This window comes from Siniperca chuatsi, linkage group LG5 (genome assembly GCF_020085105.1).
Source record: "Siniperca chuatsi isolate FFG_IHB_CAS linkage group LG5, ASM2008510v1, whole genome shotgun sequence".
In the NCBI taxonomy this organism is placed as follows: Eukaryota; Metazoa; Chordata; class Actinopteri; order Centrarchiformes; family Sinipercidae; genus Siniperca; species Siniperca chuatsi.
This window is the reverse complement of record NC_058046.1, coordinates 6,243,315-6,484,142: the sequence shown is the minus strand read 5'-3', so window position 1 is coordinate 6,484,142 and position 240,828 is coordinate 6,243,315. Positions and strand designations below refer to the sequence as shown.

General features: G+C 39.8%; 5 protein-coding genes and 2 long non-coding RNA genes across 14 annotated transcripts; 3 read left to right on the top strand and 4 right to left on the bottom strand.

The window, feature by feature from the left end:
• Positions 1-25,528: 25,528 nt before the first annotated feature.
• On the bottom strand, positions 25,529-49,230 carry olfml2a (olfactomedin-like 2A). The gene is made up of 8 exons (XM_044197080.1): positions 48,915-49,230; positions 37,784-38,047; positions 36,409-36,516; positions 36,074-36,250; positions 34,076-34,322; positions 31,642-31,923; positions 31,252-31,437; positions 25,529-28,527 (listed from the first exon to the last, which is right to left on the bottom strand). The coding sequence occupies exons 1-8, from the start codon at positions 48,981-48,983 to the stop codon at positions 27,923-27,925; spliced, it is 1,938 nt and encodes a 645-aa protein (XP_044053015.1). The 5' UTR covers positions 48,984-49,230; the 3' UTR covers positions 25,529-27,922.
• Positions 49,231-52,485: 3,255 nt separating this feature from the next.
• On the top strand, positions 52,486-146,053 carry nr6a1a (nuclear receptor subfamily 6, group A, member 1a). 4 transcript variants are annotated; one of them, XM_044196264.1, is made up of 11 exons: positions 52,486-52,769; positions 73,009-73,056; positions 100,898-100,921; positions 131,656-131,886; positions 133,389-133,444; positions 134,369-134,529; positions 135,373-135,603; positions 136,708-136,962; positions 139,120-139,241; positions 139,335-139,487; positions 140,265-146,053. In XM_044196264.1, exons 1-11 carry the CDS (start codon positions 52,703-52,705, stop codon positions 140,393-140,395), a joined length of 1,479 nt encoding a protein of 492 aa, XP_044052199.1. In that variant the 5' UTR covers positions 52,486-52,702; the 3' UTR covers positions 140,396-146,053. The 4 variants fall into 4 exon arrangements, with proteins under 4 accessions (XP_044052199.1, XP_044052200.1, XP_044052201.1 ...); XM_044196265.1 differs by lacking the exon at positions 100,898-100,921 and having other exon boundaries at positions 52,487-52,769; XM_044196266.1 differs by lacking the exons at positions 52,486-52,769; positions 73,009-73,056; positions 100,898-100,921 and adding an exon at positions 116,024-116,222.
• On the bottom strand, positions 77,121-90,377 carry LOC122876225. Its single transcript, XR_006378038.1, has 2 exons — positions 89,816-90,377; positions 77,121-79,427 (listed from the first exon to the last, which is right to left on the bottom strand). It is a non-coding gene; the product is annotated as an uncharacterized LOC122876225 (long non-coding RNA).
• A 16,567-nt stretch (positions 146,054-162,620) lies between the features above and the next one.
• On the bottom strand, positions 162,621-163,726 carry LOC122876187 (serine/threonine-protein kinase pim-1-like). The gene is made up of 2 exons (XM_044196204.1): positions 163,643-163,726; positions 162,621-163,530 (listed from the first exon to the last, which is right to left on the bottom strand). Exons 1-2 carry the CDS (start codon positions 163,724-163,726, stop codon positions 162,970-162,972), a joined length of 645 nt encoding a protein of 214 aa, XP_044052139.1. The 3' UTR covers positions 162,621-162,969.
• Positions 163,727-170,478: 6,752 nt separating this feature from the next.
• On the top strand, positions 170,479-193,366 carry nr5a1a (nuclear receptor subfamily 5, group A, member 1a). Of its 4 annotated transcripts, XM_044196435.1 has the most exons (8): positions 170,479-170,760; positions 173,153-173,271; positions 173,784-173,925; positions 174,710-175,365; positions 185,249-185,368; positions 187,016-187,163; positions 189,695-189,992; positions 190,312-193,366. In XM_044196435.1, the coding sequence occupies exons 1-7, from the start codon at positions 170,739-170,741 to the stop codon at positions 189,946-189,948; spliced, it is 1,461 nt and encodes a 486-aa protein (XP_044052370.1). In that variant the 5' UTR covers positions 170,479-170,738; the 3' UTR covers positions 189,949-189,992; positions 190,312-193,366. The 4 variants fall into 4 exon arrangements, with proteins under 4 accessions (XP_044052370.1, XP_044052369.1, XP_044052372.1 ...); XM_044196434.1 differs by having other exon boundaries at positions 170,488-170,760; positions 189,695-193,366; XM_044196436.1 differs by lacking the exon at positions 170,479-170,760 and adding an exon at positions 171,337-171,866 and having other exon boundaries at positions 189,695-193,366.
• A 1,675-nt stretch (positions 193,367-195,041) lies between these two features.
• adgrd2 (adhesion G protein-coupled receptor D2) lies at positions 195,042-226,706 on the bottom strand. 2 transcript variants are annotated; one of them, XM_044196432.1, is made up of 25 exons: positions 225,965-226,703; positions 225,621-225,678; positions 225,209-225,445; positions 224,477-225,106; positions 222,159-222,281; positions 220,702-220,796; positions 219,762-220,052; positions 217,464-217,575; positions 216,043-216,177; positions 215,564-215,672; positions 214,259-214,364; positions 214,109-214,164; positions 213,785-213,911; positions 213,547-213,650; positions 213,180-213,282; positions 211,554-211,707; positions 209,002-209,135; positions 208,055-208,170; positions 205,080-205,200; positions 201,413-201,454; positions 201,222-201,275; positions 199,879-200,026; positions 198,537-198,595; positions 198,407-198,437; positions 195,042-195,440 (listed from the first exon to the last, which is right to left on the bottom strand). In XM_044196432.1, the coding sequence occupies exons 1-25, from the start codon at positions 226,007-226,009 to the stop codon at positions 195,433-195,435; spliced, it is 3,198 nt and encodes a 1,065-aa protein (XP_044052367.1). In that variant the 5' UTR covers positions 226,010-226,703; the 3' UTR covers positions 195,042-195,432. The 2 variants fall into 2 exon arrangements, with proteins under 2 accessions (XP_044052367.1, XP_044052368.1); XM_044196433.1 differs by lacking the exons at positions 201,222-201,275; positions 201,413-201,454 and having other exon boundaries at positions 225,965-226,706.
• Positions 222,682-225,315, top strand: LOC122876301. Its single transcript, XR_006378051.1, has 3 exons — positions 222,682-222,786; positions 223,913-223,963; positions 225,183-225,315. It is a non-coding gene; the product is annotated as an uncharacterized LOC122876301 (long non-coding RNA).
• Positions 226,707-240,828: the final 14,122 nt, after the last annotated feature.

Sequence of the window (240,828 nt, the reverse complement as noted above, 5' to 3'; positions counted from 1 at the left end):
CCACAGTCCCAAAAACCATGAGTGTTAGGTGAATTGGAAATTCTCTAGGTCTGAATGTTAGTATGTGTCTCTATGTGTCCTGTCCAGGTCAGTGATGGAACGTAACTATCATAAGTACATTTACTCAAGTACTTTACTTAAGTACTGTAATTTACTTGAGTATTTCCATTTTATGCAACTTTATACTTCTTTTCCACTACATCTCAGAGGCAAATATTGAACTTTTTACTCCACTACATTTGTCTGACAGCTTTAGTTACTAGTTACTTTTCAGATAATTTTTCATACCATTCCTGTCCAGTGAAAACCACGCATCTCCAAATTTGGTGATTTAGAATTAAACTTTTTCAACTAAACTGAAGGTTAAGTGTTCCTTTATGGGTTGAGACAATTCTCATACTTACTAAACTGAATAAACTATTTAAACGCCCCCTGGATTAGCTGGAAAATGAGCTCATGAAAAGTTGACTTTTTAGAGATATGTGGTTCTCACAGGACAGCGACACTACAAACATATGATGATCTTGTAGAATATGATGCATTGCTGTAGATTATACCCAACCGTATATAAAGTAGTTAACATTACAACCCTAAACAACTACAGCAGTACCAACGCACCAGTGATATTAATATAGTAAAACAGTAAAACACTGAGAGAGACCATTTTACTGCATAAAGAGTAGTTTTACTTTTGAAATTTTTAAGCAAATTTTGCTGATAATACTTGCATACTTTTACATAAGTAAGGATTTGAATGCAGGACTTTTACTTGTAGTGGAGTATTTTCACAGTGTGGTACTGCTACTTAAGTAAAGGATCCGAATAGTTCGTCTACCACTGGTCCTGCCTTTTACTAAATGTGAGATGAGATAGGCTCCAACCCCCCAGCGATCCTGCACAGAATAAGCAGGTATAGAAAGTGAATTAACGGATAGATAGTCCGCAGCTCAATTGATACTCGTGTGCATAAGCTTGCCTTAGCTTGCGTCATGTACTTCAGTATCTCCATGTGCTGCTTACATTCAGTGATTCACCATGAGGTACAGGGAGCTGCGTGATAAGCAGTGGTTCATTTTCTCAAGTACTGTACTTAGAATTTTAAAGTACTTGTACTTTACTTGAGTAGTTCTATTTAATGCTACTTTATAATTCTACTTTATACTACATTTCAGAGGAAAATACTGTGCTGTTTACTTCACTACATTAATTTGATAGGTATGGTTAGTAGTTACTTTGCGGATAGAGTTTTTACATTCAAAATCAGCTTATAACTTTTGATGCATTTTTATCAATTACACTACCCAACAGTATGTAAATTAGTTAATGCTCCAACTTGATCGGCTTCAACATTAAAATTCTGTTAATGCATCATAACAATAATCCAATTATAGTGGTAATTCTACATACTAAATACTTTTACAACTTTATTTACAAAAAGTCCTGTTACTTGTAACAAGGTGTTTTTTACATATTGGAATTAGTACTTCTAGTGCCACATTACTTTTGTAGCTCCATGACTGGTAAGGCTCAAAGAACAGTAAAATGATCAGTGTGTCCACTTTTGTGTAGTGGGGTGTAATAAGCATTGCAGCCTGATGGTGGTGTTAGCATGTCTTTAGACTTCAATCTAAATTTGCAAAAAAAAACAAAAAAAAAACAGGGCATGCAGCTTTGGAACTGATTCAATAAGGATGTTTATGTTTAGCACATTAGAAAATAAGTCTCATCTACAACATTATAATAGAAAGCATGTGTGCATGCTTTCCACAGGGCTTTGGGGACAATGTTTCACATGACCTTTCACCACTGCTGCCACAAGCATAAAGCTCTGCGGTGTTTCTTACCTGCTAGTAACTAGTTCAGGCAGTTGGATGTTGAGCAGCTCCACTGGCGCAACAGCTGAGATAATTGCTCTGAATAAGATGACTCAACAACAGTTATTGAGGGATGATATGGCATCACAAACTGGTTTTCAATCTTCTGCTTATTTTTGTAACCACAATTTGATCTATTGCTGTAAGAGGAAACTTGTGGGAAAATTGGGTTGCTGCAGTAATAAACAAATTGTTTTTCCTAATTCCTTTCTCCCTCCCTCTCTCACCCCACCAGCCTCCCTAAACCACTCAGTCCCCCACATCCACACTTCTTGTTATTCACTTATTAAATTTCCCCATCTAAAAATACCCCTTTCTTTCTATATTATCCCTGCTGAAGCTCCTCTCGTCCACTCAGTCTGTTTGGTACCAAGTCTTTGGAAACCCCTTCTCATCCACAACCTCTCTCCCTACTCAAATGCCATTAGTATAACTACAATTTATTACTTTCACAACTACAGTTTTCACATTCATTGAAGCAGTAAGTTAATGGCCAGATACAATGGCAAGGAATGTGGAGGTTTCATCTCAAAGTAAGCAGTTTTTAGCCAGAAGCTGTCTCTGAGTCATCAGAATCACCATTTTATATCCAGAATATAAAATTATATTATAATATAATATAATATAATATAATATAATATAATAATATAATATATTCATATATAATAAATATGAATTTTGAGGGGACATCATATCAAATTAGCAATGGATTTGTTTACCCACTCCTTCAAATTATTTAAAGATGGTCATTGCCACATCACTTAAAAATACATAATTATATTTATTAATTAAAAATAAATCTTGAGGTAAGATCATGGATGTGTTAAGAGAATTGGATACTGTGTATCCAAGAGGGTGCCCCATTCATTTCAAAGTTTTTCCACAGGCTACCGTGTTTTGTGGCTCATAGAGCATGAGCATTAGAGTCCTTCTCTTGCTGTTTACTGATACAGCTCTTTGAGACTTCCTAATTTTCATTGGGCCTAATGACTCAATGGCTGAACTATTCCTGTCTGCCCAGTTGTCTGCTTTTGGGTCCTTTCCCTAATTGCCTAGCACTCATCAGCTTGACAGATGTAGTGCTTATAAGGTATTATTAACATACTGCAAGCATGTGAGCGCAATTATATTTAGAGCATATTATTGCACATGTACAAATAGAAGGAATTCACAGGTTAAATAATTTATGCCGGACCTGTACTATAAGAGAATGCAATTGAGCCTTCAGAACAAGTGTCCTTTTTTACGCTCTACCTCCCTACTGTCCTAGTGAACTAATGTGGCGTGTAAAAGGATAAGCTAGTTAAATAGGACAATAATACATCAACAAGACTATGAGTCTACAGCCATGGTAGTGGCTCTGTGATGCTCTATTTAGGCACAGTGGTGTTTTGAGCTAAGTACTAACATCAGCATGCTAAAATGCTCACAGTGACAATGCTAACATGCTGATTTTTAGCAGGTATAATGTTTACCACGTTCATACTGCTAACATGCATGCTCACTTGGACATAGAGACATTTTGACCTGGTCATGCTGCTAGATGAAAAGTAAGGGAATCACCAAAGTTATTACAATTCAGTCTGATGGGTACATTAATGTCTGTATAAAATTTCATGGCAATCCATCCAGTAGTTGTCAAGATTTTTCAGTCTGGAAGAAAGTGATTGACTGACTAACTGACAATGCAGTCCATAGAGCCACACAGCTAGTGTGGCTGAAAACATCAGATGACAAGGTAGTTACATCACCAAGCTGACAACTCAAATATAATAGTCAAACTAAACCTAGAATACAATATATTTAGATTTCTGGGTTGAGAATACAGCTGCATAAAAAGGCTAGCTGAAAATACCAGTAGTTTTGGCGAGTGTGGCTGTCCTGAAAATAAAATCAGGTAATGGCAGAAGGCGATCCACAGTGCAACTCTGGCTTTACTGGATTCCCAAACAAATAGCTTTGTACCTTAGTGTATATGATTTATTGGTGGACAGTCAGAGGTCATCAGTAGAAGATCATAAACATCGCCTCTCCCCCAGTATTTGTCTAGACTTTGGAAATGTCACCAAACTTCCCACTGACACAAAGATGCTTGGCAACAAGATTTTCCCCAAAACAGATCTGTGATGCAATGTCCTCTCAAAACTCCATGTCAGCTGCAATGCTGGAGACATTTACAGTGAGGCAACTTTGACCTGTTTTTCAGCTATTTGATTTTGAGTTCTATTGGACTGGACACATTTTGAAACCGTCATCTTTTCTAGCACTTTGTATGATCAGGGTTCTTGCATAACTGCTGCATTTGGTGCACCAATGATCCATTGGCAACCACTGGAACAGATTAGGTCACTAAAATCCAAGTGAATCCTCAATTATCTAATTTTTGACCAATTTCTCCCCAACTTCCCCTCTTCCTGAGGATTCCCCTCTGTGAAAAGAGTCCCAGTGTGAGCTGGCGAGTGTGAATGTGGAAATGTTTCACCACACTGCTGCCCTTGTTTAGGGGATCTTCCTGCTATGTCCCTCCCAACATAATTTGGGGGTTTTCCTGGTCTGAACCATGATATCATTGTGGTTTTCTCAGACTCAGCATGTTGGATGCGTTGTTCTCTGTGGGTGGGGGGTAATGAAGCTTCACTGGGTCAAGACTCCCACCCATCCCTCTTGGATCTCCACAATGCTGATGAGGTGGTATGCCTATTACACCTCTTGTGAGCTTGTGTGACCTCAGCTGGGAGAAGCTTTTCATTGTTACACCCTTTCAGCTGCTACAGGTTTGGGGTAATGAAGCAGCAGCATCGCAACACTGTGAAATCTGCTGTTAGCCTGAAGCGGTATTTGTGATGAGAGAGTGTTTAAACATGTTGCAAACTGAAAGCAGTACATGGCAAATGAAGAGAGTAGCATATCATAAACACATTATGAGTGGCTGACAATCAGAGCATGTTGTGACTAACACACTGGGGGAAAAGAAAAGCTCTGGGAATTGAGTGCTTTCCAACTATTTAGAATACCATAACTGTCACAAAAGAGTTATTACTGTGTACAAATTTCTTTGAAAGTCGACTCTTGCAAGTTACCAGTTACTTATGCTGGCGTCGGTTACTGCACCTGCATTGGACATCCTCTTCTAAAGGATGTCCTTCAAAATAGCGCAAAAATTGCCTCAATAGCCCTCATTTTTAAGGTTTGAAATATCCAAACTGTAAAATGCTATGCCTAGCCATGGAATAAAGAAACATTTGCCAGACATTAGATCGCTTTTGCTGCTAAGTTAAGGCTTTAGAACATACCACATCACTAAAACTGCTCTTACTAAAATAATCAGTGACCTCAGACTAAATTCTGATGAAAATAAGGTCTCAGTTCTTGTCCTCTTAGACCTAAGCGCAGCGTCTGACACGACTGTCCATGATATCTTAATCAATCATCTTGAAAAGTTGGTTGGACTTGTGACTGTGTGTTCAACTGGTTCAAAACATCAAAGGGAGGAAGTTTTATGTCAGTCTTGGAGATCATGTGGCTGAGACATCTGCTTTGGGGTTGCCTTGGCCCATTACTAGTCTCACTACACATGCTGCCACTTGGTGACATCATTAGAGATCACAATGTATGTTTCCATAGTCATGCAGATGACATGCAACTGTACATCTCTGCTGAACCAAATTATGCTGGAGCTATAAACTCCATTAATACCTGTCTTTTAGCAATAAATAAATGGATGAGCAATAATTTAAAGTTAAACAAAGACAAAACTGAAATCCTACAAATTGAAAAAATGCTGTTTAATAATCCGGGTAAATTAACTCCCTGGATTAAATCTTACAAGGTTACAAATTTTGGTGTTGTCTTAGATTCAGATCTAAGATTCAAGTCCCACATTAACAAGGCGATGAAAACATAATTCTTCCACCTTAGAAACATAGTTAAAATACAACCATTTGTAAATCAAGAGATGCTGAAAAACTGATTAATGCTGTTATTTCAAGCCGACTTGATTACTGTAGTGCGCTTTTACTGGCCTCCCGAAAAAAACACTGAGAGACTTCAGCTCATTCAAAACTCTGCAGCTCGGCTATTAACCAGAACCAAGAGGAGAGAGCACATTAGTCCAGGTTTTGCTGCTCTGCACTGGCTTCCTGGAACATTTAGAATTGATTTTAAGGTCCTCCTCCTTATACAAAGCCCTTAATGAGCTAGGACCAAGCTACATTGCTAACTACCTTGTTAACTATTTGCCTTCAAGAACACTGCGATCATCTGCTGCTTGTTTATTGGAAGTTCCCAGCAACAGCTGAAAGAAAATCTGGGATGCAACCTTTGTCATTTACGCACCAAAACTGTAGAACATACTACCTATAGATATCAGGGAAGCCAGCTCACAAAATATTTTTAAAAGAAAGCTAAACACCTATCTCTTCACTTTAGCCATTAATGAGCTATGACTTTCCTGATACAGGCTGGAAAGTCCTTTTGCACTTTGCTTTGCACTTATGCACTGCTGCACTTGCACAATGCTGTATTTTACTTGATTTTAAACATTCTATTTTTTAACTTTATTTTATTATTATTCAGTGGGTTTCTATTTTCATCTTTACTTTTATCTTATTTTTTAAAATCTTATTATTATCAAGTGGGTTTTATTTTCCATCTTATTTTCCATTAATCATGGCATTCTATCCCTGTTTTTATGTTCATTCTGTCTATTTTCATGTGAAGCACTCAGTGCATGTAATTTCTTTATTGTCAAGCACTTTGAGCTGCATTTCAAATTTCATTTCATTTCATTCATTAACAAAAATTATGTGTAAAACAAGTCTAAACTTTGTGTAGCAGAAATACGTTTTTTCTATTTTCCTATTCTGTTAATCTTCTCATGACCGCTTAGATTTATTCTGAAATCCCCCTCAACTGATATAGTTGAACACCAAACAACTACAAACTAGGTAAACTACATTAATTACATTTAGTAATAATGCTCCTCAACACTTCTCATTACACATTATGTGTATGTTACGTTTGGTAAGATGTAAGTCTTGTGAAAGTTTTATGAGCATAAATCCTCAAGTTAGACTTAAAGTGAATGTTTGATTTCATAATCAGTATCTTACATGAAAGTTAGAGTGAGCTTTGGCTTTGTTGCTTGGCCAGAGAGCTCTAAGCACTTGGGAGGAGGCATGTTGATGGAAGTTGTGGGAATGTGAGCTTGTTCAGGCCTCTTGGTGTTACCTGCATGCACTGGGCACAGATTGAAGTTTTTATCAGTGGAGAAAGACATTTCTCCCAGGAGGAGCATAGCAGGCAGGGATTTCCACACATTCTTGTCAGTGTGAACAGCATATCATGAGTTTTTAAAACCCCTGATGTGCTCTGACCCCAGATGATAAAAAAACGGGTTTTCATATGGTGCTTTTCAAAGAGGAGGCAACGTTTTGCTCTGAGAAAATAACCTTTTGCATAGTGCAGTCCTATTTTCCAAATCCTTGATTTATTTCTCATTGTGAGGTCAGTTCTGCTGGGAGAGTAGGGGTCGTGATTTCTGACAATGAGCCAAGTGAGAGCTATGATCACCACAGCAGAGGAATGGAATCCAAAAAAAACTACTCATGTCCCACTGAACCATTGCTGTGGTCTTCAAACACACACACACACACACACACACACACACACACACACACACATGCTTCTTTCGATTCACTTTAAAGGTGCTATAATCAATATTTTTATATTAAGAATGGATCAAATGACTAGGTGTAATTTGGAAGGTATTACTTGTAGTGACAAACCTACAGAGAATCATCACCTGTGCGGTCCCTCTCAGCTCTACAGAGAGTTTCAGGAGTCTTTCAACTCCCTACTCTCATCAGAAGCAGCAGGAGGCAGCAGTTTTCAGCCGTAAAACTCAGATAAACACACTGTGCACAACCTACAACCTAGCACCAAATGGCAGGTAGACAAAGTTAGCAACTAGCTGGTGAAAATAGTGGAACATTTATCAGCTAAAAAGATTTTCTCAGAATTTGGTGAAGACCAGACCAGAGTATTGGACTTAAAGGTCCAGTGTGTAACATTTAGGAGGAGCTATTGGCAGAAATGGAATATCATATTTATAAGTATGTTTTCATTAGTGTATAATCACCTGAAAATAAGAATCGTTGTGTTTTCATTACCTTAGAATAAGCCGTTTTTATCTACATAAGGAGCGGGTCTCCTTCCATGGAGGTCGCCATGTTGCACTGCCATGTTTCTACAGTAGCACAGAATGGACAAACCAAACACTGGCTCTAGATAGACCCAGTGACTAACACAGCTGACCCAACCAGTTAAACATGAAGGAATTGGTTATAAATTTGAATGACATGTTAATGTATTACGCAGGTTGTGGACTAGAGTTATCTAAGCTGCATTGACCATTTCCCGTGAAACAGGCCTCTTGGCTGAGATCATCTGGCCTGTTCCCATCTAATTGCTGAGTCATGTGCTGGGTTATTTACACCGCAATTAGAGTTATCACATAAGGAAAGTTAAACCACTCCAGAACACTCTGAACATGTCCTCAGCGGACATTAGACTCTCATTAATGTAAACCAATCCAGTCTGAAGTTCTCTGGGAAAAGCACAGTGTATGTGTGTGTTGTGACTCTTGAAGCACAAGGTAGAGCAATCAAGCATGGTTTTCAACACCATGTGAAGAAAAGGTTCCACAGAACATTGCAATACAAATAAATACAGCCTTTTTCCCTCATTTTCTCTTTACTGTGCAGTATTGAACCTGCAGAAAGAAATAACTCAGAAACCCAGTAGAAAAGCATGCTCACCTGCAACCCTGCTGTAGTGTTTAGCCCCAGTGCAAATATATAAGCCATTTTTAGATCTCGTCATAATTATGATGTGGTGGTGTATATTGGTGTCCGTAGCAAAAAGAGCAGCAAGGCGTCTGGGTCCTCATTAAAACCATCTTAACAAGGCATACTATTCCTGAGATTCCAGATGTCCTTTGTTTGAAAAAAAAAAAACCCTTAACAATTCATTTTTGCAGTACAGGCTATGTGACATTCCCATGAAATATCCCTGTTGGCGTATCCATAATATAAAGAGACAGAGACATCTTTGTTGCACATGTCCATATTTTGGCTCTGATCCCTCAGAGCAGACACTTAGCCTGAGTTGGGCTTCTGTTGTCATGTAAAAACCCTGTACCTCAAGTTATTCTTATGATTTTGCCTCCTTAAAGGGTTTCGTACTTCTTGTGGTTGAATCCAGCATCAGCTGATTTAGAAAATCCCTTTGAAACCCCTTTGGATGCATTGTATTGCACTAAGGCTGTTGTTCTGTGCTCCCTACCAGCTGCCATTTTAGAGACACAAAGTTTTACCCAACAGCCATGTTAAGTCAAGTCAAGTAAATATATATAGAGCTCAAAATCAAAAGTTTGTCTCATAGGGCCTTATACAACCTCTCTATCCCTAGAGCCTTGATTTGATAAGGACAAAATTCACCAAAGTAACTCTTTAACAGGAACACAAATGGAAGAAATCTCAGGAAGAGCAGCAGAGGAGGGATCCCTCTTCCAGGACGGACAGACATACAAAAGGTATGTACAGAGTAAAAAGAAGTATCATTAGTAAAGTTACACTATGGAGAAACATTACTAAGTGAATTAAAGTCAAATTTAAATCATGTAAAGTATAATACTGAGTAAATGTATGGCTGGGTGTTTTTATCATTTAATGTTTAATCTTGGTGTGTTCTGTAAAAACTAAATTATCTTCAAAAACTTTCCTGAATTAAGTGATGGTATCCTGATGCTAATGCATTCTGATGATGCGCAAAATAGCAGCAATACAACTGGTACGGGAAGAAAAATAATGAAAAGATCAATATATACCCATATGTGAAAAGCATAGTTTGAAATGTGTGAGTAATGATAAAAGTGAATGAGTATTTACTTTGAATTTATAGCACATACAGTATACTGTAAGTAATGTATAGTAGTATTACTGGTTGCATCATAGATCTGGCATCCACGCTGATCAGTGCTCAGCATCTGGTTTCATGTGCTGGTTGTGCTGCAGGTTCTCATCCATCCTGCAGACATTCTGCTCAGTTTAAACTGAGCCACATACACTGCTGTCCAAATCAGTACACACACAGAGTCGTTCATCTGAGATACTATACTGGTCTCCCAAATATCCACACAATCATCGCCAGAACACCCATGATAGTACTTTACATTACTATATTATTTCACTGACTCTTTTTCATAGAAATGTCCACTTTGCATCTCTCTGTTGCAGACTGATATCTTACAGCAATGACTGAATCTATCACCACTTCATGAAAGCTTTTTCTTTTAATCAGTTTTCTCCACTGCACAGGAAGTGATACATTTTACGTCTATTCAAACATTATGTGACAACTTAGCACAATTGCAACACTCTGGAAAGAAGGTCAGAATTAGTGCTGCCTGGTATGTGCAGATACTGGTGCATCGAGACACATATACAGAATGGTAACAACATTGTGTTTATAATTTCTGTTTATTATAAACAAAAAGGGTCAAGGGTCCTAAAGGTAAAAGAAATATAAGAAGCTTCAGTCTGCTGAATGTCCTAGTCTTAGCTTACTAACCCAAACCCCAAAGCAAGAACCATTTCATCTTTTCTGTATAACAATGGCCTGACAGTAGTGCTAGAGGGGTCATCATAATTTTCTCCTCTGGGGACCATGAATAATCATAAATTTCATAGAAATCTAGACACTGGTTTTTGACATACATTGTCATCGTTACCACACTTTGGCAGTGGACGAAGAAGTAGTCAGATCTTTTACTAAAGTAAAAGTAGCAATACCACAATGTAGAAATACTCTGTTACAAGGAAACGTCCTGCATTCTAAAAGTTAAAGTATATATATTATATTACTGGATTATAATAATTGTTGCATTAATGTGTACATCACTTCAATGTTGCAGCTGGTATAGGTGGGCCGAATTTTAATTTCTTTATAAACTGTTGGGTATCTTGTGAATTTCCCTCCTGGATCAATAAAGTCTTATCTTAACCCATAATAATACATCATCATTTAATTATTGATTGTATTTTGTATTAATAATCTGAATCTTCAAAGTAACTAATAATGAAAGTTATCAAATAAATGAAGTGGAGTAAAAAGTACAATATTCACAAGTCACAGATTATTCCTTTAATTGAGTATCTGTGCACTCAACAAACAGTACTTTTTGGTATTTTGAATTCTGTCCTTTGCAGACACTTCGGTATCTACGACTGCTGCCATTTCCACCATAAGACAACTCAGACGTTTCCCCTGAAAGAATGTCCTGGAATTATTCATGCTTTCATGCTCACTCTGCTTTCCTCTCTGTTTTACAAGTGAAATGAAGCATGCTCTGCCAACATCTGGCAGTAAATCTACTTTCATATTTGACTCTTTATCATTCAGCGCGCTGGGATCCACCACATGATCCATGTCTCTGAGGAGGGCTAGAGAAACTGGATTCCTTTCATTGATGCGCTTGGCATGGCCAACCTAATGGGTGAAATCACTGCCACATCGGAAGTCTGGGAGTCTCTGTTCCCATCCCTAGTCTCTAGCAGAAGAATTACTGCTCACTTTTATCTAAAGAACTGGAGCTCTGCATATGAGCTGACAGTGGAAATATTTGCTGTGGTGTGTAAACCCTGAGGATGCTTTAAGGCCTCTACTTGAAGATGACCACAGACTGCTTTCTTTTGTACTAAATGCTTGTTCTCTTAGGTCAGTGCACAAGGCCACCTGTAACAAGGCAGGGGTCTAATTCCCTTTTGTTTTTCATAACGCTCCATATGTATTTGCAGGGTGTCGAATACATTCCCTACTAATTAGATTAACCACATATTGAGCACAGATGATGACATATATAAACAGTGTTTCATTTTGGAACATGATGCAAGAGCGACTGTGAGATACATCAGCCTACATTATCTATTAAACGAAGCATGAGTCATTATAAGGCTGTAATGCACATCACCTCATGTTTCACAACATGTTCAATTTCCTGAGCTGTCTTTTGTCAGCTCCACAGTTTGAGCGCTGGTAATTTGACATCTGTGAGAGGCAGCATTAGGTGTTGAATATTTGACACATCCCTATGGATCTGGAGGCATTTAGTGCATTAAAATTGCCAAACCTCAGCACATCCAGTGGTGAAACTGATCTGCACCGCTGCATGGGTGTCAGTGTGAACCAGCCAGAGGGGATTACACAGGGTTTTCCCCTTCTGACACCAGGGTGAGATTGATTTAAGCAGCAGTTGGCCTCAATGCGTCACATTTGCTGTCAAGAGTGTGACCAAGCACTTATAGCTTCTCATGGGTCATTTTCAACAGGGTGACTAGGTGATTAGCATTAGCTGTCTGGAAAGCTTTGCATGTTTTCCCCATTTCTCCAAGAGTTCCCTATCATAGTGCAAAGACAGGCAAGGTTAGGTTTATTGAAAACTCTAAAAACTGCCCGTAGTTTTGAATGTGCTTGGTTGTCTACGTGTGTTAGCTCTGTAATGGACTGACAATCTCTCAATCTGTGCAAAGACTGGCTCCAGCAACCCTGAACAAGCCTGTTAGCGAATGGATTTTCAACACTTTAATGTGAATGTTCTTTTGAGAGTTCAAATCCACCCAGAGATGCACTGAAACCTTCTTTCAAGAGCATGACATGTATCACTTTATAAAGAAATACATTTATAGGAGAGGACAGCAACAGTTCAGTTTTTCCACAATAATTCAGGGCTGAAGATAGGATAAAATTCTGATAATCCACCTGGATGAAATAGGCTCCATAATGGTAATGTGAGATAGAGCTTTAAATCATGCATAAAAATACAGTATAATTAGAGCAAGTGGGGACTATTCAATAAACTGCATACCGTATCTCAATTGAAGATAAAGAGATTCACCAATCAATATGCAAAATCTAAATCCAGTGCAGTCAATGACCTGCCTTCCACATGCAATTTAAAGTAATATTTATAGATTAGATTTTTTGGGCCACATAGCAGAGTAAGCTTTAAATAAGTAAGCTGGGCAGGTAGTGTACAGTGGATTTAGCAGAACTTTTTTTTACTTGAAACAGCTGCCTCTGCTGCTGGAAATGAGGTTGATGGGAGCGAATGAGACTGAACCAAAACAGTAAAGTTGTGAGCTGTAAAACCAAAACAATGAGCTAATGACGGTAAAACACTCCACAGAGCTGAGGGCAACTGCAGTGGTAATTCTCTGTGGGTTTGTCACTACGTGCGACCCTTTTCACATGACATGTTGTCGTTTGAGCTATTATAATATAAAAATATTGATTAGTGCAGCTTTAAGTTGTACAAAAATGCAAAAAGTAAAACAATCTTCCAACCAAACTGCAAAAAAAAAACAACCATCAGCAGGAGCATCGGCTGGTCTGTGAACACTTCTTCACACATGGCAGGGACTAAATGAAAAGGATACAAGTTCTTGAATACATCATTTTGGCTATTCTGTAAAACAACAAGAAGGAAATTGAGGATGATTATAAGTTTCAATTAATGTACTGCACTGTATTGTATAATGATTTATTGGTTGGTTAAATCATGGCAAGCATTGATTTTATAAGGAATTTTGTTTGTTGAATGTTTTGTTTCTGCTGGGATTGACTCAGAGGAGAAGCAGACACATGACTCTTGTCATGCTGGTCCTGCTCTGATGGTAGACATGATAATAGCTTCCTTCTCCTCTTAAAATGTGGAAGCGTAGAACTGGATCACCAGTCCAGACTCATCCTAGAACACAGCAGGGAGAGGTCAAAGGACACATTGAAAGGACACTTGGCTTGTCCAAGTAAGGCCATGGGTGTAGACAGAACACCCTCTAAGCACTAAACACTTTGAGGGAAGATTCTTTTATTTTCCAAGATTTCTCGTTATCTCTATTAAGGATTCAAATGCTGCCGAGATCACTTCCAGAAGCCCCCTCTAGTATTGTCCGATGAATAAAGGCTGTGTGTGAATGCAGGAGAAATATGTCATAGCCTCCAGACAACAGCTGTCTGTGGTGTATGCAGTGGTGGCACTGGACAGAAAAGAAAGATCAGACCGTCACTACAATGGTCACATTCTTTATTAGCCTAGCTGTCACCCAGCCAGCATTCCTCAAGGCCAGGGGAGAAACTGGCTTTGTGCTGAATGTCAAGTATGTCTGGGATTGCATGGAACCATCAACAAAAGCCTTGATCAAAGCCTTTGCAGAATGACATTCACTTTCTGTACAGTTACATATAAATGCACAGTTTCCCTAAAGTGGTGCTGAATAGTCAGGGCTGGTACTCTGGATTTCTACAGAATCCAGAAAGAAGAGGTTAAGGGAAAGTCTAAGGTATTATAAGACATTATAACCATAATATGAAGCAAATGGTATAATCAGGCATCAAAGCATGTTGTATAACAGCATGCAGCATTAGAAAGCTTTATGCATTAAAACCATCACAACCATTAAGTCATATAGTACCATAGTAGTAACAGTGGTAGTGGCAGTAGTACCAGTAGTAGTAGTAGCGGTTGGTTTAGAAATAGTATGTAGTAACTGCAGTAGTAGCAGTAATAGTATCAGTAGTAACAGTAATTGTAGCAGTACTTGCAGTAGTAGTAGCAGCAGCAGCAGTAGCAGCTAAATCCTTCATCACAGTGATAGTAGTAGCAGTAGTACAGTAATAATGGTAGCTGTAGTGCAAACAGCTGTAGCCTACAAGGCTGCTTCTGAAACTTTCTTACTGTTGTTGCTCCTGTCAGGTACTATGCTACAGCAGCTGCCACTACCTTTACTGTTAATTCAGTTCAATTCAATTCAATAGGCTTTACTGGCATGACATTTCACATGTGTTGCCAAAGCATAATTACGATTAAGATAGACAATGAATGAAAGGATTGAAATTAACAAAAATAATGTGATTAACAATATTAGTTAATTTAATTAAATAGACAATGAAATAGATACATGAAATAATTATATAACTGCTAATACTATAGTTACTGCTAACTCTCACTACGTCAAGCAGCAGCAACTAATGGCAACTTAGGCTGTTAGAAGTGGAGTAAATACAGTGACAGCTGTGGTAGCAGTAGTAGAAGAATCACAGCAGCATTACAAACAGTAGCATTTGTAGCAGTGTTAGTATTACTTGTATTGTTGCTTTAGTGCTCTGCAGCGGTTGTAAACTTACAACAACATAACCTCCTTTAATGCTACTCCAAATCCACATCTTTGAAGGGAAAATTTACTCAAATCACAAAAACAACATATTACTCATGGTATAGCTGCACAGATTTAATTTTTATGCACCCAGGTTTTGGTATACAGGGACAAACAAGGCTTGCTGTATATTTTACTATAGCAACTGATGTGCGCTTGCTCAAAAAGTTGTCCAAAAGGAGGTGACTGTTATTAGGCCTACTTCACACGTCTAACATTAATTTTATGCCTGTAAGAGAATTTCTGTTATTGTGATCTGTCTTCTGATTAGAGGTGTTCAGTACATACACGACCAAATCTTTATGAACGAATCTTCAAAGTGAACTTACTATACTGAATTACCACTGTCACTGACTGATTCAGTAGCTTTTAGCTCGGTTTTAGAGCCCAACCGATATGGGGTAGGGCAAACATTCACAGATTACTGATATGGCGGCTGATATATTAAAGTTTTGAGCTGGAATGAAAAGACCTTTTCTATGTGGACTGTGCACCAATTTTGGACCGATATGCCTATGCAAAGGTACTCAGAAGGCTGCTTTCTTAAACAAATAACTTTATTAAAGACTATTTAAGTTAAATATTCTTTAACATGTTAAATAATGTAACACATACATTGTCAATTCTAGAAATGAACACTGAGAAAATAAAGAATAAATAAAAATAAAATAAACAGCTAAATAAACATCAGTACATCAGTTCAGTATCAGTCAATTGCTGACCATATAAAATACCGCCAGGTTGCGGTGACAGATGGGTTGAAGTTGTATGTCGTGTGTGGATTGTGTGTGTAGATTGTGTTTCATTGATGATCTGGAAACTTCGGTGACGTCAGACAAACATCCAAAACTTGGATCCGTGTATTCATGATAAAGTTTGAGGGTCATGCACATTATGGGAGCTTCCTGGGAGAAACAACAAAACGGGAGGGCACTGGGAGATGGCACTGAAATACGGGAAGGAACCCGGGAAAACGAGAGTGTTCGCAGGCATGTATCGGATTACATGTACGCCGGTACCAATATATCTGTGATAGGCCAGTATCGGCCAATAATATCAGCTCACCGATAAATTGGTCGGGCTCTGGTTAAAAGCATATTAAAAGGCTGCGAAAGTCCTCATAATAGTAATAAAAGTAATCATAGTCTGATAACTCAGTGGTAAATAATAGGCTGCTGAGCTATTAACCTTGTATACAGTGCTTCTATAGGATAGTTTTGTACTGAACTAAACTTGACAGCTTGGACTAGCTACAGACTAAACATACTACTGAACTGAAGACAGTCAGAATCAGTGCTGAACGTCTGGCCGTATGAACGGTGATGCGTTCACTTACTGTTGTATGTACTGAAGTTCCTTTGAATGCGTTCACTTACTGACGTACGCACTGAAGTGCATTTGAACGGTGATGTGACCGCTTAGCTTAGGAAAAAAGTGAACCAACGTCATAGCCAGTGACTACGAATCTTTGAACTGAACTGAACGAAGTGATTCACGATTCACTATTTCTGATACTTCTACATAATACAAAATAAAACATTCCCTCTAGTTTTGTTTGTGATGGTGGTTTTTGCTTAAATCTTTACAATATTTTCATTCGTCACAGTGTATGAGCTGTAGCTGTGAACATGACAGCTGACTCTTGAAATCTCCCCCTCTGTGAATTACTGTGATCTGTGTTTACCCTCTTAGTTTGGGGTTTGAAGTTGTGCAGTCTCGATTCTTTAAAACAGGCCTGCATTAAGCTGATTGTGTTAGCTCTGTGTTGTTTTTGTGGAATGGCTTGAACCTGAATCAACTGTTAATGTTAACTGTAACTAATGTTACTAAAGTCAGGCTTTCCACAATAAACCCAATGTTAATTGTTGTGCCTTGTTTCTGGGATACTCACTGTTCACCAGAGTCAGTTCTTTGACAGCTGTGACATTTAGAACAAATCAATCCTTTTTCCGATGAGGTCCTCAACACCCAGTCCCCCCTCCCCCACCAACAGCTGCAAAGTGGTGTTGATATTTGGCTTCATTGGAGCTGGTGTCTGGTTTTGGGTGGGGCAGTGTGACGGATGGCAGGGCTGACTGAGGCTGAAGTCTCTCTGGTGCTGTAGTTCCATAAGTGCCAGCCAAGGACAGCTTTTGGGATGGACTGTGTGGCTGTGTGGATTGCATTAGGCCTTCTGGTGGGTGGTGAACCCTGCAGTACATTGTTGTTGGACTAAAAGCAAGACCAGGACGCCCCTGCCCCCTCCCCAACACCCACCATTAGGTTTCTCATCCCGACACATTCCGGCTCTCTCTCCCCTCTCATGCTGAACCCAGAAAAAAATATGCAGATAGTTTTCTATATATTTGTTCTTTTCTTTCTCAAAAATAAGAATAGAAGGTCTTGCCAGTATAAATGTGGTCTGGAAGTAATTTGTAATTTTTTTTCAAGGTGATTTCTCTCTGGCGAACTCCATGTTTCTATCTCTCTCTGGGCCTGGCTTGTAAAAGAGTCATCACTGTTACTTCCGTTCTTATGAAGTCCTGCAAGAGTCAGATGACGTGATTACTATACACTAATGAAGACCGATTTATTCACTCTGAACACTCTCGCGTGTGTTTAGGACAGTAACTGAGATACCGATACTGAAAACATTTAATCTGCTAAGGCCTTGTAGTGACCTGGACTTGAAGATGGAATATGTACAATGAAACTTGAATCCTTGCTCTGGGGAAGATGGGTCATTGCTGGGGCAGAACAAAAACTAAACAGGAATAACAGATCAGATGGTGGGATATTAAATGTAACACAACCCACAATTCAAACATATACAGAAACACGTGTATAACCTACTCATATGTATAGAAAAACATGTTAAGTAGAAATACATGAAATAGAAATCAGGGAAAAACAAAAAAAAAATGAAATGCATGTAAAGTAAACAAAATATACGGTATATATATATATATGGATGTAGTGTAAAATAAACCCTCTTAAACATTTTTATCATAATAAGGAAAGATATGTATCTGTATGATATGACATTTCTATATAAATACAGCTTATAAACATCACTAAATATAATCTAATCCAGTTCTGTTTTACTAGCTTTTTCTGGGACTTTTAAATCACATCTCATGATATTCATCAGTGGGTGGCAACTGAGCAAACTCCTTTAGCGGATGAGCACTGTTAAAGTGATGGCTTTTGTCATTCAGACATAGGTGACTTTTTTCATTAATGTTCCTTACAGATTTATTTAGACATGACAGGACATTTATTGTAAAAGCTGTGTAACCCAGCTGGATAAAACAGGTTAAAACAGAAATGAATAAAGTTATGAACAATTGAATTATTGGCTTGTTGAAGACAAGCAGCTATCAGATGACAGTGAAATGGTTTCCCTGCAGAAGCCATGAGGCTGCCAGAAGTGTCAGTTTCATCTTATTAGTTGCACTTCAAATGCCTTGGTCAGGTCTTTTATTGAGTGAGAAGATCCAGTGAAGAAGATCCAATGATTCCACTAGATTGCAAGCCTCCCAACTTGATTTTCAGGAACCCGGATATACTTTGCCACTGAAACTGCCGGATGAACACTCTGCATTATGGTAGGATCGTTCCAGTCACCTTAGATTGGTACCAGCTCGAACACACATAATACTTAAAGAGTGCACTCTGACAGATCAGACCTCCATTTGATCTGAACTCAAATGAAGTTGACTTTGACCAATTTTTCTCTATGGTCATCAGACACGAACTTGGATGTTACTTGAAACTGTGAAGAAATCCCATTGCAGGACATTTTTTTGGTTTAAAGGGCCCAGAGTTTCATATCCATGCAAATGTGATGCCAATTGCATTGTCTTGCTATTCATAGGTAAACTAATGTTGTAGTTAACTGAATTTGCTTGTGTTATGTCTATGGTTATTGCACTCCAATCTTAGCTCCTTCTGAACCTAGAGCGAGGTGTGCTCACCCAGCAGTGGTGGGTTACATATGCACGATATTTGGAACCTGGTGGATGAGAAGATGCGGTATAAATGATGATTTCATGGCCTGATCTGACATAGGCGAACAGGACGTGGATTTCATTTCATTTCATGTACCTTGTGCTGCTGCAGTCTTTACGTTAATCAGATGGCATAATTCAGACTTGTGTCGTGTTACAAGTGTTCCAGAAATTATACTTGGTCCGACCTACAGTAGTAGGATTGCCATCATGACTTGCATATCTGAAAGGGGTGTAAAGAAAGACTGATGAAGAGCAAAGCATACAAAGAGAAGAATTACGTGGAAAACAACAAAACAAGAGCCAGAATGTTGATAGTTCCAGTAAAGGTCTGCTTGGGAAAATCTGGAGGACACATGCCCTCACCTTCTATCAGCAGCAGTGTGAGCCAGGCTCTGCCAGTGCACTGACTGCAGTTAACACTGTGAAGCAGCCTGGTTTGAATGGTTCGCACTGCATGAATGTAAAGCAAGGCATAGCTTCATGCTCAGTTTGCCTTCCCATTTATGTATCTATTATTTTCATCTTCATGAGATAAAGCACTATAGAGTATTCATCCAGATGCAGCAGCTCTATTGTTCCTCTTTGTTGACAGATTTATTTTCCTGTCACCATAGTGAACAGATGGGACTCCCTTCTATGCCAAAACATTAAAACACTTTTTGTATCTATTTTGGAAAGACGTATTAGATTCCATTTGGTGTTTTATTTAATGCTCTATATATTTGCCAGACTACCTGTTATCTCATCATCTCATGTGAAAGACTCTATTATATTCAGATTAAATGAAGCAGGGGCAAGAGTCCAACACCTCACCAAGATGACTTATGTATGTATTTGGAAGAATATTTCACCTTCATAAATAATCTATGTTGAGATTTGTTGCCCTGCAGTGTTTTGCTTCAATGACATGCCAATATCTGTGGGTGTTTTGGGGCATCTTTGTCTGCGCCTCTGCTACAAAATGTTGATGTGAGGTCCTGACACAACCACTCCTCCTCCATAATTTCCAAAGGCCTCCATTGTATCTTGTACAATGGCCTTCTTTGGTGTGCTCCTCGGTCGCTGGCCTAAACCTCAGGAAAGCCCCCACTGCAAAGAACATGAGACATTATTGAGTGTGTGCCAGCTCCCATAGACAAGCTCAGAGAAAAGCACTTCATAATTAGATTGTTATTGAGTATTAGACCCTTGGGTTTTATTTTACACATGAGATTTCATAAAGCTTAGGGGATTGACAGAAGGTTGACCAAGCATAAGTTTCCATGCAGCTTTGAAAAGGATGGCTCTGCATGTTCGCTGTCCTTGCTCTGCTCTTACATCTTGCTCAGCCAACCTTCTCTCTTAAGTGACAGGAAATAACCCTAAGGGTCTTAATTAAAGTCACGTTGAAGTTCATTCTGTTCAGCACAACACTCGAGCTGTCACGAGCCCTATTTCCGTTTACACATACTTCAATGTGAGCACTAATGTGTTTGCAATATGTTACTGGGGAGAGCTCAAAATTTAAACCTTATAGCATCTCCATAAGATCCATGTGAAAAACTTATCACACTGCAGTGCTTAACACTTTTTTGAAAGCTTGTGATTTTTCATTAACCTGAGTAAAAGCATATGTAACACAGAGAGCTGCAGTATGATTGGCAGCAAATCAGAAATCCATGCCATGTCAATCATCATGTCATTTATTGTCTTGTGTTTCAACTGTCAGGATGATTCTGGCAGAGGTGGGACAAAGTCAATGTTTTGCAAGTCACAAGTCGGGGCTAGGAAGTCCCTAGTCAGGACGCCAGTCAGGACCAAGACGTGCCAAATCAAGTCCTAAACAAGTCATTATGCGCCCCTCGCCAAATTTAATGCAATTTTAAATTCTACAGAGTAAGAATTTGTAAATGTACAGAAATAATTAATGCTTTTTAATTTTGTTATTTCTTACTTTAAAATAAATTTAAGGACAATTCAAAGCGAAATGATCAGGTGTACTTTGGTATGTTAATAGCATTTTATCAAATCTGAATTTAGTTTTGGATCCCTCACTGAATCCACAAAAGTAAAAACAAAAATACAAAGTTAGAGTGATGCTTCTTTTTCCTCACAAATCATCTTCATCTTCAGCGAATATCTCCTCATGGTCCACTAGCTGTCCGTTCGGTGTGCGCTTAACACAAGATTAGTGCTATTCTTGATGACAAAACTTCACACAGGTAATTCCTGTATAGAACGTTGCCCAACTAGGTTTTGACAATTTTCAAGTCAGTAGAAGACATGTGTGCTAACCATTAAGCCACAATGCCAACTGACTAGTGGCATGGTGGCTGTGGCTGTGGCTCTAGCCATGGTAATGTCAATCAGTGGGTCCACCATTTTAGTCCAGACTGAAATATCTCATCAACTATTGGATTGCCTTGAAATTTTGTACAGACATTTATGTTCCCTAGATGATATCTTCGAATGATTTTGGTGATCCCCTGACTTTTCCCCCAGCGCCACCAGCTGACCAGTGTTTTCACTTACTTTCACCAGGAGGCAGAGTTGCAGTCCTACATGCTTCTCTGCGCTTCCAGAGCAGTTACCCACCCAAAACTCCTTAGTGACTGTGTCTGCCCCCTGACCACTTAAATTAATAAAATCAAAAGTTAACAGAAGAGGAGTTATACATAAAAATCTAAACAAAATTTCCACTGCTGAAATAGCACAACAAAATAAGAGAATTAAATGTAGACTCTTAAACATCATCTAAAGCTGTACTAGTGAACGATCAAATATCAGATTATCATATTGACTTACTTTGTCTTACTGAAACCTGGCTGGATCATGAAGAATATGTTAGCCTAAATGAATCCACTCTGCCCAGTCATATTAATACTCACATTCCTTGAGGCACCGGCCGAGGAGGTGGAGTTGCAGCCATCTTTTACTAAAGCCTATTAATCAACCCTAAACCTAAACTAATTACAACTCATTTGAAAGCCTTGTTTTTAGTCTTTCACACCCAACCTGCAAAACATGACAGCCAATTCTATTTGTTATAGTATACAGTTACTGGTCCTTATTCAAGTTTTATCAAGTTTATTCCTTAAAACAGCTAAAGTAATTATTGTAGGTCGTAGAAAAGGTTTCAGTCGTAGTCATCTGGACACTGTTTTCAGAATCAAGACGTTTCGGCTCCCATCTGGAAGTCATTCTCAATTGTGAAAATGGTCTGAGAACTCAGAAATTAATTATTGTAGGTGATTTCAATATTCATGTGGATGTTGAAAATGATTAGTACTGTTTGTTATTTAATTATTAGATTTGATTGTCTTCTGTCAGAGTGTACATAAACCCACTCACTGTTTTAACCACACCCTCGACCTTGTTCTGGTATATGGCATGGAAATTGAACATTTAATAGTCTTTCCACAGAATCCTTTTTTATCAGACCATTATTTAATAACTTCTATTACTGGACTACATACCATTAGGCAAAAACTCCTACGCTGGATGTCTATCTGATAGTGCTGTAGCTAAATTTAAGGAAAGGATTCCATCTTCATTTAATTCAGTGCCATGTCTCAATATAACAGAGGACTCCTATGCTAATTTCAGTCCCTCCAAAATCGATCATCTTGTTGATAGTGGTGCAGGCTTACTGCAAACGACACTCCATTCTATTGCCCCTCTAAAAAAGAAGATAATAAAACAAAGATATAGTTACTTACTTACTTACTTATAGTTATAGTTTCACTTCCCATGATGCACCTCTCTGCTCTCTCCTCCTCTCCCTCTCTAAATGTGTGCATTCTTATCCTATTAATGCATGTTACTAACTCTACATCTTCTCTCTCAAGTAGTTTTGTCACTTTCAGCAGGTATTTCTGCCTCCGGAGCTGTAGTGTCTGGATCTATGATTGCGGGCCTCCTACTGCTCCCATGTTCCTGCTCAACAACTGCTACTACAATTACTATTATTAGTCTTATTAATCATTCTTCTTATTATTATTGTTTTATTAATATTTATATTACCACTACCACTACATTATTATTATTTTAAAATCCTATATGGAATTTGCATTGTGCTAATTTGCATTAGACAACAAACTGGACTGGACCAAGAACACTCAGGCTGTTTACAGGAAGGGCCAGAGCCGCCTCTATTTTCTGAGGAGGCTGAGGTCCTTCAACATCTGCCGGACGATGCTGAAGATGTTCTATGAGTCTGTGGTGGCCAGTGCTATCCTGTATGCTGTTGCATGCTGGGGCAGCAGGCTAAAGGTAGCGGACACCAACAGACTCAATAAACTGATCCGTAAGGCCAGTGACATTGTGGGGGTGGAGCTGGACTCTCTGGCAGTGGTGTCAGAGAGGAGGATGCTGGCCAAACTACATGCCATCTTGGACAGTGCCTCCCACCCTCTCCACGACGTGCTGGTCAAGCAAAGGAGCACCTTCAGCGGAAGACTCATCCCACCAAAAAGCACCACAGAGCGCCACAGGAAGTCATTCCTGCCTGTGGCCATCAAACTATTTAACTCCTCCCTCTAAGGGTTAGTCTGTATGACCCTAGGTCACTAAACTGGACATTGAGCATTACATCTCCGCCATAATTAATAATAATTGTGCAATATTCTGTGTTCTACTTACGTGCAATATTAGTTTTCCCTTGTTAGTTTTTCTTATTTATTGCTACTGATACTATATACCTCAATTACTCTTCGACAGTACATGCACCCCCGCTTATTAATATTATTTATTACAAGGATAAGGAGTTACATTGTATTAGACTGTACTTTCATCATCAACCAGTAAACCCACTTGATACTTGACACTTACACTTATACCGACATGATACTTAATTTATTTCTGACCTGTTTTATAGTGTTTATAGTGTATCATATCGTTTTCTAATACTTTCTCCTGTGTGCACTGACGTAAAGACGAGCTACTGTAACAAAGAGTTTCCCTACGGGGATCAATAAAGTATTTCTGATTCTGATTCTGATTCTACTGTATGCTCTCTTTCTCTCTCCAGACCTGCTCTATAGGAAAAGTGCAATGAGATAACTTCTGTTATGAATTGGCGCTATATAAATAAAATTTTATTGAATTGAATTGAATCTAGTGAAATATCTCGACACCTACTGGAAGCATTAGGACATTTATGATCTCCAGAGGATGATCACCTGATTTTTCATCTAGCACCATCCTCAGGTCAAAATTTGTCCAAAACTTTGATTTCTGACCAAATGCCGGCTGAAATAATGAAATTCCCATCAGTGTTCATTGTACTTTGTGTTTACTACTAATTAACAAATGTCAGCATGTTATGTATGTTAACATGCTGACATCGGCATTTAGCTCAAAGCACCGCTGTTCACAACCTCATAGGTCCGATAGCATGCTGTAGACTCTTTGTCTTATTTATTAACAATGGACATTGTGGACCTTTTTCATGATGTGTCTACATCATTTTTGCAGTGTGGAGGAGAGCCTACATTTACCCAATTTCTTCTTGAACATGAACCATATGGCTCAGTAGTGCTGTTTATGGCTTCACAGTGGCATGTAATATAGGGACAAAGGCTTTACATTCCAGGCACTGTGAGGACATGATGGTACATGAAGAGTATGTGATGGTGATGAACAAGACACCCTGCTGATGTGAAGTTGAGTCCTGATTTAGCAACAGGAGAACCTTTGTTTCGCCATAAGGCGCGCGGACTAAAGCAGCATAGGTCATGTGAATTGTCAGTGTTCATCATCACGGCTAGCGTGGACATCATTGTTCCATTACAGCAACATGTCAACATTTCGTGACTGAGTTCATGATTGGACACACCATTAGTGCTGCGTTCGTCAAACTTACGGCCCTGCCTTGCACTCATTAATGAACTTCATTATCTGGAAACACAGTGCACTGAGGTCTTCTTTAAATAGAATTAGGGAGTTGATTTTCTTAAATGAGGACTGCATGTGTGGACCTACCACACCCACCATTCAGCTCTTTCAATGTCTCCCTCAAGAGTTACATGACTTGGAGCTGAAGTTCAAGATTTTCAAATCCCAGCCAAGAAAAAATCAGGCAGCTATCCCGTTATTACCATGACCCAAGGCTGCTCCTTTTAGTGTATTTTGGGATTGAGATCAAGCAGAGCATGACGACCTTTACCCCAGAACTAAACACAGCTCATGAGAGCTTTTTTATCCAGAAATCAGAAGATCTGAGTCATTGGTCATCACCTCTCACGAGGTGGGCAAAGCAAGTCTTGCTTGGCATTTACTGAATTATAAGGCTCACAACAGACTTTTAAAATGCAAATTTTCTTTCATAGCACAGACACATGCACAGCTGGTTTTACGTGTTGTGTTTATACGTGTTGTATATTTTATGACATTATTCTTTATATATAAAGACTTTACAATTGAACAAATTACTTTATTGCAATCAGCATGCCTTTTATGAATCGACGTAACAAAACACTCCTGATAATTCAAGAACAGGCAAAACAATGTGGTTGTGAATCATGAATGGTGTACAAGACCAAAGCAACACTATAAAGTGCTGTAAGAGTTACCTCATGTGTCTTAAAGCTTACCATTCCCATTACGTGCCTTACACAGTACTGTCACTGTCATTGTCAAAAATAAAAACATTTGTGGTTTATGGTACAACTTATGGCACAGTGAACCTTTTGTATTAGCATGACTGATCAGGGTTGTTAATATCCATTGAGGTGAAAATGTTCAAATACTCAATAATTACAACAAATGTAGTGGTTACGCAAATGTTATTAACAGTACAAACGCTGCATACCTTTATACAACAACATAGAAATTTAACAAGATGCATGGAAATTAGAAAGAAAGTTGATATTGTCAAATTAATTAATGTAAATCTAAAAAATCTTGAAACTTTTGTACATTGTTTTGTTTTTGGAATTATATTCAACATATCCCTCAAAACAAGATCAGTGGTAAAGAGACAGGAAGCATCATGAGGCCGGAATAATAATCAAAGCAGATACGTGATCAAAGTGCTTGGTGATAGGATGGAGTAGATGGGCAAATGAAACAATAGCTGATAGTTTACTTTTACAAACATCTTTCAGAAGGAGAACTACTCTGGATGCAGAAATAATCTCATTAGTTGAGTTAAATGTTTGGTGGCAGAGCCAAATAACACTGTAAAAATATTTGAAGCCCACTTAAAGGGACAGTTCACCCCAAAATCAATAATACATATTTTTCCTCTTACCTGTAGTGCGATTTATCCATCTAGATTGTTTTGGTGTGAGCTGCAGAGTTTTGGAGATATCGGCCGTGCATTTTTTGAATATAATGGGACTATATGGCACTCGGTTTGTGGTGCCAAAAAATTATTTTGAAAAACTCAACAGCAATGTCTCTTTCCAGAAATCATGACCCGGTTACTCAAGATAATCCACAAACCTTGTTGTGAGCAGTTTCATGTTTCACTATCGGTAGAAAGGAAATAGTTCCTACATGAAACTGCTCACCAAGTCTGTGGATTATCCTGAGTAATTTTTGTGTCAAGGTTTCGTATCATTGATTTAACTAAGATTTAATATTCATATATGTGTGTATTTCGGGGGGGATTAGTCCTTGTTGCTGCTTGGATTCTTTAAGAGCTCCCTCAAAGAGCACAGCCCTCTGCCGAATCTAACCCATTTGCCGCATATGGTCAATTTCTTGACATACTGTAAGTGTCTCTGACTGAACTCTCTTCTTTTCTCTTTCCACAGGTCGATATAGTTTCAATGACTCTTGGTTATTTCACTTCCATTTCAATTCTTTAATATATGTCTTGTTAGCAATTTTAAAAATCTTGTTTTATTAGCGAATAGGTTCTGAAATTTTCAATGTCTGTTTTAATACAATACTCACATGCCCAAATGTACATTTAAAGAGTTATTGGTGGCTGTAATCATACCTCCTGTCTATAGTGGTTGTGAAGTGACTCCATTGTAAGAAATTGGATACAAAATCCACAGTCTTTGGTCTTTGTAAAAATGCATTCTAAAGTTCAGTTTTTTTTATTAGTATGAATTCTTCTGGCATCTTTTACAGTGTAGTTGCATTAGGAGGGGATCACTTCACGTCAATATGGACAGGAGGAATGATTACAGTAACCAAGACCTCTTTTAACTTAAATGTACCCGTATATGTATTATAATAAGATAGACTTATCTGAAGCAACCCTTTAAAGAGATATTAAGGCTTAGGTTTGGGAAAAAATCTACTTGATTGACATGAGCCCATCTCAATTAGCCACTGCCCATGCTTCTGCCCAAATTTTGTTTTTCTGGCCTCAGAAACTACCAAAAGGACATTTAGTGATAAATCCAAAAAGTCTCCCCATAAACCAGTAGGTGATGTTACAAATGTCTATTTTAAGCTAACCATTAATAGCTATCTATGTGTCTGCTAGTTAGCCAGCCTGCTGACATTTCATAAATGAACATCTAAAGAAATCTCTATGCTTTCCTAAACTCTGCCCGATGAGCTCTAACTCAACCTGTGAGATTATTTCCACTCTTTGCTGTCCAATCTATTGACATATTGTACAGTCACATCCCACACATTTGAGGCGTGTATGTTTGGTGAACTGCGAGGTCAGGTGTTTGAATAGCATGCATTGGTACTGGAAGGCTGGTGTAGGTTAATCCTTTGTCCTGTTGAGTCCAATATGGCTGCTTCTAGCCTGTCAAATACTGAGTATCTTCTTTCTATTTAGGTGCCATACTGGCAGGCCTACTGTGATCTTATCTGTAGCACAAACTAGCTGTGCTCACTGGTCGACAAAGTTTACCCGATATGTGAGCTGATGGCCATTGTCCCAGGCATACAAAACCTTTTCCTTGGGGTTGTAGTCAATCTGGGTGGTGAAGGAGTATTCGTTGGTGAAGGGCAGGCGTGGAATGGCTTCAGTGTTGGTGTGGGTGTCATAAGCATAGTTCACCTCACCTTCCTTTTGGTTGTACACATTGACGGCGTACAAGACACCACAGATGATGAAGCAGTTTCCGTAGGAGTTCCGCTTGAGACCTGTCCTCCAGGTTGTTTCCTTTTTCAACGACAGGTCTCCAGGATCCAGTTTACTGATGACGATCACCTCTTGCTGGTTGTAGTCATAGTCCATGGAAGGGTAAATAACCCACAGGCCGCTTTCGTCCACTGCAAAGTCAATGTCCGAGTGGCCCCTCCATTTCCAGGGGGTGGTGTCCTCGTAAACCACATCATGCAGAAGTGTCCAGGCCGCCACATATCGCATCCTCAGATCATACTTGATGATGTTCTTGGTGAAGGCTCTGTTGTAGTAGAAGGCTCCATTATAAAGCACATGGCCTGTGCCTATCCAGTTGTAAGGCAGTTTGAAAAGGTTGCTCCATCGGCCTACGATAAACAAGAATATTAAGTTAGCTTTACCTATTTATTATAAAACATGGGTGAATACTCAAATCTCATTTGCCAATGAACACATTCTGTTGCACAAAACAGACCGCGGTTTCACCTCTGATGCAACTGCCTCTATCAAGGCCCATAACTGCCCATGAGTGTCTATTATCACCAGTGGCTGCTTCATTGTGGCTCCAAGAAAAGCCAGACTATATTCAGGTCTATTAAAAAATCCTTCTCATCACACCTCAGCTACAGGCAGGCTCCCTCCTTATGGATTTTCAGGCTCCAGTAATTGCTGATAACATCCATTAACATAAAATATTAAGTAAAAAACCCACAGGTAAGCCTTGCATAGCTAGACATAATGTTTGAATATTCAATTATCAGGCCCATGCATTGAAAGAGTTTGGTCAACTATGCAAACAACACCATTCATGCAATTTGCTTTTGATTCCTTAAGACTTGACTTGGACTTGCCCCAAAAAACAGTTTGGCTAGACAGTCCTGAGGAGCCAATTTGTGTTAAATTTAGCTTGTAATAAAATTATTTAAAAACATTTAAAACGATTAATGTGTTTGGTCAACAGCCAGTCATTCAATAAGCAGGATAATATATAGCAAGCTGGTCATTACTGCAAAATAAGTAAACTCGGGTGTTCAGGATGTTCAAGACCCCTCTGCTGTGCTGTTGTGCTTATTTATACATTATCCTTTAATTATTATGAGTTGGATACATTCAGCAGTGTGTGTGCTAAGCTGATATTATGCCCTTCATAGAGCCAATAACAATGTTTTTACAATGCCAGACTGTGTACACACTGGCTTCATGTGACAGTGACCCAGTTTGTCTAGTAGTTCACTCCTGAACAAACACGTTGTGTACTGTAGGTGTCATTTTCTAATCACATCCTATCTGCTATCCTAACCTTCCAACCTCAGGAAGTCTGATTTAGATAATGATAATAAATGGAAAGCCCAGTGAAGGACAAAAACAACGTGCAGTAGAACAGCCCCCCCCCCATCCCTAGGGCCAGCCCACACTCTTAATCCCTCTCTGCTGTGCCCAGTTCAAAGGAAAGGCCAGAGCACATGTCAGGGAACAGCAGGCATCACCGCCACTCCAAATACCTAGTCATCCGCACACAGCTGTGAGCTCACCGCACTGCAGGACGCCTCACATGTAAGTGCATTTAGAAAGCCCATTGTCCAAACACATCTAGATCAACAAGCCAAGTCCTATGAGGGGAGATCATCTTAACTCTCTTAGAGAGTGTAATCCAATTCCTCAGTTGATTTGGATGTAGAAGGAGTTGATTTTCCCACCCACTGGAGCCATGAAACAACCAAGCCCTGCATTCCACAGATCTCATCAGTCTCACAGAGCTCATTGGACAATCAACATGAATCAATGTCAACATGTTAGAGAAAACACAGCTATACATTAAAACAGGGTGATACTAGAGTTAGTTAGTTACTGTTCATGCTATATGTATGTATCTTATTCATATCTACCCTTCACTGTTATATATTACCTCTATACATATGTACATTACGCTGCACTGTGTTTTGCACTTCTGGTTAGATGTTGAACTGCATTTCATTGTCTCAGTACTTGTACTCTGTGCAATGACAATAAAGTTGAATCTAATCTAAATCTAAATCTAATCTAATGTGTCACTCTGTAAACACTGAAATTATCACATTTAAATGTTCAAAATGTTGGATATTAGTAGTTTCAATCCAAAAATATTGGAATTTGTGTCCGAAAACTGAATACTCTTCAATCTATCATTAAGGCTTTTCAAACTAATTTCTTAGCCCTAAATCTTGGGCTAGCTAAACCAGAGCTAGCTTAATGTCATGTCACTTTATCTTTATTAACCCAGGCTTACAGTAGGCCTCAGGTTAACGACAGACTTGGTTATGTTTGATTGAACAGCAAATGTTCCATTGCTTAGTCGTGGCCTAAGGGTGTTTTTATAAGTTACATGGTGGTTTGCACGCTTTGTTAATGTACTCAAGTGTTTGTACACTATTATGAGTACGACTGACTGATTTATGGTTGTGCGTTGAGGGGTTGCGGCGTAGCTATGTGCAAAGGCTTCGGAGCTATGGTGTAGGCCAGGGGTTTTCAAAGTCTGACACTGGGGAACCCACCTCGAACTAAATCAAGACCCTCCCCTCCCCTGCTCCTGTAGTTTCAGGCAGCAATGCTCTTGGTAGCAAAAATCGCTTAATTTCGCAAGTACTGTACTTGTCTCCATGAGCTGTGTGTCACAGCCACTGCCATTGCTGCAACTGCTGACCTCACACAGTGTCTTTGCCTCACGTCCTGCTCACCACAATCAGAGCTCTCTATCACAGTGAATGAATGACACTGCGATTGTACTGGAGTATTCAGTAATGAGACCAGGCAAAACAGAGGTTACCAGGATGTAACCAGTTTTCTAAGTACCCTCCGTTACATAAAGTGAAGTCAAACAATTACTGTGGGGAATATAATTAAAGCAGGACACAGCCTGATTATGTACAATACATGCGTCCAGTGTTTCGTGGGTGCCATTAACAGGTGGAATCCGACACTGAACTAAGAATCAAAACTAAGGTATCTATGGTGGGAGTCCTGCTTACCCCCTTGTATCAAACATAAATACGGCTTAACTCTAAGACTAATGGTGGGCAATTAGGGAATTGTAAAAAGACCCAATTGAAGCACACCTTGCTTGAAGTTGTCCAGGTTGCGGAACTCCACTAAGTTGTTGCCGTAGTAATAGTTAGTGACATAAATCTTGGAGTCTTTAGCCAGGGGATCCTTCATCCAGGCTCCCTCGTTGCGCCCATAACTGTGCTGCTTCTCTGGCTGCTCAATGGATGCTAGAGTCCCTTCACAGTTGAGGATTTTCCCTGGAAGAAACAAGTATAACATTAAACATGTATGCCTGGGGGAGAAAGACTTGAATTAACATGGGCTTAAATCGATTTCACACTTCACATTTCGTGGCAAAGTGGAGCTACACGCTTTTCTGCTGCTAAATTGGCTTCTGTCACTGCAATCACAGCCTGCAACAGAATACTGAGTTTATTTACATAGGGGTATTTAGCACGTACCTGCTCTGTGGAGAGTGGGCCGACTGTTGTTGTTGGAGTTGTCCAGGACCAGCATGATAGTCGGAGCTGGTCTTTCAGATGCTGGTGTACTTTGTGTGGTGATAGTAGTGGGTGTAGTAGTGGTGGTAGTTGTGGTGCTAGTAGTTGTGGTGGTGGGAACTGCAGTAGTGGCAGTGGGTTCAGCCACGGTGGCCACCATGGTTTCCAGGACCATTTCGGCTCCTCCGTCCTCTGACTGGTTTTCCGTGATGTGATGGACTGTGTACGTTTTGGCAGAATGGTCTGGGAGGGAGGGGAAGAAGTGCAGAGTCAGGCCGGGATGTAGAGAAGAAATCTAAGATTCTACAAGCTAGTTTTCATCGAAAATACAGCAGATGCTCAAACAAGGTCAGACAGTCCTGAGGCTGAGTGGTGATAGAAGAAAGTAATACTGAACAAGCGGCTTCTTGTTCTTGTTAGTGATAGTTACATTAGGGTAGTATGATCCAGTAGTGTGTAGGGACATTGTCTGTAAGTTGTCTTTTAAAAAGGTGTTTTAAACCTTTCATTCACTGTAGAGTACATACAGTATACGGCATCTTGACAGTGGGAGACACATTATAGTGTGCTGTGTACCAGAAGTTCACATCAAAGAAGGCACATTAGCAATGCAGCACACAAAGTACACCAACTTCCTCCCTCTTCTCTGAACTTCTTTTTCCTCTTTCCTTCCTAACCCAGCCTCTTCTTCTCTCTATTAGCCTAAACTGGTTTCTTAAAAGAGTATACTGAGGAAGATTTTGCTTTTAACAAAATTGGGAACAAGATGCTATTACAACTGCAACCTAAAATTATTACATTATCTATAATGTATAATATAATATATGGGATAAAATTCAGTAAAACCCTGAATCCTATCATCTTTTGGAAAATCTGTAGTATTTTAATCCTATAAAGCCATATTGTCAGACTCTTGCTTCTTGTTTTCTAGTGTTTCAGGCTTCTATAGTCACTTGTGGTCTGTTGTATAAAAGACACCAAGCTGATTCAAATACAATCTTAGAAGAGGGAAAGTCTGCTCTCCTTCTGGTCCTCATACTCTGATGTCCAGTGCTGCCAGACAGATGTGAGGAGATTACAGCAGTGCTACATAAGCAGTGCATCTTTTAAGTGCAAATGTTAAATCAATTTGCACTTATTGCTGTATTATCATGCAACTTTTTCAGACTGTAAGGACCTCTGTAAGATCCGCATTGGCTACAGATGCCTTAATCTCAATATAACAGTTCCTGCTGTAACAGTCAGTTGTCTAGATGCATTGTAGGTTGTTGCAGCCACATGGTTACTAAATCAATATTGCAGGCTGGTAAAATGAGTGTAGGTAGGTAGAGCGAGTGTATAACATTTTCCTCTCTTTCTACAACCTCTACTCAGGTGCCACTGAGCAAGTCCCTGAACTCCAACTCAGCTGTTCAGTAGAGAACTGTGGTTACACTGGCGAGCTTCCAGTAAAATGTGTGTCACTGTAACTAAATTTGAAGAGAGGCATTTCAGGAAAAAGCATGAAGGTGTATCAACCTTCCCTGGATGAATAAAGGTTCTTGCATCCTGCTCTTTGACCGAGAATATGGAAATGCAGCCGACTGGTTTCAGTGATTTGACAAGGTTTCCTGGGCTCGCTGAGGTTCACATACATGGCAGAACACATGGTTTGACAGTGTTATGTGCGTGTGCCCTGTGCAAATGCAGCATACCTATTCACTCAACTAGACTTAAAGAGGATTGGAAGGAGTGAGGAAATGTTTTCTCTGCATTGGTGAGGGTCCCCACACATTGTTGTAAGGAGTAAAGCTGAGGCATGTCATGGACATGGCAGCGCTCCATTGAGACAGCATTCCATCAGCTCCATGTATTTAGTCAATAAACGATTTGGATTTCCTGCTCGCTGAATGCGCACCAGCAATCCAATCCTGCACTGAGTAGACCAGCTTCGCTAAAAACAACACTGGTATAAATCTTGTATTGAGGGGATCTTGTGTCCACACAGTGATGGATTCCCACTTTTATTGCCTTGCGCTGAAGTGTAAAGTTTGCAACACAATTACAGCCTTATCTCACACTTGTATAAAACAACATTCTCAAGGAAAACTTGTCCTCAAACTAAATCCAGCTAATAAAGATCTTGACTCTGGCTCTATGACTCTCTGTCTGCTGTCTGATCCAGATCCAGCAAAGTGTCATGTGGGGTCAGATTAGATTGCTGAAGAAACTAATTTGGATCATTTTCAACACCCACAGTGGATCACGCACAGATGATCGCACACAGATGGGAGTGCAAACTCAGCTAAAGTGCCAGCACAATGTTTGGTTTAGCTCAGAGAGGATGGCTTTCTATGAACACACCACTATGCTGGGAGAGAATACAGAGTGTCCCGACCAAGCTGAAAACCCTCACCTCCTCGGTGCTCATCCTCGTCGGTCTTGGCAGCCTTATAGTATGTGATGCCCCTCACCACGCCAGGCTGGTGGCCAACCACCTTGGCTTTGGCCGTAGGGTCAGGCTTGACCGGCTTCCCAGGTTTAATGACCTCTTTCTTGGGCTTTACGACCTTTTCTTTGGGTGGTTTGGGTGGGGGTTTGGCTGCAGGGGTCTTTTTGTTGGGTATTTTTACAGCCTCCTTGGTTTTCTCACCATTAGTGTCCTGTAAACATGGACATTCAGGTTATGTCAAGACACTTGGTGATATTGGCTTGTGGATGTTATATATTGATTATGCTTATGAAAGAGTGTGTTTAGAAATTTAAAATTTTAAAAAGTGACATGTGTTACCCTAATGTCTCACAGTGTGTTAACAGAAAACATACATTATCATACAAATGATGCATAGGCTTATACTACTACTACTAAGGGCTGTAGTCAAGACCACTTAAGGGGACTCAGAGACAGGACCAAATCCGAACAGTTTTGAGACTGAGTAAAGACAGAGTCCAAAAAACAAAAGAGTTCTGATTCAATATTCTTCACACTTTTGTCTTATTGATCATTGTGATCAGCTGCAACAGAACTTTGATCACTCAGTTCTGTCCTTTGTATTTAAAAAAGTTTGAAATGTGATTGGAACAGGTTAGGAAACTTAAATGCCTAAATGTTCCATTATTTGCAAAAGTCGTGGTTACAACTTTAAAAAAAAAGATATTGTAGGCAAAATATTCTTGCATGATGCTACAAACTACAGTAACGCTTGATGGGGGCAGCAGAAACAAGCTTTTAACGCAACATTGACATTATTGCCATTCAAGTTGATATGGGGAGTGTGTTAGCAGTCGCCTATTTACACATCTAGCAGACACACAGCAACATTAGCTTCATTAGCATCATTTGGAGCTGTGTGTCCAATATTCACTCTCCTTTTTAGCTCTGTTTTGGTCTCCACCAACTCCTGAGAGATATATCTGGCTCTTTAGTGGTTAAGTGCTACACTATATTCACTAGCTAGCCGCTAACTTTGTCTGCCGTTTGGTGCTGAGCAGGTAGTGTACTGTGGGCTTTTAGAGCCTTTTCTCTGCAAACAGAGGCCTGCTGCTGCAAACGATGCTGATGAGAGTGATGAGACTGAACCAAACAGTAAGGTTGTGGGCCTTAAAGCCAAAACGATGAGCTAATGCTATGCTCCATAGAGCTCAGGGAAACTGCAGAGTCGGAAGATATTTCAAGTTTTTTGGGAAGTTTACCATAGCTTGCGACCCCTTTCACAAACATGTGGTCATCTGATCCATTGTAAATATAAAAATTGTTATATCAAATTTAAAGGAATAAATTGGCATTTTGGGAAATACATTTATTTTCTTTCTTGCTGAGAGTTAGATGAGAAGCTCAATACCACTCTCCTATCTGTACAGTAAGCAGCAACAAGCAGCCGGTTAGCTTAGCTTAGCATAAAGACAGGAAACAGGGGGAAACAGTTTGTCTGGCTCTTTTTAATGGTAACAAAATCTGCCTATCAGCACCTCTAAAGCTCCCTTAATAACACAATATGTCTCGTTTGTTTAATTTGTACAAAAACCGAAGTGTAACTATGACAATTGGCTGCTTTATGGGGTTTATGTGCCGGACCCTTTCTTGGGTGAGGTGCTGGTAGGCGGATTTTGACCAAAGACCAACGTCTGTAATAGGTGACGTTACAGACGTCTCACTTGTCTCGCTGAGAGCGAGTGAGTCAAAACACTCACTATACTGAGACAAGTCTGAGATAACAGAAAAAATGTCTGGAGACTGAGACTTGAGGCTGAGATTGGATGGACTTGAGTATTACAGCCCTGACTAACAGCTGACTAAGAGCACTGTTTGTAATGTACTGCTAATCTTACAACTACTATCACTACTGGTACAACTACTAGTAGTACTACTACTAGAAGTACTACAGTACTACTAATCACTAGGTGTTTATCTAACCTGTGCTTTGCTCTCAGAGGAGTCTTTCTGTAGCAACTGCAGGCTGAGGCTGGAGATCTCCTTCTTGATGCTCATCATAATGTTGGAGTAGTTCTCATATCTCTTGAACTGGTTGGTGAGACTCATCATGCTGTCCCGAACAAATTCATTCTCTCGCGTAAGGTTTGTCTTGATTGTCTGCAAGATAACATCATCATTATCACAGTTATCACTATCCATTAAATGACATAAGCTGGTATGCAAAGTCACATAAACCACCTTTCAATAATGTGTCTCCTACCAACCCTTTGCTTATAATGATATGAGGAAGAACATGAGTTTGACTGTTTGCCTACCTCTTCCAGGGTGTTCATCTGAGACACCACCTTGTTGATGTAGGAGTGGACTTTCATTAGATCCATGCTGTAAAGTGTTCCCTCAAGGAGGTCCACCATAGATTGGAGCTGGTCATTTGTGCCATAAAAGGAGAAGAACTATTGTTATTCACCATCTCCTGAACACAAATCTGACAGCTTTATGAGCCTCTGTTCAACTGGAGTAATAGCTTAAGTGCCCTCCCAAAACATTTGCTCTGATTACCACTATTGACATCCACACTCTGCTCAATAGGCAGCCAAGTGCTCTCAGTCTGGCGCTCATTCAGGGTCCATCTTAATTATTATAGACCTTTCCTTTTCAATGTGATCATTTCCTTCAGAGATTTATTGGGTTAATCTATAGTTTAAAGTGGAGTCAGATCAAACATCTGGAACTGCCTTTTGTTTCATATGGTACATAGCGTGCTTCTCCTGCCTGTGAAAAATGAAAGTGTGCTTTAGGCATGTGCGGAGGTGTGCTGATGTGTTCACAAAAGATGTTAGATGACATACAGCCACAATTGCTTTTCTTTTAGCTCTATTTTACAAGCACTCCAAGTGAAACAAGTACTTAGGCTGCTGGTCTTGTTATTTTTACTATTTTAAAGCTTATTTTATTATTCTATGTTTGCTTACATTCTATTTGTCTTTATCCCTTCTAAGCCTTATTTCATTTCCTGCTCTAACAACCCATTTCAATTTCCATATGTGGATTATGGATTATTAAACTGAGTTCATCTTACTGCTATTTTTGTCCTTTGTGGCTGGTTCTAAGGACTGCAATATTGTCGGGCAGTCAGTTATTTTTAGAATTGATTAATTTGCTGATTATTGTTTCAATTAATCATTTTGTCAAATTGCTTGTTCTGTCTGACCAACAGTCCAAAACCCAAGATATTTAGTTTACTGTCATATAAGACAAAGAAAAGCAGCAAATCATTGTTGTTCTATTCTGTAAACATTGCCACTAGTGGGGTTTCTGAGTTTTTTTCTTGATAAAAACTATATCATGTCTGATGTTCCAGAAAAATGTTCAAAGGAAAGGTATTGATGAATTAGCAGAAAGGCTTTAAGGCTTATGTTTTTAAGTGATAGTGCTGAATATACTTTCAAATATTTATTTGGAAGAATTATAATGATTAGTACTTTAAAGCTCCTATTTGTATGATTTGAACATTTCTGACTTTGGTGACTCCTAGTGGTCAAATGCGCTAACAAATACAGACTATGTACATATACGTAAGCTGGAATAGTCTAATTTTTCAACAAACTGACGCCATCAGAATCATTTTAAAGATGGTATGATCACATACATATTCTACATATAGTGGCTTTAAGTTTCATCGTTCCTCACCTTTAGTAACTCAGGGGCCTGTTTCTTCAGCTTCTCCAGCTTCCATTCATTCTCACAAGGGTTGAGGGAGGACGGCGGGGCCGTACACGAACACTTACAGTCGGATCCAGAGCTGACCGTCTCCACCGTGTAGAAATCCTCCACACGTACACTGCCACTCCGCAGCCGCAGGCAGGCGTCCTTGCTTAGAGGGCGCATGATGCACTTACAGCGGCAGTCTGAGCCCTCTGACGTCATCCGAACAGGCTCAGTCTCCCCAAAGATCTGGAAGACAGAATGTGAATTTTCCCATTTTCAAATCCAAAGTGGAAATGTCTCTTTATTGTGGTATTATTCTAAACAAGCAGCTTCAGGGCTGAGAAAGAATTTAACACATCAGACTTGGATATCAATGACCTGGATTGTACTGTATATTTATCCAGCCATAAAATGTGCCAGTTTTTTTAAGATATATGCTGACCTGTGCTGTTCCTTCTTCCACCAGTGAATCCTGAATTCTTCTAGTCATCTATTCCATTAGTCTAACCCCTGCTGGACTTCCACGAATAATAAATATTTTTTTATTGTAGGGAAAGAAAAACAAGGGAAGGAAAGTGGTCCTGAAAATTAACCACATGCTTCCCCTCTTTTGAATGTTAGAAGTGTGACTCAGAGGAAAGCCTCAGAGACAAACATAACTCATAAGACTTCTGCATCACCAGCTGGTCTTTGGCTACCATGTACGATGACAGAGCTTTGGCAGGCCATGGTCATGGCTTACTTAATAAACAGGAAGCAATGCACGGCAGCCTGAGCATTGGACACTCTTCATATGTGAGACAAGTGCAAGCTGGCACACAGTGAAGTTCGCTTTCACACAAGAACTACAAAGATTTACTGCATATTTGATGAAATGTTCAAGGGGTGATGATGAGTTGGAATTTCTCCACTTTGTCTATTTAAATCCACCTTCTCTTACTTCACAGTGAAGAGTGGGCTAGTTCAAGAGAGTTCAAGGTTCAAACCTTGGAGGTTAGATTTGTAAATTGTAATAGCTGATCTGAACAAAGGTGAAAGCAAAGCAAATTTTAGATTGCATACAAAGTCAATGCAAAGACACAATGGGACACACATTTGTACTGGGTGGTGCACATGGAGGAGATGTAGATGGAGGTGAAGAAGTAAAAATTTTGAGAAAAAAATTAGGCTTTATGACTCCAGTTCATAAACTTAAAGAGGCAAGAGAAAACAGGAGAGAAACATTAGCACATATAGCAGATAGTTTTAAGTTTTGTCTGCTGAGTTATGAGATCAGTCAGAGTCTGAGTTGTTACACAGACACAGCACAGGCCCACTTTTTTGCAAACACACATGGCCTAGCTGTAGCTTGCAATGTTGATAGCTAGCTATTTGGGGTGAATAAACATGGACTACAAAAACACTTGAGTGGTCAAATTTGTACAAATAACACAAGGTTAAAATTTGCTTCATGCTCAGTCTGAACACACTTTAAGAGTTCTGGTTCCTATCCATCTTGATTTTAAATAGCCACTGATAAAAAGGCCTGCACCAATGAGCTGAGACAATATCAGTTGTTACCCATAGTGCAGCTTGCATAATGTTTTGTCCCACTGGCAGCAAGACATAACAGATGGCCAAGAAGGTCAGTCAATCATTTGGTCTGTTGGTTGATCTGTCCTCTCAAACACTTCGGCCCATGACAAGGTATCTCAAAATATAATACAGTGGCTAGATTTCCATGAAGTTTCCTGTGGATATTCATTGACTTTGCACATGATGTCTCATAAACCAAAGGGCAGATTACCATAAAACTTGGGTTACCACATTAAAAGAATCCTCCACCGATTTAGCATTGCACTCCTATAACATTGTCGGACTCTCGATGGACAGTTTTAAGAAAAGGATCAAAATCAATGCAGCAGAACCAGATATATCGCCCTTTTTATTCCATTTATTCTTCTTACATTTTTGTGTGTTATGCTAGTAGTGGCCTTGAGTCGCTAGCCTCAAGCAGAGATGAGGAGTGGGCAACAGTGGTCTGGTAAGCTTACTTCTTTCTAACTCCACACCCTAGATTTTGTTCATCTTCAAACTTGTAGTCTGCAGTCCCAACCAGATGCTGCCTCTTGTGACACCACTTGAGGACATTTATCAGACACAGTAGTACTCCCCATCACCTGCAGGGTTGGAAGTAACAAATTACATTTACTCTTGTTACTGTAATAAAGTCATTTATGTACTTGTACGTTTTTGAGTATTTTTAAAAATAGGTAATTTTGCTTTTATTTGTTGTACTTGCACTACATTTCAAGTCGCATCAGTTACAGAGTAAAAATGAAAGTCACATGAAAATTCATGATAAACCCTGTGAGAATGGAACAGAAGAAAGGAGCCAAATCAGCAGCTGCAGCAGAGACAAGGCTGCTGGTGTGTCTGCGATCGCAGGAGGGCAGAGCTCCAGAGAGGTGACACTCTGTCTGCACTCAGCTGACACATGTGTGCGTTCACTGGCTGAGTGTTAGGGGTATGGGGGGTGATCGCACCTGGGCTTGGGCTAGCAGTTAATGAACAGTACAAAAATGCAATAAAATTAAGCATGACGTCATTACGGGTTATGATTATGGTTAACATTATTGTACCTCGGCATAGTTAAAAAAGGTGTCATTAAGGTTTCTACCTTAATCCCTGATTTAATGCCTGAGGAACACACAGTGACCCAAATAAAACACTCAGAATGATGTTCAGGTGAGTAGAACAACAAAATGATAATTGTAACTCACTTTCCAGATGAGAGTGTCAGCAACCACTTTGTTGCCTAGCATTATAGCACTGCGTATGTGCCGTAGGCTGTGTGTAAAAACTGCAGTTTCTCCTTACTACTGTATGTGTGATTGTGGGCTGCAGTCGCTGTGAAGTTTATATTGTTTATACAGCTCTGCGTTGTCTGCCTTGGTGGTGTTTTATTCTACTGCTGATTCAATAAGAGTATCAAGCTATTTCATTTATGTGGCCTAATAATGCTTGTTGCACCCTCTGTGGTGTCCATAGACTTTTTATTTATTGTCGGTCATGTTCGTTTTACTGTCTGAGTTTTGTCCTCTTTTCTTGTTAATTCTAGTGAGGCTACACTGATGAAGGCGGTTGTATATTTATAATTGATAATGAGTTGTATTAACAGGCTGCAAAGTGCCATCTAGAAATGCCGTCTAGAAATGAAATTTATTGTTGGTTTGGACATCAGGGCTCGTGACGTTATGTTGTTTCACTAGTGAGTATGTTGACATTTAATGCAATTTGTACTGTAGCCTGAAGGTGTTCTTTAAAGCTAAGGCAGGTGACGTTGGAGAAACTACCAAGAGAAAGCTAGATTCTGAAAGTATCCAACCAAATAAATCCATGCCACCCCCCACCTTTTAAAAATGTAATGCAGTAATGTTTAGCATACATTTTAACTGATCTACTTTTTACTTTTTCTAAGTACATTTTTACACAAGTACTTTTACTTGAGTAAAATGTTTTTAAAGTAACAGTACTTTTGCTTGAGTATAATATCCCAGTACCCTTTCCATCCCTGAACACCTTTAAACAGACTCTGATGTGTAACATCGGTGGAGTTCCCCTTTGAAGTCTGACCTTTTAGCCCCCACCATGGAGATACCATATTTTTAAGGTTTCACTTGTATCCTCTGTTGTGAATTGTTTATACCACAGGAAATTCTTTTGGAAAACGATCACAATGACTGACAAAACAAGACTTAGATGTATCAATACATACCGTATATTAAATGTTCATATCATGCAATGTACTATTAATAGTACTAGTTTGGTCTGTCACTGGCTATCACTCGTGTTCAGTTCATGGGATGCACCTTACTTATGGCAAGCTTCGTTCCATCATTTGGAGTAATGACTGTTGGATCATGTGTTGGAGGAGGTTTGGACTGTCATCTCTCCCTGGTGAGATTTAGGGACCTCTATAAACTGCAGGATGGACGCACATGTGGTATCACTTTTATCAGGAAGAGAGTTCAGTAACACAGAGATTCTTCATTAATGAGCTGTGGTCCTGTTCTCATGTGACTGAAGGTAGGAGGCAGTATTCTCAGAATTTGAAGAATACATTTGTAGAAACCCAGGTCAAAGATTTACTGAGGCAGAAGATAGGATGGATACATTCCCCCTATGTACCAATCTCTTTGCAATTTAGTCTCTCCAAAATGGTGACCATTCCCTCTTTGTTTTCCAAGAGATGGAAAAGAGGTTTAAAGTAAACTTAAATAGAAAGTCGTCCTGGTTGTGTCAGAACAGCGTATGCCATATAAACAAAGCCAAATAATCCCTAGTGTCTCAATTCTGAATATTTGCTGCTTTTCTCTGACATTTGAATATGTCACCTTGGATTCTGGGAAAATGGGATAGACATTTGTCACTATCTTCTGACATTTTACAGACTTAATGATTAATCAAGACAATAATCAACAGATAAATCAATAATGAAAAGAATAGTTAGTTGCAGCCCTACATTGGATTACTGTATTATTAATGGAGAAAGTCCATTCACAAAGTCTTTACAAGTCTTTTTCAAATCTGTCTCCAAATGTGTAGAAGTGCAATATTAAATTCCTGAAGCATCCCTTTAAATATGATGAGCAAAATAATAATAGATGATACAGGATAGGGAATATTATTTACATATACAACAATTTACAGTGCATGACCATGACAGAAACAAAGAGTGAAGTAGGTAGTTAGAATTATGGCTTTGTGATTTGGCCATGTTGGTGTTATATTAATTAACTGCTTTCCATAGTTACAATTTTAACAATTTAGGAAGTATTTTAGCAAGACAGCAGTAGGCTGAAGGTAAGGGACGAGTGGTGGAGGTGGTGGGGGCTCATTAGTGAAGGAATGCAGGCTGAATGATGGGGAAGATGTGGAGGGGGGTATGCTTTCCCCTCCATTACTGGGAGGGGTTCCTGATATGGGGCAGGACTCCTGTGTGCAGAGCCGGCCCAGTCCTGACCCATGTCAAGCGAAAAGGCAACAGGTTGACAAATCCTACAGCCACATGAAAACAGAGTGGATTAGCAGATTAAACTTCTTTAGCAGAGGCTATGTCTACGGCCCTGCTGAGATGCATTGTTCAACCCCAGCCAAACACTGACTGCTGCATGCCAACATAAGTTGCTTTAAGTTGGAGAAGTCAGAGAAATTCCAGCCAGATTTCTTTGGTGCTTCATGATTTGTCTAGTCAAGAAGGACTAAACCCTTTCCTCTGAGGCTTTATTGCAGTAAAAAGATTTGGCAGCAGCTTATCATGAAAAATCGGAATCATTCTGCCAATCAGAGCAGCCGCCTCCTCCTCCTGTCAAATCATATGTGCTGGTATGCCTAACTGACCGTCCAGCATCTCATGCCAAGCTGACCTACCAGCATGAGAACAGGCAACACAATTAAGAGTGCTAATAATTAAAAGTACGGAGTATTTAACGCATGCTTTGAGCTTTGAGTCTTTGGCTTTGACCTCTCAAGTGCAGTCAAGTTTCAGGTCAAAAAGAACAGGGCTCAAACATGAACTCATGTCTGCACAATAGGAGGAAAAGAACCTGCACGCCGCAGAGAGCTCTATTAGATCAACCGCTGCAGCCTTTAACAGCTAACACACCCTGACAGTGATGAAGTGAAACCCCACTTGTGCTCAGGATTGCTAAAAACACAAGATGTGTTACACAATGGGTGCTGCATTCATTAGCCTCAGAGTTAAAGTCAGTGTTTCAGTAGCACTGGCCTGTTGTATCTGCAGCCTTGTTCATATCAAAGGATCTCCTCTCCTTTTAGTGCTTGGCCAGCTGGTAATCACTGGGACAACTGTGTGGTGAAAAAGGCAGGCAGTGGAGGTATCCTGTGGCAAGGCTTAAATGTTCCAACCTTTAAACACAAACATTAGTGCTGTGGTTCCTGTTATGACCTGCAGCTAATTCAACCCCCCACTCTTTTCTTTTTGAACTATTTTTCTACAAATGCACAAAAAAGGCACCATGAATACCAGTCCTAATCAGTCTTAAGCCCACCAAGCTTGTGATTTTAAAGGATAGACTATCCCTTTAAAATCCACATCATCTCTTGTCAAGGGTACTCAAGACCAAAACCAGGGTCCACATTCCAGTCCAAAGAGACCACCTCATTTTTAACCTAATTAGCGGTGCTTATGATAAACAGTACTGTGCCACTGTAAAGATTAACTTGGTACAAAGGGGGAATTCTATTAAAGCCTTCAGTCTGAAGATGAACCATGGGGTCTGAGGCTCAAACTATAAACCAAAACACTGGCATTTGCACTGGGTTGTTAATTAGCCGAACACAAAGTGTTTCAAGCACTCGCTGCTTTTGGGGGTACACATCTACATTCCTGCTGGGTCTGTTTATGTGTCCCGACACTCTGAACTTTTCAGTCATCACAGCACATCATAACACAAAAATGAGAAAAAGACTAATACATATTGTCCTTTATGAAATTACTGTTATACTAAAAGACTTAATGAATTATTTACGTGAAGGTTCCCCTCTTACCACATTAAAGAACTCTGGAAAACCTTTAAACTGGGTTTTTCCACATTGCCACATTTGATTTAGTTTCCCAACAATCAAATCATCCGTCTGTTTTGAGGGTGAAAATCCTCTGAAAACACACAGATACATATCAAGCTATCACTATGGCTCCCTAATAAAATCCGCATACTATAATAATCCATTCACAAGCATAAAGAGACACTTCCCTAATTACTAGTGTGTGTCTGGTGACCTCAGCTATGAGTAGAATGCTAGATGTGCCAATGCCTTTTCCCCAGATGATTTGTTACAGCAGATGTTTATGGGAGACGTTAAAAAGCTGCAGAGGTTATCAGAGTGGTCAGTGAAAGATACTGTACTCCATTTATTGAGCAAACAAAAAAAGTTGACCTTCTGGTGGGTAGTGTTGTCAGAAAGATCAATCCACAATAAAGCTGACAATTAATTAATATAATAGTGCAGATGCTAATAGCCATGAATCTAAGCTAATATGGGAACGTTAATTGCGTATGGTTTAGGTGCAACTACGGTATGGTTTAGGTTAGGGTCGTGACAAATAAACTATGGTTAAAGTATGGCAACTCAAACACTTAGTTAAAGGAATACTTCGACATTTTGGGAAATTTGCTTTTTTGGAGAGAGTTAGATAGGAAGTTCGACATCACTCTCATATGTGGCTGTTAAATATAAAGTTACCAATAGTAGCTGGTTAGCTTAGCCATTGTTGCTGGGTGATAAGACTACAAAGTCTCCATAATAGAGCTCATCAACACCATAGCATGCAATGCAAGGCCTGATAAAAAAGACTTGGTGATATCAGAAAAATACAATATGGCTGTGTTGTGTTTTTGTCATCTCATCCTTGACAGAAATATGTCACACAAATAGAGCTGCAAGTCTCTTATACTGCTACTGGGGATTGAACAGAACATTTTTTTGCACGAGTTTATAATTGTTCACTGTATGTGCACAAGGATATTTGAGGATTTTAAGTTGATTTACTCGTCCATATTTGTAAGCAGAATACAGCAGGAAACAAGGGCCCAGGTTATGGTTCACAGGGAGATGGTGCCTGAGAGAGATTTCATTAAACTTTACATAGACCATACAAGAATTAGGACATATACTGCGGACTGAGACAAGCTAAATTTGAAATGTATCTGTGATCATAAATCTTGCTCTCAAGGATTATAGGATCTGCATAGAGGGAGAAAAGGGCCCGAACTATGTTAAGACATATAAGTCTGAGAAAAAGAAAGGCCAACGATGCTTTCAAATGCAGAGTTTGGGAACATGGAGTGTAAATGAGTCTGTAATAAAAACAAGTCTGTGTTGTAAGATCTTTTGGTGACAATGGACCTACAAGTCCACCCACTTCTCTTTTACTTCAGACTATAATTTGCTGTGGACCTCTGTATTACACTGATTAAAAAAAAAATGCAGCTCTTCTGAATTGTGATTGTGACAGCACACTCACTGTGGTTTTGGTATCTCTGCAGATCGATTTAATGGTGAAACTTTAAATTAGTTAATGTAATGTTCAAGGATCAAGAACAGTCATGTGCGACGGACGTAGAAGTCATCCCCACAATCTATGAGGGAGAACAGCCTAAAATATAATATCCATGTTGACCATTTTGTACCAAAGCCAAGCAATGTCAGACCTGTGTAAAACCCTGGTCATGTGCAGGGTCGTGCACCTGGGTCAGATGGCGAATGTTGACCCAGTTTTTTTCAGGGTCATTGCCTCAGAGTGAATGAGGCATTGGTCTCTCTCATTTCCAACAGCTTGCAGCTTTGTTTTAACCACAAACAGAGATTTGACTCTCTGCAGACCGATAATGTTGACTCTTCAGCAAGCCCCCAATTAAATGAAGTCATGTTGGCATAACATGGCATGACAAAATGTAATTTCATGTACATTGTGACAATCATCTAAGGCTACAAGGCACCTTACAGCACCTGTAAGTGAATACATACTTAATCATCAAGTCCTGTCTCTGCGACTGTGGGCTGCTTCACTGAGGCAGACTGAGCATCCCGGTCTGCTGTCTCCTTCTCTCTATCCCCCAGTTGACCTTGCACTGCTTGTCCTCGGGTTTGTTTACAACCAAAACACGAAGCAGGTGCACACGCTGGTTCCCACGCCACCCTCTGGTGCCCTCCATGCTCTCTTCTAAACGGGCTTTGTCTCTCATTAATGCCAGTGCCACCAGTCTGGCTACAGAGACTATGACTGGGCGTCTCCCTTGGACACTGGAGCTGTGTCACTGCTGCATAATGAGGACTGGTGCTGTGAGGAGAGACATGTCATGATATGTATGGATGTAAAGCTAAAAAACTGTGCATTTACTGTAAAACCTTCAGTTGCCTTTACAAAGCCCTTCACTTGAACTGATTCTAATGTGACATCTCTATTTAATTAATTATTAATGTGCATGATTTTTTATTTATTTTGTGCATCATTTGATTTTTTTAATCCTTTTTGGGGGGCATTCTATACCTTTTTATTAATGAGTTGACAGTAGATAGATGACAGGAGATGAGGAGACAGAGAGATGGGGAACATCATGCAACATGCCGTTCATGGGCAGCGCGTTAAACCCCTAGTTCACCAGGTCGCCCCTGTCTTGTGCACAATTTTAGTGATAAGTGATAGTGCAAATGCTTTTTAAGCCTGACAATAATGCAACTTACGCTGAAAACAAAATACTGGTCATTTTGGGGAATGTTTTCCTTAGAAAATTGCCAAATCTCAGACTTAATATGAGTTAAAAAAAAAAATCAGCTATTGGTCAACTCAGTGCCTGGTCAATCAGAATCAGTGAAAGGAAATTCATATCACTAAAACACTACGGCACACTAATCATAATTTACTTCATAATGTTTTCATAAAATCTCAATTTTATTTTCACCTCACAGCTGTATTTTTGTAAACCACCAATAAAGACAACATACCACTACTACAATGCTGTTTCTACTGTACTGCTGTTACCACCATTACTACAGCTACAATTACTATCACTACTATTGCTACTTCTATAATGCTGATGCTACTACTGTGACTACTTCTGTTACTACTAGTATTAAAACTACCACAGTTACTATTTACAGTTGCTACCACTGCTAAGACAACTACTATTAATTGCACTACAACCATTATCACTACTGATGCCGCGACTACTTTTAGAAGCAGTATTACCACTAATGCCACTACTACGTGTCTTCACATACAACTACTAATACTACTGACACTACTGCTTCTATGACTACTTTTACTATATTATTAGAGACCCTAATCTCATACAAGTAATAAGCAATTTGACACAAACTACACTGCCAAACTATATGTACACCTGAACATTCCAGCCGCATGTGATTGTTAAACATGTCATTAAAAACCATGGGCATTAATGTGCTACTCTAACAGCCTCCTTTCTTCTGGTTTCAGGCTTTCCAGCAGATGTTGAACCTGCTGCAGGGATTTGCTCCCATTCAGCCACAAGAGCATTAGTGAGGTCCAACCATAGACTGTATAAAACAACACTGTTGTTGGGTGATAAGGCCTGGCTGTTCCAGTTCACCCCAGAGGTGTTGAATGGGGTTGAGGTTAGGGCTCTGTGCAGGCCATTTGAATTCTTTCACACCAAACTAGGAAGCCATTTCTTTATGGAGCTGGCTTTGTGCACGGGGGCATGGTCATGTTGAAACAGGAAGGTGCCAAACACAAACTGTTGACACAAAGTTGGAAAAACACTATTGTCTGTATCTTTGTAAGCTGTAGCATTACGATTTCTCTTCATTGGAACTACCACTTCCTATCACCACTACCACTAACATGGGGGGTTTACTCTTCACTCACCTACATTGCTGCTGATTTGGCCTCTGACTGTATCCAGAGCAGACAATCACACACCATACTTGGCCATAAATATGCGACAGAGCCTCTGGTCTTCATATATAATGTGTACGGTACATGCGTTTTATCTTCTGGCAGTGTGTGTGTGTGTGTGTAGAGCTGGATTAGGCTGATAGAGAGTGAGGGGTACTGGAGTCCAGCAGCTGTAAAAACAAGAGCAGCCAGATATTACTGTTACCCCACTGAGTGCCACCTCTCCCACACTCTGCTGGCATCAGGCCTGCACACACTGGAGCTATCATTACATAAACCTATTGTTACTCTTGTGTCACCCAAAAGCCCTCATTGGGAGGATTACCTCCAATCATAAAAAATGACACATAACCCGAACCATCTGCTGGCTTTAGACAGAAACATTAAAGGCCGGCCTTAGGGAAAATGTTGGGTATTGGTCCAGTCACTAATTTGTCTGAAGCAGAGGCACCATGACACAGAACATGAAGCAGGTAAGAGGGGAGTTTGAGCAGAATAATAGAGGAGGTTGGAATACTGTTATGACAGGATCTGCTGTGATTAAACATTGATCGTTACTGAGTCTGAACAGCCCTTGTTTCAATACAATGTAATAATGCATGGGGATCCTGGAAAACAAAGTGAATAATACTTGTCTGAAACTCGCCTATGCTGTGTCTTTATTCTTACCTTGCTCTGTGAAGACGCATCCTTACACAAAACCAGCAAACAGGCGAACAAGTTCGTGTATTTCCACATTTTTCTCCCTCCTGACTGTCTGGGCGTGAGGTTCCAAAATCCAACGCGACAGTCACTGCGTTCAGTCCATAAGGTAAAGTAGTGCGCCTATTTCAACTCCATTTCCTTGTCAAACAGGGAGAATCATACAGTATGTGTCCGTCTGTCTGTGTGTGTGTGTTAGTGTGTGCGCTGCGGTGTGCCTCCTGTCTGCACCGCGCGCTCTGTTTTCAGCCGGCGCACAGTGCGCATCATCTGCCATCCGCTGTCCTCCACTGATGGGAGGGGTTTACACACAACACACAGCCCATCAGTGTGTGTTCAGTCTGTACAGGACGGCGGAGTTTGCCTAATAATAACAGGGTAATAATACTACTACTAACACCTACTATTGTAGGCTATAATTCGATATTATTTTTGAATTACACTTTTTTTACACGATTTACACTTTTAATTCAGTGCGCATAACGTCTCACATTGAATAGCGTCACTATTTGTAAGTTTAAAAGCGGCAATGAAAGGAATACACCCTTTCAGGAGGACAGCACACTTGCACAAACACGCATTACAAATCTGAAAGGGCTTTTGGCGCCATCAGCAGGCCAGTTATCGCTAACTCCAATCTCACAGTTTTGAGTCACTCTTGAGATGGCACGGGTTATAAGAGACTGGACGCAAATGCACGACATGCAGCCAGAGAACTTCAGCAGACGATTTTTATCTAATTCAAACAGAATGTCAAACAAATCACAAAAGTGTGTGTGTATATATATATATATATATATATATATATATATATATATATATATATATATATATATATATATATATATATATATATATATATATATATATATATATATGTATGGGAACCATGAACCAAAAGATGAGTTGCTCAGTGCCCTGTTTCTCCTTGTCTCTGTGGCATGTGTTGTTTGTCTATGCTGGAACACTACATAGCTCCACATTTGCTGTGTGGTAATTTTATTAAACACATTAATTTAGGAATCTGCAGCATATGGCCTAAGCACTAAACTGTGTTGCTTAAGGTCCAAAATTTGATTTTGACACACTCTTCAACACAGGGCCTCAAGGTCAGGTAATAAAGCACAGCTAACCTTACAGTAATGCCCTGATTATGTCAGTTGTAGTGTAGTAGTGAACATTATCAAACACATTTTCAGTGAAAGTAGCACAAACCAGCTGTCACACAGTAAGCTCTAAGTTAAGTTCTTTATTTGTCATATGCACAACCATTACAGTGAAGCAGTCGTTGGCAATGAACTTCTTGTTCCCAGGCTCCCTCCACCAATGCTCATACAAAATGTACCAAAGAAAATAGTAAAATGGGAAATGAGAAAAAGAGAATCTAAGACAAAGACATAAGTAGTGCAGAAGTTCAAATGTAGGAATAACACAGAATATATATATAAAATAGAATAAAATAAAATAGAATAGAATACTGAGGTAGATGTGTGTACAGTAGTGATGAAATGAATAAACTGTAATGTAGACAGATTGTGCAGAAATGTAGGAAATGTATTTGCTTAAAAGTATATTCCTTATGAGAACCGGTTATGGACAAGTAGGAACAAGTAGACAGGTAATGCACATAAATTATGCAGATTCAATATATAGAAAAAAGTCAAAATCATCAAAAGAGGAGATATGTGGACAGCGACAATATATACTGTGATGGTTTAATAGCTTGTAAACAGTAAAATAACTGTATACTGTGATGTGTGCAGGTACAAACAGGTAATATATAAATATATACACACACAGAGAGATGTCAACAGGGTAACACTAAATAAGTATCAGGTAAAGTGTACCAGTAAACACGTAAAGTGACAGTAATGTCATTTCTATAATAGGCCTATATTAAATGTCCAAAAAGAAATTGTAATGTGTGCATGGTAGGCTATACTCAAGATGATTTATCAGTCTTCAATGCTTAGTTTCCTGTGGAATACATATAATTCAGCACTGTATTTACAGACTATTAAATTATTACAGATATGGCTCTTTTTGGATATAGGGAATCCGGGTAATCTAGACCATTTTTAAGCAATTTTCAATTATAGGCTATACCCAACACAAGATCAATACTATTCTCAAATCCCCACCAAATGTGGGTAGGCCCATCATAAAATGCCATGTGACATAAAACACTGTTAAGCCTAACTGCTCTTTGATCCAAAATAATCTTTTGTATATGCGTTTTATAGAAGTCAAACTATCTACACGTGCAAGGCTTTTTTTAGGTGGTGCAAAAGTTGAATTTGGTGCAAAGTAATTACGTTATGTATTTTACAGTGGCAGACAGGTGGGATGTTCTCTGCTAGAAACAGCAGGATCAACAGGCAACCCTCAGCTGATGAACTGGAAACCTTGTTCATCCTTCAGACTGTGTGACAACAGCACAGAAAATGAATCTGCAACAGTCAATTTTCTCTTTGTTCCCGTTCAAATAATGAAGTCTGCACTAGTTTAACCTTGAGCCGTTGACTTGACTGTTGTAAGTCATTCTAAAATAAGTATTAAGAAATGCTAAAACATTTTATAGGAGAACAAGTGGATTAGCTAAAAGCAGCTGGCTTCAGGCTATCAATCTGTGAAAACATGATTGTTTTTTCACATTATTACAGTGTGACCACCAGAGGGCACTACACACTCTCAACTATTTCTGACTGAAAAACTTGCTGCTAATGCTGAACATGTAGGCTGCTTCTTCTGTTACTAGCCAAACAGCACCTTTAGTACCAAGCTAATGATAGTATTAGCATTATTAGCATTGTCTTAGTAAGATGCTTCTCTTCAGATTCAGAACGGGACTCCATATCCCATAATGCCTGCAGCAAAAAGTCCATCCGTTGCGTAGTCTCTGTTGTGTGTTTGTGCTGCCTTCAGGGCATGTGGGAGGAACCAAATTTCATAATTTGAGATGATTTGATATCACGATGGGAAGTAGGCCCTAATGAACAGAAATTCATATAGTTGTTAATTTAGATTTAAAATAGGCAAGGTCTTTTTCCACACTTAAATTCAGGAAGTATGAGGAAATGTTTAGATATGTTCACATATCCATTTACTCTGGTTTGTAGCTACATATCTACAAAAAACACATTTTTGTATCACACCCTACAAAAAGTATGGCCCTTCTTTTTAACAATACCATAGCTATGTATTCTAATTAATTAACACCGCATTAGAATTTGGCTCAGTTTTTGTGGGGGTTGAGATTATTATTATTTTTTTTTATGTACACATTTAGCCTAGTTATTGTAAATATCGATAATTATTAATACATTGTTTATGAATTCAACTTTTCATTTGCAAAAGGGAGATTGTGTCATCCCTTCTTTCAAACGTGACACAGTCTTGCTTTAAGATTTGAACATTATTTAGTTAGGCTACTTCTATTGGACATGAGAAGCTGCTATCCTCCACCCTCCTCACAGGCCTCGAACGCACCACCCCTGGGGGTGTGGATCCAGTTATTCCCCGCTGACTGGAAGCAATAGACTAAATCATGGGACGGCGGTCCGAGCATTGAGCCAGCCAGGCAGAGGACAGGGACAAAGCAGTGGCAGCTTGATTCACTTCAGACTGCACTATCACCACCATCATCACCACTGTCATCTCACCATCATCATCATCATCACTGTCATCAGTGTACAGGCTTTTCGTGGCGGTGAGAGGCGACATCGGGCTGACTCGGGATCAGCCCATGCAGCAGGATGGAGATAGAGAAGAGGACGAATGGGTTCGACTACCCGGAGAGAAACAACGCCAAGTCCGTTAACGGTAGGCAAACACGACCCGGAGCGTGATCCTGCATGTACACACGCACACACACACACACACACATCACCACGTCTACTGTATGCTATAACACACTGCTGCTGCTGCTGATCACACCTTTCCTCACCTCCAAACACAACAGCATGGCTGCACTATTTTTGATTAGCCCCTATCAGTGCACCCATCACCGCTGCATGAGCATTTTGCAGGCGCTGCCACCGATTCTCAAAGCCACTTCTCCAAACTCTCCACAGCGGGTTGGAAATCAACACAGAACAGAAAAACACTGTTGTGTCAAAGCGGTGTTTGTCGTCATTTTTACCTGCTGAAATGAAGTTTGGTCGTTCATACGTTAAATGTATCTAAACAAGTGCTGTGGAATGGCCTGCAATTATACAAGAGAACACATGTTGGTCTGAAATGTAGTTGAGTTTGGTTTGTTTCCTTGTTATGCATCAGTGGAAATGATTGAATTACTATCTCTTTACTATCCCCGTGTGTTTGCTTGCTTCTTGAGCTGTGTGTGTGTGTGTGAGAGAGAGAGATAGCTGGAGTTGGGCTTGCTGGGAACAGAGGTCGGAATGTTTTTATTTGGAGGTGGTCAGTCAGGCTCGGAGAGATCGTAAAAGGTGAACTTTTGAACTTGGAGAACGCCCTGAAGCCAGCACCGTGTCAGTCCCCAAAATCCGGTGTTGCATGCGCTGCACAGGATGGAAAAGATGGAATAGAAGGCGAGGGGAAGGAAAAGCGATAAAGAGGCAAGATGGGTTCATAGTTGGTTGAATTTCTTCATTCATCTCACAGCTTGGTGATGACACTGACTTTGCGGCTTACTTACATGGAGCTCACAAAGGGCGGGGGGGAACACACGCTTCCCCACAGCTCACTTCTCATTCACTTTGCTCACAATTTATTATTTTTTCTTCATACGTTCCATGTTGACCAGTTCCAGGCCCAAACTAAGCCCCACAATGCCTTGCAGCAGTGTCTGTCCCAGGCGCCAGTCCCATATCGTGCCCCCATGTGGGTGACTGAAGATTTATTGACATTTCCAAGATTAAAATTCCTTTAACTCTGCCTGAACTGAGCTCACTCGCCGTGATTTATGTGGACATCCACATGGACCGTGTTTTCTGATCGGTACATTTGTGTGTGTCACTTGACTGTAGAATAACAGTTGATTAATGAGCCTAATTTTAAAGATAGAAGAAGGCCGGCGGGGAAATTTGATGGATTTGTCCCAAAATGTTTTCTTGGTTCTGTAATCGTGGTTTTTACATAGATCATTCTAACAATTACCGCAAGAAAAAAATAGATTAAAAGGATTTTCAAAACCTTTATTTCAATAAATGATAAAAAAAAAATAGGCCTACACGAATCTATACATTAAAAGCTTTTAGGCATAGTAGCCTGTCATTTAGCACTGAAACAATTTATCAGTTAGTCGACAGAAAATTAACTGTCACCAATTTTGTTAATTAATTTATCATTTTATTTATCAATTTAACATTCTCTGGTTCCAACCTCTCAATTTTTTGGAACCATTTTTACCATTTTATAAACAAAACAATTAATCGATCAATTGAAGCAATCAACAGATTACGCAGTAATGAAAATATTTGTTAGTTGCAGCCCTGCTAACCTAAAATGAACAGTTTTGATTATCTGTAATATGCAGTGTGTTTTAATCTGTCATGGCAGAATATAACAAAAGTAAAAAAAACAAAAAAAAACATAGATAAATAAATAAATAAATAAAGACAATATGGAATATACCAAAGGAAGCTGAATATGTTTTGAAAATACTTTAAACAGGATTTCATTTTGACATAAACAGTATAAGAAATTTGCTATTTCAGTAGTTTTGTTATTTCTAAAAGACTGATTAAGTAAGATTCACAAAATTAAGAGCTTTTTTTTAAAGAAATGTACACATTGCCTTGAATACAGTTCTTGTAATACACTAAAGAGAAAATGGCACATTTTTCCTCATTGTTTTTTAAAATCTAATTATATACAGAAGGATAATACTGGGTGCGGAAGGCCTTTTTGAATAATGCAGAGCTGAAATGAGTGGTCAATTAATCGAATAGTCGATCAAGAGTAAAATAATCACCAACTATTTTGGTAATGGATTAATCGGTCAAGTCATTTTTCAAGCAAAAAGCCAAACATTCTCTAGTTCTAGATTTTCAGTTGTGATGATTTGCACTGTCTTTGATGTGAAAGTAAACTGCAGATTTTCAGTTTTGGACTTTTGCTTGGGAAAAAAACAAGAAATGTATTGACGCCACCATGGGCTCGGGGAAACTGTGATGGCCATTTCCCCCTATTTTCCTGACATTTTGTAGCCCGAACCATGATTCAATGAATCGAGAAAATAGGCAAGGCAGCTTTATTTATATAGCACATTTCAAACATAGAGGCAATGAAAAGCATATTAAAAAATTGTCGGGCGATTAATCAAGTAAAGAAGGTAATCGTTAATTGCAGCCATAGAAGGAAGACAGATGTTACAGATGTTAAGGTCCAGCTGGTGAACCCATCACAGACTGGTCAGAAGTGCTGACTGTTAAAGCCTTTCTATCACCTCACATTGTTCGTAGAAAACAAAGCAGCCAAACCTTCCTTCCAGCTCCAGCTTTTCCACGTAACCACATTTGAAAAACAAACTCAATTTCCATTGATCTTTGAATTGACCAGGAATTTGGCTCCCCCCCTCCCACTCTCTGCTCACTGAAGTATGCTTGTTTTAATGTAATTGAACTCTCTAGAAGAAGAAGAAGAAGAAGAAGGGAGCAGTAAGAAGGAGGAAGACAGGTTGGGTGGAGGGGTTGAGTATTTGTGTGGATCCATATTTGGGCCTCGGGGGTTTGCATGCTGGCACGGCGGGGCAGATAGCCTGAAAGAAAGTGCTTTGTCAGCCCCTGCTCTGGCTCGGGGGTCTGTCCTTTCCCTCGGGGCAGGGTGAAGGGGACGGCTGGCAGTGGGTGGGGCAGGGACAGGATGCAAAAACCCCTGCCGTGACGCTTGAATAATGAGCCAGGAGGAGTACAGTAGAGGAGGAGGGGCTGCTGCTGCTGCTGGTGGCGGTGGTGGGTGGAGGGAGGGTGGCCGGGGGTGGGGGCCACGCAGGCAGATGTGATCCATCATGTTGTTTTTCTTCATCTTCTTAACTTGACTCCCTCCGCTATCAGCAGATCTGTGTCAACACCATGCGACAGCAGTGACAAGAGCTGCACCTCACCCCTCTCTCTCTCTCACACACACACACACACACACACACACACACACACACACACACACACATCAAATTAGGGTAATGTAATATGGAACTCTCCTGTTCTAACAGGGCACTTGTACTAATTTGGATGAAAATAAGTGTCAACTTGTATGAAAAAGGGGGCAGACATGGACTCCACCAGGTTGCTTTGTTACAGTAAAGAGAGCAGAGCTTTATTCAGAATCATTTTTGACGAACCTAGGACAACATTTTTGCACAGTTAAGATGAAAAACTGAATGTTTATATGTTTTTGATGGAAAATGTGTAATTTTCTATTTCAAATTATTTTCAAAGTATAGAGTTCATGGCTATACGCTGATTATTTTCTCGATTAATGGTCTACGAAATGTAGGGGGAAAAAAAATGCTAATCACAGTTTCCCAGAGCCCGAGGTGATGTCTTTTTGGGTACGACGAACAGTCCAAAACGTAAAGATATTCAATCTATAATGATACAAAACAGAGAAAAGCAGCAAATCCTTGCATTTGGAAGCAGAGAATGATTGGCATTTTTCTTTGTAAAATACCTGTAACAATTCTCAAAATAGCTGCATTTGTTTAAATATTTTTTTCTTGGATTTTCAGGAGTTTGATTTGATTGTGATTTTTCTTTTCAACAAACAAATTTAACAGGTATTTTAAATAATTTATCAAGTATTTTCATTCATGTTAAGACTGAATGGACGTTGTGAAAATGCACATATGCACATAATATAAATAGTTCAGTACTAGGCCTAAATGTTAAAATGTCCCATTTCGTAAAGCAACTTGCCGAACGTTTCTATTTTTCCAATACAGATCGATCCGTTTCTTCAATCAAGTGACACTGTCTTGAAACAGGGAACATCAGATATATGGCCTCCTGTTGCAATGATTTTTTGGAAAGAAAATAAATGAGAAACCAAAGGAAATAAAACAAGCGAGTTAATCTTAGGACTCCACCCATTCCAGGATAATTTCACCAGACTCAAGAAAATTCGTCACCCAGGCTGATTAGCATTTCAAACAAAGTGATTTATCTCACAGCACGCTCCGCAGCAGATGGTTTTACCATTTAAAGACAAAATCTTGATGAATGAAGGAATCTTAAAGTGTGTTATCAGAATGAGATCCTGTATGTGCTGTAAAAATCTGAGATCAGTGAAGGAAAAAGGAAAAGAAAAGACTTAAGATTTACTTATTTTGACAACAAAAATTAAAAGAGCTTGCTGAACAAATTCAGAGTAATAAGGCAAAGAAATACACCTTGATTTAAGAGTCTTTTAAATTAAGGGAGACTTGATTGATGAATAGAACTTTATTTCAGTTTTTAAATTAAAATAAATACATTAAACAAATAAAACTAAACAAAGAAATGCAAGTGCGTACACATTCACAAAATAATGAATAATGCAATATTTGTTTAAGAAAACACTCATTTCACAAAACATTTCAAGATATTGATGTGTTGAAAGATATTGTCACTTTTTTTCATTTTTGTATGCGTTAGTGTAGTGAATTATTCTTTCAGTTTCGACAAATAAATCATTTGTTTTGTTTCCTCTCTAAATATCACATTTCAAAAAACACATATGTAAAAATGCATACAATGAATTTAATTTTGTCCATTTTAGTTGTTCTGACATTAAAAATTAAAAGTCTTATTTTTTACATAATCTTAATCATTTCAACCTGTCATACTGAGCAACCAATATCATTGTGACAAATTTCACACAGCTGCTGATGGTGTATTCGCTGAAATGTTTCCCTTTTGGGGCACTTCTTTGTTGTTTTTTATGCATGCTTTGTGTCACTGTCACTCTGTAAGTGTTTGTACATCAGCTGGACTCTTTTGCTGTTTTTCCTTTTGATAGTTTAAGTTTCCTTGTGTCTTCTCTTCACAAATACACATCCACATATGAGAAGCACATGTGCTCTTAATTCACATGCAGGCTTTTTTTACATTACATTTTTGTAAGGGATTGAAGTAAAATGCTCCAAAATGTCTTCTGACCATTGTGATTGGCAATTTGACTAAAATCCGTATTTCAAAATAAATTGCCACATTGACCTTCACAACAATACATGTAATGATAACATACTTCCTTACTCATGGACTTCTGGACTGAAATATGGGCTGATTGGTTGGTTGGAATTTTTTTAATGAATTCTATGAAATAAAAATTCTATATTCTATAAACAACATGTCTAAATAATGCGATCATTGAATGGTGAGGGCTGTGTGTGAAGAATGAGGCCAGTGTTGTTGAGGAAGGTCCTTCTCTTTCTGAGAGGTCTAGAGGATGAAAGTCCTTCATCCTGATGCTGCTGTTTCCAGGCAACACACACGTGTGTGTGGTCAGAATGAAGGGGGTCAGATGGTGACGCAATAGCAACGACGGAACAACAACAACAACCGCATACACAATGCAACGCAACAGGTTCAGATCAGTTTCAGATCATTCTCCTTTCTTATCTTATCAGGAGAGCATTCAAACCGTCACATCACACTGCAGTGTCAGTGCAGCCACATTATCACACAAACACCCATCTAATCTGCTTTGCATTTTGCTATTGAGCACTGTAAGAAATGTCATTTTACCACTCTACAATGGACTCCTAAAATCTTATTGTCTTTAAAACAAGTTTTTTCACCTGTTTACAATCAGCTTGGTTCATTTTTTGACACTGGTGCCGTGACCTGCTTTATTCTGTCTAAACTGACCCTATGAAAATCCCTGAACTGGGCGAAACAGCCTCAGGAACAAATGGAATAATCTCACATTAGGGGATTATAGGGATGTTTATAATTCTGCCATTACAATACTTGAGTTTTGGTAGTGATACCAAAAATGACTTTGAGAAATATAAGCATTTTCTGCAAACCCCTTTTTTTTCATTTAGTAGAAGAAGCCATTGGAGGGTTCTCAGATTGTTGCTTAAACACAGCCGTACAAGAACTTTGCTCAAATAAAATCATCTAAAATTGGCAGAATTTTTAACTACAGTTCAATCTGATGTCTGACAGTTTTTGCTACAGACACATTTCGATTGGTACCACGCAAGTACTGAGGTTTAATAGCCAGCAGTAGTTCTGAGAAATCTATCTTTATCTAAAATCAGTAGTCCAAACTCAGTGGTCACCTTCAAAAATTCTCTGTTACTTTTCTGTATGACTCCCTTTCTGTACAAAGCACTAGATTAGTGTGTGGGTGCACGGTAGCTACAACTATATTTATTACCATCACTTATTTTCTTAATCATGTGATCTATACAGTGTCAGAAAACTGGGAAAAATCCATCATAGTTTCCCAGAATCCAAAGTTTATTTTCTCACCAACAGTGAAACATCCAAAGATATTTAGTTTATAATATATACTTTTGATACCTATGTAAGGACTCACCAAGCGATTTTTCCATTTATCAAATCAATTAATAATTGATCGAAGTTAATATTTTTTTCAATTCACTTTGAGAAACTAAACTCCTGTCCTCTAAATGTCCTCTTTTAAGTTCACAAACATTTCTGTCATCATCCAGCACTGCTCTCACTGAGCTCAGAGCTCTTCCCCCGAGGCTGCGCTTGTGATTTTGTTGTTGTGTGGACTGTGATGGACACGTGGGGGAGGTGGCAGTGAGTGCTATGGGAACGGTGACCAGGGTCAGTGGGATGTTGCTCTTGAAGCATTAATGGCCCGCTCTCCGCTGACCTCCACGTAACCCAGGAAAGTATTTACAGCCTCCACTTGATCCATGAGCTACAGGCTGGCATGGCTGCTCTCTGAGATGTTTGCTAGCTTGATCCTGACACAACCTGAGGCTCTAACAGCTGCTGATGAGCTGCAGGGGAGAATGGGGGAGGAAGCGGCACACTGCCATAAACCATATTTTGAAGGTGAATACAGTCTACAGTAAGTTTGGGGAACAATTGGTACAGTGACACTGTACCACGCTTTTGTCAGGCCTCTGTGATATTCAACACATAGCATAGCCAGAGGCCATAAATGTCTTCAATTTGAGTTTGAATTTGGGTGGAGGATGAGTTTACAGGCAGCTGTAAAAGACTGAACTTGGTATGTAGAGTAGGGAAAGCTTTCCTGTGTAAACCACAGCGCTGGAGGATGCAGTTGTCGGGGGGTTATAAAAGAGCAGCTGAGGAGATTCAGTTCAAAAACGCTATTTCCATTTTAGAGGGGAAAACAGGGTCTCCTGGTAGCAGTCATAACGATTAGGTGTCACTTACTTGGATATTTGAATGAGAGAAGAAACTCACTTCAGATCACAAGTGGTTTGTCTGGTGTGTAGGTGCTGGTCCTTCCATGCTGAGAAGATAGGAATCTGCTGAAGATGATTGGTTGTTGAAGCGCAGTCATTTACAGACGAAGCCGATCGCCAGGCACAAGAGTCATTTCGCAGTCAACAGAAAAGACACACAGAGCTGTGCACATTGGCTCTTTTAACAGGAATCTGCTAAACAGTTACTGTTGTCATTACCTTAACACACAAACACACACAGCAGTTATGAACAAACATTCCCTGATTGCTCACTTGAGTTTATGTTTTTAACTGCTGCGCACCCTGCTGTGAAAGGACAAAAGGGCGGACTGTGCATACTAGGGCTGCGTCTAATCGATAAATCTGTCGATATTTTTCTGGTTTGTTGTTCAGTCTGTAAAATGTAAAACAATAATGTCTATCGCATTTTCCTAGAGCCCAAGATGTTGTCTTCAAATGTCAAATGCGGCAAAACCTCACATTGGAGAACCTGCAACCATAGAATGTTTGACACTTTTTCTTTATAAATGACTCAAATGACAACATTTTTGATAGGTTTTCTGGCATTTGACTTATTGATTAATTGACTAATTGCTTAAAGTGCATATGCACAAATTCAATGTGTAGTATTGAGAATGCTGGAAAAAAGATCAGATGAAGTATATTTTAATATGCCAACTTTCAGACTAAATCGCTCAGTTTTTGAGGATGCTGTTGATTGACACTTGTGTCGACCCCAACAGAAGTGGAGAAGCCCCTCACAGATAGAAAAAAAAATTCAATAAAAATTGCAGACAGGGGTGTGACGGCTCAGAAAATAAAATAAAAACATAATAAACAATTTTGTCAGCTGTGTGGATTTTTCACATTTGAAATTTTGCTTCTGGAGTTGTACTTTCAAATTGATCAGCACGTCTGGTATTATTTCATTAGTACATGGTGCAGTACATGATGTGCATTATTATATATTCCTCTTTTAAAAGTATACATTTTATAGTATGGACTATACTATGGACGACAAGTAAGCTAACTGCTAGCATACTGGAGTGAAAAAGAAATTTTGGTCAAAATACTGAAATTAGATTGTAATGATTATTTATTTTAAATATACCTGACTGTGGCATTTATTATGGGAGTAAATACTGACGCCCCATGGAAGCTTGTGCCATATAGCAAACTGGTTACATTTACTTTTAATGAAAATACGACTTTGTTTGCTATCAAAAAATGAAAACACTAATGTTTAAAAGTTACAGTTAGGTTTAAATACATTTGATAATTGAATTTAAAAATGACCTGTAGTTACTCGACATATAACAGATAAACAGTTCAAGAGGTCAAGAGTTGGTTCCTGCCTCAATAGGGCATCTTGGATTCAAGACTAATTGTTGTTGTTTCTTACCACTTTTCAGCCAAAATTACCCACATTTTTCAAGGGAGCAGATAGTTTTGAACCAATTTTCACCAAAATTTCAATGTTTTACCCTGAACTGCCCATGTCGGATATGATCAGAGGACCCTGGTAGTCTGTGTAGTAGTAGTAATAGTAGCTGAGATTAAGAAGAAGTGAGATGCAGCTGATCCCCTTGGTTTGTTTTTTTTTTTTTTTTTTTGAGCTGGTTTTGTACGATGATTATTATCAGATGGCTGCTATGGGCCTGAGTTTGCACAGTGCAGTACGCTCGGCGGCTCTGTGAGGTAGTAAAACTCTGACCCCTGGAATGATGAAAGGGAAGTTGCTCCTTTGAGTGTGTCAAGCGGCGGTGACGGAACCCCCGCCCCTCTGACCACAGCGTGACCCTCAGCCCGGCTGCCCACCAGGATTAGTACAGATAAAGACATACGTGCATTAGTTTAACATAACATACACTGATGATTGCACTGTGAAAAAGTCTCAGAGGCTATAAAAAGTGGCCTTTACCCCATTGTTTGATCTTAAAGGCTGCATTGTGGCCAACACTGTAGCATTAAATATAAAGAAAGTTAACTATAACCTTAAGAGGGTGAGCAATTTAACTAAAATATCCAGAGGTTATTTTTCTGAAAAAAAAAGTGCTTAATCGTGTGCATTCTGTTATATGTATTTTAAGTATACAACAGAACAAGTAAAATATTCTTTTGCATCACTTTCTTTTTGGATTTCTACCCTGTTTTACTTTCCAGTGTACAGTTTGACTTATTCGCTATCATTGGAATCCGTGAAGGAATACTTCAATATTTTGGGAAATACCCATATTTGCTTTCTTTTTTTAGAGTGTGATGAAAAGATCTACATCAATCTCATGTCTGTGTGTTCAGTATGGAGCTGGAGTCAGGACGTGATGCTTAGCATAAAAACTGGAAACAGGGGGAAACAGCTAGCCTGGCTCTGTCCTAAGAGAAAAAATACACCTACTAACACCTCGTTCATTTAATCTGTACACTAACAGAAATGTTAACTCCATTTAAAACCACAAATTGTCTGTTTCATTGCTGTATGTACGGATTAAACTAACAAGATACAATATGTTAATGAGTGAGCTTTAGGGTGCTGGTAGGCATTTCTTTTCTCTTTATCAGAGCCAGGCTAGCAGTTTCCACCTAGGATAACAACTTCCTGACTCCAACTCTTTACTTAACCCATAGACATGAGATTGATATCAATCTTCTTATCTCACTCTTGAAAAGAAAGCAAATGAGCATATTTCCCAAAATGCTGAACAGTTCCTTTACTTTAAAGATAAAGTTCTGTGTATTTAAAAAAATGAGCAACATCTGAGCAACATGCATTTGGTGGACTTAGCAGAGGATCCGGCCGAGCTGAAGAACATAGATTATGTTTAATACTATTTACTATTTTGGTGGTTTATCTTTTGTTATATCCCTCCAAAAAGGCTGAAGTGACAATGCAAAGTGCAGGGTGTCTACGGGTCCTGGAAAAGCTTTAAAATATCTGAAATGATGTTAGAAAACTCAAAATAAATATATAAAATATAGTTATTTATGTCTTTAATTCAGTTTTACAAGTCTTAAAAATAATGTGTCTCTTGAGTTTCTATTTCAGGTGATGAAAATGTTGTTATTTTCAAATGCCACTGGCATTAAAAAGGCCCTGAAGAAGTTTAAAACCCTTCTTACTCATACATGGGGAAAATTTTTCCCTCCTTCACTTCCAGGTGATCAGACAGTGTAAAGCTTCTGCCGGTCAAAGTGTGAGCTCGGGGCATGTTCTGTGAACTTGAGTGGTGCTCCGAGGCAGCACCATGGGGCTGCGCGCTTTGTCAGCCTGAAGCAGCGGGGAGGACAGAGTAGACATTGTGCTGCACTGTGTTACACACCGAGGTCAAGGGTCAGGTGTAGAGGTCAAAGGGATGACGGCGGAGCAGCCTGTGACGCCAACACTTGAGTTCCTTCACAATCTGTCATATGCAATATCCACCATGGAGCGCTGTAAGGCTCTGAGCTAAAGACAGACTGCTAATCAGGACCCAGACTGTTTGCTATGTAGTCTACTGTGTTTGATTTAGGGTTTACCTGTGGGACCAGGTGTAAGGTAGCACCCCTCTTAGATTCAGCAGGCCATTCACACCCACTGAAAGCAACATTGACCACATAAAGAAACAATAAGGCTTCGAAAGCAGCCAGCTAGAGAGTGATGCAGCAGCAGTCCCCCTAAAGCCAGGTGGTCGCATAACAGTGGCAACATCTCCCCTCTTCACTAGGTTATAACCCCATCTGCTCCTTCAAGTTGTCTGAGGCAAACTGAAACTCCTTACTGTCATGCTTGGGTGTCTCTGCTGGGCGGGGGGGGGTATTGGGGGGTGGATCAAGTGGTGCCCAAGGGGTAACGCAGCCCATTTTACTCTGACCTCTCAGCAAGCACAGGATTCATTCTGTCCTGCTGCAGCGTGAAAACAATGATCTATCTGTGGCTGCTGCTTCCTCTCATCCATCTTACAGTTGGGAGGGGTGATTGATTGATTGACTGATTGATTGAGTGAAGAGCACACAACCCACAACTGTATTGTTCAAGATTAATCTTACAAAACATTCCCCATCCCACGCTGCCCTCACTGCATCAGTCGGCCACTAGCTGCTTACATACACAGGGAATTCAGTGATATACTGCGAGAGATGTTTAGGACATATAAAACCTTGGATTTTCATTTTATGAAGTTTAAAGCTTCTGTAGGCAGAACTCTTTGTATGCTCAGCCACAGTGGCTCTCATTGCACTTGCTAGCTACACAGATCCATTTCTGATTCTTTTCCCCAGTATGAGCCAGAAATACAAAATGCATCACTCTCTGTTCACCCTAGAATGTTTAGCAAGAGAAATCTACCAGCCACCAAAAGCTTTCATGAACTGGCTATAGGTTGAATCAGCACCAGTACAAGAAATATAGTTAAAATGGCTTACTGTAAATATTTGAAATTAAAATAGTGATATGTAAACTGGTGGTTTAAAGCCATAAAATGCAGTAAAATGCAGTACAAGTAGTATTTTACTAAAATGTTTAAAGGTTCAAGTTTTCCCAAATTGGAAAACAGTTTTGTCTCACTTACCTCTAGTAGTACCATAGAATAATAATCAGTGACCAATGAGTAACGAGTCACATATCCATCAGATGTCATTTTCAGTTGCTAGGCAAAACCTCTACCACAGCTTCACATTTATCACATTGATCGAGGAAATACGCCAATTTAAGAGTTGTTGTTTCTATAAGTCGACTTCCAACAACCTGTACAACTGTGTCAATCCCATCCATATACTTCCTACTATTTTTATGGCCACTTTTCTTTCCCAATTTTTTTCATGGATGTAGCTAGGTAGCTAGCCAGATATGTAGAAACATGACGTCCCCACTTTTAATCCTGCCTACAAAGCTCTGATTGGTCAATTGTTTCTCCAACTGGTGGAAACAGCTGTCACAACACCTGACATATTTGAATCTCTGAACAAACTGGAGATGTGGACGGCGATTCATAGGTCTGCAACCAGGCTAATGGTATCTTGCCATGCAGTTTGGTTTTTACTTAACCCAGGTTTTGAGATATTTGTCTCTGAAGTTTCTGCTGCAATCTAAATACAATAGATGTACATAGAATTTCATTTGTGGTGCTCAGAAACAAAACTCCAAAAACAGTGTTTCTTGAAACACAAACGTCTCACAAATGTTGAATTTTGAAATGCTTTTTCAATGCTGTGAGCACCACAAACATAGTTCCATTCACTTCCATTGTATTGGACCCCCAAGAGGCAGGAATTTCAGAGACAGATATCTCTAAACCTGGACAAATAACACCAAAACTATTTGCATGGCTAGATAGTGACCCTTTAAAAACAAGCAAACCAATACATTAGTGAATACATTCTGTACACCAAGTTAAATGGAGAAATATAATAACATCAGGAGGTCCATAACAATGGTGCAGCTCTGCCATGCAGTGCCTTTTGGTGATTGAAAGAATTGTATAGTCAGAGTAGCCAGTTTTTAAGAAGGTTAAAACAGCAGTGATTTGATTAGATAGTCTGGTTTTAATTAAAAGCCAGGCTGCCAAGTTTTGAACCAACTCACGTGAATTTAAAAATCATTATTTACTCGTGGAAATTGGGTAATTTTGATGTAAAAGGCGCACTGATTGTTATGGCAAGAGCCATTTCTTATCTCTCTATTAGCTGCTACTGCTCAGTCAAAGAGGGACAGAATATCCTATTACTGGGTTTATTCACGGTAACAGGGAGACTCAGTGGGGGTACCAGAGGATCAAAGAAAGAGTTTGACCTCACTAAGGCTTCAATGGTGGCATGGCCAATAGCCAGGTTACTCTGGCATCTAAATTAAGCCTCTAAACCGACTCACTGACTCCTCTCTCTACGTCTCTGTCATCATTTCCCCTCTCTGTCCTGTCCGATGTTTGTAGCCAGACCTGCAATGTGACATGTGATAGATGGTGGCTGTGTGGTTTGTAGCGCTGAGATAAGAGCGGGGCTGGCCCAGGGCCGGCCAGGCTGGCAGGTAGAGGCCAACCTACTCAGATAACAGGCTGGCGTTGCCCTCCGCTGGCCATGCGGAACCCCAACCATCTGGGACAGAAGAGCAGGGACAGTGATGGACTGATAGGGGCTGCTTGAATGTTGGGGAGGGATTCCTGGGCAGGGCTAATTGCTTCAGGTTGAGGATTTCAGAGGGTGGGGGACTTGGTGTGCATTCAGTATCTGTTGCATGTAAATTCTAGTTGAAGCCTCTAGATTGTGACCTTGTGCACCAACAAGTCCAACCATATGGCACTTTCCAGTAAGGAATGTAAATTCTGCTGTATTGTAATATACATTACAGTGTCTACTTATTGACCTCAGTGTTGTGTAAAGACTCAAACCACATCTGGAGTTCATCTGAACCATGCTAAAGTAGAAAAAGAGACTTTGGCGGTCTTTCCAGTCCCTGAGATTTTTCTGTGGTGTTCATATCAGTAAAGAACAAATACTGAAATATGAGCCCCAGGCTCATGGGCTACTGGGCAAGAAAGAGTGTAACGCTGTGTGTCTCTTGATTGCCAATTAAAACCTGCTGATTTGGGTTACTTTCTTGAATCAGAATGATTTTTAACAAATTGCAACAATTCTTCTTTTCAGTCCTAATTCAAAATATCCACGTCTTCAACTCAAAAGCAATTGCGTAATTACAGAATCATTTTTCAGTTAGTGAAAGGTTCACACAGTCAAACAAGGCTGGTTGAAGCTTACTGTGCTAGCCTGAGACACCTATCAATAAGCAAACATGACCCAAATAGGGCTGCAACTAACGATTATTTTCATTTTTGATTAATCTGGAGATTATTTTCTCGATCAATCGTTCTATAAAATGTCAGTAAATAGTGAAAAATGCCCACCACAAGTAATCAAATTGCTTTTTTTTTCTCAACCAACAGTCCAAAACCCATATATATTCAGTTTACTATCATATATGACAAAGAAAAGCATATAATCCTCACATTTAAGAAGCTGGAACCAGAGAGTATTTGGCATTTTTGTTTGAAAACTCATTGAAACAATGAATTGATTATCAAAATAGTTTCTAATTATTATTATTATTATTTATTTCTCTAGCTCTAGACCCATACCATACTTTTAATCTGACTAATATTTGAGACAGTACTGTAGGCAGCAACCATTAGAGGAACTGCAGCATATGATATTTCAAGTTTTGTATTTGTTGAGCCGTGGTGGCTGCTGCTTGGTTCCACAGGCAGTGAGTATCTGGCCAGGTGAACCGGAATCATGGAGTAAATGCTTCAGAATTCACACAAACAGCTCAGAACGTGTTTGAATCAGTGGCCACCTTCCATTCAGTCTGCCTGAAAGAGCTCAGAGCTGCCTGTGATGAAGGGTTGATACACTACTGAGCCACTTGTGGTTAATGCCATGTTGAGCATGCACAGCATGTCTCCATCCACAAGGAGGGATACAGAAGGGACAAGATGTGGTATGTTATTTTGATGGGGAGCTGATTGCGTCAGAGGTTGCGGAAGGTTTTGGAGGTGAAAGGTTAAAGATGCAGCCTTTCTTTGTCACCACACAATGGGCCACAGCGGAGCAGGCTCCGGCTGTATTGGCTGCTGCTGGAAGCCTTCCCAGCCTCGGGCTATAATGGTCAATAAACTGTCATGAGGATTAGCAACAGAGACCACACACTGGAGAGCTCCATTCTTCTCTACTGCTGGTCCATTATCAGTGAACACTGCAGCCTTGGAGTATGGACTGAAACCAGGCTTAATCCTGATCCCAGAAATGCCACTGTTAAGAGCTGACCAGGAAGCAGCAAAGAGAAAATTGGAAAATGATGTGTGGGAGGACTGATTGACCAATATCCTCACAGTGTGTCCTTAGAGACATTGCCCTTCTGTTGAAAGATAATTTTACTAACTAAAACTAAACATTTTCCGAAACATACTGTAGTTTTTTACATTTTAAAATGTGTTTTTCAACCTCCCAGGCAGCGAGCATTTCCAATCATCTTAGTGCAGTATGAACATTGTCTTGGGAGACTTGAGACTTACTTGAGTTGGGTAATCCATCGCAATGTACATCATGTCTGCAAAGCATTACCAGACAACACTAACATATTTTTGACAACAATTGAAGCAGACATGAGGTTCACTGTGACGAATTACTTATGTCAAGCAAGTTTTAAGTCTTTACAAATTGTTTTCATACTATATGGAAATAAATGGAAACGGATGACTGCCTGGAAGAAAGGAGAAAACCTTTTAGCAGTTAAAGAGTCGGTTCACCAAAATTACAGAAAGAAAAATGTTCTCACTTGCCTCTAGTGGTATCTATGAAATAATCAGGACACACTGTCAACAGTTTTCATTGGAAATCTTTCTTTGGTAAAGAAGTAGTTACACTGAAAACTGTTCACAATGATGTCTGTGGATTATCCCAGTAACACTTTGACAATTGGGACATTGTTGCTGGAGAGAGACGTTGCTGTTAAGTTTTATAAATGCAATTTTTATTAGCCATGCTAGCGTCATGGCTTTAGGGATATCAATGTTGGTCGGTTGGTCAGCCCACCACTTTGGTCTAGACTGAAACCGCTCAACTACTAATGGATGGACTGCCGTGGACTTTTTACAGACATTCATGTTTCCCAGAGGACAAATTCTAATGACTTTGGTGATCCCCTGATTTTTCCTCTAGCACCATCATCGGGTCTAAGTTTCAATTTCATGCCTGCAAGCTTAATTTTACAAACCATGAAACAAAGAAACACACTCACAGACTTTTGTACACAAAACTCTGCAAGGAAAATGGAGGATTCGCTGGAGAGAGAGATGTTTAACATCTGACCTGATCAATTACTTAAACACTTAAATGTGTAATGTATAAATCAGTAACCCTAGAACACATCAAATTAAAAGTGGACAGAAGGTGGAAGCTTGTAAACATCAAACTGAATGCCCAAATCTGCAAAATAGAGTTAAGTGGCAGAAACCTAAATGTTCAAACTTAAAAAATGAAACCTTCAAGCACAGACTTAACTATACAAACTTTCAGCACAAAGTATGTAGGGATAAACTCAAATGTTCAAGTTTACAAAACTAAGATTACAGGTACAAAACTTTATTTTAACTTTAATTATGTAATATTCTATATTATACCTGCTAAACATCAGCATGTTAGCATTGTCACTGTGAGCATGTTAGCATGCTGACGTTACCATTAGTACATAAGTACTGTCGCACAGAGTAGATCTGTAGATCCTTAGTCTTGCTGATTGCTGTGAGCAGCACAAATGAAAGTCCATTCACTTCCATTGTTGGGAGGAGGCAGGATCCTCTGAGGTTAAATAAAAGCCAAACTACCGGTATGGCTATATATGACTTGAGGTAAGTGAGAAAATACTATTTTTTTTGTAATTTAGGCAAGCTGACCTTTGTTCACTTTCTGTAAATCTCACTTAAAAGCTGCGATATATCTCAGCGTTTTGGTATCCTCGAGGTGGGGGGTTCTCACAGACATTCACCTTTGTCTGAATGTGTGTTTGTGTGTCATAAGTCAAAATAAGTGTGTGTCTGTTCAGCGAAGGCGACTGAGGCACGTGTGTGTTGGAACAGAGCTTGTGTATGCTCTAGGGAGAACATATGCTGGTGTTGACTGTGGGGTAAGGGGTGGAGGTAGGAGGGGGGCAGCTGGCGTGTGTCGGGTCAGGGGTCTACAGCTGTTGATAGCAGGGTGGTACACTGACACAGATAGGGGGATCTGAGGCACCAACAGCCCACACTCTGCTCTTGTCTGGATGTGAGTGATGGAGCTCGCCGGGTGCCTTGTAAGTGAGATGTGGATGCCGTGTCTCCAGACGGCGGCCGCACAGATGGCCAGGCTGCTGATGGAGGTGAGATGGGGGGAAAAGTGGGTATAAAATAAAGCTCAGACGGCAAGAGGGTAACCAATATGAAGCAAACAGATTGTTCTGGGGTTATGGTTAGACCTGTATGGTAGTCAGATGATACAGTATGTCAGGCTCTGTATTAAAAATCAGATTTGGTCCTGTCACTGTGGTCCAACTTTCTTGTTTATGGTGGACTTTGACTGATTCAGTATTTACTGTACAGTTAATAAATATTACACAAATTGTCTATGGAAAGCCCTTAACCTTAAATCATTCTAATGACAGAGTTTGATAGCCCCTACTTTTACCATATTTTTTTGGGAAGTTTGCTTGTTGCTTTCCTCCAACGTATCTTATCTGCAACCACTATAGTTAAGATTTGTAAAGTTCAGGCAAAAAAAAAAAAAAAACATTTGTTAAAGTTACTGAATGATTGTCATGTTTAAAAGGAATCACCGTTGACGGTTCTTAGGAGACTAGATGCGAACAGCGTTCTTCTCGGCCATTAGCAGACACTTTGTGAGCCCAATACATCCACACTGACCTCCGTTTTTCATGCTAGGACAACAAAATGCTACTTCCTCCGCTGCTTCTCAGCGACAACAGTCATTATTCGCACGGCCACAAAGGTTCGCTTGTCAGGAAGACTTAAGTGTTGGGCAAATCAAAGTCTTAAAGAATGAGATCATCATTGAGACTTGGTTAGCCTAGCTAACAAAAAACTGGAAGCTGGAGGAGACAGCTAGTCTAGCTCTGTCAATAATAATAATAAAAAAACAGCAAAATACACATTCCAACAACTGTAAAGCTTATTTAAACATTGTACCTTGGTTACTGTATGTAAAAATCTAAAAATTAGAAGTGTGCAAGTATGCATTTGGAGCTATTTCTGGGGGAATAACGTTAACCTAACACCTAGCATCTTCACCTGCAGGGGAGACAGTCTGGGGACATTTTTTGTCACTTTTGTTGCGGTACTTTTTGTTACATTTGGTAAAATCAAAATGGTTCCTTATTCAGTAGGAAGTTCAGTCCAGGGCTGGATTAACCCGCTAATGGGCTGTGGTGCAAAAATGAGCTGTGGGCCCCTTCTGACCCCCTGCCGCCCGTTTTTTGTGTCAAAAATAAAATTTTCCTCGATAAAATAGGCCCTGAAGATTAGGTAAAAATGCATGAGCTATCTTATCATTTCAGTTATATTGTACCTGCGTGGTGCTTATTACCAAACAATTTATTAAGTGATTAATCAAATTACCATAAACTAATCTCTATACAATGAACCTGGGAGCTCCAGGACCCCTGGGGGTCTTTGGCCCTGGGGTAGTTTCACTTTGCCTGGTTGGTAATCCAGCCATGAAACACACCTCATTCCTCCATGGATGCGGTTTGGAATTTTTGTATTTTACATCCTTGTAATTCTTTTTATGTTTTATTTTAATTTTACATATCATATTGTCAGTTTTTCTTTTCAGTTCTTAGAATGTTTTCTTTTTTATTCGTTTTCCTACTCCTTCCTGTAATCAGAGGCATTATCTGTTGACAAACATAATGAGGGTTAGAGGACAAAGGTAGCCCACAGCCTCTTCTTTGGTATTAGTGAAATGTCAGAGAGCGAAAAATTGGCTTCAAAAATGAAATAGTTGATCACGGCCAAACAGCTGAAGGAACACCTCAACCTCTGTAGATTTGTGCTGAAGGTCATGAAACCCAACAAACAAACCGACAAACTGAAGGAAGGAAGGAGCCCATTGTTTTTGCTGACACCTTCATTGGGAATCAGTGGCAAAGAGAAGTCATAGGTTAGAAACCACTCCATATATATTTTTATAAACTGTATACAAAGCATCCTGTAGGATCATTAGCCTACATCAGGCATCAGGAGTTCACTGCTGATACCAAGTAGTGAACTTTGAAAATTGACTGTTTGAATTGTTGTGAAAGTATCTAATCTGTGTGTGTTGCTGCTCACTCACCTGCTCATCCTGTCAGGCTGGCAGGATGATCATTTGTCTCCTGCAGATGAGATGTGTTGCTCTCAGTTGGAGCTCTGCCCATGTGCATATCAAGGAGGGAAATAAATGACATTTATTCTTTTAGCTGTATTGAGATTAAACCTGTCTACTATTTTGAATATTAAATAATACACACAACAGTAAATAGAACAGTAATTTGCCTTTCCATTAAGTGCCCTCTGGCTAGTGCTGTACTTCGGTACATTTTAGGTTACACAGTACAGAATTTGAGCAGTTGTGGAACCTTTTAGCAGTGTTTGTCTTATTTATGTAAATGTCATTCTGTAATTTGAATTTGGACATGTTAGTTGACCATTTCACCAGTTTTTTTTTTTGTTTTTTTCTACTTTGGTCAAAAGTAGGCTAAATTAATGCTTCAATTAAGTCAGTACTCACCAGTACAGGGCTCCGGCACATAAGATTTCTGTCCAACTGAGTACCGTTACTTATTTATCTGTACCGCCCCTTTATGTGAGGTATAACATGTTGTCAAGTTTAGTTGGAAAAGCTGCTGAATAGGAGTTTAGATTTCTATTCTGGACTCCAGTAAACACAACAGTAAATACATAGAACAACATGATGACTTTTCCTCGTGTGTGGTAATTGTGTTGTTACTTTTAGTTCCTAGTTTAGTTCCTCTTAAACCTCTAAAATATATATTGTTTCTACAGTGTTGAAGAAATTTGCTGAAATGCTGTCCAATAAATCTTACTTTTATCATTATATTAACCTTCATTTCAATATCATTGTGAGTATGTGCTTCTCTCTCTGTGAAAAACATCTAACAGCTAACCTACCTGTGTACCTTTTTCCCAGGCTTTTACAGTGACCATCCACTGGAGCCTGAACAGAACGACAGTATGGGTGAGTACACAAACATGCATTTATTCTCAGGTGTGAACTAAGGATGCAGCATAGTCTGTATATTTTCTAGCACAGAAAATTTGAATTGACTTAACTTCTTCATTATTTTCCCCCCTTCATTCTTCAGTCACTGAATTGTAGCTCTGACTGACTTTTCACTACATTACAGTTGTATATGTCAGAAAAACTGAACTCACACAAAAACACATTTTCTCTCTTCATACTGCAGTCTGGGTCTGGTCTACTTTCTGGTATTAAAAAAACTCATTAGAAAGTAGCTCCATCTAGTGGTAAACTAGAGGGCTGTAATGTTATTGAACGGGTTATAATTCCCTGTCAAATCCACAAGAGGGGAGTATAAACTCAATAATAATGGAGCAGCTTCTTCCATAAGTATGGGTCCTCTGGCACTTAAGCAGAAATGAACAGATTTATAATACAGGATTATTATTGTTTCTTGCTTTAGGAAGAATATACATCTTTCTGTTTTCTATTTTGTTCCATTACGTAACATCAGTCTGTGTAGATGTGTGTTGGTTGGGTGGTCAGAGAACATAACCTTTAAGTGAAAGGCTGCAACAACTGCCATTGTCAGAAGTGGCATAAAATGCAAACCTAAAATGTGAGATGTAAAAATGGCATAAATGTGTGACTCTTGGCCCAGAGGAAACTGGGAGCAAAGGGCCAGGGGTGAGGCAATGGTCCAATGTTAAGGTCCAGGTTCAGGCGAAGTTCACTCGGGACTCTCCTGGCTGCCATCACAGCTCCAGGTGGCACCTAGGGGGGGTCAGAGGTCGGACACAGTTCAGAAACTGCTGACCTTGCCGTGACTCTGCGCTGACCTGATTGTGTGCAGCTCTCCTTTCGGCCTGGGCTTTCTCAGCAGTCCCTCTCTAAACCTGCGAGAGGAGAAAGGAGGGAGGGGGGGCGGTCGCTAAGAAGTGGAAGGAAGCCGGAGAGGAACTATTAAACCTGTGCACACAGTGAATGGCCGGCATTGTTGCGTGCTGCAGGAGGGGGTGTGGATTTATGAGGCTGAGCCTGATTGGGTTGTAAACTTGACTAGGTGGGCCCGCGACCACGGCTACTCTCTCTCTCTCTGTTGGCTCTATTCTCCTCCCAGGATGCCTCGGTGCATGCACTGGGCAAGGGTGATGCTGGGGTCAAGCGGGGCTGAGGCAGGGCTCCTCAGGCTTGTAAATGCTCCAACAGGGGTGGGAATTCAGAGACCCCCATTCAATGACCAAAAAACCCAGGTCAGGGGCCAAATAGCAGAGTTAGCAACAGCTGTTTTCAACACTAGCCCTGTAGATGAAGTCCTAACGTCAACTCCGCTATCTCAGAGAAAGTTTCATTTTTTTTCTCGACCCTTCATCTCAATATTTCTCCACAAACTTGGAGCATCCATCACCATCTTCATGGACCTTTAAAACCCTACGGTTCATAGGATTTATAAACTTATGAGAGTGCAGTGTTCTGGGTACAGATGTAGCTCTTTGGGGTGGTGGTAAAATGCAGGAGTCCATAAAAGCTGTAGCTGCACACTTATTCACTCACACATCTAGGCATGTGTTTTTGCTTTTTCCTTAAAAATTTAATTAAAGAAAGTCTCTTGAAGCAAATAAGTCATATCCTTCTTATTAAAATCTGTTTGCTGACCTGTTTTGCCTCTGGGCTGACCTGGCTCTGTTGTCCAGCGACACATCTGTCCAATGGTTGCAGAGTGGGTCATCAGTGGGATTATCAGGATTCTTTGGTGACTACCTCTGTTCCATGGTTAATCATTACCAGCTGGTGACGGGACTTTTTCTCCTCAACTTTGCCCCGAGTGGTGTCATTTCTTGGTAAAAGTACACCGTAGGCATGAAAATAAAGGTTAAATAAAAAATGTTATATATACACCCTAGAATTTTTGCTTTGTCCAGCTGGATAATCAGTGTGGATGATGTATGCAGTTAAAAGAAGCATATGATACGCCAGGAAAGGACTTGGTTTTGATTAAATTATGTTTCGGAAGAATATCTAGTTTCATTGGTCATTCATCTGTCGTGAAACCCACCTCATAAATTAGCACAAGCAGCCGGGCCTCCTGCAGCACTGCACGTTCCAGGCCATAAGGGGGCAGTAGATCCATGCGAGACCTCCATATGATGTATGATCCCACGTGCCACCTGGACCCAATGAACTCAACACCCATATGGAACTACTTGGCTGGAACCCAGCACATGCCTTTCCTTTGTCCTCACATAACTGGGCTAACTTCATATGCCTGTGTCCAAAAGTCATTCAAGATCACCAGGTTTTCATTTTCTTACGTGCTACACAGCAGAGCAGTCAAAGACTTGATGCCGCTTCAGATCCCTGTCTTTGTTCCTTTTGAGGTGGTTTTTTTTTCCCTTTTTAAAGTGGATTTCACTGTTAGCCTAAGGGCTCTGTTTGACTGAAGTGAATGTATAGATAAGCGGATGAAGAATGAAAGGCCACTAGTAGCCTTTTCTTTCACTTGATTTTCCATTTCTTCTCCCATGGGTGCCGCAGCCTTATGCACTCTGAACATGGCGTGAGTGCTGCAGTGTTTGGGAGCTGCCTCTGCTGCTGCTGACCTCCGTGCTTTCTTATCATTTTAACCTTTAATAATTCATGATTAGCCTAGATTTGATTCACCATTCCTTTTTTCTCGCTTGATGCAACTCGCGTTGGCGTTAGACTTGGGGTCAGCCTAAGGAGTGTTTCCAGGTCAGGGAGAAGTGGGTCACGCTGTTCCCAGTGTCAGCGCCTATAACTTCACTGTGTGTGATGACAAAGCCCAACTCCACAGGGATAAACAAGCAGACTTTTGTGTGGCCCTAATATATGTAGCAAACAGTATCCATTCTGATTTACTCAAACCTGCAGCAAACCTGCACTGACATTTAAGTAAGTCATTCCACTTATTTATATGTGGATTAATCCCTCATTTAAAGTCAGTAATGTATCGCAATTCCCCAGAGGTTTAAAAAACTGCAGACTTTTAAGAGATGCATTTAATAGAATTCTAGGTTGTACACAATAAGCGAATTTATTGTTTAAGACTCTCTGTGTATGTGAGTAGAAATAGTGTTAGTTTGTTCTTTATTAAGACAGTTGAAAGACAAGTACGCCCTGGGCTGCTTCTCATTGTCCCCTCCGACACTTTCCCACTGTAAATACAGGAAAAAAAACATGCGTTTTTGGTCTGCTCTGGCTGGAAAACCTCAATGTGTTTGAAATTTCCCAGCATGTTAACATGACCTTACAGGGCAATTACTGTGAGATTATTTCCATGTGTCTATATCTCCTCCAATTACATACTGAAATGGGGTTACGAGGCTGATTGACTTAACAAGAATTGTGGGCACAGTTTGTTTCACTTTTTAAAGTATATATATTTGAGTGGGTTGATTTGACCTGAGGTAGAATTTAGCGTGTTTCTCCTCTGTGTTACATTTTAGTTACAGTACATTTGGGTGACTGTCCTGTAATTACAAAAGTCCCAGGTACAACCCCCACAGCAGCCTGTCTGTCTTTAAAAGCGTCCTTGACAGGATTCCTTCTGGCCTTGGAATTCCTGTAATATCATGGCGGTTGCTGTAGACAAGTTTGGGAATTTTATGTCAGCGAATATCAGAATATACAAAGTACAGTAGCTTCGTGGAACATAGCTGACAGGATTTTCCAGCTTGTTTCACGCATTCGTTGCAGTGTTTGATTTTCAAGTGAAGTGGAAAGCAGACAACATTAACAAACAAGAACAAAATACAATTTTGAGTTCATGGAAGCGGTCGCACTTAGTAATGGAAAATCAAAGAAAAGTCACGGAATTTAACATCTGGGTTATTGTGGGAAGCCTGCTTAAGGCAACATACCCCTTACCTGTGCTCTTCGGATAAAACTGTCAGCTAAAATGCCTACACTGAGGCTACAGTCAGCTGAACAAAGCAAGAGCCTAATTCCTCAGCATATGCAAGGCCAGTATTAAATAAAACACTCTTGAACCACTCTAAAACATGATGAATAATGTGGTGACAACCCAAACAAACAAGATGTTCAAATTAGGATATTATGCTAATTGTAATTTTTATTACTTTTCTTGAATTGATATAAAGATATTAAGACAACAACAGTCAATGAGAAATGCATTCTGGGAGGCTTTTTAGGTCCATATTGTTTTTTCTGTTTTATCCCATTTACTACACAGTAACTTACATTTCATTTAGGCCCAAACCTTAATACTTTTTGAAGTGTCAAGTAAGACTGGGAAAAAGTCTGTTCAGATTTGTCTTCTTGTTTACCTTTTTTCAGATAGTTCCTGATTTAAATAAAAAAAAGTTACCAATTGTATGCTAGTTTATTTAGGCAAAGTTCATGTACAGCTGCTTGTATTTCTCAAAATGTATCGAAAAAGGTATCATTTTGATATCAGTACCAAAACTAAGGTGTCGTATTAGAACATCATGTCTGAATTCTGGTCAAAGATATGTTTTTGCTGTTTGGACTGTTATAATGTAAGGTGCATATGATTTACCCACATTACAAAATAGACATTTTATCACTTGCCACTTTTGGTATCTAGTCATGCAGATAGTTCTGGTGTTATTTATTCAGATTTTGAGATTTCCACCCTAATACAATGACGGTGAATGGAATCTTGTTTGTGGTGCTCACAGCATTAAAAAATGACTATACTCTGGATAATCTACAGACCTTACTGTGAATAGTTTCCATTTGAACTACTTTCTACTGAAGAAATAGTCACTATAAAAACTGTTGACAGAATGTTCTTTGGATTATCAGGGAGACAGTATTTCTGGAATGAGATGTTAATGTTGAATTTTTCAAATATCAAAATTTTGCCTTCACTTCCATTATATTGAAACTCTCAGAGCTGAATATCTCAAAACATGGACAAATAAAACTAAAACTAGCTACTTGTCTAGACACCACCAGTTATGAGTGAGAAAATGTTTTATTTAATTTGGCTGAACTAATCCTTTTAAATTAAGTTTAAAGCAACACTGTAAACTTGTAAATGTTGGTAGGACAGCTAATGGTAATTGAAATGGTATTTGAAAAATCTGAACTTCAATGCTAAGATATCCAGCACGGTGACATCAGTACACTGCACACAGAATGCTTGTATTTACCAGCCTTGGCCATGCAAAATTTTGGTTTACCTTAATTTTCCACGTTATTGTACCACCTGTTGTATCAAGTCTTTGGGTACACATCATCAAATCCTATGGCCAAGTGGTTACTGAGGTGTTTGAACCGCAGTCTGCATTCATTGATCAGTGAGTTATTCTCATGTAAACCCACCGACAGCAATGAATGTTTATTGCAGCCTTAAGAGTGACTGCCTCCTGTGTCACACCTGATCTGGTGTCTGATGAAATGTGTCCCGGCCTTTTCAGCAAACTGAAGGTCACAGGTTTGATGCGTAGTCCACCCACAGACTGTGGTTCTGCATTTTGCTCTGGATGAGAGCAGAACTGAAATAACTGACGATGTATGGCTTCCAGAAGATCATGTGCAAATGTGCTGCGGCATCCCTCAGGGTACAGTCAACGGTCGATGGTTTTGGTCAGAGCTCAAACTCACCGACAGCGTTGAATGTTCACCGTGGGCACCAGGAAGGACTGTGTGTCTCACCGTTGGTTTGTTTGATTAATGACAACTATTTGACTTGTCAGAGAATATCAACATAAGCAACATATGAGTAACAAAAATCAAGCTACGAAGTTTATTTTCAGCCTCTCTTTATCGTTGCTGTTTGACTCAGACAAGTGGAAAATCACAGAAACGCTCGCCTGTCTCTCGCTTGTTGGTTCCCATCCAACCCATATATTAAAATGTCTGCAATTCAAATCTGATATATATATATATATATATATATAATTTTTATTTTGTAAGCCTGCTATGATGTCAGACCTGTCAGTGTTTTATATGTCCACTTCAGCTGTCAACAGATGGTTCAAACAATGGAAAATGTGAACTTTGTAATGCTAATCGTCACTAAGAAAGACAAGCTAGATATAACTGCGTGCTGTGAATATCACTATCCTGTGTGTGTGCGTGTGTGTGTGTGTGTGTGTGCTTCTGTGTTTCTCTTGGCCTGTGCGGAGCAACTCCATGCCAAGACGTGTTACCACCCATGTTGATGTGGAGGTTCAAATGAGGTTGATGAGAAGCCAACAGGAGCGAGGAGAGGCGGTGATGCAAAGGTTTGGGTTTCCCTAAATAGCCCTGCAGACATGGTGAACTCCATCATCATTGTCAGCATCCTCACCTTCTCCAGAACTACCAACAAAACTCTCATCTGCCTCTACCGAGCCTGTGCTTCTTTCACCTTCAGCCTGCAGCAAGAACAACAAAAAAAAAAAGGGAGAAAAAATCAGAAAATCAGATATGGCATGAATAAAAGGACAGAAGACGACGTCAGTCAGGCTCGTGGAAGGAGGCGAATTGGCACTAGTGTGATCAGAGAACGCTGCTGTGCCCCACAGCTTAAACTAGTGCACTGCAGTGTTGAGCTAGTTAGAGATTACTGTTCCCTTCACCCTGCGCTGAACCTCAGCTACTGCTCTGGGAGTGCGCCTTCCTGTGTTTGCCTCTTTGAGGTTGGAAAATCATGCAGTCATGTTTTATTAATGCTCTCTCTGTCTGTCTTTCTCTGCTTTTCTGTCTTTTTCTCCCCTGTTTTGCCTGCTTCCTTCAACACAGAAGAAGAGATTTGGAACACTGTATTTTGTTTGTTCTGCATCCTCTTTTCATGTCGAATTTTGGCACTTTATGTAGGTTGGGGTTTTGATTTGAAGAGGTTCTGAAACCTGTTAGGGAGGTAGTGAATATATGATGCAACTCATTGTAGAGAGATTTGTTGCAGTTCTGCAGGATTCGTGTTCTGTTCAATCAGATGGAAAAAGAGAGAATTGGATCTGCAGATTTTCTGTGTTTTCCACAGGCTTTCAGAAAGAAGCCACACTCTCCTGCTTTCTGCATAATGAATGATCACTTTGGGAAGAGAGAGGCACAATTCACTTTCTCCTACTTTGACACAGTTCACTGACCATGGAGGAGACGTCATTATTGCCACAATATAATACTAAAACATTTCTCAATTCCATGTGTTCCATGAATTATTTTGATTCCCATCTGGTGCTTACACCCAAACATAAGCCAAGATGAATTTGCCTTGAAAATTCTTTTCACCTTGAATCAAAATAACCAACATGGTGTTGGACAAAGGCTTTTTCATAAATAGATAAATAATTGATAAAAGTTATTTTCTGTAAAATAGCTTTTGTGTTACGTTGGTATTCCTACTTCAATATATAAGCCATGGCCAGATATTGTTCTTTTTCCCCAATTGTTCTTATTTCTAAGAAGCTCTCACTAGCTAGATGCCCCTTTGGTTCCTTTTTATTTTCAAAGAATAAATTCTCCCACATTTTCCTAATTCCTCTCTGTGTTTCCACTCGCAGACAAGGTGGAAATAATAGTTTTTTCAGTCCCTCTGGCTCAGGCTTCAATGGCTTCCCTCCTTGGCACTTGTACTGTTTGGCCATATGCCCAAGACACACAGAGCCTTTTTTCATTCTCAAATACCCCCCCCCAATATTTTTTTTTTTCATCTGACTTGACTTCCGCTCTCTCTGCACTTGGGAGAACTCATGGGAAATGTATGTTAACTGACCGCGCACATACTGACTTGTTCATCCGTTTGAGGTGTGGCCGTACTTCCGCATTGGGGTTTTTGATAATACCGCTGCTGGCGTGGTCCCCAGAAACTTTGCATAACTGACAAACTTGCTTGTATAGTATAGCTTGTGTAAAAATAGCTGGGTGAGCATGAGAGCCTGACAGAGCTAGAGTGAAGAGTGCAACAGTGTGACTGAACCAGTGTGAACCCTCCGTCGTCAGCACATTCTAGGGGTTGGACAATGAGAAGCACACAGTGTACTCTCGGTCGTGTTGCCTGCATAGCTGGCTGGTCTGCAGCCAGGACTCCTGCCTGAAACAAGGCCAACGCAACACAGATGCAAAAAAATCAGCAAAATGAGCTCAAATTCTTGAAGTCAGTGTATCTACATGTCAGATATGTTAGGACTGCATGGATTGGACACAGCATTTAACCTGTTTCTTGTGTGAAAAGGTGAATTTGAGGTCAGGGATAAGACTAGACGTGACCAAAAAGTAGATCCTCACATGCAAAATTATCAATGTAACCAGGGTGCTGTGGGTTTTCTTTGGATAGCACTAAGCCTTCTGAAAGGTTCAAGGACCTAAATGCTGACTAAAATATGAAAACATGGTCCATGTGAGAATCTATTATCAGAGTAGAACTCCAGGGGAATTTAGTTTGTGCACCAGCAACAAGAACTCAGTGTTGTACATACTGTTTCTCTCTGTTAGAGTTGAAGTTAGTCATCTACGTTTGGCTAAGCTCCTGGTATAATCAGAAAAATCTTAGCCGGGAACTGAAACTGTTGAGTCAGGAACCGATCTGGGAGTCCCTAGATTGAAAGATGAATGTATCCACCCATCCAAAACCCCCCAACCTCCACACCCTGACATTCCACCGGACTGTTACAGTATAAAACCACCTTCTGGTTTTCTGTCATGTCCCAACCATTTTCATGGGAATAATGTATTTCTTTCACTTTTCATTTCACATTGTGGTCATTTCACAGAATCTTACAAGCTTTGTCAAGATAGGTACTGTGAGGCATCCATTCCCGACATTCAAAACTTGCTTAATATCTGTCCAATTCCTCTGACAGTACAAATGTTTTGCTCACATAACTGTACCCACAGTTAACTTGACACGTCCAGCATAGCTCAGATGCCTGTTCAAAAATACTCAGGCTGGGAGGCTGCCAGCATATGGTCTCACACACTTTCCCATCCCATCATGCCTCTTGACAATTATTATTATACAATCCACTGGCACTGCGAGACATCTCCTAATGGAAGTGCATGAGGAGATTACATCACTAAAATCACTGGCGCCGTGTGTGATCCTCTTCGTGGGCAAACTCAATCAAATTCAACAAATATGCCTTAATTGCTGTGTCAGTCACAAAATAGGCTTTAAGTCAGATTGGAAATTTTAATATCTGCTCGAATTAAGAAGTTTATAATGAGATTTAACAGTGCAGCGGGTTCATGCACTACCATATTTAGCTGTCACACTGCTACGTTTGTTGTCACACATTTGTAAAGTGGAATGGTCTGTGATATGAACAGTGCTGATATAAAATGTGGAAGTCAATAAATAAACTAGGGTTAGATAAATATAAGAGACCAATAATGGCCTAGCAGTAGCAGTAATATTCATTACACATGATGCATAAAATATGACATAATTTGATTGCTTACATATTTAGAATTGACAAACTGCTCCAGCTGTATATTGGAAGGCCATAAGCTGGTTTGATTCTAGTGAAGCATTTTGATACTGTTCTGTGCAATTGTTTTATAAATGAATAGGTTGTATTATATTGTCATTAATATTTGTCTTATCACTAGTGATAATGATCATTTTAGTTTCACTGGTGAGTCCCATGAATCAAATTCTAGAGAGGGAGAATGCAGATTGATCATCTGTAACATGATGTTTTTATCATTATGTTTCTGGCATGCTTTTGCTGTTATTTCACAGGAATCATGGAAAAAGGAGATGACATGTGACAAAAGTTGCTGGACTCTATATGGGTTTGTAGTTGTTACTTTATGGGTCTCAAGTTGCTGGAATCCCCCGAATCATCAAAATATTGGCACAAAATAGCAGCATCCAAAGCGCTGCAATTCTGGCATTAAAAAAACGAAATAAAATTAACACTGCCTGTGGAAAAAGCAACAGAATATTTACTTTATGATAATAATTATAATAATTAATTAGAAAATATATATATATATATATATATATATATATATATATATATATATATATATATATATATATATATATATATATATATATATACTTTTCTGTCAAGCATAGTTTGACAAACCGTAGTGTATTTCTTTGGATCTTGGGGTGTGTAAAACAATTTGCGACCATTAAAAAGCCGTACTGGCTGAACCTGGGTACAGGCGGCAGTGTCCTGGCCGGCCCTGCTCCAGTGTAGGGTCTCCTTCAGGCGGAGCGCCAAACCTTTCCAGAAACACCCTGCCTCCACGTGCCATGGATCATCCTGCCAAGGCTCCAGGGGTTTCATTTGCAACCTTAACTGTAGCCGAGCCAGCTCCTATCTCTGCTGCCAGCTCCTTTCTCAGCATTAACCCGTTACTCTCTCTTGACGGTGACATACTGTTTTCTCTAAGATACTGCCCCCACTGCTTATGACTTACCTTCCCCCCCATCTTCTCCTCAGTTCCTCCTTGCAGCAGCTAGTATCCTCACCGTTTTCAGCGCTGATTGACGTGCCTGTCTGTTTGCCCTGTTTTTCTCTCTGTCTCTGTCTTTTCTTTCTCTGCTGTGCACCTTTTTGAACCCAGCGTTGATGCACTTGATCACGTCACGTCAGTCTGGCTCTAGTTGACTTATCCACTCCTGCAGCATGGCTGAGAGAACTTGCACTGTATGTCACACTCCTCTGTCTTCTCTAAAGCTTTGTCGGCTCATTTCAGACATGAGGCTGATGAATATGTATCCCAGGCTCTTTTCGCTGCAGTTTTGAGGATCTCTAACAAAGCGGGATGAGAGAACCCTTTGTGGTTGTCTTCTGGATTTAACCGTGACATTTCTCTGGAGCCTGCTGCCACTTTTTATCTTCAACAGACTTTATCCCCAGGTCAGACTCGCGGCCCCTTTTGAACACTGGCATTGTCAAAGCTCACACTCAAAATCCTCACTCCAACTATCATATTTCGTTATTCGGGAACTCAGACTGTTTGAATCTCAGGGCCTTAATTGAGTCATTAAAGCACAGCAGACATATCTTGCCAAACACAAACAAATGTATCCTTAAGGAAACCCAAACAAAAGGTTATACAACGCTCACTTATGGCACATAATCCACGCTTAATCTGTCGAGTCGACGCAGTGCAGTGGTGGGATCGTCGGCAAGCACGGGGATCAGCGATTCCCCCGTCTGCCTGGCGCTGGAACTTGCTGCACTCTGGACCACAGTAATGAACAACAGGGAGCAGGGTACCGGGCCATCACCATGATCCTCATCATCTTAAAACACCCTCCGTCTCCTGCACCCACCCCACCCACAAAGCAGGGATGCCTCACACTGAGAGATTTAGAAATAGCACGGAGCAGGGAAGCAGAGGAGTGAAAATCACAGGCGGCAATTCTGATTTCACATTTCTGTTATCAGTGGGAACCAGCAGAGTGAGCCAGCATGGGAATGACCTGGATACTGATCGACCTTTATTCTGCCCAGTTGCTGCCTGTGCCACCTTACGGCCAGACAGCAGCCAATCCTTCAGCAGCTACCAATGCAGCAACATACACACAAAAGACGCAAAGTACAGAATTTGTACCTTGAATTGCTTCATTTTGCCATTTGTCTGGCGTGATTAACCATAGCACCTTCCTATACTAGATTTTCCTCCATTTTAGCTCCAGTTAAAATCGGAGCCAAGAATACTGGCATCTTGCTACACCTACTAGACTAAACAAGGCCCTTATCCTCTCTCTGTTTTGTCTATGGTGCCCTTTTATTCCCATAAAGACACGTTATCCATTTTTTTTGCGTGACAAACATTACAAAGCAACGCGCCCAGTCCCAGTAGGGGAGCGTGTCACTGCATCGCACCAGCAGGAACACTGTGTCCTTAATGCGCTGTACCGTGCTTTGTGCTCTGTTGACCTGATCAGCTCCGCCTAAGCCAAAGTTAAGCTCATCTTTTTGTTCTGTATTTATGAAAGACAGGCGACCGTTCACTCCACTGTGGATAAAACACACTGAGCTCATGTATGATATTTTTAACTCAACGGCAGACTAACACTGCGGTATAAGTCGGGGATGTTTGAGACGAACATTGCGGCGGTTTGAATTGGCTGATCCTCTGCATAGCAGTTTGACGACTGTGCAGCAGAGTTGTTGAGGCCAGTGCTTCGAAGAGTTGCTCAGAGACTTAACCCTCCTCCCCGGCACCTTCCTCCTCTCTAGCAGAGGAAAATCTCTGCTGAATTCATGTCTCCTTTCAGATTTCTAAGAGGCGTTAAACCTTTCTGGATTAAAGAAGGTAATCTGACAGGCGGAAGATTGTATTAGCTGGAGTGTCGGCAGAGCTTTTAATTTCTCCTCTCTTTTCATTTTCCCCTCTCAGCCTGCCTCTCCTGCTGACCTGCTAGATGGTATTATTGTGTTTTTCTTTTGAATTACAGCAAAAACATCCACAACTTCCCTACTATTCACTGTCTTCTCTCCCTCTCACACGCTCTCTATCCCACTCTTTCCATATCTCTCTTCATCCGCTCTCTCCTACCTCTCTCTCCAGCTCTTCCAGCAGTGACAGCATACTTGTGTGAACCCATGATTTATCATTGGCTAATCCGTGATGATTATGGAGCTTTCCACAAGGCCCTTATCTGTTGCTGAGCCCGCTTTTCACTCCATAGCTGCCAATTATCTTTCAGGCAGCCTGCAAACAGACCTGTCTCTGTCAGCCAGCTGCAGAACCGCCACAGAGGCCTCTTACGCTTTATATACCTAAGTATGCATGCACAGGCACACCAATGACAGGCTGCCTGGGTACATGTATTTTTGGTCCGAGTACTTCTTGAAATGTCAGACTAAGAGATCAAATTCAATAATGCATTTTGAAAAAAAGCTTAAACTCCCATTCAGCATCACCTGCAGAGGGACAGGGCTATGGGGAGTAATAGTTAAAGAAGGTTTGAAACTGCAGCTGAAAAGCAACCTGTCTATCATGGACACTTAAACTAAATGACAAACTGGAGCCATGGTATTACTTCACTCTCAGAGAAAAGACAAGGATAAACAACCAGGTGATATGAAAACCCTGTCCGAGTCAGTGTGGTGACAAATGCTAATGACACATTTTTAAGCTGTTGATCTGAATATTCGTCCTGGACAGCTCTTAATGCGGAGAGTTGATATTAATTTAGTTACATGCTGATTTTGGCTAAAAATAAAGCACAGAGGATGCTCTGTCACAAGATTTTACTTATTAGACTTGACCTCCTGAAGCTTAGATATTAGTATATTAGCATCAAGGTCAACATTCTGCTAGCGTGCCAAATCTACCACCCACACAGACTGAGAGCCGCGATGACGATGCCTCACTGTGACTCATTCAACACTTCCTGTAGCCAGACAGCAGGACAGCCAAGGTTGGAGTATGACAGTGTGAGGTTACGGGGAGCGAGGCCTTGCCCGCGGGGAGGGTTTGCAGATCACGGTGCGCTCAGCTGATGTGGCGTCCAATTGTCAGTGTAATGGGAAGTGACGTGCACATCAGAGCAATGTGGGTCAGAGCGCCAGACGACCAGCCCGCGGCCTGTATCCGCTCCGCCTGTCTAATCTGCTGTAGCCCGACCAGACGAGACTCTCTAATCGACCCTGATATTCACTGAACACACATTACCATCTCCCCTCACAGTCAGGAACGCAAACACACTCACGGCACAAAGTCTCTATCTGACACGTTTAAGAGATTCAAATGTAGTGGGTGTTGGTGGAAAGAATGCAATTCTCTTGTAAGACGTTGGATCATTATTTAATTGTGAAGGAGGTAGGGAACAACAGCAAAAAATAGACTAGCGCAGTACCCCATCCTCTTGCTGTTTGAGTCGAACATGGCTAAAGGCCCCGGCAAATATCATGTTGGTCAAATTGACAGGCCAATTTCTTTTTTTGTAACCAAGACAAATCACAATTAATTGAAGCGTAAGCAATCCCGATTTTATACTTCCGTTTATCTCCCCATCTCTGCTCCTCTTCCTTTGATGTAATGACCAGTATATTTACAATATTCTCCACGCCTTCATGGGTTTTGAAATATTGATGCATAAGGCTAAATATAAATGTCCGGGTCTGTGGTTTCCCTGCAGTGTGATATAGATTGAGCTGTGATTTTTTTTCAGCGGGTGAAAATGGGTCGGATGGACGCAGAGCTTAATAGGATTCCCATGTCATGGTCAGGGGCTGGCGTCTGAAGGGAGGAAGAGGAAGGGAAAGGGGGAGGAGGTGTGGGGGGCAGAAAGCAGCGCTGAGGGGGAAAATCATAGTGCAAACTTTTGCAAGTGTTTGCTTAGCACCTGTGTACGGACTTAACTCAGTCGTAGCCGGAGGTAAGTGACACATTGGGGGCCTTGAAGTGTTTTGACATTTTCTGCTCAGACAGGTTTTTTACGGCTGGGGGAAGAGGCCCGTAGGAGTTCAGCCTGTGCGAATCTGCCTCTGCCTCATCAAAGGCAGTAATTTCCTGTTCATTTCAGGCCCCCATCCCCCAACTCAGAGCTCTTGTCTGCTAATCCCACCCCTGCAAACTGCCCCCAACCCCCACCCCGGCCCCCCCTGCTGGTGTCCTGCCCGCCTGTGCTTCAGCTTGCTACACTCCAGAGCTGGGGAATGGGAGGCTATATGCTTTGTGTCAGCAGGCTCGCGGCTGAGCACTAACAAATCCTCATTGTCCCATGCGGGAGTGGTGACAACAGAGGAGGAGGGGGCCATCGCTGTCTGGTTTCTATTCAAATCCAGGTACACACACAGGCCTGGGAGGCAGCAAGGGGTGCAGAGGGGCTTATAGAGCTCCAAGCCTGAGACCAAAGTCCGTCCAGACCTGGACCGAGGTGCGGGGTCACAGGAGCCGCTTACACAACTGCTGCCTTCTCTGAACTGACAGGCGTTATTAGTTAACAAGGGATACTAGACTTCACAAAACCATAAAGATTTACAAAATAATATGTAGCCATTTGAAAAAAGAAAAGCCTCAAGTTCACCTCCACAGAGTTTTATCATTTAGCCAACAAAGGACTTTGGCTACCTGTAATCCTTAATAAACAATCTGCAAAGTTTGTGCTGTCACAATTTTTTTTTCTCATTTGGAGACACTGCACTCTTGTATTGGAGGCTGTACGTAGGAAGTGCATAGTTTCGAAGCATGTGTTTCGGTGACGGCTTCACTGAAAGGCTCTGTTGATTGGGGTTATGGAGTGTATGACAGCCTAGCCATGACTGCTAGTGATGAGGGCTGAGATGTGTATCTGGGTAACAAGACTCTACATGTAGAGGCATTTCAGAGAATGAGTTGTACTCTGCTTTCAGTCTGAGAGCCTCAGATTTGCTACATGTACACACACACGGCCAGGACTGTTGTTTTTGTTTTGTTAATCTGAATTTGTGACATAAAGTCATCACTTTTTTTCAGTTTCTAAAGCAGCTGCGTGTAGCTTCAAAGAGCTGCTTTTTCTCCTCATCACCAGCACTCAGATATGAATCCAGACTTATTTATCTGTGTGTGTTGTTTGCTCATCCTGGTGTTAAGCCTTTGTGCTGTCTGTGAATGTGTTTTTCTGAAGGGGGACTACAGTAGCAGTCGCTGTGTACATCTGTGATCTGGGGTGATGTTTTTCTTGGTTGTTGCTACTCCTTGACGCACTCAGCTTTTTGCGGTGGATTAAGAGCTTTGGACAAAAGCAGACTGGGACAAAAAAAATATAGGGACAGCCAGTATTTCCTCTCACTAAATACATTCCAAACCCAACGACCCCCACGCAAGCCGGCGGGGAAAACCAACCAAAAAGGGAATAGAAAAAAACAACCTCTGTGAAAATTTGTCTCTCCTATTCTTCCTCTTTTGTTGCTGTCTATATTTAACCACCTCCTACATTAACACTTCCTTTGCTGCATTTTCTTCCCTTCACCTTAGTAGTTTTCGTTAAGTCATTGACACCAGTTTTTTTGAATTTTTGATTCGGAACCATTGCCGCTTTACAAAAGGGACTGGACAAAATTTCTACACAAACTGATGCTGAAAGATTTTCACAATGATGCAAACGAAAATATTTTTAGCTCATTCAACTTCTGCCTCAACTGTGTGATTTCCGACCTGCAAAGCATGCTGGGGTTTCTCATAGTGGGAGAGGGCGAGATGCAAGGTGAGCACTTTGAGAAGCAGTCATGAAGTTAAGCATGGTCACCCCTAACCCCAGTCACAACTCTAACCTTCACCCTAACGCTAAAGGCGGGGTATCCCCTCCCCTCGTGGAGCGAAGCAGCAGCTGGCTGACCTGTCCCTCTGCTGCAGCCTCTAATGGCTGACCTGCCCTGTCTGGACGGCCCTGCTCGCTTTTGTCTACTGTCTGGCTCAGTTCCTCCCAGTCAAACATTGCTACTGGCTACCACAGTCCACATTCCCACAGAGCAAGCTTTAGAAACACACACAGACACACACACACACAGACACACACACTTGGCACACTTTGTCCAGTGCGCACAATCTCTCTGTCTCCCTCTCTCTTGCACATACATCCTTTTCAAAACTCTCCCACACACAGAGCCTCTGTCTGGTTTCACACACACACACAGACACACACACACACACACACAGTTTAAGACAAACTGTACCAAACACAAATACTGTCATACACACCATGAAGAAATAAAAATTTGCCTGCTATAAGTGAAAATAAAACCCCTTTTTTTTATACATTAATGTGTAGAAATAGAGTAGTTTTTCAATGACATTTTGAATGGAATTTTGAATTGAGTCAAGAGAAGTTGGAAATGAAAAGACGATCAGTTCAAATACTCACCTAAAGCGTGGCCAAAAGTTCGGCAGCATGAATCTGTGGTGACTGGATGGTAGAAAAACAAAAATCAAACGCGCGAGAGAGAAAAGCTTCCATATTCGGGGAGAAACCTCATGTAGACAGGCAACAAAAGTTGCTGCTAAAATGGGTTGAACGGGTTCCTCTCTGTCTGTCTGCCTGTCTCTCTCTGTGTCTCTCCCAGACTCTCACACACACACACACACACACACACACACACACACACACACACACACACACTTGCGAAAACACACTCCTGACACACACAGTCTTTTAGTCTGATCTCCCTGCTTCTAGTGGGAACTGAGCCAGTAGTTTGCAAATACGAGTACCTTACAAATCTCTCTCTCTCTCTTTCTCTCTCTCGCCCTCCCTCCCTCTCTCTCCTTCCGTGCTTCTACATAGGTAAACAAGCACACACATTCCCACATGCATGCAACCCCCCTTCTCTCTCTCACACACTCACACACACGCACACACACACAAGAGCCTGGCTACAACGCAAGTTATTGAACTGCTCCACATTTTCTTGCATGCACTATATATGAGGCAGTTGATGGACAGCAGCACATAGTCATGTGTGGAGCGAGGGCTGCTGTGATTGGCTGAAGCTCTGGGAGCTGAGGGGGGGCAGGGGGTGCTGTGATTGGTCTGAGCTCAGACCATTGAAAGTGGAAGGCTTCTCTATTGAATGGCTGCCGCTCTGGGTGGAGTTTGGATGACACTGCTCAGGGGGGAAAAAAACCCACATCCTGAGAGTTTTGTGCCTTTTTATAGGAGTTTTAACTGCTGTGGTTGGACAGTATGGAGGTATTGTGGAGGATATATACTTATCACGTTCGAGCAGCTGAAACCAATAAATTTATGGTATTTTGAAAGAAATAATTAATTAAACGTTTAAGCCTTTATCATTTATCATTTATATAATCATAAATAGTTTTTTGACTTGGCCTTTTTTTTTTTACTTACTTACTTACTTTCTGACATTTTACATTCCAAACAATGAACTGATTAATCAGAAAAAATAATTTGTAAATTGATTGCTAATGAAAATAATTGTTAGTTGGCTAATTTAGGATGCTTACATTGGTTAAACTAATATTGAGGTGAATGAACAAATATAAAATCTTTTCTGCTTTCCATGCTTCCATTTAAGAAATGTTTCGACAGCATGATATATTTGATTGAATCACCAGGTATCGTTAGGCTAAGTGTTGTTGCACGATTCTTTTCCCAAAAAGGGCGTGCAGCCTTGGCGCTTGCCGCATGATGATGCGATGCCAGTCTGATGTATATTGTGTTCAACATGCACAAATACACTGTACTGTACACAGTGTAAGGTTTTCCAATATGTAAATCTGGCAACCCAACCCACCACTGTCTTAGTGTTAGCATGACACTAGTGCCAGTGATCTCTTAATCTATCAAAAACATGGTGTACTGCTACAGTGTTATGGAAGTAATTTTTGCGTTGAAGTGTCCTCAGAACTTTAGTGAGACAAACGTGTATGTTTTCCTTCCCCCCTGCGTGATGACGGCATAGCGAGGCCTGGAGCGCCGCCAAGTGCTTTCATTCACACTCGATTAGATCACTCTGACCTGGATAACATGCAACGCTCCATGCTTGGCAACACACAGCCACACAAGCCTTTTGTTTGGCCTTAACAAAATACTGCTCCAGCACCGATTGCCTCCCAGTTAGACTGAGATGATATTAAAGCAGATACCGCTGCGGATGTCAGGACAGCAGAGTCACTCCACCTATCCACATCCCTCGTCATCTGAACTTGCATGTTGTTTACTCACCTGAATCACATCACTCTACATGTAGACCCATACAGATCTGTTCTCACCAGTTTTGGCAAAGTTAAGGACTCAATTTTCTGTTCTGTTCTGACTTACTTATATTGTATTTTAGTGCAGTGAATCACATAATACAGATTTGTTGTCACTGACATGTCTTTCTTTTTCTTCTGTCAGACATTATGCTGGAGAAGTAGAGTAGTATTTGAAGACAGCTTCTGGAGTCACCCGTGATGATAAAATGGTGCAGAATTGTTAAAGTCAGATATCGGTATCGGCCAATATCTGCCTTGTTGACTGCCTATCAGCCTATCGGCAAATAACAAGACATTCACCGAGGTCAGTGGCCGATGCTTATCTGTTTTGTCGCATCAATTTTGCGCTGGCTAAATGTGTTGGTTATTTGCGGTCGGACTCAGACAACAGTGCTAGCATACTCAGCTGCAGATGCGGAGAAGAAGCCACTGGATGGGCACACGACTCTGGCATGACGTAAGAGGGCAACAGGTGCTGTGCGCACATGTAGTTTGTTTTCAAGTGAAAGAAAATGTCGGCAGTGTGGGAGTATTACACTGTCTCGGAGAAAGATCAGCGATATGCAGTTTCCTGACATCCAGTGACATTTCAAGAGGAGGTATTACAAGCAAGAATTTTAACACATCAAATCTCATCACCCATTTGAAAAACAGACATGAAGAAGTGTACAATGATTAACTGAAAGCGGATAAAAGACAAGAGATGAACTGGACACCAAGAAAGCACAAACCACCAGCAAGACTCAGTCCTTGATAACTACAGCATTTGATTTATTGGGCTATGTAAGTACTGCAAAATTCTTTTTATTGAGTAGGTAGTTGTTTAGCAGGCTAAAAAAGGCTTTTGAAGCAGTTATTTTAAAAAAAGAAAGAAAGAATCTTTTTCATGTGAAAGAAGATTATATTAAGGGTTGTTTCATAAATTTGTATGATTGAATTTGCTCATTCAAGGATTGTGTAATGAAGGGCTGAATGACTTTAAAGCAGATTTCTTTGTTTCCCTGGCACAAAAGGCGGAATAAACAACACAACCAAAAAACATCAGCTATTGGCCAAATTGTTAATTTAAACTTCAGTATCGTGTTTCACAATCGGTGTATCCCTAATTTATACACATTTTGGGCTTGTTTTTGTTTCCAACATTGCGTTTTATTACAGAAAAGGCTGTTAAGTGAATGCTTTAGAATGGTTGTCTATTTTTCTAAAATACATATTTTACTTATAGGATATGAGGGGCTCCCTATTAGCTTGTCACCCAATTTCTTTTAGAGCTAGCTGCTTTCATATTTATAACAGTTTTTAGGATGTGAATATTATGCATGTTGACTGCATGGCCGTACCCACTATTGAGGTCCCTGAGGTCCGGACCTTGGTATTTTTTCCGAGGTGAAAGGTTGTGAAATAATTGCCTAAAAATAACTTTACTTTGGTGCAGCAAAAATATGCGCCAAGATTATGGACTTGGTCATCTGATCACTGTCATGGCATCCATCATGATGCCAGCTAGTTAGTTTCACTTGAGTGAATTAACTAGCTAGCTACCCAGCTAACGTTAATTCCATCCATCCAATGGTAGACTAAAAGTTGAAATGTTTGTGTAAATGGTTGAAATTCATGTTAAAATGAGGTACCCCTATATATTTTTATTTTCATTGCAATATTATCTTGCGGGGGCCGGTAACATTTACATATAAATATCAGTTGACCCTGTTTTTACTTTCTTCACTGAGACAGACAAAAGTGAAACTGTCAATCTAAGCTCAGCTTTGTGAAGGGAAGAGATATGGGACAAGACGTGGAGACTGAGAGAAAAAGAAAGAGGAAAGGTAGCAGGTACTGCCCACTGGGCCCAGGATAGGAATAGCAATATGTCCCTGTGCTGTTCAACAGAAACAAAAACTGACCTGATCCAATTCAAACAATGTAATTACCACAGAGATGTATATGTTCTTTGGTAATTACAGTGGAACCTATAGGCTCAATTTGACAACAACAGAAACACCTAGTATAATTATTGTGTAATAATATAGTATTGTTGTATAAATTTATGAATGTATAACACACATTTTGCTTACGTTTATGTACTGTTTGAGACACATTTCTATAATTCAAATCCAAAATGATGCAAACTCAAACACAAAGATGAAATAAAGAAGGTATATAATTTTACTAAATTATTTGTAATACACTTTGACTGGCAGTGAGTACAGAGGGTGAGCGAGAACAAAGGGTAGATGGTGTCTGTAGTGGGAATTTCCCTTTACTTTAATTAAACATTCATTTTCAGATGTTTCGTGATCATTTTAGCCTCTTCTGTATTTACAGTTTGTAGTGTGGATCATTCATTGCAACATTTAACCTGATTCTCATGTATTACTGCTTGACAGATTATTTATGTTACTGCCCACTGACATATGGTTTTAAAGTTATTGTTATCCAATTTTTGTTCTCCAAACATCTTAAAATGCACATATTTAGATCAGGGAAATCAAAATTTCCCCTCTAGCAAGCTCAGTTTTTGGACCTCGGTATTTCTAAAACCCTGCGTACGGCCCTGGTTTACTGTGCCTCTTCACAGAGGCAAATATTGAATTATAATGGCAGCATTCCTGGTAAGAAATTTAAGAAGCAGTCAATGTTTTACTGAGTCAGATATAAGATTGATTTATTTATCTGTTTCTGTCCACTACAGGGATATAGGTCCAAGACATGCAGGTGAAAACTTCTAGCCTAGCTTAATCAAAAGTAAAAAGATACACCATTAAATGCATCTATTGCTATTGCTATTGTGTTTCACAAATGAGAGAAAAGTCCACTCTCCACGAATGGTTCATAACTATATTTTGAATATTAATTACTATGATGTCGCTTGCATACTGTATAGCATTTAGCTACTCAAAAAAACTAACTCAGCTGAAACGTGAAGACGTGAAGATAATCCAGCGAGATATTGATTTTCATACACATATGCCCTTCATTGAATATGTTTTCCTTTGACATAGGCTTTCCGACAGCTTTGCTGTTGTTAGAAGCTAGGTGTAATTAAGAATTTATGCTGGCCACCGAGCTAGCAGTTTACCCCTGCTTCCAGTTTTTGTGCTAAGCTAGGCTAAAAACATCCTGGACCTGGACGAGATGAAACTGAGATCTTCTCACCGGCTTCTGCTTTAAAAAGCAAAACATTTCCCAAAATGTTGGACTGTTCCTTTAAGGAATACAAGTTATGGTTATGCGTTAGTTGAAAGCCACAATTTCTCAGTGACTTTCATTATTTTTTGTATGGCCATGGCTCAAAATGCATCTCCTCCCTTAACACTCAACACTATGCCTTCACATTAGCGTGTTGTTGTGTATCGAACACGGCATCTTGGTAAGGGATCAGCTAATTATCCTGGCAGGCTTCTCTCTAAAACACCTCTTTGTTGTGCTAATGCGCTCTCTGTGATAGCATCTCCATCCATATCCTTCTCCATGTGTACAGATAACCTGGAAGGGGTGGAGGGTGTATGTAGGGCACTGGGTAGTGGGGGTCGGAGGGTATGTTGTTGCAGCATGTCTTGCAGCTGTGCCTACGATGACAAGGCTGTCCTCAACCTGCCCTCAGCCAGACTAAACACAACACACAACTTTACCTGCAGGGCTTCCTGCCTGCCTTCCCATCTGCAGTTTCACTTGACGTGACTTTGGTAAAGATGCGGTGCTGTTTTGGGCTATAGTTAAAGCCGCGATGCCTCTCTGCTGAAGTCTGATTGGTAGGTTTGCTGCTCGCCGATGTGCACTGGCCTGATTGAATTCACTGAACCAGGTTTTTGTGCCCATAGCAGTTCTGAGGGAGTAATGCATGGTCTTTCTGGGCCACATGGAAACTAGGTCACTGTGCTGTGCTGTGCTGTGCTGTGCTGTCAGTCGTGTCTCTCTCTTGTTGTATGTGTGTGTGTGTGTACAATAAAACTGTAAAATAGGGCTTTTACATAAGGATGGGATGTGTTCCACAGATATGCAATATTGCTGTTGCGGAGATTCTCTCAAAGTGCAGCACAACTCCCCCACCACCATCCCCCACCCCCTCCCTGCGATGCCACACTGGGAGAGAACGAGATAGAAAGAAACAGGGAGAGAGAGAGAGTGAGAGAGATGAAATTCTCATCCTTGGTTCAGATCCCTAAGAACGCTTGGGAAGGCAGGATCTTATTATCACAGCAAATTTGCAATGTGCAGAGTGGAGGAGATTAGATGCGTCTTGCCTTTGAAGTGTATTTTCCAACCATTGTGCGATGGCAAATTCCATCAAGTGTTGGAGGGAGCCGTGATAAGAGGCACGGGTTATGAATGCTGCGGCATTAAAAGCCGTCATTTGAGCAATAAGATGAAACACTCAAAAACTCCTGCTAAATGAAAAATATTTCCCCTCATTTCAGCACTGTCATTCATAAATGTGTTGTGGAAAAGCCACAGATACTAAAATAACAAGGTGCATTGGATGGCCTGAATAAATATGTCAAAATATGTGGAATATGGATTATACTTAATGTAAATGACAGGGTATTGGCCTTTGAATAGGGGACTCCCATCTATTTTTCTCTCCTTTTTCAGAGTTGTTCTCCCAATCAGCATCATTCAATTCTGCTCTGAATCAAATGATCCTAGATTAGATTGTTTAAGTCATTTCTCTTTTACAAATTCTCATCTACTGAAATTAATTAAAATCAGGTTTAATCCACATGTGATGCTAAATTTTGGTTTGCCCCCCCCCAAACCAAGGGTTCTTCAGGGGCTGGAGAGCTACAGGGTAGGAGGACATCCCCAGGGGACCAAGCTGAGGAGTGACATCCTCGGCCTGGGCCTCAGATCCCGTTGCAGCTTCAGACCAAACACAAACAGTGCAGAGCTGCTGGAGGTGTCTCAACACGCACACTGCTTCTACAGTTGGTCTACTTTGTCTTGTTCCTCTTTGACATCAAAGATCATTGCAGCCTAGGTGCACAATGCCAAAAATACTGAATAAATCATATATTAAATGATAATAATCCAAATTTCCATTTCTTTGGCTCTTAAGTGCTCATTGGTGTGGGGGGGTAGCTGTGTCTAGCAGCTAGTAGCTATAAGTCTGTGGGTTAGCTCATCACTTTGCTGTGCATGTACTATTGCAGGAAAAAAGCTACACAGACTATATCACTACATTTACATACACTTAAGTAATGTGGTTATTGTTGGCTTCCTGTAGTAATTTTATTTCTTAAAATTTGTGTAAACCAGAAACCTCCTTTGTATTATCAGCGTTAGGGATTAGAAAAACATAGTCAACACTGCTAGATTTCTGCTGACTTCCTGGCCACGTATACGCTTAACAAGGTTTCTTATGGGGCTTTTATGGGTGCATGTGAATGACGAATACTTCAGAAAATAAGTATTGATTTGAAGTTTATTGTTTTAGTCATGTGGAGGGACTGCATCTATATATTCTCCCCCCCCATTACACTAAAAAAGCTCAGAGAGCTTGTGTAACGTAGCGAACTCGCTGCTCGCACACATCTCCCAGCTGGAACTCGGACATTCGAGGCGGTAGTGATGGGCGATACCGCAAACTTTGGCTTTGATCCGATACCAAGTAATACAGGGCCAGAATTACCAATATCAATACCAATACCGATTATTATTAAAAGCGGCTCATGTACTTTCATGTAGGGGAGAGCATTGTGTTATGATTTATGAGGTGAATGCATCATAATGGGCTAAATCTGAATACGTTTCCATGACCACTAAATGATTTGCCAAAGGTTAGCAATAATTGTAAGGTTAGCTGCCACCTGTGAGACCTGGGTTTGATACACACATCGCAGTTAGCAAAGTTTTCATTCACAGCTGTGAAATAGTTCCAAATGATGATCGTATTTCGTGTCAAAAGCTCAATTCCACAAAGTCCAGCTAATATTCAGGCTGTTTAGGTAGATGTTAGTATTGTCTAGAGAACAGAAACCAGTGTGACAGGCATGTACTGTAAAAAAACAAAACAAAAAAAACTGCCAGTCACCTGCTGTGAAAATGTAAACTACATTAGCTATAAATTACTGTTTTTATTTCTGTAGCTCGGTGAGGATTGGTAGCGAAATCAGTTTCACTGTTGAATATTATTTGAAGACCCCCATTGCCCCAGTGTGTCAGGTGCATTCACAAAGTAAATCCACCTGTTAGCAAAATGCTAGTGGAACCCAATAGAAGCTTGTTTAGCATCAACTTTGAACCATAACAACAGGACAATGTTTGTGTGCATGTTTTTGAATGTGCTGGTGAAAGCATTGTTTGTATGCTGTGTGTCTAGAGATCGTATTGTCAAAAATGTTTTTAGCTATCTTCAAAAGACTACAGACTTGTCTGACTTGACTGAATTTGGTCAGTTTTGTGAATTCTGACTTTCCAGCAAACCTTTGTCTCTGCTACTTACTTAGCAAGAAAGCATGGCATTACATTGTTCCTTTGCTTACTTAACAAATGCTGACGGAATATGTGAAGAAATGTTGTTTGGGAGTATAAAACTGCAGTATAGTGACACACAAGGTGGAACTGCTGTCTCTCAGAACTTTGTGCAACACTTGGCACAAAGGCGCGGAAAATCTATAGAAGAGTGAGAGGGGCCAAACAATCCTTACTTCTACATAATATACTTCATTGGTTACCTGGTCACTTGAAAACTATGTGTTTTGTCTGGCATTCAGCACTGGCCTTCATCAAAATAATTGGATTTTAAGAGGAGACTGTATGTTGGTCTGCCTTGCGTGGCAGGAATCGAAGATTCAGACAAGAGAGGACGCTTTCAGTAACACTGTGATTGGTTCTTCAGTCAGATACTCTTTCTCAGATGCTCCCCACATGCTGCTGGTGAAATATTGAGTTGGTTTTTGGGGAAGCCTTCCCACCGAGCTTGGCTGGGGTATTTTTAGACTACAGTCTCTAAGTGGAGGTCTGAGAAACAACACTTATGGGGCGGGGGGGCACTCCCTTTTCACCACTTATCCCCCACCCTTCATCTTCCCCTTTTCCTCATTTCTCTTTTCCTTTTCATCTGTCTCCGGATTGGCTTGTACGCACCCTTCAAGGGTTGCTTAAAGTTATCTCAGAGGATAAATGTAAGAATGATGTTTTGCGTTTCCTCAGTCATGTGGCGTAAATACTGTGTCTGCATCATTAAAGGCTTCATGAACTGTTTTATATATGAAGGCTTTAAGTCTCCACGCTGACAGATTCCTCCCAGGTGTTTCCATTTCTGCGTCCATATGTGTTTATATGGACACATCGCTCCATCCTTCTGTTTTCTTGTTGAAGTGGAACTATAGCAGCGCTGTATGCACATTTGCAAGTGCCCCCACAGAATAATTCATTTGATGCTTTGATAACTGATAATGGACCAGGTAAGGTATAATTCATATGCCCCAGATCTCTTTAGAGAGTCTGTGGCTTCCACAAACAAAGTGTCCCACTACCTCCCTGAGTACACCACTCTTTCAAGACTCTTGTCTGGTTGAAGAGGGACCATTTATTATTTAAATCACTCCATAATTCATCCATTCCCCACCAATACACCCTCCATTGCTCAATCCTCATCTAGTGCAAATTAGCATGAGCTCTGTATCTGTATGTCTGAAAACAGAAGAGAGAAAATAAGCAAGCTGAAAGAGATAGCAGCAGCTCAGTCCAACGGAGACGGCTCAGTGTTTATTTATACCGTCCTCCCTGTGATGTGATGCTGTGTGACATATTGAGTCTAATTTGTAGCCTAAAGAACCAAACAGCTGTGGCTTATTTTGTTTAGCTGTTGTTCGGGTGATGTCACCATTTCTGCCTCGTAAGGCTGCCTCGCTCTCGGCGCTCGGTGTGAGGATGTCAGGAGCATTACGCTAAGCTACTGATGAGGAGGGCAGGGGTTGTGTAGCCTTTAGATTAATCTGATCAATCAACCGAGGCTGTTATGTGCAGTTTTTAAGACATCCATTAACCAGTGTTAAATATTCATACATACACTTTTGCTATATTTGACATTAAATTTTTTTTTTTATGTAATGAATAATGGTTTAACAGGCATTGTATGACAATGTTTTGGGGGGGTGGAAATAGTACTAATTGTAGAAGAACTACTGCCGTTTAAAGGGTCAGTCTACCCAAATGACAACCCATTGGTATCTAGCCATACAGGTTTTATTTACCTTGGTAATGAGATGGGTTTTCACCAAAAAAGTAACTGGGACTTTTTTTCTGGAAAAATGTGTTGTTGAATTTTTTTAAATGTAAATGTTCAATCCAGAAATTTAGTTCCATGCACTTCCATTTTATTATAAAGACTGCCTCCTATGGAGGGACAGGTACCTCAAAAATTGGACAAAACAATGGTAGGGGAAATCTTTTTTGTAGTTTAATGACAAACTAAACCAAACACAAAGAAAAAAATCTGGCATATTTTGGCGCAAACTCAATCTGCTCAGGATGACAGTGAAATGTGCTTGACAGCCTGGAAAAGGCTATTAAGTGACCTTGATTTAATTGTTTTTTGTCTGCGTATTGTTTCAAAGGTTAAGAATGAACTTTTACATATATTTTGTCGGTTGAGCAATATGCACATTTGTGTGAGTGCAGTTACCCACAGGCACATACACAAGCACAAAGACCTTGATTCTGCAGAGCAGTTGCTTCATTGCTTTATGCAATATGTATTTGCTTATATAAGCTGCCCAAAACAGGACTTTTATAATGTGGATTTTTTAAATATATATGTAAAGTGATATTTCTCATTTAATTAAATTAATTGAGTTTGACATTGGTAGGGACATGTCCCATCTGTCCACCCAAATCTACGCCCATGAATTTGGGTGAACCAAATCTTGTTAATTGTGACTCTGTAACATTGTAGACAACTCCAATGTACACGCTCCTTTTCCAGATAAGACTTCCAAAGTACAAACAAATAATCGGATATTTGAACAAATTGATATTTCAGAAATGAACTCTGGAATCACCTATCTGACACTGATTTGCCTGCAACACTGCACTGGGTTCATTATGCATACCTGTTCCTTCCTGCAGTACAGGCCTCAGCATGTCGGGCCAAGTGTCTCCACTTAGCACATAGACATAATATTACCAGTGAAGTAGGCTAGAGCCTCACTGCTTAAATATGTCCTGACATTCCATCTCTATTGATCATGTATATTGATAAGGGTTTTGTTTTCTGTTTCCACAGATACAATCAATGAAAGTAATCTGGGTAAGTGGAATACTCTGAGTTTTGATCATATGAAGTGCTATTTGATGAAGGTTATCTAATTCGTCAATAGATTGATATGCTGCAGTGTGATGTTTTTCTAATACTACCAGCATTAATGCTACTGTAATAGCAGTACTGCTACTACTAGTGGTTTAGTCTAGGAAGTAGTGGGCAAACTGTCAGTTTATGAAGCAATATGCTTGGTTTTCAGTCTTTTTGGGTTTTTTTTTTTGTTGTTTTTTAATTACCGAATTTGTCTTATTTTCCATTCTGAGTTAATAGACATTATAAAAACATGCATGGTGATGAACCTTGCAGATACCCTGAATGTTTGTCTAAGAAAGTTGTCCAGAATTTGTAGTTATTCTGTTCCACCCTTTGGCATCATTATCTGCCCAGTGACACATTTACCAGGTTGTGCTCCTTCTCCTCGTTAGCTTGGTTGGTCTTCGTGGCACTTTGTGACATTAGCTTGGTTCATACTGCTGACTCACCCACCTGCTCTGTGGAGCTTTCATGCTTGTTGGCAGGCTCATTTTTTAACATACTCAATGCATATATCTGTCCTTTGTTACTCTTGACTTCTGCCATTCACAGTTTGTTTTGTTGTGGGCATTTAGAAAATCCTTGCGTGTCACATATAGTGATGGTAGTATTTAAATCCTCTACTTAGGTAAACGTAGCAATACCTCATTGTGAAACACTGTTTATTACAAGCAGAAGTTATGCATTCATAATTTTAGAAAAGTAAAGTACAGGAGTATTCTTAGCAAAATATACAAAAAATAAGTACTAATGTAGAATGGTCCCTTTCAGAAAGTTGTTATATATTCTTATTGACACATCAACATGTAAGTAGCTGGTTGAAGTGAAGCAACATGGCGACCTCTGTGGAAGGGGACCTGCTCTCTATGTAGATAAAAATGGCTTATTCTAAGGTAATGAAAACACAAATCTTATATTCTAATTAAAAAATACTTATGAATATTATATTCCATTTCTGCCAACAGCTCCTCCTAAATGTTACACACTGGACCTTTAAGTACAGTACTGAGTATATATACTACTTATATAGTTCATTTCCACCACTCGTCACGTATACTACATCGCTGGGTAGTACTACACTACACCACTGTTATTACTGCTACAACTATGCTACTTAGGCTATCACTACTACTTCCACCACCACTTTACTCAATACTTTGTCCAGGCTTATTGGCCATTTTGTTACATAAAGCTTCGGGCTCAGGTCGGGTTCTTGTTTGGGTAATTTCAAAAGTACTTTATCAAGAAATTTCTCTATTGTAGTTTTATCAAGATCACTGTAATTTAATGTGTGTTTTTGTTTATGTTCAAGTCCACCTTATTATGCGGAGTACATTATGATGATACCATCTCACTTTAGCTCAAAATACATGCCTTTTTACTCCCCCTTAAAAATTATATATATATATATATATATATATATATATATATATATATATATATATATATATATATATATATAAAATTATTGTATAGCCACCATCTCATTGTCTTTGTATTTTAAAACATTTTTTCTTTAAAGATATTTTTGGGGCATTTTTTGAGTGAGGTGAAGAGGCAGACAGGAAATGGGGGGAGAGAGAGGGGGGCATGCCATGCAACAAAAACCACCAGCTGGAGTCTATCCGGCGTCGTTGCAGTTCTATGGTATGCACTGTAATCATTTTGCTACCAAGGTGCTCCCATTGTTCTTTTATTTAATAGCTTATATATAAAGAAACATCATCCTTCCTACCTTCATGTATCCATACTTAATCAATGACAGCGATCAATTCATCAAACTTGCTGTTGTTGGCGACGCTTAATTTTTTAATTTAATTACCAGTAACGTTACGACTCTAATCATAAACTGTCTGCGACTTACAGCGTGAAAGTGGGTCCACTTGATTACTATCCCGGCGTACGCTGGTGTCGCATCAGCTGGGCAGAGTTCATTCGCATTATCAGTTTTAAATTAGTTTTTTACTGCGTGAGAAAATGGACGTGTGGCGTGAGAGAGTGTGAAAATCTTTTTATTTAGTGGTTTTTGGGAAAGGGAATGCATGATAATAAACACTATTATATCCAACATCTACTAGAGCAGAGAGATCTGGTTTAAAAGAGATGAGTGAAGTCCAGGTCATTTCTCAGGCTCTTTCTATATTGTCACAACCAGTCAGGTAGGTATGGGCCTGTACCGGTTATAATGTATGATTAAAACAGTGATACAAGCTGTGGGCTACAGCATGGAGGCTTGTCACATTCCTGCGTTCCACCTATTGCAGGGAGGAATGTTCCTGGGTAAACCTGCCTCAGTGCTGTTTCCCAATAATGCTCATATACAGCACATTACTTGGAGAGCGAAAATGTAATATATGGGTGTTGTTCTATATGTCATTGTTGCTCTTTAGTGCAATCTTTAAGGTAATATGTGACATTATACCTGACAAGTACATTTTTATTTTGATACCCTCAATCACATTACTATAACACCATAAAACTAGCTCGAGAAGGCTTTAAATGAGCTGTTTAATATCAAATTTGTGTAAACCATAAATATGTGCCAAATGAAAAACGGTTTTCTTGTAGAAATTACAATCAGAATCAGAACAGAATCAGAAATACTTTATTGATCCCCGAGGGGAAACTCTTTTGTTACAAGATGGGATATGGGATGTCTATGGCAGCAAATCCACAGATGTTGGCAGTTCAAAGCCATAAAACATGTGGTGTGTTTTAAAAACAGACATTATAACGTGGAGCAGGCAGGGTTGAAGGGACAGGGCCTTTCAGAGCAGCAGGTACAATATATATCTTTTGAAATCAGAGAAGAGTTAATCGCAAAAAAGTGTTAGCATCTGCGTTGTAGGAAGCAGCATCACATAAATGTAGCAGTAAAGCCAACAGAAGATGTACAGTTATATTGCCAAAGAAGCAATTCACCACTCGCAAAAAGAAAATCCAAGGTTATCTGAACTTAATTTCTCAATGACTGGTAAAAATGAGCAGTAAAAAAAGAAAATTAATCAATTGTTTAAGTAATTTTCCGAGAAAAAAATGCCAAAATGTTTATGTTTTTAAGTTCTCAAATGTGACAGTTCACTGCTTTTCTTCCTGCTTTCTTATCCAATTGAATAGGGTTTTGGGCTCTTGATGAGATAAACAAGACATTTAATGACATCACCTTTTGCTCTGGGATACTGTAATGGGAATTTTCACAGTTTTCTGATGTTTTGTAGACCAAACAATTACAGTCAGACTATGTAGCTTTTACTGAACAGCAGTTACTGTGGCCACAAGTGTCACTTATGGAATAATGGCACATTGAATTTCCATTAATTTCTGGTAATGTAACAGTAGCACCTCCACAAATGGAGAGGAGTCATAGGTCAGTGAACTGACTCAGTAATGCCAGTTACACAGCGATACTGATCTAAAATTAGTCACGGTAAGCTACTTACCAGACCAAGCAAGGCTGTAGCAGCAAAAATTGAATAAGGGTACAATTCTTCTTTCAAAAGTGGGTTAGGGTCACTTTAATCGATTAATTGACTGATTAAGAATAATCCGCAGATTAATCGATAATGGAAGTTAATGTTAGTTGCCACCATAGAATATACTGCCATCATATTTTTTTTTTTTACGTTAAATGTCCCAAATCAGCTGCAGACAGACAAATCAAGAAATCTGAACATGTTTATAGTTGGTTGGAAAAAATATATGCTGCCGCGCTCATTACACTTCATTTTCAAGTAGCAGTAACTAGGTCAAATACTCTTGAATCTTGCTATTGCTGTTTGGCGTGTAAAAACAGCAATGTGTACTTAAAATTAGAATCTTTTGAAATGATTTCTGGTACAATTTCTCATCATGTCACAACCTGGATGGCATTCCTTTTACCTGAAACGTGCGCATCAGCCTGCAGGCCCTCCTAACGTTGAGGTAAGACAGAGCCAGTCAGTTACCTCTTTGTCTCCACACCGAAACCAGTGCGACTGGCCTCTCCTAGTGTCCCTGCCTCCCTGATTAGAGGTCTCCTCAGGGCGTAATGACAGAATTGTGTTCCTGTCAGTTCCTGCTGCTCAGAGTGGGCTAATAGTCATGTTAGCCCACGCAGCATGTCATTAGCTCTCCACCCGTAGCCCAATCAGGGGCAAGTCTGTCATTTCGAGGCTAAATCACAGGGCAGGCAGGCTGGAGATCAGTCACACCGGTGCTCTGAAGCTCCAATGTTTCCGCCCACCCTTCCTCGCCGCACTTAATATGCACTGACTTACACATAATGCATTAACATGGAGGAATTACTGCGACATGGGATAGAGGAGGCAAATGGAAGTCAAAGAGAGGCACTTTGATCGGTCGCTGATACAGAGATCATTCCATCAAAATCGTAATTTGAAACACACTGCTCATTTCTGACTGTGATTGGATGATTCATGGTTATCACTCGGATGATTAACAGGCTTGCGTAGCATCTATCAGAGCTTGGGCTAATCTGCTTTGATTATTAGCCTCTAAGCCTTCCTTCCATGCTGGGCTTGTCGAGTACAGAGTGATGAGAAATTACACTCTGCTCATATTTTGTATTAATCTATCTGTGCTTACTTGTCAAACTGATAATTGCATCGCCCATACAGATCACCCCCTCAAGAATGTATTTGCAGTGTTTTTTTCTAGCCTCACACATGCAAAAATTACTTCACACTTGTGTTTAATATTACAGTGTATTAATCAATTATTGCAGTGTAAATACTTATAATTAATAAGCTTAATAATCAAGTTATTTCCTCTCAAACCACAGTGTGCATGTCTCTTACATTTGTTTGGACTGGTTTTTAAGGGTACGTAGTCCCACTAAAAATCCTAAATCAAAAGTAAGTATGTAAAGCTAACCTTCAAACAAAATCAAAGTAATTATCCATGCTACATGTTTCAAATCCCCAAAACTATTAGATGAAACTGACAGATAATCAGTCTGGACACAGTGTCAACAGCTACAAGTAAACATCTCCTCTCCAACTGGGTTAGATAAGTTTCAGGTGTTCAGGCCTGGCCTGGCTCATTCTGGCTCTTCTACTTTGTGATGTTCTACCCAATGTCAGTCTCCGTGCCCACCGTTAAGTCCGAAATACGTCTGTGATTTCAATACATATGCTGATTTTGAAAATACAAGACTTTTAAAGATGAAGGTGAAATCTTTTCAGAGTGGGCATGAAAATCTTGTATGAAGCATCTGTTACATGTATGCATGCCATATCGGAATAATTTTACCCTGTTTCTTCGCACAATAAAAACTTCTGCACATTATGCAGCTTATTGGTCACAGTGGGCTTTTAATACCAACCACAACTTGCCCTGCAGCTGAAACTTCATGGGAAATAAGCTGAGTACGATATACTGTATTTAAAAAATGTTCAGGCCTGTGGCTCCATAAGTAGATAAGAAGTGGATCCGTTTTTGATCCACGTGAGCCAGATCTTAGCAAAGCTGTGGGTCGATCCTTGAGTCAGGGGGACGAGCTGATAATTATGAGCGAGCATGACCGTGTTATACAATGCACGCGTATCTTTACTCAGTGCCATGACCTTCTCTGCTGAGATTTGCGTCTGCCTAACTTTGCCCTTTAGTGGGGCATGTTGTGTAAGTGAAGGGACACAACGTGAATAACATTGGTATTTGCGCAACAGCCTGTGCTGAGTGTGGAGCTAACTGGAGCAGGAGAATGGCGCTGTTCGGCGAGGTTCACGGCTGTTATTCCTACTGGCCATGAGCGTGAAAGGAGCTAATGCCATCTGACAGTTCTGGAGCAAGAAGAGGAGGGCTGGACAGAAAAGGAGGAGAGAGAGAAGGGGGTGTGTGTGTGTGTGTGTTAAGAGATAGGGTGGGGTGGGGGTGGGAGTAAATGGGGGGGTGTTGGATGAGAGAGAAATAGGGGATGAGCTAGATATGGACAAAGCAGGGATGAGGGATATGGGAGGGGAATGGCTAAAGAGGCGATACTGTAGGGACCTCTATTGTTGCCCGCTGTTGAAAATGGCCTCTGAGAGCCATCGCTTTTTATCAGTGACATATTAGAAGTTCAAATATTCCAACATTTTCTCGAAATACACTGATGAAGCAGGAGCTGAAGGTTGGCGATCTTTTAGTCTTATAGATATTCTATCAAATACTTATCAGAGTGCAGACATTCAGCCTCCCCAGAGCGTTCGCACTGTGGGACAGATTTTCTCATGGCTGCCATTTTGAAAATCTGCCTTTAAGGGAATTCCAGAAATACTCTCAAAGCATCACACACACATTTCCGTCCAATGTTTCTCCAAGATTTGGGGGTGCACGGGCACGGTCGGCCATGTTGATATAAGACCATTTCCATTTTGTGTCTCCGAGTCGTAAAATGAGTTGCACTACGTTAACACTGACAGACAGACAAAAGGTGGAGTGGCAGTGAAGAGATAGACGGCAGACAGATGGATGGAAGAGGGAGTGGGAAGTGAGGTGGGATCCCACTGTAATTTGACAGGCTCCAGTCCCACTCTGGGTTCAACAGCAGTTCTCTTGAAGGAGGCGTAGCAGACACCCTGCTGCCAACCTAACCTGTCATTACCGACATGGCAGAAAGACATAGAGATGATACGTCTTGTTGTCTCATCCTCCTTTAAAATGCACAATAGGAGATGTGGGATTTATGTCTGATTGTGGCTTGATGGCATGTGGAGAGAAAACTGTCCTCAGATCTGTTGACTTTATTACACATCGACACATGGAAAGTATGAAAATTTGCACATTTATAAGCCTGTGTAACAAGCTGCACTAAGTATGCCTAACACAAAATCCTTTAGCAATCATATCTAAGACCAGATTTCATTTTAGATATTATGTCATGCTTTTCATGTTATAGTTTACATTTATTGTCTACATGTTGCTTATAACTGAAGTGGTTAAATGCTGCAATTTGTCCATGCTTAAATACAGACGATACTCAATAGTGTTTTCTTTTACAAGCAGTAGCCAATAATTTTAGGCCCTGTGAGGAATATTTCTATTATTAAACAATGGATTTTTTTTATCATGACTGGGCTCATTGGCACAAGCATTATAACTGTCACTCATCAATAACTGTTACCATTCAATTCAAAAGAGACACAGAGGGGAAAGCCCTTCCAGAAGCTTTTCCTTAGAAGCACTGATAAACCTCCATCAGGTGCTCTGTGTAGAGGCTTCATGCCAGTTGGGTACATGAGGTTTTTGGGTGGGGTCTCCGCTGTGAGGCCACCTCTAAAACCTCATTGTAGTGAGTTTTGTTTGGGCTTGCCTGCATTTGTTTGATCTAATGTGAGGAGTTTCACCTTTTGAATAATTGTGCAGCTAGTCTTACAAATATTTGGCACGCAGCTAGACTTCTCTTACAAAATATAGCCACAGAGAACCATGAACATCATTTTCTGTCGCCAAAATGGACGTATAATGTTTTGTAACAAAAGCCATGCTTTGGGTTTTGAGAGCTGGAGCAAAATCTAGAATAGTCAGCCACCACTGGAAGAGAAACCACTTCTGTTAGCAGAAACCAAACAACATCAAAGGTGGTGTTGGTTGTTTGGCAGCAGATAAGACGATTAGAATCTGAGCCCCCTCAGCACCCTCCATCATTAAAGCTGCTGGCCCACATCTATAGATTATAATGGCTGCTCTGCTGCTTCTCAGGTCGCACAATTCTCCACTTTGATCAGCCTGTTGGTATTTGTGAGTGAAAAAGTCAGCTCATGCTGCTGACTTCTCTGGCTCTTTGACTGCTGACAGAAAGCTCACAGGAACTCCATGTTTGTATGATACCACCCTCTGGTGGGGAAGTGTGGTGCTGCCATAGCCCACAAACACCCAGCACCACCACCACCTTCTTATCATGTGATGGTGCTGCATTCATGACAGAAAGGAATAAGTGAATCAGTGGAATGACGACGAGTTTAAAGTTTAAATCTGCCAAGACTTAATGATTGTCTTCTATAAGTTTTGTAGTTTTTACCATCTGAAAGCTGAGATGAAAATATGTTTGTGTCCACTTTCTTTCCCACTGGACTTGAATGCAGCGTAAGATCTTAGTTTTTCTAACTATTGGCATTAAGCTAATATTAAACACTTCTTGCAGTTAGTTGCAGTTTTCTAGCTCCACTTAACTTTATGATTTTCAATAATTTTATGTTATTTGACATTTAAGTTTATATTGTGCTTACATGGTGCATATTCCTAAATACATTTTTGCGTGGTTAAATTAACACAAACTATTTATGAATCATTAACTAATACATGCACAATGCACAGAGAGTAGGAGAAACGGGGGACTCGATGAGGGCCCAGAGCTTATTTTTGCCTCTGGGCTCCCTAGCTGCTTAATCCGGCCCTGCTGTTAGACAATGTACTTATAGTCTTTGATATTGTTCATGAGTTTTGTGTCCTATTTCTGTTTTATGTATTTTGTAATGTAAGAACATACATTTGGGTTAACAAAACTGTAGTTAGTAGTTAGCAAGTTGTATATTAAAGTACTGTGAAATCTTTTTGTGCAGCATTTCTGTTGTGTAAGACTAATATGTTTTATTCTTATAAGATTTCAGCATGTAATAGATGACAGAGTCATTCAGTTTTAGGGTGTATTCATTATTTTCAGACCTTGATTGCATTTTGTTCTTAAAGGAATCATTTGGTCAAACAGGAATTTGCTGCAGTAGTTCTGAAACCATGAGGTCAGTATTGAGAAATGCTTGAAACCCACAAAACTGTAAAGCAGCGGATGTCCCTCCTCTTCTCAGCAGCCTTGTGACAAAGGCATTGTTTAACCTTTGACTTCCCCTTATGCTGTCTCAGGTTAGGTCAATTCCAGGAAAGTTTCTTTATTTCTGTCATTTTTTTTTAATACAAAATAAAGTTGTACAAGTGCGGAAACAATTAGTTGCCAGAAAATTAATTGTTGACAATTTTATCAATTAATCTTTTTTTTTTTTTAGTCAAGCTTTTTTGTTTCATATTAAATTAAAATGAAATCCCATGGGTTTTTGGATAATTGATGAGACTAAATAAGTGGTTTGAAGCCCTCACTTTGGGCTTTGGGAACTTTCAATCAGCATTTGGGATTCATTTTTGAGGGTTTTTGGACAAAACAATGAATCAAATAAAATATATTTTAATTGCAAATGTGTTAGGGAATTTGCACCATTAAAGTACAGTAACAACTGAGGTGGGCATTATTAGCTAATTTTGTGGACCTGTCATAGGGGAGTCCTGTGATAAAATGGTAGATATTCCCAAGTTACAGTATGTTTAATTGCGTGTGTCATTTACATTGTGGTCATTTAATTTTGGGACATTTTGGGAAATACACCTTTCTACTTTCTCGCTGAGAGTTGGCTTGAGAAGATCAATAAGGCTGCGTTCAGACCGAGCGTTTAGCCAGGCGTGTGCAAGGGGGGCTCTGGCAAAACAACACAGGGTTGTCTGGCAAAAAAGTCCAACCTGTCTCAGTTTTTTCTGCAACGCAACATGACGTCATCTGGCAAGGTGCTGCATTGGCCAGATGACATAGATGACTTTGTAATGTGAATGCTGTATTTCTAATGTTTACCTTGCGATTGTCGCTACGAAAGATAAAATAATTGCTGCTGTGATAATTTTCCAGAGTTGTAAAATCCTGTCCCAGAGTATTACAGTACAAACCACTGTGCAGTGTTTTGGTGTCTGGGAAGCCGTCAAATTCATGGATCTGTTACTCCAACTGGACTTCCTGGATCGAATTTCCTGTCTCACCGATACCTGAAGCAACACGCCCCCACCAACACAGACCCTTGCATTGTTTTAACGCAATTATAATGTCAGTCTGAACGCAGCCTTCAGGGAATTCAGACTGACATTAGCACTGCATGAAAAAACGCAGCCCACACATTGAGAGATTGGCATTCATCTTATTCTTAACTCTCAGAAGCATATTAGAAGCATATTTCTCAAAATGTCAAACTATTCCCTTCATGGGGACTTTGAAGTGACAGGATACATTTTTTACTCTGCTTGGACTGCATGATAAGCAACAGGATTTTATACCATTCTGGCTAATACGTCACCAATTAAGGTTCCTACTACAAAATAAGTTTCATCATTGATGTAGCTTGTGAGAAACAGAAAACACTCTTCTTTAACACCTTCTCAGACATTAACACCAAATTCTTAGTCTTTCTATTTTTCAGACTGAAATAACTGGAAACAGAAGAGCAGCATATATTGATAATTCCTCCATGTCAGAACAATTAAAAATATGATGAATGGCTATTGAGGATGGCTTGTGCGAGTGGCTGTTGTAGTGGTCATTAACTCCAAGATGGTGGCCAGGTCACCTCAGTTTTATATGCCCTTTGGAAGTTCAGGCAGAGAGCAGCTGCATTGATCTGCTGGCCATCAGGGCTCCACAAAGCAAATGCATTCGGGGAATGTAACGTGGATCATTGTAAATCTAATCTGCAGGAGTGGACACCACCCGAAGCGCTGAGGTCAGCGCCTGTGCAGCCGCGATCCCCTCGAACAAACAGAGCAAGCAGCCTCTGAGGTGACTTGTCTCAAAGAGTCCTGACAGCAGAAAAGTTAGAGACCAACAGAACATCAGGTGTAAAGACAGTCCATGTGCAGGAGCCCCTGATCTCATCAGCGCGTAGCCACTGATGCTAGGACTGATCGTAGGCAGTAAACAGACTATTTATTAGGATCAGGCATAAAAATATCATTTATTTATTAGGATTAGACATAGAAATAACTACTCAGTTCATCACAACCAACAAGTGTGTAAGATTTTTTTAATCATCTTTTGACCCATCAGGTTTATCTTGGGACCCCTTGGAGGGTTCCGTCCCCCGGTTTGGGAACCTCTGAATTAATTTATCAATAGACTGACAGAGGGATATTCAGTGACTATGTTGATAATCGATTAATCATACTATCAGAATCAGAAATACTTTATTGATCCCCGAGGGGAAACTCTTTTACAGCAGCTCACTATCACGTCAGTGCACACAGGAATATAATATATAAAATATAATACACTATAATACAGGTCAGAAAATAAATTAAGTACCAAGTGGGTATAAGTATAAAATTAAAATAAGTGTGAAGTACAAAGTGGGTTTACCAGTTGATGATAATAATACGGTATAAAGTAATAGTGCATGTACTGTCAAGTTAAGTGTAGCTTATTAAGATTATAATGAGACGGAGGATATTGCACAGCAGTAATAAAGTAATGTATCAGTTAGAAATACCAAACATGTCCTGGTTGCAGCTGATCAAATGTGAAGGTTTTCTTGCTAAGTTAAAATCATCAGCTTTTTCTGTCTCTCAAACAACATGAACACATTTCCATGAAAACCAAGATGAATGAAATAACTTTTTATCTTCTTCTTGAAAAAATATTTTTAAAGAAAATAGCAAACCCAATCAATTCCCATGGGGGAAAAATGAAATTAGCAGTATAGAATCTTGATATTTTAATAAAAAATGGGAGATAGACTGTAATCAATTACTTTGTTAGAGCATCCCCTAATACCAATTTTTCCCCCAGCTGTTGATGATTTGATTGTCAACTGTAAACTAGTTGAATCACTCTTACTGTATTAATGCATTTTCCTTACTGACAAAGAAAAAGTTATGTTAGTAGGGTTTTTATTGAATACATCTAGTAAGACATCTAGTAAGGCACCATTATTTTGTCTTTTGTATTTCATTCGACTCATAAATAAAAGTCTTCCTCAGAAAACCGCTCACTTCATGTGGTCTTATTTATCAGTAACAGAAATTAATTTGTGAGGACTTGTTTTCTCTCGAGTGTTGCTCCTTCTATTTGGTCTTCTAAAGGACTCGTCATTGAGAGCAACTTTTCTGTTAAGAGAAATTCTTGAAGATGGTCTTGCTGGCCTCCAGGCAGGGTGAGGCAGCTGATTTCAGGTTTTAGCCTACAGACCGACATCCCAAAGCTCTGGAAGAAAAAGATAAATAATCTCCTGCCTAAATTTTAATAAAAGGTCAATGGGGGATTCGTATCTCTCTCTGGCTCTGTTACAGGCAGCAGGACTTACAGTATGTTTTTATCTGCAGAGGGATGGTGAAGGTCTGGAAGTGCTTTGGAAAGGTTTATGATCCTTCTTTCAACAAGAAACAATGATTGGTTCTTCTTTGATACTCATGCTGCGGCTTGCTTTTGGGTATCAGAATGTATGTATGTATATTTGGAGGAGAACAAGAGCAGTGCGGCCTATTCCTGTTTTTTTTAAGCTCTTTGTCTGAGGAGTGGAGAGGTTTGGCCTGTGTGACAGTGAGTGCAGAGGGGGGAGGGGAGCTCAAACTAAATAAATGCCCTTTGTTACTCTAATGTTTAGGGAAATGCAGGAAAACAAGCCACAAAACAGCTCATTTGAGCTGACATTGAATCAAATTAGCATTTAAGCTAACAACTTTGGCTTGTATAAAAGGGCTTTGCTGCATGTGTGTCAGGAGCAGGAAAGTCCAGAACACAAGAACAAACATACTGTATCAGGAATGCTCATGCTGCCTGTGGCTGATTTACAATCACATTTAAACTTTAAACGAAATACATTTCTCATGTCTGAGAGATACAACAACATGCTTTTAGGAGTTTAAGTCTTTTAATGTGAGTGTCAAATGACAAACTCTTGAAGTTTGCCAATTAGTCAGTTTGAGATGATTTGATCCTGTTCAAATAAATGTGTATTTTGTCAGGCTGAGAGCTGTCTGACGAATACTGGATTTTTGAGGCTGAAGTCAATATCGAGACTTTAAGATATATAATGAGTGGGCTGATTCCCCGTTAAAAATTTACTTCCCAGTGCTCTCTGGTGGACAAACACTTTCTAAATTACCTAAAACTTTGCCAAAATACATTTTTATTTATTTAGTATTATTTGGGGGTGCATTGTATGCCTTTATTAGACAGCGATAGAAGAGAAATGACAGGAAATGAGGGGAGAGTGGTGCAACAAAGGTCCCCGACAGGATTCCGACATTGTGGTTGATGGTCAGCGTCTTACAGGGCTGCCCCTAAACTGTCTGATCAAAGAAGAAGAAACAAGATGACAAATCTGACCAGACATACATACTCTGTTTTTGATACTCTGTATTATTGACATTCCGGTCAGTATCAAAAAGTTTGAGATACTAATGCCAGTATATCAGCTTGGGCTCTAGTTCAAATGCAGTTTATGTCCATTTATGTATAAAATAATGGTGTTATAGGAGTTTTATTATTCATTCGTCAGCTCAACAGTTACTTTTAACAGGTGAAGCAGCTTTCTACAGTTAGTTTCATGTTGACTATTGTGAGTAATCTTCAAAATGTCTCAAATGCCTTCAATTCAAGAGAACGCCTGAGCAAACGGAAACTAGAAGAAAATCTCAAACGTGTCAGTGTTTTAATTATTATTATTATTATTATTATTATTATTATTAACCTTTATTTAGCCAGGGAAAACCCATTGAGACTGAGGTCTCATTTTCAGGGATGCCCCGGTTACATATCATATATGCAATCATTTTTAAAATCACAAACAATAAGTACAATAAAAAGCATTAAACAACAATAGACATATCAAACATAGTTTTTAAAGTTAAAAGATGTAGTGGTATCGCTATTTAAAACAATCACAGTCCTCAACAGCAAAATTAGTTTGCCAAGGAGACTAGAGCATTCAACTTAGTGGTCTCTTGAAACTTATTCCAAGCTCTAGGTGCACAATAAAGCAGTTTTTCCCTTTCAAAGTTATTACATATATATAAACATATTATCAATAAACTGACATCTATTATAATCAAATGTGATTTTTATTCAACAAGAAAAAGAATCTAAAATGTGTCCGATGGGTGTACCAGTACTATGTCCATGTCCTGACGAGTGGCCCCAGCCTCGGACCCAGTCTCAGGTAGTGCCTCTCGCCACATGACAGCAGATAACCAGCAGAGTGTCAGCGCCGTTCTGGCTCCAATTGACTTCAAGGTTAAAGGCAACAAGGCTGATTATGCCGTTCATCTTCGCCGCATGGGTGGAAAAGTGTTAAGGTCAAGGGTGACATATGGCTGCCCCCTCCCTCCCCCCTGCACGGCTCAAGTTTGATTTCCTATTAGTATCAACAAGCAAGGTTATGCTATTCGGACTGATAATATGTCAACAAAGCCTGCTTCTGAATCTGTTGGTATGGAGCAAACATCCAGGTTACTTTTTAAATAACTATTCATTGCATTTGAATAAATGTCAAGAAAATTGTATTCCCCGCTGGGTTTCCTATCTCAGAATAACCTTTAATAAAAATGTCTCTGTTAACCAGGAATGTAATGATAAATAAAAAGCTTCTTAAACTATGAGAACTTGTCGTAACGATTTATGTCAGCTTGAAGAACGTCTTTGAAAATCTAAAAAAATAAACTATAAAGTAGGTTTAAGTCGGTTTACTCTCCCATATTCCCTCTCAATTTTGAGAATGACTTCCGGATGGGAGCCGAAACGTCTTGATTCTGAAAACAGTGTCCAGATGACTACGACTGAAACCTTTTCTACGAAAACTGCACAGAATATTAATGCTTAAATCTGCATGTAAACACGTATCCAATTGCAACACCTTGGCCAGGTCCTTCCTATAAGCCCTGGCTTTGACACAGTGACATATGGTAGCAGACTCTTATGTTATTAGTGTAAAGTAAACTGGGAGATGGCGAGACTGCCTTTGATCACACCAACAGGTTATACATGTCCTCATATTTCTACCTGCTTACCAACTTGTCTGGCTTGACAGCTCGACTGCTGTTTCTGTGAATCCTCACAAGCCCAGAGCCACATCTCAGTTTTCTCTCTGCCTGTATGCATTCATGTGCGCTATCTCTCTGGTATGCATTTGAATGTGAAAAGCTTCTTATATGTGACTTAGTGCAGCCGGGTCATTAGCATGCATGGGGGTTGGGCCCTGGGGTGGGGTGGGGTGCTGCTGCTGTAAGAGTGAACAAGTGGTTAGTAGGGTGGAGCTGTGGAGAGGGTGGGCTGGGAGACTTGCTGCATGATCAGGACAGGCTTGTCCACTGTAGTATGAGGTGAGGATCAGGGAGAGAAGAGGCTGCTGGGTACACATAGTGTCAGGTTGGGCAGTAGAGTTTAGGGTGTGGCACACTGGTGAAACACTGGATGCTTCTCACTATGGTCCCCTAGCCAGGCCACTGGAGGGGATGAAGGAAGAGAACCCCCTGGATGGTAAGATATTTCTATAGCTCTCGCAGGTTTAAGGCTGGTTATCACAGCACCAAGATATGGGCTGAATCATTGAAAATTTGAAATGCAGCTTTCCTACAAGGTGAATTCCACTTGGATGGCCATTCAGGTCAATGGTGCAAGTAGGAAACAGGAGAAGGATTTCTAGAACCTGTTTATAAGGGCTGGGTTTTGTTTTTATGTTTTTTTCCCAATACTATTGGCAATATGATACCAGAGTTTCAGTGCCATACCAAAACAATACTTTTTTTTTTACCTTACCTCAGAGCAATATCAGCAAAATGAAAAAAGAAATACCAAAAGAAGCCAAATTTCTCTATGTGTTAAATGTTGTCCAAACGCAAGCAGCTGCACAAGAACTTTATCTAAACAGAATACAGTCTAAAATAGGCAAAATCTTGATTGACATCATTGACCTATCTGATCAGAGAATAAGTCAACTAGAGTACAAATCTAACCAGACATTTGTGTGTGCCGCAGTCACATTTTAGTCAGTACCAAAAAGGTATTGGGTTCAATACCCAGCCGTAATTTCTGTAAGATGCAGAGGCACATACTTCAATCAGAATTACTTTTGACATGTTTTTATTCAGAATTAGTTTTAACATTTCTTATTCAAATGATGTGGTGTTGGAGTGAGTAAATGTATCTGTGGCATATAGACGTAAGCCTGCAATTACCTATTATTCTCATCATTGCAGTTATATGGTATGCCATTTAAACCACTAGGCTACCAGGATTCCCAATTAATTTTCAGTTGACCCACTAAATAACAGATCATCAAAATATTTTGGCATTATTATAAAATAAGTACACTAAATCTATAACTTGCACTACATAATTTGCATTCATTTCACTATGTTTGGTTACCAGCATTACATGACCATAAGCCCATGAAAAATCAGTGTGCTTAAGAGATCAAACTAAGTACAAATTTAGTAATTGCCAGCAAGTGTTAGCAAATATCCTTGACATTACATTAGCCGATGGAGGACAGTATTTTATGTTGGGGGAATGAAACATTGTGGGCTTCCATGTTGGTTTAGCTGGAAATATCTGACTTTCAACTTTGAATTTGAATGCAGAGTTAGTCCCATATGGAAGGATGTATAGGAACAGAAAATGGTTCCTTCAAGAGGATCCACCTCAGTGCTTCTCTCGGTCACCATCTTATTGGCCCTCAGCTCCTATGGCCTCCTACTGTGCTCAGTTTGTAACCAAGCAAGCTGTGAAACTTTAGCTTTAACCCACATCCCTGTTGCACTAAGTGCTTCAATTAGTTAATGTCTGTGTGTTTTGTCAGCTTGAATCTGTGTTTATGCTTGGATATGCACTTTGGTCCTCCTCAGTGCCAGAGGCATGATTGCAGGGAGGGGAGGCTAATTTGGGTGAGGGGGAGTAGTATTGTTGAACGCCAGCGAAAATAGGACTATCAGTTCCACTCAGATAACCCCTAGCTGTCATTGGACCTCAAGCCAAGCCGTGACCCCGGGGCTTGAACTCTGCGGTCATGTGACCAGGCAGTAAAGTGACCAGTGGTGTGGCTCGGCTCTGGCTGTGGTCAGAGAGTGGCAGGCTGTCGGGGAAAGAGGTTGCTGGAAAGGACAACAGAGAGATAGAGGCAGAGAAAGAAAAGAGAGTCATGAGGCGACCAGGCCCAGTGGCTTTTCTTTAGCCGAGTCCATGCGTGAATGGGGTCCAGGCAGACTGGGAGAAGCATGAAATGGATACATGGGAAGGTAAGGGAGGCTAGCAAAAAAAAAGGCTATTGCTTTCTTTTATTGGGCCATACTTAAAGTCACCATAATAATGTGTGAATGGGAGAGGAGAGCTGTTTGTGATTAAGCAGAGAATGTATTTGAACTGCAAATATTGAAAAAAGCCCAATTAGTTCCAGATATATGCTGCTCTCAAGATCCACTTTACAGTTTGAGTAAACAAATGCTAAATTGCATTTAGATTTGTGCTACATTTGATAGGATTAGCCCTTTATGCTGAGAGGTGTTAATGATTCTCAGGCCAGGCTAATGAGCAGAGAGAGATTCCATCTTTTTGCAGCGTTCCCTGCGATCGATGCCTTCAGGTGCTTTGTTTATGTGCGTGTTATGACGTATTTCGCTGCGGTGGTGAATTGCACAGTGCGCCTCCATATTTATTGATCTTTGGTATGTGGTATGGCTTTGTATTCAGTCAGCAGTGTTGATATGATGGAGGATCACTCTGCTGGCCAGTCACCACTAGCCCAAAACTGAGAGTACTTTCACATATTGTTAATTAATATTTAATTTCTTTGCTTCTTTCTTGTTTTTTACTTTCATGCTGTTTTGAGTCACGGAGTAGTTTCACACAAAGAGCACTTTTTCAGATGTGTAACTGTTAAGTGGGTGATCTTTCCTTGAACTTTGGTGACGATGCTGTCCCCAAATTGCTTTTCGCTCATCGTTCTTTTGTTGCTTCATTTGGCTGTTTATGTGAAAGTGCCAGAATAAAATAACCTTCTTTTGGCAGTTTTCACACTACATCCCACCCAGAGCACCCACCCCCTTCCCTCCCTCCCCTTGAATTGCAGGAATTTGGAATGTGATCCTTTCTCACTCTTAAGATATAGTCCACATGGCAAGGCAAAGTGACCCACCAAAGTGTCCTGGACTGCTCATTAAAGCTGCATGTCCTTTGATAAGCGCTTATCTCGCTGTGTTTATTGATCGTACAATTCACTCAAATTATTTTTGTTGTAACTTTCTAATCCTCAACACAAAAGCTGTGCTCAGGGAGTTTAAAGACAATCAAAAAATTTCTGGTAGCATGTCCTTCATTTGATATTTTCCTTCAAGGACTTTGGGGTAGCATGTGAAGGAACCATGTTACTGTATTCGTCCCCTCCCCCCGTTTGTTAATCCCCCAGCCAGCAGCCATGTTGGTTGTGCTCCAGCTGAGGGAGGGTTAACTCTACACTTCTACTGCTATAACTCACTATATAACCTTCATTCTGCAGGAAGCCCTTCTGTTTTGATATTGTTCTGTATTTTAGAAAGGATATATTAATACAGAAGAAAAAGTGGAAACAAAGCACAAGAGGTAAATGGAGAGAGAAAGGGAGCGTGAGAGGTTGTTTATGTGGATGTAGATGCAGGGGACAGAAGCTGTGTGAAGATCAATAGTAACAATGGGGGAGGTCAGCAGGGACTCCTGTGTTTCTGTAATGCTTGCCTATGAATAGCCAATGACAGAGGCTGCACATTCTAGCCATGCACGCTCCTTTTTCCTAATTTCACTGAAACATATCCATCTCCCTGGCCCCAGCCTTGTCAAATCAGACATCAAGTCCATCATGTTGCAGATCTTTGTCGTTCAAGGGTGTGTTATTTCAACTACCCTGCACCCTTCCCCCCAGCACATACACACACTCACACAGGATGGAACTTATCTGATGCATTGCAAATTGTAGTTTTTGCCTTTTTCCTATTTTTATGGAAGGAGATGTTTGCTTAACAGAAGATGATCAGCTGAGGTGCAACAAGCTAAATTTTTAATGGTGGACATTTTATTGTATTTTGCTCCTTCCTGAATGGGAAATATCAGTGGGAGTTTATCTTGCTGGCTCTGCAGTCTCTGGAAAGTCCCACCTCCTGTTAATAAAGGGGAGACTCAACATTCATTAACAGCACTTTTAAATGTGTGTGTATATCACAAAGCCTGGGCTGTAAAACACAGCCACATGGTTCATATCAGCATGTGCTGACCCAACATTAAAAAGGAGCTCAGGGCCAAAACCAGTTTCTGGTCTTTTTAAGCAGAGGTTTCATGTTCTGCAAATGAAAGGAAAGAAGGAACAAGGCACAGGCTTAAACAGTGATGACTAACACGCCTCATTTCCTCTTTCTTTATGTTAGTGTAAAAAAAAGAACATGTAGTACACAAAATGTATGACACATAAGAAATAAAAATAGCATACCAACTAGTAGAACACTAATTGAAGTGAACAAATCTTACTAAGCATGTTTTATTATTTCATTATTATTCTTTTATTCAAAACACCAAACTTAATTTGCATTGATCAAATTTACAGTAAATAACTGAAAAATATTCAGTAGTGCACAATGACATTTGTTAGCTACTGTTTGACTAAACACCAGTGTAAGATTAATTACTGACTCATAAAACTTGTACGAAAATGGTTAATGCCAATTTCACTTGTTTCTGTTAGCTTTGGTGAACATGTTTCTGTAGGGAAAACGACAAATCGTGTCAAAAAAGGTTGAGAAAAATACTAATATTTGGGGGGAAAAAATAAAATGATATATATGTATATGTTGACATTTGCATAAGAACAAATATTCTTATTATTTATAGTCAGTGTAATAATAAGGGCTGGGTATTGAACCTTACTGCTACGGACAGTATTGAGTATCAAAAACAGTTTAATACCAAATCTGGCACTGAATGTCTGGTCAGATTCATTCTCTTTTGTAATTATTCTTTGATCAGATTGTTTCTGATTGTAATCCAAATGTTTCCAATTTTAGACTATTTTATTTATAACATTGAACATTTGAAAACTTTTGGTTGGGTTTATATATAATATGGGTTTTTATAGAAAAACATATTTCTCAAAGTAAGGTATTGAAAAAAGTATTGGTATTGGTCATGAAGACTGATGTATTAGCATTAGTATCAGAAATGTTCAAGAGATACCCAGCCCTATTCATAATATGGGATGTGATTATTAAAGATAGTTACTAATAAAAAAAGTACTTTAAAAAGGGTAACTCATGCACATCAGTCTAAGGGATGTAAGAATACTCTTCACAGAAGTTCTCCACATGCAGACATAAATTCTTATTTGGAATAAAAAAACATTCAAATGATCTTTTCAGCTCAACAAAGCCGAGATCGAACAAAGCCGAGACAGTGAGCCAGACTTCTACAGTAGAGGCCTTTTCCCACATTATTTAACAAAGTAGCATCACATGTGGCTCACATTAGCATACCATTAATATGTAGGCTATCTGTGGTGTGGTATTACTCAATGCTAATGATTTAGCCTCTAAGCTTGGGTGTATATTATCAAGACAGCAATGTCAACAGGTCGCCATTGTCTCGTGGATGAGCCCAATCTGCAACTGCATGCACGTAACTTTAAAGATTAGCATCACAGTGTGGGCTGCCAGGAATGCTGGATCTGAGTCATAGAGGGTCTTCAGATGTGTGTCCATGTACATACCAGTCATAGTCTGGGGGGGGGGGGTGCTCCCCTCCTTCACCCCCAGGTAGGGGAGATAAGTTTCAGAAGAGAAGAGATATGAGGAGGGGAAAAGGGGAAGAAGAAAGGCTGAGAGAGAGAGAAGGAGGGAGGGAAGGTGACAGCAGTGGAAAAGTACAGCAGATTCCTTCAACCCCCGCTCTCTGTCTCAGCTGGGCTTGATTGTGATGGAAAGCCAGAGACAAAACCTGAAGAGAAAACCCCTTCAGCAGCAGGCCTTGTTGCTCTGTCAGCCACTCAAAAGGCTGCTTTATACCACGCATCAGCCATTGTGTGTGCACGGTGTGGACAATAGGGAGATTTGGCCATGATACGTCTCTGTTCTCAGCATGATGCTGCTCACAGAGGGTAAAAGAGATGGTGAAACCTGGGCACCTTCCCATAGGAGAGCATGAAAAAGTCAAGCAGCAGCAGCATTTTTTTTTTTATTTCAGCCTAAAAAAAATCCTGCTGCTCTTGTGCATTCAACCCGTTTTCCTCTGTGTAAGATGAAAAGACTATTCCTTATAATGACACTTGACGCATATCTCACTCAATCAGCTGTGTTACAGTGCACATTTGCTGGGACGCATTGATAGCAACAAGAGTGATGTTTGTCTTTGCCATTAACGGGCTTAAAATGCTCAATTTGCATTTCCTGGTTTGCGTTAAAGTTTGGAATGAAACCCAGGCTGACCCCTGGGAAACAATGCAGCCTATAATGGGCCTTGGGGGGTGAGTGTGAGTGTGTGTGCGGAGGGGAGACACAGGGTATTGGGGGTTCCTACACCCAAGTTAGAGAGAGAAACAGAGGGTGGAGTTCAAGATGAAGCAGTGCTTTTATAACTCTTTATTGTCACTTCGGGGGATTCATCATCATGTCTCCTTTTATGACCGATGCGATAAATTTATCAGTCATTTATCAGTTCTTTAAACAAAAACACCCTTTCTGTAAATGAGAAATATTGCACCAAAATGCAGAATGTTCCAATCTCATTCAAGATTCTTACTTTATTGTGGAAACATTTTTCCAGATGCAACCATCTAACATTAACCTCTAAATTCAAAATTTAGCAACAATTCAAATTTAAAAAATGTAATTCTTTACAAGTCAGCCTTACATGCTTATAGACTTCACTAGCATGTAGGACATATAAGCAAGATCTACTATAACCAATGTATTATCCATTTACAGTGCTAAAATAATACATTAAAGGGGTACTTCCGCAATTTTTGTTTTGCATTTCTGTAAAGTTGAAGGACTTACAGACAACAGATTAAAAAAAAAAAAAAAAGAATGTTTCAAAATTGAAGCCACAGAGGCTGCGATATGACTTTTAGTCCCTAGTATGGGTGAAGCTCCAAAAATACTACATTTCCTTTAGTGCAACTAATAGCATCTTTTGTTAGACTCTCCCTGCCTGGGAATCACCTACATCTTTCAAACTGCACTTCCCCAGTTTGTAACACAGGCTTTCTGTTAAAAATATCTTTCTCCGAGCACAAGCTGAGATAACGGTGATGATGTCATCGGGCAAGACGTCATCACCGTTGTTTTCTCAGAAGAGGACAATATACAACTGTTTTCAAAGACCGTGACTAGTAAACTGCCCTTTATGTGTAAAATTGTTGGAATTCCCCTTTAAAGCCTCTGCTGGCTTCATCTATCAGTTAAAGTAATGTCTGTCAAACATAGGTCTCTGTCATGGAAATGTTCCATGTTGGCATGTACAGGCCTGCGTTCCCCCTCACCACATATTCTCATCAAATACTGTCATCAGAGAAGAAGAGGATTCATCCAGTTGATTTCTGGCCATAGGCTGACCATAGGCTCACCTCAGCTTTAGTAACCCCTCCAGTACAGCACCATGTAACCTCTCAAATACATAGCTATAGTTGATCAGATAAGGCATATAAAATTGATGTTTTACGCATTATAGCACCCAAGTTGCTACTCTTGGTTGGTTCAGTTCAGCTGGAAAAACCCCCCAAAACAAACAAACACAAAACATAACTCTTGCTTCCCTCTAGTGGAATCTAGCCGTGCAGATAGTTTTGGTTTTATTTGTCCACTCCCAGTACAATGGAGGTTAATGGAATTTCATTTATGGTGCCCATAAACTTAAAAAAAAAACATTTAAAAAAGTACAGCAGAAGTGTGTCTAGAAACAGTGTGAACAGTTGTGGAACTACAGTTTACAGTGATTTTTTTGGAAGGCCAATTTTTCTTTATCCATTTTTTGTGTCTCTATCACTGCACTGAATTCAGACTTGTGTTTTGTCTGAAGAGTTATGTTACATGTTAGAAATATTACCAGACTGCTGCAGACTCAGGGTCAAACCTGCTGCAGACAGAACCTTTACAAAGTGAAATCCTTGAGTAAATGTCATGAATATTTAACTGCCATCTACAGGCAGGAGGAGGAGGAGTCATAGGACGTGACAATCTGAGATCAAGTGTGTGAAGGTGTGAATCAGCCTGTTTATATGGTGGCCATGCACTTGAAAGACAGGGTGATAGATTTGGCAAATAAGCTTGAGTGAAGGCAACTAATAGCCATTGTATTTTTACCCCATTGAAGGAAGTCAGGCGTTTCACATAGGGTGGCCAGTGAAATATATGGTTTTAATGTGTTCTCTGAATGAGCACATGGGCTGACAAATGGCTGGCTGAGTAGGTGACTGTCATTTATTTGATCTTCCTGCCAGGGTCCTTCATATGGCCTCATGCTAAGCTCTACTTACAGTAACATCATGCCTAAGTGTAGAGGTGATTACTATACGGTAAAAGCATAGTTTTCAGATGGAAGTGCACCTTTGCTGTGTGAGGAGGTTGGTGAGAAGTTTGTTGGGTCTTTCTTCTCAGGCTTCATGGAGGTGTCGCTCTGGTTTATTCGGAAGCTTAGCAGCTGAAAAGCTCATTATTGAGACTTTAGCTGAATCTGTGCTGAGCTGCCCCTCAACTCACTCTTGAGAATCCTCTGTGTCACCCAGCCTGTCTCTTGGAAACGATGCATATTTGAGATAATCCAATCTGTTTTTAAAGTTTTCTAGAAACCTTAGATGTGGCACAATAAGTTCCCAAAGGTGCTCAAAACTTTAAAATCAACAAATTTGGAGATAAATCCTTTTTAAAGGACATTTATGAATCCCTAAAGGCAAATCCACACATTACGTGTGATCTTGCCCCCTCATCAAGTTAATTCTTTTGATTTAGGTACTGCATTGTTTATAAAGCGGAAACAGTTGATTAATCGATTTATCAGCCACTATTCTGATTATATTATGTAATATAATGTATATTATTAGTAATTTTTTAAGCAAAAATGCCAAACATTCCCTAGTCCAGCTTCTCTAGGGTGAGCATGTCCTGCTTTTCTTCTTCTTATGTGATAATAAAATTAATATATATTTTTTTAGATTTTTTTAGACCAAATCTTCAGTTTAATCAATAATGAATCTAATCATTAGATGTAGCCCTAATTGTATAGGCTATATTCATACTTTTGAAATAATAGAATAGCATTAATAATCTCTGTAAAGCATGTAGGTCACACTGCATGCTCTTGAAGAAATTATACTATTTTTAAAATGAGTCAACATGGTACACAATGGTATTTCCCTGACTGTTAGGGCTTCCTCTCAGATTCGTCTTGTGCCGTATAGAGTTAACCAGTTCACCAAAATAGTTAAATTCTAATCCCAGGATGGGCTCACCGTGTGACGCCTCATTGTCTCTGTACAGTATGGCTGCCCCTGCAGTCTTCAGCAGGTAGCAAATTTAAACCCCACACCATTTAAATGGTAATCTGTCTCTGGGCTTTAGAAATCCTCCAGTTACCATTCATTATCTTGGAGAGGCTTTATACCATGTGCCCCCCCCCCCCCCCCTAATTACCTTTAGTACATGAACCCTGTAGCCAGCTATGAAGACCCCCTCTCTCTGGTAGGGTTAGCTCTCAGCTCAGTGATGTGTGATGAGCTGGCCCTTTAAATTATATACACACAAAAAAGTTTAATCCTGCTCATTTGAATATTAAAGGTGATGTTACTTTTATTGGCTTACTGTTTCTTGTTCAGTGGTGGGTGACTAGGTCAACCATAGACAACAGTTACAATATCAGGTTTCTTCCAGTCTTGGCCCATGAGGTAAACAGTATCATCTGTGTGTGTGTGGGACTCTTCAGCTGCTTCATCTACACCCTTTAACAGGTTCAAGAGTCACATTCCTAAATATGAAAATAATTTTTTTCAAACCTGTTTGTGACTTTGTTGGGTACATAGATACACGTACAAAACATGCATGTAGCATCTGTGAAATCAGCTATAGGTTTCCCAAGGGTAGATTTGAATCTTGGATATGAGTTGACAACTTGCTGTCCTTGAAATAACTCCAGCCAGAAAATCCAAATCAACTGACTGTGACAGGCTCAGGCATCTGTAAATCAAGTAGTGCTAAAATGAAGTTGATTAATCGATTAGTTGATAAACAGAAAATGAATTATTAATCGTTTAAGTAATTTATCAAAGAAAAATGCCACTGCTGTGAGCTTCTGAAATGTGATAATTTGCAAGCAATGTGAAGCCAAGACCTAACCCTAGCCTGGCATCGCCAGACTAATTCGCAAATGCTTAGTCTGGAACCTCTCAGTTCATTAATTCATTCGATTTCCGTGGGGCGTTATCAACGGTCGCAGACCAAAATGCCTCTGGAGGCAATTGGAAAGACCTACAACCAATCAGAGCAACGAAACATGCTAAACGACACATGCAAGTTGGGGCGGTGCTTGGTTCGTTTTCAAGCAGGAAAAATATGGCGGCCTGTTCACAAACTTTATCAAATTACAGCTAATCAATACACTAAAATGTGTTTCACAAAACATTGGATGTGGGAAATAGGCAATGCAGTAACAGAATCTTGATTCATATTTGATCAGGCATTTGTTGGGTCTCTGTAAATAATATTATAAAGAGTACGGTCTAGACCCGCTCTATAGGAAAAGTGCAATGAGATAACTTCTGTTATGAATTGGCGCTATATAAATAAAATTTAATTGAATTGAATTAGCACTGCCTAGTTTGACAGTTTGATCTGAGGTTTGTGAGCCTGGTGCCTTGCGCTGTATCAACCAGTCAGAGCAGCGAAATGTGTTACTTCAAATCTGGACCGGTAATGCTACTCTGTCAGTCATCGTATCAAACCCGCCCCTTATTGGATAAACGGCTGTGATTGGCCCAACTGAATCCAGGACGGGTAGAAATCTGTTTGAATGGGAGAGGGGCCAGACGTTTCTGCCAGAGCAAATGAAACAAGAGCTCGGCAGATTCGCCTGGTTCCCAGGCTAGATTAATCCAGTAATTGAAAAAAAATATTCAACAGATTAATTGATACTAAAAATAATGGTTAGTTGTAGCTCAGCAATCAAGCAAACATGCTGCCAAACATACAGTACCTTCATCGAAGCTTTAATTTCTTTTTAATTAAACAGTTTTAGAAGCAGTAGTCTGTAAAAATAGGATTGTAATATATAACAATAATTACCAGTAGTACATAACTTTATTTGGATGTCACATAAAATGCAGAGGCAGCATATCTAAATCAATCCAGAATCTGGTGTAATGGGAAGATGTTTTGGAATGATAGCAGTGTGTGATTCTTTTTCTCATATGTGACAATACCTGACCAGTCCTGAATGACCAAGGCTTAAACAGAATGATTAGTCAGTTAGAAGAGCAAGTGAACAAAGATGCACAAGCAGGAACTGAAACCCCTACATTCAGTCAGTGCCTTGTTCTACACACTTTGCCATGCAGGAAATCTGTTTGTCTGCCTCCATTATTGGCTTTCCAGCTGCAGAATCCCATAGGAGGGTAAAGGTCCCGCTTGTGTGTAGTGCATTACACAAGAGTCTTACATTAATCAGATGTCCAGGTTAATCTCCAGGCTCAGCAGGCAGCATTAATCTGCTGGACAGCAACCTCAGACCTTTTGTGTCTACTTCATTCTATCTTTGTGGCTACTTTTGTGTTTATCGTGACAACAGACTTTCTTTAGTAGAACATTACAACTCTTTACATCAGCCAACAACCAGTGGTCCTGCTTCCTCTTCAACCTTTGATCAGAGGCTGCGGGAGGCTTTTATCTCCTGCTCAAACATAAAAACAGAAAGCTGGGCTGTGTACTCAAGAACAGAAGAATCAAGAGCTCGTATCACAAGTGTTGCAAATTCTAGTTGCCATGCAACAAAAAGTTTGACAGTTTACAAGCTATGTAGTAAGAGCTTGTTCACTTGAAGTAACAAAGGGGGTAATGTTGAAAAGCGACTGTTGGTGATTGCTGGGCTGACTGTTGAAGAGGATGAGGAGTCCTCTGTGATGCCTTTTTTTAAAGGCATAAAGAGCCAATATCATCCAATAATTCTGCTTTCCTGTCTGGTGAATCTCAAGTCATGTCAAGTCAAGTCAATTTTATTTATATAGCCCAATATCACAAATCACAAATTTGCTTCAAGGGGCTTTACAATCTGTACGGCGCATCCTTAGACCCTCGATTCGGATAAGGAAAAACTCCCCCCAAACCAAAAAAACGGAAGAAACCTCTGGAAGAACAACAGGGGAGGGATCCTCTCCCAGGATGGACAGACAGGCACTAGATGTCATGTGTACAGAATAGACCAACTTTTCTACAAAATTACAGTATGGTCAATCAGGATGACAAAATTATAGATTGTAAACAATATGTGAAGAATATGGATCCAGGAGAATGTTGAGCAACTTCAGGTGTCGCCAAACACACCTCCTCTCCACCATGGAAACCTGGAAGACGACTGACTACACAGACTCACAAGAGCAAAGCTCAAGCACACCATTCACACAGATAAAAGAAAAGAAACAAACACACCCAGAGGGAGAGAGAGACAAGGACAACATGCACTAAACGAAGAGAGAAGAGGAGAGGCCGACTCTCCTGGAGGACGAAGATCCAGATCCAAATATCTGGAATGAGACAGCCAGGGGAGCGAGAGAGGTCCCAGAATGGCCGATGGTCCAGCACAGAGAAGCCTGAGTAAAAAGAGAGGACAAGGAGGAGAAACTACGGAGAAAGAAAGAAGAGAGAGTGAGAGAGATGGGCACATAGATGTGCTTGTGGGACACAAACAGACAGAGGGTTACAGAGATTCAGTGGTTTTCAGAAAGTTTACAGTATTCTCATCTGTAGGACAAACATGGACTATAAGTATTATGCTTAGTAGATTTGTTGAGACTGAGGCCGACCGGCCAGAAGGATAATGGTAACAGGTACAATGTAATCAATAATAAGCAGGTAACTGAAAGTTAAGGCAAAAAGATGAGTTTTAAGTTTGGATTTCAAGGCCCCATCAGAGGCAGACTGTCTGATATCAGCAGGAAGGTTATTGCAGAGGAAGGGGGCACGATAGGAAAAGTCCCTGCAGCCAGCTGACCTCTTTTTAACTCAGAAGACAGAAGCCCTGTATCCTGAGAGCGGCGAGCACGGGATGGAATGTAAGTCATCAGAACCACCTTCTGTCTGGTCTGACATGGATAGGGAGCCAATGAAGGGAAGCTAAAATTGGATTAATATGGTTACATTTTCTAGTTTTAGTTCAAGTTTCAAGCTGCAGTATTTCAGAACCATTTGAAGACTTAGTACTAGCACGCAGCAGGCCTGACAGCAAGATGTTATAATAATCAAGTCTGGATTAAACAAAGGCATGAATTAGGATCTCTGCTTAAGCCAAGGACAGAAAATACCAAATTTTATCTATGTTGCCAAGGTGAAAAACGGCTGTTTTGGTGATTACCTTAATGTGCTGATCAAAAGAGACACCAAGATTCTTGGCTATATCTCATGACCTTTTAGATTTATCTTGCTGGGAGTCCCAACTGAGGTAGAGAGCATATTATATAAGCATACAATATCAATGCAGCAGAACTAGAGATATGTCTTTTTATTCCACACATTCTTCTTCCTTGTCAAAACCTGCATGGCGCCTACGTTACCCACAATGCAATTTGACCACAGGCAGTCGGGTCGGAGATTCAGGCGTGTTATGCTAGTAGTGGCTAATGTAGCCTCGAGCCGCAAGCCTCAAGCCTCGAGATTTTTTTCACTTTCAGACTGGTAGTCTTCAGCCCCAGCTGACGTTGACTCATGTGACATCACTTGAGGCAATTTATCAGACTTCAGCCACAGAAGGCTTTATACAACATTTTTTCACATATGCAGCAGTACTCCCCAACACATGTAAACAGCAAACAAAATACTATGCTACATGGCTAGTTGAAATCAAGAAAAATAAAACCTATCAGAGATTGACTCAGAATCTGTAGCAGTTTTTATGTGTCATGTGTCTTATATCTAACTCAAGAACCAATTGTTGGTGGTTTATCGATTAGTAGCTTTGGTTCCATGTTTCATTATTTTGATATCACCCATGTCCCACAAATCCCACCCCACCGATCCCTTTGCACAGCTAAAGCTAGGGAGGAGGCATCACAAAATCCAGATGTAGTTTTCCACTGACAAACAGATGTGAAAAAGCTTATTTTGAGCTATTCATTCTTTTAAAATTCCCATTTCATGCATCCAACATTACAAATACTCAGTGTTTCTGCATGTTTCATCCATCCTATCCAGACAGGTTCATCCACCTGTAAAAGAAGATCACTACTGAACTCACCAGTGAAAGCGACACTAAGGAGTAACCTCCATCACATCAGACACATCAACATGTTGTGTCAGTCTAACCTCTGTCTGGTCCTGATATGTTTGATCCCAGTTGAGCTTAGATACAGATCAGCAGCAGGCCACATTCCTGCTACAGCCAGGCTTTATACAGCGAGGCTATTCTCTGTAACCATCCAACCCATCTGCTTGCTGCGGGGTGGTGTGGTGGTGTGGAGTGCTTCTTGGTGTGTGTGTGTGTGTGTGTGTGTGGGTGCGCTTGTGCACGTGATAAAGCTTAACACTTTGGACAGCAGAGAATGCGCTCTGACTTAATTCTCGGCTTCCTCAGTGAGTTTGATCATGTGCGTTATGTGGCCTGGAGGTAGATGGGGGATTAACAGAAGATTTTAAACAGCTTTGCTGTCTTTACAGACTGAGAACACCTTCATGATTAGTAAAGTAGCTTCACAAGGAAGGTCCTCAGTAAGATCCATCTCTCTTTGATCGTCTCCCCCACCCTATCACATACATATGTTCTCCCATACATCCATCTTTTCTTGCTGTCTTAATTTATCATTCTTTCATGGTCAGCAAGCTGCCAGTCAGCCTTATAAACCCACAATGTAGTGTATGTAACTTCTACTACTTTTTAATGTACTTTGACATCCTGTTCCACACGACTTCCTTGCTGTGAGCCCCCACTTCCTCCTACTCTGAACCCCTGAATATTCCCTCACGTGTTCCAAATTACCACCCTCACTTATTCCTGTCCTAACAAATTTTTACAGTTTGGAGTGATCACCTTATTCCCTAAGAGCACACACTTGAAGGTTAATGATTGAGAGAGCGCCTGTGTGGAACATCAAGGCAAAGAGAGGCTGGTATGGATTGGTCCTGGTGGATTTCAAAGCACTTGATTGACCTAATTGGAAGAACAAGTTACAAAATTACACTTTGTAAAGGATAATATAGGTACTTGATGGATAGATCAATATTTAAACTCCCTGAACCGTATGTCACAAATTGATTGATGCAGCAAATTTTGCCAAAGTACAACATTTTAGAGTAATAGGTCTCAGAGGTCTTCCTAAGAAGAGGCCTCTTCGAGCGGTACCGCTGTGATGAGGAGTGAAAGGAGAGACTGTAAACAAATCAGTCGTGTCATTTTAGCTTGCTGCCTCCTCTCATCAGAGCTGCTGAATAAAACATACACAAGACGTCTCCGCTCCCTGTCCTGCTGCCTGTTACACCTCCACTTTCACATAATGAGAGTTAGAGCTTAAGAATCCTTTGGATTAGCCAGCGCCTGGCTAGCGCTTAAGCCCCAACCGCCCCCATGATCTCAATTAAAAACTTGTGCCTTCAGCGAGGTTTTTGCACCCACTATTTTTTTTTAAACCAGTGTGGATGAATTAGTGTAAAGAAGTGGGTGGAAATGGTTCTAAATGCCTCCCTTTTCTCTATTTTTTCTTTCCCTCCTGCAGATGATCCAGCTGACCAGCGTACTTGCCTTATCTGTGGAGATCGCGCCACAGGTCTGCACTATGGCATCATCTCCTGTGAGGGCTGCAAGGGCTTCTTCAAGCGCAGCATCTGCAACAAGCGCGTGTATCGCTGCAGCCGAGACAAGAACTGCGAAATGTCACGCAAGCAGCGCAACCGCTGCCAGTACTGCCGCCTGCTCAAGTGTCTGCAAATGGGGATGAACCGCAAAGGTAAAGTGTGGATACATCACAGGGACATCATTTCAGTTTTCATTTTAACCCTTTAATGGTCCCACCCAGAAAAAAAACACGTTTTTTGATTGAGTCTCTACCCAAATGGTTGAGAGATCCATCTTTCAGCAATCTGCATCAATATTTCTGTATCAAAGTGAAATGAAAGACATGTTTTAGTTAAACGTCTTTTTATGGACGAGAGCAATGTGTGTAAAACTCGAGAAATAAAACATTTACATATAAAATAAGCACGAAACATTAAAAAGAAACATTTAAAAAACTAATTATAGTATGAAACAACATAAAATCATATAATATGCAGTCCAGTATTTGTAGAACCAGATCAGACTGATCATATGTGTGGTGGGCCAACAGCTCAACAGTTTTTTGGGTGATGGATCCTCTTTTCTACAAACCATTGCTGGCTTGTATCTTGTATTTCTTACACACTTCAATTTATATACACTCTTTGGGCAGGAGTGTCACCGCGCCCAGTGATCAGAGTGAGGTTTGTCAATGTTCAAAACATTTATTGTGACTAAATCCGGAGTTGAATCAGTATCACCCTGTATTTATCTGATTAGTGACCATAGTTTCATTGAAAACATTTTTTAAAAAGTCTAAAAATCATATTGATAACAACAAACATAAAATGAAACAATATTAGGACGGTGTAGTCCCTCATTCGTCCAGGAGTGTTCTATCGTAGAAAAGGTTTCAGTTGTAGTCATCTGGACACTGTTTTCAGAATCAAGACGTTTCGGCTCCCATCCGAAGTCATTCTCAAGTCACTCTCTTTGAGAATGACTTCCGGATGGGAGCCAAAACGTCTTGATTCTGAAAACAGTGTCCAGATGACTACGACTGAAACCAATTCTACGATGAAACAATATTAGATTAATCAAACTGACAACAGGTTATAATCAGAAGACTTTAAATTCCATTACATCTTGTTGTTGAAAAATTATTATTCCATAACCCCTCTAAAACTAAACAAAATCAAAAAATATTTTTAGTTATGAAAACACGTCACATGCCAAGAGTGATCTGTCTGCTGCATGAGATTTTCTTTGGCCTAACATACTTCAATAAGTGCTCGAGATGGCTCAATCAGGTTGAGTTAAGTACAATGCTGCCCCCTAAAGGATGCAACGCGTAAGTGACCCTTCAGTGCTTCCAGCCTGATGGCCTCATTTTATATGATTTATTCCTCAATGATAAAAGCAAGTTTGTCTTGACACGTGAAATAGATTTATTTAACTCCCAGTTTTTAACAAACCATTCCCAGGCAACAGAAACCCCCCATCTCTGCCTGCCAACAGAAAAAGATATGTTAGAACTAGAGAGACAAATCACCACATGGAAATAAATGATGAGAAGCAAAGCAGTATGGCAATTTATTTCAGCCACTAGGTAGAGCTATGATACTAATCATGGATCGTGTTTTGTTAATGGACCACATGTACATTGAGATTTCATTATTTCTTTTTGTCATGTAGCAATCAGGGAGGATGGCATGCCAGGAGGGAGGAACAAAAGCATCGGGCCTGTTCAGGTAAATCACTGACTTCATGTTGAATAATGACCAGAAATGTTTTTGTGACATTCACATCGACCCTCTCGCAGCTTAGAGTCTCTCTATACATATTATTCTGGCTCAGTCCCAGAGTTATCTCGCTCACTGTGAATGCATTCAGAGCGCAAACTATTCATTTTATAGTTGGAGTGCTGTAATGCTAATGATTTGGGTGTAGGAATACTTGTGAAGCATGCAATTAGAGTGAGCCCTGACCTTGTTGTATCATCAGTATAATCATATAGTCACTGATTATTCCCTATTCAGCGCTGGCTTCATTATTAACACTGGCAAGAGAACAAATGGTCAGAAAAATGTGTGACATGAGGCTAAGTACCACTGAGCCACTATTCAGGGAAGGGATGTGGTCAATTCATTCCAGCTTAATTCAGCAAGTCAAAAAAAAAACAGAAATGCCTGCTTCCATTAAAAGACAGCTTTATTTCTAAGTCCTAATGAAAGGAGGACCTCTCTGTCATTAATATGGAATGAATTGCTGTTTCAGTTTATGTTCTGAATTGATAGAACTGAAAGTGAATTGACCCCAGCCACAGATACAAGATACCACATTTTCTGGCATGATAATACCTTTCAAAATGGCTTTTGTCTGTTTTCTCCCTGTACGGACCTGCAAGGATTCTATTAATTTAGGTGTGTATGTTGATTGATCAGCCAATCAAATGCACTCACACACACACACACACCTGTTTGTATCCTTTCTTTCTTTCACTCGCTCCCTGTTTCATTGTGTGATTTCGTCCTTGCTCCTCAACATTTTAGTGAAAAGCAGCACGGTGCTAGTCAATGCTAATCAATTGAACTGCGACACACAGTGCTTTTGGTCACATAAGGATGTGCTGTGAGCTCCAAAAAAAACCCTCTTTGTGTGTGTGTGTTTCTTAGATCACAGAGGAGGAGATAGAGCGGATCATGTCGGGGCAGGAGTTCAAGGAGGATGCCCCGGAGCACACCTGGGGCAACAACGGTGACAGCGACCACAGCTCTCCCAGCAACGGAGCCTCGGAGGGCAATCAGCCGTCACCCGCCTCCACTCTGTCATCCAAGTAAGTTGTTCATCTCATCTACTCCACCGTGCAGTGCCGGCACTCGTCCCACCATTGAGATAATGAGCCGGCCCTGACAGTCTAACACCTCGTTCCCATCTCACCCAGACTTTAGTTTAGGTATTCATCAGCCGAAGAATGCCTGAATATGCAGCTCCTCAGGCTTGGTGATGATAGCAAACACAAAGAACTCGCTGCACTATCTGCTGTTCTTGCTATGGAGCGCATTGTCTATTTACACTCATCAAGGACAAATACTGTCTAGGTACTCGCATGACGGTATTTATTTTAGTCTCATTTTGAACAAACATTAGGTTTATCTCCGCAGCCACACAGCCTGATAGCTATTTAGAGGAATACTTGTGTTATCAAATTAAAACCGAGCATAAATGAACAACAATGACAGAATGCATGTGCAGCGTAGGCTTTGGTATGCAGTTACAGCTTTAAATGCAAAGTTTTGTCTACAAGTTTCTAAAACAATTAGAAAGATTTTTTTATGGGAAAGAGAATGGAGCTCCACCATGCTTCCCTAGAGAAAGGTTAAAGGTATGAATTTTAAAGGAATAGTCTGTATGTCCAGTACAGAGATATAGTAGGTCTGGGACATGTTTAGCCTAGCTTACCACAAACACTGGAAGCAGGGGGAAATTATTAGCCTCGCTCTGTACTGGACACACAGATATAAAATGCATCAAACTTCTAATCTAAGATGGTAAACAAGTGTAAATGTGTAATGTGTATTTCCCAAAACATCAGACTATTCCTTTAATATAAAAAAAAATGTAAAATGTCCCCTATATGGCCAAGTGTGAGTAACCTTTGACCTTTTTGTGCTTCCAGTCGCTCTGTGGAAATTAACGGCTACACGGCGGCCCTCAGAGACCAGTACATCAACACCTCCATGTCCACACACTACCAGCTCCTGCCTCATCTGTTCAGCTATGCCGCCCAGTCTGGCCTGCTGGCCCCCCAGCCCCGCAGCCTCTACCCACAGTCCAACCCACTGGTGCTGCAGCTGGTGGCTGCTGAAGACCTGGCCCCCCTGGCAACCCCTATGCTCATAGAAGACGGGTGAGTCAATACATACACAAAATACTATATACACTTACCCATTCTGTAGTTACAACACAGACTTCCACAGTAAATACAGTATATGCTGATCGAAAGCTTTAGGTTGTGTCATGTGATTAGTGATTTAAAGGACCGTACCAGTGGTTTTTAGCCCATTAAATACAAACTGTTTGCACAGACTTGGAGCAATTTGTATTTTTTTCAACACTGCATTGTTCACATCATTTGGCTGTTTGATGGTTTCTTTTAAATAAAACTGGTCTGTTAATTTCATTAAGAAAAATGCTTCTAAACACACAGTAATGTCTTCATTTATTACTCAGCTAAATTCTGCTAAATGTTTTTAATAAATGATAACCAGCAGACATACCAGCAGACAGGATGAATTCAAAGGTCCTTTACCTTTGAATTCATCTGGTCTGCTAGTATTTTGTCTCTGTCAGTGATTCTGCCCATGAAGGCTAAGCAGACTGGGCTCAATGTAAATCTTTGGAATAAGTGTCAAAAATGTTTTCACTACATATGTGTAATATGCAGCCGGTTCATTAACAATCATGTGATGGGACAAGAAAACGGTCAGGGCAGGAAACGGGAGCCACCTACTGGTACACATCATTACAGAAGACGTAGAATAACTTTTCCTCTTCTCTATCCTGTCACATAGACGGGCAATCCCTAGCAGTACTTTTCCATGAACAACATTTAGTTTTTTGTATCACAGCCAAAATGGCTAATAGACTAGCAGCTCTGCATTCCCACTAGCCAAAACGTTTTTCTTCAAATTACACGATATTCAAGGAGAATTGTAGCCTAATCCCACTGAAAACAAATGCAGTGATATTTTAAATTCGAGGCAGCATCCACCATGTTGGCTAATAACTTGACAATAACGCCTGTCACAGTATTTTTACCCTTACCTGGCCGATTGGCAGGCATTATTTCAACCCCTGGGTATTAGTGTGGTGGTTTAACAATGTGTGCATCACTTTAGCATTGAAGATGTGATCCAGAGTGAACATACCAGATCTGGTTTAAAACAAAAAGCCGATATTTTGGTCATATACCGCTCCTTACCCTAATCCTTTGTCTTTTTGTGTGTCCCAGGTACAAAGTGACACAGGTGGAGCTGTTTGCCCTGCTGTGTCGCCTGGCAGACGAGCTGCTCTTCCGTCAGATCTCCTGGATCAAGAAGTTGCCGTTCTTCTGCGAGCTCTCCATAGAGGACTACACCTGCCTGCTCAGCTCTACCTGGCAGGAGCTCATCCTACTCTCATGCCTCACCATCTACAGCGCCCAGATCTTTGGAGACCTGGCCAACGTCACCGCCAAGTACACGCCGTCTGACGACGAGCTGCAGGGGTGAGTGGCAAGGACTTGGAGAGGAAAGAGGGGTCAGAGAGTTTGGTTAGAGCTACCGTCGATGGTTTTATTGCAAGGTCATTGCAATTTATTTTTTAGTTTTAGATAGGATTGATGGCCCAAACTATGAAAAATGAACTGGAATTATCCTTTAAATAATGTATGACATTACAATTATTCAGGTGATAAAAACAGTGTAGCAACTCTAACCACCCTGTTAGAGGACTGCACTGGGATTGGGACACTGCGGGACCCAACGTAAATCTCGCGCGAGCGGGTGGTTTAAACTTTGCTGCGGGTGTGAGTGGGGGTCAAAAAATAAACTGCGGGATTTAGAGCTAACTAGAAGGATGGAGTCAACAAATGAAGTTGAAAAGATGATCAAAGCAGGTCATTACAATACAAAAGCAAAGCAAAGCAAGGCAAGTGTGACATATGGACAAATTTCTCAGTTGTTACTGACAAACATGGGAACGAATTGGACTTTGTCAGTTGCTACAAATGTGCAAAAGTATTGATCTGGCACCTCTGGGTATAGGCGACATACCCGGTCAAAGTAAGCTCCACTTTAAAGAGAAAGCACTTCTTCCTGCACATATTAAACAAGATACAATCGAGAAATGTGTCGCACTTTGCTGTAGAGACATTCGGCCGCATGACTATGAAAATATTACGGTCTTGGATGATTTAGCCCCGGGGCCCGTTTAATACCGGGTTTCAGTACCCATCCCTACTCACGAGTGCCCGATCGGTATGTGCAACTCTCAACAGAGATAGCTACGTCCATCATCAGCTCCAGAAAAATACATGTGTTTAATTATTTTTTACCACTTGCCCGATCAGGTTGCAGATTTACTTGCCCGACCTGGCATTTTACTTGCCCCGGGCAATCGGGTAATCCTTATTGTTGAGCCCTGCATATCAGAAGAATGACTGAAGAAATTACCCTCATTCATACAGTATGTGTTGGTAATATCTCACCTACAGTGACTCATATTGCCTCCTACCTCTCTTTTGTGGAGGCTGTGGCACTTTTAACATAGACAAGATATTAAACGTTACATTTCACCACCGGGAGCCTCGCCAATTCAATATTTCAGTAAGAATAAAGGTGGATATTTTTAGGTGGATTTTATTTTATACTTATACCCACTTGGTACTTAATTTATTTTATTTTCTGACCTGTATTATAGTGTATTATATTTTTTTGCTAGTACTTCTATTCCTGTGTGCACTGACGTAAAGGCGAGCTGCTGTAACAAAAGAGTTTCCCCTCGGGGATCAATAAAGTACTTCTGATTCTGATATCAGGAATGAAATGTAATTAATTCCCCACGGCAACAACAATCCTCTACAAAGGCAAGACGTTCCACTCTATGAGCTCAGTATCTCTAAAAGGGTTTGATATTTTTCCCTATCGCAGCAGGGAAAGTATTGTTGTTGGATTAGGGCCAGTGAAGTGGTCCGTGAACGGGAGGACTCCTCAGGACAGAGCTGTGGCTAGCACCGTCTGGCATGTGCAATACATGCATGTTCCAAGCTAGGTAGAAAAGGATGTGAGGGGTTTGGCTTTGTGTAAATCAGACCGGAATTATCTGACCTCATGACAGACATTCTCCTAATATATGGTGCTGTTCTGCTGTTTCGGTCAATTTGCCTGTAGTTAAGGAGTGAATATCTGATTTACAGTGGCAGCACTAAAGTTTGTGAGAGAAATTGGAACAGTGAGAGCCACAAAGACAGGGAATTGAGGTTTGATGAGTGGAATTAAACTTTGTGAATCTTTCTAACTCCTTCAAAAAGCTGTGGGATTAGACATTTGTTAAGCACTTTCAGTAGATCTGACGTATTCCCTTCCTAATTTTTGTCTTGTTCATTGAAGCATAGAAGCTTAAGATAATGGGGCTTGAGGATTTATATATTATTTGATGTGCTTTTTTTTATTTCATCACACTGGATTTAAATGTGAGCATGTGTACAGTAAACCTACTAAAACTCAGTCTATCTTCTATTTTGTTTGGAGGATATAGCTTCAAATGATACAAACCTTTAGGGATCCTCTGGGGACAATATTTGTTATATTATTATATATATTATTTACCACTATATTTTTCCAGCATAATTGACAAGTCTGTGTGTCTGTGTCTGATTCTTCAGCTTCAGCGAGGACGGCATGGAGGTAATGGAGAGGCTGATATATCTGTTTCGCAAGTTTCACCAATTGAAGATCAGTAATGAGGAGTATGCCTGTATGAAAGCCATCAACTTCCTCAACCAAGGTAAGGACGCAAGCTCTGCTATTACTAGTCCAAACGTTTCTTGGCCCTTACTGTATCCCCCACATGACTCTCATTTCATTTGTATCTCTGCAGATATCAGAGGACTGTCCAACATCTCCCAGCTCGAGCAGCTGAACAAGCGCTACTGGTATGTGTGTCAGGACTACACTGAATATAAGTACCCGCACCAGCCCAAACGCTTCCCTGAGATCATGATGTGTCTCCCGGAGATCCGCTGCATCGCAGGTAAGGCCTCTAAGTACTGTATAGTACAATGGGCAGTTTTTAATGGTGTAGTGAACACTGCTGCCTTTAGATGCTGGTAACTTTAGAAACGTATTCTTGTTTCATTGTCCAATGTTACTTAGCAAAAAAGTGGCTCCATCAGTCAGCCAATGACCAATTACAAAATTCATCTGTGAAATGACTTACTGCGGCTTGTGTTTACCATAAGTTCTCAAATAGCCTTTATTTACCTCACCTGCTTAGAGAACACGGCCTTTATTTTAGATTAGAGATGCAATTTGTTCTAATATAATTAGTTTTGTAAGGATATCTTAACATACCTTAGGAAGAAGCCTCCCTAATGTCTGATCTGCTCCCATTTTGATTTGCTGTTGATGATGTTTGCTGTTAATGCAAACGCCATACTTCCACCATGTTCACATGTTATCTTGACACATTCATTATAACATTTCCACAGGACTAATTCCATTAGTACAACAACAGAGTCATGTCATACTCACCACTCTGCTGCTCCGAGTTTACCACTTTAAAGGACACTGTTTCACTGACAGCAACTCAACACCGAGCAAAAAAACAGAGAAGTAGAAATGATTAAAACTAAGTAGTGGATGAAAACAGTAGTTCTGTTAATAAGAGAATCTGAAAACAGCAGAGTGGTGACTATGATATGACTCACATCATTAATACTGATGGAATTAATGCTGTGAAAATATCCATTAAAGAGAAGCTAAACTAATCCTGAGCTTAAGTGCTGCATGTTGTGTTTTTTTTTTGCAGGGAAGCTGGTGAATGTTCCTCTGGAGCAGCTCCCCCTCTTGTTCAAAGCAGTCTTGCACTCCTGCAAATCCAGCCTGACCAGCTACAGGACCGGCCTGTCGCCCTGCGTGACCACCTCCTCTGGAAACTAGACCCAACCCCCGAGTCAAGGGACTGGTCTCCCCCCTTGTGAATGTGACAAGCAGCTAGTTTGTTTTTTGTAACTTTTTTCTTTATATATTTATTACACGACAGAGCTGAATGTATGCTGATTTACACTGTGCACATGCTTCTGTACAAAACAAATGCTCGTAGATGCATTGGTCTTTGGAGTTTACAAGTGTGTATCCAGTTTGCTCAATGTGTCAGTGTTGCTATTGTTAGAGCTAGACTTTAAAAGAGTTTATTTTATTCAGACGGGGGCGGATAGACACATGTGACGAGTGTTTTGAGACTACCTCAGGAAGATGTTGTTGCTATTTTCAGGTACCTTTTCTTGCTGTTAAATGAAGAGTTGCCCAGTCTAAAACCAAATCCCTGTGGATGCTTTGGCACCTCAATCAGAGACTGAATGTTCAAAGCAGCTGCATAAATGAAAGATTGAAAAACAGTGTTTTATTACACTGAAAATGCAAAATGAATTAGCAAAATTGAGCTACTTTATCTGCATGGACTCTCAGACGTCCTGCTTATGGGAGGCGGTCTTGTCAATTTAACATTCCATGAGTTAAGGTGACAGTTGTTGGATCTGTGGGATCTTCATTGAAAAAGGAGCATACGGGTATTTTTTACAATCATAGACTGGGGATTTAAGGCTTTATTGCAGGGGAAGGGGAGGATAGCTAGGTTTGCTGTTTTAGTTTTAATGTTTTTCTTTTGTTTTCCTTGACCAAAGTGTTATGCAATGCTTTTTTCAAACACCCATTGATGGGGAAGGAGCTGATAGCTCCACCAAAAAAAAAAAAAAGAAGATTTCTTATCAATGAAGGGCCAGGATAAGAAATTAATCAATCTGTGTCAGAGGGGAGAACCCTCTGCTGGACAGACAAGTATGTTGCCGGATTTCATTCTAAATGCTGCTAAACTTGCACACATGCTTGCGCACACATGTATGCATAGAGCAGATGTGATTCCCAGTCTTTGTTTTTCCCTCTGCCTCTCGTCAGATGGCTCGTTTTTTGGGCTCTGCTGCCTTCAGTGCCAGGAACTTGATGCATTGTAGCCTGCTCTCAACACACTATCACCTAAATTTAAGGTCCACGGTACTGGCTATGTTTGGTTAAAGGGGTAGTCTGTGAAATCTTGCGCTCCTTAATTTATTCAGAACAAACCAAAAACCAGAAACACAATGCTTGGTGTTTTGAACAGTGAGAGATCTTCATGGGTCAAAAAAATGTATACGTGACCTACTAGAACCAAAATGGAACAACTACTGGATCCAAGTCAGAACAGGAGCCGAGTCAATAAAAAGTGCTTAACACTCAGTGTTTGCTGCCTCCACTTCATTTGAAGCCAGTGTAGAGCGCTAGCCTGTGTGTAGCCTGTGTGAAGCTTATTCAGCTTCAAACCAGTTGGGAAAACCCCCGGTTGACAACCAACTGGTCCATTCTAAAGTTCCACTGGCCAGTTCATGTCAGTTTTAGAGTAACTTACGCTGTTTTTAGGTCTTGTCAGGTCCAATCAAAATTTTGCACAGACCCAAGACCAGCAGCAGTTTAAGTTGGACCTGATCCAGATCCAAGGGGCACTCGAAAGTGTGGACCCGAGACATGGTTCAGGTGTGGTCCTCAGGGTTTTAATGGGTAAGGTTGGCCCACAGACCAACAAATCAATAAGAACTGGCTGAGACAAAGTTTGCAGATTATCACTTTAACCTGGCTAGGAGTGGATTCAGTGTGATTGATCCGGGCCATGTCTCAATGAATCCAGACTAGGTTTAGGTGAGACTTTAGGTGACTTACCTCTGGCTTGCATACCCTCTGTGACAGATATGCACATTGTTTAAAAAAGCCATAGAAAATGGTCTTTATTTTTGAAGTAGGAGATGATCATTTCAAACGGCTTGAAGTGTCTTCTTGGAATCCTCAAGGTTTTAGCTGTTTCATGATGTACGAACAATTTGAAATGCAGACAAAATGCAGTCCTCGCAACGACTCTCTTTTTTGCACACGACGGTGAGGTTCGGAGACCTTGACCCTTGACCTCGGCCACTGCCCACCCAGTGTGTTCCTCTCTCTCAGGTCCCTGCTGACCTGGATCTTAACAGGGTAAAGTGAGTGTTATGTATTGCATTCAGGAGTTCCTCAGTGACCATGCTGATGTACTTGTAGTATTAGTTGACATAGGTTCTAGGACATTGTAGGTCCTTTGTAGGAAAGTGTTTTTCTTTTCCACTTTATTTCCCTCAAGGTCCCCCCCCCCCTCATTCAGTGAAAGTGGATGTAGTTTTAAGGTGAGGCATGCAGGGTGGACTTTTCTCTTGGCATTGGTGATGGATGGAGGGAGAGGCGGTGGCATCTTCAGAATGTTGCAGCTTCTCTCTCCTGTTTACATCCACCTCTCTGTGTGCAGCCTTAACAACAACACAAGTCCAATGCAGTGTTCTCTTTCAAATGTTTCAGTTAGCCTCTTTTCATCTTTTGATTTTTATACATTTTCATGTACCTTTGTAGTTATTGTGAATGTTTTGGGTTTTTCTTGTTTTCACACATTCATTGTCCCCCCCCACCTCCCTTTTTTTGGAGTGAAGACAACCCCTATCATTTTCTAAACTTTGATTGAATTCTTGACTTTATTTGTTGACATAAGATTTTTAATAACTCTCCCTTGTCCACAGTGGTTTATGAAAAAAGGTATTACTCAGGTGATATCAGCCATGTTTTACATGGACAATACTGACGCCTTTTAAGTATTATTTGAATCATTTTACAATGCAAATGTAATATTTTGGAGCCATCTGTGGTTCAAAACTCAGATTCTCAGATTCTCAGAGCAGCTAAGTGCATCATTCATCACACAGGCTTCTGAGGTTAAAGGGTAATTTCACCTAAATTACAAAAAACATACAATATTTTCTCACTTACCTCTAGAGTTATCTAGCCATTCAGATAATTTTGGTTTTATTTGTCCAGGTTTTAAGATATCTGTCCCTCGAAATCAAGGGAGGTGAATGGATTTTAGTTTGTGGTGTCCACATTATCCAAAATGACATTAAATAAAAGTCAAAATCTATGTGTCTTTCCAGAAAAAAAGTGTCCTGGTTATTTTCTATAGCCCTCACTGTGACTGTGTTCTCACTGGAACTACTTTCCACCAAACAAATAGTCCCTATCAAAACTGTCCATAACGTGTTCTGCGCACTATTTCGAGTAACACTGTTTCTGTAAAAAATGTTAAATGTAATTTGTTAATACTGTGAGCACCATCATTATGAAACCATAATTGCATGCATGACTAGATACAACTAGAGGTAAGTGAGAAAATGTTTTTATTTTTATTTTGGTGAACTGACCCTTTAAACCACATAATCTCAGGGATATGTACTTTTATGTAAGAAGTCTGAGTGATGTGATGTAGCATTAAAAGACAAATCCCCCTAAAATGATTTACCTCTGCTGAGATACAGCTACAATTGAGTTTCATAGTAAATTTTTCTAAAAAGAAAGTATATCTAAATAAATAGCTGTCATATGTTAGTGTCAGAAGGTAAATAGCTGCCATTTGCACTGATGTTTAAAAATCCCACATATCTGTACAGAAACAGTCTGGGAAATGTAGGATACTTCTAACCGTAGCAGAAGTAGAAGAGAAAGGTTCAGGGTGACCAACAACAAAGTCACTTCAGCTCAAAGTATCTCCAGGAATGCACCGAACATCACAGACTGCTGAGATCTGACAGTGGAAGAGGATCTGAAGGGGGATTTTTCCTTTAATGTAGCAGCAAATAATATCAATACCGGCCTCTGCTCATCAACATAAAATAAAAACTCACCACGGCTACCTTACTGCCACCTCTCTGACTTCCTAACTGTCCTAACATATTGTGATACACAAGTGTTCTTTTTATTTTCTGTATTTGTATTTTTTTTTTTTTTGCAGACAAGGGATATGTCATTTGCAATTTCTGTACTGAAACTACCTCTTTATTTGTCATCATGTTGCTAACTTTCAAATAGGTGATTTTGTTGTCTTATTTATTGGTTTCATTGCACCAATGTTCTGTTATTTTGTGTCTCTTATCTCACTCAGTGACCTCTCAGATTTATATCAAGCGCTGATACCTGTTTTCTTCTTCTTCTTTTTAATGCATAAACATGTTACCTCATAATCCTCTCTACCTCAGACTTGCCTGCTGTCAGCAGCTTTTATTTTCTCTGACCTCTGGCTGTATAGTATGTTACACACCAAACACCCTGAATCTCTCTTTTCAGGGATCCTCTTCCTCCATTTTTTATTTTTTTTTGGATTCCTTTCATGTTAAATTAGCGTCATCTTTTATTTCACTTCTGCCCTGTTATCGTGAATCCAATACCAAAGATGAAAGAATGTCAATGACAGCGTAATGTGAATGTCAGTGTACTGATTAAGCATTCACGTGATGCATTCTTGCTGCAGTTAACTAGTGCTTTATTTTCCTGTGTTGACCTTTTTGGAATATGTCTTGTTATCTTGTGAATGGTTTGCTGTGTACACTATATTCACCGCATCATGATATGGCAGTGTGTGTTTTTTCTCATTGTGCGCCATGATTGTTGTTCATTGGTAAGGCTGTTCAAGGTAACATGAAATGATAACAATGGAACTGCTATCATATCTGACACTGTCAATGCAGCTTGTGATCGATTATCAATCGGAGAACGTAATTGTGGTCAAACTGACATCTCTTTGTGTTTACATGCTTTCGCTCACTCATGTGACCCTGACGCTGTGGCACGCGACCACAGACAGACTACTGCAGTGTTATCACTGGGGTTGGACTCATGGCTTTTGATTAGAAGCTGCCAGCCTTACTTATGACGCTCAACAATAGGGGAAATCTTAGAAACAGTTCTGCCTTTAAACTTACATCCTGGGTCTTGATGATGATACATTTTACTCAATGTGACTTAATTGCAGAGATCTGGGCCACAGTCCACAGTTAAACCAACTTATTTGGAAGTAAAAACCAGAGCTAACATTAGTAATTACCCCAAATGTTAACTTTAAACATCCATTAAATCCTGCAGAAATAGTTTGTGATTGAACTTTGACCTGCTGTGCTTTCTGTAGATGTGCACATGTGCATCCACAAAGCAGTGGATGGTTATAACAGACATTTCAGGGCCTTTCACTTTCATTTTTTTTCTACAGATTTATTTAAAATCTCGTCATCTGACTGCTCATGTTGCTTGTCTTGGACTCCTGTTGTAATTGTCTACAGGTGTCACCAATTCCCCAGATCTTAGAAAGTGTCATCACAACCATTGTGGAATAATTGGACCAGCTGTCGAGCTTTAAGTTGGCTGATGAGCGGCGACGCCCTCACCGCTGTTAGAACTCTGTTGTACAGGAGCACAAGATGAGAAGAGTTTGGGGGGGAAGTAAAAGAGTAGAAAAATCTTGACATATCTCAGGGAAGAAATAGATTTACACACTGTCATCACCTGTGAACAGACAATTGAAACGCCTTTATGTTTTTTCTCTTCAGAAATCTCTTGTCTGCTCTTGTTATTTTAACTACCTGTGAAGAATGTGATCCATTACGTGTTAAAAGCATGTTTAGAATGTGTTAGGACTTGAAACCAAATAAATGTGAACGTTATGCAAGTGTACATCTATTGTCTGCCATTTTCCTGCCCATCTTTTACTTTTCTGCACAGAGGTAAGGTGATCATAGGAAATGATGTGATGATAGTCAATTAAGTCAGTGATACTGAGCTTTTTGAGGGATAACTAGACAACTTAAAAGCTGTGTGGAATGCAGTTTGGATGTGTTTGTCCCTGACCTGTTGCTCAGCACACTCTAATGTGTTTTTCACAGTGAGATACTATCGTTAAAATAAACACAAAAACTGTGTTCAGCCTGTTGAGCAGTGATCTGTTTTAAACATGCCGTATCAGATCATATATTAGAAGTCATGGCAACATAGCTAAAAATGCTTTTTATCTCGATTGGTCAACGCTGAGAAACTATTGCTAATATATATAGTATAATGGCTTGGCTGCTGTTGTTTCATAAAATGCACACAATACACAAATAATTATGAATATTTTTAATACAGAAAAACAGTAAACACATTGCTCGCAAAAGTAATCTGTAGCTGCTTTACTTTAAATAACACAGTGTTCCCTGATATGATACTATTTGTTTTATCTGAATTTACTTGCTTTTTATCATTTGAAATTCCTATTTCTATATATTCCTATTTGGGGTACATACATCATATTTAGAATTCATCCAAACAAAAGAGGTGCACTTGGCAGTTTTGTCAATTTATCAACAGATTCTATGGAAGCCCATATCTGCCATTTCCAATACTTTACTTTTTGTCATTAAAGTAAAAGGCTGCCATACCAACAGTAAATTGATCCTATGAAGTATTGTGTTTGTATCTTATTCCTCTGTGCCATATAGCTCCATTGTTCCACACATCAATGAGCCACGCTGTCGCACTGGGTGACATGTTCCTTCATTACCACAAACACACACTGTAGTTTATTTTGACTCAGTCCCACAGCATCCGCTGTTGAAAATGGTCCCCAACAAATGCATGAACATTTACTCCAGTTTTAGTAATGTTTGTTAAAAACTACAGTGAGTCTTTGTGCCACAGACAGGGAAGTCAGAAATTGTTGGGACTAATGCATTGTTGATTTTGGTCTTTTCATGAGGAGAAAAATAATGAACAACACTCGGTGAAATTTTCTTATCTCATTAGTTGATGTCTCATGCAAAGGGCTCTCATAGTCAGTGAGTCATAATTAGGAGAAGACAATCAAAATATACTAAAACACTATGTTAAGGTTAGGTGACAAATGTTGTATGCTACAGCTGCTCTGGAGGCAGAAAGTATCCAGTTGGTTCTGTTAAGTTATTCAAGATTTTTTTTTTTTTTTTGGAATTTCTCCTTCATTATATAGTCACAGTAGAGAGAGAAAGGAAATGGCGGATTGAAAGTAATGAGGCAGTGTATCTGATAGTTTTCACTTGCAATCCACAATCAAGGCTAGGATTTATTAATGCTTGCTTTACAGTGACACTTAATAAATAAATGCTATTCAAATAATATCACAGTCTTTGCTTTCAGATTAGATTATTTATTCAAACTGACTCTAATGATAGCATCAATAGACATGCTGGGAAACTGTTTACTACAGAGACTGATATGACTTTATTACTGTGAGGAATGATTTAAAGTTCAATTACTTGCTGCTTACACACATGCTATTGAGCTATTGGAGCTATTTCTTGACCAACAACAGCTGAGCACAGTGACTGCACGCAACTTTCTGGATGCGTTGGTGAGTCTTGCAAGATACAACATATTATAAATGAAACAGCTTTGGAGTTGTAAGTATGGTCATATTAACCTAATATCGGGGGCCCCCAGGGCAAAAATGAGCTGCTGGGCCCCTATTAAAGAAATAGTTCGACTTTTGGAAAAAATGCGCTTATTTGTTTTGTTGCCGAGAGTTAGATGAGAAGATCGATTCCACTTTCATATTCAGACACAGTGACTTGGAAGTGTCCAGGAAGTCACTGTGCCGGCCCAAGAAATTGTTCACCACATAACCCTAAAAAAACCACAACTTGTTGTTTTTATACTGTGGTCTTTGTATAGATTACACAAGATCTAATGTGTTAATTTGTCATCTTTAGAAGTGCTGGCAGGTGGGTTTTGAAATTACGAAGGCATTAAAACTAAATTTTGACACAGGAATCCTCAGAGATTAAGTATTAAAGCGGGACCATGGCTTAAGACCCTTATTATGCTCATTTTGTGCTTTAGCATATACATATATTAATAAATTTTTTTTTGTGAGGCTACAGGATATTTGGACTACATGGTTCAAAGCAGACTTTCACAGGGATTTAATGTAGTAAATTCAATTATAAAGATGTTTATTAACCAAAATGATTCCTAGTCAGTCCAGAAAGATAGTGAAGCTGTGTAGCAAGCACAGAAAACAACCTTAAAACTATTGAAATATTGTTAGAAAATTAAAGGAATATTAAAGGTTTCTCCACAGGGCTGGAGGACCAAACAGATTGCTGAGAAAACACAAACAAAACTCAAACAGTAGTACTATTTTCTTTACCTTTGATTCACAACTTTCAAAAGAATACATGTAATTCTTAAAAATACATGAAAGGCCGACCAACATCACACAATCTCTCTGGGTGGAGTCTGCATGTCCTCCCCGTGTTACCGTGGGTTCTCTCCGGGTTCTCCGGCTTCCTCCCACCGTCCAAAGACATGCATGTGTAGGTTAATTGATAACTCTAAATTGCCCGTATTGAATGAATGTGTGAGTGAATGGTTGTCTGTCCTTGTCTGTGTCTGTGTTCGCCCTGACGAAGTTGGCCACTGTCCAGGGTGTGCCCTGCCTAAGGCCCGAAGTCACTGGGATAGGCTCCAGTCACCCGCGACCCCCTAACGGGGACCAAGCGGTAGAAAATGGATGGATGGATGGACATGAAAGGCCAATACCGACTTGAGCCACCAACAAAGAAATTATAACAGGTTGGCATGATGGCCAATCTGAACCCCCCCCAAACTGCTTTCTCCAAGCAGACTGGATCAATTAAGCCCTCATAAGTCCAATGTCCACATAATTTTGGAAGAGGGGGGGATTGCACCCGTAATACTGTGACGGACCCATGGACAGGCAGCTGTACGGGCTGCACTGCCTATATTTCTGCCATAGCACAGAGATGGAAATTATATCATCCTTATCATCTGACTTTGACAGCAAAGATGCATATTTCTCTAAATGTTGGCAGGTTCCTTTAATATAATACCAATATCATCTCTGTGCATTGCTAAAATTATACATCAGTCTAAGCCTAAACAGTCACCCTCCCTACACACGCTCACACGCACATATAAATGTCAGTGAGTGATGGTTGTCAGCGGGGCTGCTGATTGCATCATGAGTGCGGAGCAGGCCGGAGGTCCAGGAGGCATCACTTTATCTCCTCAAGGCTGACAGAGTGGCTTTTGACAGGCCGTCCTAACCCCCCCCCAACAAGCCTCTAATCAGATCACAGCCAGTCAAGGCTGCGGATCCCCCTGGGCACAACAACACCACTGAGGTGGGGCTGGGGGGCTTGGAGGATGGATTTCGTACATGATTATATAAGAGTGCAGGACCTGAGCCTCACTATCCGTTGGGAGATAGTCATCTCACAGCAGAAGAGACATGTTATTATCAGTGTGAAGGGTGTTTATTTGCCTGATGTGTTGGTGTTTCTGGTCTCACCTTGGCACAAGGCAACAGACGCTGCCCTTCACAAATGCCAACCACTGCGATTGTGTTATCTGTACCTAAAGTCCAGCATCCTCTCTTTGATAAAACAAGTAGATGTTTCCTACACAGCGATAAGAGTCTAGCTGGACCTCAAACTCACAGTGGGACCACTGCTTTGATCACAATCATAGATGTATTGTAACTACAAATGTGAATAATGAATGCAATGATGATGTATATGGTACCACAGTAACCAATAGAAGTCAGTCAACTTAATTTAGTTACACTTCAAAACTGTCTTTGTGCATCAGTTTGCACAGTTAACCATCACACTTGCTTTTAGCAATGTTGCCATGTTCTCCAAAACAACCCAATTTATAATAAACCAGACTTTTCCTTCAAGATTGACAGTGTGCCAGCCTGAAACATTATCCATTTAATTTGGTTGCATGGGTTACCCTTCCCTTCATCACTGATCCCAGTCATTGACTGTATATAAAGATGGACGACATGACAGCTCCCCAAAAGTGAAGCCAAAACATCTTGATCGCCCCCTGGTGGCTGGCTGCAGTATAGGTCATAAACCCCACCCCCTCCATGTTAGCGGATGGGACATGGGCCAAACTAAAAAATCAAAGTACACATCAAATACATTTTTCCCAGAGATGGTTTCTGTCATTTTAGGTAGTTCTTATCAGGCTGATGTATGTTCAAGTGTTCATTTCCTGATAAGTTTGGTTCTAATTAGTTATTTGATGCTATAAAATGGGGGTTTCACGTCATGATTGACAGCTGAGGCGATTGAGTCAGCAGGGTGTATGGGCGGGACCTCAATACTTCGGCTCCAACCCCGATCACTACTGCGCAGACTCTGGTTCCAAATTACATCACCAGCGCAAGATGGTAGCTCCCATATCTGGGATATTTTGGCTTCATTTTTGTTTAGTGGGAGGAGGTGGAGACGCGTCGTCCATCTTTATATACAGTCTATGATCCCATCTAACTAAGAATATGTGACGGTATGAAACTTTCAGTGAAGGTATACTGATATCATCATCATAACCAGTATTGGGCAAGTTGAAAAATTGAAAAAATCAATTGCTCATTGCATTTTACTCATTGAAAAGTAATTACATTACTTTACTAGTTACTCATTGAAAAGTAATTTGTTAGTCGTCACATCCTTTCCGTTACTCTGCTCAGCTCTGCCAAAGGTGCTTTTAAACAACTCCAAAGCCTTCACACTCACACGTCACATCTTCTGTCTAGAAATAGACCGCAAGACATTGTGGTTTAAAAGGCAGCCAGGCTACTGTTTGAAGGTATTTACTGACCATCGACAATTAGCTCAGCTCCGGTGACTGCTACCAGCAATGGTTCAGTGGTCTGGAACTCACTGTAAAGCTGTGGGGATCACACACTCTTAAACTCTGAACACCAGAATGTAGGCATTACAGTGGTTAAAAAATGAACAGTTACAAGTTTTACTACATTATGGGTCAAGAAATTTGGTCAACATGTCTCACTCGTTTCCCCTCGGTGAGGAAAGAGAGCAGCATTTATGCTTTGTGCGTTTACAGTTTCTTTGTGAACTTCACAATAATTGCGCAGAACAAAACAAGCATAGATAACAAAAGGAAGGTCATCCATGTTTATGTACATCGCCCTCCTCAAAGCCTCAAACTGTGCCTTCAAACGTCCGAATTAACATTCGATCACCATGCGTGCCGTGCAAAGTGGTAGCCCATAGTACTGCCCCTGTGGGGTAACTCCGCCATTGGGGTATTCCTTCATGAGGTACGGCATCGGGGGATAAGCTGGATCACCCAGAAAAACCACAGGGACAGCAGCTTTCCCCTCCACCAATTATTTAAGGCAGGAGGGAATCATCCCATCTTTCAGGTCACCGCTCAGTTTTGAGTTGGCAAATATGCATGCGTCGTGCACACTACCCGGCCACTTGACAACAACGTCCATGAAGCAGTATTTGTAGTCACACAACGCTTGTACATTCAAAGAATGTTTACCCCTTTAATGTTTTGGTGTTCATTCATTTTCTCTGCAGTAGCGTACATGCTGAGAAGCATCTGTGTCAATACTATTGCTTGTTATTTCAACAAACTACCTTGCTTCGGTTACGGAAATGTTCTGCGTCACTTGTGTCTCACAAATGGAACAGTTCTGACATCATATCTGTGAATTGTCCAAAAGAGATGATTCAGCCTGTTGAGTTGTTTGAAGAATATTTTGTACTGCATGATGAAAATATACCAGTGTGCCTGTGCATGACTCATATCAAGTAAGAAAAGATGCAATAACTTTTATGTTTAACTTTGGTTAAACGGATATGTGATGTTGAAGGAGTGTACCAATTGGATTACAGCTGTAAATAATCTTTATTTTTGAGTCATGCATCCAAAATGGAATATAAATCTTAAAATGTTTTTCTATAAACTGTTAAGGTGAAGTAGTAGTAATTATTTCTGCAATATTGATGAAATAAAGCTGTGTTATATACTTCATTTCAAAACGATATTATTATTCTGCAAATTTAGTATTTAGTATAAATTTAATGTAAATCACCAATTGTTTTTAGCCCCAGGTTTTTCCACTTGAGAAATCTGAAGTGTAGGAAGAAAATTATGGATTTGCTGAAATAGGAGTTAAAAAAGATAATACTGAGCCATTAAAAGTGGTTTTAACCTGTTCTCATATTTGAATGGTGCTGTGAATAATGGGATTACCTTTCTAATTATAATTTTTTTACAGAGATGGGAAATAAAGTATTGTAGATATTGAATATGATAACAGTCCTCTTTTTTTTATCTTCAACCACTTTCATCAAATAATTAAGTTTCATCAAATAAATCAAATCAGATCAAATAATAAGATGTTTCAAAACTTCATCTCGCAACATTCTACTCTGCAGATGAAACGTTCACCCGAAAAATCACAAACAACCCCCCATTGTACAAACACACATTAGTTTGGTTACTGTATTTACGTCAGTCAGGACACATGTCAAGGCTAGAACTGGCTGTGCAGCCTAAACTCTTAACTCTTCCACTGTGGCTTCTCCTGGATCGTGTTAGCAGAGCGTGTGCTCCACCACTCTCCTGAAGCGTGCCTTCACCAGGTGTGGTCCTCCTCCCTCCGCACTCCCCCATCTCCTCCGCCCCTCCTCCCTCCCCTCTCCCTCTCATCTTGTTCCCCTTGACCCTGACCCACTGCGACCTCAACGCTGATAACGGGAGAACAGCCCCGCCATTCCTCACCCCTCGCCAACTGACACACTTCCAGAGGGGGATAACCTTGTTCCCTCACATTTCTCTGATGCCTCTTCTGCCATTTCCTCTGTGCTCCTGAAAGTGCTCTCTCCCTCTACGTCTTTATGGCTCCTGCAGTGATCCAGCTCATGAAAATTTTTACATTTCCTCTTTTAAAAAAAGACTCCACCAAGCCTGCTATCTGCTACAGAACTGTACTGTGAACTTAAGTGAAATCCATCTTTATTTCTCACTGTTAGATCTTATTAGACTTTCTCAGATGCTAATATGCGACATTACAACAGAACTGTACCGTGAACTACAGTGAAATCATATAGGCTGTCTAACCCTAACCACACATTAAAGCAATATTGGTGTAACGACGGGTTGCTGTTACTAGATCTCTAGTTAATGGTAGCCAAAATAGTATTACTAGGCAAACATGGATTACATGTTACAGATTACACAGGTTAAATAAACACGTGGTATTTTAACAAATGTACTCATTGTTTGATGGTTTGTGTATTGCAGTTTGCTTGAGTCTGGTGTTTCACAGCGGGGATGCTGGGCTGTTCCACTTCGAGCAAATAATGTGCACTGACTCAAAATATTTCTTAATTGAGGAGTATAAGACTCATGCTAAACAAATTGTAATAGTAAATTCATGCACAAACTTACCCCTGCCCTAGGGTGTTCAGGCAAAAGAACACTCCAGGGGCTCGCACACCGACTATTAGTTCCGGGAGGGTAACAACAAGCGGGAAGTGGGTAGAGGGGAGTTTACACACCCCAATATAAACCTAATAAAGACCCAATAAATATCATATATAATAAATATATATATTTATACATACAGTACAACCAAACTCCCCTCTACCCACTTCCGCTTGGTGTTACCCCCCCGGAAGTATTAATAGGTGTGCGACTAATATAAGGGGTATGTCTGATATAACATGGCGTTAAATTCATCTAATTATAGCCTGTGTTGTCTAATTAAGCTATCATAGGCCCATGTTGGCAAATGTGTTGTCTAATGTAGCATAATTTGGTAGTAAGGGTAGAATAAGTGTTACCCTACATAACAACTCATCAACTTTTTGCATTCAGAATCAGAATCAGATCAGAATCACAAATACTTTATTGATCCCTGAGGGGAAACTCTTTTGCTACAGCAGCTCCTTTGTTACAGCAGCTCACTATCACTGCACACAAGAATAGAAGTACCGAGCAAAAAATATAATACACTATAATACAGGTTAGAAAATAAATTAAGTACCAAGTGGGTATAAGTATAAAATAAAATAAAATAAGTGTGAAGTACGAAGTGGGTTTACCGGTTGATGATAATAATATGGTATAAGGTAATAGTGCATGAACTGTCAAGTTAAGTGTAGCTTATTAAGATTATAATGAGACGGAGGATATTGCACAGCAGTAATAGAGGTATGAATAAATATCAATATCAATAAATAGGGAATTTTAAACTGAAAAGAGAATATTGCACAGTATTAACACAGAATATTGCACAATTATGTCAAGTATTGCAGAGATGTAATGATCAATGTCCAGTTTAATGACTTAGGGTCATGCAGACTAACACTTAGAGGGAGGAGTTAAAGAGTTTGAAGGCCACAGGCAGGAATGACTTCCTGTAACGCTCTGTGGTGCTTTTTGGGGGGATGAGACTTCCGCTAAAGGTACTCCTTCGTTTGACCTGCACGTCATGGAGTGGGTGGGAGACACTGTCCAAGATGGCATGTAGTTTGGCCAGCATCCTCCTCTCTGACACCACCGCTAGAGAGTCGAGCTCCACCCCCACAATGTCACTGGCCTTACGGATCAGTTTGTTGGGTCTGTTGGTGTCCGCTACCCTCAACCTGCTGCCCCAGCATGCAGCAGCATACAGGATAGCACTGGCCACCAAACTTTGAACTTGAGCTGAATTATAATGATAGTGTCAGGATCTGTTAAGGATGTGATTAATTTGCAAGGTTAGTAGTCACAGAACATGTGCTCAAAGGACTATAGCCAGCAAAGACACTCAGTAAAGATACACAGTGAGGGCTATAGCTAGCTGACAGCTGGCTATAGTACAGGTATGCACTGACTGTAATGTGTAAACATGTGCACTGTCTGTGTCCGTTTTGGAGTATATAAGGACCTTCTGTTAAAGCTACACTGGTTGTCTGGATAAGCAAATATATACATTATTATATATTGTACTATATAAATATTTATTTATATAGTTAGCGCAATTCATAGTGCTTTTCCTATAGAGCAGGTCTAGACCATACTCTTTATAATATTATTTACAGAGACCCAACAATTCCCACCATGAGCAAGCACTTTGGCGACAAGAAAAAACTTCAGGGTGCGTGGCCATCTGCCACTGTTGGTTGGGGTGACAGAGCAAGAGAGAGAGAGAGAGCGAGAGAGTGAGAGAGTGAGAGAGTGAGAGCGAGAGAGAGCAGGACGTAAAAGAGAATACAGTAGCACAATGCAATTCCACATAGAATTTTTGAAATATTAATGTAATGGTAGTAGTAATATTAATATTACTAAAATAATTTCCCATTCCCATCTCCCATTCTATTTTTGTAGACTCTAGAAACCACAAGTAACCCTGCATTCTGGGAACGTAGTGTTCTGGTGAGGTTATAAGGTACTATGGGCTCTCTAAGATACGATGGTGCCTGACCATTAAAAGCTTTGTAGGTGAGGCGAAGGATTTTAAATTCTATTCTGGATTTTACAGGGAGCCAGTGCAGAGAAGCTAATATTGGAGAAATATGATCTCTTTTCCTAGTTCTTGTCAGTACGCGTGCCGCAGCATTCTGGATCAACTGGAGAGACTTATTCTGACAGCCTGATAATAATGAATTGCAATAATCCAGCCTAGAAGTAACAAATGCATGGACAAGTTTTCTGGATCATTTTGAGACAGAATGTACCTGATTTTGGCAATGTTATGTAGGTGAAAGAAGGCAGTCCTTGAAGTTTGTTTCATGTGGGCGTTAAAGGACAAATCCTGATCAAAGATAACTCCGAGATTCCTTACAGTGTTGCTGGAGGCCAGGGCAATGCCATCTAGAGTAACTATATCTTTAGATAACGTGTCTCGGAGGTGTTTGGAGCCAAGTAGAATAACTTCAGTTTTGTCAGAGTTTAACATCAGAAAATTGCAGGTCATCCAGGTTTTTATGTCCTTAAGGCATGCTTGAAGTTTAGCTAACTGATTAGTTTCATCTGGCTTGATCGATAGCTATAATTGGGTATCATCCACGTAACAATGAAAGTTTATGGAGTGTTTCCTGATAATATTGCCTAAAGGAAGCATGGGCCAAAATTCCTCCACAGCGCTGTAAAAGACTCTTTGCAAGTTATCGCAAACGCTTGATTGCAGTTCTTGCTGCTAAGGGTGGCCCAACCGGTTATTAGGTTTAGGGGGCAATCACTATTTCACACAGGGCCATGTAGGTTTGGATTTTGTTTTCCCTTAATAATAACAACCTTCATTTAAAAACTTAAAAACTGCATTTTGTGTTTACTTGTGTTATCTTTGACTAGTATTAAATTTATTTGATGATCTGAAACATTTAAGTGTGACAAACATGCAAAAAAAAAAAAATCAGGAAGGGGAAAAACACTTTTTCACACCACTGTATAAGGTGAACAGAATCGGTCCAAGCACAGAACCTTGTGGAACTCCGTGACTAACACTGGCGTGTTTGAAGGATTCACCGTTAACATGTACAAACTAAGATCGATCTGATAGATAGGATTTAAACCAGATTAGTGCGGTCCTTTAATGCCAATTAAATGTTCCAGTCTCTGTAATAGGATGTGATGGTCAATCGTGTTGAGATCTAAGATCTAACAAGTAGAGACAAGTCCATTGTCTGATGCAATTAGAAGGTCATTTGTAATTTTCACCAGTGCTCTTTCTGTGCTACGACTCTAAATCCTGACTGAAAATTCTCAAATAAACTATTGTTATTTAAAAAGTCACACAACTGATTGGCGGCTGCTTTCTCAAGGATCTTAGAGAGTAAGGGGAGATATAGGTCTATAGTTGGCTAAAACCCCTGGATCAAGAGTAGGCTTTTAAGAAGAGGTTTAATTACATCTACTTTAAAAGACTGTGGTACATAGACTGTTAATAAAGACAGATTGATCATATCCAGTAAAGAAGTGCTAACTAAGGTAAAATGTCTTAAGCAGCCTAGTTGGAATGGGGTCTAAGAGACAGGTTGATAGCTTAGATGAAGAAATCGTTAAAGTTAGTTGAAGAAGGTTGAGAGAAGAAAAGCAGTCTAAATATATATCAGGTTTTACAGCTTTTTCTAAGGTTCCTGTATTTGAAGATAAAATCCGTACCGGTTGAGGGCAGGACATGATGAATTGTGTCTCTAATAATTAAACTTTAATCATTAAAGAAGCTCGTGAAGTCGTTACTACTGAGGGCTGTAGGACTACATGGCTCAATAGAGCAGTGAGTCTTCTGTCAGCCTGGCTACAGTACTGAAAAGAAACCTGGGGTTGTTTTTATTTTCCTAGTAGTAGGCTGTTCTGGCATTACGGAGGGCTTTCCTATATGTTTTAAGACTATCTTGCCAGACTAAACGAGATTCTTCCAGATTGGTGAAATGCCATTTCCTTTCAAGTTTTCACAATGTTTGTTTTAATGTGCAGGTTTGGGGGTTATACGATGGAGCTAACCTTCTTTGTTTTATTATCTATCACTATCAACAAGATGGTCAATTTGGGAGGGACTGAAATTAGCACAGGAGTCCTCTGTTATATTGAGACATGGTACTGAAATAAATGCAGATGGAATCACTTCCTTAAATTTATAGCACTATCAGATAGACATCTAGCGTAGGAGTTTTTGCCTAATGGCGTGTAGTCCAGTAATAGGAGTTCAAAAGTTATTAGCCCGCTCTGGCCCCAGGAATACATTTGACTATGGTCGCTGGTGTTGCTAACTTTAACAACTTGTCACACTTTTTGTTTTCACTTCGATTTCTAATATAATACCAGGGCTTCATCAGTGTCAGTATATGAATAAACAGGAACAACCCATGTAAGTAAATAAACAAACATAAATAAATAATAAACAAACAAATAACAAATAAACAAATACTCTACCGTGGGCAGATAGATTGACAGACAAGTCTATGCAGACCAAAATGCACTCTTACTAGAAAATCAAGTGCAAATGAATAGCAAATGACAAAGAACATATAATCCATCCTGAACTATGACTTTTTTCAGTTCCAATTCAAAAAAGATATTTTATCAATATAATTAAAGGCTTATTATGCACCCTCCTGTGTATTTTGACCATTTTGAGGCCACATCATTTATAACAATTTAATTACAGTATATCAACATGTTGTATATACGTTGCATAGCAACCACCAACTTTTTCAGCTTGCAAAGTTGGCTTCTGCAGAGCTGCGGCTGGATAATGTAACAAAAGCACTGAGACAGCTTGCCCCAGAGTGACATGTGTGCTATTGCTAGCTATACCACAAGCTAGCTTTAGTACAGGACTTTGGTTTAGGTATCAAAACACACCTTTTCGCTCCTCTATTGTTTGCAAAAATAATTGAACATACTTACTTATCTAAGTTTTATTACATAAATAGTGCAGTTTCGTTTTTTTACTTTTATGGTTGAAAAATATGAAAATTGTTCTCACCTCAGATTACAGTGACATATACTGCACGTCAAGAGCAAAATGACTTCAGAACAGTGAGTTGCACATGCAACTGTTAGATTTTTGAGATTGTGCCCTCTGGTGCTAGAGATATAACCAGTGTGATAACTGTGTGACAAGATGCCCCGCTCTCCCTACTGTGCTATCACTGTGTTATAGGTCCACAGAAATCCTATGAATGCACTCACTGACTACATAATAACTGAGGGGAAGTGTACCAACGCAAGCCCCCTGACCGCACTGAATTTATTTATAGATTGATAAGTAAATATTGATTGGAATAGACAGGAAAGAGACTCAATTAATTTTGATTTAGTTCACATTTTGCCACTGTGTTTTGTAAATGCATTCTGAGTTGCCTTTCTCTCCTCGGTGTTTTGCTCGTTCTTCAGTCTGATTTCTGTGGTTTTGTAAAGGCCTCTTTTATGACAGCTAATTACCAACCAGCCTGCTGTGGCCTTGAAAATGAATGTGATTCTGGCATAAATCTACACTTCAACATCTGGTGTCCAGATAATAAAATCTCCCAGCACCACGTTCATAATGCAATAAATTCATGTTCAACATAAATAGTGATAAGACCAGCAATTATCTGGTGAGGAAAAGAGATTTAAAGAAACCAAAAGAAGTCAGTTTTGCTTCCCAATTTCAGTTGTTATGAAATGTATGAAAAAACTTTTAAGATCTCTCTCCAAATTCTCAGAGGGGAGTGTGGGTCAAGGATAATTTGAAGGGGGTTTGGATAGAGTGTTTGGCATGGTTTATGGTAATATTTGCACTGTAAGATGTCTGCAAACGTGCAATTTGTTTCAGAGTGTAAACATTAATATAGACAGGTGCTGAAAGAAGTTTGTGTGAAAAATGTGTGTATTGACTTCAGTTGGCCTGCTGTGCTACTCTCAATGAGTCCATATCTGATCTGACTTGTATAAGTCAGCTGATATTCTCTTTTTTTCTTCTTGTCAATGAATCCCATGAAAAGACCCAAACCAACAAATTTATGTATCCTACTAACAAATATTGTGTGTGTATCCAAAGTGTATCTTATTCCTCTGAGCCATAGAGCTCCATTGTTTTCCAAAAAGTATTAAAAACACATCAGTGAGCTGACTTGGTGACATATTCCTTCATTTACCATGAACACACACACTTTATTTTGACTCAATCCCACATACACTGTCCTGCTGCCAGAAATATGTGGCAGCAATACGCTGCTGCATGGAAATACTCACTAGAGCACCAAATGTGGATTAATCCGTAACAGAATAGTCCCAAACAGATGCACGTTATTTGAGTAATGTTTGCTAAAAAATACAGTGACCAGTTGTTTCAGGAAATCACTGAGACTTTAAAAAAGATTAAACTATATATTTGTAAGCCGTTTTTAAAGATTTACCTTTTCAGTAGGCAGGGATTAAACACTGGGGTTAAAAAATGGTCTTCATTCTAAAATAATAATAATAATAATAAGGTAACTAGGATTTACTGCAGTGCCATTTGCTTTACATTACATTGTAAAGGTGTTTGTTTTTTCATGTTCCACTCACTATATACTAACTACAAGTATTAGTACAGAGTAGAAATTCAATTAGGCAGTACAGGAGCAACATAATTTAATTTTAGGTTAGTTAGCATATTAGAATTTCTAATGACACCAGTGTAGAAAACTGAGAAATTGACAGAATCAGTCACCACCACTAAGCCCTCTGTGTTTTTTTTTTCTCTTTATATCAGCCTGTCTCATATAAACCGGCCCATTGGGAAGGCTCCCGCTGCTCCAGATGGCCAATCCATCCTTGTCAGTAGGAATCGCTAGACTTAGGGCTGAGAGCCATATATAGGGTAGGGAGGTCAGACAGCATTGAGAGATGGACCAACACATTGTTGGTTTTGGTCTTTTCATACAATTTGTTGACAGTATGAAAAACATAACATAACACCAGCCTTATCTGTGTATGCAGCTCCTTCTGATGCTTCAGTTGGACATGCAAGCTATTAGAGCCATTCTCTTTGAATTGGAGGCAAGCCATCTAGCTATAACTACTTATTTGAATTACTTGAAATGTAGGATTTATTGTGATTAACAGTGTCATCTGTTTTAGGATTTTATTTATCCATTTTATGTATTATGTATAACGTATTTTAATCCATTGTATTTCTGTTTTTATATTACTTGTTCTATTTATTGCTTTTATTTTATCAGTTTCCTCCATTTGCTCTCATGTGCTTTGTGAATCTTGATTATTCATATATGTTATCTAATTCATTGTAAGTCTGTTTTGTATGTTTTTAAACCTCTGTGGGGTTTTTTTTTTCATGGTTCTGCTGTCTTGATAAGGACACTCCTGTAAAAGAGAGGCCCTTTCCTGGTTAAATAGAGTTTATGTACTTTAGTTTATTTATCTTTTAATATAGACAAAATATCAAAGAAAATGAATGAACCATTTATTTGGAAGAAGTCTCCTCAGAGAGCATCAGAATGATATATGAAAATATTATGTGGTAGACCTACTGGCTAAATATAATAAATGGCGTCAGTCAGTCATGCTGTCAGATGGGCTTTTGCTCTCAGGGTCTAGCGAATAATCAGCTCTGTAGTGACACTGAGTTATAGAATGAAGTGTCTGAAATAAACAAGAATTTGCTCTTTTTGCTTGAGTCAAGCTATGAGTTACATTCATTAGTTCCTTCATAAACAATATGTTTCCAAGCACTGAGCACAGACGAGCTGTTTCACAAGTGAATTAGCGCAAACCAAGTGGTTCATTCAAGAGCTGCTCACTGTGATGGATTACTACACAGGAGATATATTTAAGAACGAGCAAGGTTGCAGTTGAGTTTAGCCTTAACCAATAACGTTTTCCTATTGTTAAGAGAACACAAAAGCCAAGTTCTGAAAGGAGCACTGTCAAGAATAGGGGCTGTTCAAAATCAGGAACCTTGTCAAGGGCAAGAAGAGGTGGTGATTTATTATGTACCCCCCCCCCCATACACACACACACACACATGCACACACACAAACGCCCACCCCTGCATCAATGCTGTACAGCTCCTCATCGCACAGCGTACACCGCTAAGATGATGTTTTTGCGCTGTTATTCATTTGGCATTCACTGTCCTGGTAATGACTTTCTAACAGAATATTGAAAAAGACATTTTAAAATGTTGTTTATAAAAGAATGGCTATTTTTAGGTTGTAAATGCCTCCCAGATAAATACATCACATTCAAATTAGAGTGAAATCTCTGCCGCATTAAAAATGTTACTGTTGAAATGCTCTTAAGTCATTGCATATAATAAACATCTGAAGAAATGTCTCATATTTATAGAGCTTATTTATTTGCTGGTTTGATTATTGTTGTATTTATGTATTTACCACTGCTTATCTGATTATTGAAAAATCGGTTTTAAACTTAAAAAAATACTTTCTTTGAATCTATGTATTTAATTACTAATAACTCACTCATTTGCTCATTTCATTTTAAAGGTGGGGTATGCGATTCTAATCCCATACTTGTCTTTTTGTCAAATTCAGCGAATATCTCCTCACAGTCCGCTAGCTGTCCATTCTGTGTGTACGCTGAAAAAAAAACTGGTGCTTGTACACAGCCCTGGCTCTGTAAATGAGAAACAAAGTGGCTCAGACCGAGCCACACAGCACTATTCCAGCCATGATTTGTGTGTCAGGTAACGTTAAATGACTTGCCCACGGACATTCAGCTTCCTTTCTAGTTTGCCAAGATATGCTGTTGTTGTGATGTTTGCTATAATTCAATTTCAATTCAATTCAGTTTTATTTATATAGCAATAAAAAAGAGTCTGGAGCTGGTGTGCTGGCTCTGGGAAACCGTCTCGTCCTCTCTGGCTGTTAGCTTCGCAGCAGCAACTGTAGCAACAGTTTGCTAACCCACAACCTAGCTAAGCTAACCCACAAAATGGCTAACGTTAGTTACATTACTTGCTGTGTCATTGTTTACTCTATATCGTATCATAGATATATATCTATATCTATATACATGTTATTTGTCATGGTATTGGATTTCTCCAGAATCGCGTACCTCACCTGATGCTAGTGATGCTAACCAGGGGCCCCGTTTCATGAAAGCTATTTAAAAACATTAAACAACAAAATATGCCATTTAATTTCCATGCCCTCCACAATGACACATACAAGTCTTTTCTGATCTGATGCCCCTATAGATAGGACTACATCATTTGTCTGTGCCAATACATACATACAAAAATGTATCAGTTTTATGATGTGACAACGCTATGGTTTGGTTTAGGGTTAGGTAAAGATCGTGGTTTGGGTTAAAATAAGCTGTGGGATGTTGGCTGAGGTACCACAGAAGATCCTGTATGATGAGGCCTTCTTTGTGAAGCAGCTGAGGCCAAAATCAATCAGCCTCAAACGTGGGACATCAGAGCTGGTTTCAATCAAGATGTCTCCCAGCTGCTTCAGAAGCCTGGCCTCCTCCTCCTGCAGGGACCCTTCTTTGACCTCGATGTATTTAAGGAGGTCAGCGGAGGGGAATGGACGTTCCAGGACCAGGATGAGCTCCTGATCCAGATCATCATAATCCAGTAGGGATTTCCCTACTGATCCTGCTGCTCCACTGGCCATCTTTATCATGACAGCCACCTCAAGAGGGAGTGTCCTCCTATTCTGAGTGATGCCTTCACAGATGACATTGTCCCTGGGAATGTGTTTTATTGCCACAGGGAAATGATCAGCTCTTCTGTAACCAGCGTAGACCAATCCGTGGCTTCCCTCACCCAGTGGATTCAGCTGCTTGTATTTAGCCTCAAACTCCTGTCTGCTGGTTTCCTCTGAGGTGGATGTGGTCTTCTTTCAGGTGTTTGCAGCCTTCACTGTGGATGAGGTGGCGTCCTCATGTCTCTGGTCCAGTTTAGAGACAAGCTGTCTCTTTTTCTGTGACTTTCCTCTTTGTCCTCTTCACCCTGACGCCGTCCTCCGAGGGTTCAGGCTCAGAGCTCCTCTGCCTCTTCCTTGTGCCCTCATCGTTTCTTTTTCTGGCCCCCATGCTTCCAGAGCCAGACTCAGAGACCCTCTTCCTCTTCTGTGGTGTACCTCCATCAGCACCAGTCTTTCTCTTTCCACTCCTGGTCCTGAAAGAGACATCACTGGCTCTGTGCTGCTGTTGTTACTTTCTATAAATGAGAATGTTAATTTCATTAATGTTTGCAGGTATTTTCCAGGATACTTACCGAGTCTCCCAGAAGCTGGAGGATGAAGAGTTTTAAACTCCTGCGCCATATCACGATCCATGTCAGTGGTGGAAAAGGTTTCAGTCGTAGTCGTCTGGACACTGTTTTCAGAATGACTGTTTCCGGAAGTCATTCTCAATTGAGAATGACTTCTGTGGCAAAGTGTTTCTTAAATTCTGCTGTGTGTGTGTGTGCGATTGGTTATATGAATAAATGGTGGCGTTGATGTACACTATTCTCTCAGAATGCAATGCTTAAAGGGAATGGAGGAGCAGCTCACAGCGGCAAACAACTAAAAACTAATATGTGAACTCCCCAGAAAACAAATGTTACTATTACACTCATGGTGATGCTATTTGTGAAGTTTATTCGGCAGTGACATTCCAAGTTTGCAGTTAAAGTACATTGATTTTTGTATACAAACTGCAAAAGCCATATACTAAGACAATTACTATATAGTATCTACTGTATACCAGTGGTTTGTCTGACATACCCCCACAGTCTTGTCAGATGAACTCAAGTACATCTTCATCAACACCACCCGTCCAAATGTGTTCCTTTCAATTGATCTTAAAGTGGATGTTATTTAACACTAACACCTATAACACCTGATTAGTTCAGTTTGGTCAAGTTTGTACTCTTACTACTACCACTTGGAGTGGCAGTTCTTATATTGTTTATTACTTGTTCATTACTTTTAGCTAACAATTTCAACAGTTAATATATATAAATTAATTTTAGCTAAATGTTTCAACTTCTCTGTTTGCTTACTAACTTGATTTCACGCTCAATGGCAACACTGATGTTCAGGTGCAGTTAGCTTGTAGCTGGTAGCGAATTGGTTATTGTGACAATACATTTACTAAAGATCAGCATCATAACAATCTGCTATTCTATTTAGCTGTTTAGTTTAGATATTTTTTCGAATTAGCTTAGCTACTCAACAATTTTTTTACCTACCCCTGCCAAGTGTAGAAGTACCCCAAGTTGGGTTTCACTGTTTATACAGTTAGTATGTAGTATGGAATTGGGGAAATACTGATGCTTTATCCAATTTGGTGTGGAGGAACTTACCTGGCCTGTGCAGAGCCCTGACCTCAGCCCCATCCAACACCTTTCATCAGTGTTGGATCTCACTAATGCTCTTGTGCCTGAATGGGAGCACCAACTTCTGGTGGAAACCAGAAGACTGGAAGCTGTTATAGCAGTACATTAATGCCTATTGTTTTGGAACGACACATGCAATTATCACATATGGATGTAACGTTCAAGTGTACATATAGTTTTGCAGTGTAGTTTCAGTGTGTCTGTCACTCTAGATAGTGTCAAATTGCTTGTTACTTGTATGAGACTGGGGTCTCTTTAGGGGAAACAGCATTTGATAAATGCTTCTCTGAAGAGTTCCCACGCTTGCTTACTTATTGTCTACTTGGGAGACTACTACTATTAATGATAAACATTGTAATACCTTGTGGTTCAATAATTAAAAAAGACACCACAGTGTCAGTCAGTGGTTAAAATATACCAGCAGGGGGCGTGAGTCAATCAGACAAGTTAACAGCGATGATTTATTATCCTCTTCCATCAATCCACATGCAATGTTAATGCCAGTCAGTTGATGGATTAATAAAAATGCTGTAATTTCCAAGGCTGGATTCATTTTCTTGAGTAAATTTTAAGAAGCTGTGTGTTATAGGGATCAGAGAGATAGATAAGGGCTTTTTTGTTTTGACCTTGTAGGATGACACTGAGGAAAACCCCTGCCATGTCTGCTTTCTCTCCATTCTATTGTAGGCATTCTATTTAATTTCCCTTTTCTAAGTGGGTTGTTGTGCTTGCTCCCGGCTTGGTCAAGGACAGACATGAGGACACTGAATGCAGGCTGTTTAGTACAAAATCTCACTATTCTTCTTATTGTGGAACATGAAGCGCTGGCACTCTCACCTGTTCACACAGCTCTCCTCTGTGGTATAGATTAACCAATTAGTTAAATATAATGGTTGTGACTGTGTATCACAGTATCAAACAGGCCTTTCTTATAGATTTGAAGATATTTTCATTGGTAAGGCCAATGATGGGATCACTGATATTTGGTAATGATTTAAATTATATGAGGTGATTGTATGGAAGATTATTAGTGTCAAAATGATTACGTTAAGCCAAAAAAGGTCAAAATTTGAGAGTGCACAGGGACAGATTCATATCACAAGCCCTGATTTTGTGCATGCTTTATTCGAAATAGGTTGTACAGAAACATTTTTACAATGATAGTAACAATAGTAACAATACAATAGTGACAATATGCATTGCTAACAATGCTGTCAACTGTGCTGTCGACAGTGTCACACAACAGTTTTTGCAAAAGAATAAATCAACCTTGGAGGTCATACTGTATATTTTACTGTGACGCCTGGCAATTTAGAAAGCCTATGGACCGTGCTGGGAAGTAGCCTGAAACTGCATAGCGGGCAGGGTCTAACAGGATGACACTTCACTCGAAGGTCAAAACCTATAAACTGTAGTTTGCATAGAAGAGGCACAAACTGCCAAAACAGAGCAAGGAGCTTTGAAGCTAGCGCTAAGGAAGCCATACTTCTTGCTCAAATCTACGATTTGATTTCACTGAGCTATGATTTCACTGGTAGGAACAAAACATCTGTTACACTCACAATTCTGTCCTTGCGTGCTTGGAACTAATGAACCTGTCCCTGCTTACTTTACTGTTTCATTTTCATTTACAGTATAGTTGCTCAGTAGTTGCATCAATACTGAATTTCCACAGATTGGTAGCTCTAAATTTTCCACAGATTAATACATTTTAAAGGCACCTGGTATAGTTTCACGCTATTCCGCTTATCGACAGTTGGTGACAGTCGTCCTTGTCATGCCTCAAGGATAACAATGCATTTTGGTGAGAAACACTGACTGGATACATCATTTTTGCTTGTTTACTCCACAGGGCACCTTTAAGTCATCCGGTAAATGAAACTTATATTTAAAACAGTATTTATTTTTGGATTTTTTTATATTTGTATTTTGTTTGTATTTTAGTATTTGAGATCATTTTAATTACAATGTAAAAATGTACGATATGTATACAGCTGTGTTTTTGTGGTGTCAGAGAAAAAAAAGAGATATCATTAAGGCAGTGATGGCAAAAAAACTAAACTTTTTACAAATACTGGGTATCTAATTTGTAGTTCTTTACATTCATACACTGATGGCAGATGCAAGGTGCCAACCTGCTCATCAGGAGGAGTTAAAAATATGACAGTTTTGGTCCGTTACTAAGCAACCCAACTCAGACTGGATGTCCACTCACAGTGGGTCAGAACAAAGTTGTCTGTTGAAAAGTGTTGAGTTTGTTGCGCGTCGTATTGAGCAAGTGTAAACACATCAGTTGTGTCGCAACACACTTTAGCATGTGGACAGGAGGACCACCAACCTTGCGATTATGACCCAGGTCTGTCTGTTGTGTGGTGCTGAGGACAATAATTTTATCAACATTTGGCTGGAATTGACAGCCTATGGCAATTGTCGAAAGCAGTGAGACAGAACAGTAATGTGCAGGGCAAAACCTAAAACAATGAAAAAAGGCTAAAAAGCTCCATAGAGCTGCAGAGTTCTGTGTTAATTCTCCATGATATCTGCACCAGCAACTTTTTTTAGATTACACAAGGCCATTTGTTTCAGTGTTTCAATAGGTGATTCACAGTGTAATTCTAATTTAAGTTTTGCACCATACAACAAAGTTGCATTAAAAAGTGTCACATGTAATGATGGTCAGACAACCCCCCAAATTGTGAGATTTTGGCCACTGAAAATATTTTTGCCTTCATATCATCTCAGCCTCTGAGAATTTTTTTTATAAATTAAACTGATTTCACTTATTTAAAATTGTTGTGGAAGCTGTGCCTCTGATAAGTGTAATATTCAATAGATTGTGTTTCTTAATAATTTAGTTGATTATTTTTTACCAGCAACCAACTCATGTAACACTGTATTCTTCACAGCAGAGAAGAAGGCAGCTGATCAACAATGGATCAACAAGCTCAGATTCTAAAATGTTACAAATTATCTTCAAGTTTTGCACAACATAGAAACTCATCCTCCTGTAGCTTTCACCCAGAGTGATTGCAGCACTATCTTCTTTTATCCACAAATATCCTGCCACTCAAGCACAAAATGGTTGTCGTGTGGGGGTACAAAATGAACAAAATATAAATGAAGTCAAAACACAAGCCAAGCCTTAGCCCTTCCCCTTTATTTATTGTACAAATATATCTGGGAGACAGAGACAGAGCTTGTCTGATGCTGGGGCTCCGCTGACCTGTAGCCACAGCACACTTGCAAAACAAAATCGTGCCAGAGACAAACAGCAGATAGGCCATATTTCTTGGCCCCAGTGACAGAGGGCCCGGCTCAGCAGGGGCCTCCTGCTCCAGTCAGCCTAGCTTGTTTTCTGGCCTAATAGTCGGATGAGCAGATATAGGCTAATCGAGGACCTTGCAGTGACTCTTGGAGGTCAGGGGTGAAACAGATTGATAGATAGAACCTATCACCCTGTATGCACCTTCTGCTGAGCAAACAGTCTAATAGCAGAGATGTGCTGTGCAAGTTTTTTCAGAGGAGGGGCAACTTTGACAGGGACAGAGCATGGGGGGTTCACTTATCTTTGCATTAACCTGTTACAAAGTTCCTACACCTACTACTATCATTTACTACCAAAACATGTAATAAAGAGTTATGAATGGGGAAAGTGTAGCAATGGCTGATGATTGACAGGGCATTATTGTATTTAAAATGTACACTCATTATTGAGTATTAAGTATGACCTTACTATACCCAACTAACCTTACTATACCTATGGTTATTGGTAATGATGCCACATGCCACTTACTGTATGTAGTCTGCCAAAGGCATAAGTAAGCTATGCTGCTGTGGAGAGACTCATGGCCCCTCAAAAACATGATCATCAATGAAAACAACAACAACGACAATAAAAAATTTGGACTCATTTTTTCAACCATATACAAAAAAGATTATACATCTGTACATGGTTCTACAAATATATATATTCTGTTCAAAACCATGTGTAGAATGTCTATGTGATCATAGCATCTATTTAAATTCTTTCTCATGTTTAACTGCATATGCTCCTCAATCTGCTCTTACAATATTAATTACAGGATTTAATTAAAGCTATAATGAAGAGGCCAATCGTCTAAGCTTGGTGAGATGTAAGTGAGATATTATTTACAGTAATTTAAGGGTCCATTGGTATCAAGATGTGTGTGCGTAAGATGTGATCAAAGCATTTTGAGGTTATGAAAGGGTTATATATCCAATAAGATTTTACGTTTTGACTTACACAACTGTCTTAACTCTGAGAAAAGAATGCAACTGTCATTCTTATACATTGTCTAATTGGGACAATTCTGGTAAACTGAATTGCAGGAAAGCTAAATTAACATTTATTGGACCCCACCTCCTCAAGGACAGTCAGGGGTCTGGAAAATTTTACCAAGAGTGATAGTCCAAAATTCTTGAGGAAGAGGAGCCTGCTGATAGAGAAACCTTCACTTTACTGCAGAGACTGAACCCAGATGACAGTCCAGAAAGTGACAGTAATCAAAGACAGTGAATGGATGTGAATGTTTTGTGTTTACTTCAGTCCTCTGTGTTTCCTGTCTTTAAAATTGTGCAGTGGTCTTTAGTTGAGGACCATCATCTTTGTTCGTGTTTGTTCCGCACAATGACCCTCAGCAGTCTGACGGATCCTCAGCAGCCACCCACTGCTTCCTGTCTCAGCTAACAATAGACAGTTTGACTTTCCATAGCACTTACTAAGCAAAATGTCCTGTCAGAGTCAATTAATATTAATGCCAATTTCATTCTGCTGAAACATACTGTATGTGCTTGGACTACTCCACATGTATACAGTCAAGCAGTGCAGATAAATATAGAAATCTACAGAATAGCACAGCCTACATTCAATAGCCAGTGTAAAAATAATATATGATTATATTCAGCATATTTCTGTTAGGGCTATTTATTGAAATACCAAACAAAAATATAGATGTTCAACGCCTAATTAGCATAATATGTAATATATAGCCCAGTAAATGTTAATAATAGTAGTAGTAATAATAATAATAATAATGATAATAATTGAATACATCTGCATTTGTATGCTATATAGGCCGACACTTGATGTGGCAGAACTTTCTTATGATACCGTATTAAAACCATCTGTATCCGGTCGGCTGTATTCAGCAGTAAGTCATCTCGCTTTAAAAGTAATTTGAAAAGCAAATGTTAGTCTATGCAAATCTCCTCTAAAACTTTAGCTGTATTCTAATTTAGGGCTGTATTTCCCCCCCCCTATCAAATAGTCTATAACCGCTTTTTAATCATTTTGACGGTTCTTGTGCGTCTGCATAGTAAGTGTAACTCCTCCAGCACCGCTCTGCTCTCCTGTCCAGGCATTTTCACTGAGGAGGCAAGAAGCATCCGTCACGTGACTCAGCGTCCACCAATGGCATCACGGCAGTATAACTTTTGGGACACGGGAAGCGCAGTAAAGAGCGAGTGGAGTGAAGGAGTTTCACTCTGAGATCTTCAATGGTCATCATCACACACGCACTACTGGCCCTACTGACTCTTAAACCAACATTATTACAGACAGTGACCATCCGGATTGGTCCTATTGGTCTTTTTTATTTTGTCCTCCTCAGCAGCCCATGCAAGGCTGCAGCAACACCTACATTCAGGTTTTAATTACGCTATAAGACAATCATCAGTGACTGGCTGCTGTCGGCTGTTCAAATGTTGGGAGACAAGGCTCACGGTAAGTCTGTCTACTATTCTACAGTCTGCGTTCTGCATTCACAGCTTGCATGTCCATAATAGATGCGACAGTTTATTTTTTTATTCGAGTCAAGAAACCAGTTTAAACTCAATGAATTCATATAGGCTACATGTTGAAAGAAAGGCTCAATGGCCCGAATCAGCACACAATAATTCCAGAGCATCCAGAGATCCCTAACCTGTAGTTAAATTGAATAATTGTAATGTAAAGGAAATAACAGCATTTTTGTTATAGCGAAGCAAAGTTTTAGCCCCATTATAGAACGGCAATTAACTGAACCAGAAACCCAACTTATATCAGAATGGCACTTTTCAAAGTAGACCTATTTAAACTTTTTTTTTTTGATTAAAGCCTACCAGAAATTATGAAATGTTAGTGATAACAATTAACAAACATAAAATATAAAATAACACATTAGAATAATTAATTGATTCAACTTAAAACGTTTTGTCTGTGCCTATTAGGCCTGCAGCAGAATATCTTGAAATCCCAATAGGCTAGTGTAGCGACTACAAGTAACAGCAAAAATACAATGAAAAATAGGTTAGTAATTTAAGAATGTAAAAAACGCATGAAAAATAGGTTAGTAATTTAAGAATGTAAAAAACCCGCAGGCCTATAATAATAATGATAATTATTTAAGTTTTGGTGTGATGTCTATATACACCTGTGTTGCTGATGGCGCGCGGCACCACTCCGTCAGAGACCCCATGTAGCTGACTGCTTCACGGGGGCGCGTGACGCCTCTGTTTCGCCTCCCACACGTCTGCCGCTGGTTACTCACGTTCTCCCCGTTATTCAATTCAAACCAATTAAAATCTTTCTTTTTCAATATGGCGTGTTGTCGGCAGTAGAATAATATTATATTTTACACGCCGACCGTTTCACGGAGGCTGTTTCACTTTCACCGCTCCGTCGACGGGACATGGAACCGAACCCAGCTAGCTCGACAATAAGGATTTGCTAATGCTTGCTTTTTTTTCATCATATTTATAGGCTAAACGTAGCCTACTGAGTGAGCAGCGAGTGTTTAATTGTTTTTACACTCACTGATATAGGCATCATTTGTCACCTCATCCCATCAGGTTGGTGCCTTTAAGCTATACTAATAATATCAACTTACACACAGTCTAGTCGCTAGAAGAGTCTAGAACCAAAATGTTTGATCAAGATACATGGTGTGTGCTAATGCGGTAGATTCAGTGGAGTTTAAAACCATCTAAATTGACTTTAGCCATATTTTACTTTGAAGAATAGTTTGGCCACCATAATATGATGTCATAAATCAACAGTATAAAGTAAATGTATGAATATATGGGGCGGTTTCAAACTGATGGATATGATAAAAAGGGGTTTTAAGAGAGAAAAAAACGTTATAGGTACATTTATGGCGATATTGGTGGTTGTTAGCTCAAGTGGATAAACGAGTGGAGACTATAGGTTATATAGCTTCCTTTTTATTTTTATAGTTGTATCTACTTATAGGCTATGACAGATTTTACATGGCTTTATCATCCCATATAATAGGCTAGCCTATAGGCCTATATAGCCTATCTTTTAACGATGCCTGCTAAATATTTGCTACAATCCAAACTCGTAAAACTGAGGGAGGTTATTGAAAAAATAACCACTTTCATGATGTAGACCTACACAGAAAATATCCTACATCAACACAGATAATGTAGGCTATAGTAAACTTTTACTTTACATTTAGATTGATAGGCCTATATTTAAGATAGGCCTGTGTTTTGGGCAACGTATGTGCTTTAATTTAATTAGCACACGTTATTCTGAAATAGTCTAAAGCTACAGTATATTTATAGGCCTATTGCATGTATATATTAGGCTATGTAAATATAATAATTCATTTTTTTTAAAGATCTAAGACATTTTAAAATAAATGTCAGTGGAAGTTTATTTAAAAGCATTTTCTTATTTTCTTTTCTTATTGCCTTTTTTATTTTTGTGTCTTATGAAATTGCATTAAATGTGAAAAAACAACTCTGTAGCACTGAAACTATTTCACATAGGTTAAAATGCATTAAAATGAAGGCAAATTACTGAGAAAAGTAATTTAAGTAAAAAAAACAAAAAAAAAAAACAGCACACGGCAGATTGTTTGAATAATAGAAGAAAAGTCGGACATCCCAAGTCCTTCGAACTGATGTCAGACATCTGAAACACGATCAAATTAAATGCCATCCTTTTATAATTCACGTTGAAGTAGGCTATACGTGGGCTGCGCTTTTTTTAATTTTCGGATTGTTCTTTACAAATTACCGACAGATGGGATATTTGCATCGTACACTTACTGTGCCACGTTGTCTTTGGTGGATGCATGTGTGCGTTGGTCCTCGTGTGTATGTACCAGGTGTGACTTTGAAGGTTATGGAATACACATATGATGATGACCTGGAAGAGCTGTGTCCTGTGTGCGGAGACAAGGTGTCTGGATACCACTACGGTCTGCTCACCTGCGAGAGCTGCAAGGTAACACATCGAATTTTTAAGGGAAATACGAACATGCAGGTAATGAAAACGTTGCGGCATTTTCACTGAACCTTAAAGGAATCGAATTAGCTATTGCTAATAGTCCAAAACACCAAAACATGTTAGGCTTATACTGTCATTATGGCCGATATAATAAACTATCACACCAAAGTTTAAAGTGAACTTCTCCAGGATTAATTCAAATATTGCGAGTTTTAACATTTTGAGATTTCTTGGTATTTTATATGTAGGCTATTTTTACTTTACTTAAGCTATGAAAGTAAGAAAGAAAAATGCAGCATTACATTTACTCACTTTAGCTGAGATATAGTCTAGTCCCTAAGCACTTGCATATAAGGCACAATATGCCATTATCGAGTGTTAATTATGCAATACAAATATTGGAAAACAGTCATTGTTTTATTTCGAGGGCGTAAGTTTGCATCCTAAAGTGTTAAATGCCGTGTACTCTCAACCCGCCGTCTCCTTATAGTGTGTCGTCTGTTTTTCAGGGATTCTTCAAGAGGACAGTGCAGAACAACAAGAGGTACACATGTGCGGAAAACCAGGAGTGTAAAATAGACAAAACCCAGAGGAAGAGATGTCCTTTCTGTCGCTTCCAAAAGTGCCTCAGCGTCGGGATGCGGCTAGAAGGTACAGTTTACTGTACACAACCCATTGTTAAAATATATAAATATATGAGTTCGTGTTTTCACAACAACAACAACAACAACAATAATAATAATAATAATAATAATAATAATAATAATAATAATAATGTTATCACTATATTTATGCTATTATTTGGGTGAAATAAAGACAATTGTTGTTTTTGATATATTTTTCCTTTTTTACACATTTCTCATTGTGATTTCCATGGTATTTTAATTTCAACAATAATTCTAATAATTTGACTGTTGACACTTATTGTGTGTGTATAAAAATAATTTTACAATTTTATCTTTTGATTACTATGGCAAAAACCCTTAAAATATTCCTAGATTTGTGGGCTGGTGGCTCTCATGTTGTTTCCTACACACATTGGATGGGATTAATTCCCAGACAGCAATGCAGGAAAGCACCTGCTTCCGTAGCAGAAAAAGGACACATTCTTGACTTACTGATAAAACTCTGGAGACTCCCCTGTTTTAAATCAAAAGCTCTATTTAGGCTACAAGAAGGAGTGCTGCACAGACTCTGGGGATTCTTCTCAGCCCTAAAAAGGGAAGCAAAAATGACCAGCATGTGTGTTATTTACTCTGTAGGAATGGTTTGGGATACTGGTGAAATGCGAGTTATGATTTTGCTCTCTGCTGTTACAGTTCAATGCTCATCAAGGAGTTTTGCAAAGGGGATCTTGGCAGTGCAGTGCATAATTCACTAGAGTCAGTGTTTCATTTGTAAATCTGTTTTTCACCTCTTGTCTGTTGTGTGACAGCGGTGCGCGCAGACCGCATGCGTGGGGGGAGGAATAAATTTGGCCCCATGTACAAGAGAGACAGGGCCTTGAAGCAGCAGAAGAAGGCTTTGATACGATCCAACGGGCTCAAGCTGGAGAGCGCAGCTCCTCCGCCGGCCTCTCCTCTGCAGACTGACTACGGCTTCACCGGCACCCTGCACAGCCTGCCCACCATCTCCAAAAGTCTACTCCCCTCCACCCCGAGCTCCATCACCCCAACAGACTACGAGGCCAACCTCTATGGACCCCCATCCCTGGGCATGGCCATGCAGTCCCACGTGCCCCTCACCACTCAGTACCAGTACACAGCCTTCCCCGGCAGGGCAATTAAAGCAGAGTGTCCCGACTACACCAGCTCCCCGGAATCTCTGACAGGATACCCCTACCCAGACATGTACCCCTCAGCCTCGCCGCAGCCGCCCAGCCTGCCGCCGCTGGTGCTGGAGCTGCTGCGCTGCGATCCAGATGAGCTGATGGTGCAGAATAAGATCGTTGCTCATCTGCAGCAGGAGCAGAGCGGCCGGGGCCGGCTGGACAAGCCCAGCACCTTCAGCCTCATGTGTCGCATGACAGACCAGACTCTCTTCTCCATAGTGGAGTGGGCTCGGAGCTGCATCTTCTTCAAGGAGCTCAGGGTGAGTCCCAAGCCCTTTCTTCTATACTCATTCTCACACAGGCACGCATGCACACACTCTGAATGGTGGAGAATGTCACATTTTGCAGCTGCACTCCACAATTTATTTTATGCAAAACTCCAGCCTTTATAACTGTCTTTATCACAAAGTTACAACGCAGCTTTGGTTTGTCTCCCTTCCATTAACCCTGGTTTATACAGATTCTACACAATCTATAAAAGTTTTTATTATATCCTATAAAAAGGGACAGTCCTATTTTCAAAATTCTATTTTGGTCAAATAAGAATGAAATTGCTGCCACACCTACCTAAATCTGTATGTCTGTCTACAAACATAGACATGGGAATCCAGCAAAAAATAATTTGCGTTACTCATTTATGCTGCACTTCACAGATAAGATAGAGGGAGAAAATTACAAATGGATGAAAAGTTGTATGGAAAGAAGAGGGCAATACAGACCCAGATTTTATAAAATAATCCTTTCTCATTTTACTGCACAATTGTTCTATTTGTTTAATTCCGGTTGTTATTTCCTTTCACTATTTCTCCTGCTCACATTGTGACATCAGTGGTCCTGATTTCAGTCATAAAATCACATATGTCTGATTAGAAAGATTAGAATCCTTGAATGCCACATTCTAATTCTCTCCCTGAGCCAGTCTGCTAGAACAGACTAGAACGGACCTGGTCCAAATTGGTCTCATAAGTCGTGATATCCATATCACAACTGTAATTGGCCTGACAATTATGTGTGTCCATCTCTTTAGGAATTTACAAGATTCAAGAAGATCAAAACCCCTTTTTCTCATACAACACAACATGTTAATAGCGCTAAAATATGAAGAGCATAGTTACATAACATTTGCTTTGCTAAAAAGGAATAAGAAAGGTTGTTTTTAAGATGAGGTGGCTTGTTTTAGTTCTGTATTAACACAGTTCACAGGCTGACATGCCTTTTCAGTATGAAAAAATACATGAATACGTTCAAAGTTGATGAAGTTGACTCATACACCCACAATTCGCTCACAATTCACTCGCAATCCACTCTGAATAGACTCGCAGCCGAAACAGTTGGCAACAGTGTTATGAAAATCAACTTGCAGAGACTAGAAACCTGTTTGAGGTAATTCATGTAAATGTTACATCTGATTTGATATTTTTAAGCACTAGAATAGTCTCTATTTACTTTATGAAGTGAAGCATAAAATAAATTAAGCTTTATGAAATTGCTGTATCACATATTATTGAATTCTGTTGCATCATAACCATTTTATGTGCTTGATGTAGGTTCTATGTTCTGGTGTTCCACATTAACATGTAAGCCCACACTGTGTTTAATAATGTTTAATCGAAATGTACAAAAATAGATATTTGTATTGTTTTCCTTATCTTCCTTTTTATTCATGGCAACTGTTGCTTAATGTACTGTTACAGACAACTCAGCATAATCTTTAATGTAATGATCCAGCTCTAAAAATACAAAGTTACAGTAATGAGGAATGAGTCTGAAGTCTTTTAGTAGTGTGGTGGAATACTTTCAGCCTTGTAAGGGTAATTATTCCTGGCTGGTGTTCTGTGTGTTTCCTCAGTGCTGAACAGTAGCTGATCAGACCACACACACACACACACACACACACACACACACACACACACACACACACACACACACACAGTCATGTTTCCTAACCCTAACCTTACACTAACCTTAAAACAAGTCTTCACTCTAAAATTTAATGATTTACATTATGGGGCCTTTGTAAACAGATTTATGTCCCCACAACATTAGTAATACCTGCACACACACACACACACACACACACACACACACACACACACACACTAACACGCACACACACACACACACAGACAAACACACCTCTGAGGATAATGGTTGGACATACATCAGTGTCTCACTCCATCATCTCCTGCACTGTGATTGTCTTTGTGAGCTGTGCCACAGACACACTGTAGTATTGGACAGTTTAGATGATTTAGTAACACAGTCAAATTGAAGTCCCATGCTGGAGAAATCAATATTGCTGTTGTGGTTAACTGTTCTGCTGCTGACAATATGGCTGACTACACCAACTGCTCCAAGTGAAAATGGAGGATTATAATTCTTTTCTGACAAATCAGGCCGGTTACACAACAATGAAGAAAATATTACCTTTCTCTGTGAGTCATGATATAATCTGTCTGTGCTGACAAACAAACATCTGTCAACAAGCCATGGTCAAACTGATTCAACCAATTAAACAGTTTAACTAGCAACAAAAGGTTGATTCTGGCCTTGGTGGGATTTTGTGAGCTTCCTTCCTGTCTTTTGATCAAATCCAGTTTATTTACTCTGGTACATTCAGAGCAGGTCTGCTCCTTTCCTGCTTCACTCTCATTGACTTGATGACATTTGTTCCCGGGACTGCCACAGGCTTGGACATATGGTCACTAAGAGCTGCACAGTCTTCCACTGCTGGTTAATATTCTTGCTCATTATCTTGATTTTCTCAAGCTAAATTCCATTTGGTTTGTAAATTCAACAGCAACATCTCTTTCCAGAAACAGTATCTCCGTTTCTCCACAACTCCACAACACATTCCTATAAAAACTGTTGACACAGCTTGATTATCAAAGATAGAAATTCAAGAGATGCAGAAATCTCAGAGATGGATATCTCAGGTTCTGGGCAAATACAACCAAAACTCTTTGCACGGCTAGATATTACTAGAGGTGTGTGAGAAACGATGTTTTTTGTAATTTTGGTACACCAACACTTTAACTAGATAATTTACTCGGACAAGATGCAGTAAAGGCAGCAGCCATCATCTGTGCTAATTTTAAAATGATATGGTCATTCACACAACACCACTAATACAGCAAAGTATTTGGTGCAACATATAAGCGTTAAACATCAGTGCATCCTGGCATTTTGTGTTCCTGTAATGATGATGATCTGTTGAATAAATGGAACTTACACCTGATTTCACAACATTTAATCTGCTGTCAATGAATACAAATACCAAACCCAAAGTATGAAAATGACCAATAATGGGGCTTGAATTCTTAGTTTCTGAGAACATCCAGAAGGATTAGTCTTTTTTGTTGTTACTTTTGTACCTTCCTTGTTTCAGAAACAAAGACCACATTGTGGTACTGATGGGATTTGTTGCATCTTCTCAGACTAACAACAACAAGGTATCTTTATACTGCATGTGTTGGAGGGATACTTGGCTGAAATGCTCCTCTTCATTACTGATACAGGAGAGAAGCACAGAGGTGTTCTTACATAAAAATATATATATTTATATATAACACATTACTATTGAATCCTCCCCAAATTATACAGATTCTTTATGCACATAAATGTCAAATATGCTTGACTTGTTTCCAAAATATATTTACAGTAGTGATTTAACATTTTCTGTCAAAAACACCCACCTGAGGGGGTCAATGTTTTAATTTGAGAAATCCTTTGATGCAAAGAAGGTGATGCATTAAAACACAGTAATACCTGCTATTACATGCATGTTACAGCCTTGTCATCATGTTGTTTAACGTATTTGTACTTTTTGTTTTCATTTTGTCATGTACAGTATAGTTGCAACATTGATGACATTGACGATCTGAACCTTGCTCATATGCATTCTCAGGGGATCCCTTTCCCCTCTTAATACATTAAATCTCACACACGTACAAATACCTGAACCAACAACTAAACACATCCATCTGTAGTGGTAATTAGGGTAATCAGTAATGAACAGTTGTCTGTGTATGCACTCTTTTCTCAACCCACTGTACAATTACTGACAATATTATAATACACTATTACCCTCATTGTTGTTGAGGTCTTTATTATGTCGTGGGCATAATACATCTTTCTTTTCTGTCTTTTCTTTGTTGGAACAATTATTCTCACTACCAATTTGGTTTGCCAGTTATGTTTAGAGGGAAACATAATTGCTGCCAAGATTATCCGCAGGACACATGAGACCAGGGTACGTGTCTCACATAGTTAGGTTTAGGCAACAAAAGCATGTTGGTTTAGTGAAGGATTGTAATTTTAAGTTAAATGTCAATACAGTAAACACATCCTGTCTCAAAAGTCATTGTTGACTCTTTTTGTATTAACCTAAGACTACCTTTGCCTAACCTTAACCAGGAGCTGTGAGTGCCTAAACATAACCATGAAAAACTTTTAATAATGCTAGTTGCTACGAGCAGACGTTGTATTGTAAGGGTGGATAATGTTCGAAAACAAATGAAACATTTTGCAGATAAGTTCAGCAAGACTTGGCCAAGATGTTCATTAATAAAGTTTCCTCATCATGCTGTTGCAAATGAATTTGCAGAAGTATATATATAAATGTAATTTTTAGCTGGTTAGACATAAAAGAAATAAAATTCATTGATCCAGCCAACAGTATTAATTTACTTATCACTCTAATATTGTAAACATTTGAAATTTCTTCTTCAGTTCTGATAGACTTACTGAATGATTTCACTGTGTATTGTGAGTTGTTTGAGGCACTTAAAAGCAAAAAGGTGATAATTTGTGTGTGAGGAACTGTAAATAAATGAACGTGATGGTATCTTAGCTGGGGGAAAACATTTGCCATTCTCAGATGCCAGAAAATAGACATCTACAATCAAAATGTAGGTTTATTACTTAAGAGATAGGAAAAACTGTGCAGTGTTTCTCATTTCAAAATAAAGTGATCTTTTCATTTGCATTAATGGCTTGTACCATCAAATAAATACCCTGATAGGAAAAAATAGGCAGGATGTGGCAGCATATTGTGAAAAATGTCATATATGCAGCTTTCCAATTTTGCAGTTCTTTTTTGTAACATGACAGTGTTTCTCACCATAACAACTGTGCAGCCTTCTTTTGCCTCCTCAGAGCCTCGTGTTATACACATCTGATGCATTTCTGTTGATAGTCAGACCATTTTTATATACAGTGAACAGCCAACATGGACAGTGAGAACAACGCTGTGCATATTTTGCCAAAAAAGCCTTGCACAGAAAGAGCTGTTTCCCTGGACTGGATAATTACATTCCATGCAGACGATAACGGGGAAATGTCGACTCTCCACTGTATCTCTGCTCTGCGCTTGTCTACATTGTTATTAAATTGTGAGCAGAATGGAAGCTATTGATTGCTGCAGTTCCCCAGAGGTTGCATTTGTCCTGTCTTTTGTTTGACCTTCCATTCACTTGTTGAACATGGAAGATGTTGCTAAGGTAGTGCACACAATGAACATCATAAATGTTCAGCTATAAGAGGCAGTATACTGGAGACAGTCAGTTCAAAAGTGACATGTCCAAGAAGATTTTGAAGAGTTTTGCTCAAAAATATATATAATAGATGTCTACTCCGAACTACAAAATACAGATACACTATTTGAAATTGGAGAAACAGTTAAAATACTACACTTTTTAATGGACTCAAGGTTACAAAATATTGATATGTTTCCTCTATATCTAAGACATGTTAAATGATGAACTTCGGGTTGTAATATTTTCCCTTTTTTTTTAGATATGAAGTCTTCATTTTTTCTGTGGACCCCATGATGTTACATTTTATCCTTCCCAGTGTCATTCTAATATTTTATGGATTAGCAGTTACTTAAGATAAACTGTGGATTGGCTGAATGGAAACTGTCTTATAGATTCAGGGAGGTGCATCACTGTTGCATTTTCTCCTGTCATGTATTTCTGATGCTCAACCCAAGAGATTTGTTGATGAGGTGCAGCACAGGTTAAGTTTGTTTTGAGTTGGTCTATGTAATAGCTAGTTTGCCCACAGCTTGTCCTGAGGCTACCAGAGTATGTTGTATGTTTGTGTATTATTTGTGTGGACTATTTAAAGCGGTTCACTATGCACCTTCAAACATTGCTTCTATATCTGCTGTTACCTAGCCAAATGCTGAAAATTGCCACTGGTTCCTCCAGGCTGAAGACAGCTTTGCAGCACTCAGAGCCTCAGTACAGCAGATTTGAACACTACTCCCACTGACAACACAGCTACACAGTTAGAAAGGAGGCACGTCTTGTGCATGGTTTAAAAACTGTCACACCACTGCAGATCTCACTTGATGCACATATTTAGCCTTAACTGAAAATTCCTCAAAATATAAATAATTGATTTGATTGGTAAGCATGATGAGTATATAAAGATGTCTTGTCTGGTACTGTATTTCCACTCAAAGCAGGCTTAATCCAGACTTGTTGGATTTAAATAGTTGTGATTGATAGAATGATTTTTAAAGGTTGATACTAATATAATATATATGTGCCACAGTTGCCAATGCCAGAGTTTTCTGCTGATATGAAATGTCCATAACAACATTAGCCTCTGTTGCTCAAAATGTAATACTGATATTCATCAGCCATCTGTGGAAGATAGTGGATTGAAACTGTCAGTAACAGGAACAACAAAGTAACCATAATGTGAACAATTCTGCAGTCCATTTCTAAATTATATTAACCCACCATAAGTATAGCACCAAACACAATAAATAAGGCCAACTAGTAAGAAGCACAGAGTATTGTAGGGAGTGAAGTCTTGATAATTATTACTATATAAGAATGGTTCAAGCTGCTGCATTTGTGATATCTTTAACTTCACTACACATGTAAAAAATGGTTAAAAACTGTTTTGTTGTCTTGCTAAGGTTTAAAGGGGACCTATTATGCTCAGGGTAGCTTTGCATGATTCACAGTTAAAAATATTTTTATTCATCTTATACTGGCCCTTAATTCAGACCCTTTGGTCATCCTCTGTCTGAAACAAGCCATTTTAGCTCCTGTCTCTTTAAGGCCCCCCTCCCTTAAAGCCAACTTTCTTCTGATTGGCCATCTTCCTGGAAGCTTGCCGAGGGGCTTGTGAGTCACTGTATCCAGTTGTCTTTATACACCCAGTGCTGTGAGCCTGTACGCCGCATCATTGCATTGCTGTGTTTCTGGGGGCCAGGCCTCACTGCTTACTGTACAACAACACACAACTTTTATGACTTTATTCACTGGTTTTGGTGAAACTGGATCATATTTTATGGAGGAAATATTTTCTAGTGGACAGATAGCTTTAAAGTAGCTAATTGCTGCTATTGTAGCTGCCATTAGTTAGCTCAGCTAGCCATGCAGCTAATTGTCCTTTTAGCTTAGTGAGTGTTGGTGTTCACACCACTAGCACTGGAGCTTTGGACTGCCGGAAGGAGGAGGTTTTCTGGCCCAGGCTCCGAGCTCCCAGTCCAGGCAGAGTCAGCTAGCTAATAGAGCTAATTGCACGGCTAACGGTAGCTACGGTTAGCAGTAGTTAGTGGTTACTTTAGCAGCAACTTTCCGGTTACACTTTGGATGGACCGCCTACAGATAGTATATATAGAGTATTTGTAACATTTAAACTGTTTTTGCTTTGTCTGTAGATGTTAAACAGATTAACAATAGACTGTATGTGACAATTCATGAACATACCCTAACCAAGATGTTTTTTGTGCCTAAACCTAACCAAACCTCGAAAATGTATTTGTGAAACAGTTGAATTGTTGAATCTCAACTAATAAGCTGCTGAATGTTACAAATACTCTAAATATATACTATCTGTAGGCGGACTCCAAATAACTCCAATCAAATAAAGTGTAACCAACTTTCCTTCACAACCGAAAAAGCACTCTCTAAAAGATATACTGAACAACCTTCCAAATACTTGAAGAGTAGTCCTGAGCAGCGTAGTCTCAGATAGCCAGACCTATCTCCACACTTTGTTTTAGCGCTATGAGAAGAGCGGTCAAGACTGAGCGGGTGGATGGGCGCGTCCTTGTACTTTGTGTGCAAGCTAGCAGATCATGAGCAGATGTCACGTCAAGCAGGCTCGAAAGTAGAAAAAAATGCTGGAAACCTAGTATTCAGAACAGTCTGAGCTCTTTGCTTACAGGGATTACTTTCACACACATTTACCTCATTATTTGGATCTTTGGCCAAGCTTAATATGAACTTCTGACATTGTTACATTAGATATATAACAGAAAATAAGGAAAAGCATAATAGTTCCCCTTTAAAGGTTTTTCAAAAATCCTGAAATAGCAGTAAAAAGATTATAAAAGCTGCCCTATTTGCCAAATTCATTGGACAGTGTGGCGGCAATGGTTAACTTTGAGGCCAAATAGTGTTCATTGGTCTAACACGTCTATGTAATGAAATGCAAAATTGTTGCCAAGATAGAGTTCGTTAATTGTTCGGGAATAATAATATGAAAAGCAATTCATGGCTTTCCTGGATTTTAAAGGTCAACACTGGCATAAACCCATACCTGTTAACAAAGCAAGCAAATGGAAAGAGGGGTGATGGGAAATTAAAAAAAAATAATGGTGAAAACCTTTTAAAAAAGTGCTCAGCACCAACACTCAATACTTTCTTTACTCTCTGCTTTCACCACGAGCGCCTCTGCTCTGCTACCATCGTGTTTGTGAGGTCATCTGAACAACTCCAGAAAAACATTTGACGAACATTACTCTCGTAGCTTTTCCTCTACTGCTGGCCAGCTGACAGCGCCGTCAGCAGCCATGCAGTTTGTTGACATTTTATCTCTGAACCAGGATTACAATTCAAAGTTTTTATTTTCTGTGACAATCGGAGAGATTATTATTTCATGCCTGTGAGATAAAATGTGGCTCTCACAGGTAAAACATGACACTTGACAGGTATATCAGTCTAACCCAGTACCACACTAACATGGACAGACGAAAACATTGAGAATCCATGTGGGAGATAAAATAAAGTGCTTCTCTCCACATTCAGCATGTTTGAGGGGTTTTACAGAGTGATTTTTTGGCTGCAGCTGAGTGTCCAACTCCTCTTGGAGAGGAAGCGCAGGAGGTCACCAAGACCTCTTGCTTCCTTAACCCCCTCCTTTATCACTGTACACCCAGACCCCCACCACTGCACTAGTCCAGATGAGTGTGTGGCCAACAAGATTGGACCCTCTCCTCTGCGACAGATATATAGTTTCATTCAGATGGACAGTAATTCTGTCAGCTCTGTGTCAGATGAATGTGTGTCTGGGCCTATTAGCAGCTGCGGCTGCAGAATTACTGACTGCTATGTCCTTCACTTTACAGACAATATTGCAGCGAGGGGGGGCTCAATGTGAAAACGCACACACCCATCCCCCAGAGCACAGCAGATGTGACTGGAGAGGTTGGGGGGGTTAGGGTAAATGGGTGTGGGTGAGGTGAGCAGGTTGAAGAGCTCTAAGACGATGCTCGTAAATACACAACACGGGACACGGAAATAGCACAAACACGACATCAGCTTACACACACACTCACAGACAAATAACACCAACCCCTTTGTTTTTATGGTCCCCTTATGTTTCACTTTATCTGTTTTTGTCACATATTTCAGTGAGATTTGTCTCTGGATTAATAGCAAGACAGCAGGGTAGATAGTATTTTTAAGTTCATTTTAAATCACAATCAAATTTAATGGCAGAGTGACTTTGCACATACAGTAGAAGGAATTCAGCCATGTGAGATGTTTCCATAGACCATAATAAACACAACACAAAATGATAGGAAATACAAATGAAAAATACTTTGAAAAAGAGGATATTGATTTCTTTCATTCAAGATGAAAATTGAGGATGTGGGAGATAGTAATAGAAGAATAATCAGGACTATTTACAGGTTTAAAAGAATATTGATCAGGATTTTTAGTGTTTAAACAACAAAGAAAACGAAAAAAGCTACTATACGTGTACATGTATGAACAGAGTGAACCTCAGACTGATGTGCTTTAATATAATGTTTTTTTTTGTCTCTCTGTCTCTTTCTTTGTCTGCCTCTCTGTCTGTGTGTGTGTGTGTGTGTGTGTGTGTTTCCTGGAGGTGGGAGATCAAATGAAGCTGCTCCATAACTGCTGGTCTGAACTTCTGGTCCTGGATCACATTTTCAGACAAGTGCAACATGGACAGGAAGACAGTATCCTGCTGGTGACCGGCCAGGAGGTAACAACTCCCTCACACAACTTCCCATCAGCCCAATGCACAGTCTGCTTCATTCACTTGCGCTGCACTTCATTCAAAATGTGGTTAAAGAGGGGCTCCTTTTCAAATCTTTGGACTGTGGTTCCAGTGTGGAGTCCAATGTGTATTGGATTTGCTTGATCTATCAATTGGACAGGCTTTAAAACGAAATTAATGAAGGAAACTTTTTTTTTTTTTTTCGGCCAATGTACAAAACTCAAAATATCTTTAAATTTGGCTATTTTCATGCCTACAACTTCCTCCAGAACTCTGTGTTTTATCAGCCTCTGAAACAGATGAAAGTAAAATACTTTTAGGGTGAGTAGCTCTGAAAGGCATGGTGACCCACCACACCTATTCAGTGGAAGGAACTCTGGAATGCATTAAAATTAATATGTGCACAGAATCAAATGTTAGTGGTTCATGAGGAGACTCTATTGTAAAAGAGGTGGACTGACAGTGGCTGACTCATTTGCTACATGATAAACCACTGTATCAGCATATCAGTCTTAAGCTAAAGTGGCCTTCCTAGAGCTTGTTAAATGGTTTGAATGAGGTAAATTTATTCCAGAAGACCATTATTTATCAGAATCAGAATCTACATTTAATAATGTAATGTAAGTTTTAATGTAATGTTAAATAGGCTAATAATAATAAGATTTTGCTGATGACCTAATGAACACATTTAGGTCAACATCATGCGTGCCTTATGAGCAAAGTTGGATTGCAATGTGGACAACTGCCTGAAGCCCCCAGAACTCCAGGGGCCCCCCAAAGCTTTTTCCGAACTATATCAACTGGTTGGTGCTTTAATTGAACATTTGTTTGGGTATATGCAGCACTAAAGCACATTATCTGCTGACATGATAATAACCTGCTTTATTACAACATCATGAGGCCAGGTCTGGAAAATAATTTAGTTTTCAGTCAGATCAGTTTTGTGTCTCTATTTTGCATTTTCCTAAATTAATACATTAGTCAAATCACCACACAGCAAACATGGACTGTTCACATACTGTAAAATATTAATAATCATCATATAATGTGTTTCAGGTTTTAAATATTGACCAATGAATGAATCATATAAAAATTTAATTTAATAAAGTTATTATTAATTAACATGAACAAATTCTCTTTTCCCCATATACTAAAGAGTATAGGTGGTAATGAAATGCCACACTGTGGTTTTCTGTTGTTTTTCTGTGTATTTAGAATACAGTACAGGTATATGTACCTACTTGACATTGGAATACTGTATTTTTCTCTACAACCATTAAACAATATAAATATGATGAGTTTTGTTTCAAAATGAAGTAGCCTTAATTTTGAAAAAGTGAGAAATATCCTTTTGGAATTATTAGAAGCATAATCATATACCCCCATACTTTAACACACTACATGCTCTAAACACATCTCTACTCTACTCCTCTACTGATATTGAGTGATAAACTAAATTTTCCCTACTATTATATCTGGAAATACAGTAGGGGAGAAAACATAGCAAAACTATTCAAGGCCTCCAAAGAAGGCAAGTTTGGGGTTTGAATATTAAAGTGCTTCACTTGAGAGGGCTTGCACCTGAGTCTCATGAATATAAGAGACTTAATAACCAGTAGCATGTGTTTTCAGGTCGAGCTGTCGTTCATCCTGTCCCAAGCTGAGGCGACTCTGTCCAGTCTGGTCCAGAGAGGTCAGGAGCTGGCGGCGAGGCTGCGGGCGCTGCAGGTGGACCGCAGAGAGATCGCCTGTCTGAAATTCCTCCTCCTGTTCAACCCCAGTGAGTCAGCGTCATGTTTGCCCTTCATCACTGTGATGAATGTGCAAACAGTGTGGCCAGAGACAAAGTGTTAAATGAAAAATGATGACTTCTAGTCAGTGATCATTATCTGGAAAAAATGATCTTTTAAGAAAAGAGATGTTGTCATCATAGCTTCTATCTGACTTATTGTAAGGTTTACCATAAGGTGATATCAGGTTTGTCATGCTAAAACAGCTCAAACAGGAAACGATAGTATTATTTCATATACAGTATAGAGTATCTTCCTTTAAACATTAATATTTCAAGTAAGAGTGATTCATCCTTGATTGACCTATTTGCAAATAAATGTTTTTAAAGGCTCGAGCTTACATGTGTAGCCTGTGTGTTTTCAAAAGAATAGCAGGTTTTGATGTAAAAATCTATCAACTCTGTGGGGCTGCAGGGCCATACTGATGCTGTTCTTTGGCGGAATTTGAATAGCAACACTGACATTTTAATGAAAATGTCACAATTGCAGATCATCTGCAGTACCTATTTATCTGTAAGGTTACAAGTGTTTTCCAAACTGGCCTTTTTCCTTCCAATAAATTCACTTAATTAAATTTCTAGGGTTGACAAAAACCATTATTAACAAAGACATACTCCTCCATTGTCCACTAATGGCATTCAAAAGAAGCGTAATGGATGGGTCTATCATTAGATCGCAGGACTGACATTCATGTAGCGGCTTGTGCAGATGGAGAGAGCATAGATGTGGCTTGCCCAGATTCCCAGAAGTGTTTGCTGTTTAGCGCTGGCAAAGCGGGGAACAAAGAGCTTTTGAATGGTGAGAGCACTTGTCATAGGCATAAAATATTTGCTGTCTTTGCCTGTGGCTTCTTTGCTCGCACTCTCCCTCATCTTCAGAGTCAGGTTTGTCGGGGGTAATTTAATTGCCCTTAAGCAGTTTGAAAAGATGATTCAGAACATCGATTCAAAACATTTAATTACTGTGTGAATGGATTCTCCAAGATGGGCTCAGCTGATCCTGAATGCCGGTCCACCGGAGCGCTTGGCTATTGTCTCTCTCTCACACACACACACCACCCACACTCCATGCACTCACCTTATTTCATACATATAGATACAGCATCTACATAAAACCTAGTAGCTAGCATTTACACCATAAATGGATAGGTTGCATACAACATTCAGACTGCTTTATTTCTTCTTTCTAATTTTCTGAAATAACTTTAATATTTACTTATATAACATTAAAACACTAACATAATAGAACAAATTGAAATAATTACTCTGAATGAAAATGGTCAAATTTTATAGTGAATATTGATTTTGAGCAGCTTGAGTGTGAATATATTATCTGTTTAAGCCTTCAAAAACCCATACCGGCCAAAAGCTAACTAGTTTCCATCTAAATGTGCACATTTTAAGCAAATTGTTATAAGAATCTGCAAAACAACCCAGGAATCTTCTAGAAACTGATCCTAACTCAAGGTCCACTTACCAGCCTTTTTCCTTTCAACAGCATCTCACAGTCCTCACCACTGCATGGAGTTTGCTCAGTTGTCATGGAGAGTATAAAACCTAAGTATAAAACTCCATTCCCTGATGAAGACTGTAAGTTGAAAGCTCCAGAACAAAACCTAGTACAGTAAGTTAACCTCGAGATAAGCTTATTCTGTCAAACTACTATTTCCAAGTGCAGAATGAACTTTCATACTCAAAATAGGAATTGTTAAGTGTTATGCACATATTTTCAATATGCAAATATTTCAACAAGATTACATTATTAAAAGGCTTAGTTGAAGTGAGTTTCTTGGTAAGTCACACCATTGAATTAATGCTCCCAATTTATTGTTAATTTTGTGGGGTTTTCATGTAAATGACAGCTGCATCTATACATTTACATGATATTTAAGCATATTTTCAACTATACCAAACGCCATTAATTTTTTGTGGAAATTCAAAATATGCATTAAAGCAGGTTGATAAAAAAGTAAAGTACAATATAGAACTATGAAAAAAGACAAAATAAAATGACACATCATCTTGTCTTGCTCCTTTATCTTTTCTACAATGGATTTTAACCTCTTAAAATCCAGTTTTACACTTTTATCTCCTCCAAATTAGATTTAAGTTTGGAAAAATCATCACATTCAACATCTTTCTGGCTGTATCATATAAGTATATTCTGTATCATCTTGTTCCAGCTCTTAATTGTAGCTATATGATGTTTACACTCCTGGATTTTATGGCTGCCTTATACATAAAATAAAATATATACTCAAGGTGTTTTGTGCATCATTTCATTCACATTTCTCCAAAATTCAGCCTGACATATTTGGTATGTTTGGAAATTCTGGCATGGCAAGTTCTGTGGGTTTTAAAAATGTTTGAATGCACAGCATGAGTTTTTATGACTGGCCCAGTCAGTGATGTTTAAGTGGTTTATATACTACTATATCCACATGTCACATGTCAGCAGATTCATATTTCCCCTCACTGAGTCATGATCCGTGTTTGTCCTCTGCATGTGTGTGTGTGCGCAGATGTGAAGCTGCTGGAGGACCAGGCATTCGTGGAGGGCGTCCAGGAGCAGGTGAATGGGGCTCTGCTGGAGTACACCCTGTCCACCTACCCTCAGTTCCAGGAAAAGTTCAGCCAGCTGGTGGTGCGGCTGCCGGAGCTGCGCTCCCTAAGCACGCAGGCCGAGGACTACCTGTGTTACATGCATCTGAGCGGAGAGGTGCCCTGCAACAACCTGCTCATTGAGATGCTGCATGCCAAGCGAGCGTGTGTGTGAGGGACGCACGCAGGATGCTCCACCGTCATGTGTTGTTTCTCTAGGTGAGACTGTGTGTGTGTGTGGGAGGGAAAGTGTGAGTGAGATGAAAAAATCTAATAAAGATAGACAGGTTCATATTGAGTCATCTTTGGGAGGGATTTTGTTTGAGTTAGAGAGGAGAAAATATTCTTTAGAGTTTGGAATTATAAAGCTCCATCTGTACTCAAGGTAGTTTTAAGATTTTGAATGTTAATGTTAATGGATTTTTACCCTGTTTTCAAAAATCTAAAATTAGATCTGCCTGTAGAGTTACATAATATATTCTTTGACCAAATATCACATGAACACAACATCACCGACAAGATTTTCTACGTCCCACAGAGCTGCCCAGCAAACATTTAGACTCAGAGAAAGAGGCTCCAGCCTGCACCAGTGCTGAACAGTCATGAAAACATGGTGTCGGGATGACTGTTGAGATGTCTGTCCATAGATGCTGCCTGCATTATTTTGAAACATCCGAACCTAAATATCTTTCGGATATCATTACAAAGCCACTTTGATAGGAATTTTATTGTGAGATCTAGTGCGGCGTGGGCTGATGTTGAACCGTCACCTCACAGGATGGGACTGTTTGCATGGAAACGTCTGTTGCCGAATGCTTGCTGGGTGAGCCAATGTGCACTTATTATGGCAGATTTTATAGTCTCTTTTCAGAAATCAGATTTAAGTGTTAAAAATGTGTCTTTTTTATCCAAATGTCAGATGCAACTTTATGATTCCAAGGTCACCAACCACTGTTCCTAGATTATTATTATAATTTTTTTTTTAGATGAAGACAGACTTCAGCATAACACAACACACTGTAGTCTCTTCAGACCAGTCTAGCACTGCTCGTATCGCTGCACTTGTTCTTTTTGCCACCAACCTTACAAAAAACCTAAATATGAAAGTTGTTTTAATCTATTTAGATGTTAATATATTGCTATATCAAAGCCAGACATGCTAAGAAAACCATTTTATTCAGTTATTCATCAAACCCTTACCAAGAAAACAGAAAATGCGAATGAGAAAGAGAGAAAAACTGTACACAGTGATGCTTTGTGGGTGAAAAAATAAAAGAAAGCCAGAGCAGAGAGGAGCGAAAAAAGACACATCAATGTGCAAATGATAAGGGAGAGATGAATGACAAAGACAGCAGTTTCTTTCTTTTAAGTAAATGTGAAAAGCAAAAGGATCTGTATCTGTAAGTGTCTGTCCTTCAGTTTTCACCAAGGTGCCATACAGAGACAACACAGGGAGGGAAAATGAAGGTGTCATGTTCACGCTCACATTTGTGTGACTTTTCAACACACTGTACTGTATGTGGACTAGAGATCGACTGATCTAAGTGCGAGAAGGCCGATACTGATGTGTTTTGCACTGAAGCTGCTGTAGAGATGGTTTATAATGAAAATTCTAACATTATCCTAATGAATACTTTCTGTAAATAATGTTAATGCTTAATTTTTTCTTATCGTCTGTGGCAGTCAGCCTCAAGCCCACTGGTTCCAACTGAAGACGTAAATCTTTACTAACAGCTCACAAAGATATAGTTGGATTTTAAAAAAGATTCAGTAATTTCCTATAACAGCTGGTCACTTTAGTTTTTATCTAATGTTACTCAAACAGGAGCTGATTTTTACACATTTGGTGCTCTAGTGAGTATTTACACCAGCAAGATGACAAGTGTGTAATCGCCGCAGAAGACGGGGTCACGTCCCACCCCAATATATGAAAAATGGAAATTTGTCCCCCCCCCAATATTTGTAAAATAAGCTAATTTCTTCAATTGTTTTGCCGATAGTATGAACATCTTGCAACTTTGCAAATACATTTATTTAAAAATGGTTTAAATAAAAAATACGTTGACAAAACACATAGTTCAGGTAGCATTACATTTCTTTTATATTTGCTGTTGCAAATTAGTAGTGTATAAACATATAAGACAATTCAGTCTGAAATCATGTTAACTTTAGCAAATTTCTGTCTGGAAGACGGAATTATTTTGTTTTGTTTTACCCTGACCAATCAGTAGTGAGCGACTTATCTGTCCTGTCGACATCATTTTTAGTCAACGCGGAAGCTTCAGGAGCGTTTTTGCTAGGAGCAGTAAATTTCCGAAGAAATGTGTCAATTTAAATTTCTGCAAGTCGACTTACAACAACCACTTGTACTGTTGCCTCAGTCAATTTTATTTTTCATGGATGTAGCTAGGTAGCTAGCTAGCTATGTAGGAAGATGACATCTATAATCTTAAACCCCTTACCTCTGATTGGTTGATGTTGTTTCTTAAACCGGCAGAATTAGTCGTCAGTGAGCACAACACCAGACCTTTTTGAATCAGTTTAAAAATGAGAGATGGCTGCTGTGATTCAGAGTTCTGGACCCAGTCTAGGAGAGACAGTATTTAATACACATAATGATTTATTTTCAAATTTGACCAATTTATGTCCTCTATAAAAAATTAAATAAATACGTAAATTAGTGTTTAATCCAGACTTTTGTTCTTGTCAGGTTGATGAGTGTAACCATCATGGGTCACTAAAACTCTCCACTGATAAGATAAATAACTGACATAGTCCTGCGTATTGTATACATTTTTAAACAAAATATATTATCAGACAACCAGTAGCCAACACTGCAACAACTCCGCCCCATACACAGTATCAAAAACCTGAACTATGGGTCAAAAACACTGTACTGTGTATATTTAGCAGTCAGTGTTTTATCTGTGGCACTCTGTGTTGAAAAGTAACACTAATGTATTTTGTCCCAAACTGGACTCCCAGATTTATTAGAAGTGACACGCCCTTTTAAAAGCACGTGACTCTCAGCGATGATGACAATGTAACTGCTATTCACTGTCACCAGGACCAACTGAAAAACAAAGACACAGTCAAAGCAGTGTTTGTAATATTGTGCAGCTCAACTTTCTCACTGTGGACATTTAAAATCATTCCTTGTTCGTCCATTGATGTGGCAGCGTCCGCCATTTCAAGGTATTGTAGACAATCACTCCACCTGCCTTAACTTAATGTCTGCCTGAAAGCACACACACACACCTTTGTTTTACAGTTGAGGCAGCTGTGTGTTATCACTCTGTACAGTATATTTATGTTGTGAAGTGAATATCTACTGCAAGATGAAGATACATTTCAACCAAAAAAGTTCTCCGCTTTATGTTGAGGTCAAATCGCTACTGTTGTGGAACTGATTCTCTTGATATAGCCTTTGTTTTTGCTCTTAGTTCACTTTTTATTTTCCTGTGAGTTGACAGTCCGTCCCGTCTTAAACTGAAGTGTTTTTCTCCCAAAAGAGAAAGTGACCAAAACATTTTGTTTTCTTTAAATATATTTTATTGTAATAGCATCAAACCAATAAAAATCAGTGAAATAAAGCTCCACTTGTGTGTCGGCTATTATTGCATAACATTCATCAGTTTTGCACAAATTATACAGAGCTCATATATATATAGATTCAATACAGCAATTATAGTTTGGCTGATACTTAGCCTTGTCTGACTTGTAACACTTTAGAAACATCATTCACATCAGTAATATTCTAAAACATTAAACATCAGTTTTAGAAACAAATCTTTACTTGAAAGTCAATCTTACTGTGACATTTATAATTTTGCAGTATAAAATATTTATTATTATATTTTCCTATTTTAAGGATTGATTACTTTCATGGTGGAACAAAAGTCTTCAGAGGGAAACTGATTTGTTCAAAAATGTGTAAATGTAGAACATGTAGATCGTGTTGAAGAATGCACCATGATGTCTAACAACACAACAGAGAGAACACATTTTAGACCGTAGCAGACATTTGGAGTACAGCAGCTAACATCAAGAATTGCGATTCTTATTTTAAAACATACATCAGCGACTACATCGTGATTCCTGGTCTACAAGCCTAGCAGAGTCGCACACAGTCAGCATGTTCGAACAGCTTAAGCCTTTAGCTTATAGTGCATCCTGCTGTAGGAAAGATACGAGTTAAAATGGCTGCTGCTACAGAACAAGGAGAAATAAGACAACTGTGCAGTGTCTGAAGCCCACAGTAGTTTGAGAGTAAATACTGTAGATAGGTTTAAGAGCGGTTAGAGTCATTAGGTACTGAACTGAAGGCAACGGAACATGTGCCTCCTGCTTCTAAAGTCTTCAGAATATCTCTGGGATGTTTACGCAAACATCTGTTTTACACTCACAGCGACATACTGCTGTGTTTTACAGCTCCATGCCTGTTGAGCTGCAATAGTACAATGCTTTATGTAATCATCTATTTACAACAGTAACACACTTTCCAGCAAGGCATTATCAAACTTGGTGGTCCATGAAGAAAATGTTTGCTAACTTATAAGACCCACACGATATTGGCTTATTGGGGCCATAGGTCTTTGTTCATTCTGGTAAGCTGGAATTACTATTGAACTGTAGAGCTATTTACACGAAACACGAGGACAGAAGAGTGAGCATGAAGCCCAGCATAAATTAATATTAGTTACACATATGGGCTGAAGAGATCATTAGTGCATGTAATTTAAGATAGCACACGAGTTTTATGGAAATTAAAAGGGATGACAAGAGTTGCTTCCCTTATGTCAGGGCAGACAGTTTAGTTTAACTGAAGTTTTCAGATAACTGCTGCTGAGATTTCTGCCTCCACCCCACTACAATGGAGGTGAACAGAATTGTCCTGATTGCGCAGAATTATTCACAGAAACGACTGTCTACAGTTTTCATGCAAGTATCTCTACTCTATTGTACAAGCTCCTGATAAAAAGACATATTACTGTTTTTTGAATGCCATTTTCTGATGCAAGGAGCACCACCACACACAAAACGATCCGCTCCATTGTAATCAAAACCTTAGTGATTAAAACAGATTTGTGATTTGGATGAACTGACCCTCTTGTCTTTAGCTTTAGCTTCCAAAACAAAGGCACTCATTTGTGCCTTGAAGAGGTCAGTTCACCTGCTCACACTACTATCAGGCAACAAGGGATAAATAGAACATTTTTTAGACCAAATTGTTACTTTCTTCCAGAGATATTGATGTGTGGACATTAGTTTAAATGGTGAATCCATGATCAGAAATCCATTACTCTAATTGTTCCAATATGGCTGCCAGAGATTCAGCTACATCCCCTGAAACTTTGTTTGTTGGCGATAAAGAAACACACAACAAATACCATGTGTTAAAAAAAGTGAGTAGTTAAGGGAACATTGATCTGACCTGAGAACCAGTGACAGAGTGAGAGAAGGTGAGCTCACTTCTTCATCCTTCCTTCATGCTTATTTTCCTCCACACTGTGTGTGTGTGTGTGTGTGTGTGTGTGTGTGTGTGTCGTGGCCGTGCGCTTCTTCAGGTGGGATCTGTGTGTGTGTGTCCAGTTCTCCCTTCTTTCAGTGTGAGGCATGTTTACTCTAACTGAGTATCAGGATCCACTCCATTTGCAGTTCAACAACCTGCGGTGAAATAAAGTGAAAGGCATTAGCTACGACTCCCAGCTCGATCTGATGTTTAATGTTTTTGCATTACAGGAGTGCTAGTGTGTTTGTGTACAAAAGAGAAAACACGAAAGGGGGGAAATGAAAGGCAGAGTGAGAGAGAGCAGGTGTTGGAGTGGTTAATGGCTGATAGTGTGAATAGCGAGCCCTGTCCGTTCCTGATTAAGGGAATGAACTTCTCCTTTGTCTCGACAGTCGACAATGAACACCAAGCAGCACTCAAACACAATCCATCAGGCGTTCTTCACAGACAGCTAAACATTTAATGAATCTATTACAAACTTCCTTCTCCCTACTGCCAGGCAATTTAGAGCCATTGACAGTGACTTTGGAAATATGGGGACCATCTGTGGTGTACGGCCTGCACATTCAAATCAACAAAAGACACTAGGGAAGTTTTCACACAGGCTTAATGCTGTACACTGTACAGGTAAATGGAGACAATCTAGGCAGAATTAACCCCTTTTGCTCTCTCCTGCGGTCAGTTCTTTGTATCATATGAGAATCTTTCCTTACAGCTACTGTGTTATCAGTGGCTGTGCTCTGACCCACGCACTCCTCACTCACATCTATCCGCAAAGCAAAGATTTTAGGAAGCTTGTTTAGATTGAAATCATCAATAGATGATTCTTTCTACAAATACTCAGTGCCTTTAAAAATGACTGAAACATTACAACTATTCTGTTTTCTCCCATTTTATGTATAAGTGAAACTTAAGAACAAACAAAAATAGTCAGCGTTCAGACCATCATCCACACTAAACCACCATTATAGAACACTTCTGCTAACAGTAACAATAATAACTGACAGAAATCTGAGTCAGTTCATTCAGTCAACTCAAATGAGGAATTTCAATGAGAATAAATGCAAATACATATTTTTCTTTCTGCTTTTCTTTTCTCAAGGCTGCTTCCATATGTAGTGTACTTTAAAATCAGACAAAGAGCGAGCAGGTAGAGCTCAATGCATCCCTAACATGGGAAACCATGAAGGAGCAGTAACACGTGGATGCTGAGATTTGAAACTTATAGGTGGCGAACAATACCCAGTCATTTTCAGAAATGTATAGACGGTGACATTGGCCAAGCTTATTTCAGTGAATAAATGTAGTGATTGATTTATTTGCCTTCAAAGCTCTATTACACATCAGCAGTGAGAGATCAGTGCAGCCTCTTAAATCTGTCTTCACCACAGGGTCAGACACCTACTACAGTATGGAGCACCCACCATACGACCCAGGCCCACACTTCAGGATTCACACTTAAAAATCAATGCTTACAGTAAAATTCTTCAAAGTACTCAAAACATGTGACTTGTTGGGATTTAACTGGACAGTTGATTTCTTTCTCTCTAATTCCAAGTTTTACTAGTTGTCTCAGTCCTGTGTGTTTGATTATAGTCCTTCTCTCATATAAGATTTAGTTACCCCTGGATTCATTTCAGGGGGAGTTACTGGGGGGAGATAGTTACTGTGTAGTGGTTACGTTTCTGAGTAAACATTACTGCGTTACATTTTTAAAATGTGTGTGTGTGTGTGTGTAAATTAAATTACAAAATAAATTGCATTAAATGTCAATGTGGAACAAGATCAACGCCACTGAGCCCCGATGTCCAAACCAACAACAAATTCCATTGCTACACTTTGGAGCCTGTGCATACAACTGATTGATGCCTTCCTCTGTATAAACTAGAATTAGCCAGAAAAACTCAAAGACAATCAAACAAAAATGACTGACAATAAATAAAAAGTCAGTGGACGCCAGCATCTGTGATCCACTGCGCTCCTTAAAGTTTTCAAAAACTTTAAGCTGAATAAGCGCTCTGGGACAGGGATTATTGTCAGAAACAGCAGAAAGTCTTCACACACCTCTCTGAAAGTATAAGTTCCTCAGTGAATGCAGAAGTCACAGCTGGAGTATCCAACTTCAGCATTCTAGCATTTAGCATTTAGCCAGACCCGGCGTGGATCTGTTGTCACGACTTCAGCCAGTTCTTAATATTCATTATGTTGCCTGCTTTGCTCGCTCTGCCATTTACTACGTCTCCCTGTCATTACAGATCCTGCCTAATCCCTTTCCCACCATTTCCCTCACCTGACCTTCTCCCCCCACGCACTCACCCGCTCTCCATTTCCCTAATCAGCCTGGCAGTACATAATACCGGCCCATCTCCGCTCAGTCCCTGCCAGTTTGTATCAGCCTAGCTTTCCAGCATTTGTTCCTTGCCTGACAAGCCCTTGCCTGGCCCTCAGATTGATTATTCTCTGCCTGAACTCCACCTTGATAAGTTTGCCTGTCTCTCTGGTTTTGACTCTTGCCTGCTTCTGACCTTAGTAAATGTGGATTCTTACTCTGTCTTTGTGTCTTGCTAGCCATAACCCATAATGATGTGATCCTTAATTTTATTGCATTGTTCTGCATTTTTGTCATGTTCACTAACTACGGCACGGGTGCGACCGCATCCCCCACACACCCCCCTGACACTGAACGCACACATTGAACATGTATGTTTTCCAGTGTCCCCTCTGTGGACATGGCGCTCTCTGGAGCTCTACCCTCCTGCGGCCGCCGACACACCAGCAGCTTCTTTTTTGCCTCCTTTCTTCTGTTCCATTCTCACACAGTTTATCAGCGACTTGAAATGTAGTGAAGTACAATGCATGATAAAACGTTCTTAAGTAAAATTATTGATTTTTATACAAAGTACTCAAACACAACTTTGTTACAGTAACAAGAGTAAATGTAATTTGTTACTTCCACCCCTGGTTACTATTTATGTTACTATCTATACTATTCATCTGTTCTTGTACTTCTGATGCCGTGAGACTTTAGTGTGTGATCAATAGCATTTTCGTTATCTTAATTTCAACTAATACCAACTCTTAAATGATTCGAGAACAGTATCAAGTGATGTCAGAGTTGTACCTGATGGCTTGAACCCAGTCAGCTGGACCACCTGTTTTAATTGAAAAGACATACACAATACTCAGTCATATTTAAACAGCATGATATATGACAACAGTGTCATGCCTGATAATGCATGCGTGCTTCTTACTTGATTTCCTGATGCTGGTTTGAAAGAGAAACTCACAAAGCTCTCCTTTCTGAAGCTCTCTGAAACACAAAACACCTATTTGTATTTAAAGTTATTATTTCTCTTTCAGGACCAACACATTTGTTTATGCAAGGCCAAGACATGTAAGACAAAGACATACAAGCAAGACAAAGTACAATACAAAGAAAGCTTTATAAAATAAACACAGGGGAACAAAAATGCAAGAACATTGTGAGAATTTTCAATATAAAGTCTTTTGGTTCCTTCTGTATAAAGATCTTTATTTGCCCTTCTATTTCTAAACAATTAATGTCATTTAATTATAGCCTTGTCTCTGCAGGACAGATTGCTGCTGATGAGATAGACTGAAATATGAAGTGAAATGGCATCATCTGCCATCTGATGTCTATCGTCATCACTCATCATTCACTTATTTTAGTCACAAAGTGCAGTGAAGGAGTGAGAGTCTCATTCACAGCAGTGGTGGACATGTCACTGACTATCACATTGAAATAAAGATCAAATGACATCAGCGAAGACCATCATTCACCCTCAATGACCTATAATATGGAGGATGGATTCTTAGGTTTTTGGTGACCCCCCCTGACCTTTCCACAGGACGTTTTTTACACTCAGAACTTTTTGACATTTTATTATTATAAAATTATAAATATTATAAATATTATTATCTTAATATAAAAACACTGCCTAGCTATATGTATGGGGGGTGGGGGGCATTATGAGCCCCAGGAACCAAGAATTCCTAGCTACACCTCTGGCTACTTGTTGTTTGCTTTACAGAACAACTGACAATTAGTTGAAAGTTCAATGATCGCTCAGTCACTGTAAACATTACCTGAGTCAGAGATTGTGTCAATGTGGCACTGGAAGAAACGTGGTGCTGCCATGAAAGACACTTCAAGTTGAAATACATAGTTTGAAAGTGTGCTGAGTGTCGCGAACAAAATGGACAATTCATGTCCACGTAACTGCCGTGAGACTATTTATATAGGCTACATTTCCATTCCCTTGTATTCTGTGCCTCATAAGTAATATTTAAGTAAAGACACACACACACACACACACACACACACACACACACAAACACATGTTTGTTTCACTATCCCCGGGGGGGACAGTCATTTATCATAATGCTTTCCCTAGCCCCTTACCCTAACCTTAACCATCACAACCTAATTGTAACATGTGCCGTAAAACCAAGTCTTAACCCTCAAAAAGCAGTCTCTACCCGTGGGGACCTCAATTTCTGACAAAAGTCCCCACCGGGATATAAGAACATGAAACACACAAACACACACCAGCCTCAGGTCATGCAGCCTACCGTTCTTAATGACCAATGACATGGAGGTGGAGCTAGGGGGTCCAGAGGTCTCACTGGTCTCAGGGCTGGAGGGGGTCGGTGGACTGCGCCCCCAGGAGGTAATAGGGGCTCTCTGGGAAGGTAGGAAGCTGGTTGGCTGGGAACAGTTCTGAAAATACATCACAACCCAAACCCTGCAAAGTGATGATTTTATCATAAAGTACAATTTGTGTACTAGTCTACTCCACTACTACTATACTAAAATAATACCACACACAAAAGCAAAGTCAGGGTTCCAGGAAAATAAACATTGGTAAAGAGGGAATTTATTTTCCATCCTTTACTGATGGATCAGCCTAATTTATAACCAAAACGGGACCTCAATAAAAACAAGCTTGACGGCAGAATGTGCACACCTGTACGGAAACTCTGACCTGTGCGTGCAAACATTTTGGAGACAGGGGAATCTGGCGACGCAGATGGTGAGGTGGTGAAGTGAAGCCAGAAATGTTTTTCGAAATCAAACGTGAGAGGAGTCATTAAAGGCTAATGATGCCCCTCACACATTTCATTTCCCTTCATATCACACGTTAGGCCCACTTATAGATCCACTTTATCATAAACATTCAAACCAACAGTGTTATTTGTGCTTGTGCTAGTGAGCCATGACTATTGCATAAGCACCTTTCAACTGTAAAAGATAGAAGATAACTCAAATCAAATTCCGCTCAATATTTCATCAGCGCTGTGTCGCCGTCTCATTCCCCACCCCGGAGCGCAGAGGAGAGGGCCGGACTGTATGCTACTGACACTCACGGTCAGTTGTGGAGCTGCTGAAATGCTGTGATGTCAGATGTGGCAAGTGGCAGGAGTCTGGCTCGCCGACATTAAACGTGAACATACAGGCTGGTCCTTTCCACCTCAACCACGTTAACTAGGCTAACTGATGAAATTATCATCATCGGTTGTAGAAATCCAAGATAACATCAAATAGCATTAAAGAATTATAGAACAGAACGTCAGTAGTTTTTAATGATATCTTCTAATAGTGTACATGTAACACCAAGTACGATTTAGTTTTCATATAGTTTTTGAATGTATTCATGAAGTGCTTTGCATTGATCATTTATGGTTGAATGTGGGTGGGATATGAGGCTGATCCACGTGCGCACATTTCCAGGTGGACTGTGATTTATAAAGGGAACATTTTCTGCATTGTGCATTCGCATGGTTTTATATATCTGATTATTTTTTGCCGCACGTCATTTTCGGCTTTTGTGCGCATGTACATTTTTAGCATGGATCCTACGCACTGTTTAATAAATGAGGCCCTAATCACTGTTGTGTGCTTTTTACTCACTCACCGTGAAAGATAAGGCCTTCCTCTTTTCTTTGATCCTCTTTATGGCATTCCTCACCTAAATGAGAAGCAGCGTTTACACCCACTGGTTTGTCCAAAAGGCTGGCAGCCTCATACCATACAAAGATACATTCTGATATTCTGCTGCTGTGGCGACAGACAGCCGCACTGACAATGGACTGAATGCCTCCTTACCTCACTGTTGTAAACAGCATACACTAAGAAGATATACAAGCCCTGTGGAGGGGAGAGAGACACATTACGAAGCACATGTGAAAGGTGGAAAGTGGAGAAGAATAAACTCCATTCATGCAGCTTTTATTGAAAATATTTTCATCAAGTCCATTTAGTACTCCACTCTGTCATCTGTGTCAAACTCTGCTTTTCTCTTTACCAACAAAGAGAGAACCATGTATTGCCAAATACCTCTTCATGCTCTCAATATGTGTGGTTTTCTACTCCCTTTTGGCACCAGCTTCAGTTGGATTCAGCAGGGTGTGGCACTCAGCTCTTAGCTGAACTGGATCCAAATTGGATGTCTCTTGTCTTACTATTACAGAGAAAATCTGTACCAGAAATGTAATTTTGTGAGAAGAGTGTTTTCTCTAAGATTGCAGTTTGTTAACCTCCTGTACGTGCTGTGATATACTGAAGGAGTGGGAGTACTATAAAAATGCGATCCCTTCGCTAACCATAAATTATCCACTGCGGTAGTAGTAGTATCACAAACACCTCTTAAGGCCACATTTTGCTTGAAAATAGCTAGTTTGTCATCCGACCACGTCAGAAGTGTTTGTAAATGTTCCTAGCGGCCACACTTAGAAGGCAGCGTGAAAAGCCTGCCATCATAGAGAGGGGGGAGACGTGATGATCCTTTAAATACTCGGATAACGGTGCACATTTTCAGACAGTCTCTCCTGGAAGGTGTTTGCACACATTAAAAGTTATAGCAATAGATGCAATGAAAAAAGAGAGCTTAAGAGGGAAGTTCAAACCCTGCGTACTTTTTCAGTGGGTGTAAATGTCAGCTTGGTGCTTTCAGAAAGTTCAAAACATGGTTGAACACTCCTCACCTCCCCCAGTTCCAAAATTGGAAAAGTTTGGGGTAAGGGGGTTTCAGAGGCTGTTCGACCAGCTGACAAGCACTTCTGTTGGGGCATACAGGCGCCTTTAGCTGCCTCTTGTGGTTTAAATCAAAATCTCTGCTCCTAAAAGGAACACTAAAAGTCAATTTGACTCAGACTCAACAAGTCTTCCAAATGGTAAATTGTAAATGGACTGTACTTGTATAGCGCCTTTCTAGTCTTCTGACCACTCAAAGCGCTTTACACTACATGTCTTTCACCCCATTCACACACATTCATACACTGATGGCAGAGGCTACGAGGCAAGGTGCCAACTGCTCATCAGAAAGAAACTAATCATTCACGCACACCGATGGCACAGCCTTCGGGAGCAATTTGGGGTTCAGTATCTTGCCCAAGGACATTTTGACATGCGGGCTGGGGGAAGCCGGGGATCGAACCGCAGATCTACAAAACAGGAAGAGCTTCTGCCTTCTACAACAACCCATATGAGCATTTTATGATCTGGCGCCCCTATCTTTAGGATTACATCATTTGTCTGTGCCTTCCAGAACACACATGACTTTTACAAAAGTGACTCATTGAGCTTTTTCTGATCTGCCACCTCTATGATTAAGGCTTGGTTCAGTTTAGGCATCTAAAACTACTTTGTTAAGCACAGAGGAAGCTTGTGGTCATTGTTAAAAAAACCCAATGTTGGCTGTTCTCCTGTGTCAAAGCCAGACACTCTGTACACCAAACCATTCACCCCGACCTCCTCCCCAAGAGGTTTTTCCGGTGCATCACGCTAATTCCACCTTTGTCATTATTCACATGACCACAACAGAACATAGGTCAATTTGAGTGTTTGACCAACAACTGATGCTGTCGTTTTTCTGGTGAGGTCAGTCTCATCAAACTGATCTAAAAATTCACACACTGAATATAAAGGTATACATAGATGTATACAATGAGGACAGGAAAAACTAAGAGGGGAGTTGCTGATTGGGTAGAACAGGAGATAAGCTGATTGGTTCTTGCCGCTGTTGTCAAGACAGATCACATTAATCCAGGGCCTAGTGAGTCTGCTATTTTGGAGCAGATATATGCATGAGCAGCTATGTTTACATGCATTATGTGATTTAAGCAGTGATGTGAATGAGGTAGAGCTCAAGTAGACTCTGCTCTGTAGCATTGAAACAGAATTATAATGAAACAGTCCTATTATGGACAATTCATGAAAAGATTTAATTATTTTAACTTTGGTTATTGCGTATAATCAGTCAGTGACAGAAATAAAGCAGCCATTCTGTAGTGTATATACTTGTGTTTAACCTGCACCACACCATTACCAACAGTATGCCTAATAATTTTAAATCTATAATTATGTCTAATAAATCAGACTATCAATGACTACTTGGATCTTCGTCACATCAGAATAAATCTGCCCAAATAATTGTTGACACAGAAATCTAGTGGAAGGAGGCAGGAGTGGATGATCTGGTGACAAATAATTTCAGATACTGGGACTAGAGGGTTTAGTGAATTGAAACCTGTTTTGCCCTACCAGCTATCACTCTACTTTCTTGGTTCTTGGCCTTCACACTCTGTCCGTCATACTTTGCTTCTATAGACTGTTGAAGTAGCCCAGTGAAAAAAATTTTTTTTTTGGTAAGAAGAAGAAGATGGGCTGGCTCGGCATCATCCTCCTGCCTACATGGGAAAGAACTCCTACTGTAGTGTTATCTGCCCTCAGCTGGACACCGGCAGTAAATCTAAATTAACTAGCAGCTCTCCAGGGGTCACCCAGGGGCTAGCTCATTTTTATTAATTAAAGACCGGGGACGAGCACCGAGGGGTGGGTGGGGTAAGAAAAGACAAGGAGAGAGGCTGATGTACAGAAAGAACAGTATAAGAAAGTACAGTGTATGGTAAAAGGTTGAAGTGAGGGAAAAGTGTCTGAGAGAGGAAGTAACTGTTGTGTTATCAGGGGAGGAGAGCTGGAGGTTGATGTGGTATGGCTTGTCGTTCAAAGGCCTGACTGCCTTCTCCCACACACACACACACACACACACACACACAGACACACGAAGGTGCATGAATACACAGTCATAGTTATAATGTTACAACTGCAGATGCGCAGATAAAGACATTGCATGTGTGCAAAAAAGGTCCATATAAAGACATACACAATATTAATATTGTAGTAGTGACACATAAACACGTGTCATAAATACAAAGCTATGACACACATGTATGCACACAGGCCCACAGGTCTCCATATTCTCATTTCTGTCATAAGCTGTAAAGGCCATTGAACCATGCTCATGAGTGAACATATGAGAAAGGCATCATTTTGAAGCTGAATGAATAAAATGTGAACACTCATGCTCCCCAAAAGACGAAACACTTGATATTGAAACTTCGGTCACTACTAACCCCACTGTTGACTTGAGGAGGGTGAAGTCAGACGTGAGCTACCTCCGTGACACATGGAGCCGCCCGTCGTGTCTTTTCACCTGCTAGTGAGGAGCTTTTCGGGTCAACTACAAGGGATATTAAGCTATGCACCCCCATGCAACCAGTAGGAGCTGCTAGTGCCACTGTAATCGTTGGACTGGATGTCCAAGGCGGAGGTATCACTTCTCAAAATCGTGTCTGCTATGGTGGGTTACGTAACGTTACCCCACCCATCTTTAACCAACAGAAGGAAGTTGCACTATATAATATTTATCTATAAAGCTCAAACTACTCAAACTAAACAGCCAAACTACCTCTGCTCTCTGGTCTTTGTTTACCTGGAAGGCATTGAGAGCGATGAAGACATAGGCGACTACTACAGACAAATGGACCAGCACTCCACACAGCCAGGTCAGGCCCAGCACTGGCAGCAGGATGAGAACTGGACGGGTCACAGCCCTGCAAACATACACAGAATGCACATACATGAACCATAAATGCACATACAATATGTGCATGAACTACACACATGTACTCTCAAATACAGATGCATGAGAATGAGTTCTAACAGACCGGTGGAACAAAACTTTGACATTGTGTACAGTACTACTACAGTACCTTCTCTTTGTCAACCATTTCAGAAAACACGAGTATAGACCGACACAAGGAGCCAGCAGAGTGGAGTTTTCAAGGTATTTCAATGACATTTTATTCTCAAATATTTTCTCTTTGAATCCTCATCAAGCATCTGCACAGCTATAGATTTTACCGCCTACTACAGTCATACTCCTGTTCCTTTGCAATCATCCTTTCAATGATCTTGGTGCTTATACGGCCAATAACCATTTCATGGGGCAAGGCGGAAAAGGTTGCCTTTGTTCGAACCACTATTGTTGTCACACTGCTGCACCTGGGTAGAGAAATTGAGTTTTCAGACTGTACTGTGTCTGCAAGGACAAAGCCAGCACCCACTTCCCTCTCTTCCCTTTTATTTTTGAAAGTCGTTTTCCCTCTAATCTCCTGAATTCATGTAACACTCTAGAGCTGGCACAAACATCTACTTTTAGTCTGTGTGTGAGGGAATGAAGAGACACAGCGAGAAGGGGAATGGCGTTATAGCATTTCCATCAGGCTATGACAAATGTGCAAAAAGAAAATCTGGATGGAAGAGAGCTGCTGCATGTTGGGTTGAAGGACTTTTTGGCTGAATATGAAAAGAGATCCAAGTCTTTCCACAGCCGTAAGACATATGTAATACCTTCTAATTCTAGTGTACTGACCTGTGTATTAACCTCTGGAAAAGCATATTAGTACTCAAAATACTGAAAGAAGAATGTCCCTAATAGACACTGCACATAGATTGTCTTCAATTTAGGTATAATCCTCACATTCTATTCTAAGCACAATATGAGGAAGATTTAGAAGATGTTATGCTGCAGATGTATCGTCAGGGTGAATCAGCTAATCACGGGAAGTGATTCAATTTCACCTAAATTACCAGGTTTTGAGATATCTATCTCTGAGACTTCTGCCTCCACCCAAATACAATGGAGGTGAATGGAGTTTTATTTGTGGTGCTCACAGAATTGAGAAATGACTTTAAAAAAGTTCAACATCAGCATAGCTTCCCTGAATAAATGTTCCTCTCACCCTGGATACTTCACGGACCTCACTGTCAAACAGTGTTTATTTGGACAATTTATTTGGTAGAAAGTAGCTCTAAAGAAAACTGCATACATACTGTATATGTATATGGTTTATCAGAAATCATTCAGCAGAATCATAGTGCCTGTGGTTATGCTGCTAGAAATGTTGCTTGCATACATAACTGTACTGTAGCAGAATTACTAGAAATGTTTGTACTATCATCCTGTAACCATAGCAACATAAACAGACGTGACACAATGAAAAGGGAAATTATGCTTGCTGCTCAGCCTCTGACTGGCAATCATACTGTATGTATGCAAAGTTGAAGCAGATTAATTGTAATAGGAAATAGGAATTTTGTAATAACAAAGCAAAAATATGGCTCGATTTAAAGGTCTGGCGGTCTATATTTTCCTTATTGTCAACAAATCCCATGAAAAGACCCAGACCGACAATGAATGTACAAGTATTGTGTGTGTATCCAAAGCCTGATATGTCTTATTCCTCTGTGCCATTGTTGTCCAGAAACACAAATTTAATTAAAAACGCATCAGTGATTCACACTTTTGCACTGGGTGACATGTTCCTTCATTACCATGCACATCACACACACTGCAGTTTATTTTGACACAATACCGCACATGCCAAATGTGGACTAATCCACTGCTGAAAATGGTCTCCAACAAGTGCACTGTTTCCTCCTGTTTGAGGAACGTTTGGTAAAAAAAAATACTCGACCAGCTGTTTTAGGTTTTAAATTACTGAGCCTTTTCTAAAGATGAGACTATATATTTGTGACACATTTTCAAAGATTTATGACTTAAGCAGGCATTAATGGGTTTGAGGCTGAATGACACAGACAGGGTAGGGAAGAAAATACATCATACAGTGTACATACAAAGTCAGACTAATGCATTGCTGGTTTGAGTCTTTTCATGGGATTTGTTGATGTAAGGAAAACATGGCGAGACTCATATCAATCATAAGTAAGTATTTCTGTAAGATGTGGTGACAGAAATGCGAATGGATTCCTTGGAAAGTCAGAATTGTGTTTTCAAGGCCCTATAACAAATAAGATGTACATGTGTTACAAAAAGGCCTTCAAACAGTCCTCAGTAATTAGGCTTGTTCAGAGAATGGCAGAATCTTTAAAGTTACCATTCTACCTTCACTGTTGCTTTCATATGTCATGTTTTAGACACTGATCATGTTGTAAAGTGTCTAGAAGAACTAAACACTGCTAGATAGAAGATATAACATGAAAGTACTTAATAAAAGAACAGAATTTATTTAACAGAATGTAGTTTTAAGTGAAGACATATCCCAAGATGTAGCACACACACACACACACACACACACACACACACACAAACACACACACACACACACACACATAAGTTGTGTTGGGACCAGGTGTTAAGCTGATAAGCCCTTACAACTCCCACAGCAGACTCCCGAGCCTAAACTCCCAATCTCTCACAGTGTCTCGATTGACTATGGCTGGCTCGACCAAAAACGAAACAGCAAGTATGTGTGTATGTGAGAGAGAGAGAGAGTGTGTGTGAGAGCGCGTGGGCGTACGAGAAAAACACTTGAAAGAGAACGCACAAAAAGCAGGAGGAGAGAGAGAGTGACAGAGAGAGTTAGAGAAGCTATTGTATCTCACCAGGTGAGGTCAAAGGTCTGCATCTTTGATGCTGAGCTTGGACTGAGCATCTTAGCACGACGGCGAGCGCTGGAAACGGTCACCATGACAACCCGACACAGCACAACTGCATTGACCTGCAGGCAAAGGACAACAGCATCAACACGGCCTCCAGTAAACATGAGATGTGCTGCTGCAGATCCACTTGGCCTCAAGCTCACATGTAGCGGAGGAAAAGTTTACCCTCCTCCTCAGGCTGCAGGAAGTCACATCACAGTAAACAGTATTCAGCTAATGTACATTATTTTATGTTTCATTGCTCCTGGCCTATCTGAGATGGAAAAATAGAATATAGAGAAAATATATAAGGAAAATGTAGATGCTCAATCTTCATCTGGAAGCTTGCTCCTATGATCTTCTGTGTTGTTTGGGATTTTGGGGGATGTTTGGGATAATTTAGGGATTATCTCATTCATCCTATGTGTCTCTTTAAAGGTGGTGAATATTCTTGTAAATAAACCTAGTTATGTTTGCATTTATACTAAAATGCATTGTGTATATCCTTGAGGCCTAACAAATGTTAAATATATTTCCTTCATCATCGAACATTTGTAAAGCCACCTTTTTGAATATCTTGAAACTTCCATTGTTTACATCCATGTTTGGCTAGCTATCAGTCTTCTTCTTCTCTGCCTGTTGCTAGTTGGTTAGGGCAGGAATGTATCGCTCAGAGTGCAAGCTGTCATAAATTTGATATGGATTATTGCCAAATTTGTATTATTATTGTCCCTTCTTAAGTATGGTCTTTTCAAAGGCAAAAGTTTGTTCAAAAAGGCCCACTAATAAACATGACTGCATTACCCATAAAGACGTCAGTTACAAAGAAATGTAAGGAGGGTCAGGAGGCAGGTGAGCACACACACACACACACACACACACACACACACACAAGGCAGGAGATCACTTACCACCAAGACAAATATAACAGGCCCCACAAAGGCCCAGATCGTGTCAGTCTTCACATTGAGCCAGCAGTGATTATCTGCCTTGTACTTGTCCACTGATACTGCCAATGTTACACCAACTATTAGAACCGGTAGTCCTGAAAAACAATTTGATAAAAGAAAATTAACTGTGGTAGTGCTGTGACAACAAAAGCAGCAGCATGTTTAAAGACATATTTATGGAACAGTGACTGCTGCTGTGTCTATTTAGTCTGTTCTGTTCTCTTAGTCTATTTAGTCTGAACGGGAACATTCAACACATCTGCATGGAGATCTGAGAGGAACACCTGAATATTGAGTGTTTGTGGTGCTTATTCACACACTGTTCTCAGCTCATTATGCGACATAACATACACTCACAGATGGATCTGGGAATATGAACAGTTGCAGCTGCAGGATGTTTTTAAAAAAAAAATGGGTTAAGGTTGTAGTATAGCATAACATCACACATCACATCACATCCATCACATAATGTTTGTTTAAGCATTGATATAAGTTGACAGCAGTAAATCATCATTTGATTGGACAAACAAGTCTAAAAGTCTAAAGCCCCACTAGCAGCCCCAATAGGCTGCAATGTTCATTACACACAAGAATGTGTGCAGCAAATGTCATGACAATCTCCCTGTTAATTATATGATCATTTTTGTGTGAAGTGACATTTGGTCCTGTGGATGGTGCAAGAGGTATGGGGTTTCCAAACTGGAAAGGGTTCATCTTCTGGGGAGCATACATGTGCTCAGTATATTTTACGGCATTAGCCAGTTAGATCTTATTTCTTGTGTGCTAATTGTGGCCCGATGGTATTGCTATGGAAAAGGTAATGGGGCCACCTTATGTCCTTCTAGGGACTATTAATAGTACAACATGTTTTACAGAAGTCTGACCAGGCGTAAAGCTTTGCTCCGACCACAGACAGATGACAAACTGATATTGCTATTCTGAGACCAATGGAAAAAAATCACCTCCAAAATCACCTTCAGTAAAGCCAAAGGGGAACAGTGAATAAGGAGCAAAGGGATTTCTGGGAAATGTAGCCTGACCTTACAGAAGCAATATCACTAAGAATGCCTGGTGATTGGCCACCAGTCATGTCCATGATAGTCTTATGTTCGTAACACATAGTCCCTTTAAGCTTAATTTTCATCTGTTCATTTATAGATATCATGTTATTCAGTTAGTGGTTTGAACTACAATTCATGCTTTTAAGTTTTGAACTTTTTCAGTCTCAGTACTTTCCAAAATTTTTATTTTTTAAATCAATGTGAGCACATGGAATGGAAAACATTCTACCACAGTCTCTTTCTTTTTGTAGCCTCTAAGAGAAGTTGAGATTTTTTCAATACCTGAAGTGCTGTTAATATCTTTTTTATATATATATATATATATTTGGTTTCACTCCAGGCTTTGCATCACTGCTGTTTAGCCTGGAGCTCTGTGATTGTACTTTGGACTAACATATCACCATTGCATGTTCGGCATGAAATCATAACAAAAATCCCGTTACAAAAAACATCCTATATAGGAATTCAGATCCAGCTGTGTCATCTTAACTGGCAAAATTTTAACCAACATTATAACTGGCATCCGGCTTACAGTACCATAATATTCCAGTACTCATATTTGATTTAATTATGACCTACAACTGGCTGAACATAGCATGTCAATCAGCACAGTTTCTATGTAAAGTGTGGATTATGTACTAAAAAACTGGCCAGAACTCTATGAAGTCCTGAAACTGATAAAATGTAGTAAAATGTTATCAGACCTGTGTTTTGGTATTAATTATTTATACAATACCTGTACTGTATATTAGTTTAGTTCTGAAAAAGTAGGCCACATTTTAATTTTTGGTTAATAGTATACAATTTACATGATGTGAATGAAATAATCTCAGCATTTCTTGTGACAGTGTCTTGTCCTTTTTTGATTATTTTATTTCCCAGATGGAATCAAACAGAAGTACCATTAAGCCATTGCACCCATGTGAAGCTGCCTGCCTGCGCCCTCCCCACCCTGTGTGTCCCCACATGAACTCTCCCTATCTGTCTGAGAGAAAGAGGACAGCAACATGTCCTATTCCTCCAGTAGCTGAACCAGGCAAAAGTAAATTCCATTCTCAGTACACTTTACATGTGAGGTCATCAGGGACGGCTAAACACACATTAACAGTAAATGTTAACGCTTGGTGAGATTATTGCTGTCTCCTTCAAGCAACTGCTACAGCAACTGTAGACAGAATAATTTATTACACCTTTTTGTCTTTTTTGTTCTACATTCTACTAAAAGGTTTTCTCCTGTGCTTATTTTTGTTCTTCTTCGTGATTTGACAAAAAAAGCTTAAATCTTAAAGATTATCACTTGTTTTTATGTTTTCATCTAAATTATGCGCAAACAGTGAGAGAGGCAAAGTTTGTAAGTGTCTGATGTTAGAACAACAAAGCAAATAGATGCAGGAAGCAGGTCATAAGTCAAACTCCAACTTGACAACCCACTGAAGGGAGCTGAAACTTTACCCCAGCCAATGATGTAGTAGAGCTTCATCCTGCGGTCCTCGCTGATGTTGACCGACACAACTTTGCTCCAGAGCAGGAGGCCCTCCACCAGCATCCAGGAGAAGGAGGCCATGAAGAAGAGGTGGAGTAGTGCAGTCACCACAAAGCATGCTGCCTGCAGGATTAAAAACAAAGATGGTCTGTGGGCTGGGCTGCAGTGTTACATCTCTTGTATGAAAGGGATTTTACAATTTCTTCAGTCAGTACTTCATCAGTAGATCAAAAATCCTGAGAAATCTGTGTCCTAAACACAGTAGATTTCATGACCATATTGATGTTTAGTCTGAATTAAAAAAAAACAGAGATGTGGGTGGTAAGTCAGAGATCTGGAATTAAAGTTGATATTTCTTTAATTAAAATTTGTGCCCTAATGCTGGCACCAGAGGAGGTATAGGTCACAAAAAAATGTCAGATTCCTCCTTTGGAGACTTGGAATATCCATAGTAAAAATTCAGGAAAACCTAGCAATCTGTCCATTGTCTGATCAGGACTTTGAGCCGGAGAACAATATCCTGGGAACTATTTACCACTTAGCAGCAAAACATGACACGGCTATCTTCTACAAAAAACAGTGGCACAGGGTGGACCTTCAGTAAACCAGAATACCTATTTTCTCAATCAGCTTCTTACTGTGAGCGACAGGTTCTAACAAAACACACCGTTATTTCACATGAAAGATTTATACATTTCTCTTTTCTTTTTTGTATGGGCAGGGCTCATTTGGAAAAAGGTAATGTCAGGTATTTCCATACAATAAATCTAAGTTAGGCAACATCTGAATCAAACATGATGACAGTTATGGGCTTGTTTGCTTACTGTATGCTGCAAGCACCGTCAGTCAAATCTGAGGAAACCGTACCTACGCAATCCTGATGAAGCAGAGTGTGTTCAACTTTCAATAAATAATGACTATGAATGATTTTTAGACAGTGGGATTTTAGAGCATTTTTCCTGAAACAACAGCCTGCTGCAGCTGAAAACGAGGCTGTGAGTGAACCAAAACAGTAAAGTTGCGGGCTGTAAGAACAAAACAATGAACTGAAAAAGGCTAAAAAGCTCTGTATAGCTGAGAGGAACTGCAGAGTTGCTGATAATTCTCTGTAGGTTTGCTACAACGAACAACCCTTTTGCACATTACACATAGTCAATTAATCCATTGTTTATATAAAAATATTGATTAGAGCAGCTTTAAAATTTTATACCAAGTTTTCGGGGGCTTTAAACTCAAAATGTGACATCCTTCATTCAAAGACATGATGCCTGTTCTCAACAGAAGAAATGATGTTACACATATAAATCAACTCAGAACCTGTTGCTTTCAAAGTTGACATTCAATATACAGTAGTTATTCTACTAACTTATGAACAGTGGGAGTGAGCATTGTATAATAACCCTCCAATCATGTCTTCTGACTGCATTGTACTGTGTCCTATTGAGTCTACTGTGGCCAGAGAAATTTGATTGGCTAGGTGTACATTTTTATTTTGTGAAGAATGTAGAAACAATATCTTTTTAAATTATTTTGTGAATATTCCACCTACTGTTACACATTTCACATTTTCAAATATGTCATATGTGGAGTCTCACCTCATTGGCAGACGCCCAGTCACTGCACATCAACAGCAGCTCAGCGATGCCCAGAGCAACAATCAGGTTCTTATGGACGGTGGTACGGTCTGATTTAGGGACACTGCACAGGTACATACACACATACACACACGCACACATCACACATCCATGCATGCAAATACACATATCATAAAATATTTGAGTGAAGATCTCATAGTAGTTATCAGGATTTTTGAAAAATGTTTCACTGTGGTGCTGTTGACATATCTACAGAGCACAATGTTCTGTTTTTTCCCTTTTATTGATGTGAATCTGGCAGGGTTTTATGAAATGCTTTTCACCCTCTGTGCTTTACAGAGTGCACTCTGTGATGTTCGTGACTCACCCTACAGCGATGAAGAGGATGAAGGTGAAGAGGAGGCCACACAGAGACACTCCACAGCCAATGAACGTCAGCACCTGCAGAGCTTTTTCGTTCTCCGGGCTCCTCTGACACACGAACACACACACACACACACACACACACACACACACACACAGACCATGAGCTGTAAATAGCAGCACATATTGTAGATGAAAACCTACACAAAATACACAGTTATAAATGGAGAGAGGAATGTTACCTGGGCTTCATAAACCTGCAGCAGCAATGCAAAATTGGTGGTGTGGTTGCAGTAGCAAAGAGTGTATCCATATTGTTTGGACACTACCTCACAGCCTTTGGTATTCCACCACCCTCCAGCATCCAGACTAGTTAGACACAAACAGCACATACTTACATATCTACATACACACAGGAATGCCAAAAATGAAAATATGCTCCTATCTAAAAGTTTTGCAGCATTTATCACATTTTTTGATGAAACAGGTAAGATAACTGTGGTATTATAGAGGAATCTGAGACCTCCAAATTGCCAACCCTTTTCAAATTGTTCATTGGTACTTACGTGAGATCAAAATCCCAGAAGGCGCACACTGGATCATACACAGTACCAGTGGGATTCTGAAAGAAATACAGAATATATAATGGTGAATGGTAAAATGGTGGAGATGTCAGCAGAATTTTAAAGAGGGCAGTTTTGACAGATTTTGCTCACCTGTACTTTGTGCTGGAGCTTGAAGCGAACTGCTGTGCTAACCGGCTGGTCGTCTGCCAGCACTGTGGTGGATATGACAGAAGAGCCCAGGACGGTGCCCAAATACCTGGTTATGTACACAAAGTCATACATTGTAACAATGGACACAAAGAGCAAACTATGACTCTAAATGGAAGAATTTGTAGAATATCTTTTACTCCATGAAAGAAAAAAAAAACATCTTAATTTTATGTGCAAGTAGTATAAATTAGCAAGTAATTCTTTGAAAACACATTTCTAACTTGTTTGCAAAAAGGCATTTTCAAACCCAAGAAGCTAGCTTTTTTTTCCAGTACAGAAAAGGCTAAGAGAACCTGAATTCACCACCCACCACTTCACCACACCCACCACCGCTCAAATGCTAATAATTAGACAAAATAACATTAACATTAATAATAATAATAATAATGATATTTAAATGAGTTCCCAAAATCATCTCTAGTTTAGCTCTGTCCAGTGTGCATGTTGATGCTTTAGCATAGAGTAATTTAGCATTATTCCTGGGCTATGTAGGTTGATACCTTTATTCTAAAAGCTAAAATAAGAACTTGTAACAGCTGAACAATTACTTTATTTTAATGATAAGTTGTTGAAACATGCCAGGAATCTGAACTAAGCTAAAATTCCACAAAATCAGACACTTGGCAGTGGCAGAGGATCTCTAAGCTATCTAGCTAAAAAGTTAATAAAGTAAGTGAAAATATCACCAACTTTGATTTAACAAAAGGTCTACTGGTATCTTCATACTTACAAAAATGCAAACCACCAATTTACTGTGAGCTATGCAAAACTGTTAGCAATATCGCAGGACTATGGACCATTGTCTGAGCAGACATAATGACTTGTCAAAGACAGGTGGAACTAACAAAATTAATTATATCTGCATGAAATTTATGCTAGCTCATTAGCATGACTTACTGGCACAGCTAAATGGAATGTAGCCATCATTCTATTAGTTTTATTCATCATTTTATTAGTTACATCTGTACTTTATCTGTGATGAAAATAGGTCAGGAGGTGTAGTCCTGTAAAGTGTGTTCCAAAAGCGTAGGCTAATCATTATTTTGGAGGACAAAACCACTTTTTAGTATGAAAGTATGATTTATTCAGTAGTCCTTGGGCCCACAAGTTATTTCCAGACTGTACTGCAATATCTGGCATAAAAAACATGCTATACTGTGACAGGTGTGGTGATGGTACAGTAGAAAATGACATGAAAAGAAAACAAAAAGTCAATTTCCAGCTCCACTTGTGCTTGTACGTTACCTCTGGCTGCCATCAGTGACAGTAGGAACCATGGTGATGTTCTCCTCAGGATTGAAAAGAGGCCGCAGAGAGCCGTACCATGTGTTGACCAACGTGAGCTTATGGAAGCCTGCACATTCAACACAACAGCAAGATATCGCTTTCTTCAGCTTGCACCAGACATCCAAATAAAACAGGACTAAGAGAAATGTAATTCATTTTGGACCACTTATTGTTCAAGATGAATAGTTGTTGCAAAACCCAACACGCCTACATCTGCACTTCACTGCAAGACCTTGGGAGTGTAAGTGGGTGAATGCATGCTACACATTCACAAGTCTGTCGTTAGTGCATCGTCCACTGCATTCACTTGCAAAACTTAGGTTAATAAAATGTGTCTCTCTTTGCAAACACTCAGCATTGTGATAAATAAGTCTGAATAAGTGATTGCTGTTAGTGCAAGTGGAGGAAGATGATTGGCTCTTGCAGCATTTTCTCACCGTTGTTATGGAGATCCTGTATCTTCTGATGTGGGACTGAAATACAGTCTAGGTTTGTGTTTTTCTCTGTCTCAGGCCCACAGAAGCTGGATCCTCTGGATCCTTCCTGCAGCCTCTGCTGCTGCACCTCAAGTTCTGAAAAAGACAGGACAACAAAGAACAGATTTACAGATTTACAGAGTTACAGTACTGTTCAATTTCTGTGCATAAAGAATGTTAAGAAAGTATACACTTTCCTAAGTCATTAAGACATTTCCTTAGATAAATAATGTTTTATCATTAAGTCCATTTAGATGGTGTAAGATTTTTTTTTTAAAGTTGGCAATTTATATTGGTTATAATGATCAGTGAAAATATGTAAAAAATAAAATCAAAAAGAAAAAGGAACAATAAAATACCGGTATATATTTTTATTTTTTTTTGCTTCAAATTCTGCCCACCTCATTGTATGTAAATGGCGGTGGACAAAACATAAGAACACTTCAATATAATTCAGTTCAATACAACACCACCAACAACTATGGGTTCAAAAATGACCATGGAGATTAATTTATTCTCATTATTTAATTATGTCAACAAAAACTCAAAATTGGAAGCTTTGCAGATGATTTATTGCAGGACTGTTGTAGATGGAATGCATTACATTGTACAGGTGTGCCTATAAACTGTAACTCTGTGTGCAGAATATATATCAATTATCATCATCAATTTTGCTAGATTAGCATCCACTTTATGCAGTGGTCAAACTGAAAGTGAGTGCACCTGAAATGCCGCTTATAATTCCTCATTGCACAGGAAAACTGTCCATGTACAGCTACGTGTAAGTCAAAGTTAAACCAGGCTGTACTCAGGCTGTGCAGTGCGATGGATGTTTCCAACAGACAGTTTGGGTAATCATTTTACTGTTCGCCTTCATTTTCTCTACCAAATACGTTAGACTGACCTGTCTGACTGCTCGTGTTTCTTGCTCCATTGGAGATTATCTTGTTCAGAGATGTCTGACTGTTTGTTAGCAAACATAGTGTCTGGTCAACCACAATTATGATTATGAAATGAAGCTGATGCAACATATTGAAAAATAGCAGAAATTAAAGCAGATATAAAATCCATGGTTTATCATACAGCATATTTTGTTATAAACTGCTATTTTATTAAGTCAAAAACTCCTTTCTACCTAGTTTTAGTATGATTGTTCTGCTGTTCTGTTACTGTGTGATTATTTTGTTACTATTGGTGAATGGACCTTCTTAAAGGTCAACTGTTATATCATTTGGCATTTCTTTCAGTGCAGCCATTTTTCTAAAGGACTTAAATGATGGACCCAGACCTAACTCGAATGTGTCATCCTTTTGTATCAAATTCCTTCGCTCTATTTGTTTCATACGTTTTAATATGTCAGTGTGTGTGTGTGTGTGACTCACTGATGTTTGGGCTGTGAATGGTCAGGTGATCAGTCTCGGCCATCAAGCGAAGGCTCAGGCTGGTCACCATCCAGTCAATACTCCTGACCACATCCATGGGGCCGTTCACCACCTAAAACGCACAGAGCACCGGCATCTCAGCAGCAACAACACACACCCACTCTGCCCTCGCTGAGCACAGTTGTCAAAGTGAAAGCAGTACATTCAAATGCCACACAATAAGAAAATGCTTTCAGCGCAGTTGTTGTTGTTGTTTGCCACAGTCTACGCACAGTTTTGCTGAAGATGGCACACATGGTTCAACAGATTGGCCTATAATGCAGGGGACAGTCGTGGATTTTGCCATTGTCTGTTTTGAAACCCCTCATTCTGAATTCAATACGGCCATCTAAGAGCTGAGCCTTGGAGACAGAGCTAGGAGCAGAGCGAGGGAGGTTTCTAGATGAGTACAGCCACAGTTTTTCAGAGTGCTGCTCATCCATTGAGTCTGGGCTGAGGTGGCCTTGGAGTGCTGAGAGGCCTGGGGGGAAGGGAGGCAAGTGCTGAGAGAAACACAACACTTGTCATAAGGCAACTTCATCAAGTTGAACATCATCAATAGTCCAGAGGCAGAAGTGACGAAAAAAAAGGCTTGGTAATGGATTTTGGAGAGAACACAATCTACCAACTGTGAACGGGTTAGAGCATGATTTCCTCTCTGAAATATGTTTTTCACGATATATGGAGGCTATAGCATTTGTCAGCTCTGTTCTACTATTCTTGAGGTAACTTCATCATTCCGGCTGATGATGAACGCTTATAATAGTGTATCTATAGAAGCATACTGCCACCTAGTGCTTTAGAGCTGAAATAGCAGCATAAGTCTGTCTGTCTATCTATCATTTTCACACTCATCAAACCAGTCAGTGAGCCCTCGTGCCCTGTATGGAAGCGTCTGCATTTCTGCAAGCGTCAGGACATGGTACCGATTATAGCCCTGATGCAATATTTTAAGGCTTTACCATGGGTGCAATCTTTCAGAACTGTTCCGACAGTCGGCACAATAGCAGTAAATGTGGACCAAACTGTGGATCACTTTTCATTGCTTTCATACACTCCATGTTGTACATTTATATACTAATTTAAAAACTGTTACCAAATTAGACTGTTATGATATATTCTGCTACATCTACATCCAAAAAAAACCTCCAACCCCACAGAGGAATTATTTTCCTCATGGAGGTGGAAAGTTGACCACCAGCCACATGCGATGAATGTTGGGTGTCTGGATATATCTGCAGGAGATTGCCAGGGATGGAGAGAACTTGTGTCCAAATGCAGAAGACAGCACTGCAGTATATCTATGTCTGTAGCTATCCTGTACATGTACTGTATGTATAGTGACTACTGTATATACACATTTGTTTGGTATAAAATACATATGTAAGGTATCACAATCCATGCAGTAAAAATTTGCTCTTCTTTTTTTGTAATGAATCTTGGTTTATGCAAAAAATGGGAGGGTCTAACAAAAATATGCTATCAGAGTTGCATCATGGGAAATGTGGGATTCAGTTTTTTGGGGGGTTGACATACTTGAGACTAAAAGTCAGGATGTTGTGGCATCTGCTGCTTCAATTTTTAACAATTTAACAATTCTTTTTTAATCCGTCTCTTGCAAGTCCAACAACTACATAGAAGTGGAACATTAAATTGCTGGAGCGCCCCTTTTACAAAACAGTTTCGTCAAGTAACAATGTTTTATCCTCAAATATATATCATACAACAAAAAGCTTAGAAAAAAGTGCCAGTACCTTCCAGAAAACATGAACTGAAACAGACTTGCATTGCCTTGATGACAGTGAATTTAAGCAGTATCCAAAGAGTTGTGAGAGGGTGTTTTTTAATAAATTCTTCAACTTTTTAAAAAAAGATGACATTTGAAAACTCATAATTTTCATTTGGAAAGTGCCATAATAACTAGTACCTCCATGATTTCAAAAACTATTCCTTTATAGATTTTTAAATTGGGTTTAACAGTGTTCTTTGAACTAAACTTGAGCTGGAGACCCTTTAATGCAATGGCTGGTTCAAGGCTGGACAAATACATTCTGCTGCATGCCTCTAGAGTAGCCTATTTTCAAAATGTATTTCCTTTCTAAATCTGATATATATAATATGATACTTCATGTCAGATGAAAATACAATACACAAACTGCACAGATTTGCAAACTCTACATGCATCTACAGTGAGGAGCCACACATGCATCAGGGCTAAAGAAAAAGTGAGAATATGCAGTGCTACTGTAGATGTGCTACCTCTTTGATGGCCTGCCACTTGAGGGCATTATCTTCACTGATGATGCTGTCGGCCACACTAATGAAGTGCTGGCTGAACTCCTGGATTTTGTCCTGGCTGTGGTTGGTGGCATCGGCGAGTGGCTGCGTGGGGATGTCAGCAGCCAGAGACAGCAGCTGGATGAGGGACACCATGTCTGTTGGCTGCAGTCCCTCCTGCTGGGTGTCCTCCAGGGCCTGGACAGAGACTTCCAGCATGGCAGACGCCTGGGCCAGGCTGCTCATCCCTGATGGCTGCAGCCCCAGCACTGCCTGGGAGTGGACACAGAGACGCTGGGTTCAACAGAGCTATTCTTTTCATCATCATATATCAATTCCAAAACCTCTTTTTCTTTTTAGGATTATTTACTAAGGTTGTGTCAATATTTAATGGGACTGCATGGGAAGCCAATCAGAGTGCTTCGTCTCTTATGTGACGGATATATTGTAATTTAGTTTATTTGATTACATACTTGTTGTATAATTTGTCAGTACTGTTGGGGAGCCTTTAACTTAAACTGACTAAGACAATTATTTTAAAATCTCGTAATCTAAATGAATGAGCTTTTATCCAAAATATTGGTATCAGCATCAGCCTACAGCAACCTATATCAAACCCCCATGAAAATACATACCAGACTTACAGTTTAAATTCTTCATCAATGCAGAAAGGTGTAACCAGATTTAAAAATGAAAAAAAGACAAAGAAAAATGGAAGGTCCCACCCTAAATACACCTTAAAACACTACCTCTGGCTGAACCGAAGACAAGTATTAACTCTATATTAGGTGTGGTTAACAGGCTAAGAAGGCATCTGACAGCATAAAGCCTTGGAAGATGAGACATTTCAAGAAGTGAAATCTTTAAAGAAGTGAGAAAAGAAGGGAAAGTTATGCTAAATGATGATGAATGGGTTGTCTACCTGGGTTTTGTTGGAAAGCTTCATCAGATGGTTCATAAAGGCAGTGGGCTGAGAGTTCTGAGAATCACTCATCTGCTTCATCTTCAGGTAACGCTCTGTGCCAAAAAAAAAAGTAACATCAGTGTGGATGATGTAATGGCAGAATGCTCTACTGCTCAAAGAATTCATCCTTTAGCTGGAGTTCAACCCTGAGCCTACTGAAGCATCCTAGAATAAAACACTGAACTCCCAGCAGAAACTGATGACTGACCCCCATGTCAACAGGGAGTCTCACTTAAGGCTCAGATATTATAATTTAGTTACAGCAGACATATATTTTATACATTTGTACTCGGAATCTTATCAGTCAGTCTAGTAACAGCTGACAGTTACCACTCAAGGTCACAGGTCAACACTATACCCCCATAATGAAATGACATATTAAATGCTTCACATCATGTCAGTGGTGGAAGAAGTATTCAAATCATTTACTTCAGTAAAAGTAGTCAGTAAAAGTAGTAATAAATAAATAGTATAAAAATACTCCATTACAAGTAAAAGTCCTGCATTCAGTAGTAAAAAGTAAAAGTACTCATAATGCAGAGTGGCTACTGTCAGTGTTATTGTATTCATTTGTAAGCGGTACTTTAAAGTTGTAGTCAAAGTGGAGCTAATTTGAACTACTTCGTATACTTTTGGTAGTTTAATCTGTAACAATGGATCATATTTTATAAACTGATTATACGTTTTGTATGTAAAATCGTATTAATTAATCTTAAATCTTAAAAAATAGAAATGCTATGAAAACCTCTGTATATGCACTAACTTTTAGATAGATTTTGTTGTACTTGTGTCTTCACCACAAACAGCACCATACTTTACTGTCTTATCTTGACCGATGTTCAATTCTAGCATCTATTTAGAAGAATATAAACTGTAAATAGAAATATAAAACTAAGTTTGGAGTACCTTTTTCAGCTCTGAACAGTGTCTGCACGTATTCCTTTCAGGACACATACAGCCCCAACAACCTTCACCAAAAAGGTAGGTTAGCCTGTATGTAGCCTGAGAGGGCGAAACCCATTGAAATCACTGCTCGTTTAGCTCATTGCTTTGAATGCACAGTAATAACTGAAAGTGACTCAGTAAGAGACCCTGATGTCATGTCCTCTGTATTTTTTCTGGAAACTTTGGTGTTTAAGAGACCTTGGAGGAGTATGCATTCTACAAGACAGAAAGACAGAAAATATTTTCTTTTTTTGAGTCTGGTCAACAGTTTCTGTGGGGGTTAGGGTTGCATTTGGTGTATCGATTCCATCACTTCATGCAGGCTACACCATAATGTATTTACCTTTTAGTCAGTCAATATATCCAGTCATCATTATCACTCATATTCTATAATTAATATTAACAATTAGAGGACAAGCCCTGACAAAACCCGATGACCTCACTTCTTGCGGACAGTGTATGAGGCTCACCTCTGCTGCTCCTGCAGATGAATGGCAGTGGATCAGAACAGTCGGTCAGGTCGAACAGTGGGAGCTGATCTGACCAGCCCTGCAGTGTCCTGCAGCCCTGCAGCTCCATCTGCTGGTGCACTGCTGCTCGCACGTTCACATGATCACACATACACACAGTGACACACAACAAGACAGGAGTCAGCTTGAGTATGTTTAAATTTCTCCACTGGTGGAAAATATGAACAACGGGTGAGGTAGATATGAGATTTGATTCCAAAGAACAATAGCATTCAGGAACATCAAGGGGTCATTGAAGCTCAACAGCAAATTAATTTATTATGAATACTAATATATTATGATAAATATAAAAAACAACTACAAGCTCTTTAAACTTGAATTGACTGCATGGATCTTGTGAGAGGAAAAGACAGTCAGACAGTGTAGGAGTTACTGTTCACCACTGTATGGAGCTCTGTTCTTCCCCAAGCCGCCCCCGCACTGCTGGAGCTGTGGGAATCCCCTCCATCCATCCCTCCCTCCCTGCTTCGCTGTCTCACTTTCACTCCCCTTCATTCTGTCTGCTCAGTCATCCTAATGTGTTTCTTGTGGTGTCCCTATCCAGTGCTGGAATGTAACATTACATTAAGTAAGTACATTTACTCAAGAACGGTACTTATGTACAACTTTGAGGTACTTTACTTGAGTATTTCCATTTTATGCTACTTTCGATTTTAACTCCACTACATTTTGGAGGGAAATGTTCTACTTTTTACTCCACTACATTTATTTAATAGATTTACTTACTAGTTACTAAATCAACTAATACACTATGATATATCATCATGGGTTAAGCTAATTCAAATTATAAACGGGCTATTCTGCATAATGAGTACTTTTACTTTTGGTACTTCAAGTATATTTTGATGCTAATACTTTTGTACTTTTACTTAAGAGTTACTTAAGAGTTTGGATGCATGACTTTTTGACTAGTAAGGGAGAATTTTTACACTGTAGCATTGCTACTTTAACTTAATGAAAAGTTCTGAATACTTCTTCCCCCCCTGTCCCTATCTCAGACTGTTCAGTCTCACATCTCAGGGTTTACAGGCCTCTTTAGGGAGGAATTCATCCTGAATGACTACAAAACTAAAACACAGGCAAGTTGGAGCAACCACTGGCAAGAAAACTAAATGGTGGCTACCACACAGAGAATATTATGAATGAAAATCAATGCTAAAAATATGGACATATACTGTAACAAGAATGATAATATATGATGAAAGCAGAATTGTGATATTAATGGGTAGAATAAATAGTCAAGTGAAAGGTCAAACATGTACTACAAGAACACATACAGTACCACACACAGTGGTCATAGATAGACCCAACTTATTTATGATGATGTTCTCCTGACTTTTAGTCCCTGTCCTATATTGCCCATAATGCAACTGGATAGCATCTTTCAAGAGACATCATCAGGGTTATTTTCCCAGACTTGACAAAAGCTCTTCCAGAGCCACAGAAGACATTATACATCTATTTACACAGGCTGGGTAGGACTCCTCTTAACATCCTTTAGCTGATTTGGATAATGTTGTTTCTAACCACATGCACTGCAGTTGTCTTAAAAGGTGACAAAAACTTTTTTCAGGTGTCTTGGTGTAGATATCTATCTCCATCAGAGTCTGGATACTAGAATATTATAGAATTAGTTTCATTTTCACCTGACCTTTTTGCAGTTAATTTTTACTAATCCAGTTTTTTTTCCTAAGACCCGCTGGTGTTTCTTGCCCCTTCAGACCCCGACCCCAGCAATTAACAAGGTGAGTATAACCATATTATCACCGCAAGAAATGACCAAAATCCAAAACTACAAAAATGGGACCCAGCTTGTAACAAATTAAAATTATTAAAACAGCCCCTTCATTCTTTTGAATGAAGCCACTGTGATCACACAGCCTGGGTTCCAATGCAATGTTTCAGCAAAAAAAAAAAAGTTTAACCTTCAACGCAATGCAATGTCATCTAGCAATGAAATACATGCAAGCGGACATGCCTCATAGATAACTTTTATTGTCTCAGCGGTACCTGAAACACTGCCCCACCAACGCAGCCACTTGCATTTTTTAAACTAGGGTTGTATTCGGTCTGAACACTCACCTACAGGAGGTCCTGCCTCTCGCCTACAGAGTTGTGTCTTCCAGATTCAGGCACAGGAAGACTGAATATAACAGACATTTGGTGGACCCTTTGGAAAGGATCACCAATGGAGAAATGCTGACTTGAAAGAGGCAGCCCCTGAAATGGGACTCAGCATATACAGAATATGATCTTACCTGGGCAAAACAGAAGGACTTGCACCTCTTTGACCACTGGGTTGGTGCTTAGGTGGTCAAGGTTCCAACTGAAAAACACTTCTTGGGTCATAGGTGAACATGCGTTGAGAGCAAGGACATTCCTTGTTTCCAGAGACACATTCCAAATATTTAAGTCAGTGATATTTCCAAAAAAGGGCTCTGTGAAATTCCCTCCAAATGAATCTTGATCCTGACCCAGAATGAGTATCCCATCCCCGTAGATATCCCTGGACATGTCTGTGCCTGAGCCCATGTCCTTCCTGTCCCCATCCACGTAGATAGCCCAGTGGCCACTGCTCCGGCGCCATGTGACACAGATGTGATGCCAAGCTCCGTCGTTAGGGAAGGACGCCTTATACGGCATGTGCTTCCCGTGGATGATGAGTGCCAGGAGGATGCGTCCCTGCATGTCCACTTGCCCTCTTAGCTGGAACTCATTGGTAAAGACAGGTGCAGCGTAAGAGAAGATGGTGGACACCTCATTCCACTCTGGGTTCCACTGAACACGAACACACACACTGATGGATGACAGGGCCGGAAAAGGCATGTTGACACGTGCAAATCCCTCCCGGGATTCCTTTGGGAAGTTTAGAGCTGAGAAGTGTAAATCTAAACAAGAGCAGAAGAAGAAGTAATTGATCAAATTGTATGTTTTAATTTTGTATTTCTTTACTTGCTTTATTAGCTTGGTGGGCTGCTGATTTCACTCACATTGTTTGGAAAAGGCCACAGGCTGGGAGGCTGCTTTGCTGGGATCCCTGACCCAGATAGGTGAACGTAGTCCAGTCTGCCGAAGAAGCTCCAAGGCTCCTTCCCGTTCCTCTGACTGGTCCACTGAGGCAAGTGAGCTGAACTGGCCTCTGCAGAAGCTGTCGGCCCTGGAGAAGGCCAGAGAGTCATTGACCAACTGGAAAGCCCAGTGAGAAGTTAGATGCAGTGTGGATTGTCCTGGGGAGTCAGACACGGAAAACAATCAAAAGCATAAATGAAAAATAGTGAGGCATCAATCAAATTCTTATGTAATGATTTTTTGATTGATCGAGTGCAAGTACAAGAGAAGCGAGTACTATGAATTTAAACTGCTGGCCACTAGATGGCCACTAAAAGTGATTAACAGTCTCACCATGTGAGTCCCCCACTCTGTCTGGCCCAGCATGTGTTGGCTCACTCTCACATACCACCTACAGGAGAAAAAGTCAAGTTTACTTTATTATTTTAACGGTTGCTGTGCAGCATTTTCCTGTACATTTAATATAAGCAGCATTAAAAAGCTGGAGTTTATCTGCCATTTGACATAGATGGGTCTTGTGTGTTTTTGAGAATATTTATCAGTGTTTTAGAATTCCAGGTATCAAAATATTCCAAAGCTGAGGCATTTAGTAGCATTTTCAAATAAAATAACAAAGTCTTAATACAAACTGCATGGCACTTGTTATATTATGTAGTATAGAATGAGAAGGTTATTACCACAAATGAGAAGAGTATGAGTCCAGTATGCAGGGCCCCAGTCATCTCTAAGCCAGTGTAGTCTCCAAGTGAAATAAACCAGCTTACCTAGAAAATAATATTAATGCTGGATCCAGATGTTCTTCACTTTAGAAAAAAGGTCTGTATCTCTTTCAAGTCACAGAGTAAATACACGACCCTATTGATTATGGGTATTTAAGCCAATAATATCTCAAATGTAGCTTTGAGTATTGCATGGCAAGGCAAGCCAGAAACATTTTAGTGTCACTCTTCAACAGGTAGTTTTCAAAAATTCTGCAGTGTATGTCCTAATTCATTGTTGCGCTCTCAGTTGTAGAATCCCCATTTTCCACCAAAGCAGCAGAAAGTCTCTTTGAGAAATCTGGGAACAAACTCCATGTATGGTATGTTCAAACCCAAATCTTGTCCAGACTCCTCATCCAGTGCCTCGGCTTCAATATTCAGCATATCCAGCAGAGTTTCTGGTCTCCTGACTGGGAGAGAGCCAGCAATCCCAGTGTGTCTGTCCAAGAGTCCCAGTCTGTCTCCTGCCTCCTGCCTCCCTTCAGACCCCCACCCCTCCCTCCCGCCTTAGTACCGTGAAGCCATCTGCCTTTGTCATGCAAATGGAATTTTTTTAAAAAGAACCCTATTTACGCAAGCAGTGTCAAGCATTTGGCACAGAGAGTTCATCAAGAGCAGCAGGGCGGTGGACATTTTTACCACATAGCCCTTCTTATTGCATTCTATAGGACTCTCTAAAGTTAACTGGAACATCTGTTTTATTACTGTACTTCATAGTCAATTAAAGATTACTACTACATTAAATCATAAAGTTTGGTCTGTTTGGATGGCTTTCATCTGGTGGCTTTGTGTAACATGCTTGAAAAGCTTTTGTTTTGCTTTTGACATCAAATGCATCTGTATTCACAATACATATGCCAAATGCTTTTCACAGGCATTTGCAGATTAACAGATTGATGACTATGTAAGAGCAGTCAGATGGATGTGTCTTGCCTGAAAGATTGTAAACAAACCAATAGTTAAGCTAAATTAGCTTAACTGTTTGTTTTTGGAGGTATACTTAAGTTATCACGCTTTGAGGAATATTAACAATGGGAGAAGGACCACTGCGGCCAGCAAGGTGAGGGTCACGTGACCAACAAGGGTAGTCGAGCTAGTGCTAGTGCTAGCGGATGAATCTAGCATACTGTCGGGCGGCCACCAATGGCTGTGCAAGCTAATACTCCAACTCGTATCACAATGCCTGTGGGTTTGGTGATGTTTGATGGGTATATTTGAGTAAGAAATGTTTACTGAAAATGATTTGTTGTTGTTATTTGTTGTCTTTTTTTTTTTTTTTTTTTTTTTTTTTTTTTTTTATATTATTGTGTTTGAGCTGGGCCTACTTAAAGAGTAACTAAACCCCAAAACCTTTTTCAGCTGAAAACCAATGTACAGTATATAGGTATTTAGTAGTGTTGTTGATGGATTCAGGTCCAAATCTTGATATTAAAGTATTTAAATTCTATATATAGTGTTATAAATATGAATTGCGACCGCCCTCTAGAGGTTGAAACCCGGCTATTGCAATTACAGTTTAGCTGTAATTTGAGAACGTTTGTGACCATTGCTTTCCTGCTTGAAAACGGACCAAGCATTGCCCTGTCGCTTAGCACTACGTAACGTCACGTTTCGTTGCTATGATTGATTGTAGGTCTATCCAGTTGCGCCCCCTCCCTGCGCTGCCCACGTTGATACTTTTTTCACCTTCTAGAGGCATTTTTTGAATTTCCAGGGTAGAGGCACTTGAGCCAAAACTTTGGGATTTAGTTGCTCTTTAAGTGTCAGATATTTCCCAGCTAGACATTATGAACAGAGCTGGTGGAGGTCTTTGGTTGGGCACGTTAAAAATTCCGTGATAGAAATACAGGAATTTGAAAGTGACTTGTGTATTGAAAGAATTCTTAAATGGTGTAATGTGATATATTTTGGATAGATTTTGGTTTGTTTTTTATAATCATTGTTTTTAGGCTACATTTGAAAATGTTGTATTGATTACATTCAAATCACAGAGACATGGTACTGCTTTGTCAAAACAAAAATGAGGTAAACGAATTGTAGAGTTTTACAATTTGTTTGTGTTGTACACTTCTCCATAGTTGACTTTCTTACAGTACAAATAGCCTAGCTAGCTAGCAAGGCTACCAGAGCCTACCATCGTCTTTGTCTTTTGCCCAACTGTCATGTGACCCTTGTCTTGCGACTCTGAGCATCCCTCTAGAGTCTTCCTGTTTACAATGGACAGTTTGGGTCATTTTTCTGTTCACCTTCATTTACTCATCAAAATAAGTCTGGCTAAACTGTTAGCTTGTTTACAACCTGTCTGATTGTCCTTCCGACTTCTTTTTAGTGATATCGCTGTGTAGAACTCAGCAGTTAATTTGGTGAGTACAACGATATCACAACAGGAATAATCCTTTAACACGAACATCTTGCCTGGGCTGTACACACACCTGTCTAGACAGACTCACACACAGAGACTGATGTACTTGAGCGTAAGACTGCTGGAGTAAAGCCTTAACATAATGTCCAGAATCCAGTGATCCAGACAAGACTGGCTGAGACAAAGCCAGCCATTAGTATTCCACCTGGGTATCCACTCTCAGAGTAAAAAACTGGACAAGAGCCCACAGGAACAAAGGCTCCTCCAGACTGAGACTCCTGGACATCGCTCTCCCCCGTGCCCTCCTCTCTTGTCGACCATTCATCTAACTGAACAACAACTTTCTCCTTCAGTCACACTGGGGCTTAGACGTTGCTGTGAAAACCCAAGCTTTTACTTGTCCATGTTTGCACTGTAGAGAAATGGATAGGGAGCAACAGATCCTGAAAGGTTTCTGCAACGTACAATTAGGGATTTATGTTTTTAAAGAGTGTCAGTTATGGATGAAAAACAAATGTTTTAAAGTTAAGGTTTCTTAGCTCAGTGTAGTTCAAATAACAGGTATTTGCCTTCCTGTGTTGCCTAAATAAATGTCTTAAAGGGTCAGATCACCCAGACTACCAAAGAAACAAATGTTTCTCATGTAGTTTTATTTTTATTTTTCAAGGTTTTGAGATATTTGTCTGATATTATAAAGAGTACGGGTTAGATCTACTCTATAGGAAAAGTGCAATGAGATAACTTCTGTCATGAATTGGCGCTATATAAATAAAATTGAATTGAATTGAATTGAATATTTCTGCCTCTGCCCCAATACAATGGAGGTTAATGGCATTTTGTTTGTTGCACTCGCAGCAAGAAAAAGTTTTGTAAAAAAAAATTAAGCAGCAACATCTGTCCCTGTTTCTCTGAATAATCCACAGAACACATTGGAGACCTTTGGAATTACTTTCTACTGAAAATACTGTCCTGTGGATTATCCAGAAACTTGAAGACATGGATTCTAAAACCAAAAATGTCAAAAAGCCACTATGGCCCACTCAGAGGTTTTGTGACTCTATGAGAACGCTACTTCCCCCTTTGCTTCTGAGAGACAAAAGTCATTATCCGCAAGGCTACAAGAGGTCGCTTCTCAGGAAAACATGATTATAGGTCGTTTTAAGCATTTTAAGAAATTACAGATGCTGTAGTTTTTCTGGTGAGGAGAATTTCTGAAAAATTCAGTGTAAGGAATTACAAGTTGTAGTTTTTACTGTCTTCGGGTTGAAGAAGTCGCATTTAAACCATAATGTGAGTTTAAAAATGCGCACTAAAACCAATGATAATGTTATTCATAAAAATCATGTTTATGGTATCTACTGTATTATTGTCTTTTATCCAATCATAATTTCTCACTGGAATTCAGATTCAGAAACATCTCAAATTAAGACCTTCCTGCTAAAAGCTAGAATACTGATGGGCTACAAAATTTTATAACAAGATAGAGATAAATAGAGATAGATAACAATTGTCCATGTGGAGTGTGCGATCACATTGATCCTGTAATAAATTTGTGCCCTCTGTAAGAGAATGTTACTCAGTTATTTCTCTGGACAGTACAATCATCCAACTCAGCTTGACTGCAAACAATAGAGCATGAAAACAGATGCCACACTGCTGTGTCACTGCAGTAAAACCCATTAAAGGTTAATATAAAACGTAACTACCACATGGTCCATGGGTAGAATGTTAACAGAGTAGGCTATACACAGGAGGCCTTTATATCTCACGGGACAATGTTGAGAGATATGCATCAGAGATGTGCACCCTGTTGCTGTGGTTCCTTTGCATGAGTATAAGTTTATGTTATACTGTTGTGTGACTCTCTACTCCAACGAAACCTCTCTTTATTTAGTTAAAAAAGACATGTCTCAGTTTGAATCAGGTTCACACAAGGATCATTTGAAGGCTCTTTCAACAGAGTTAGCGATGTCAAAAGCCAACGTCAAATACAAATTTAAACCTCTGTTTGAATGCCTGATCTCATTTGTTGAGAGGTTCTAGCAGTTTTTATTTATTTGTCTGTTGTTGGTTGAGTTTTCCTATGGACATCTCTGGCGCCAGGGGACACTCATTCTTCCATTTAGAAATAAAATCTGAATGATTGCTAGCTAGCACAACTCATCTGTTTTTTGAGTTAGTTTCTCAGTTGGTAACTTGCCTACCGGCTTTTCATCCACGGCCACTAGTCAAAGTTCACTTAAACGGTGAAAGATGAATTTGTCAAATGTTGGCAAGCTAACACACTTAACGAAGAGAGTGAGATAAACATTATTTGTTAAACATCAGCATGTTAGCATTGTCACTGTGAGCATGATAGCATGCAGGTGTTAGCATTTAGCAAAAAGCGCTGCTGTGTCTAAATACAGCTACATTGAGCTGCTAGCATGGCTGTTGACGCTTAGTCTTGTATTACTCCAATCAGATAGAATATCCTGTAAAGTCCTGTAAAAACTAATTTCTTTTCTTAGAATTATGCATTAGATCAATTACAGTTACAATACTTTTGTGCCATACCCAAAAAAGTATGTACTAGGCTTACATTTAATTTGGTCAGTTATATTATATTATATTATATTATATTATATTTAACACTTAAAAGCTGCGCTAACCAATATTTTTACATTAACAATTGATCAAATGAATATGTGTGAGGTGTCACTTCCAGTGACAAACCCACAGAGAATTAATCCACCTCTGCAGTTCCCCTCAGCTGTAGAGAGCGTTTTACTGTCTTTCAGCTCGTTGTTTTGGTTTTCTGGCCAACGACTACTGTATACTGGTTTAGTTCAGTCTCACTGTTCTCATCAGTATTTCCAGCAGCAGCAGGCAGCTGTTTTCAGTGAAAAAGCTCTGATAAAAAAAAACACTGTACTCTAGCACAGCAGCTAAAGAGCCAGATATTTCTTTCATGAGATGGAGACCAACACAAGGCTAGAAAGGAGTATGATTATTGAACTTACATTTGCCAGATGGACAGAAACACAACTTCAAATAAATGTTGCTCTGACTCTGCAGGGTTTGTAAATACATTTTCCTAATAAATTAGCAATATATACTTTATAGGGTGATAAAATGTGAATGTTGTGTTTACAGCTTGATGTGCTGCCCCAAAGTGGCCAGTAAATAAATAAACACATAAATAAATGCAGGTTAAAGCACGTGCTGGCCCATGCAACAATTTCTGTTGAAATAATGTCAGGCACAAAATCTTTCTTATAGAATAAAGTGACATTTTGCCTTTTACTTGTGTATAATAAAAAAAACAAAACAAATATGACTGCTTCCAGTCTTTGTGCTAAACTAGGCTAGACCTATGACAGACCTACACAAAGTATATGGACAAGAGAAAACGAGAAAAAAGAGAGAAAAAAGTGCACACAGCATGGGCTGGAGGTGCTGGCAACTGCAAGATGAAGTGTTTGTGGCAGACACCACACACTGTAAAAATATATTCAAGGATCTTTTATTAACATGGACAAGAGCAACACATTTCGCTCAGAGTGTTCTTTGATATGCTCATAATAGAACACATTAAAATATTCTGTGCTCAGCTTACCAAATATCAGAGTACTTCTGAGTACTTCTACCACTGTCCATAACAATATATCATATTATAAGATCATCATGTGTTTTGTGTAAAATCTTTATCTGGAAATTAAGTAGTATCTATAGCTGTCACATAAATGTAGTAGAGCAGCAGTATAAAGTCGCATGAAATGTAAATACTTGAGTAAAGAACCTCAAAATTGTACTTGAGTGCAGTACATTAGTAAACATTTCTCATTTATAGAAAGTAACAACAGCAGCACAGAGCCAGTGATGTCTCTGTCAGGACCAGGAGTGGAAAGAGAAAGACTGGTGCTGATGGAGGTACACCACAGAAGAGGAAGAGGGTCTCTGAGTCTGGCTCTGGAAGCATGGGGGCCAGAAAAAGCGAAGCCTCCAGAGACGATGAGGGCACAAGGAAGAGGCAGAGGAGCTCTGAGCCTGAACCCTCGGAGGACGGTGTCAGGGTGAAGGGGACAAAGAGGAAAGTCACAGAAAAAGAGACAGATTGTCTCTAAACTGGACCAGAGACATGAGGACGCCACCTCATCCACAGTGAAGGCTGCAACACCTTGGAAGTTAATTTGTATATTCTCTGTACAAAATGGGGTGAGCTGAAGATGGTCATTAATCAAACAAGAGAACAACTTCCTACATATTATTAATTCAATTTCAATTCAATTCAATTTTATTTATATAGCGCCAATTCATAACACTTGCCAGCTCATTGCACCTGTCCTATAGAGCGGGTCTAGGTTCCTTTAACCCCAACACTAGCTGTGGTGAAGCAAACTCCTTGTAAACCCGAAAGCTGGTGAAGTGGTGGAGTGGGTCAACTACAATCTAGTGAACTGAGTCATAAAAACAGTGGCAGTCAACAGCAATGTAGAGCAAGAGATGCTAAGGCATTCCCCTGTGCATCTCAGAGCAACATGTTCACACAACATGGTGAAACGGCCCTGACCTACTTTACTACATTCAACATTTGGAGGATTTCTGTTGTGAAAATATATAAGGCAATAGTCTAAATTTACCCAATGTGTCCTGGGTCATAACAGACCCAGGACACATTGACATTGAGAGTGTTTTTTTAGACTATCAGCCCTGATCTCAGTATGCAAACAGCTCTTTTACTGGCTTCAAGTCAACACTACACTCACAGTACAGTGGATGAGCAGCTGACTGAGCATTCAGGGAGGACCATTCAGGTTTTTTGGGGACGGTTCAACACAGTCAGTAAAGCTACATACATCTAACATCTTTAACCCATGTGTTTTGACCACATTGAAGAGTTGCAGGCCTTAATAATGAGGCTCTTGTGTGATAAATAGTGTTCTGGTTTTTCCCAGTTATTTGAGTAATCTGTCCTGCTTTTTGCCTGAAGTCAACAAACGCCTTTGGTCAGAGCTCTCTTAATCAACAGACTTGGCCACAGTACGCAGAAGCTCACAAAAGAGGCCGCGCTAATTGACCTCCTCCTTTTGCTCTCTCTTCCTTCCACTGTAACTTTGCTGCCACTGCCACCCAGTGTATTTCCATGACAACCTGGGGATTGTAAGAGCGGTATGGAAACGTCAAACACTCAGTGAGCTCGCATCGTTGCACACAAAAGGCCAGCGACCTACATGTGGAGCGAAGATGAAGGCTTTTCCCAGAAGAACAGACCCAGCAGAGCATTAGAGGACGGGACAGAAACACAGTGACAATCCCCCCGCTCCTTTTTTTTTGTCTCACCCAGCTGCTCAGGTGAACAGACCTGAAATTAAGTTGACTCTAGCATGCAAACCTGTGTTATGGGAAATATACTGCATCTTGATTTCACACAGCTGTAACATGATATGAAAATGGAGCAGCTGTAAAGGGGTAAACACATTTTTATTAATACTTTGGGGAGTGAGTTCTGCATATGCTTCATGAAGTAACAAAGGTTTAAATATAGTTGGTAAATTCTGAACAAGCTTGTATCCCAATTTACACCATCACGCACAGTAAATAGCTGACACTTTCAATCCTCTAATCTAACAACACAAATCCTACAGTACAACTTATTAAAGGCTCAGAGGATACATGTCTGTAAATCTGAGGGCAGAAAATGGCGGAATGCTCCCTTGTAAACAAACATTCCTGGCTGGTCAGCAATCAGGGGCCATGTTTGTATGGCCTAATCTGGCAACAGCAGATAGTCTTTATGGCCGCTCCTCGGCCATCAATCAGGCCTGCTACTGAGGACCTGTTCGACAGCAGCAGGGGTCACACCGTCACCACGGAAACCGCCTTTGAAAGCAGCCATATAAACGATATAGGGTGTTGGCATGAAACAAAGAGAAAGACAGGGGGAGAGAGGGACGGGCCAGTCCAGTGCTAGTTGTGTCCTCTTTGGACAGAATTGGGCTCCAGCTGGAGTGAGACAATACTGAGCTGAGTCAACCCCAGTGTTGGGCAGTAATGCATTACTTAGTAACGCATAGGGATTACAATTTGAAATTTGACAATAACATTGCAGTTATTACTCCCAGAAATGCTCTGTTTACTTTGAATTTTTGGGGGTTGTCTCATTCGCTGTCTGAATTAGATGGCACAGTTGATCAAATCATTTCTGATTTGTGCACTCAGTAGATAAACTGGTCTGGACATGTTAGCTTTGTCCAGAGCTGGAGGTGTTTTCAGGAAACTAGCTTCTGCAAAAAGAGGAGAAATACACCTTCTAGTAACTCCATAGTTGTCTTATTTACATGTTGTGTCTCCTTAGCTTGCTAGCTAATCACAGGTAAGCCTGCATTCAGGAACACTTTGGTTTTGTTAAGAGATCCACAGATTTACTGAAAATGGGAATTCTGGAGTGCTGCATGTAACTAAACTAGCTGTAGGCTGGCTGCTCATTAAATCACAATCTCTCATTTTCTATTTCTACACAATAAATACAGAAGATATGATGTGTGGGTGTAGGAGGCATTGAAATTCTTTTTGCTATCTTTGATTGAGCTTTACTGAGAACGAAAAGTAATGTAATGACTAAGATAACTAAACTTTGCAGATACGTAATTAGTAATAAGTAAGTAATGTAGTTACTTTTTCAATGAGTAGTTAGTATTGTTTTCATTTATCAAGTAACTTGCCCATCGCTGGATGTTCATTTTGTAATTATCCTCAGGTCTCCTTTGGACTGAGTCTGACTGTCCTTGGGTCTTTTTCAGAGCAGGTCTCTGTTTTAAAAAAGATTTATGCACTTTGGGTTCTAGTAGGTTTTCATGGGGTTATGATAAGTCCAACATTTTGGGGCTGTGACACAACACAACATGACATCAGTATGATATGATACGATACAGTGTCATACTGTAATCCAGTTGTTCTAGTTGGTGTCAAGGCATGCTTGGATGGCATACAGACTGGCTAAGGGTAATGCAAGGTTTTAGTGTTTTTGTTGCATGTATTTAATCATGTTTAATCCTGGGTTAAATTTACTTTTATTACATCACATACATCACATCATAATTTTCAAAATGCCAAATGAAATTAATAGGCAATTAACATCAAAATTATTCATGTTTCAAACCCCTGTCACAATGCACAGTTACTCCAGCAACCCGTACATTGTCCTAAAAATCCAACTGTAATCCTTGTTCAGAGATAAAATGCCAGTGTGCTGAGGAGTGCCGTGCTTGCTTCAGTTGTTCCTGAGAATGCTCTCAGCAGAGATGGCCACTGCACTGGCCAGCGGTAGAGCAAGTGGTGACAAAGTAACTTCTATTGTCTTTTATGGCTATTGGATTTTGGATGTGCACTAAAGTTGCAGATGAAGAAAACGTGGCAGAGCTTTATATGTTGGTTTTCTGAAGGGTTGATCAATGTTGCTCATTTTTGTCAATGTTCTGTTGACACGTATGAATTCATGAGATCAAAGCTAACATTTAATGCAACATAATTTTACAAGAACATAAATATTCTCAGCAATATTTATGGGAATCTGGCCATTACACTTGAGTACAGGAAAAAGATAAATACAGAGATAGATAAACACATTTGAGCATATTTGTTTAATCCCAGTTGAGTTTAGCTTTATATTGAGCTTAGCTTAATTTTATCTATATAGATATCTAAGTTCTACTGAGTACACTGAGACTCTAAGAGAATTATTTGTCATCTACTGTAAATGGAAAGCCATCCACTTTGGAAAAAAATATGATTTCAATTGTTATTAATGTTTATGGGTAAAATATGGAACAAGAGAAGCTTGCAGACACATGACACATAGGTGGTATTTGCATTGTGCCTCCCTCTGAATTGAATTGAATTAAGCCATGAACCTATTGGCCCTATGAGACTACAGTAAATAATGTGATGGGGATTTTGCAACCACATATATGATGGCAGGTACATTTTCTTAACAGACTGTCCTCACCAGAAAAACGTCCAAATAGGTCGTTTGTGCAAGCAGCTTATTATGATCCATGTTTACATTTATTGTAGGATGCAACCTCTAGTGGTCGTGGTAATTATGACGGGAGCAAACCAGGAAGTCATGTGATATAGTATAAAGAGCACAGAAAGAACTATGTCACAAACAAACTAAGAACTTTCACCCAGGAGACTGGGGCCACGTGAAACCAAAAGTCAATGTTGACTTATTTAAAGTTACGTACGTGACTTGCGTAATGTACATATTTTAACCCAAACCATAATCTGTTCCTAAACCTAACCAAACTGCAACCATTTCACAATTTTAACCAGGCGCATGTTCAATCTGAAAACGGTATACACCGTTTTGTGACAGTTACCCAACTGCCCAACAGCAGTGTCATATACTTAAACACCGCCATATTAAAAAGGCAGTTCAGGGCAGTGCGCTTGCGTACACAACAGGGTGTTTGAGGCACCACTGTTTCCATTTCAATAAACGTTTTGCTACATTTTGTCGGGGTTGAACGCACCCCACATGTTTAACGTGATTTATGTAATGTATGCTTACAGCCCGTCCTCAACTGCCATCGGTAGGAGGCTAACTTAGGAAACGCTCCTGTGGGTCATATTAGAGGGTAAGAACAAATGTGGTATGTGGTTGTATGGGTTGGAGGACTTGTTGCTTCTTAATATTTCCTCATCTAGAATAATTATTTTCACTTTTGTGCATTGATATTTTTATATTCTCCATGGATTGTTTGTTTCACCTGCACGTTTTACTTCCCCATATTAAAAAGTCTACTGTGTTTTCAGCAAAAGAACATTCAGAATGAGCTTATTCTGTAGTACAATTTGAGGTATTTGTTCTTGACTTGAATATTTCCACTTTAGGTTACTACATTTACTCCACTACATTTATTTGACAGCTGTAGTTAAAAGTTACTTTGCAGATTAAGATATAAAACATAAAAAGATCATATAAAATATGATATGCCACCTAGAACAGCTACGGTATTATAATGCTGCATACTAAGTACTGCATCACTATAATCATCCAATGATATACTATATACTACAATATGAAGTGCATTCCTACATGATGAGTACTGTTTGATATTTGAATACCTTTTGCTGATAACACTGTACTTTTACTAAAATTTGAATGCAGGACTTTTACTTGTAATGGAGTATTTTTACATTGTGGCATTCATTTAGTTTTTAGGTTTGTTTAGGTCTTCTTCCACCACTGAGTTTAAAATCTTCTATATAATTATTGTAATTTTCTCAAAAGACCCTTATCTCAAACTGCTACTTATTTTGATGCATTTAATGAATGTTTATAATTTAAAAAATGACTATGAAAGTGGTGATTATTTACTCAGAGTTGCACATGTACTTTTTGCCTCCTTTTCAAATATGGTGTAGTATAGAGAAGATACACAGGCTCAGGCTTCAGATGACTGTCAGTGTGGTAACGCTTCATTTTGGCACACTGACACCATGTGGCAAAATGCTGCACAGCTTTGCCATACAGTATGTCTTGTAGACCACATTATTATACCACAATTCTGCTTCATTTCACTCTTGTGTTCAGTAAAGGAACACCTCACATTTCAAGACACCCACACCAATAATAACTATATTTCCCCTACTATTTATGCATCCTGTTTCTTTTTATTTCTTTATTATTATTATTGTTCAAATATGCTTTTGGGGAGCACTTTACAGCAGTAGTTTACCGCATGACAATCCATGTGTCCCCATTAGACTACTGAATCTGGTGACAACATGGTCTATCACCAACTCAGCACTCCAAGCAGATGACTAGATATCAAACAGTGTGGAGTCACTTGTGTTATTACTTGATAGTAATTTATCAAGGCGTCTGAGCGAAGCAACAGATAGACACACACACACACACACACACACAAAAACACCTGATTACAACATCTGTAAGTTAAAAATGTCAGTGCGTGAGTGTGTTTGAAAAAAGTAGGTGGAGGAACAAGACAGTAAAAAGAAAAACAGGGGAGGTTGAAAATACAAAAAAGTTTGTGTGTGTGTGTGTGTGTGTACACAGTATCTTAATTTCCTTTAATCTGTGCAATTTTCAGATGCATGTCTCTCTTCAACCACTAGGTGGTGCTCTGGTGTAAGACTTGACAGTGTACTCCATATGTATACATACTATGTGTGCGTGTGTGTGCGCGCCCAGGAGAAGCTGTCAAAACATCCGTCCCAGTTGTCCCTGCATATCTCTGCTGATCAGAGAGCAGACAGGTTTCCTGGTCCCGTTTTACCTGCAGTCACCTGCAGCCGGCCTCCGTAGAGATGACTGAGGAGGCGGCAATCACAGGAGCAGGCAACGGGACACAGCTGTGCAATTATGAGAACAGAGGTTTGCACTTAGCCCGCTCATTGCCCCACCGTTGTCGCTGCAATCCACATTGAAATCCACAGCAGTGAAATCCACAAACAGCTAATTAAGTCCTCATCACACCCAGAGAGCTACAAGCACCGATCATCACAAACACAAGTCAGAGTCAAATCCTCTGCTCGTCACGATGTGATTTAGCAGTGCAAACATCACCTTTCATTACACTGATGAATTTTCAGGGACCCATAAACTGAATCCAAAATATGCTTTTACCAGGCTGCCATGGTAGAGATCCAAAGCTGTGGACTGAATGCCTGTAATGAGTTTGTATCCTTAGATTAAGGCTGCCAGCAACTAATATTTATACTGATATCAGTGTCTTTAAATTTCACCATTTCATGCCAGAAGATGTAACAATTCAGTAATTTTGTAAAAAAAAATCCCTTTTACGTAGCAACTACCCCATCATGGCACATTAATATTCTCCACTGAAATGTATCCATCCGTCCATCCATCTTTTCTGGCTTACAATGTGAAAAGTCAAAGGGGGGCAAAGGCCTATTCCAGCAGACACTGGACAGAAGGCAGACTATGCCCTGGATTAACCCTGTTGCCAGACAGAGCATTGATATTGGACAATTCTAAAAAGTCCCTTAATCACATTAACTGTAGGCGTAAGTTCAGTGTCAATGTTTTAAAAATGAAAAATTATTACTACATATACTGTATATAAAACAACATTGATTGTTGCTCTGTGACTGGACATTATCTCTGGTTCCTGACATGAACGTTGCACTAATTGCTCAGTCCTTACTGGCACTGTCAAAATTGGCCTAAAATGATGTTTGATTATTCCTTCTAAAAAAAACCAAAACACTAAGATCAAACTATTTGAATATCTATCGTTGCGCAATATGTCATAATTGTTTTGCTATAAGATGGCAAATCAATACAATGAGAGACATAACTACTTAATGTTTGGGTGGAGTTCCGGACATCAGGCCATGCTAATTTGGGTGCATATTTTTGAGATGTGCCATCAGATTGCTAGTGCTGGAATGGTAGGCTAACTATAGCTTACATAGCTCACACACAACTTTATCTTGAGGTTCCACAATTTTGCCATCTACTGACCAAAATCTGAATCTCAATTAGACACCGTGTCTGGTTTTTATAGAAGTTCTTTGGATGTATGAAGCCTCTTAAAGCTTGAGCTAGTTCTAAGCTGCTTAGATCGCGCATACAAATATAGCCTAAATGTCTAAACTTTTGTTAATATGGACATGCTACACATCCTTAGATTCTCCGCAATACAATCATTCAGTTCATTTTATGGAAACAATGAGCACCAAAGTATAATTAATTCAGATTTATTGGCATGGTAAATAAGAGAGATGAAAAAAAACAGTGACTCCCTACCTTTAAAGCGGCCATAAAGTCCAAATATGTGTCAATTCCTTGATTATTTATATTCCTCTAGTCCGTAAGGGTCCACCTATCAAAATAATCAAACCGTTTTTTCCTAAACAATGAATCCAAGTTGAAATAACTATAACCTTCGGCTTTCGGGCTTTTTAAGGTGGGCTACCGGTGAAGTTTTTAATGGGGCTTTTTAGAGTTCTCGGAATGCAAATTACTCTCTCTGCGGCCGAGTTGGGTTGTGAACTCTCTGCCACCATTACCACATTGTTGTTGCATTATTCGCTTATCATTTCAGCTGGACCTACATTTCGAGAACTCGTGAGGCAGATAGCCTCGGTAGTGCTGCTTTTTTCCACAATCAAATTCAAATTTTCACAATCGAATGTCTTTATTTTTGTTTTACCATTCGATTATATAGCCGATCCTGCCCACTTTCACACCTTTAGACACCTGGCCAATTACTAGTGTGTGGAATTGTAGGATTACACCGATTACACTTTTAGAAAGGGGATTTCATGACTCGACAAGCACTTTGTTTGGTGCATTCTGAAGCCTTTATGACATGTGAGCACTCTGGGTGTTTCAGTGTTTCAAGGTCTGTTACAGGACTGCAACCTGTGCTGTTTCAATTGC

Excerpts from the sequence above, each read along its gene's own strand:
- olfml2a (XM_044197080.1), bottom strand. The coding sequence starts at position 48,983 with ATGTGGAAATACACGAACTTGTTCGCCTGTTTGCTGGTTTTGTGTAAG. Across the intron at positions 38,048-48,914 it reads ATGCGTCTTCACAGAGCAAG|ATCTTTGGGGAGACTGAGCC; the intron begins GTAAGAATAAAG and ends TCTGTCTTCCAG. Across the intron at positions 36,517-37,783 it reads AGGCCCCTGAGTTACTAAAG|CTCCAATCTATGGTGGACCT; the intron begins GTGAGGAACGAT and ends ACAAATGACCAG.
- nr6a1a (XM_044196264.1), top strand. The coding sequence starts at position 52,703 with ATGGAGATAGAGAAGAGGACGAATGGGTTCGACTACCCGGAGAGAAAC. Across the intron at positions 133,445-134,368 it reads AAAGCATCGGGCCTGTTCAG|ATCACAGAGGAGGAGATAGA; the intron begins GTAAATCACTGA and ends TGTGTTTCTTAG. Across the intron at positions 139,242-139,334 it reads CATCAACTTCCTCAACCAAG|ATATCAGAGGACTGTCCAAC; the intron begins GTAAGGACGCAA and ends GTATCTCTGCAG.
- LOC122876187 (XM_044196204.1), bottom strand. The coding sequence starts at position 163,726 with ATGGGGGCCAGAAAAAGAAACGATGAGGGCACAAGGAAGAGGCAGAGG. Across the intron at positions 163,531-163,642 it reads CCTCGGAGGACGGCGTCAGG|AAGACCACATCCACCTCAGA; the intron begins GTGAAGAGGACA and ends AACACCTGAAAG.
- nr5a1a (XM_044196435.1), top strand. The coding sequence starts at position 170,739 with ATGTTGGGAGACAAGGCTCACG. Across the intron at positions 170,761-173,152 it reads GTTGGGAGACAAGGCTCACG|GTGTGACTTTGAAGGTTATG; the intron begins GTAAGTCTGTCT and ends TGTATGTACCAG. Across the intron at positions 185,369-187,015 it reads TGCTGGTGACCGGCCAGGAG|GTCGAGCTGTCGTTCATCCT; the intron begins GTAACAACTCCC and ends ATGTGTTTTCAG.
- adgrd2 (XM_044196432.1), bottom strand. The coding sequence starts at position 226,009 with ATGACTGGGGCCCTGCATACTGGACTCATACTCTTCTCATTTGTG. Across the intron at positions 211,708-213,179 it reads ACTGGGCGTCTGCCAATGAG|GCAGCATGCTTTGTGGTGAC; the intron begins GTGAGACTCCAC and ends TTAATCCTGCAG. Across the intron at positions 208,171-209,001 it reads CTGTTATATTTGTCTTGGTG|GTCAATGCAGTTGTGCTGTG; the intron begins GTAAGTGATCTC and ends CTTTGCCTGCAG.